Below are 243,988 nucleotides of genomic sequence, written 5' to 3' on the forward strand. Positions count from 1 at the left end.
ATTATTGATACATGAGATAAAAATGGTCTTGGTTCATTTCCTATGTACTTAGTTTTGACTTCCAAATCTTCTTCTTGGTGCCCACCAGCACTTGCAACTTCTTTGCACCTGAATGTTCATATCAAATAGGGTTTCCTTTGTCAACACCATGATTCTCGTGGCTGTCTACATTGTTGAGTAGTCAATGAGGTTAGCTATATGTATCACTAAAGTATGTTATGAAATTGAATCCTTAATCAGGAGCAAGCTTGGAATAAATTTAGCAAGAAAACCATCAGAAGCAATTCAAGTACTCGTCAAAAAACTTGGATAACTATACAAATAAGAGAAAAAATGCTTAAATAAAGAAAAGTGCATGAATATTAATGGTTTAACTTCATCTTGTCTATCATGCTCAATGATGCCTTGACTAAAGGCAAGTTGAAGATTTCTTCAAATGCATTGTTAGTGTCTGTGCATATCAGAATGAGTGTTAGAACAATTTTAAAATTGGAGGGCCCCTAGGATACATTTTTCAGTAGATGTCTAATGGGTTAAAGCACAATTATAATTCTCACTTGAATAGTGCCACCAAAAGGATCAATTATGTACCGATGTTCGTTAATAAACTCCCAAACCCAAAATAATAGAATTCTCCCTAGTCAGAATAGTTTGCAATCCATTTTAAGGGAAACTATAATTTACCAAATTCCAGTTTTAAAGGCTGGAAACATGGTTCTCAAATAGAATTTGAAAGCAAAACAAAGGGAATAGTCACACAAGGGAGCAAAATTATGGTAATCATGTTTTGACATCTCCATCATCTATAAAATAACAAAACTACGGAACAAACATCTAAGAGTTACACTCAGGGAAACCCCTGCTATCCGACCAGAGTAAAAACATGAAAAATATTACCTTATTATAATGCCAATAACCATAAACTCGAATTAGCTTTTAATAGCAAATGTCATAAACAACATTTATATAGATCTTCAATATAAGTTCCCTACAAGAAAGATGATAAAAACTAAATAATTAGAAAAGCATTAGTCTAGATAAGAAGGACGATCTTGGGCAGGCAGGGAGAGTCTCCCGCCTAAGAGTTTGATTTGTGCTTATTTAACTTCTTATATCAGGAATTGGGCCTTAGATATGTGAGGCCCAATTCCCTATGTTCGTTAGGGTTACGGATCCACCCATTATAAAAGGGGGGTTTCTAATTGTATTCAACAGCTTTTTACTCATTTATGACATAATACACATTTATTTTATGATCTTTCTTTATTTGTGCTGTGATAGGGCTTTCTAAAATATTCTCTTAAATTTGGTAGGTCTCTAATACAAAACAGAATGATTGAGAGTTAATATCACTGAATAATACAAAACATTAAAAATGTACATTTTATAATTGAATCACAAAATTGATTGTGTTAGTTAAATTATTTGAATTTAAAAAATTTGCTAATTTAAATGATTGAAGTTGAAATTCTGGTTCGTGCACAGGACAGATGTCGAACGCGATGTTGGGACAATCAGTTCGACAATTGCACAACAGTACAGAAATTAAGCCACAATGTTTAATACAGTAGAAACAGCACAGTAGCAACAATATAACAATAAAGAACACAGAGGATTGGTAACCCAGTTCGGTGCAACATCACCTACATCTGGAGGGCTTCCACCCAAGAGAAAGATAATCCACTATTATAGAGAATCAAGTACAAAAAGGTCTTAACAGTTTTGCCCCAGTTCCCAGCCTTTCTACCTATTCCTACCCGTGGTTTATTACTTAGGTCTCCCCCTAAGTATGAGAACCCCCTCTCACTTTCTCTCACAATCACTGCCACAGTGATTGGTCTCTTACACACAAGAGTATAAACGATCTCAAGATCAAACACATATTTGAAGAGATTACAACTCAACTAAACAAACCAACTCTAAGCCATATGATTATCAATGGAGGCAGTAGAGTGGTGTACAAAATAACAGAACAAGGACTCACAAAACAAAACCCTAAAAACCCAATCCTTGGGTGCCCAAGGCACACTTTGCAACTAGGGTTAAGCCTCCTTAAATAGGCTTTCTTCTGGTCTTGATCTTCAATGGGCTTGCACGAAAATAGAGTCCATAAAACAGATCTGGAACAAATCTTTTAAACCAGTAACAAATCTTATCAAATAAGATTTGAACAAAAGATAACATCTTTCACAATTTAAACCAAATCAAATCTTCTTCAACAGATTTGATTCCACTATATTATATTCCAGATAAAAATAGAAGCTTCTTCAATAACCTTAACTTGATTATCACGAAATCCATCCAAAGCTTCTAGAAAAATCAGCCAAACACACAGCAGATCCGCAGGACAAATGTCACAGCACGATGTTACAACATCTGCTTCGACATCAGGTTGTTTTTGAAAAAATGCAGACAACCAAAAGTAACAACAGAAGTATTTATGAAGTTAACTAAATATTTAAAATAAGTAATGGAGAGAATTTGAATACGGGGCATTGCCATTGACAAAGGTTGTAAAACCTTGACTTTATATAAATTTTAATAAATATAATAATTGAGAAACTACATTTTTTATAATATTTAATTTTTTATTTTTCTAAAAAATACAGAAAATACTTTTATTTTAAATTCAAAGTATTTATAAAAATATACATAAACAATTTAATCTTTGAATTTGAACTCCCTATTTATTTTTTTCGTATGAATTTAGTGCCTCATTGTCTATTTCTTATTTTGTAAGAATTTATTTAAATCACAATTAATATTTCACATTTACTCTTTAATATGAATATTCTCTTAGATCTGGTAGGCATCTAGATCAAAATGATTGAGAGTTTCTCTTTTTCTTTTTGATTGAGAGTTAATATCAATGAATAATGGAAAACATTAAAAATGTACATTTTATTATTGAATCACGAAATTGATCGTGTTAATTAAATTATTTGTATTAGTATTTATAAAAATATACATAAACAAAATTTAATCTTTGAATTTGAACTCCCTATCTATTTTTTCGTATGAATTTAGTGCTTCGTTGTCTATTTCTTATTTTTTAAGAATTTATTTTAATCATGATTAATATTTCAAATTTACTCTTTAATATGTTTCAAATTTGAATTTCATACTGTTGAAAAAGTATTGTCAGGATGATGCATGTTATTCTATTTATCTGTTAAAAAAATTGAAAAAAAAAAACATTAGTGGGATTTTAAATTATTATTTCATTTTTTCTCATTAATATATTTAAAATTTGAATTTTATTTATTTTTTGTCATTATTATTGATTAGTTATTAATTTTTTTGAAAGTAGATTAGTTATTAAAATTAAAATTAAATAAGCAATTTCTTCACCAAAATAAGCAAAATATCATCTTTGTACGATTAAGAGTCATGAATGTAGAGTTCAAAAAAAAAAAAGAGTCTAATTACTTGGTATTGATTGCTCTAAATATTCCTTAATTAACTAATTTGAATTAAATGTAGATATTTTTAACTAACTTGATTTATGTATTTACTTATTTATTGATTAATGTTGTAATTAATGTCGACTAATAAAAAATTAAGGATTTGGACCAATGAAAAATGGACATGTGGAAAATCAAGTAAAACAACCAATAAAAACATGACATGTGAAAATTATAAAGCATCATGGCCCAATTTGGTGGATGGGCTTTATATATTATTAAGATACATGAGCAAAATATACAATTAAATAATTAATAAATTTAAAATATTACATTAATTTTTTATTAATAATTAAGGTCAACCTTATTTTATTTTATATATATATATATATATATATTAACATTATGTGGATTGACTTTGACCGTCAAAAAAACATTATGTGGATTGACTCAATATGTTCAAAAACCTAAATCACTAAAATATTTGGATTTCCTGCCGTTGAATTTCGCTAAATTCAATCATGACTTCATAAATTATTTTTTTCTGGACTTCATAATTTATACACCTGAAATCAGATTTTAAATTTGAACCATTTTAATCTGAATTACATGGGCTACGAAATCGTGACAATAGTGAATTAATGAATTGAAAATCCGACTGCAATTTAGAGGGAGTGAATTGTCTGTGAAACAACCAAATGGTTAGAAAAATACCAAACATGCATACATACAAGAAAATTATTTCACCATTGATTTTCCAAACCCAAGGCACTTACATAGAAGAAAAACACACATTTCAAGCTTCATTATTGGTTTTTGTATTAGCAACCAATCAGAAACCATTTAATTATTATTTTAAAGCAAAAAGAGATAATGATATTCAAGAGATCATAACAACTTGTGAAACATGTCCCTTCTCAATTAGGATAAAATTCAATTAACAATAAAGCCCACCAATGATACCCAACAAAAACATAATGCCCAAAGAACAAATAAAAAAGATAGCACTTTTACTATAGAACCCCCAAGTTGAAGCAATTATCCTTTGGAGAGTGAAGAACATTTGGACCTGCCGGTGCTTAGGACCTGAAATTGTATCAACCCATCATTCAATAATTTTTTTTTTAATTTTTTCGCATCCATTTTAAAATAACATCAAATTAATTAACCCTATTGTTACCTTTTGATTTTCTTTGTCTCTGGTCCCTCAGTTAAGTCATGGGGATGATTTTCTAGATATTCTTTGAGTTGTTCGTCGTTCATGGTCTCTATCATATCAACCTACAAAATAACAAAATAATTGAGGGAAAAATTACTTTTCTTTGAGATTTATTAAATAGAGACAATTATTTTAAGGATTAAGAAGGCTTGACAAGTATCAATAGACTCAAAATGCCTATAAATTTAAAATTAAGAATGAAGGAAATTATATCTAGTTACCCATGCCCCAAGTTCTTGGATGTCTTTTCTTAAGCTTTCTTCTTCCCTCTTGCAAATTTCTAACTTCTCCTGCCACGACTTTGATACCACATTTGCTATTGCTTTTCCTTTTGCTGCTTCCTCCTGGGCAAGTTCTTTCTTCTCCTCCCATGACATTGGTACCACCTCAGTTTCTGCCTTTGCTTCCTTCTCTTTATTTGTTCCTCCAACCGTACTCATTATTTTTCAAGGGCAACAAAAAATAATATACCAATAATTGTTGGGAAATAAAACTGCCAAACAAAATAAAATAAGCACAATAAAATCTAAACTGACAATGAGAGAATACACACTATGTGAAAATTTTAACAACACATAAACTTCTCTCAATCTCAACCCTATATCCTAGTACACTCATACTCTCACAAAGAAAATATTTAAAACTAAGAAAGTTAGGTATAAGCATAAAGTGCTACTAACTGATGCGTTTACAAACAAAACATTTAGGTCCTATATATAGTTGTATCCTCTCTCTTGCTTCAACAGCCTAGACGATGTGGGACTTCCCCAATATAATAGCGGCCTTTTTTTTGACTCCATATTCATTCATCATAATGGTGATATAAGACTTGTTCCACCATTATAATCAACCCCAACAATCTCCACCTCGATTTTAAATGATACATCTTCTGTTTTCATTGTCTAGACCAACAATATTAATTCTTGTTGCCTTCACCATATTACACACCAAAACCTTGTAAAAAGTTTATGGTCCTACGTCCATGTTGGCTTTCTTCAGAAATTCTTCAGTCATCGACACGATCTCACCACACACCTTTGATCAATGTCAACCAATACTCGTATGCTATTATGATTCTGTTAGCAATAACTTATCATTTTTCATGGTAGCACAAAAATACTATAAGAATACACTTTCATTTTTCAGAGAAGATCATCATCTTCCATAACGAGAGAGACACATTGCTAGCACTTAGCACTTACTTTAAAGTAAATGCTTTCATGTTGTGTTAAAGTAGGTATTCATACAAGTTCCACATCAAGTGATGTGAAGAAAGCAGAGAAAAAATCCAGTAATCATCTAAGTCCCACCTCGAGTAGTGCGAAGAAGAAAGAAGTGAAAACTTATTATAAATATGGAGTTCAGTAGAGCTTCATCATCACAACAGCACAAATCTTTTGGGCATATTGAGCTTTGGTAGTTGTGTGCCTTTGTGAAGGTTTGCAACTCGAGCCTTGCAATTTATTCATGTAAAAAATTGCAGTTGAGAATAAAGTATTTTGCTGAAATCTTGAATTTGACAAGATGTGTCGAACCACGTTAAATATAGGAGACTTTTACTTATCTATTATTTTTTTAATTATTTATTTTTTGTTTATAATAAGTGTGCTTTTGTAAGCGTGGAGATTTAATATCCTCTGCCGATTCTCAACAAATGGTATCAGAGTTTTGATTGCTACCAAGAGAGGAAAAGAAGTCGAGGTTCCAATTAAGAAAAGAAGCAGTCTATATATATTGTCACACCAATCATTTGACGAGAGGTCAAAATTCATGGAGGATTCGTGAAGCCTATAGGAGAAGACACAAACATTGAAAAACATTCAATATTCTACAAACGTAGTCAGTTATCAGAATGACCTTTTACTTTGTGAGGATAATATTGATGACAAGGTGAAGCAATGTGAGGCTTTGGGTGAAGAGATAACATGTTGTGTCGAAGCAGGTATTCATCAAAGTCTTACATCAAGTTGTGTGAAGAAGAAAGAAGTATAGAAAGTTAGTACTCATCTATGCCCCACAACGAAAAGTGTGAAGAAAAAAGAAGTTGAGAGTTATTATAAATATGGAGAGTTAGGTTGTATTTGTAACACTACTCCTTCAAGTGTATTGGCTTTGAGTAATTGTGTCTATTTGTAAGAGTTCACAATTATGACCTTAAATTGCATTGAGAGGGTTTGCAATTTTATTTCTGTAAAAAATTGCAGTTAAGTAAAAACATATTTTGTTGAGATCATAAATTATACAAGGTGTGTCAATCTGCGTTAAATTTATAGTAAGATGATAATTAACCTATTGTTTATTTATTTTTCTACTTCTTATATGTGAGTTTTCTTCCTTGATTCCTAGCATGTCATTATGAAAAAACTTTGTTTTAATTTAATGCCTAATTATTGTTCTTATAACTTGTGAGAGAATAGCAGATCAATTAATTTAGGCTAAAAAGCATTTTTGGCCCCTGATGTTTCAAGTTTGTGCAAATTCTGCCCCTACTCTATTTTTGTCGATGTTTCTACCCCTCATGTTTTCAAACAGTGCATCGTCTACCCCTCATGTTTTCAAACAGTGCACCGTCTACCCCTCCGTGAGGGGTAGACGGTGCACTGTTTGAAAACATGAGGGGTGGAAACATCGACAAAAATAGATAGGGGCAGAATGTGCACAAACTTAAAACATCAGGGGCCAAAAATGCTTTTTAGCCATTAATTTAATAGTGTGACCTTTGTGAGCACAAGCTCCGATCTCGCTCACGTGATGTCACCACTCATCTTGTGTCAACGTAGACCAATGCTTGTGTGCACTTGAACTATCGATTATGATGCCTATATTGGGAAATCATAGATAAAATAAAATGAAAACACAATCATCACAGCCCAATAATATAACGTGAAAAACTTTAAAATCATATTAAAACCATGAATGTGGCCAAAATTAACAACCAGAGATTAAACACCGTGTAAAAATTATTTCAACACATGATCTTTACTCTCAACCTCCTCATAGTTTCAATATACCCACACTCTCTAAAAAATATATAAAGTACATCTCACCACACTCTAAAACAAGAGTGTAAAAGAAAAAGAAGATGCATAAATATAAGTTTATAGTGTTTCGAGCGGGTACATCTTCAAACAAAGAACTTAGGTAAAAAACATAGCCTTAATTTTCCTCTTCCTTTACCATCCTAGGAAGTGGGACTTTTCTAAGAGCTTCATTGACTTTCCTATCTTAACTCATTGTACTAGCCGATTTGGGACTTTCAAGTTGTAATTAACTCCAACAATCTCTACTTTGATTACGAGGGCCTTCAGCCGTCTACCCTAAGAATCAATGTCTTTATCAACAATCATAATTCTCATTGACTACGCCGACAAAGAAAATTATTACACCTCACCATAAAGAGTGATACTTGGAACTAAATTATTTCAAGAATTTCACTTCACTTAGAACTAAACCATCCAAAAAATTTCTACATGTCAAAGTCTTGCTGAATATTATGGTGCAATTTTCATGTTAACTTTATCTATAACGTTTTTTAGCCATCAACAAAATCTTCATCAATGCCAATAAATGCTCGTGCACTGTGTTATACTACCTCTGTTCTTTACTAATTGTTCACTTTGGAGAAAAGAAAAAAAATGTTCATATATATTTGTCCACTTAGTATTTCAAGAGACATTTAAATGGTGTTTTTCCTAATAGTGTCCTTAAAAGAGAAATAAATGAGGAAAGATAAAACATATTCTAAAGGGTAAAATACGAAAACAAATAATATTTTTATGAAAATTAACAAAATTAATTGCACTCCTTAGAGCATATCTAATGCTAGTTCTTAGATGTGAGTTCTAAAGCATTATTCATGTGTGCTCGTACTGCCACATATGCTTAAAGGGTCAAATGGCCCCTGAAATTATAAAGGAAATCAGTTCCATGACCTAAATTTTTTTTACATCAAATTGAGTCCCTAGAATTTTTTTTTAATTTAATTAAGGCCAAATGCTGCTAGCCTTCAATTTTGTCCTAGTCAGCAATTCCAGATGACTTTTTTATTTTTTTAATTAGAATAATTATAAAAAATTATTTTTTAATTCCAACTCAATTATTTAAGCAGAAAAAAACTTAATAAAATCCCTAATTTAAATAAAATCTCTAATCTAAACAAAAACCTAATCTAAACAAAAACCTAGTCTCCCAATAAAACAACTTTTTTATCCAACCTTCATGATTCTTCATTCTTAATTATTTCAAAACCAGGTTCATCATTCTTCACCAATTCATCATCTTTCTTCTTCAACAGCAAACCCACAACTGGATAAAAACCAAAGAACAGAACTAAAAACAACATATATGCTGGAATAAGAAGGAGCCAATCTGCCAACACATTGAACACCAGATGAATATCAATCTCCCAAAGCCACACCTGCCAGCTACCAAATCAAATGCCCCCAACCTGCATCAAAGCCGTAAGCTTGATATCATCCCTCTACCACACCACTTCATAAAAATAATAACACCGGCACCCACCCTTGCCCCCTGCCTACACCCAAAACCCCCCAAAAACATCTCATCCCTAGAGTCAGCACCACATGACACACAACCTCTCCACTCACAAGAGCCACACCCCCCCACCCCCACAACAACCCCCAACCCAGCCACACCCACCGCAACCCCCAACCACATCTAGATCGAGCGAACCCAACCTAGATCGAGAGAAGAGGAAGAAAGGTGTGAATCAGATGTGGATCAAGCTTCAAGCTTTGCCATAATATCCTCTTTAGTTCTACTCCGATCTGCCTCAATCTGCGGTGGTGTCGAAATTGGCGGCGGCGGAGGAGCCAGGAACCACGTAGGAGGAAGGGACGAAGGAGAAGATGGTATAAGTTAGTGTTTTGCTCTCCACAATCTGCAGTGTTTTGCTCAATTTGGGGATAGATGATTACTTAGGTTTTTTTTTATAAGCAGATGATTACTTAGAATAGATAAGATTATGGAGTATTAGTAATTAGTTTAGGTTTTGTATTAAGATTTTATTAAGTATTGTTTCGGGATGGAACATTGAGAGATGTGGTAGCCCCTAGAGTGTAGAGAGAATGCATTACTAGAGAGAGAGTTAGAAAGAGAATAACTGAATTTCATGTGTGTATTCATAAAATGAGCCAAAGTCCCTTACAAGTGATATCTGCTACCTATTTATAGTGTAACTGCCCCTAATGGGCTGGTTGGGCCTCGCTAGCTGAGGCCCAGTCCACAGGCCAGACACCCGCCACTCGGCCGGCAACCCTCTGGGCGTAGCCCCTCTAGTCCAAGTATTTAGGCTTTAATTTATGACTTGGAATTAAAAAGGCCCTTGAAAAAAAAATTAACAGATTTCATTTCAATAAAAAAAAATAGGGATTTTATTAAGTTTTTTATTTTTTTTCTGCTTAAATAAATGAGTTGGAATTAAAAAATAAAGTTTTATAATTTTTCAATTTAAAAAAATAAAAATGCCACGTGGAATTGCTGACTAGGATAAAATTGAAGTGTGACAACCTTTGTTCTTAATTGAATTAAAAAAAATTCTAGGGATCCAATTTGATAAATTTTTTTTAGGGATTGGAACTGATTCCCTATATAATTTCAAGGGCCTTTTGACCCTTTAAGCAAAAATAATATTAATAACTAACTAACTAATATTTTTATTAATGTGAAGGTCAAGTCAATTTTACTTTTACTTATTATTATCATTATTATTTTTATTTTTTTTCTCAAATTGTATTAAATAATTACAATTTAATTAATAATAAAATTTATTTTTAAATATGTGAAATTGAATATAATTTATTTAAAAAGTAAAAATTAATACAATTAGTAATTAATATAATGAATAATATTAAATATTATTAATAACTAACTAAATTTTTTACTAATGTGAAGGTCAAGTCAGTCTTTTTTTTTACGGGCAAAGGTCAAGTCAGTCTTACTTTTACTTATTATCATCATTATTATTTTTAATTTTTTTCTCAAAATGTCATTAATAATTACAATTTAATTAATAATAAAAATTATTTTTAAATATGTGAAATTGAATATAATTTCTTTAAAAATTAGAAATTAATATAATGAATAATATAAAATTTTATTAATAACTAATTAATTTTTTTCATTAATATACAGGTTAAATAAATTTCACTTATATATATATTGATAGATTTATATAATTGAAATTGATATTGATTTTTGAATTCAAAAGAAAAACGATAATGATTTGGATTTTCTCATTTCCTGCCGTTGATTTTTGCTAAATTCATTATAGTAATGATTTCATAATCAACTGATTAAAATCTAGATTGAATATGAAAAATTGAATTGATTATTCACTTGATATCATATTTTAAATTTAAACCATTTAATCTTAGTCACATGGGCTACCAAATCTGTTCTCAAATCATAGCTAAGTGGTAGTCCGGGATATGTGGATTGAGTGAAAAAGGTCCCGGGTGGCCGGGATCAATCCTTAAAGGTTTATCTTTTTGATATAAAAAAAAAACATGGGCTACCAAATCATGACTATAGTGAATTAAGGAATTCAAAATCCCACTGTAACTCTGTAAGTAAGCGAGAGAGTACTGTTGTCTATGAAACAACCAAATGGTAAGAACAACACCATATATGCATACATAGAAAAGTACTTGACTATTGATTATAGTCTAAACCACTTACATAGAAGAAAAACACATTCCAAGTTTCATTGTTAGGTTAAAAGTATGGGCAACCAAACAGAAAAGTTAAAAAAAAAATTAAAAAGGGATAATCATAGAGATCATAACAACTTGGGAAACATCCTTTCTCAAGTAGAATAAAGTTCAATTAACAATAACACCCACCAATAATACCCAACAAAAACATATCACATAAAGAACAAATAAAAGATATATAACAGGAAAATGGTCGAAATTGTGTCGCCATTGTAGGACTCCAGCACCCAGGTCTTTATGTTCTCCGGTGTCACCGCGTTCTCCACTGCCACCGAAAATAGTTGAAACTCCACCACCGTCTTCGCCTCTCGCAATCCATCCTCCAAATGGTCACACTCATGGAGGAGACAATCCAGCTTTGCTTGTAGATGCTCCTTATGGCGCTGAATATCATCAATATTGGTCATCATCCTCGCCTAGTCCTCCTGAGTCACCACCAAAGGTAGTGGTGGTGGTGGCGGAGGAGGTGGGCGAGGGGGTGAACGAGGTGGGAAAGATGGTTTATTTTAATAATATATCTATACATAAAATATTTTTTTCTCATGTTGTACTTTTTTTTTGAAATTTCAAGTTGTACTGATTAATGTTTTTGTAAATTAACTTTAATATTCATTATTGTTCATCATCCTCACCTAGTCTTCTGAGTCACCACCAAAGATAGTAGTGGTGGTGGTGGCGAAGGAGGTGGGGAGGGGGTGAACGAGGTGGCCGGGAAGATGGAAGTGGTGGTGGAGGTGGTGGAGGGGCTTGTGCTTTATGCGCCGCTAGATATGGTCTGTGATGACCCGATCTATCTGAACCGGACCTCCCTGCACCGACCAAAATTAACTTATTTTAATAATATATCTATACAAAAAAATGTTTTTCTCAAATTGTACTTACTGATTAATGTTTTTGTAAATTAACTTTAATATTCATTATTTAACTAACAATTAATATATTTCTTTCTGATGTGTAAAAAAATTAAAAACAATTGATATATTTAATTATAGAAAATATTGTTAAAGAAACTCTTAATTTTAAGATTTAACTCAATATCACTTGTTTAATTAATGATTTCTCATCATTTTATCATAAATTTTGTAGCAAAAGAAAATCACTTGTCTTAGTACTAGTTTCATACGAGAGCATCTAATTTTGATGATTATAATATTTAGCGTTTAATTTATACATGAGAAAAAAATATAAAGTTAAATAATTAATAAATTTAAAATATTTCATTAATTTTAATTAATTTTTTTATTAATAATTAAGGTCAACCTAATTTAATTTAATTTAATTATATATATATATATATATATTAACATTATGGGGATTGACTCAATATGTTCAAAACTCAAATCAGTTAGATTTTGCATTTGATTCCCACAAATACACCAAAATATTTGGATTTCCTGTCTTTGAATTTCGCTAAATTCAATCATGACTTCATAATTCATACACCTGAAATCAGATTTTAAATTGGAACCATTTAATCTTAATTACATGGGCTACGAAATCGTGACAATAGTGAATTAATAAATTGAAAATCCGACTACAGTTTAGAGGGAGTGGGTTGTCTGTGAAGCAACCAAATGGTAAGAAAAATAGTAAAATACCAAACATGCATACATACAAGAAAATTATTTCACCATTGATTTCCCAAACCCAAGGCACTTACATAGAAGAACAACATGTGCAAAAACAAACATAGAAGAAAAACACATTTCAAGCTTCATTATTGGTTAAAGTATTTGCAACCAATCAGAAACCATTTAATTATTATTTTAAAGCAAAAAGAGATAATCATATTCAAGAGATCTTAACAACTTGTGAAACATATCCCTTCTTAACAATAAAACCCACCAATGATACCCAACAAAAACATAATGCCCAAAGAACAAATAAAAAAGATAGCACTTTTACTATAGAACCCCCAAGTTGAAGCAATTATCCTTTGGAGAGTGAAGAACATTTGGACTTGCCGGTGCTTAGGACCTGAAATTGTATCAACCCATTATTCAATAAAAAAAAATTAATTTTTTCGTGTCCATTTTAAAATAACATCAAATTAAACCCTAATTTACCTTTTTATTTTCTTTGTCTCTGGTCCCTCAGTTAAGTCATGGGGATGATTTTCTAGATATTCTTTGAGTTGTTCGTCGTTCATGGTCTCTATCATATCAACCTACAAAATAACAAAATAATTGAGGGAAAAATTACTTTTCTTTGAGATTTATTAAATAGAGACAATTATTTTAAGGATTAAGAAGGCTTGACAAGTATCAACACACTCAAAATGCCAATAAATTTAAAATTAAGAATGAAGGAAATTATATAGTTACCCATGCCCCAAGTTCTTGGACGTCTTTTCTTAAGCTTTCTTGTTCCCTCTTGCAAAGTTCTAACTGCTCCTGCCATGACTGTGATGCCAAAATTGCTTTTGCTTTTGCTTTTGCTGCTTCCTCCAGGGAAAGTTCTTTCTTCTCCTCACATGACATTGGTACCACCTCAGTTTCTGCCTTTGCTTCCTTCTCTTTATTTGTTCCTCCAACCGTACTCATTATTTTTCAAGGACAACACAAAATAATTATACCAATAATTGTTGGGAAATAACACTGCCAAACAAATTAAAATAAGCACAATAAAATCTAAACCGACAATAAGAGAATAAATATATCCTAGTACACTTAGACTCTCACAAAGTAAATATTTAAAACTAAGAAAGCTAGGTATAAGCATAAAGTGCTAATAACTGATGCGTTTACAAACAAAACATTTAGGTCCTATATATAGTTGTATCATCTCTCTTACTTCAGCATCGTAGGCAATGTGGGACTTCCCCAATATAATAGCGGCCTTTTTTTTTACTCCATATTCATTCATCATAATGGTGATATAAGACTTGCTCCACCATTATAATCAACCCCAACAATCTCCACTTCGATTGTAAATGATACATCTTCTGCTTTCACTATCTAGACCAACAATATTAATTCTTGTTGCCTTCACCAACAAATAGTACACGCCAAAACCTTGTAGAAAATTTATGGTGCTACTTTCATGTTGGTTTTCTTCAGAAATTCTTCAACCATCGACAAGATCTCATCTCACCACACACCTTTGATCATTGTCAACCAATGCTCGTGTTCTATTATGATTCTGTTAGCAATAACATATTATTTTCCATGGTAGCGCAGAAATACTATAAGAATACACTTTCATTTCTTAGAGGAGATCATCAACTCCCATAACAAGAGACACATTGCTAGCACTTGGCACTTACTTTAAAGTAAGTGCTTTCATGTTGTGTTAAAGTAGGTATTCATACAAGTTCCACATCAAGTGATGTGAAGAAGAAAGCAGAGAATTTTTTTTTCCAGTAATCATCTAAGTCCCACCTCGAGTAGTGCGAAGAAGAAAGAAGTGAAAAGTTATTATAAATATGGAGTTAAGTTGAGTTTATTCATCACAACAACACTAATCTTTTGGTATATTGAGCTTTGGTAGTCGTGTGCCTTTGTGAGGGTTTGCAACTCTGGCCTTGCAATTTATTCATGTAAAAAATTGCAGTTGAGAATAAAGTATTTTGCTGAAATCTTGGGTTTGATAAGATGTGTCAAACCACGTTAAATATAGGAGATATTTATTTATCTATTATTTATTTAATTATTTATTTTCTGTTTATAATGAGTGTGCTTTTGTAAGTGTGGAGATTTAATATCTTCTGCCGATTCTCAACAAATGGTATCAGAGTTTTGATTGTTATCAAGAGAGGAAAAGAAGTCGAGGTTCCAATCAAGAAAAGAAAAGAAGTAGTCTATATTTTCACATCAATCATTTGACGAGATGTCAAAATTCATGGAGGATTCATGGAGCCCATAGGAGAAGACACAAACATTGAAAAGCACTCATTCTGCAAATGTAGTCAGTTATTAGAATGACCTTTTACTTTGTGAGGATAAAATTGATGACAAGGTGAAGCAATGTGAGATTGTGGGTGAAGAGAGAATATGTTGTTTTGAAGTAGGTATTCATCCAAGTCTTACACCAAGTTGTGTGAGAAGAAAGAAGTATAGAAAGTCAGTATTCATCTATGTCCCACATCGAAAAGTGTGAAGAAAAAAGAAGTTGAGAGTTATTATAAATATGGAGGGTTAGGTTGAATTTGTAACACTACTCCTTCAAGTGTATTGGGTTTGGGTAATTGTGTCAATTTGTAGGCGTTCACAATTATGGCCTTAAATTGCATTGAGAGGGTTTGCAATTTTATTTCTGTAAAAAATTGCAGTTAAGTAATAAAATATTTTGTTGACATCATAAATTATACAAGGTGTGTCAATCTGCGTTAAATTTATAAGATGATAATTAACCTTTTTTCTACTTCTTATATGTGAGTTTTCTTCCTTGATTCCCAGCATATCATTATGACAAAAGTTTGTTTTAGTTTAATGCCTAATTATTGTTCTTATAACTTGTGATAGAATAGCATATCAATTAATTTAATAGTGTGACCTTTGTGGACAAAAGCTTCGATCTCGCTCCCGGGATGTCATCACACATCTTGTATCAACGTAGACCAATGCTCGCGTACGTGCACTTGAACGATCTATTGGGAAATCAGATAAATTAAAATGAAAACATAATCACAACCCAATAATATAACGTGAAAAATTTTAAAATCATATTAAAACCATGGGTGTGGCCAAAATTAACAACCAGAAATTAAACACTGTGTGAAAATTGTTTCAACACATAAACTTCACTCTCAACCTCTTCATAGTCTCAATATACCCACACTCTCTAAAAAAATATTTAAAGTACATCTTACCACACTCTAAAACAAGAGTGTAAGAGAAAAAGAAGAAGCATAAATATAAGTTTATAGTGTTTCCAGCGGGTACATCTTCAAACAAAGAACTTATGTCAAAACGTAGCCTTAGTTTTCCTCTTCCTTTACCACGCTAGGAAGTGGGACTTCTCTAAGAGCTTCATTGACTTTCCTATCTTAATTTACTGTACTAGCCGATGTGGGACTTTCAAGTTGCAATTAACTCCAACAATCTCTACTTTGATTGTGAGGGCCTTCACCTGTCTACACTAAGAATCAATGTCTTCATCAACAATCATAATTTTCATTGACTACACCGACAAAGAAAAACCATAAAGAGTGATACTTGGAACTAAATTATCTCAAGAATTTCACTTCACTTAGAACTAAACCATCCCAAAAATTTCTACATGTTAAAGTCTTGCTGAAAATTATGGTGCAATTTTCATGTTGACTTTATCTATAATGTTTTTTAGCCATCAACATAATCTTCATCAATGCCAATAAATGCTCGTGCACTATGTTTTACTACCTCCGTTACTTATTAATTGTTCACTTTGGAGAAAAGAAAAAAAAAATGTTCCTATATATTTGTCAATTTAGCATTTCAAAAGACCTTTAAATGATGTTTTTCCTTATAGTGTCCTTAAAAGAGAAATAAATGAGGAAAGATAAAACATATTCTAAAGGGTAAAATACGAAAACAAATAATATTTTTATGAAAATTAACAAAATTAATTGCACTCCTTAGAGCATATCCAATGCTAGTTCTTAGATGTGAGTTCTTAAACATTATTCATGTGTGCTCGTACTGCAACATATGCTTAAGCAACTTTTGCATATTTCGCTCTAACCACAAGTTCTTAACTTTGAATTCTTAGCCCTATTCATTTGGTTCAATCACACCACATTATTTATACTTTTTATTTTCATAAAGTAATAAAGTAATTTAGATATTTGAGAGAAAAAATGTTTTTTATGCTAAGAACTCATAAGACAAAGTTGTTTATATAAGAACTAGTTCTTATTTTTAAAAATCAAGAACACCACGTCAACCGTCTCCAATGCTTAAGAACCTGATTCTTAGTTCTTTACTTAAGAACTCACCTCTAAGAATTAACATTGGAGAATAGAGATGCTCTTAATATGTGTGTTTCTTCTATTCCCAGACAATTAAATAGAAACAGAGGTAGTAGTATGATTTACATTAATTTATTGCCCTGCTTAATATGGAAGTTGGAAGAACTTTTTGTTATGGAGTAGTTTATTATTCCTTGCTTTCACAAATCACCACAATAAAGATGGAAGTTGGAAGAACTTTTTGTTATTATTGGTCTTTAAGAGTGTAGTAGTTTATTATCCCTGGCTTTCACAAATCACCCAAATAAAGTTAGCTTGTTCTTTTAACAAAATTTGCCTCAAACTAGGCTATATTTAACTCACAAATCTTGATTTTATTTCTAAATTTGATTCTATTTGCAATATTTAACATACTACAAAATTAACTCACAATGGATACTCTTGCTTTCGCACTTAATTGATGGGTGGTTATTAGCGTGTTTGGCACCTGTAGTTGGAGACTCCATATTCCCTTTTAAGGAGAAGCTATAAAGTGTAGCTTATGAACATAACAGGAGCAAATCACAAACTAATATTGCTCTTATTATTGCAAACCAGATGGAGCTGGAGGTTTCAAATTACAGCATTTATTAAATATACAAAAACATAGATAAGATGCAGATTATTTGACTACTAGTCTTGCATCTCTTTATTGGATGGTATACTGCAATAGGATGTAAAAGAAACCACAAGGTTCTATCTTTAGATAGAGATGCTGTTAGGAATTCCTCTAAAAGTTAACCCTTCTTCACTTTTGTGATGAAGCAAAGTGTATGGCAATTCAACCGGCCCGATTCGATTCCTCAGATTCGCATCACTGTTCTTCTTAGCAAGTTTTGCCTCAATTTCTGCCAGCTTACTTCCAAACTTCTCAAATTCTTGTAAAGCTCTTTCATCAGAGGTCCAATGTGGATTCTCCCTTTCTCCAAGGTAGACCTCATCAGAAGCATGCCTGGACAAGATTTCTATCACTGAAAGGTCAATGAGAGCCTGAAGCTTTGGTGTGATTGTTCTCAAATAAGCCTTTTGATGACTCTTCACCATTTCATCATATTCTGCAGTTCCTTTCTCAGGAAGCAATCTTCTACTCATAGTCGGACGGTTAAGGATAAAACCTCCATAAGGATATTGCCCAAAATTAACTGCTGCGTGGAGCGCCGATGCAGTCCATATGATGATAGAGCAAGTTTCAATGAGCTCTTCAAGTGTTTGCAACTTAGGCCACCATGGCTTGTCTTTCAAATCACCATGACCTACCTCCACAGCTTCTTTCCACCAATGTTGGAGTTCAGAGTCATTTTTGACATCATTGTCTGTTGCATAGTACAATGAGACATAATCTTTGACCCATGTTTTGATAGCAGCCCATATCTCTAGTCCATCAACAGCATACGGGTAGTCCTCTATCAGAAGTCGAAGTCCATGTGGAGCAGATGAATCTTTAACAGCAACATTTCTGAATCAAGCAAAGTAAACACATGTTAATTACTAACACCATCTAAATTTAAAGCATGATTATGCTTTGGAGTTCCATACTTGGACCAATTCCTGTTTCTGTAACCAGAAATGTTATATGTTACGAAGAAGATTTGCAAGAATTACAAGAAATGCTGATGTAGTGAAGTTAACTGTGTTATTTGACAGAAATCATGGGAGGTAGTGAATGATAGCTACCCCTTCTCCTGTTTCGTATAGTAATATTTAGTATTTTCCTTCTGTAACATAGCAAAACCCAAACAGTATATTTCAAACCTTAGTTTTTCTTTTCAAGTCTCATGTTTTAGAGGTATATGTTTATAGAAATTAACTACCTTTTGATAAGATCAGCAGGTAGTGCTTGATCAGGGAAAACCCAATTCTTATAAACTGCTGAAGACATTTCCACAGAATACTTGTTGGGCAAAAAAGTTCTCTCTATTATGCCATCAGCATTAATCAAAGCATTCCTAGCAAGTGCATTGATGTTCATGGTGTCGCGATAATGAGGAGTTAGAAGTTTATAAATCGGGTGAAGCGCGCTAAGCTGCCGGTGTGTTGCTATAACGAACGGCTCGATCACAGCATGCGTGTTTAACCTACAAACACATAGAAAAAAATTGAGACTTAACACACTTCACGCACGGATCCGGCTTTCTTGCAGTCAGATTTTCCTGAATTCATAGAAGTTAGGATTCCATAACAGTACTATCAAATTTGGACTTCTATGATTCAAAAGTCTGATCTCTAAACTTGAATTGTTTGAAATCTAAATCCTTCACGCACACACATGTAGAGAGAGATTGAGTTCATGTTAGATTGCAAGGATAAACTTTATACCAATGGCTCATGAGTTGATGATAGCAGGAATCATTCACAACCACATAAGCTTTAGCTAGTAGCCAAATAGTACTTTCAACACCTTCTTTTGCAGGTAAAATGACTTGACTAACAGCGCCTGATTTGTCTCCATCAGGATGAGGTAAACTCAATTCTATGGCCAGTGGCTTCAAAGTTCCATTTTCTTTCAAGAAAAGAATAGTTCTGGTGGCATAAGCCTTGGCATTAGTCTGGTTTATCTTTCTAAGATATGGCATGAATATGTCATGGTAATCTAGTATAAATAGCCTCCCACTAGCAAGTGCCTGTTACACAGAATTAACTTTAATCACTTTGTATCACCAGAAAAGAATATAAGTTAACTTTTACTTTACAGTGGAATTATAAGACAAACATTTTTACCTCATCCAGTGTGCACCCATCTAGCTCCAGGACTTCTGGGGTTATCTTACTGGTGTGATCACCATAGATTGTAGGATCCAGATTACTTTTCGGAGGAAATTCCTACCATTCATCAAAGAATATCATGTGGAAAAATATGATCAACCATGATATATAATATTCAGTTCATTATGGTGGTTATTATTGATAAACCAATTTAACATGGACATTGAATTCGATGTTTCAAACTGTTTAGTGAATGTCTGTATCAGCATTGTCAGAAGTGATTTTAGATAAATTTAGTTTTGGTAAAATTGATTATGGTAAAAGTGAAGTGATTTATATCTAGATATGTTTATGAGTAAAGTGATTTCTATATTATATGTTGTGAAATCCATTTATGAAATTTCACATTTGATTATGTTCACTACAGAAACTACTCTCTGCTTTCTCAGGAGTCAGGACAGTTGATTTTGGGACTAGAGTCAATTCTCTAAGTCTAATGCCATACATATATATAATCACCTAAAAGCAATTCTGATCAATAAAGATTGATCCTATAGCTCCCAACCGTGGAACCAAACTCACTTAGTAATAGAGACTTGAACTTACTTGAAGACCACGAATAACACAAGGATTTACACCAGCAAGCATCTCTCTTGCAAATTCTTCATCAGTCATCCATGCAGACTTACTCACTGCTCAAAAGATCATAAAGGAAATCATTGCTAAATGGAATTACTTCAGCAAAGCCTGAGTTTTGCATTATGCTTAATTGCATATGATATAATGCCAGTAGTCCAAATGACATTATATATGAAAAAGTGCATATTTGGAAATCATTCTAGAATTGATTCTGAAGCCAAAATCAATTCTCCAAAGAAGCTTTTCTGAGTAGCTTCTAAATATCAGAATTGATTATGAATATCACCTTGAATGATGTGAGGTGGTGGAAACTTGAGGCACTGTTCACCATCAGTACGGAAGAGTTCTTTGATAACTGGTAAGGGGCTAATTGTGCTGATTACATCTAAAGGAAGCTTAATTCCACCTTCAAAAAGGTCTCTCACATCTTGGAAGTTATCAAACTCATTTGGAGTGAAATTCATATCGAACGCAGATTCGAAAGCTGGTAACACAAATTGAGTTAAAGATTTGATTCCATATGTAAGAAAATCTGAGGACTTCAAGTGACCAAAGTTTTCATCTCTTGGAACATAAACTTCCCCTGGTTTCTCACAGTTTGGATCTGTTTAACAAAAATAGTAGGGTATATTAATTTGTAAACAATAATAAGAACTTAATAGTTGAAAAAACAAAGAATCAAAGCACATAAAAAATGTATATATTTCAGAAACTATGACATATTGTTTCATTCACTCATTTAAACAACTCTCTTTGATTTCTGCTCAATCATTGTAAGATATATTCTTGTTTGAGGTCTCAATAGACACAAACACCCAAAAGCTCAAGACAAATCATATTTATGGCTGCAACTTTCAATATCATTTTTCTCTCTATCTCTGTCACATATGATCATATATAATATCTATTGTCTCTATAGTTGCTACTCCGCTCTTCTTTAATTTGGTGTCTACCGATCATTTTCCTTCGTTTAATTGAAAAACATATTAGCTAGACTAACCTTTCCTTGATGGATATCGACCGGTTCTTCCCCTGCGAGGGTATGGATGGGTGCTAGACCCTCCAAGAATCGGTCGAGCATGATTTTCGCCGTGATCTGGATTACCCAAATCATTGTAGACATCATAATCATAGATCCTTTCATATTCCTTGCGCTCCCCTTTTCCATCTCCTCTTAAAATCTTCAACTCTTCCTCTCTGTACTTCACTAGTGGAGATGGTGTTTCACTTGGAAGATATGTCTGCATCATATTATATTATGTACAATTTTTCATTGAAAGCATAATGTTAAGGAAAAAATATTAATATTTGATTCGAAAATGTCATGTGTACATATAAGTTTTACAAACATCAATCCAGCCGCTAATGTTGGCAGAGGTTATAGACTGCCGGTAAGCGCTATGCTGATTGAATGACCGCCAAAAATCGTATGTACATACATATATAAATATAAATATATAATCACCATATTTGATTTGATAAATTTGCTTGCTGAGAAAACAATAATTTCATACCTTATTGGAAAAGAAAATGCGTGGGGATTTGTAAAGTTTTGAGTTGTAAACCCAAGAGTTGCAAACAAAACGGATGGTTCCATGGTTTGGGACATCTTCAAGAGTTAAGCTCTTGAGGAAAAACTCAACTTGCATGTAGTTCTTTATGTAAAATGCACCAGGAATTCCCATGCTATCGTCCCATTCAAAGTGAATGTTGAATGCAGACTCTCCTGCTCCCAAGGTTGGTAGCGAGGCAATGATGCCTTCCAAAAATGTGTCCTTTCCAACTTTCCCTTTTCCATTCTCTACAAAAGATTCACACAAAAATTCAGTGACTGATACAAGTAAGTTAAATTTTCAAAGAAAAATGTATCATGAGCAATTTCTATAAAAGAAGATTTAGCTCAGCGTGTTCGGTTTGCTATGGGTAGGACAAGAACCCGACTCTCGATATTCTTAACGACTCTCGATATTCTTAATTCTTGAAAAAATAGAAAAATTAGAATTAAATCAAGATGATACGGATCAACCCTCTTTTTTTCATTCTTGTGCCAAAGATACTAGTCCAAGTAGGGTAAGAATAAGGGAAATCGACTACTATCATTTCTTTGTTCTACCAATAAAATTTTATCATCTCAATTAAAAAACATTCATTAAGTTTGTAGTCACATCACTCACGTCTTTTTTAGTTGATATGATAAATTTTTATTAGTGAAACATGAAAGAAGACACATAAAAAGAGAAAGAAAATTTACATTCACAGGGATTAGCTGCAAAAGCGATTGTCATCTTCTTTCTTCATTTAGTGTTTTTCTATATTCTACAAATTAAATAATGTCATGTTATTAAATATCACTCATGTAAGTTTATAAGTGTCATAACCATCCTTTTTTAAAATTAAATGTACAATTTGATTGGTGAGACACGAAAGAAACACTAAATGATGAAGACAGAGAAGATCTCAATCCGCTAGACAATATGAAAAATAACGTAATTATATATAAGCGCCAAGTCATTTGCTAATATAAATAGCTTATGAAAATAAATTTAAAAAATTGTATATATAGACCTTAAACTATTTTCATAAGCTTACGCAAATAAACCGATAAATATTTATACTAACTTGTTAAAACTTAGTATAGCTAGACATGTTTGTTAACAATCCCAGAAGTTTATAAAGAAAAGAACAAACCATCAGCCTTGGTGGCACTGATCAGCTGGAGGGCGACGCTATGACCCAAGAAGGCAGTAAGGCCATCAACGGTTGAACCGATGACGTTGAGCCCGGTGCCAATGACTCCTCCGAGGTTTCCGGTGCCGATATCAGCAATGTTGTTGAAGTCCAACACATTTTTGCGCATCAACACCACTGTCCCTCTGAGCTTTTGGCCTCTGTTGAGGATTCCGCTCACCCCTGAAAACATTTTGAAACTTCCTCAAAGCTACACCAGCAATACTATACTACTTATATTAATTTTAGCAGAGTGAATTGCTTGCGAGAAACCAAGCAAGCTATGCTGTATTTATATTGTACAGAGTTGAGTAGAGTTTTCATATTCTTTTAGAATTACGACTACTATATTAGTATCAAAATTTAAAAACAATATTTTATGAAGAGGAATAATATGGTGGTGGTGGACTTGTTCCAAAAATCGGGCCACGCATGAAACTAGTTTTTACTTAGTTATGATTTATGAAATCCAATATTTAGTATAAGTTATTTACCATATATTTTTTATATATTAAAATATATTTACGGATTGCGAAGAAGACCTTTTTTGTCAATTTGATTTTTCTTGCTAAACGAAGACTTTTAAGAAATAAATAAAAACGATTATTTCAAAATGGAAAAAAAATATTTTATACACTCACACCTTAAAAGAGATAGATATGTCCCCAAATAATATACATCATCCGGTCACTATTATAAGTAAAAAACAAGTTTTTAAATACTAAATACATCATTTATTAAATGAATCTAAAAGTTGTTTTTTGCTTATAATAGTGACCGGATGGTGTATAGCTCAAGTGGTAAGAGCTGAGGACATATGAGTTGGAAGTGGGAGGTTCATAAATCAATTTTTGAAGTGTGTAATTTATATTTCCGATGTATAATAACAAAATAGGTATAAAAGACAAAAAAGTGATGATTTGATGGTGATTTAATAAAAAAAATGAAAATGAAATGAATGAGAATGTAAAGCATAAATAAATAACCAACTGGGTTGGTGTAGTAGTTCATTTGAAAAATAGCGAATCTGGAGATGGTTGGAGACGGTGCTGACGATGTTGTCTGCGTTTTGCTTGTTCGCTCATTTTTGGTTTTTATTTTTCTGTTTTATTTGTTTCATGTCCCTTTTTATTTAGGCTTTCGATCTAGCTCTATTGCATTTATTGCTTTATGATGTTAGGTCTTTTGGTTTATACAGTATAGGTTGAATCTTTGTTTTGCTGGTGTTGTGTGATTTGATAGGATTTCGTTCGGTTGAATTTGACGTTGCTTTTGTTTTCAAGTGAGGACCTCTCCTAGTCTTAGTGGTGTAGATGTTAGGGGTTGTTGGTGTTAGGAAATAACACAGTTGAAAAAGTAACATAAAACAGGAGCGCAATCAACAACACAAGAATATAACGTGGAAACTCAAAAACCGGAGAAAAAACCAAGGTCGTTGTCAAAACCGACAACCAGAGAATAAACACTATGTTAAAATTGTTACAACACATAGACTTCACTCTCAACCACCTCATGACCCCAGTACACCCACGCTCTCCAAAGTAAATATTTGAACTACATCTCACAATACTCTTAAGAGCATAAGAGAAAAAGAAAACACAAATATAAACTTAAAGTGTTTTCAGGTGCTACTGCTTTGGTGTTTTGGTGTGTTGAAACAAGGAGTCTGAGATCCCTATATATAGCCTTGAACTCTCCCACCTCTCACTAATCTAAGCGATGTGGGACTTCTCCAATAGCTTTTCTTGATCTTTTTCTTCCTTCATTAGCAATGTGGGACTTACATTGCAATCAACCCCAACAATCTCCACCTTGATTGTAATGGTTCAGTCTTCATTGTCTACACCGACAATCATTGTCTTCACCAACAAACATAATTCTCATTGTCTATATACCGACAAATTAAATTATCATACTCCACCATAAAGAGTACACTACACTGGGAACTAAGCCATCACAAGAATTTTCATCACTTCGAAATAAACCATTCCAAGAATTTCCACATGTCGAAACCTTGCTGAAAATTTATGGTGCAACTTTCATGTTGGCTTTCTCCGGAAGTTCATCAGTCATCGACATAACCACGTACCTTACATCAACGCCAACCAATGCCTGCACGCTATCACCACACACTTTGCATCTGTATCAACCAATGTTCGTGTGTCACCTGGACAATTTCATGCCAGAGCGCCTTGTGTAATCATGATTGCATCAATTCCTCCATCACAGCATCATCGCAGTTGTAGACCACTTCTTCAGCACCTTCGCAATACCACACAAAGTGATATCCATCGAACCGGAAGCTCTGATACCACTGTTAGGAAATAACACAGTTGAAGAAGTAACATAAAACAGGAGCGCAATCAACAACACAAGAATATAACCTGGAAACTCCAAAACCGGAGAAAAACCACGGCCGTTGTCAAAACCGACAACCAGAGAATAAACACTATGTGAAAATTGTTGCAACACATAGACTTCACTCTCAACCACCCCATGACCCCAGTACACCCACACTCTCCAAAGTAAATATTTAAACTACATCTCACAATACTCTTAAACAAGAGCATAAGAGAAAAAGAAAACACAAATATAAACTTAAAGTGTTTTCAGGTGCTAATGTTTTGGTGTTTTGGTGTGTTGAAACAAGGAGCCTGAGATCCTTATATATAGCATTGGACTCTCCCACCTCTCGCTAATCTAAGCGATGTGGGACTTCTCCAATAGCTTTTCTTGATCTTTTTCTTCCTTCATTAGCAATGTGAGACTTACATTGCAATCAACCCCAATAGTCGGTTGGGTGTAAAAGTATGTTCGTATACTTGTGGGGATTTTTAGAGGGTTTTATTTATATTTTTTGGTTTATTTACTCTATTCATGTTCAAAGTGATTATATAACTAAAAATAGGAAACACTTATGAGATATTTTAGTTTTTCAATTTAAAAAAAAAAACCACAAAATATAGGTCCCAAATTTTTAAAACTGAAAATATTTTTCAGACATACAAACATTCAACTAATTTTTTCTTGGTACATCGAAAAAATAAATTGCTCCACTAAAGATTTATCCTTGGACCTTTCACTCATATATCTCATAACTTTTACCACTTAAACTGTCATTCGAGACACATCCAACTAATTTAATTTCATTTGTTTCTTTCCTCAACTCTATGGCTAAAACTATATTATTGGTAAAAGGTATACATAATGATATCGATTCTTCAATATGGTAGGTAATCATATCTATAATTGGAATAAAAAGACAAAAACATTACTATATTATCCCATGTGTTGATGAACAAAGTGCAAGGTGTCAGAACGAATCCATGCAGAAAATGACAATAAGGCATCAATCATGTGCTAGGAGAATTAATGTGCATGTGATATTAGTTTTACAACAATGACAAGTGTCACTACAACCGCATGCAAGCGAGACACATCTCGTATATATGAAGGCAATATCGAAGCATTTATCCTTAATTTAATATATTAAAAATAATGTATAAATATGTTTATTTTTTTCATTTTTTTGAAAGATACATTCCGCAACCTAAATTTTTAGACCTTTTCAAATAGATACCCTCGAGTTTTTTTCATCCTAATTATTTTTTAAACTATTTATAGCTGTAATAGATTATTTAGCTGATTTCTTTTTGTCTTTGACTAGTATCTGCCGTTTTTAATTATGAAATTAATCTTTCGTCTTGTGGTCAGTACACTAGTATAAGAGATTTTAGCTAAGAAGTTTTTTTCATTTGCAGGAATTAATTAGTAATCAAATCGTTAACCACTTACTTAAAAATGAGTTGTTTGTTTAATCTTCCGTATGTAACCAAAAAATAGAATGAGTTGAAGTATTCAATCACTCACCAACCCACTTAGTTATTTTTGTTAAGTTCTACTAATTAAACAATGAATCTCAATAATTTGCACAAAAACTGGTTTAGATTATTTGGAATCTTTACATAGATGTACAGATCGATCTCTGCGAAATGGGTTTGAGTTAAGGTGAGTTTTGCTTAAATAGGTTTGACCTAATTGAAATTTTAAGGTATAAATTTGACCTATTACCTATTATAAGCTTTTTTTTTGGGCTTGATCTAGCCTTCGACAAAGGATGGTATGGTCTACTAGCCTATTTTTCACTTCATAATAAGACTTTAAATTATACTAAAATAACTCTTTTTATAAACAGACTAGCAAGGTTGCTACAAGGTAGTGATATAAATAAGCTAGATTGTGTTAAATATTTCAGAGTGTGAGAGCCTATTATAGTACTTCCTCTTAAAAAAAAATTATAGTACTTCCTAATTATATACGTCCTAAATCTATTTTGAAATAGACTAATATATACCTTTAAATCCATATATAATCAAGACATCATGACAAAATTACAACATAACTGTAATAAGAATCGTTAGGTTGATTACAATGCAAGTTTCACATTGTTAATGAAATATGAAAGAGGTCAAGAAAAACATCTCAGAGAAGTCTCACATTGCTTAAGAAGGTGGAGTGTGAGAGAGTCCATGGCTATATAGGTTCTAACAATTCATAAACAACTGATGGAGATTTTGCTCCAACCACGAGTTCTTAACATTATTCCTCTGGTTCCACAACACCACATTATTTGTATTTTTTATTTTCAAAAAGCAATAAAGAAAAACTCATCAAACAATAAAGCAATCTGGATGAGAGAAAAAAACAATTATGTTAAGAACTCATAAAACAAATTAAAGTTGTTTATATAAGAATTGGTTCTTATATTTAAGAACTAAGAACTCCACATGCATTAACACTCTCCAATGCTTAGGAATCTAATTCTTAGTTGTTAGCCAGAGAACTCACCTCTGAGAACCAGGGATGGAGATGCTCTAACGAAACCGGAGGAAGAATATGTGGCCGAGATGACCGTCGTGCTTCTTCTCACCCTCTCCTTCTCCCCAAATTTCTATCTTCCTTTTCCTCACTGTCGTGTCCCCCCTCACTCTAGCAGAACACCATAGCTTTCTTCACGTTGATGAATTCTTGATTGTGGAAGTGGGGAAAGTTTTATCGATCCTTACAGATGGCGCCAATTGTTCTCGAATGAACAATAGTGAGAAAACTTGATCAGGCCTTAACGGAGGTAGGAGATCCTTAATGTCTAACAGCTCTAGTATATGGATGAACATGAAGATTACAAGAGGTTCTCTCCCTTTTATAGCGGGTAGAGTGTAAACCTAGATACATGAATTTGAACTTTGATGCTAATTAAAAGGCTCATACAAACATAACTAGTGCATAGAGCGGAGTCGCATAAGTCTATAAAGCACATAGATTGCCAACATGACGGAAGAGATACAAGAATTGTCAATTAGCGCGGGAAATACATGAATCGCCAACTAGCGCGAAAAATAAAAATATAGTGTGGAACCGCCTATAAGATGAAGGAATCATGATGGCTCGTCATATGTGAGATGACTTGCTGAATAGGGACTCGCTTGCCATGTGATACTGATAAGGTCACTCACCAAGTACTGGGACCCCTCGTCTTCGCTCATCATCGCATCTTTAGGGATCAAGTTGTTTCTTGGGCGGGTCCTATTATATCAAGAGGGCTCACCCAATCCACTCGCTTTGATCAGGTTTGAAAAACCAACACAAACCCGAATAAGATGAGATGAGAATGAGTTTCCAGTGCAAATAGCTAAATTGAACGTTAAGATAATAATTGCACAATTTAAATTATGCTTATAAAAAAACACAATTTAAATTATAATAGTAGTTAGATCTACAACAAAAATTTCCATTTGTACCAAAAAAAAATACAACAAAAGAAAAGTTGCGAAGCCAAAAAATAATAGTAGTTGGATAATAATATAGAACTCATTCCTTACCAAAAAAAAATGATTTTTACATGTTATTTATTTCTTTGATATCTATAGCTTTATTATTTGGCCATTTGTATTATTTCTTTGAGAAAAGGTTTGATGCACTGACAGTGTAAAGTTTTTTTACACCGTCAATCAATCAGATTTTAAAGATGTGAGAAAATCTCTCTTTTTATTTAATTTCATTAATTGACATGACACATCCTTGAAATATGATTGGTTGACGGTGTAAAAAAACTTTACACCGTCGGTGCATCAAAATTAAACTCTATTTCTTTTGATTCTTAACAATAGATAAGCTATAAGAGAATCTTGGAGTGTGAATAAATTTACTAACATTTTGTTGAAAAGATAAACTTTTGAAAACTCATTTATTCCTCTTATTTTGTCCTAATGCTTTGAAATCAGGTTAAGTGATTAGAATTCAGTCAACAAGTCATTCTTCAATCTTCATACATATATATTGTAAAAATATCAAACTCTAAATTAAATACTTAAGAAGTTCAACTATCTATTAAACTATATTTCGTTGTCTCCTCTCCATTTTTTTATACTAATAAAACACTATATTTCAGTTGAAAGTTAAAGAAACTAAACAAGAACATGTTCATTTTGGTTGAAACATTTTTAAGTTAATCCGAATTTGAAATTCGGGGTATATACATTATTTCAGGTTTGCATTACTCACAGTGTCATAATCAGTAAACGTCCCTCTATAAAAATATACATTACAAACACTAATTTTCAGAATGTAATTTAAAAATCACATTTTTTCGTTATGTAATTTATTGGAGAGCAGGTGTCCATGAATGAATTTGAGAATTTGATCTAGAGCGATAAAAGAAAAAATGGCATTGAATGTAATTAATCCTTGAGCAGCATGCAGCCAGAGCATTTGCTCTTTGATCTTGAACAGGACTCTCTCTCTCTGCCTCGAACTGCCCCCTATGCCGCACCCAACATCCACTATACTCTCTGGCTTTTTAGCTGGATCATCTGAAAAGAGATTCAGATTCATTGGCGTATACTGCATGCATGTCAGTTTCAATTAATCCCATTAAATAATTAAAATAAACATACATCTCATGAATCAATAAATCAAATTACAAATCCTTAATTAATTAATGGCTTCACAGAAGCAAACTAACAAACAAAGTGTGATTAAATTTTCATTATTCAAACCTTCAAATGCAGTACTAGTACAAGTTCATCATATTATAATTAAATAAATATTACCAGAAAAGTGCAGCAAAACGAAGAAACTCTTCAATCATTCGGATCGGAGCAGCGCGGTGGTGGTTGAATCTTGTTTGTAAAAGCCATGGCGCATGTGGCCTCCCCAGAGATATCTTCCCATATTGCGATGGATGGATGGAATTGCAGGTGAAGAAAATTGAACGGCAAAGGATATTTCAAGTGATTGATACGTACATGCATGTATCGATTGTGTGTTAGTGACAAGTTTGGTGGGTGGGAATTTTCACATTCACATCTTACTCAACTTGGTAAAATTTTGATTTTGGGGATCAGGATACCTTTAGAACTTCTTCAAGTCTAATACGTATCTATCCCCTTCTTAAAGAAGAGTACACGCTAACTACTAAGCTTACTAGAGTTCCAGTGTGACTAATGTATTGGGTTAATACTTACTTGAATTGGTGTAAACATGGAAAAAAAATTTGGTGAAAAGGAATGACACCCTAGGAATTTAGGTATGTTTGTCCCTTTTTTTTCTTCAAAGGAGATAAATGCAAAACAAAATAAATAAATAAATCTTCTGACTAACTCTCTCCCAAAACACAGACTCAACATTGTCTATGAGTCAACTTTACCAGTTTACCTTTTTTTCCCCTAAAAGAGATAAATGCAAAACAAAATAAAAAAAAAGAGTTTTCCAAAATAGTAAACACAACAGAATGATGAGTTATAGAAGGATGAGTCTCCTTCTCTTATCATAAGTGATAATAGTAAACACATTAGAAAGATGAGTCTCCCAAAATACAAACTCAACATTTACAAACCTTAGAGCAATTACACTCGCACTAAATCTTTTTGAACCTTGATCACAACGAGTCAGGATATGGAAGATCTATGGGAGACCCACATGCACCACGGGTTTTACGAACAAGATTCCAGGAGAACATCCTCATCACATGCTGTTTTTTGACCACCATTATCTCAGGAGAACATCCTCATCACTCAACTTAGAAGCAAATCTGAAGAACCAGAAGAGCTATCAGCATCCCTCACAACACCACCCATTGAGCACACACATGGAGAAGGGAAGTTGTGGTTACTGTCATTTATATTCAATTTAACCCATGGGCCCATTTGTCTTTGCTTAATTTTATGCCCCAAAATGTTTATAAATTAATATGAAAATCATCTGTCATTTAATATAATTTTATATGAAGAAAAGTATTTTTTTTATATCCAAACAGTTTAAAATCACTTTTAAAAGTGAAAATCATTAATTAGTAATTAGATTTGTAAGCAAACATAAATAAATGTATGTTTTTAAAAAACCACTTAAAATAAAATCAATTTTTTTAGTAAAAACAAACGGGTTCTATAATTAATGGATGGAATTGTGTTCCATTTTTTTTTTCGAAACCATGAAATTGTGTTCTATGATTTGAACTAAATAAAAGAATAAAACGGAATGAAGTTCTATTTATTTTGTTGATAGATTCCGTTGTTAGTTTGTTATCCTTATTTTTCTCCTCCTCTATTTAAAGAGATTAACTGATTAAGATGGAAGTACTGGTTTATTTGTTTAGATATATAGTTATAAATTTAACTTTTTGAATAAAAAATTCAAATGTAACCATTTTTTTAAACTTATTACCCTTTTTTTAACAGAAATATAAATTGCACTTGTCAGGAATCAATACCTAGACTACCCGTTTTTTAGAATATAAATTGCACTTGTCAGGAATCTCTCCTTCTAGAAATGTTCTCCAACTATTGAAGAACGCCCCATTTTCGTTTATGTTTGTTTCTTTTACCTATTTGTTTTTTTCCATTTCAATCTTAAAAAACTAGTTACGATAATTTTTTTAACTTTTAAATATATAAATCAACTTTCAAGAACCGTTGTTTTTTTTTATACATAAAAAATATAAATTACACCCTTCAAGAATTGATCCATAGACCTTTTCATCCCCAACTCTATGTCTCTTGCTCTTACCATTTTATTCTTCACGGACAAGAATGGTAGATAAACAGGAGCCATATGTGTACTTTTCCGGTTATTTTTCTTCTCAACTTTATGATATACACAATGATATCATCTCTTCAATATAGTAAGAGTTATGTTATGTCTCTTACTTTTCCGGTTATTTTTCTTCTCAACTTTATGATATACACAATGATATCATCTCTTCAATATAGTAAGAGTTATGTCTCTGATGTAATGGCTTCGTTACCCGTTTTGGTTTAATGCATTTGTTGTTTACTTAAAAAAAAAAAAGAGTTATGGGTCGAGGTAAGTATAATTTATCTTTCCAATGTAAAAAAAAACATAATTATATCGTCTCTTCAAAAGATTTTTTCATTCACAAGAATTAATTAGTATTCGAATAGTTAACCACTTGCTTGAATACCAAATTGAAGTATTCAATCACTCACCAGCCCACTTAGTTATTTTGTTAAGTTCTAAATTAACAATGAATTAATAGTTAATGAATCTCAATAATTTGCACAAAAACTATTGAGATTCATCAGTTTATTTTCCACGAAGGTGAATACTGAATACTACAGTTGACAGAACTTACTAACAACGTGAGAGCTAAAACAGTAGGAGTATTACTTCACTTGCAGTTTGTTCCCCACAAAGGCAATCAGTGCAATAGCATATGGTATGCGCGGACTTGATTGCAATTCTTTGCCATTGAACAGATAAACGCAACTGCATTTACACAACAAAAGCTTTTCTACTTTCCTTCCAAACAAATCTAAACAAGAACAATTATCATAGATGGTGGGCAATTCATCTTAGTTCCATGGACAATGCCTATAATCTTATCAATATTACATGGATTAATTAAGTTACAGGTAAATTTCATCTTTCTCTGCATTTCATATTGGTTCCTAACAATCTTGCTTGTAATTGGGGCATCCAATTTCCAAGGATAAAGTGATACTAAAATATTTTGAATGTATCTAAGGACCATTATGAGGCATAAAAACCACATCCCCACCAAGCTTCCAGTTTACTAGCTAGTAAACAACACTCACAGGACAAGTAAGTGCTGGGTAATTGTACACAGAGAAGTTCAATGAATAGGTCTACCACTTTGCTTCGAGTAGAAAAAGTCTACAACTAACAACCACAGAAAAAGCAAATAGCAACTTGTTCATGTCTTCATTGGACCATAAGGATGATTGGAATCCATAACCGATTATCTATGAAACCTAAACCTCAAAGATGGAAAGAAAAAATCTGAAGGTGACCAAATTCTAGTAAAATATCAAATCAATTGGCTAATAAAGTCCTGCAAAACACTATTATGTGTGTGCAAACATTCTTTTGACTGTTCCTTGGAGGAAGTAGTGGTTCAGTTGATTTACACATACAAAATCTACCAGTTGATAGCTTAGCTTCAAGTAGTCAGACAAGAGTACAATATCATATGCTTTATTATAATATAAAGAGAACAACTATCTTCTTTCAACTAAAAGAGAAATGACATGAACACATGGTTTACAACACATTACCAGCTTAAAACAAAGTGCTGCATGAATTCAAGCAAATAACAATACATGTTCTCCCTTTACTATTTTCTTGAAAGTTCAAATCTTCAGGGCCATGCTAAAACTTCTACTATGTTGGAGAAGCCACATCTTATAATTTAACAAAAAGACACATAACAAAATGGGGTTGCATTTGCATATATAACCTACTCTTCAAAACTTGAGGCAGTTGGTAAGGTTGATGAAGCTTGTGAATCATGAGAGCTCGCTGGTATTACCTTTTGAGTGACTCTGGCAATTCTAGTAAACAATACCCTTGGCATTACCTTCTGAAAAGGTGAAGGTATAGGAACCATTCAAGAAAACTAAATTTCTGTATAATTCTTTCAAATTGTTTTTTAAAAAATGTCTTAGTTGATCACAATCTGAATAAGAAATTATAATATATTATTATTCTTTCCCTTGAAGCTATGTCGTATGCGTCAAAGAGCTTGTTTTTATTTTGAGTAATGATACATACACGATTAGATTATTCACTCATTTAATTAGCAGCCCTCTTATACAAGACATGGAGACCAATTGAGAACTAGGTCTAACGGTTGAGAACGTCCTCAAGCTCGGTTCACGTGAAGGTGAAGTAATTTTCAAGTCTAGTTGCCGAGTGAGAGGTTTTACTGATTCTTTTTGTTTCCTGAAGAAATCGAGGCAGTATTGAGTGAAAAATCACAATGAAGCTCAAATAACAGTGGAATGAGTGGATAAAAACAATTTTCCTTAACTTTTTTACGACTGTCCACGATGAATTTGGTCTCACCGTAGAAACTATAGTCGTGCAGTAACATACAAAGTTAAATTGAATGACAAAATTAGAATGATTGACCACTCTTGCTCGCATATTGTATATAGGTCCAATAGTTTTGACTGCGTTGTGTCTCTTGAGGCACCTAAGCCAGTTTTAGTGTTGAACGATTACTTTTGGACTGATAAGGTATCAATTTCCAAAACCCACAAAAAGCAGCGCCTGGACCACAATGTGTAGCCTATCCTCCAGAACAAGTTTGAGCTCATTCTTCACTGACAATAAATCACATAGAACCTACATCATCAATTGAAGTTTCTCCACAATCACGATGACTTTACTGGTTTGTTTGTTGTGTAGTTTCTTGTTGTTTTCTGATCAAGGTCTTGTAAAGTAGTAATTATTTTGTTAATTTCAATGTTTAGTTTGGGTCTTGTTCTCCAAAAGTTTTCACTTTGCAATCTCTTCAAGAAATGCAACTTCATGCTTATATCTTTATATATACTTAAATATTGTTGTTAGGCTTAAATATGTCGGATGCCCCTCTAAAATAAGGCTTCTTTGGTTTAAGCCCCTCTAAAATATTTTTGTGGGAATACACCCCTATTGTGAAAATAATACCCAGCTTTTGGCCCCTGCCGTTTACTTCCGTCAGTTAAGTGCTGAGTCAGTTAACGGAAGCTGACGTGGCAAACTAGTTTTGCCATAAATACATCTGACTAAGCAGCCATGATGGAATTCCAGTTTTTTTTTTTTTAAAAAAATTCCCCCAAATTAAAAACCCTAAACTGTCGATGGTTGAGAAGAAGATTGGAGAAGAAACAAGAGGATCTGGTCGAATGTGAAGAAGAAAGAAGAAGAGCAGGTCGAAAAGCATGAAGAAGGTGAACAATGGCAGCGCAGAGAAGAGGGAAACACCAATTCGTTCCTTGTCATCTTCTTCGTCCTCATCTAGCCTCTCCAATGTCTTTCTTACTTTTACTTTTCTTTTAATATTTGGAGCCTTCATATTTTTATCAAGCTTTCCCCTAAATCTGCAAGCTTTCCCACTTAATTTTCCTAAATTAGTTTAAACCCTGCTATCTGCAATTTCCCCTCTCTGCTGTAATTTGAATTGATAATTTTTGCATAATGAGCAAAAATGTTACTGCAATACTGCATCATCAGAGGAACTTTTGCAAGATGAAGGGGAGCACTGGAATGCTACAGTGAAAGAGAAGTTTGATGCTGAATTGAAGAAATACAAGGGTGAATTGAAGAAATATGAGGCTAAATTGAAGAAGGTAGAGGCTGAAAGAAACAGAGATAAGGTAGAGGCTAAATACAGAGTGGTTTCTAACGTTAATTGGGGATTGGGTTTTAATTTAGGGGTTAAGTTTTGGGGATTGGGTTTTTAATTTAGGGATTACGGCTGGGGATTTAGTTAGGGTGTTTTTTTATTTTATTTAAAAAATATGTAATTCCACCTAGGTTGCCACATCAGCTTCCGTTAACTGACTCAGCACTTAACTGACGGAAGTAAACGGCAGGGGCCAAAAGCTGGGTATTATTTTCACAATAGGGGTGTATTCCCACAAAATTATTTTAGAGGGGCTTAAACCAAAGAAGCCTTATTTTAGAGGGGCCTCCGACATATTTAAGCCTTGTTGTTATTATTATTCCAGACTTGAGGATGGTGAGAGTGTTGTTGGAGAATTGAATCGAGCTTATGTGGTAATACTAGACCTTATATCTTTCATTTATAGTTGTTTGGCATCTCACCCTGATCTTTCTATGGAAAAATTTATTATGGTCATCTAAAAACTTGTGTAAGGTTGCACCAACCACTTTTGACCCACTATAACAGGTTTTTAAAAAAAATCAAAATTCATATTTTCTTAATTAAACATTTATCTTTAATAAATATTTTCAAAATGTTTTTTTCCTTAATCTGTTACTCTTCCCTCTCCCTTCTTCACCAGATCCAAACCCCAAAACCTATCCCCACCATCTCTGCAAAACCCATCCCCTCCATCTCCAGATCTCCCGTCGTCACCGAGGTTCTGGCACGCCACCACCCAACCTAAAAATTCACGGTTAAAAGATCCAAATCTCCCCCCCCCCCCCCCCCCCAAAAAAAACAGATCCAAATCAAACCCAGAAGAACAGAGCTAGTGAACGATGCTGCACCATGAAGGTTCTTCTCATCTTTGATGTTGTGTAGCTATCTCAAAGCCAATAAATATTACCCTAGAAAATCAATCCCAACAAAATACCACCAATTTTTCCAAAGAATGGAAAAATTGATCGGTAATTGAATTGTTCTAATTGTTCATCAAGAAAATCCAAAACACAATATTTCAACTTCCAGATAGCAGCATCTCAACCCTGAAATCCAACTTCTAGAAAACAGCAAAACTTCCAGAAAACAACCAGTGAACAGTGGTGGTGTTCATCCAATTCCAGTTTGATCTATGTTTTTCGGAAAAAAAATCACAATTAGTGTGGCAAGTGTGTTTATTTGATAAATGTTTCATCTAACTCAAAAATCTATTTTCTATAATATACATTTTTGAAATCGTTTATATCTAACTTTAACTTATTTTTAAAAAAAAAAAAACTTATTTTAAAAGCTATTCTTTTTTGAAAAGTAAAAGCTATATAGATTTGCAAGTTTTTTAATCTAAAATTATGTTTGATAAATGTGTTTTTAAAAACTACATATTGATAAGTGGGCTATTTTGTTTTTTTGTCAAAAACCAGTTTGGGCTCAACTGAGAAGGAATAGGATTTCAAGAAAAAGAAGCAAGCGTGATAGTTGTTTCATTCCGTTCCATTCTTCCTCTCCTCTCCTCGATGCCTGGCGCCTCCGTTTCCAGCCCCTCCGCGTCTCTAATTCCAGACCACGATTCGAAGGATTTTGCTCCACCGGTAAAGAAATTGAAAGTTGAAGAAGACAACACTGATTCCGCAATTGATTTAACCCCTAGAGAAGCTTTCGAAATCTGGTGCGATATATATGGAAAAAAATACCCTAACAAAGACGAGAAAGATCGGAGGTTCGAGAGTTTCCAGCAATCTCTTGATAGGACCATCCCCTCAACCTCAAGTCATGCTATCAATTTTCCGCTTCTTGCTGATCGAACCGCAGACGAATTTGATGCGTTCAGAACAAAATTTCTGAAGGATTGTTATTCTTCTGTATCCCGCAAACAACTCAAGGCTCCAATTCCAATTCCAGAAGATTCCGATCCTGAACTTGTTGCAGCTGTTGCGATGGATATAACCCCAGAAGAAGCTTTCAAATCTTGGTGCGAGGTGAATCAGAAAGAATACGCTAACGAAAAGGAGGTAGAATACAGGTTCAATGTGTTCAAGCAAAATCTTGTTTTAACCCTCCCCCCAAAGGGTGTGAGTTATCCGGGTTTTGCTGATATAACTGAAGAAGAATTTAAAACATTAGTTGACCGGCCTGGTTATTATAATCGTATAACCCTCCTAGATGTCAAATTGGGTGTTGTGTTGCTGTCCAAATGGAGATGCTAAGTGTTCAGGGGGGGGGGGGGGCTTATGGAGGGTATCATGTAGATTTTTTCTGTTTGTGCTTGTTCTTAGCAGTCATGGAACATTTTATTTTACATATATGTTGTGAGACCATCATTTTATTTTACATATTTGATTTGATTCGTCTATTTCGGTGTGTGTGATTTTGTTTTATCATATATAACTAGCACACATCACATTTTGCTCTGTAAAATTGAGACCCTCATTCCAGTGTTTTGTTCTTGTTCTTATACACTCATTTAACAAATATAAAGATACAAAAGATAAAGTAATTATTTGGTCAAAACCTTCAAAGCCTACATATATTTAAATTACCTCACCACCTCTACCATGCATCACCTCAACCACAACTGTTCACCACCACTGGCACCACCGCCACCACTTCATTGCCACCACTACCGCCACCATCTCTACCATCACTTCCAGCAAAACCATCGACCACCACCATTACCACCGCCACAACTACCATCACCACCTCCTCCATTGCCACCAACGCCACCACTTTCATTGTCACCACCACCATCACCTCTATTGCTACCATCACCCTCCAACTTCCACCACCACCACCACAAATTCATTCCTTCCAGATTTTTAATTTTTTGAAAGCCATTCGAAACACAAATTTAGATCTGGAACAAAAACCCAAAACGTTTTGAAATTTGATGTTACTTTTGGAATCTACTAACTTAAAATGCAAGGTTCAATTGCACTGTTCATGCGCACAATTTTTTTTTGTCCTCACTTCTGTTGTTGTTGGGCCTATTTCATTGTTGGGCTATATTGGATACCAGCAGTCTGCTCACCTAGGGTTAGGACACTCGAAATCTATCACCTTTATCCCGCGAAATCCGACAATCGTCGCCCTCAATGCCCAGCCTCGCTGAACCCTACGAAGCTCATCCATTCACCCTTGTACATTGGCCAGCTGTTAGTGTGTTCATTCTTCGATCTTTGAACCCTACGAAGCTCATCTATTATCGATCCTCACCCAGCGTTACCCCTGAACGATGGTACTGTCGACCTACATCGTGCCTTCTAAACAGCTGTGGAGTATGCTTTACAGGTTGTTTGCCTATTACCTACCTTATCATCTAATCTAATCTAATTGATTACATCGTGCCTTCTAAACAGCTGTGAATTTTGATTTACAGCTTGTGTGATTTGTTGTTTGATTTGATTCAAAGCATTTTCAATTCTCCATTCATTTCTATAAATTTAACAATCGTGTGCTTTGATATTCATACGTTTCTGCTACAAAGTTCCATCCCGTTTGCTTCTTTTCTACAGTTTGACAAGATTCCTTTTTCTGAATCTTCACAGGTTATGGATCAAGCTATGGCGTGGACCGGACACTGCAATTTCATGGCTGATAAATGAACAGTTTTGGTTTATTGGAGAGACCAATGCCCATTTAGCTATTGTCCCCAAGTCTTGCTGAAAGTCATTGCAAGCATTCAGATCTCCTTGGGGATGATGTAAAGCTGTTAATTCAGTATCCTAAATTAGTCCCAAATTATGTCCAAATGAAATTTCACTTTATAGTTGGTTTTTATTCCCATTGTCATGTATTCTCTAAGAAAATCTTTAGGTTCATCTGAGAGCCAGCCACAAGGAATGAATTTTGATATATATGTTCCCTCGGTTTAGAGATTCAGATGCAGCCCCAGTAAATTGAAGGAAATCAATTTCTATTAATGATATGGTTCAATGTCTAACATCAAGTACAGAATCATTCCACGAGATACTTGACATATTTCTTTTCTTTCTATATAGTCCCTCAACACTACTGTCTACTGACATAGCATATCAACTTGCATTTACATATGATGTATATATAAATTGTCTTACTATTATGGTATTTTGTTGCTAGATCTTACATCACAAATTGTCTTTCTTTTTACAGTATAACTATATTTGTCTCTCAACTTTTTGAAATTGTAGGGAGTAAAACTACTTTTCAAATTGAACTTGCATAGCTCAGAGTGGAAGAGATGGATCATGGTATTGCAGATGAATCAAGTGTTGCACTCAAGGCACATATTCAGATGAAATAACTGTAGATAACTGTAGAGGATTGGAAGAATTGCTTAAGGTGATATGCTTGGCGACTGATTCAGATGTACCTATTATTAAAATGAAGAGGTTGTTGCCACATCAGAAGTATGTGGAAGATTTAACTATTGAACTAATTATGTCATGTAGAGAGTTCAAGATTCTATCAATTGGGAGAAGATTCCAAAGAGTAGACACCCTCTACTTCTCTGCTTGGTGAAAGGTAACATTAACTGGCCACCACTTTCAAGTGTAGTTGTTTGGTGTATTTCATATTGGCTTGGGATGTTCTATGATTGGCTGTCCGTTTAGATAGACTCGAACTTCCAATCAATATGCTTGGTTTGTACTTTGTTGTAGTGCACAAAACCTTACTTTTCATCAAACAGGCCATGTTATTTATCTTCCTGTAGACTTTATTAGACATTAGTATGTCATTTGGATAGACTCGAACTTTCAATCAATATGCTTCAGGTAATGTCTCTCCTCCTCAGTTAAAATTTCAGGATCAAATGTTTCTGCTGGGGATTTTGGGATATCAAATTTCCTTAGCTTTTCAATCAACTATACCTCCTTTCGCTTAGCCTATAAATTAACAAGTTTAAGAAAAGGAAATATTGAGGAAGAAAGGAAAAATGCCTCTTTCCAGCCTATTTGAGGCACTAAATTATTCCTGTAAACTGAGGTGAAGATGCCAAAGCCAAGTTGTTTAAAGTTAAAAACAGGAAAATATCTATTATGTATACTGTGATGTTATACTAATGTCTAATAAGCTAGGTAACCGAGAAATATTAATATTAATGTCTTCATGAAAAAATGATTTCACATAAGCTTCCCAAATGCAGAGTAAAACTTAACAGAGGTGTTTCAAATACAAATCCACATAAGGCAATGTTCTGTTCATTTCAATGCCAATATATGCAGGACGTATCAGAACAATACTTATACATTTAATAGAGAACTGAAACATGAAGAAAAACTAAGTGATCAAATCATGAAAGTATGAACCCCGACCAGAAGGAAGAAAAATCACAAAAGTAAATCATCAATAACAACCAAGCAGCTGAAGCAAAGTACAAATTACCATGAAATTCCAACCTTTTCAAGCTTATATCGAATTCGAACTTCTGGATTTAGAGAATTCATCTTTTTCTTTGCCTTCAAACGATTGAATCTGAGTTCATTAACTTTAGCCTTTTTAGTCTTTTTTGTCTGGCCATCCTTAGTAGAATAACACCATCAGGCTTATCCAGAGAGAATCAAACAACACCATTGCCAGTCTTCAGTTCAACTGATGCATTGATAATGTATTTGGCAGGTAGCCAGTTTCCCAGAAGACCATGTCTTCCTATGATATTTGATCTCTGTACTAATACCCTCAAAAGATGCCTCGACATCCCATAAGTTCTTGGTTGTATAGACTTATGAGGTGTAAAAGACTGAAAATATGAAGTTGCAGTTGGAGATGGTGCAATGGTTGAAACATCTTGAACTAGACAGTCTAACCAGGATAGTCTATCTCTGCATAGCAAGAACATAAGGACTTCAGGAGTAGCCTAAATATGTTGAGCATTAGAAAATTAAATTCAACCAAGCATTAAAAGCAAAAGGATTTCTCCTTTCTTCCCCTTACTTGACGCAACAATATAGACCATACTAATCACTGAACAAATGAACAGACACAAATAGATAAAAGAAATGCTTTGTCTAAGTGAGAAAAATGAACCTATTGAATTTGCAGGAGAACCCATGCCTTGCTCCTCTGAGTGAAGCTGCAGAAAACATAAAAGTCAAGAATCCAGCTGAAAAATCATAAAATGTAAACCAAACTTTTCCTTACACATTATCAAGCATATTTTCACTGTTTACACTTACAGGTTCTCTGCTTTTGACTTAATGGCCAACATGAATCAGTGGGTTGGAGGGGTAATTGGGATCCTTGGTTGTTGCTATTATTGCTAGGTAACATACAATGTATAAATTTTTATCAAGATTATGCTATCATTGCTATTCTTTCTCTTTGCTATAATATTTTGATGTCATTGCTATTGTTTACATGCTTTTGTTAAGTAAATTCTATTAGTTGTAATCTATAACAGAGTGCTTGGGTAGTAAGCTTCTGGGTTGTAGGGTATTTTCTTCTTTCAATTTTAACTACTGAGCTTTGTATTATTTTGTATTATTTGCTTTCGTAGATAGGTCACTTCTAACTTGAAATATTTTTTGCTGTGATGTCCAGTTTATGTTATATCTATTTATAACAATTTTCCTGTTTTTCCTCTAAATTCCATCACACAAAGATACGAGTCTGACCCTTCACATAACGCTTGAGGGGTTTTTGTAATCTAATTATTTGAATTGGAAAAATGAAGAGTTCTCTGTCAAAGTTTCATACATTTGGTCTATCACTTTTTCTCTTACACTTGCCATAATTTGAAGATTAGGAACTATACAAATCAGAAGCTAATTACAGTGAATATTCACAATTGGCAGAATGTGATCTATCCCGTTTAGTGACTTTCTTTCACCTTTTCTTTTTCAATAGCTACAACTAAAGCATAGTTTGAACATATAATCTCTAGCAAACTAAATAAGCTTTCACCTTTTCTATTTTTTCTTCTGCAGGAAAAGAAAGATGACATAATTGAAACTCCTCAACATACACATTATCAAATCCCTTCTTTGACCGTAGCCCGGGAAATACTGTATGTGTTAGATGGACTTTTCATGCGAAAGCTTCTCCAAGTAAACACTCCTCTTGGCAAGCATGGCTGTTAAGATGAGAGGAACCGTTGCAGCAGACAAATGCCTAAGTTGTGACCGCTGGCCATATGAAATGTGAATGTATAGATCACACTACTATCAGTAAACTCATGCAAGTGGAGAATTAATTATTTTGGATAGTTATTTACCAATTACAGAATTTCAGTTGAAGAGGTGAATTCAATACACTTCAAGCCAATTTAAGACATAATTTGAAAGATTGTTATTATGCATTTAGAACCTGCCGGATTTTTCAAAACTATCTCCCTTGGTTCTTATTATCCATTAATATGTTATAAAAAGTAAGAGCAAATGACTGCCATAGAATTTCAGAAAAACACGCAAGTGGATATTAAATTGTTTTGAATAGTTGGTTACCAGTTACACAATTTTAAATAAAGAGGTGAATTCAACACACTTTAACCTACTTTATGTCAGAATTTGAAAGATTATTTATGCATTTAGAAAACTTAGTGGTTACATATTATAATTCATATTATTTTTCACAGTTTATTTTCTTTATTTCAGAAAAATCATCAGGGCAATCATTATTCTCAATGTTCCAGATGCAAAAAAGTGTTATACTTGACATGACCATCAATCAAGCAAAAAAACTTACAAATTTTTGTTTTACTATATCTAAAATTTATTTTATTATCTTAATTCATAACTTATCTTTTAATAAACATAACAAAAATAACACAGGTTTTTAACGAATTCATGTGACAAACAAAAACGAATACAAAAGATTAAAAAAATAGCAACTCAAAAACAAAATAAACATATAGTACAAAAAAAACTTAAAAATTTATGATTTCTTATATCTAAAATAATTTTTTTTCTTTTAATCTGTAAAATATCTTTAAATTAATAACACGAATTTAAAAAAAAAACACCCAAAAAAAATTGAATAAAAATTTTTTGTGTTAAATTTCAAGTTTTTGCTGTTAAGTTTGATGTATTTGAGCTACTGGACCTCCTATGTATCGTTTAAACTATGGCGGTTGCAATGTTCTACATTTATTTCCAGAATTTCTTTAACAATTACTCCTCTTTTGCATAAATTTATCACATGAAATTTTATTTTCTAAATATATTATGTTAATGAAGATGCCACTTATGGGGGTTTTATTATGCTAAATGCTCATTTTTTTATACATCAGAGAATTGTTTTCTTAATGCTCTTGAAGAATGCACGTAAGGGAATATATTAAGTCGTCTTTGATATTTGATAATCGTTTATTGGTTGATATTCAACTAATGCTCCAATATTTTTAATGATTTATATCATAGTCAAAGATGTATTAAGAACAAACCATTTAAATAAATAAAATGAGCAGGTTCCGTGCATCGCACGGGTAAAATCCTAGTTTATATAATTGCGGATGATGACGGGTGAAGATAGATGAGTGGGTGCCTAATACTCGAATTGTTGATCCTTTTGGTAAATTGTCAATTCCATCCCTTTGGAACTCAGCATTTTAATGAGTTTAAAACGCGAAAGATGCCAAAAACAAACACGAACTCGGTGATTTCAGGGAAGGATATGCTTGAATTTACTTCGATAGTTGAGTTCCCTCTCTCTAAAGTCTAACCCCCACAGTCATAACAAGAAGCAATATTTTAGAAGTTTGCACTTAAATTTGAGAACCTTTTGCTCTTTGTCTTGAAATTTTTTGGAGCTACATGCTTTACACTTTGCTCCACCTTCCAGTGATCCAACAAATTTGATTTCACTTCAACTTTTTGTTTCTTTTCTGTTTAGATTAGAGCAACACCAATTGCCTATTGGATAATAGAATGTGGATTGGGCGGGCCTGCATCAACATAATGCCCGCCCAAGACATTCAAACAACATGATGAGATTGCCGGCAATTGGACACCTGGCAACCATCAGGGCAATACGGAGACATTTGCCTGATAAGTGGTCCCCAGGCCAGCTGTCGGACCCTATCCCTTTTTGTCTTATTTGCATAGAGATTTGGGTCTTGCATGTAAGGCCCAAAGCCAAGAATATTCTAGATAAGAATTAGACCCACTATATAAAGGGGTCCCCATTATGGGTTCCATGATTAATGGATGGAATTGTGTTCTATGGACGGAATGAAGTTCTATTTATTTTATTGATATATATACTTTGTTGTTAGTTTGTTATTCTTATTTTTTCTCCTCCTCTATTTAAGGAGATTAAGACGGAATTACTCGTTTGTTTGTTTTTTTTTTTTTTACATCGGAAAATACCCGTTTATTTGTTTAGATATATAGTTATAATTTTTTTTTAAAAAAAAGGTAATTTCTTCTGTTATTATTTCCAACAAAAAAAAAAACAGAAAACTTTTACTATTGTTTTTTTTAATAGGAAAATGTTAGTGGTTAGTTGTTAGTAAGTTAGAGAATCCCTTCAAATTTCTCTTCCAGGATTCGAACCCTGGACCTTCCCCTCCCCAACCCTTATGTCTCATAGCTCTTATCACTTGAACTAACAATCGGATACACTTTTGTTACTATTTTGGTACGCCTTTTTCTCTAGCTCGGTCCCAACCTTCCCGTGTGTGCATCTATCTTAGTTATTTAATTTGTTTGTTACTTCAATTTGCAGTATGCTTCTCTGTCATGAGTCTACTGTAAAAAAGAATTACATGCTAATAATTATTATTATAGTTTTAATTCATATTTCCACTATTTTTTCACCTTCATTTTCTATCTAACTTTTTTTTAATCAAATTACATATCACATTTTTATTTTTTCTCTATTTTTTCTTATCTCTTTTCTTCTTCCACCTCTTTCCACCTCAATAGTAAAAGTGTGTGTTTGGTTGAGAAAGAAAAGTGAGAGGAAAGAAAGGGAAAGAAAAGAAGTTGGAAGGAAAGAAAGAGAATAGTAAGTGAGATGATGGTTTAGGTTGCGGTATGGAGAATGTGTAAGGAAAGATAGGAAGAAAGAAAAGAAATATGATATATAATTACAATTTTAACCCTTTATATATATAATACACTTCTTTATAAATAATTTTAATTTCACTTAAATATAATTATTGTAATATATATGTTATATATCTTTAAATTATAAAAAAATTACTATTATAACATATGGTTTATTAAAAGCTTATTTTTGAGATTGATTGCTTGGAAGTCGTGAATGGCCTTAACTAAATAGCGGTCCTTTCAATCTCCACTCTTGCGAAATGTATCTGGCTAAAGCGAGAATCTTAGTGCAACAAGACTGAGATGTTATTTTTCAACACGTCTTCAAAGAACTTAACAGAATTAGCGATTCTCTAACTAAATTGGGGCTCAAGAAGAAGAAAGTGTTGAAGAATCACTAACTTTTGCTTATGTTTGTTTTGTTTTACTTGTTTTTTTTTTTTTTGCCATTTCAATCTTAAAAAACAATTTATGATGATTTTTTAGTTTTCAAAAACATAAATCAACTTTCAAGAACCGTAGGTTTTTTTTACATCGAAAAATGTAAATTACACCCACACCTTTAAGAATTGATCCTGGACCTTCTCATTCCCTACTCATATGTCCCCAGCTCTTACCACTTGATCCTTCGGAGACAAGAACGGTAGATAAACAGGAACTATACGTGTAATTTCCATTTATTTTTTCTTCACAACTTTATGAGTACACAATGATATCGTCTCTTCAATATAGTAAGAGTTTTGGGACAATGGGTTTGGATGAGACAGTCCAAGGATCAATCCTTAAAGGGTACAATTTATCTTCCAAAGCAAAAAAAAAAAAAATACAATAATATCGCCTCTTCAAAAGATCTTTTCATTCACAGGAATTAATTAGTATTCGATTCTTTACCACTTGCTTTGAAGTATTCAATCACTCACAACGAGAGAGATAAAAAAACAGTAAGAGTATTACTTCACTTGCAGTTTGTTTTCCACAAAGGCATTCAGTGCGACAGCATATGGTATGAGCGGACTTGATTGCAAGTCTTCGCCACGGATGGGTCATTGGCCAGCAAAGAAGAAATTACAAGCCATAGCGAATGAACAGATAAACACAACTGCATTTACACAACAAAAGCTTCTCTACTTTCCTTTCAAACAAATCTAAACAAGAACAATTATCATAGATGGTGGGACAATGCCTATAATATTATCAATATCACATGGATTGATTAAGTTACAGGTAAATTTCATCTTTCTCTGCATTTCATATTGGATCCTAACAATCCTGATTGTAATTGAGGCATCCAATTTCCAAGGATAAAGTGATACTAAAATATTTTGAATGTATCTAAGGACCATTATGAGGCACAAAAACCACATCCCAACCAAGCTTCCAGTTTACTAGCTAGTAAACAACACTCACAGGACAAGTAAGTGCCGAGTAATTGTACACAGAGAAGTTCAATGAATAGGTTTACCGCTTTGCTTTGAGTAGAAAAAGTCTACAACTAACAACAACAGAAAAAGCAAATAGCAACTTGTTCAAGTCTTCATTGGACCATAAGTATGATTGGAATCTATAACCGATTATCTATGAAACCAAAAACCCAAAGATGAAAAGAAAAAATCTGAAGGTGACCAAATTCTAGTAAAATATCAAATCAATTGGCTAATAAAGTCCTGCAAAACACAATTATGTGTGTGCAAACATTCTTTTGACTGTTCCTTGGAGCAAGTAGTGGTTCAGTTGATTCACACATGCAAAATCTACCAGTTGATAGCTTAGCTTCAAGCAGTCAGACAAGAGAACAATAACATTATTAACATATGCTTTATTATAATATATAGAGAACAACTATCTTCTTCCAACTAAAACAGAAATGACATGAACACATGATTTACAACACATTAACAGCTTAAAACAAAGTGCTGCATGAATTCAAGCAAAAAACAATACATGTTCTTCCTTTACTAATTTTTTGAAAGTTCAAATTTTCAGGGCCATGCTAAAACTTTTACTATGTTGGAGAAGCCACATCTTATAATTTAACAAAAAGGCACATAACAAAATGGGGTTGCATGTATAACATATAACAACATACATATAAGAAAAACTCCCCAAGTGCTACTCCACAATATAAGAATATAAATGTGGCTAGCTATCTAGATATAAACAACACATCACATCACATGCAAGAAGTGCTGAATAGTTGTAAATAGAGAAGCTAAACAAATAGGTTAACTTTTATGGTTTAGTAGAAAAATCTACAACTAACAACAAAGGCATCGATTATGGGTAATAGATTGAATTATAATTTAGACTGTTATAACAGTGGCAGCTTGCTCATGTATTCATTGCACCATAAAAAGTTAGTACATGATATGATTGGAAATTATATCCGATATCTATGGAAGCTAAACTACAGAGATGGGAAGGTGAAATCTGTAGGTGACCAAATTCGAGTAAAATATCATATCATCCACTGGCTACTTAAAGTCCTGCAAACCAGGTTATGTGTCCAAATATTCTTTTTATTGAAAAACTGTTCCTTGGAGGAAGTAGTGGTTGTATAGACAGACAAAAATTATTTCTTTCAGCTGAAGAGAAATGACTTGAATACATGATTTACAACACAGACAATACGCAAGTAGCTATTGCAAAATTGTTCATATAAAAATTTTAACATGACATTTTTCACTAGTCTCCCACAGTATACCAAGCTAGGTTGTCAATCCCAGCAGGATCCCGGGTTCCCATCCCAGCCCAGATAACTCTCGAGGCTGGATCGCGGCCGATATCACGGCCTATCCTGCACAATTTGGGCACAACAGTGATTCATTTGACCTATATCCCCATTTTCCTAAAATACCCTCTATTTAAATGTTGGGGGTTGTTATATTTAGGGGTATTTCCAAGTTTTCCCAACGAAAAAAAAAACCCCTAGAATATTGATTCTTCCCTCTCTGCGACCCATTCCCCTCACACTGACCCATTCCCTCTCTTCTTCCCTCTCATCACTGCTGCTCTCTGAAGCACCAGAACCAGCCGGCAACCACCGCGAGCTTCTGGTAAGGTGGGTTCTGGTGCTCTCATCTCCTCTGTTCTGTTTTCATTCTTCCTCTCCTCTCCTCTTCAATTTTTACCTTGCTTTTGATGATGTTTAGTTTAGTTGTATGACTAAAAGTCATGACCTATGAGTCTATGACTTTAGTCTTTAAGAAGTTAAGTATCCTGTATGTTTTTGTTTTTCATTGTATGACTTCTGTTCAAGACCAATGGCTTTAATTGCTACAATGAAAGTATGCATATGTTATGAATTTCAAGTAATATTTATCATTGATTTAGTATGTATACATATATGGTATAAATTATACAAAATATAGACAAAAATTCACTATCCCAGCCATCCCACTTTCCGGGACCCCGCTATCTCAGTTCGGGGCTGGCCGCGACGAGCCAGGAACTGGCACTGACAACACAGACACCAATTGGACAAAAACATGAATATATTACGCAAAACCCATGCATAACACAACATATCCAAACTTGCATGACAAAAAATCTTAATGATATTCCACCAGAAAAGATCCCATCATACAAAATTTCAGGCTGAGCCTTATCACCCAACCAGAAATACTGACTGGCGCATTTAAACTAATATCAGAAATTGAACTATAATCTACACATTCATAATGCACATAAGTTAACTAGACATTCAGCTTCTAACATATCATTTATCACAATTTCTTTGACAGAGGAATACCATTCTTTTATACTGTATCCAGCATTAATGCCGCCCCAATTATTCATTCAAGATGATTCGACGAATTACATTAGCAAGGTTAGCCATTATCAAGCTGAAAAAATATGCATTAAGCCAATTGTTCACAACGGCAGCACTGCCTGCCACAAACTGGTATAATAATTCTCAAAATTGATAGTAGTAACCGAAAAAAAATAATAAAATTACGACCTCACACAAACTGATGAAGTTCTGAATTCTGATCATATCGGCACATAACGTTTCAACGCCTGCTTCGCCGTGACCGCCACTCCAACCACAACTCCGCCAACAGCACCCGCGACAGCAGCCGATCTCACCCCTCTCGCCGCCCGATACAACGCGCCGGTACCAAGCCCCGCAGCGACACTATTCCACACATCATCGGTATCTCTCGCAGCCTCAATCCCGCTCTCAATCCCAGCATAAAGCAAACCGATCACGCCCAACCGGTTCCCCCACGACCGACCCGCATGGCCAGACGAGTTGAGAATTCTATTAACCCGGAGCTTGACGGAATCCCCAGTCTCGAACGATTTTACGCCTTCAACGAATCCGACGCCGGCGCCGCCAACAGCGCCGGCGAGGTAACCGCAGCCGGTGTAGAAGGTGAGATTCTCGCCCCATGAGCGACGCTTCCGGCGAGCTTCCTCGACGAAGAGGTACTCAGGGGAGGTTGGGAGCTGGTAGAGGTTTCGAATGGGGACCTCGAGATCCTTGTAGGGGTTGTAGAGGCGGGTTGGGGTGTTGGAATCGGAGTTTGATTCGTGATCTGGGGTCTGGTACGCCATTGGAGAGGCTTCCAGACGCTAGGGTTAGGGTTTTGGGGATTTGGGAGAGGAACTGAGATTTTGAATTGGGGAAGAACGTTCTAGGAACTTTTTGGGGAGTGGGTTTTCTCTGTGAACCGGGTTTGATGTTGAACCGGAGTTGTTGCCTTTTCTATTTCACTTTGGACTTTGGAGACTTGGGTGTTCATAACCGAATCAATCCAAACAAAACCGACAAACCGATCCAAAAAAACTGAAATCCACTCAAACCGAAAATCGAACGGATTGAAAATTGAAAAAACCGAAATTATTTATTGGATCAGATCGAATTTCAGATTTGATTTCCAAAACCGAACCAATCCAATCCAAACCGAACATTCACAATTATGTATACTTTTAGTTATACATATATCATTCCATTTACACTTTACATAGTACATATTTATTATATATATATATATTGATTATATCACACATGCTTATTCATAAAATTACGTTTTAATAAAAAAAGTTTAAGTAATTATTTGAACTATATACATGCATCAAATAAAAAAATAATAATCATAATTTAAAAATATGTTGACTATGTTATAATTTATGAATGTTATATTAATGTTATAAATTATGTATCGTTGTATTTATCATATATTATATATTTTTAAAATTTATACAACACAATTTCAAAGTATAAAAAAGTGAAACAAAAACCGAACAATTCAATCCAATCCAAACCGCTATAGATTGGATCGGATTGGTTCGGATTTGAATTTAGTAAAAATTCCATTGGATGACAAAATCATAAAACCGATGAGATCGGATCGGATGATTTTTCTCTTCAAAACCGATCCAATCCAATCCGCGAACACCCCTATTGGAAACTATTGTTTGGTTAGTGAGATAATGGCATGAGAATATGGAAGATGAGTTGAGAATTAGAGATATTGAATAGAAGATTGTTTGGCATAATAGAAATAGGAAAGAAAAAATGGCATGATTTCTCTTTCTTTTTCATTTGGTTGAATAGTGGAAAGAGAGAGATTTTAATTTGTGTAAAAAGACATTTTGACCTAGTTATGCATAAATAAGTGATACTAGCGGTTGAATCCAGTAATGATAAAACATGAAAAATCAAACATGAGCTTCTCGGAGCTTCTGCGTTGACCGAGGCAGTCAAAGGGACCAAAACCAAACATTTGTATAAAAATTGGGTATAAGTTTTCGTACTTACGCCGGTAAGAGACTAAAACCATATTTAAAGCACAATATAGAAGAAAAAAAACTTAATTAAGCCTAAATTCAACAATAAAATAGAGTATTAGTAACACTCTTCTTCACTCTAACATTAAAGGGGGAAATTTTCCATTTTGTCAAATAGTAATTTCAATGAATATCCCTCTAATACTATGTAGATGTAAGCAGGAGTGTATTGTCTATAAAGCAAAGCAGCCAAACGGATGGAAAAACAACATAAAATGCATTGATAATGATGCGATAAAAGTACTTCATTGTTGATTTTAGTCTAAACCAATCACAATAAATAAAAACAATCCAAATTTCAATGTTGTTCAAAATTAAGAGAAACCAATCCGAAGCCATTTTAGCATTATTCTTTTTTGTCGAACTTCAAAACTGAAGCCAGTATCCCATTGGAGATTGAAGATTTGGACTTGCTGGTGCTTTCTTTCCTTTGGACCTGCAATTGTATTACCAAAACATAATCAATTAATCATGCTATGAATCTCAATTGGGGATAGAAATGAATTATAAATAAATCGTACTTGAAAATCGGCTCTACTCTGAAAAAATTAATAGCAGCAATAATAAATAAATTATTTAGTGAGGTTAGCCAAGGATCTTATGGCACAATAATACTCTATCACGTATACTAGATAAGTAAACACAATTGAGGTGAAAAATGGCCTTATGATTTAAAATTAAATAGGAGGTAGAAATTAAATTTATGAATAATTTATTTAAAAACTTTGTTTTAAATTTTATTGCATATAAGTCCAATTTGTTTCGCCCCTTTTTGGCTATCTAGGGTTTTCTTCTCGCTTCTGAAACGACTACCACTCTAGCGTTTTCTTCCCACGACCGCATCCCTCCGGGTAGTCGTTGCCTACATTATGGGCATGATTTCAGGAATCCCCATAAAAGTGAGTTATGGCGGCTAATCAGGAGACAAGAGAGCATTTGGGTGTGATTAAAGCATCAATTACCGCTCGTTTGATCATTATCGCCTACTGGATCCGAAATGATACCATATCAATTTCAAAATAATATCAAATTAAACATTAATCTTACCTTAGATTTCATCTTTTGGCTCTTTGTCGTCATTGTTGAGTCACGAGGATGATTTTCTAGATATTCCTTGAGCTGTTTGTCATCCATGGTTCCTATCATATCAACCTATGAAATAACCAACTAAATGAGGGGAAAATAACTTGATTGAGACAATTATTTTGAGGATTATCAATCTTGAGAAGCATCAATAACCAAAACAACAATGAAAAAAAATTATGCTGAAAGAGATAGTCCTACTAGAATGTAAATAATCATGGATCAGGCTTTAATTATTTCCAATGGAGAATAGACCTAAAAATTAACCGGAATAACTTATAAATTTAAAATAATGATGACAAATAATAGAGTTACCCATTTATCAAGTTCTTGTATATCATTTCTTAATTTTTCTTCTTCCCTCCTGCAAACCTCTAACTTCTCCAGCCATGACTTTGATATCAGCTTTGAAGCTGCTGCTTTCTTCTCGTTATTTTTTTCTCCATCCATATTCATTGTTTTAGATGGGCACAATAAGATTATACTAGTAGTACAAAATATATATATTAAAGGAGGAAATAACATACTGTGTGCGGGTTTACTTTTCCTCTTGTAACAAAAAAATACTGTGTGCGGGTTTCGTGAGTGGTTTGTGGATTCGGAAAATCTCACCTACCGCTAGGTCCTCGTTTCAAAACTAGTTGCGCACATAAAAAAAGATTAAATATGTTTTTCGTCCCTCAGCTAAAACAAGAATTTAATTTCCATCCATATACTAAAATTTCTTAGTTTTTCCTCCCTTAGCTTGTTGACGTGTGTGATTTTCATCCTTTGATCAATTTGACCGCGCCAACATGTAGGTTTTCGCTAATGTTCAATTTCTATTTTTCAATTTGAATTATTTTTATTTCACACATATAAAATGACTTGGAAAATAATTAAAAAATAAATTAAAAAATTAAAATTCAGAATAAAAAAGTATAAAGATTTAGAATCCATCTTCATCTTCATCACACCCCAACCTCCAATTAGAAGCTCCAAGTAAACAAATTTAGAATACAAACCCAATAAACTACATAAGCAACCCAGAAAATATAAACCCCCAAACCAAGAGTAAGAACAAAAATCCGAATTCACTTCTATTGAGTACAAGAAGATGAAGATCTAGACCCAATTTTTTAGACATAATCTGATAGAAGGGAGATGAAGGAGAGAAGCAAATCTTCAGCCATAACCAGATTGAGTAGAGGAAGATGAAGATCGAGACCGAGGTCGGGGGTTGATCGGCCTTATCAACCCTTAAATATATTAAATAATAATTAAAAAAAAAAATTATTCCCTAGCTACATTCACTACAAGAAATAATGTTTTTAGTGAGGATCGTTTACATCTTAAAAACCTAAAAAATCGTCACTATGAAAAACAAGAGAAGTTTAAGTTTTAATTTACAGTTCTATAAGCCACACATGATAATGAAAAAGAATGAAAATCTTTCAAATATAGAAACTTCAATTGCTTGTACCTATACCACTATACGCATCCAAAAAACTACTTAACCAGCTGCACTAGAAATGTAAATTTGTGGAAAGAATTTGCACTGTACAATTTATTTTTGTTTTGTTTTGGGGGAAACAATTACACCAAGCCTTCCTGTTATACCATACCACATTAAAGTATTAAACTAGAGGTCTAGGTCAACACTTCCATACATTGCACACGCAGGTTTCATTAAGTGTGTGTTTGGAAATCCTTCAATGATTTATTCTGAAGCCAAAATTGATTCTGATGAGAGACTTCTGTAAGTGGTTGCTGTCAGAATTAATTCTGGGGAGGGGAAAAGAAGTTGATCCAAACATGTTATAAATTCAGTAAGTCCACTGCATGATGATGCAGTATGAATGGGTGTGAGTCTCATCCCAGTACTACATCTCGGATTCGATTCAGCTCAGGCAAAATGACAGAACCAAGGTCAGGTCTATCCCTTTTCCTCATCTCACAACACTTCAAAGCCAAGCTAGCATAAGAATAAATCTCCTCAATAGGCCAACCTGTCACATTTGGATCAAGCACTTCTTCCAAGTTACCTTTTTCAACAGCCTCCTCAACAAGGTGAGTCACACCCATTGGAGGCCTTCCCGTAATAATCTGCAGAAGCAGCACACCTAATGAATATATGTCTGACTTCACACCCAATAGTCCTGTTTGCTGATACTCAGGATCAATATAGCAAAATGTGCCAGCTGCTGTTGTCTTGTGGTATTGAGTACTTTTGTTGGCCACAGAAGGAGGAACAAGCCTGGCCAAACCCACATCAGCAATCTTGCTATCAAAGTTCCTGTCCAACAAGATGTTTGCTGGCTTGAGGTCACGGTGCACAATTGGCTCTGGCTTTAACTTGTGGAGGAAGAGAAGGCCTGTGGCAATGTCTGATGCTATTTTGAACCGAATCTTCAATGGAAGTGGTGGGCTGTTGTCCTTCAGGAAGAGGCGGTCTTCTAAGCTTCCGTTAGGCACGAGCTCGTATACAAGGCATCCGTACTCAGGGCAGGCACCAAGAAGTTGAATTATATTTGGATGTTTTATGGTTCTCAAAACTTGAACCTGCATTGAAGCCACTAGGTTAAGACTTTAATCATATGTTAGGATTCAACATTGTAAAATTAGATGTATAACCACCACACTGCTTTTTAAGTAATCTTTGGTTGTGGTTGCCTCCTTATTTGTGTGATGCTTGATTATGAAGTAAACAATCATCCTTGAAAGATAAGGAGTCAATCATTTTAGTCTCTGAAAGATGGAAATTGGTTTTTTCGTCCCAACAAGTAGATCAATCTAGACCTTTTTCAAGAACTGACTTAACTGACTTGATCACCTTTTACATCTTTCAAGGACGAAAATTATGATTTTCAAAAATGGTGATTTTCATCCTTTAGGACTAAAGTGACTGACCCCACACCTTTTAGATACTAAAATGGTGGTTTGCTCTTTGATTATGTAATTGGTGAAAAGTAGAAAGTGATCATTGCCATATGAAAATGAGGCCAATGATATAAGAAGCACAAGAATGGTAGCAAAGAGTAAAGAGATCATAATGAGATGGTTTAAACCAAAAAGCAAGAAATGTCTGAGAAGGAACTCTTTGTAATGAATAACTCCTAGATATCAGTTGTTTAAACTAAAAAAACACATTTCACTCGTTCCAATGAATAAAAATAGAATGAACTCTTTCTTTAGATTGAGAAAAAAGTGCTTTGACTTTAACTTGTATTAAAAATACATTACTTAGGTGGTTGTACTTGTAACAAATAAGTGGTGTAAAGGAATATAAATTGAGATCTGGTTAACTTGACAGCAGTTCTGACTGCTGACAATCCTTATAAAAAAAGGGATGTGGGTTTACTAAACCTGGAGCATGCATTGGCCTGTGCTGGATGATAGCCCTATGTATTCAATCTATCAAAAACTATCCTCCATTTGTAAAGGACAGGTACCAATTTGAAAAAGAGATAAATTCTAATCAATGGCTCTGGAAAAACGATAACTCATTCTCCTTGTTATGGTTACCTCTTGGTTAAATTGCCTCTCCCCTTGGGTTATGTCTGGTCTCAAGACCTTAACAGCAAAAATAGTATGATCAAGCACCCCTTTGAAGACAGGTCCATATCCACCTTCACCTAGTATGAGAGCAGTGTCAAAGAAATTGGTTGCAACTTCAATTTCTTTAATGTCGTATATTCTAAATTCAATATTGTTTTCTGCGCTTGCATTTGATGCTCTCTTTATCTCTTCTTCATCATGCGTAGCACTGATTTCAGCCTGCTTTCTCTCTGACTCCATAGCTGCATGGATTATCTGGCTCTCTACCTCTGCCAGAGCCAATGCAGCCTCTTCAACAAGTTTAGCTTTTTCCATGTTCTGTTCTTCTTGCCTATGCTTTTCAAGTTCCATTGCCTAAATAACAAATACCAGTGTTTTAAATTCTATTTCTCAATGCATTATTCTAAAATCTATCTGGTGAGATAGAAATTAAAACATGACATTACCTTCTGTTTATCTGCAATAGCTTCCCTGCTGGCCTTTATACACTCCTTTGTTGATTTCTTCGATTCCAGCTTTAATTTCTTCACAGCTACCTCCATGTTTTTCTGTAAGAGAACTCAATAAAAGGGGAAAATTTGATCATCCCTTTATGAAGGAAAAAATGTGCGGAAAGTAAGTTATCATGTCAGATATGCTTAATTTATTTTTGACTCTAGTTTGTTACTTGCTAATTGCTATTGATGAATGAAATGGGAGGGAAAAAAGTTACGGCAATCTGAACTCAAACTTTGCATCATTAAAATATCAACAACTTCAGCATTCTTAAATAACAAATATATAGAGAGAAGAAATTCCTTAGAAATGACAAATTTCATTCAAGAAACAACTATAGCTAGAAAAGAAAAAGTCAAAGATTGATCAAAGTAGATGTATAGAACTAAACTCAAGCCTCACTCTGTTTTCTATATGCAGGACAAGATAGATCAACTAGATGAAGAACACCCGACCTTTGTTTTGATTTAGGAGTGCACGTGCCAAATTATTTTTTCTAATAAGTCAAATTGTGCTGAAAGTAACTGGTCATGTAAGTTAAAATAATGCAGTACTTACCGACGACTTATTAGAAGATTGGTTGCTACAACTGCTTGACTTCTTGAGTAGACATTGGTTTTCATGTGAAGTTTCATTCAACAGAGATCCAAGCTGCCTTGAATTATCAATACTGGCTAAGGAACTATGATTTGATGAACTTGGTGAGCAGGAACTTGCACGTGATAGTCTTGGTTCAGCTTTCTCTCCATCACTGCTTGAGCCTATCCGACTACCATATTTGTATGATTTTCTATACAAATATGAGTGTCAAATTAAAATTCCAAGAATGCATGATCAGCCATCGGCATTGACAAATTTCATGTTGACATTGTCAATGTCATGTGACATCGAAATAAATTAATATCGCCATGAACTTTTAAAGTAACAAGTTAATAAGAACAGAAGTTTTCTTAAAATACTGATAGGTAAAAATAAACTGAATGAGTACTTAAATCATGAGGAAAGAATAGGTGTCAAAATTAATGAAGATACTACCATAACACCACAAGTAATAAACTGGTGCACAAACCTGCTTGATCCTTTGAAGAGATTTTTTTGAGTAGATATATCTTTGCATGATTTTGTGTGTGTAGCAACATTTTGAGGATGACCTGCTGGATGAATACTCTGCACCTTTCCTTTTGATATAATATGCACCATGCATGACTCTGGCAAAGATCTCACTAAGCTTGTTGCCACGTCTACATCTTTAAATTTCCTGTAGCCAACACAGAGCAAAGAGGCTGAAAGTTTTTCTTTGAATCTTAGAAAACTGAGAGATACAAGGAATATCCTGTGTTGGACACACTCTTTATCATTGCTTTAGTCAACACATAATTTCTTGAAAGTAATCAATTGGTAAGTTAAGTGCATTCACTTCTTAAAAAATAAATCAATAGAAAGAAGTATGTCGGAATTATGTGTGGAAAAAATAACATAGTAGAAATTTTCTATCAAAATAACTTAACTTTCATGAGGGGTAACATATGCTAAAATTTGATAGTTGCAGGTGCAAGTTCTTATTTAGCAGTGATGAAACTAAGAAGCAAAATAGAAGTTTGATCATACTTGCCATTTCCAAATGAAAAGTTAAGGATATTCATATGAGCTTACTTTCTGTTAGTTCATTGTTAAGTCTTTGTGCAATCCTGAATGATTTGTGATGAGACTTTTGTTTCTTTAGCGCTCTTTGAGGAAAACTACCATACATGTCTATCCTAGATAAAAATATATGTGTGTGTGTGTGTTTACCAAAAATTATTTGCAAGTAGGCATATGAATATGCGAGAAAGAAATAGAAATACCTTATAAGATAATTCCAGCGGGAAGCACCAACAACAATATTGCTGATAGAGTTGTCGATGACGTAATCTGTAAGCGCACTCGAAACATCAATGTCATGCAGGACCAACTCCTTTGCTGTAATCTGACATGTTCAATGTCCATAATCACAAACCGATATGATATTTCCATATATATCTCATTTCTAGTCAATCCTCAAAATTAAAATCCAAATACCTAATATGTTGATTAAAAGATTTAAACATAAGTCTTAGAACTCGGGTTATTCCTGACTCTATTCCAAAAATGTCTGTTCTACCATTTGTAATTGTAAGGACTTCTTTTGCCATATCTCTAGTCAATATGAGACTTTAACAAGTACTCACCCCTTTTCGAGCACAAAACCCTCGGAAGGGGAGAAAAAGCTGGTGCAATTCTTCTTCGGTTGGTGAACGACCTTGCTTAGGGATGTAATCAAACTCATCTGTATATATACCAAAAAAAATCAAAAAGTGAGACACCCTAATTAGAAAAGAAGCTAAATTCGTCCCTAGAAAGCAGGTATGAACAGAACATTTCTGGAACCAAATAATGCAATGCATTCCTTAACAAATTCCATGGGTACAAAGCTTCATGAGGCAAAATAATGAATCTATCCCATTTTTTGAACACCCAAATAATATGGACACCCCCATATACTTTCCTACAATCCTAAATCCTAAATTCACGCCGTTAAGGAATCTGAGCTGTTCAATCAAAATCGGACAACTCATATTTCGAGTTTATCTTAGCTGTCTTATTTTGAAGAAACATATGAGTCGTCCGATCTTGATCAAACACTCAAATTCCTCAAATGCCTAAATTTAAGATTTTTCTAATTGCATGGAATCCAAACCACAAAATCACACATAAACCCTTTTTTTTTTCCTCCACTAAATTGGGTGTAAAAAAATGAAACATTTTGCAAATATTTAATAACAAGGGCTACCAGGAGAATTAGGGTACCTACTGGAACTCAAAGCCTTGGTTCTGACGTGAATGAAGATGCAGGGGGAGTCTCCCATCAGAAGGTGCTCAACAGCCCACTTGACAGCAATTTGGCTGTTCTTGTCTTTATCAATGGCGACCACGGTGGACCCCAGTTCTTCTGCATTGCAAGCCATAGACACGGTGGCGGCGGCGGCAGTGGTGGATTTGATTGGGAAGAAGAATATGGTGGTGGTTTTGATTACAATAATCTAAAGAGAAAAAATAACCAGAAACAATATGAATGATGATGCATGTCCTATTTGAATTGATGTTATGAGGGTTATGAACCATTTCTGCTATTTTTGGCGGGAATGTGTGTAGATTACAGCATGTTCTTCCCTGTGTTGCATGTAACTGAAAAACCAACTCCATGATTAACAGAGTTAGTTAACACGGAGCAGTCAGCAGAGGAGTTCGAAGCTGAGACAGAGAACTTTTAGAATCTACCTACATTCGTGATTCATGAGTTGTAAATTTGGCTATAGTTTATTTAAGGTTTCACTTAATTTTTCCTTTCAAAAAAAAAAGTTTCACTTAATTTTCACTTTCTATTTATCTATTTTTTCTTTTAATCATATTATTTGTTAAATCTTTTATTTTCTATCTTTATCTTCTCTTCACTTTATTTTCACTTTGAATAGAATTTTATGTTTGAGCCAAAATATATATTGCATTTTAAATCAAACATTTGAGTTGGAATCGAATCAAATTTACTAGAAGAGGGATTCGTATATTGCATTTACTTTTTGATGGTGTTATTTTATTTTGCAAGGCCGTCACTCCAACGAGTTTGTCTTTTAAGAGTAAAGTATATGGTGATGCGTGTTAAATTTTTCACCAACCAACATAAATTCACACTCCCTACTTTTACCTATAGAGATTTAAATTCTCGAAATTTTGGTTTCTAAGATTTCAAAACTCAAAAAAATTTGCTTCCAAGATAAATCTTAGAATATTAGTCTATTAGAGTATCTCCAATGCAAGGTTCTTAGTTCTTATTTTTGAGTTAAGAACTAATAACTAAGTTCTAAACCATTGGAGGTGCTGACATGGAGTTCTTAGTTCTTAAAAATAAGAACTCAGTTCTTATATAAGGAGTTTTACTTTTTGAATTATTAGCATAAAAAAATTATTTTTTCTCTCTCATTCAAATTACTTTATTACTTTATGAGTTTTGTTTAATTACTTTATGAAAATAAAAAGTATAAATAATGTGGTTGGTGGGACCAAATGAATAATGATAAGAACTAATAACTCATGGTTGGAGCAAAATTGCTTGAGAGTTGCTTAAGCTCATGTGGCAATACGGACCCACATAAATAGTGTTAAGAACTAAGAATTAAGAACTAGCATTGGAGATGCTCTTAGGGTGCCGAAATTTGTTGGTGATTGAGAAATTGAACACGTTCTGGTAATATGGAAAAGTCAACAGTTTTTTTTTTTTGGTCAAATGTATGGAATTAAAACTCAGAGGTTTGTCAAACGACACTTACAACATGCGAGAAAACTCTCTAAGAGCGCTATTCACAATGCACAAATACATAAGAAAATTAAGCGCAAGCATGCACACTCAACTGAAATAATCAGCTAAAACATGATGTAAAAACCCTAGAGCCCAACAAAAGCCCCTAAAATCCAAATGAACAGAGAGCCAATTAACTTCTGAGCAGATAAAAACCAACATTTTTAACCAGTGCTCCCTCTTTACAACAAAACGGCTTTGCCGAAGTTGTACTGCGGCGGCGAAAAGCGAAGCCAGTATGCTTCAACGGCACCAAATAGGGGTCAACTCTGCACCTCTGAGAATAAGGAAAAGAGGAGAACTTTTGAAGATTCCATACAAGCAGCAGTAGGAGCTGCAGAACTGGGAAAGGGAAGCCAAGAACACCAAAGCATCTGGAACGGGCTTGTAGATCACTGAAGCATTATCAGAGAACCTGGATCTGAGAAGAACAGTGCCAGATCTGGAGCTTTGACACCCCGGTGGTAGATGGCGGCGGAAAAGACTAGAGGAGGCAAGGGTGGCAGCGGCGGCGACAGGTATGGCCGTGGAGGAGAGGGTGGCGGCGGTTAGAGGAAGATGGTGATGGCCAAGGAGAAAAACCAAAACAAACCCACTTATTTGGGTAAAGGATCCACCTAATGTGGAAGAAAACCCACCTGATGTGGGAAGAAACCTACCTAAAGCAGGAAAATAACTCCCTAGAGGAGAAGAAGAAGTCCCCCAAAGGGGGAGGAACCCCCCAAGGGGGAGAAGCAGCACTCAGTAGACAAACCCTAGCAGACGTTCAAAACTAACAGTTCAAAAGTCGTCCAAGATATGGGCCTCTGTCTTGGCTTTCCTAAGCAACATACAAGAGCCTTTAATGGACCTAATTTTTAGAGCCCAATTTCCACATGGTGTTGTTTTTTACTAAAACACATGACCAAGCTAGATGCTACAATTTGCACCAGCTAGTACCATCAACTATCCAGCTCTATCAGAAAGCAGAAAATTAGAAACATATGAGGGAGGAGAAACATAGATGAACTCCAAGAGTGACATGATGACCATAATGTGCCAGACGACCATCAACAACTTTGTTGGTTTTTAGTCATGAGTCACACAACAGTAGTTCAATTAAGACATGTAAATCTTGCATTTAGAGATTAGATGGTGATGAGGATGGAATGGCAAGTCACGACCATTCAGCAATTCAACAACAACCTCCGCATCACATGAGAGAATGACTCTTCTTAAACCTCTATGGATGACTGTTTGAAGATCATAAAAAGCACCCCAAAGCTCCGCAATGCTACAACCAAGAATTTTGGATCATTACAATGGTTAAAGATAAACAGTTTAAAGTCTAAACGCAGTGTAGTACTCTTTCTACCACTATGTTAATACAAAAAAGGTTTTAAAAAAAATGAATTGTTGGCAGGGTTGTTAAATACACCCTCATCACCCCAAAAGATATATCACGAATTTCCTAAGATACTTTTGGTTATTTTCCGAAAATTAAATGTTTAAACGCATTTTTCGTTTTTTACAAACTAGAAATAAGAATCTGATTTTGCAAATCCCAAAAATTGCTTTTGGACACTATATTTTTGGTACACTTTTTTGCGTCCTATATTCCATATATTGAAGTCTCTGAATTCGTAAACAAATACTAGTAGATATTGGAAATTCTAAAATACGGTATTCAAATTTAAGCTACCAAATTTTAGAATTTGACAGAATATTCGGACTAAGTTTCTGAAATTGGAAAGTAAACATTATAGGAGATTTTAAAATTTGGTATTCAAAAAGTACATTCTAGATTTTCAACTCTGATAGTTGTTTTAAAAGTAATACTACCACATTCTAAAATCCGATATTTAAAAAAAAAATTAGGATTTTAAAAATCTGGTAGTGTAATTAAACAACTTTACCCAAGTATGTTTTTTAATACATTATAACATTAACAACACTACCGATTTTGAATATGGTAATGTTGTTTTGTTAAGAGGGCGGCGGTGTTTGAAAGTTACAAATTTGTACGTGTATTTTTTTAGAGGGAAGTGCATTTTAGGGTGATGAGGGTGTATCTAAAATTATATGTTAACCACTAAACAGTACTGACCACTATTTATATACCTATTTTATTTTTGTGATTTTTTTTATCTCCAAGTGTTTTGGCATTCAAAAGCCGCCATAAATATGAATGTCGTTGTTCAATAGTCATTTGCATTGTGTTGTGATCTCATATACTCGTTTGTAAAACACCAAGTGGAAGCAAAAGATTTTAGTCATCCGATCCAGAGATATTTCATATTTGTGACCTGAGTACTCCACTCGCTCTTGACAAAGCAAGTGGCTCTTGAACGACTTGCATGAACATGCATGTGTGTAGTGGGTGTGAGGAAAGTTCCAAAGAGTGTTTCTTCTTGTATACAAGATTACAGGTTAAACTAGAAGAAAGACAAAGTCAAATATGTTGTCTAAAAACATAAAAAAACTGAAGGCTTGCGGCTAAAGAAACGGACAGGTTAAGACACAGGTTTTCTTCTATTTTATCATAAGAAAAACAAACAAACCTAACACAAGCTGTCGATGATGACATAATTTCACAACACGCTTCCCTTCATATAATCAAAACAACCAAGTTCAACCCTATATTTCTTGATACACTGTATATTTTTAGTAAAATGATTCATTCTATACTCAATAAAACTCACATAAATTCTGGTTTTATTAACCTGTTTCATTGTCATTTTGTTCCCAAGTTATGCAATTACGTCACTCCAAAATTTGATATAGATCTTGCAATTTGAGTAATATTGGATTATCTCATGCGAAAAGCATGGACATGACCAAGTCATTCTAATGTCTGCTACAACCATATGTGTATAATTTTTCTTTGTAAGCTACTTATTTTAATAATGTGTTTATGTAAGCCACGTTCACAAGTAAGAGCAATTAGGAATACAATATAAAAAATTTCAAAAACAGAAAAATATTTTTTTCCTTATAAAGAAAAGAGCATTATTTGCAACAAATTCTCTATGCAGATATTATATGACGCGGTTGATGGATATATAAGTAACGTGATGACATGGCATGAATTGAGTTAGGACAATGATTAATGGACCCTTGACATGGTTTGCAAGTATGAAATATTATTGGGGGTAAAGTCAAGCTTATGTTAGAAGCCTCACATGCCTATGGTTTACCTCCATTTTCTATTTGGCTGTCATTCCCACAATACAGCCAACAACACTGAGTTTCCAACAGTTTTCTGGTTATGCATATTTTTCTCATATAACCAAATTCTATTTCCATTCCCACCGATCTAAACAATTTTTTTTTGTCTATCACCCATTATTCTACACATAAGACAATTTTATTTGAACACACATGTTAAGAATAATAATATAAAGACATTTAAATGGGTCTTATTCAAAGTTTTTGGAATAATTAGTTATTTAATATGGTATTAAAGTCTCTATCAACAAACGGTTTAGAGTTTGATATTTGCCGCTCTCAAACCTTCAAATAAAAACTAAATTCAAGCACACGGTAAGTGGATCTATGCATTATCCGCACGTCAAACCCAAATCGGTTCTTACATGAGAGAGTACGTGTTAAAAATAATAATATAAAATTATTCATATTAATTATATCCAGCTACTTAAACTTTTGGAATAATTTGACATCACAGTTTGGTGGGTAACTTTTCCAGCACAAAGGTTTTTTTAATACACAAGGCTCAGACCCTATATATTGATTAAAGAAAAGTAAGCACGTACCACTTAAATAAATCACTCATATTGATCACTATCAAACACGTAGATTAACGGTTACGAAAAATGTTATAGTTTAAGCATAAGTCTAAAGTTATTGTTTCTATGAATGCAGTTGAATCAAATGTTTATTAGAGAACGTCTTATTACTCATAGAAATTTTACTTGAGTCGAATCAGATTGTCTAATGGAGAAGTTTGTGGTTTAAAAAAAAATAACTCATATTGATCTCATTAATTAATTTGCAGGAAAAAAACTTGTCTATAAGTTTATACTAAGTGAAAGCCAATTACAAATGCAATTTTACTTCACGTTAAATAATCATGTGGTCCATACTATCTATATATATAAAGCAATCAAGAACCAAAAAGCAAGATCAAATCCAAGCAACCACTCCCAATCTCCCAAAGGCACATACATACAAGAAACAACCAAAACCCAAACCAACTCAACTTGAGAAAAACATCACATCTCAAAAGCTCAATCACTCTCAAGTTTCATCTTTTGTTTCCATCCCAAAATGGAAGAAGAGGAGCAAGCTACATCCTCACCCTTCTGGCTCCAAAACTCCAGCTCCGGCCGCCGCCGCCTCCGCCGCTCATACTCCCTATTTGCCACCTCCGGCACCCTTCTCATATGCCTTGTGGTGATTGCACTCGCCTTCATCCTCGTCCTCATTCCCACACTGCAGTCCTTCACCTCCCACATTTTCAAACCTCAATCAGTGAAGAAGAGCTGGGATTCCCTCAACCTCATCCTTGTTCTCTTTGCAATCCTCTGTGGTTTTCTTAGCAGAAACAACACCGCCACAAACAACAATGAAACCCCACGTTCCTATGAAGATAATCAAAGCTTCTCTGACACAAAACCATGGTTTGAGGAGAACCCTGATCCAACCCCTTATTACAGGTTGAAAAGTTTCAATTCCTACCCTGATCTCCGGCAAGAATCTTCGTGGGGGAATGAACGGTGGCGATTTTCTGATGATACCCGTGTTAATGGCTACCGTGGATTGGACATGGACACTGCAAATAAGGAAGAAGAAGAAGAAAAAGAACAGAGCATAGAGAAACAGAGCACTGAAAAACAGAGCATTGAGAAACAGAGCATCATGAAACAAAGCATCAAGAACATTGAAGTGGACACTTTTGAAGCTATTAGCAATGTTGGAAGAAACAAGGAGAAAGCGATTGAGAAACCAAAACTGAAAGGATCTGAATCTGATACTGAAAAGTTGTTACAAGCTAGGGAGAAGAAGAAGAATAACAAAGCAAGTGCAACCAAAGAGTTGTTGGCATCTTTGAAGGGAAAGAAGAAGAAACAGAGAAGCAGAAGCGTTGAGAATTTTCAGAGCATGCTGAATTCTGATCAACCACCTTTTCCTCTGCCGTCACACCCTCCAACACCTCCGCCACTGCCATCTCCATCTTCAGATTTTCATAACCTGTTCTATTCAAAGAAGAGAAAGCATAAGAAGCTGATCTCTGCATCGCCGCCGCCACAGCCACCGCCACTACCACCGTCACGTCATTTATCTTCCAAGCTTGTATCCAAAACCAAACCTCTTCATCAGGGTGTGGTAAACAAGGAAGAGAGTTTCTTTGCCTTGGAGGAAAAAGTACTACTTACTGGAAATGAGTCACCTCTGAACTCAATACCTCCGCCGCCACCACCGCCTCCACCATTCAAAATGCCGGTGTGGAAGTTCAGGGTGCAGGGTGATTTTGTAAGGATAGATAGCATTAAGAGTAGTTTTCCAGATTCAGATGAAGGTGTGGACTCAGCAACCGGTGAAGATGGTGAAATTCAATTGTTCTATGCAAGTCCTGATGTTGATAGCAAAGCTGATAATTTCATTGAAAGGTTCAGAGCTGGTTTGAGGATAGAGAAGATGAATTCCACCAAGGAGAAGCAGGGGTTAGGGAAGTCCAATCTATGGCCCGGACTAAGTTGAATTGGAAATCCTTATACAATTGATTCTGATGCCAAAATCAATTTCAGAGAGAAGCTGAGAATGAGCATAGCTTCTCAGTGCCGGAATTGATTTTAAAGAATGAGAAATAGATACAATCATACAAAAATACTATTAGTTCTTTAATTGATTTTTTTTTTTGTATTATTTTGAGATTTTTTTTCTGAAGTATGCATTGAGTTTAAATTCATACAGACTATAGTGGAATATAAGTATTAGTTTTTTTCTATGAGAATTCTAGCATACATGCATGATACAGCTCTTGTTTTTCTTCTTATTAAATTGTATTGAACAAACGTTTGAAATGTTCAGTTTTGGTGGTTGTGACTATGATTTTCTTATTTCAAAAAAAAAAGACTATGATTTTCTGATTTTGCATATTATATGGTTGTCACTTCCCTTGAAACATAAAGGAACAGCTAGAACAGGTTGCTCTGGCTACCATTGTTACAGTCAACGCATCTCCCTTTTCTGTTTGGTTTGCTTAACACAAGCGGATGAAAACAAATATAAAAATATAGCTCATCATCATAAAGTTATCCCAAAGAATTTGGGAAATGCAGTGTAATGAATTATAAAGAAAAATGATGTATAGGGCATGTCACATGTGGGATGTCCCAACAATAAACAACGCTTTGTTGTGTTGCAATACTCCTATTCTGGCCTGAGATTAGACCAATTGGCTTAAAGCCATTGGGTTGGCCCAAAACGATCAAAGCCATTGGGTTTACAAATCTGTTTGACAATCAGTATGAATTCTGAACAATAACTTTTGAACAATAATGGATTCCAATGTCAATGTCACATTGACATGTGACTAAAATTTACTTTAGACTATTTTGTATGTGCTATGAAGCAATAGATGAACGTGGTAGACCACTTATATATTACACCCAAAACCTACACATGAAAAGTGAATTTTGAATTACATCAAAGGAAAAAAAAGATAATGCAAGTATTGTACTAGGATAGGGGGACCGGGAGGTGGAAGAAGAAAAAATGAAGAATGCGAGGAAAGAACGAGGGAGGTAGAAAGCAGGAGAATAAGAAATGTGGTGTTTGGTTACAACTCTGCAAACCACATCTATAGGCATAAAATCAAGTTATATCAGAAGCTACCATGTATAGCTTTAGAAATATCGAGCTTTCGCCAGATGCATTAACAAAAGTGCTTGTTCACACTCCTTACACACTTCCACTAGTCTAACAAAACAAGTTTCAATGGTGTATTTTCTAATCAATGACTATAACTCTTCATTTTGCCTTTTAAAATTGAACCCTTGATTTTGAGAGAAGAGCTAAATCCTAGAGTAAGGGTTTTATAACCTATACAAGCTGTTGAGCTAAGCCATGGAACTCCAATTTGTTATTACCTTACCTTGAATACTCTCTACACAAAAATATCTTCACCTTTCCCTCACTTTCAAACACTTATTCAACTCAGCTACTCAGCACTCATGGGGCCCCAGGCCTTCATTGTGATAACAATTGCAAGGATGACTCCTTTATTGCAAACAGCTGCTTGATACTAATACAGTAAGAAATTTTTCATTTTTGGGGGAGGAGGATGATCAGGAATCCAGTAACAAGCCAATGAGGAGCATTCCTCATCTTATCAAATTCAATTCTAGGGGAGCTATTGCATGCTCAACAAAGATAATCTACAACAAAATCCAGTTAGCATGCTCCAATGTGGAGCAGCATACAGAATGCCAGTAAATCATCCCAAAAAGACTTAAAGCTAATACAAAAGACAACACTACAGTGCCTAAAAACAGCAAACAAGCAGAGCAAATAGCAAAGCTTGGAACTCTTGCTAACCTAATGATTCTTTGGAGCCTTGCTCTTCAAATACTTCTTCAAAACATCCATAACAGACCCAAAGTCAGCCTTCACTTGCAGCGGCGGATTCGCAAACTGGCAAGCCATGTCCTTAATATGCCCAGAATGGTAATCAATCTTAGACTGAGTGAACTTCAACCCATGAGCAGTGCTCACCACAACAGTCCTATCAGTAGGCTTGATAACCCCAGAGTTCCTCAGCTTAAACAATGCAGCCAAAGCAACCCCAGTATGAGGACAAGCAAACATGCCAGTGGAATCAGCTTGAGCCATAGCATCCATCAACTCCTCCTCAGTAGCTTCCTCAACAATCCCATTAGAATTCTTCAATGCAAGCACAGCCCTGTCAATTGAAACAGGGTCACCAATCTGAATAGCAGAAGCAAAAGTAGTCTTCGCCGTCATCGGCTGAAACTCCTTCCACCCTGACTTAAAGTAGGTATACAAAGGGTTTGCATTTGCAGCCTGAGCACAAACAAGCCTTGGAATTTTATCCACAAGCCCAAGCTCTTTACACATTTGAAACCCTTTGTAAAAAGCATAGATATTCCCAAGGTTCCCACCAGGGATAATCACCCAATCAGGAACCTGCCAATCAAACTGCTGCAAAATCTCAATTGCAGCAGTTTTCTGCCCTTCAAGCCTCAAACTATTCAGCGAATTCGCGAGGTAAATCGGAAGCTCTGCCGTCACCTCGCGAATCAGATGCATACAGCCGTCGAAATCGGTGTCGATGCTGAGAACAAATGCCCCATTGGCAATTGGCTGAACCAGCTGAGCAATGGAGATTCTGTTCGCCGGGAGAAACACAATGGAGGGGATCCCAGCGGAGGCGCAGTAGGCTGAGAGGGCAGCCGAGGTGTCGCCGGTGGAGGCGCATCCAACGCCGATTACAGGGCGGTTCATTTTTCTCAGGCGGTTAACCTGGCTGACGAGAACCGTCATGCCCAGATCCTTGAAGCTTCCGGTGTGGCTGATTCCGCAGTGCTTGACCCAGAGATCGTTCATGTCGACGAAGCGTTTGCCGAATCGTTCAGCCCAGAAGAGGTTGGAGTTACCTTCGAAGGCGGAGACGATGTCGTCGTCGTCGATCTCAGGGAGGACCCACTCCTTCTTGCTCCAGACGCCGGAGCCGTAGGGCCAGGTGGTTTTACCGACGCGGGAGTCGAAGAGGTTGCGCCAGTGTTCGCCGTCGAAGGCTTTGAGGGCGGCGATGTCGTGCTGGACGTCGAGGAGGCCGCCGGATTGGGAGCGGTAGACGACCTCGTCGAGGGAGTAGGATTCGGTGGAGGATGGGTCGGCGTTGAAGGGGACGTATTTGGCGGAGAAGAGGTGGCGGTCGCCGGTGGAGATTTTCTTGCGGCGAGCTTCGTCGCGGATGTTGGAGGAGGAAGGTGGTGGTGGTTGTGGCGGTGAGTTGTTGTTGGTGGCGGTGTTTTGTTGTTGAGATTGGGCTTTGATTGGGTGGAAATGGGTTTTACGTTTGCGTTGGGGAGGTGGCAGTGGAAAACCGCCGGAAAAAAACGAGGAGGATTGAAAGAGGGTTGAGGAAGAAGAAGCCATTGAGAGAGATTGGTAAAGTGAAGATGAATGGATGAATCAGCTTTTTATTTAGTTGCAGTGCGAGCCGCCGCAACTCCCACACTCTCTCTCTCCCTCTCCAATAGTCCAATTATTATAGATCTATGTCATGTCTTACTCATAAATAAATGGTCATGCACTCATGCTTTAGTTGTGTTATATTTTAGTTGTTTTTATTGTTTTTTTGTTAGATAGTTTGAGTTAGATTTTATTTACTTAAGAAATAATTAGGTGAGAATGTGTGAGTTTGTTTTTATTTACTCTTGGACTCACATCTAGAGTGAGAATAGACTGGTCCAGGTAGGTTTTGCGTAAATAGGTCTAGCCTGTTTAAATTTTTTTAAGATTTGTGGCCTGTTAAAGGCTTTTCTTCAAGCCTGACCTGACCTTCCAAGAAGGCTGGCTTGACCTGATAGCCTATTTAAAGGCCAGTTTCACAACAAGAGTTTTACGTTTGACAAACTTATACGTAAAGAAGTTATTAAACTTATAAGCTAAGAGGCTAAATTACACTTCATATTAAGGTATTTAAATACGTCATATGTCTTTTTTTCTAAATAGACTTATAACTTTGAATCATTATATAAGTCAATTTGCTTAAATATATAAAAATGTCAATAAGTATATAATATCAAGATATTATATTATGATAAATTTCTAATATATAGACATCATCACTGGTAAAATATATTTATACTAATCATATTTACAATGTACCATAAAAAAACTAATCATATTTACTTAAATAGATTAGCCTATAAGGCTTACAAGACTTGTTGAATGGTCTGAGCCTATTTAACTAAATAGGTTTTTCAAAAAGCTTAAGTCTTACCTATTTATCAATTTGGTTTGGCCTAACCTGGGTCTGTAGTAGGCTAGGTCATAGGCCCTACGAACGGTCTGACATATACTCACCCGTACTCATCTCCCCCTTCTCCCCATCTGCCTCCACGCTAGTGCTTCACCTCCATCCCACCCATTAGACATGAACATAAACCACCATGTGAACCAACCAGTACCATTTTTGAACTCCATCATCACAACCCACATGAGTTCCAGAATGAGATGGATCATACCAGAGGCGACCCTACCTAAAGACAAAGCCAAGTAGATTGATCATTAACTGTACAAATTGTATTATAAATAAAGACTCCACGGTCCATGCTGCTTCTTGTACAAAGAGAACCAGTAACTTGTGGCTGGACCCACAAGGCCAATGACCAATTCTATCAGTTTGTTACCTTCACCACTTCATGGGTCATTTTGTCTAAATTATTGGCATTGGGTCCACAAGAAATCACAAGATCAGTGAAGGACCAAAGGTAGCACTCTCGGACTTTCATCACCCATTGCTCTCCACTGAGCTTCACATCGTAGCACCCATGTACCTCCATCAAGGAGGACCACCGAAACCAATAACTACCACTCCCTCCGTCATAGGATACTGCCTTCCTTCGCGATTCAACCTCCCACCATTGGAGTGATGTCATAGGATACTGCCTTCCTTCGCGATTCAACCTCCCACCATTCCATTGGAGTGAACATCACGACAGCATGTCGTTACTGCACAACATCAGAGCAAGGAGGTTTGGGTTGATGGTATTCAAGTTGTGGTTGTAGACTTGTAGGCTAGGGAGGTTTCAGATTTCATGGTGGTAGGTTCAAAGGTAGCTGAGTCAGCGATCAATGAGGCTTACAGTGGTGGGTTTCTGGGCGTGCTCTTGGTGATGACAAGGGTTGAAGATTGAAGAGAATGAAGGATAGGGCTTGGGTGACAGGAAGATTGATGTTTTATTTATTTATTTTGGTTTCTCTATAATCCATGTTACTTAGAATATATTTGTTTTCACATTTGCAATGTTTGCTGCAGATAGCTGTAATGCTGTATACAGCATTCCAAAGCATCGGACAGAAATGGAAATATGGCCTTAACTTCTGCTCAAACGTGCATCAAGTCCTTCATCTATAGCCAGCCACCAAAGCAGAGACCTAAATTTTTAGCATGAGCCTCAGCCTCTACTGATTTGTGTCTCATTTAGACATGCATATAGTATCTAGGCTCCTATTTATATGCATTAACACTCAAGAAAGGACTAAAAAATTAAGATGGAAAACTTTCATTTCCATAAGATTACGGTTTCAATCCTACACTGGTATGAAGCCTTTCATTCCATAGCTAAGCGAGACTAAGGAAAAGACTTTACACTTTTCCAAGTCAACAGTGCTTCAACTACCGTTAAATCAAAGGCATCACATAACTTGAAGGTGAGAACAGAACCAACACAGCATAAATCCTAAATACAAGAAAATAAATCTACATGTCTCAATCAGTCAATCTTATAAACTAATCCATCAATTGTATCTAGAAAGAGAAGCATTAATTACTAGATCAGCAAAGACTCCAAATAAAGTTTATCCATGATGGAAACTTGCTTAGCGAGGTCTCTTGTTACTGCATGATGGGCACTTGTATTGCTTGATGTGCTCTGCCCTAGCAGGGGTGATCTTCACACACTTGCCATGGAACCACTTCTCACAGATGTCACAGCAAATCCAGAACTCATCAGTGCCGTAATTGTCACCGCATGCTCCACACAAGGCGTCTCCATGTTCATCGTCATCTTGCTCTTCTATCCCCTCATCCTCGTCTTTTGATAGTGATACTTTTGACTGTCTACCCTGAGTTTCAGCAGCCCGCTGCTCCATCAGTAAACAATTAGATTAGAGCACAAAATATACCAAACAAACACCATGAAGATAACACACCTATACAAGTCAGATAATCTTAACCTCACTCATAACATTTTATGTAAATCAACAGAACCCAGTATACATTCTATGAACAGAATGACTTCAATCATATACTTTAAAAACAGTAATGAGATACCACTAACAGTATATATCCTCATTCTACATGCTGAATTCAAAAAACAATAAAAAAATTGATATCACGTCTTAGGATCCTCTACTACTCTTTTAATTATCCACCCCTTATAGTACAAGGGGAAGCAGTTGCAAGTCCAAACAAAAAGAGTTCGCCAACAGTTCAGTAATATTCATCTGAATGCCACAATACTTCAGAGTTCAGACCAATTAAATCTTACAAGCACAACGTTTGCAACAATTTACCAGTCAATCAATTTATTCATCTTCATTTTTCATTTGAATATCTAAGGTTATAACAATACACAATAAATAAGGGTAAAGTGAAATTTCTTTCTTTATCCCCATTCCCAAAAATATAAGGCATCAGTCTTTTATAAGAGGGGTTAATGAAGGGGAGAAGTTGTAACAAGTTTCTACAAAATTAACACATAACTTTTTTTGGAGCAAATGACAAGGTCTTGAATGAGGAAGAACTCATTAGTTCTTGATCTCAAGAATTGTTTCATTAAGGTCTTGCTCAAAGCAATGAATTGAACTTTTCAATTTAGTGTCAACTAATTCAGATCATTACAGTTAATACTGAACTTTTGCACCTTGTCATGGGTAAGGCGGTCAACAGAAACTTAAGAAGGCCAGTAGTTTTCTCTAGGTTTTAAAGTTTATCTCAATGATTCTATTTCTAAATCATAAGTCTTCATATCAACTTCAATATCAGTACATGCACCATGTTAACCCATTTCTCTTTTTAACTTTTATCTAGTGCAAAGAAAGCATACATGATTTTAAAACTGCAAAAGAAAACCCACTAAGAAACCAGAGCTTCATATATTTTAGGATATTTAACCTTTGAGATACCAGGTAATAAACTCCCAGGGTATATATCAGCAATTATTTAAAAACTTCACTTCTGATAATATAATACCTTCCAATATTTTCTGAATTTACCTCATGGAGATGTGGGTATATAGATTAAATGCATATCAGCATATACGTTCTTTATTTCTTTACCTCAAATTAATTTTAATGAGTCTCAACCTATAAACAGTCTACACCTGAGAAACATCCTTAGTTTTTTATTAAAGAAACAAAAAACTGAAATTCAAAGAGAGAAGTATTTGTGAGCAAATGTGTTTACTAGTTATGAGTGTGAGTGAAGAGAACAGTATTATTTACCGCTTTAGAGCTGGACTTAGATTTGCTGCCACTGTTGTTTGAAACTGAAGACTTTTCTTTAACTGGTTTCTTTGTTGGATTAGTAACAACTTCAAATATAGTTGGCAGATCATTAATCATGTTGAATAGTCGTTTCCTGCATAACAAATGCCAAATTGTGAGCAGATAGATGCATGAAAAAACATATACAATACTATCAAGTATCCAGAGCAAATATGCAGATGACTAAATGATGAATAAAAGAGCAGTGATTGAGGCTGCTAAAGAAAAATACCACAAGATAATCAATATACAAGTCTAAGGGCCTGTTTGATTTTTGTTTCACATAACATTTTTTAGTTTTTAAAAATAAGAAAAGGAGAAAACTTGTTTGATAGAAATTGTTCTGAAAAATTAATCATAAAAACAGTTCTGTTTTAGTTTTTAAGGAAGTACTCAGTAGATATAAAACTGCTACGCATGTTCTCTCTCTCGTCTTTTTCTTTTTCTGAGGAAATGCTGAACATTTTTTTTCTATGCTTCAACATACTTGCCTCCCTCTATGGTGGGAAACTGCTTCAGCAATGATTCATAAATCATAACCAAAGAAAATTACAAAAATCAACTGAGATAAAACACAGATGCTGGAAGACAGTTATTAAGTGAAGACAACCAGTCATACTAAGCATGAACAAAACTCCTACTCGACAAGAGGGTGGAGATGAAAGAAAAAGGAAAACAAAAAAAAAAAAAATCCTACACAACCGTGACTTAACATTTGTGATCAATCAGACAAGTATGACCCAAACTTCTGCCTTAGTTTCAACCTCGTCCTGAACCAACTTCTTAATAAATTGGCTTCGTAAAAAAAGAGTTATGCTCAGAGCAAGACATACCTGTCACCTTTGTCAAACCCAAATCTGGTTCCAAAATAGAATGCAAGGGATAGTAACCATGTATCACTATGAACAGCAACTAAGGATAGCCAGTCTTTTGTTTCCATGCCATCCCTAGCAAAATTAATGCCCAGCACAGGCTCAGGAAGCTCCGGAGGAACCTCTTCAACAGGCAAATTCACTTCCCACTGCTCACTAGGTAATCCATATAAGCACAAATTTTCCTTCTCTGATAGAATAAAAAAACGGGTGAATAAAACCCATACAAGGATTAAAGTAGCTACAAAGGAAAGCAATTAAATATGGCTACAAGCCTACACTACAACCACAGTGCCCTTACGGGAAAAACTCGCAACATACCATCACTAGTGTCCCACTCCCAGTGCCTATTGAATGTTAAAAGTTAAACAACATGCTTGTATACCATATCCAACTCTATTTAATCATAAAAAGCAACAAGCTTTGCATTGAATTAATTAACCTAATAGCACTACATGAACTAGAAAAGGAAAGTGAAAGCACCCCAAATTCCCAATACCACTAACCATCAAAAGCATAAATTAGTGCAAAACAAGAGACTTAAATGCCATGAATCATGATAAACCAACATAACAACAACAATCACCAAAATTTGCACGAAAAGTAATGGAATTTCACTAACCAGGATCACATTGGTTGTAGAAATCTTTAACATCTGCAACAGAATAACCAAACCAAACAAGTTAAACTTCAAAGTTCAAACCTTTTATACACAGAAATTAACAAACAAACAAAAAAAAACACCCCACGAAAAATCAGTGACGGTTAAAGTAGATCCAGAAAACACGAAATAGAGGGTTCATATAACTAAACCTAAACATGCCCAATTGAGTGCAGTGCATGAATTGAATTGAATTCAACACCTAACGTAGATTGAATTGCAAATTTTTTGAATTTGATTTATGGGTTTCTTAATTTGTTAACTGAATCAGAAAAAAACCCCACTGAAATTGAACAAAAAAACAAATGGGTAATTGAATTGAGTGCGGTGGATGAAGAATGGCGGCGTTACCGGTGGTGAGGGCTTTGATGATGGCGGCTCTGCGGCCCTTGAAATCCTCGTAAATCTCTTCAACGGTGCGACCTCGCGCTTCCATTCCCTTCTCCTCCATCACAGAAAGCAGCGAAAACGGTGTCGTTTAATGGAACTTCTGGGGTTCTCTCACACTCGCTCTTGCATGCGATTGATTCACTCCACGAATTTCAGAACTGAGAGAAAGAGAGAGAGAGAGAGCACTGAGAGAGAGTAGAACAAAACCTTGTATCTCTGTCTTGACCCTATATATAAAAAAAAAGTGAATCACAATATTAATATTCATAGGATAAAGCATATCTAACTTTTTTTTATCAATATTTGAAATTAATTAACAAGATTTTTCTTTTGAAAAGAAATTAGTTAACAACATTAAGAATAATGTAAATTAGTTAATATTATTTATATGATAGAAAATCTTTATTCATTAGTTAATGCTTAAATTTTTCGATTACTATGTGGGGCAGAGCCGCAGAGGCACCCGAGTGATCATCTGGGGTAGAAAACAACTTAACGATAAGGAATGACGTGGAGTCTACTTTGTAAACATGTAAAAAGTTAATAAGATATGTATGATAATGATGATAATAAAAGAAACCGTAATCAAATTGAACGGAAAAGTTAACGTTTATATATAGTGGTAACTTACTGATGATCGTATTTGTAACTTATAAATAGTTTAATGTGTAATACATTTTTTCCACGGCTTAAATTTTTTTTTATCTTCTTGCCCTAATTTATTCAAGGTTTATGGTTTTATTTCATATTATACAATGTTTAGTTGCTTAGAAAAATAACTCAACGTAACAAATGATGTGTAGTCCATTTCATAAAGTGGTTTTTTTTTTTTAAATCGGAAAGATAAATTGCACTCTTCAGGAATTGATCTTTGGATCTCTCTCACCAACTCACACATCCCCTAACTTTTGCAACTTGAGCTATCATTCGGAGATTTTCATTAAGTGGTTTAAGAAAATTAATAATAATAATAATAATAATAATAATAAATTGTAATCAATAAGTCTAATCATATCTAATAGTAATATTTTTATTTTGATACATCGGAAAGATAAATTGCATCCGCCCGGAATCAATCCCTGAACCTTCCCTACCCAACTCATATATATGTCCTCCAACTCCTACCACTTAGGTAGCGTTTGGTAGACAAGTGGGAAGGGAACAAAACATGACACATGGGTTTCGTTCTGTGTTTGTCATGTTTTTAAGATGGAACGGAACGGGACAAAAGGCTCCAGGAACGGGACACTTTGGTTCCCTAGAAAATGGTGGAACGGAAGGGAACAGAACGGAACACTCTCTTAAAACTTTTGCAAGTTCAAAAATACCCCTAATTTATATTTGAAATTTTATGTATCTAAACAGTTTAAAATCACTTCTAAAATTGAAAACACTTATTATATTTATAGACAAAGTTAAATAAAAATCTACTTTTTCAAAAAAATCACTTAAAATAAAATCAATTATTTCTTCAAAAGTAAAATCATTTTTTGTAAACAATGATAAACGAGTCCATTAGAGTGCGTTTGATTCAACTTATGTTGGAAAAATCACTTTTAAAATAAAAAATCACTTTTAAAATCAAAAGCACTTTTTTAATCAAAATATCACTTTTTGTGTTTGTTTCAGCTGAAGCTGAAAACAGATTATTTGAAACAGTTACTTTAGCTTATAATTAAAATCTATGGTGATAGATGAGAGGAGATAAAAAAAGTGATTTTAATAAGAGTAGTCAAACACGAATCAACTTATGCTTTTCTGAAAATCTCTTAAAATAAAATAAAAAATTATAGTTAAAAACCAATATTTTTCAATCTAAACAAACACACTTAAAATAGCTTAAATAAATAATTAGGTTTCTGCTTTTTTCAATAGCATACTGAAACAACTTAAACAATATATAAGTGATTATTTTAAAGAAATAAGTTATTATTTCATGAAGTAAACAATAACAAACGGTTTCAATGCAAAATGTTCGATTGAGTTCAATTTGTTTTCCTCAATCAAATATTAAACGTGCAGGGTTATATATGTAATTAAAATCAAGGTTCTGTTCTATTGACTTGGAGTTACCAAACACAATACACAGAACATTATTGTCCTGTTTCATCCTGTTCTGTCCCGTTCCGTTCTGTCATGTTCCGTTCCGTCACCAAACGCTACCTTAAGCTATCTTGCGGGACAATAATAATCTATTAATCTCTCTAAGTACTAAAAGGATATCTAACAGTAATAACATTAAGGTTCATAAGCTCATCAAAAAAAAAATTAAGGTTCAAAAATGGGATACGAATGCTTACTAATGCTAACTTTTTCATTAGTTTTTTTTTCTATTTATAAACTTCTTTCCTATTTATAAAACTCAAATCCATCATTTCAAAAAATAAAAATAAAACTCAAATCCATGGTACGCAGTTGTTCTAGCTTAAACTAGAGGTTTCGGTTTCGAACCCCTCTTAATACAGTTGTGTTAACTATTTGGTATGGAGAGTTTTACCGCTAATGGTGGTCCTACCCGACTCAAAATTACTGACAGCAATTCAAAAAACTCAAATCCAAAACTAAATTTCAAGGAAGAACATGTACCAACTAAACCAAGATTGGAGAGTGACATATAATCAAATATTATGTTGGATGGTGGGGCAAAAATATTTTATGTTGGTGGTGCAAGTAAGGTAGAATGGTGGCTTCGAAGAAATATGGTAGCCGCCCAATTAGAAAAGCATCATAAGGTCACACATTAGAGAATAGAGACCAACAATTTAAACCATTCCCAATTCAACAAGACATGTTACAAACATGACATCAACATAGAAAATCATTGTTTTTGACAACTCAGTTTAATAACTACTTGTACTTGTTTCTTTACCCAAACAATTCTAGGATACACAACAACTAGCAAAACATGATGTCCACATCAATGTCCTGTAAAATCAAAACAAACAAATACCAACATATAATAAATATGAGCCAAGGATGACTTCCCAATGGAACACATGCAGTTATCTCCAACTGAATGAAGAAGAACCACAGCCACCATGATATGAAGTGTTCCACATTCAAGTCTGTCACATCACATGAGGACAGATAGTCGGCGTTGATTCGCACCACCACCGCCCTTATCGACGGTATAATCCTGCATGTTCCTTCCAGTGTGAGAAGGGTAACTGCATAACCTGAAATCTGAGTCCTGTTGATGGAAAATTGCATTCTTATTAGATGCATATGTGACATCAAAATAGTTGGAGGTGGAAACGCCAACTCTGTTATTTTTTACCTGATGATGGGTTTCATTAGATTCTGGCACATTTCCACTCAAATTCAAACGAGTAGAGCCGGAAAATTTAAGGCCGTGGTTTGGTGAAGTAAGCTTTGATTCTTCGAGTTGTTTAGTGTTGAGGAAGCGGCCGCCAACACCTCTAGCTCTCTTCAATGCATGTAGATGGCGGGACTCATGAAGATAAGGCTGCAGAACAATATTTTTAGTGTGGTTTTAAGAGATATAGATCTTCCAGAAATGAAAAAACAGAAAAATACTACTCTAGGCTTGAACAAGTTGAAAGACCTGTGACATGGAAACTAAAACCAGAAACATGAAATAAGTCTGAAATGTTTTGAGATTTTAATTCTGAAAAGCTGAAATAAGAGCAGGTTTTAAGAGTGGTTTTTTAAAATAGGTCATATCAAACAAGTTTTTCTCATGTTTAAAAACTATAAACTTGTTTCACAAAGAAGCAATCAAACAAGTCCTTACTTTCCGATCCTTGATGAGTTTGTTGTGCGCTTCAAGTTTAGCTCGATACTGTCTTCGCCTCAGAATAGCATGGTATTGCTTTGAATTCACGTATATGGGTTCTTCTGTATAATCAGATGGCAGAGGGACTCGAACACCAGTTCCCATAAGCTGGGCATGATGAATCTGGTCAGATTTTGATGGCATATATTTCAGAATTCATCTTGATGCTTTAATAAGCCTGTAACTAGCTAGCAGTGTCATGGCTTTATGCAATATCAGAGAACTAACATGTCATATATGATATCAGAAATCCAAGGAATTGCAGCTTGACCAGTACAGTACAACTCTATAATAGATAGTGAGCTCATTCACTTTTATAAATCAACAAAGGAAAAGGTCAAAAAGAATAAATCAGGTTTTCTAGAAAGGATTGCACCTCCAACTAATGTTAATCAAGAAAATCTTGTGTCAAAAATAAGAAGTAGCTTTCGCACCATAAATAATTATTTGAATAAATACGAAATGCTATGAAAAAACACCCAGAGGAGATTCAAAGGAAAACTAACAAATGTTTTCAAATGGAAAGATAGAGAGAAGTTTTAAATGGAAATATGATTCACAGAACAACTTTAAAACAAACAGCATCTGCTACACAGGTAAATTAGCCCTACTTTCTCTTCCATCCTATTTCCACCCACTTTTCCTTCCTATCTCTATCTACTTTTCCTATCACATCACCTATCATATCTCAATTTTCTCCCACTTCAGTTCCTATCTCTCTCTTGGGGTGTGGGTGGAATGGGTAAGGATTATTATTGGGTAAATTTTCAGCAGCACCATAAATCTTAAAAATTAATTGAAGATGGATTATTGGCTGAGAAGACTCTGCAAGCTGTAAAAAATTAAACTGCAAAGAGCATGAATTCTTGAATGATCCATTTGAAGGAGCATATAAAGGTATAGACAGGATTAACCAGCTGCAACATTTAATCCTAAGATATATTTGAAAGTTCTTGAAGAATTTGGTCAGAATCAAATGCTTTCGCAAAAAGTCCTTTACCCAATTTCTAAGTCGACACAATAACAATGAAGTGGTTCTCATTTCTCAACACAAAAGAAGATGGCATCCTACCAAATGCAGTAAGAATTGAAAAGGTGGAGCAATATTTATGAAGATGGTATCAGAAGTCAGAACTATTAAATAAAATACTTTCTAATCCACAATGTGATTTCATGAAATGTCAGTTAACAGTAATCGTCGTAACTCATAAGATCATGTTTTACTTCTATTTTAAGGTGAATATCAATATACATGAGTGGAGACGAAGTGACATAAATAACAAGTAATTAAAAGATATCAATCATCTCTACTGAAGTACTGGTTACCTTAGACTGCGGGGCATATGCTGCCCCAGTATAGCATGGATCAGCATAGTAGAATGCAGCATGAGCCTGAAACCCAAATTTTGAGAAACTGTCTGCATACATCTTCTATCCACAGGATCAAAAAGATATATCTACTTACAAGTGCTTGGCTGTGATCCAGTACTGGAGGGTAGGTGAAATCCCGACTCGCCATAGATGACCTGACGAGGTATCCCATACTCTTCCCCTCAGCGTTGCTAAATGCGGAACCAGTAGAAGAACTATGCTGGAAAGAAATTTGACCTAGTATCCAATATATCCAATATGGGTTAGAAAGTAACATATCAGGTTATTTTATATGAATTTTCAGAATATGATCAAATTATCTAAGAGAAATTCCAACTTTTGGAAGAAAAATGGAGGGGTATAATATCCCATAGCCAACACCAATATTGCCCTACAGTGTGCTTCTGCAGCTTCCCAGTAGAAAATACATACACCAATAGCCGAAAGAAATGACAAAACACCCGTTGATAAGCACAGAAATTCAGAACCATACAAATAGACAGGGTTTTAATCCAAAATACCTGATTGTGCAGATCCATCTTCGGGATAAGATTGACCAGATGATTGAGATGAAGATGAATCCTGTTCTTGGAATTGAAAACTCAGTGCCTTGCTCTTGTGGCATTGCTGTGGCAGAACATCCACTTTCAAGCTCAAACTGTTGGAGATAGAGGAATGTGGGACTTCAGATTCAGAAGAAGTTGCCCATGATGGGCCTCCAAGAACATGGGTGGATGATGGATGAGCAGAACATAGACCAGGGTCCTTCTCACATAAACACTTCATTCTTTTCCTTACACTATGGCTAAAGGCTTATCACTAAGAATAATAATCCACTTACCTTCAAAATAGAAAAATAGATTTCAGAAACCTGAATTTGGTTACAGCTTTCTCACATACTCCTACCAGATTGTCGTGGTAGCTTTCAGGAGTTTCAATCAAATTATGAACTTTTTGAGAGTTTGGAATGATGTAAGCATACCAATCTATAAAGGAACATGTCAATTTCTACAAACCTTTGTAAAAAGGACAAAACAAGTCCAGGGAGAAACTGATTTATATGCATGTATATGTATGCTTTAGAAGATAAGCCTATGCTTGAAATTTAGAAATGGAGATTTATGGGATAAAAAACTATTTCACCATATAACTGACTGAACAAATAAAGAAATCAATGGGGATGAAGAAGTGGTTACAAAAGCTCCCATTTGGTGCTTGTCAGCATAGTTTTAAAACAATTACATTATTTACAAAAGCTCCCATAAGTGGAAACACACATAAGGTACTTACTTAAATTCTTAAAAAATTATATTTTTTAGTGTGTTTCCCTTCTCCTTGGACTTCCCTTATAGGTACATTGAATGTGGACTTCATTTGTACAAAAGGAAGTTCAATGGTGGGGTAACTACTAAATTTCTTTAAGAAATCAATTAAAAGCATTTTTTTTCGATGGACAAAAGTTTGGGTGGGTTCAGCTCCGGTCACCACTGTGGGTCAAAGCATGCCTCTGGGACCATAGGTCGCTTACAGAGGTACTTACATATCATCCATCAACACAACCCTCACATTGGTAGCGGGAATCAAACACACAACTTTCTGAGGGGAAATGGTCTGTCATCCTTATTCCTTGCCAACTGTGTTGGCTCATTAATTACAAGCTTATGACCCTAAAGAAAAAACCCTCAAACAAAAGACAATTTTTTGAACATATCGACACTCTGAATCAACACAGTAGAATGCATGCGAGTTGTTCATTGAAAAAAAATCCTATTTGGGCATTAAAAGGTATGAAAAACAAAACAAAAGAATACACCCAAAATGAAGTTATGAAAAACAAACAAAAACATGTTTGGATCAATCAATTCCTAATTGAAGTTTCAGGGTTTTCACGCCTAAATTGGAAAGGTTTCTAAAACTGCTTAATTCCCAGATTATACACAGGTTAGGGGAAAAACAACAACAACAAATGTCAACCATCAGCAGGTAGAAGAAGTCCAGTGCAGAATAAGAAAACCCACTATCTATCTTAGAACATGTTTGGATCAAACAATTCTAAAATCCATAAACTTCACTGAATCTTCTCCTAAGAATTGATTCTGAATCAATTGTAAAAGGTGTTTCAAACATGCACTTAATCTTAGATCAGTTCCCTAATCTGAAAATCTAAATGCTACTACTACTACCCTTTTATAGATTCACAGGTGACAGACAGGCATGCCATGAAATGGAATTCCAAGGGAAGAAAAAACAAATCTTCTATTCCAGAAAATAAAATAAAAAGTACAGAAAAATGGGAAGAAAAAAAAAACAAAGCAGGTGGACCAAAACAAAGAAAAAGAGAGACCTTGAAAATTGGGTAAATTGAAAAGGAATCAGAAAATTGTGTATTATTGGTAGAATATGAAAAGGGAGCAGAATAGAACCTGTGCATGTCCTCTGCCAGGAAACTTGTAACTAGCTTAGAAGAAGAAGAAACTAGTACAAACTCTCTTTCTCTCTCTCTCTTAGTCACACATGAGAATGGTAGTACCCCACTACACAACTTAAACACAAACACTAGTACTACAACAATCCAAAGACTCCATCATTGTTTCAGTGCTTCTTGGTCTTTCACTTTGTATTTGGTCTCTCTCTTTCTCTCTTGGCTTTAGTGCTAAGTCTAGTATTGACCCCTTTTGTTTGAAACTGAAAGGACATTTATTACTTCTTCTACTTAATTCCCCTAAAAACAACACACATCACTGTTCTCTTTCTCTCTCTCTCTCTGCTGCATCAGCATTAACGCACCAACTACACTCAACCTCCACCTTCCTAACTTTCTCAATTATCCATTATTATATTTCAAATCAAATGATTTAAGATTCCTGCTAATCACTGTTTTAAAAATTATTAGAATTAAGAGGTGTAGCTCAACTCGAAAACTGGTTTAAGAGTTGAGGATTGTTCTATTCTTATAAAGGCTATATATATATCATATCTCTAGCTAATGTAGGATTTCTAAAACACCTTATAACGCTCAGGACTGGACATCTAGAGCGTGAAATGAACAACAATGGGTGACACAAATATGTAAGGTCTCAACAACAAACAAATTGATCTAATATGGACTTTAATATCATATTGTGATTAAGAAGATATAACTCAACCCAAAAGTTAGTTTAAGATTTGAGGGCTGCTCTACCCAAAAGACTATCTATATCATATCTCTAGTCAATGTGGATATCGATTACTAGATTAAAAATGTATGCTTAAATATCTTTTCTCTATAAAATTAACATGTTTTTGTTTTAGTCTATTTATTATTAAAAAAAAAATTGATGCACGGTGTAATATTTTTTACACTTTTAACCAATCAAATTTTAAAGATGTACAACATGAATAATTAACTTAAATAATTTTTTTCCATATTCTAAGAATCTGATTGGTTGATACCTTTTGTATCATTAGCATAGTTCAAGTGATAAGAGTTGAATGATATATAAATTAGAAATGGAAAAGTGCAAGAATCAATCTCTAAATGGCATAATTTGTCTTTCTAATATAACAAAAAAATTAACATGTGTTTTTACAAGTGGAAAACATTTTTAGAAAGTGCATATTTGCATTTACCAATTTACTTATCAATCCTAGTCAAATATAAGTTGTCAACGTGGACTTTATGCACTAGTCTTTTTTTTATATCGGAAAGATAAATTATACCTTACAGGGATTAATCCTTGGACCTCCCCCACCTCAACTCATATGTCTCATAACTCTTATCACTTGAACTATCATTCGGGGACACACTTTATACATTAGTCTATTTATTCAAATTCTTTAAAATCATTTTTGTTCTCTTCATCTCCTTCTAATTTTCACCACCACTCGAACTCTGTAATCATCACCGATCCTCTCACCGTCTCCCCCCACCTCACCAAAAGCCCCCCTTCTTCTCAATTGCACCTTCTATTTCCCTCCCCTATCCCTTACCCCACTACAAGAAATTTGTTAAGCCATTGGTAAAGAAAGAAAATTGTTAGTACAATTTTGTTACACTCCACATCAGTAGGTATAGAGCTCCTCGATAATTTTTAACCACATTTTTTAGAAAGTCTTCGATAACTTAGACTATCCACAATGGTTTCAACATTCAACACCCTCAACACTCCACTTTTTCTCTTCCCAACACTCCACATCACCTTCTCTCTCCAGTTCAACACTTCATTCAACTTTTACCCACTCCAATGGTTTTTCATTCAACACCCTATCCTACCACTTTTATTTCATATTTTGATTTAATTTTATATTTTTCTTTTTATGATTTCATAAAATTAAAATTTTCGATAAAAATTAAATTAAATAAACTATTATCGATTTAATTTAATTTAATGTTTTTTTTGTTTATTTAAATTAAATTAAATTAAATTAACGTAATATTTTTTTAACGTAAATTAAATTAAAACACTTAACAATTTAATAGAAAGAGGATAGTAGAAAGATAATAAGATGATGAAAAACTTAGTTTTTTTTTTTTGTGTCCAAATCAAACGAACCAAGTCTCTATTTATAGAGAAAAAAAAAATCATGAATTTTGGTAAAAAAATTATATTTTTAAAATTTTTTTTGAATGAAATAATTGAGTTGGAAAGATTAGGATAAACGAAAATCGCCCGGACCAATCAAACGGAGCCACGTGTTGATCTGCAACCCCTCTCTCTCCACTGGGTCCCACACGCAGGTTTCAACTATGTTGAAAGTTTTCAACACCTCTCTCCTCCTTCCAACTTTCAACACCCACCTTCAACACCATTAAACTACCATTTTAACATTAAACTACCCACTTTCAACACCATTGTGGGTAGTCTTACCTACAACTTAAGCTGTCAGAAGCTTGTTAATGATAGTATCCGTCAAAACACTTTGTATGACCAAAATTATCAGTCATGTATCGATGATTTATATCGTCATTAATATTTTTCTTAACACTAATGATATTATGTTTGTTCTTCATTAACTATCCAGAAAGAGAAGAAAATACAATTTAAAAAGTGCAATTAATTTTGTTAACTTTCAAAAAATATTATTTATTTTTTTATTTTACCTTTTAAAATGTATACTAATTAGAATTATTACGTAGGCTAATAATTAAATAAAATATGTCCATAAGTGTTATAGCATCATAATTTTTTATTTCAAATAATTTCAAATAAAAATGGTGTGGAACCAAAAACTACAAAATAATTTTCATGGACCAATTTGAATTCACTTCTACAAGTTAGCTACCAAAAAAAAATTTATCCCTAATATTTTCATAATTTAAAATTGCAAGTGGGAATCTAATCTTTAAAATATTACTATTTTTGTGTTAAAAAATCAATTTTTCGATCATGCATCACAATTTTGGTGGTTTGTAATGTTGTACACGTTGGTGTTCTTTTCTGTTTTTGTTTGCTTTTATAAAAGTGATTGAACATGGACGGCTCCAATATTCTACTCTGAGTCGCTTGCCGGCGATAATGAAAAATATATGATGTTAAATTAAAAAAAATTAATTTCTATTCGACTTGATCTAAATTGATGTAATCCAATCTCCATCGAAGTTTTCTTTTCTAAACCAAGGTATTCCTAGTAATTGTGAGATTAATTCATCAATCAGCATATTAAACAGTAGATAGATAATTAATTAATTAATTTTTTCTATTAATAAAAATTGAAATTCAAATCGTCAACCAATTATTTAAGAGTCAAGTGTTGAATGACTACACAAACACTATTTAAAAACCTTCAAAGCTCTTTTAATTATAAGCTTTCTCTTTATTAAAATAATAACACATGTATCTATGTTTTGTTTCTATGAATTTAAATAAATAAAATAAAAAAAACCATCAAGATGTACTTGTTTTCTTTCCTAATCACCAAATTTGTTTCATGTTTCGTTAAATGAAAATAGATACATGAAAAGTCAAATTGGCTTTTCAAGATACATAAATGGCGATTTAACGAATTATCTTAAAAAATGCTTGGATATTTATATGGGTTCATCTAATGTGGTCTCTTTTTTTAAAAGATCATTTCTGAACCTCTCTTTTTTACTATGCAGTATCATCTTGCAGTTAAAAACACAATAATTGTGTGTCTGTTTGGTTTTCAGTTAAGAAGTCTGTTTGAAGTATTGAAATTTAAGATCACGATTTCCAATGCACATTCACCCAACAGAATGCACTTATTGGGTTGAGTGAATGTGGTTTCACATTCACCCAACTGAAAACCAAACAGGCTCTACTGCAACCCTACCCTCTGATTATCTCTCTTATCCCTACTCATCATCTCATATTACCATTACTTATTTTACTTTTTCTATATCACCTTCCCTTCAAGATCGCTAGCTTATCGAACTTAATTTGTTTACCTATATTTATCCTCATAAGAAAGGATAGGAGTTTGGCAAAGGGAAAAAAATAAAATAAGAGTTGGCAGCTAATTATAATGTCCTATTTTATTATATTGTAAAGTTTTGGATAGTCATGAAGATGAAGTGTGATAATTCTAGGATATCATCTACATAAGAAACTACTTTTGAAATCGTTTTTTGGCACAATGTTTAATTTATTTTCTAGGTGGTTGTTAACTTGTGCATGACATCATACTACTTTGGTTTTCTTTACCTCGTACACATCATATTATTACAAATGTCAATGGCGGCTGCGAACCACATAATTTTTTAAGAAGATTGTTATTTAGAATTCTAACACATAAATTAAAATGACAATTATTAATATTATTTATTCTTTTTTAGTAATAAAAAACAAAAAATACTCCCATAAGTTGAGAATAATGTAGTGGATAGAGAAGAATTGTGGTTAGTTAATAAAGAATGTGATAAGTGAGATAAAATTTAATTAATGCGTGCACTGATGGAAAACAGTGGAAAAATGCATTGATTTTTTAAAATAACTACCATTTTGGAAAAATTGGTTAGATACTAAAACAACAAGATATTAGAAAATCTCTCTTTTTATTTAATTTCATTAATTGTCGTGACACATCCTTAAAATCTAATTGGCTGACGATGTAAAAAAACTTTACACCGTCGGTACGTTATCTTTTTTCTCAAACAACAATCTCTATGGAATGGAGAGAGTACCAAAATATTCAATGTCGTTAGTAATGACTAATTCTCAATGCTAATGTACGCATTAAGCGATAAACTAATCACGGAATGCATGTATTTCATTCTCGTAAGTGAGTATTAAACTCCAACTTTATAGTTGATGAACAACCATCATATTACATGATTCAAACCAATTAGTATTAAGAAAATGAAACATTCACCATACTACATTTTGTGATTTAAAAAGTGAGCATCTTCTACAGATTAGTGTGAATGCTAACTCATCTATTTGAAGTCGAAGTCGATCAAGCTTAACTTTTTTATTATGTTAGTATAACGTGGAGTTTCAAGCATGACAGACGTGATTAGCTCAACAGAGAAAACAATAATTTTATCTTTAGTAAAGAGTTTCTATCTTTTAACTAAGTAGCATTGTATGATTTTTGGAGTATAAAAAGTTTACATCATCCAAATTAAATATAAAAAGTTATAAAAAGTGTAACATACTAAAATAATCATACTCCTGGGGAAAAAGGAGGTGCTATTTGACTAATGATACCAATTTCTTATGTTCTTTTCAGATCTGCGACATGACCTAGACATAATTCGTTTTATTATCTAGGACAGTAGGCTTGATTTACCACTACGAAAAACTACATTTTCTATTATTTCATATTTGACATGGTCTACTTCACTTTCTAACTTTTCTTGTTCTCATTCACATCGATGAAAAATATCCTATTAGTTGTGTTTGAATTATTCTAAATCCTCCTACTTAATAGTCCTATAAACCCTCTTCCTAACTAAAAGGATTGATTCAGAATATCAAATGTATTTATTTATTTATTTATTTAATTTAATATATCTTTATATAGTAGTAGATAATTTATAAGGATATTCATAGAAGGACATTTCTATCTATGTATTTTCATATGTATTAAATAGGCATAGATCTTAGCATCATGGAGAGGACATAAAGGTCTCTCCACACACCATATTGAGCTAACAAAGATGAATATCAAGAGCAGTTTTAAGGTTTGTGGTCTTAATTTTTTATATACCATTCAACATTTTCACTTTTATCCAAAGTGAGTCTTCAAACTCACTTGATTTTCTCAAAATCCTCCCCCTCAATTGTGAGTTCCCACATTCAGAGGAAGCTACCGATCACCAAGGATGTCAAGTCACAAGGTCATACACTCGAATCTGATACCACTGTTTCATCATGAGGGGGGCATGATGGTCTCCACACATAATCAGGAATTCACACATTCCAAAGTATAAAAGGAGAATCAAGAATTGGTAGCAACCCAAGGACTGCAGACATGCTTAAGTTTCAGATGAATGCCTAAGGAGCAGTAATAAAAAAGTAAATGTTGCACTGTATTAAAAAGGAATAAAGGAAAGGGTGGGGGTGAATCTGAGTTCAGCTATTTATACAACCAAAACCTGAGAAACCCCAAAACATGTATATAGATTAACACAAGGTCATTAAATTATATTCCAATTTGAGCCAACTTGCTTGGAATCTATAAACCTTTAGAAATCTTCACATAAGCTTGCAGATATCATAATTTAAAACTTTTCAGGACATCCACTTGGTTTATTCTTTTCAAGCAAGGTCACTTGCTAATAATACAGTCAGTGAGGTAGGTCGTCAATAATCCCGTCCTTTGTACGGCATTTCCTGTAAAATACCGATTTTAGAAGATCCAGTTGAACATTGAGTAGAGAAAACCTCTCAAAAGCAATATAATGAATTACAGACAGAGATGATTGTTTAAATTCAACTGAGATGCCTTAGTGAAGAAAAGTCTTGGTACCAGCACTGTGACAAGGAAAAATGTCCAACATGCATGATATATCAAGGTGGAGCGATCAAGTGATGAACAAGTTCTTGAGAAACATTCTATTTGGATACGGACTAAAAATCACTTATTGGAGCTTATCTACAATGATAAGTACAGAATAAACTGCAATAAAATCTCTTTGACCCGCATCCAAACAGACTCATAGTTGATTTTATCATTTATCTTCTCTCAATGAGACAAATGAAAATGCAGAGCACATGATGTTTTCTAACTAGAGTAAGTAAACTAAAAACAGATAAAGAATAAAGATAAATAAATGGTAAATTAAATATAAGAAGCAAATTTCAATTCTCTATCATTCTTTGTTTTGAAGAAGAAAATGAAGAAAACATGGAAGTTCTTACAGGTAGGTAACTCGGCATGTACAAAGCTTGCCTAGGATGACCAAGAAGCTGTCCATACTGCAATTACATATTAGACAATTACAACAAAGCAGCAGTATTCACGTAAGTCACCAGTGAGATACTACAAATGATATGTACCTGTGGTCCATTTGGTTGAAAATATGGTTGAGAAGATGGCATTTGGCCTAATGGTTGATTATATATGATAGGCTGTGGCCCAGAAAAAGTAGCTCCAACCTGCACGCCATATGCAAAATCATCAAGTTTGTAGAAAGAACCAAGGCACAGAAGAGATTATCAAGTCAAGTGCAACCCGAAAAATTCTGCAAAGCCTCCTTTGTGAACTATTAAACCAGATCTATGAAGCACGTTTCCGGAATATCAAAATTGAAGCCCCTATTCCTCAAAATGGGGGCATTTATCTTTATATTAATTAATGGCTACAAGAACAAACTTTACCCACAATAAGATTGGACAACCGCACTAGAAGTTGCCATAACCTGCCCAACACATAACATGGACATGTTGTGACAGTGCTGACTGTGATATCAATTGGTTACTCAATAATGATCCTAGGGTCTGATAAAACTCAAATTTTGCAGTAAGCTTAGGGAAGTAACTTCACCCCACAACTATGAACTCTATTCGTTATATGTTCAGTAATTGCTCTGAATGACTTACTCCGATACTCATAGGCATGCCTTGCATGTTTGTTACATTAGTTGGAAAATAGAAGGAAGCATCGGACACCGGAGTGGGAGGTCGAGTAGGTGATGGAATAAAACTCTTGGCATTAGGGTTGAGCTTGAATTCCTTGTAACACCAAAAGGAAACAACAAACGGGAAACTCAGGCATATATCAGTTATATCAAAAAACTAGAACCAACTCTGAACTTTTTAAAAAGATCAATCTATCACTTCCTCACCTTTGCATTGGGATTCAGAGTTGACTTTTCAGACGACAATGAACCAACTGATGAACTTGGAGATAAACGAGGACCAGAAGATGCCGCCACACCTCCCATAGAATCTGACCCACGGGATGTCCCACGTAAATTTACAAACTTTGTTTCCACATTACCTTTGCCATATGCTGAACCCTCAATCAATTCCCCAGGTGATCCCGTCTTCTGATGAGATTTTGATATAATATGAGATGAAGAAGGGGCATAGGAGCTGGCATTCGCAGATAATAATGCTCCTTTATCAGATCCATCTTTCTTCAAGTAGAGTGATGCCTGTGAATCTGTGCATTACATATTCTAAGATCAGAGGAATATGATGAAACAATCAGCCACAAAACTTAAATTTCAAATGTAGGTGAGAGCTGCCATTCAGATTCTCAGAAGTCAGAAGTACTATTGAGTACTAATATAAAGCTTTTGCACCCCGTTTATAATAAAACCGAATTATCATTTTATATGAGAATGGTTTAGTTTTATCCGCATGATTTTAGGTATAACACTTCAGATCTGTTCGAACAGAGGAAGCTAAGAAAAAAGTTCACAAACCTTCAGATTTTGACAGTTGAACATCCTCAGCAAACTGAACCAATTAAAGAAGAAAATAAAAATAAGATTTGGTAGTGTTAGAACCACTAGCAATCACAGGTGAGATATATATGTTGACAAAAGTTTGAGTAATAATGCTGAAACTTCAACTCACTATATAATTTTCTTCTTTAGTATTACTCTTGGCTCCATGTAAATTACTAACCGAGATCTCCTGAATCCTGTAAAGTTGTTAAATATGAAAACTCACATCAAATCTGATGTTTATGCTTTTAAATTCTGAAATAAAACCTTTGGATAAACAATACAAATCAATACAGTATATACAAGTAATTATATACAGAAGAGAAAAAGGCAACAAACACCTGCTTTCCCCATCTGAAGAAGAATAGATTTTAGCAGGGAGTTCAGATGCTAACTGCTTAGCATGATCATAAGAACCAGAGTGGATTAAATTGACACCAATACTTGATTGAGATGGCTGCGGTGGGTAATCCTGAACATACAGTTAACATGAAATAATACTGTAAATAGAAGTAAAGTATGAGACATCAGAGCATTATCTTTGCATAACAAAAGATTATCCAAATAGAAGCAAAATCTAAAAGAAAGTATTTAATAAAATAGGAATGCACAAACACAATGTAGCAGTATTCAACAACAACAAAAAACAAGCCAGTACCCTCTAATGTGACAAATGATTGGGTATTACTAAATGCCACACTTTTAATAGTTAAATAATGGATTGAGAAGGTACCAAGGAGAAGGAATTTGCCAATGCATGAGCTCCACCATTGCCTTTCCAACTATTTATTTCCCCAGGCCTCTTAATGACCGAACCAAATGTACCACCGAAAGTTTCAGAATTGTGTGAATCCAACAGTATGTTCTCATTTTCCTCATATTCACTATCATCAACATGTTTACCCCTATAGACTGAAGAAAACCTAGTTTCTTCATCAATATCAAAGTCTTCATGAATGGGAAGGCCCCTTTCCTGATGTTAAAAAGTATATAGTTTGAGGAATTCAAATAGGCAATCAAATATAAAATTACACAAATTCTTAAGAAGCAAAGAAAAAGAAGAACGAGAAGATTATTGAAGTAACACTAACCTCTGCAAGATGGAGGTCATGGGTTTCCTCGCCCTCAATTTCTCTTGCTAGTCTTAAAGCTTGCTTTTCCAATTCTCTTGTTTGAGGCCCTTTTTCAAGCTTTGTTGTATAGAGTTCCTCATTGAATGTGCTTTTTACACCAAACAATGTCGCATTCGTTTCGAACTGATCCCAACCCCTTAAAAAATGCAAAAAATGGGGGGAAATCACCAACATAAATTAAAATAGAGAGATTAGGAAGATATTGAAAGAAAGAAAAAACAGAGAGGAGAACCTGCATATAAAATAATGGTAGTATTGCCGTAACAATCCTATATGCTCAGTCAAACCTCTTAATAATTAATTAATTATGCATATGCCACAAAAACCCTGTTATTTTTTGAAATATCAAGAACATACTCACAACCAAATTGTATGCCAATGGCCTTTGATAATTTCTTAGGCAATATCTTAGGCCGTATACCTTATTATTGTCCTGTTCTTATTGTTCTTAGTCAATCATAACATTAACGAGAAACGTCTTCAATAAACAAGAAAAAGAAAAGTAGAAAAGAAACATTCTGAAATCTACCGCTTCAGCTGGGCTTTATTTTAAAGTAAAATCCTATTGTAGACTCTAAAAGCTATGTACTATATAGTTCCTCAATCATCTAAGCTCAATGGAATGAAGACAACTGACGAGCATGCTGTTTTCAAAGTTTCAAGAAAAGATATAATTCTACTGCTCATAAAAATTTGTTTAGGACAACAACCTATTCCACTGGCCATCGAAGATATTGTCCAGTTCAGGGCACTGTGGATCATCTTCATCAGGTACCCAGGGTTTTAATTCTCTCCCTGATTCAACATGACGAGATTGAGATATTAATGAATCAACCATGATTTCCTGATGCATGTCATGATAAGATTCACTCAGTAGGTCATCTCTGGTAACAGAAACATCCTGCCATGATTGACACACCAAAAATATCATCAGCAAACAAGTTAGCAATGGGCTGAAGCAACCTCACCTAATCCAGATCAAATGTTCCAACACTATTGCTAAAAGTACAGCAACTTGATAAAATAATGCTGCATATATTTTTAGCTGGAGTAACAACCACAATTTCCGATGTATGTTGAAGACACTTGAAAAGTATCAAACCTGTGCTATAACTTGTACAAGTTCTTTGGCAGGTATAATTAAAATCTTTGACGTCTTGCTGAAAAATTCTTCACCAGACTTCTGCCCTCGTAAAGAACCATCCATTATCAAGCGAGCCATTTTCAAAATGATTCCTATAATAATATAATGACATAAGAAGCAAAGTCAAATTCTCTATGACGTACAGAAGTAATAATGAAAATAGATATCAGAATTCTAATTGGATAGTGATATAGAACAATCCTAGTCAAAACCCAATTAAACAACAACCCTAGTCAAAATTCAAAAATTGCCACATATTGGAAATAACAAAATATACCTAAAATAAAATAATTATCTTAATTTCAAAATAAGCATTATTCCATCCTACATCAGATAGTTGTGCAATCATACAATCAATAGTTTTCAATATCGCAAAAACCAATAACAAGAATATAACAGGACATACCAAAATCTTTGTCTGTATTTGTTGCATGAAATATTCCTGAGTATATAGACCCATTGTTCACCTGGACTTCCACCTGGTGCCCAATTAGACATGTGGTTATATACACGAGTCGATCATGTGAGGGACTCTCATAACTACTACCTTCACTGCCAGTCACTGCACCTGCTGCAACTAAAAAGATATATCAAAATAGTGAATATTGAGACAGATCAGATATTAAACTATTCAGCTAAAAGAATCACCTGTACTTGTCAATCTGCTGGCATTTAAATTTCCAGATGGGATCTTATTCTCTGACTTATTTGCCCCTTCTCTTTCAGATTTTCGACGGCCATATCCATTAGAGGACTTAGGTTGCCCAGGTTGTTGCAAATTCATCCTCACTTACAGACACTGCCCCTGTAATCTAGAAGATTTAGAAATTCAACACAAAGGGCACACTTATAAAAAATGGCAAAAGAAAGAATGAACATATATTCATTAGACAATTATCCCCAAAGACCTTAAGATTTCAAGACAGAAATTTTATGAAATCAAGCTGAATTTTTAAAAGTAAATAACAGAAGAGGCACTGCCATTGTTAATAGTCTTAAACACAGTAATCAATAAGATTTGGCAGCCAATGGCTGCAAGCAAAAAAAAAATCCGTATACTATGGAAGATTACGACATTGAAGTAAGGTGCATCGCTAACATGCTGTAAAATTATAAAAGAAAGCAACAGAAGAGCAACTGTCATTGTTAATAGCCTTAAGCATAGTTGTTACTTGTCAATGCAATTTGGCAGCCAATGACTGCAAGCCAAAAATACGTAATAGTTCAGGTATCTGGTTTTCAGTCTTTTGAATGACAAACCCAAAGCCTGAACCAATAAAACTCACCTTACATTAGTTTGGTTTAGGTTGGACCCGAACATGTAGGAAAAAAATCATAATGAGCTTGATTTGTCGAGTTTGGATTCTTGGGTTGATCACCAAAATCAATGAACACCCCTGACAACGACAGCCTTGGGCAAGATAACACTCTTTAAAGAGAAATAAATAGCAACTAGGTTTCAACACCTCAAAACGGGCATCATCCAATAAGGAAATTAGTTTCTAGAAGGAACTGCCGAATGTAGGGATTCCATTACATAGTCTGGGTCCCTAATTCATACTAGGTATCCTCTCAAAATTGACATCTTATTTGTAGCAATCATTGTGTGTAATATTGTGAAGTTTCATTTAGCTGAAACCCTTTATGTTGGAAATTTAACACAGAAGTGAGAAGTCCCTCACTTGTGTGATTGAATTCTAACATAAATAAATAACTAAACAGAGTATTCGATACTAGGGAGCAGACCCACATGATGAGCAAGAGCAACACAAAGCAACGAGATACAAATTAAAATATCACTTGCCTACCCCTATGAGTTTGATGACAATCTAACCGCCTAGTTCCAGAACAGCTTGAGCATATGAAGCAATCTCTTTCAGCTGGGGATTGAAATGATCAAGAGTATGCTTGAATTGAGGATCAAGTGGACAGAGAAGACAAATGTTGAAGCAATCACAGAAAAAGGAGAGAGAAGCGGAGGTGAGACACAGACACACAGAAAAAGGGTGGGGGGCTGGGGGGGCTTTCTTTATCTGAGCTACCGAAATAGAATGACATTTGAGACTCTTTTTTCTGAATAACTAAAAATGTTCATAGGATTGCATATTAGTAAATATTTATACTACCAAGTACAAACACTAAATTAAGCTATGAGCATAAAAGCGCAATAATTAACTTTAAAAAATACTAAATACTTTGAGTCAAAGCAACAGGATTAGCATTCATTTTGTTGCTATCATCACTACTACATTGTTTAATATCTTATTGTACGGTATTCCACTTAACATTCAATTGGAGTAAACCATAAATTTGGATAAATAAGTTCCTTCCAAACTAAGTTTAATGCAATTAGTGCAAAAAATAAATGAATGGGAAGTTTGTGAGGCGAAAAAGGAAAAACCATTGAATAAGATACAAATCTATCAAACTTTACAAGTTAAAAAATAGCTTGTAATTGTAACTATCATATCTGTTTGATAATTAGGAAGCTTATGTTAACACATTAAATAAATGCTTCAAATGCCTCAACATATTATATTAAAAAATAAACGAAACAAAACCAGACTCAATGGAAAACTTGAGGTTGGGACGGGGGGTGGGAATACACCCTCCCATAGGCATGACTGTAACTGCCAGAACTGAATGGCTCTCAGTGAGGCTTATGTTACACATTAAAATAAACAAAAAATTACTTGGACTAAATTTTTTAGGTGTTACCCCTCCTCCCAATTCCAAATGCAGCCTAAAAGTCAAAACACTGGCTACCCTCACTCCCTTCTTCCCATGACCCTTCCTAAACTGAGTAGTGAGTACTATATCACCTCCAAGCAGAATCCTATATCTCTAAGCAAGAGCACTCTACAAGTAAAGTTATAGAATTTTCAATAGACAGTATAAGGCTTCTTGAGAACAAAATAAGGAAATCTGGAGACGAATTATACAAATGAAAGGCGCATAACATTAGCTATGTTGCAAAAATTATAACACAGCAGCAAGCTTCTTTCCTTCTTCCTAAAGTATTAGACTTTGGGAATTGGGAACAACTAAAGTATTAGACTTTAGGAGAGCTTGCCAATTTGGGACATTCCCTCATCCGTTCCGGGTCCCCAATCTATATATATTATCAGGCATAAACACCCGACAGTGCCAGCCTGCTCGAAACTCTTATCAAACGCGTTGTAGGAAGGACTATAGAGAATTATTAATAGGAATTATCATTATTTCAATTCCCAAAATATAGAGAAAATTCAGAAACTGATGTCCCTTATTCATGTAAATGCTATTGTATGTTTGGTCATTTTGAAGCCTCTCTATGTAGGATTATGACTTAGAATTTGATATTCCTATCTTGCAGAAGTTATTTTACGCCCTAATGGGAATCTATAACACCTTCTAAGGCGAAAACCCTAAGTTGCAGAGCAGTAACAATAGGATCAAAGCATATATATATATATATATATATATATATATAAAATGAATAGCCAACACAGAGGACCAATCAACGAGGATGAATGGAGAATAGTGAGTGAGAGATGAATTGAAACAACGAATTGCGTACCTGTAAGAGCTCGATCACGACCTAATTGGTTGATTGCAGTAGAGGTTGAAAGGATGAGCTGAAGATTGAAGCCTTGAGAAGGTTGATTGAGGAGCGCGGTGGCCGGAGAAGGAGGCGGAGGAGGAGTTTGGTGATCGGTGGTGTGATCGAGAGAGAGTGTGTTAAGGTGCAAAAATAAAACAAAAACAAAAACAATGAGCGCGAGCGACGAAGCAGAAAGAAAGAAAGAAACACCCGAAAAATAAAACCAAACAGAAACAAACTGATAGTAACATAGGAGCCGAGGAACCGAGTTTATCATCGATTTGGATTTGTTTGATTTTTTCTTTTATTTTCATTTACACTAAACTCAAATCAATCTTAATCGGATTTAACTCGATTTGTTATTTTCTTATTTATCTTTTCATACGTATACCTTTTAAAAATGATTAAATATATCCGGATCAAATTTTATATTCTAATTTGATGATCCGAATGAAACTAACCTGATTTGAATCAATTGATCCGATTTTATATTCTAATTTAAATTTACTGATTTTTTTACCAAATCAAACCAATTGAATTAAATTCAGGGGCGTTCCTGGCCGAGCTCCTGGCAGTGGAACTAGGCATTACGCATGCTATCGAGCTAGGGTACAAGGATATAAGGTGTTTTACAGATTGTCTCCAGGTATCAAATGTGTTGCATACTAATATGGATTTTGGGCACTTATGGGACAGAGATATCATCAACCGGGTGCACTTGGCAATGGGGGACGGTGCAGAGTTGGCAATTACAACTTATAGAAAGAAAAAAAAAACAACACAACACATCAGCTAGCCAAGGAAGCTGCTAGAGAGGGAGCCAATAAGCGAATTTGGAGGAATCCTCCTTCATTTGTTTATGCATCGCTGTATTTGGATGCGATTAGTTAGTTTTTCTTTTATGTTAATTTTCCTCTTGTAACAAAAAAAAATGGTTCCAATTCTATTTTGCCTCAAACTTCAATCAACTCAACTCGTGAACACCCTAGGAGTCTCTCTTGTGAGCTTTATTCTTTTAGTCATTTTTGTATTTATTTTCTCGAGTTATATTCATTCACACTTATTATCCACCTTCACATTTTATATATCTCTCTCTTCTCTTTTAATCATATAATTTATCATATCTCTTAATTTTTATCTTTTTTCTTCCTCATTTTCCACTTAATTGGAAGTGTGAATGAAACTTTTTATAGTTTCCTTTTGTTTTAAAATTTCGCCACCGTTGTAAGTTTAGATACATGGTGGACTGGTCGGGAGTGATCTGACCACTTGTAGACAACTTTGGGTCACTAATGTATATTAGAAACACTTTCTTCGTTTGATGGGTGACCACTTCGTGCATGGGCAGTCCGACGTCACTCATGTATATTAGCTACCCCCTTTGGCAAGCTGTATGTTTGTTACGCTATGTTGGTGATTTATGTGCTTTATAGTCTTAGGCGACCTTGGCTCCTTTTGGGTAGATTATGTTTACATGGACTATTTTGTACCTAGACCCAAACTCATGTATGCACCTTTAGGCTCCTTTATATAAAGAGGAAAGACCACTTGTAACAGAGGTTCATCTTCATAATGGAATAGGTAGATTTGTAACCCTTCAATTGAGAGCTCTAGATATAGACTTGATTCATCATACATAAACACATGGACACAACAAATTAATAAGCATTACCGGTATAGTGAAATCATAAAATATAAAAATTAAAAGGCGTAATTGCAACTTTAGTCCCTAACGTTTATCAAAACCACAATTTTAGTCCCTCACCTAATTTAATTACAAGAATAGTCCCTCACGTTCCCTCCTCTTTGCAACGTTAGTCCTTCCGTCTAATTGTTAACGGAGAAGGCTTATGTGGCAACGCACATGCCTCTCATGTGTCCAAGAAAAATGATTTAATTGCAATTTTGGTCCCTGACTTATACACATTATGTAGTTTTGGTCCTTAAAGTTGAAAAATTGCATTCAAATTTATATAAAAACAAAAAAAAAACAAGAAAATGATAAGTATTCATATTCTTCAAATTTAATTACATATTTAGTAAATCATAATCAGACATCATTTATAAATTTTAATTTTAAATAATTAAAAACATATGTATTGATTTGTTTATACTTTATAGAATAATAAAAATATATTTAATCAATACATTTAACTTAATATAAAAGATATCGGAAAAAAATATGGAGGATTATATATAAATACTTTCAATTTTAATTAAATTGGATAGAAAGAGAAAAAATTATGATTGTTATCAAAACATTACTTAATAAGAATTTAAATAAGTATTTTATAAAATCATAATCAGGCATAGTAAAATAAATTTTAATTTGAGTAGAATTTTTGAAGAAGATGAATAGTTATCATTTTCTATTTCTTTATTGTTTTTTTATTAATTTATATGCAATTTTTGAACTTTAAGGACCAAAACTACACAATGTGTATAAGTAGGGGACTAAAAGTGCAGTTAAATCATTTTTCTTGGTCACATGAGAGGCATGTGCGTTGCCACATAAGCCTTCTCTGTTAAAAATTGGACGGAAGGACTAACGTTGCAAACAAGAGGGAACGTGAGGGACTATTCTTGTAATTAAATTAGGTGAGGGACTAAAATCGTGGTTTTAGTAAACGTCAGGGACTAAAGTTGCAATTAAGCCAAATTAAAATAAACTAAATTTATTGAAACAAGCATACCAAAATATGAGAAAGAGAAGTAGTTAAATAGATAAACAAACATGACCAGAACCCTAATAAAAGCCTTAGAAGAATGACCTTTTGAGATATGACTGGTACCCTAGTAGGAGGCTTAGAAGAATGGCCATTGTTGGAGCAACAAAGTCATAAGGGACCACCGCATCCTCATGTGAAACTTCTTCATAGCCAACATGCTTACTAAAATGAGCGCGCAAAAGATGAGTAATAGCAGTACTTAGAGGAAAACTAAAGATGATGAATCTCCAACCCTCACCATGAAGATCCTCTCAGCTTACGAGAGGAGACTTTATAAGGGCTCAACATCTAAAAGGCTTGCTTCGTTCAACTACAAGCCTAGTCAAAGCTTCATACGACTACACATATGTTAAGGACAATTGATCTTGAATAAAACCAGATAACTCTTGGTAGGGAAATCACAATGCGTCCTCAACCAATAAAGGGCCGACAAAAAATGTTCATTAGCTGACTCACGGTGAAAATGCGCGTCCTCAACAACCCCAAGTATCCCGAATAAAGTTTTATTATAAATAATCCATGTGCGTTGATATGTGCAAAACATTTATCATTTACATTGTTCAAACTCAATACTCTCAGCTTTCTATAAAATATTAAAAGAAGATCTAAATTCAATCCAAGATTGCTAGTGGATTTATTAGCAATTACCTATACTATAAGATTAACTCAAATAATCTCTTCGAAAGCTCTTCCATATGGGCACAAGACAAGACTTATGAAGTCAAGTCAAGATAAGAAAATACCAATTTAGCCACACAATGAGCTACCAAGTTGCAAATTCTCTTAACTTAAACCAGTTGGCTGTTTGCAATCACTAACAATGGTATCCAGATAAGAGAATCTGTGTTCCAACTTCCAAGCATGTTCCAACTCCCAAGCATTCTGTTTCAAAAATGCCTTGCTGAAAACATAAATCTCCAGCTACATACATGGATTAAGAAAATTGCTTCTGCAAACTGCAATTGCCACAAAATAAAGGAAAAATATACACTATGCACATTAATTTATTTAAGTTAATATTCACAATATACAACAAATAAAAAGGGAAAATTTCATCAAAGACACAAAATAAATAAATAAAAAAGGAAAAAAGAAATAAATTTTAAGCGGATAAACCAAGAAAAATAGAAATTCCAACGCCGAGAGAGTAAGCTCCGACGAAGCTTCCGATCACCACCGGAGCAGGGCGAGCGAGTGCGCCGATTCCAACAATCCCGGCGACACCGACCGGAACTCGCAGCATAAGCGCTTTGCCAGCACCGGCCACCACGGCATCAGTGTAGAGCTCGTGAGCCCAATCCTTGAAGGGGGCGGATCCGAGGGTTTCGCCGCGGTGGTTCACGCGGCGGAGGGCGGAGTCAACTTGGGAGCGGTCAGGGGGAGTTGCGACCCACTTGTGGATGAGTGGGTGGGGGTTGGTGTCGGAGAGGAGGAGGGTGTGGATGTGATCGGAAGCGGTTTTGAGTTGGTAAGGGAGGACGCCGTCGTAGGCGTGCTGGGTTAGGGAGAGGCAGTGGGTGAACGCTGAGTCGCATGCTGAGTTGAATTGGGACGAGTTGCGTAGACTGTTGTTCACTCGCTTTGATGCCCCTAACCCCATTTTTCTTTCTTTCTCAATTTCAGGCTTGCCTTTGTTATTATTCAAGGCTTGAACCAATGACTAAACACCCAAGATTCTTAGAATATTCTTTAAATTTAGGGTATAATTGTGAAATTGACATTTGAACAGTAATCTTCTGGTGTCCCCAGAGGCGACTATGACTAATCCCTTGAGGCTCGGAGATCATGTTAAATGTATAGATCTCTCTCATAACAAATGTTCTTTATACGTGAAATGTAGACTAGATACTTAAGGAGTTCAATTGTTTATCGGTTGTGCTATGCTTAAATGTCATAATTTCAAATATGAGACGAAGTCTTTTCTTATGAAATGAGAAGTTTTAATAATTGTTTGAAGGTTGCTTTATCTATATCTATTACTCCTTCAAACAAATTTCACATGTTATGTCATACTTCAGGAAAGTTAATTAATTAGTTGTTTTGAATTATAATTTCAATGTTTATTCTAAGCTACCTTGTTATACTGTGTAAACTAGCTTCCAATGTTTACTTTTTCATGCGGAATTCTCCAATGTTAAAACCAGGGCATTGAGGTTATGTGGTGCACTGGCTGTTATTCTTTCTATGGCAATGCAAGGAGTTTTTCGGGGAGTTGAAGATACGAGAACTCCTTTGTATGCTACAAGTACGCCACTCCTCTCTTTACCTCAAATCTGCATCTCTATTCAGATCATGATGATGATGATGATGATACTAAATCAGAGTTAGAGGATACTTTATTGTGTATTTCCCATTTGAAAATAATACATCATTAGAAGTTGCCATGTCTAGAATTTAGTATGTTATAATATTAGGACTGCGAGAATTTACTGGAGAACTTAAGATTCTTGTCAAATTATCAGCTGTTAAGTTTATGTTAATGTTTATGATCAAGTAATAAATTTATTGTCCGTTACCCCGATTAACTACAATGATGATATGGAAGGGAGTAAACAAAGTTCTAACTTGGCAAGTTGCTTTCATATCCTTTAAGCTAAAAATGAAAGAGGCAAGCTGTTCAAAGGGGTGTTTCACTGGGAATTGGTTTTGGCTTCACTCAGGTATATATATATATCTCTTATTCTCTTTAACTGATTTTGTTCTGAAATTTGAAGTTAAGAACTTCATAACTGTAAAATTTTGATGTGAATATCTTAGTACGCAGCCTGCTACTGGCATTTTTCAATTTAGGCTCTCTCTCTCTCTCTCTTTGTTTATCACACATTTTGCAAACAAGGCATCGAAGCAATTGGGAGACATAGTGATATTGTTGTCAATACCCTTATGCTCTACTTACTCCAATACCCTATTTCTTCTTCTCTTTTTCTTTCTTTTCATGTATGTTTGAGACACATACCTCATTTAAACTTTTAACACTCTAGAGAGAGACATTTTCACTTCCTTTTTCTCTTACTTGCTCTATGCTACTTTTTATGGATCACTCAACAGAAATTCCAAAATAATAATCCAATATGAGAAAATCCCTAAGATTAAGGCAGTGGAGTGGCAGAAAAAGAAGGTAGGTTGAATGGAAAAATTGGAACAGAGGAAAGGTAACATTTTTAGGGATTGAGATAGCAGAGGAATGTTGAGAGCAGATTCAGGGGTTTAAGAAAACTAGAAGATAAAACAGTAAAAAACATTAAAATGACTGAGGGAAGAAGGTACAACATAATGCGATGATTAGAGTTGACAAAATTATTCAGAAGGTTGAGGATAGAGTGCATACACTTTACGTTTAAAGCTTAGAGAGAATGAAAATTGAAAAAAGAAAAATGATGTGAATAAATGTGAGGAAGAGAGTGGATTTTGAGGTGAAGAGTGTGAATGGGGTGAAGAGAAGAGAGATAAGGAAAAAAAAGAGCAAGTTAGAGGCCACCCTTAAATATTATGCAGAGTAGATTCAAATTATATTTAGTTGTGGGTGGGTGTTTACTTACTTGATATATTAGTGCTAAATAAACATGAGCGTGTTACAAGTTTACAATATAATAACCATTGTTGCAGCTGGTCTTATGGTCGTTGTTTTCCGCCACACTCACACACGAAACTACATGGAATCAAGTCCATAGCTGGACGTTACAACATACTAATGACATACATAAATTATCCCTGAACTGCTAAATAGTGTGTGACACCAACTTTTGAGGTTGTGGCTGTCTAAAACCGCAACAAAAGTGAGTGTGGCAACAATTCTCGCTAATATAATAACCATTTTTGCAGGTCTTATTTGTTGTTTTCCGTCACACCCACACCCACACACCTAATAATATTTTGGAAACTACATGGAATCAAGTCCATGGTTGTTCTTAAAAGCACCTGCAGCTTGGGGGCCACCTGCTTTCAAATCCGATTCAAAAGACCATGAAAGAACATCATTTGTTTCAACGTGGTCTGGATTGAGTCCAGTGGTAGCTGAGAAACCAACTCTTACATACTCTGGAAGAACATTCTTCAAGTCTACAACGGAAGAGACGGTGTAAGTGTCCTTACTCGAAGGGTGGTCCAATGAGACGGTTAACTCTTTGGTGGAAGCTTGGTAGTGTATGAAAACATTGGCTACTTCGCCATAGGCAGCACCCCACGATGTAGCGTTTGATGATTGGATGGAGCCGACATCGATTCCAATGTGTGGACTTTTCGGATCCCAGTTCGAGTTGAAGTGAGTATCGAACTCAACCGCAACAACTTGGTTTGATTGACTGGGATCGTCGTTGTCGAAAATCCCGAGTAATCCTCCAGGTTTTTGGGGCTGGGTATCCACGGGTGCGAGAAAGAAGGCAAGGCCATCTGCTATTTTGTTCACGTTGGGTGAATCGATGATGAAGGAGAATGAAGTAATGAAGCTGGCCACATTGCCCGTTTTGCTGTCCCAGATGTGAACTGGGGCAACATACAGGGCTCGGCCAGTGGACTTGTAGACTGGGAGATCATTTTCTACTTTAGTAAGTTGTAACTTCCCTGTTGGGGCAACGAGTGCGTCACCTTGGAAGAGCAAATCAGGCTGTTGTGGTGTGAACTGGTTGAAGGTGAAAGAGAGATAGTCTGTTGAGTTCACCTTGTTCACAAGCAAGAGGAAGAACAAGGTTAAGAGAGAAGTGAGTGACTTTTGGCTTTGGAAACTAGCCATGATAGCCTTCAGTTGATCAAGTAGTACTTGAATGTGATTAATTGTGATGTAGGGATGGAGCCCAACGTTATCTATTTATACTAGAAAATGTTGGGTAGACGTGCATACGCGAGAAGAGATTATGTACCAATATCTGAATAAATAATGTGATATATATGACACGAAAGATAGAGATATGGAGAAAATTATTATTATGGTATTTGTGGGGTGTTGGCACCAATGAATCCAGACTGTTTATACTACTACCGAGGTGATGAGGTATCACTGGTACAGTGGTACTGCAGATTTTCATTAATGTTTCACGACCTAAGTATTGTAGCGTCGGGTTCTCTTGATAGTTTTCGGTGTTGGGCCATGAGCTTCCCTATCTCCCCAACATATATGTTGACATTTAATTTCGAGCCTCACTTACGAGAGAAATTAGATATATGATAGATGATGAGATATAGAAAATAGATGAGTGAAAATAATATTGAGGAGAATGAAACGGTATGGACACTTGGTTTGCATATAAAAGCTGAGTTTTAAATTAAGGAGCAGTACTGTTTGGACTTCCTTATGACACATAAAATATATATACATGTGTAAATTTAAAATGTCCTTGTGAAGCACGAGAAATAATAATGTATTGTTTTTTGGATCCAAAATTGTAAACAAATATTTTAGCTTCTATAATTGTAACGAGCACATGCTAGCTTTGGCGTACAATATTTTCTCCCATATATATAGTTTAATCCAACCAGCAAGTAACAATAGAATAAGGGTCTTGATTCATTTTCTCCCTAGTTGTGGGTGGAATTGGGGTAAGTATGAAGTATTATTAAGGTGTTCATATGTTTGAATTGAGGTAGACAAGGTAATTGATCTAGTCCAACTTAGAAGCTGGAATTGAATATCAGCAAAGTTCAAGCATTTTAGATTCTCCATGTATGAGTGGATCACACATCCTGTCTTTTATTTGAATTGTGTGTAATGGAGTAAATCTCATGATAATCAATATAGAGGGACAGCCCAGGATTAATTAATGTATGCAGGTTATGCTCAAGTGCTGACTCATGGTTTACCTCTGCTGATTATTGACAGATTCGAAGCAGCTATATTGATGGTTGTGAAGGCTTATAAATGCTTGCTCCTCTTGGTGTTGTTGGATATACTCAAGTGCTCCTTCTTATCAATCCTTATTGATTGCTGCGTGCAGGGACCGATTCATATGTGTAAGTATGGGGGCAATTGCTTGCTTCCCCCCCCCCTCCCAAGTAATTCATTTTCATTTCATATGTATATGAAGATGAATCTCCATGCTATTCTAAATACTATTTCTTAATATATACAAACTGTGTTTAGCCAAGTATAAAGAGAAAAGTGGCTATTTTTCTGACTTATCTTCTATACACAAACGGCTATCTATTCAAGAAGTCTCTATGTGGTTTTCTTGATATAACTTCTAATGTGGATTTTTTGCATGCGTGATGATGGTGTAGCTTAACTTTCACAAATATTTACTAAAGTAGTGTCATTTATTTTTTTAATTCCAAGTTAGTATCGCCACATGGAGTGGCGATAGCTATATTTTTTTTGAAATCGCCATCCAGTGGTGACATCTTTTTCTTTTTTGACTTTCACTGATAGTGACGGAAAATTTTCCGTTTTCCATCACAAAGTTCTAGCATATGATAATGGACATAGTGACGGAATGGGGGGAGAAAGAATCTTCCGTCGCTAAAAAATTTGTGGCGAATATTTTCCCTCTCAAACTTCCGTCGCTAGTTCATTTTCAAATTTCTATCATTCACTAAAATTTTGTGACCCTTTTTAATGGCAACAATATTTCATCGCTAGATACTTTGCGACGTATGCCAGGATGTTGTGATGGACTATTTTCCGTCACTAAAAGAGAAAGTAGAAAAAATTAAGATATTGCCATTTGTAGTGGTGATTTCAGAAAACTCTCCCTCGGACTTAGAAGGTTATCTTCACTAATGATTATTTAGTTATAACTCAAAAAATTATTTTAATCAAGAAATTTATGACTCATGACTTATAAATACTTTTATATTTTTTATGATTATCTATGAATTGATTACGTAAGCATGATGTAGAGTAATCATTTTTTAAAAAGAAAGAAAAAATATCTCAATTTTTATCTTGAAAAAGAATATGCATATTTTATTTTCTCTCTAAGGTCACTATTATAACCCTAAAAATCGAAGCGTTGCACTTTGTCAAAAGCCGATGAAAATCGAAAATGTCTGTGTAAGTCCTTAGAGCATCTCCAATTGTAGTATCTAATGTTAAATACATACTTATATGAGTATCTATTACCATTGAAGTACATATTCAATTCCAACATGACACCCCATCAATTAATCCCCCACCCTCCTTTATGAACCAAAATGTCTCATATACCCTTTAAAATTTAATTTCATTCCAAACATATCTCTTTGCCTACCTTATCACTATCATCATTTTTGTTTGTCACACCACCCTTCCCTTTTAATCTCATCTCATAGTTTTCTTCATTGCCACTTTTCACACTTAATACATGTGAAAACATTTCATACTTTGTAAGTGTGAACTGAGGTATGTTCATTCTCTCTTCACCTTCTTCCTTTCGTTTTAAGTGTTCACACTCAGTGAGTGTGAAACATTTTCACACTCACTGAGTGTAAAAATGTTTCATAGTTAGTAAGTGTGAAAATTTTATTTTATCACTGTTGTTCGTATTTCACACTTTAGAGTGTGAATTTGGTTTGCAGTTCACACTTTGGAGTGGGAAGTAGTTGTTCCGTTCTCACTCAAAAGTGTGAAATTTACTTGTTTGTGAATTTTTCATTTTGATTTTTACCCTTTTCCATTTCAGGATAGCTAATCATGTCTCATGTGCTCATTGAGAAAGTCGATAATGTGGCTGAAGGGGATCATATCAAGGTGGATCGTGTGAAAGAAGTAGATAATGAAGTGGATGATATGAAAGAATGGGGTCACATATTGAAGGAGGATGAAGATTTAATGAATGCAATAGATGACATGAATGCATTATCTCATGTTGTTATGGTAGATTGTACAGAAACCTTCACCACTGATAAAATATCACATATCTCATGTGCTTAATATGATATATACAATTTATTGACTTTATTAAATAATAAGCTAACCGTGTTTGTTGTTTGTAGAAATTCCAAAATCGGCAAGTCTTTGATTGGGCTCAGTTGGTGGGGAAGAACAATGACTTTGTTGTTATTATGATAAGGTCTGACTATGGAACCTTGAATGGGAAGGAAAGTTTGACATTAGGGTGTGAGCATGGTGGTAAATTCAAACCATACAAGGGAAAGTTTGACATTAGGGTGTGAGCTTGCATTTTTCGCACTCTTGAATGTGAAATTTAACTATAAAAAATGAAATATTTAAAATTAAAAATAAAATTCTTAACAGTTGGTTCCTTCACACTCTTGAGGGTGAAATTTGAAAATATTTCACACTCTTGAGTGTGAAATGAAAATATAAAAAAATTATTTTTAAAAATAAAATTATTAACAATTCAATAACTCACACTCTTGAGTGTGAAATTTGAAAATGTTTCACACACTTGAGTGTGAAATTTAATTATAAAAAACGAAATATTTAAAATTAAAAATAAAATTCTTAACGGTTGGTTCCTTCACACTCTTGAGTGTGAAATTTGAAAAGATTTCACACTCTTGAGTGTGAAATGAAAATATAAAAAGACAAAAAAAAATTAAAAAAATTATTAACAGTTCAATAACTCACACTCTTGAGTGTGAAATTTGAAAATGTTTCACACACTTGAGTGTGAAATCTAATTCTAAAGAAACGAAAAATTTAAAATTGAAAATAAAATCCTCAACAGTTAGTCCATTCACACTCCGATCCTGATCTTGAGTGCGAAACTGAATTGTGTTTCACACCCTTGAGTGTGAAACACAATTGTATGAATCGAGTATATTCATTCTCTCTTCACATTCTTCCTTTCGTTTTAAGCGTTTCACACTTAGTGGGTGTGAAATATTTTCACACTCATTGAGTGTGAAAAAAATGTTTCACAGTTAGTAGGTGTGAAAATACTATCACCCTTTGATTATCTCTTTATAAGAGAGGGTATTAAGGGAATTTAGAAAATAAAAAAGGGTGTGAGATTAATAAGGGGGTGTTAAAACTAATGTCCAAAATGAGTATGTGGGAATAGATACTCCTCACTAGACTTGTAAGGTGAGCTTGTATTTATTACAAGCACTTACAATTAATTAAAATAGAGATAAAATAATAAAATATACAAATGTGATGATGTGAAATGGGGTAGATGATGTGATATTATGAAAAAATGAAAAAATGATGTGTGGATATTTTAGTGAGTATGATGGATGTAGATGCTCTTATGCCAAATTGTATTTATTCTCAAAATCAGCAGATGGTAAATAATTTTTTTAATACATTTTTACCTCTTATATAAATATAAATATAATACATGAAACATTTACTACAATATGCATATATGTATTGGAAAATAGTAAAATACAGCATTTCCTCTATCTAAGAACCCTAATTGCAGAGAACATGATACTCAGATTGAGTGATTGGACCAGTGTACAGAGCTTCCAATTGCAGCAGTGTATCCCCATCAATGAAGAACCACGTTCTGCAACCTCAATTTCAAAGAGGAGCATCAATTTTGGTAACCAGAGAAGAGGAAAATCAGTGATAGTTTGCGGGCTCCGTGCAAGCTTCAGAAAGCGACAACCTTCAAGAGTGATATCAAAAGAGGGGATTCAAGTAATCCACGCTCTCAAATTGGCAAAATCCTCAGAGCAGAAGCTCTATCAAGTTCTCAATGAAAAACTCACCAGGCTCTTGAATGCTGATGCTTTAGACCTCTTGGGTGAATTGCAGAGACAAAATGAACTCCATTTATCACTCAAGGTACTACCCATTTTCAATTTTGTGTAAAAGATTTTAACTTTATTTTTTTTATGTAAGATTGCATAACATGTAGATGTATCTTCAGTACTAATCATAAACATGTTAGTTAAGTGTTATAAGAGTTTATGCATAAGATAATTTGAGAAGTTTATTAAATAAACTCAAAATGGCTTATAGGATGATATAAGAACTTAGAGTCTTAGCTTAGGCCATGTCTGGAAGAGTTTATTTGAGCTTATTTTATCGCATAAGAACTTATGAAAGTGTTTGAGAGAGTTTATGTAAATATCTTATGACTACAAGCTGTTTAGAGCTTATTTTTGTAAGCTGGTCAGATTAGCTTAAGAGTGTGTTTGGGTAAACAACTTAATTAAGCGATTATCAGAGTAAGTGCTTATTCATAAGCTAATTTGACAAGCTTGTTGAAATAAGCTTAAAATAGGTTATTCATAATTATGTATGAGCGCTTATTTATAAGCTAGTCTTGGGCAGCTTATAAAAAATAAGCTCAAAATAGCTTATTGGTTGGTCATAAGCTATTTAGATAAACTCTCCCAAATACTTGTATAAAAGCTTATGTTATAAGTTAAACTCCAATAAGCTCTTGTGAGTAATTTCTTATAACTTCTCAAATTAGCTAATGAATAAGTGCTTATTGCCATAAACTCTTAATTGAACTGTAAACCCAAACAAACCATTGTGCATAAGTTAATCTGAGTAGCATATGGGCTTATGCTGTAAGATAAAGATCAAATAAGTTTTACCAAACGCTGTCTACTTCTTCTATAGTCTATACTATTGTATAAGATATTGATGTATTCTTAATTTTTATTTACTTGCAATTCAATTTCGTAATTGAAGCACAGGTTTTTAATTTTCTTCGTGAAGAACCAGGGTTTGACGCACTGCTGCCGTTGTATTCTGACATGATATTATTGCTGGGAAGAAACAAGATGGTTGGTGAGGCTGAAGAGTTGTTTTCTCAGGTGGTGGAAAAGGGGTTAAAACCAGATACGAGGATGTTTACTGAGATGATTGGGGTGTATTTGCAAGGTGGTAACACAGAGAAGGCTATGGAGTTGTACAGGTCCATGAAGGCTTCTGGGTGTTCACCGGATAAGTTGACGTTTACCATATTGATCAGGAGCCTTGAAAAGAGTGGAGAACAGGAGTTGGTGGAGACCTTGAAACAAGAGTGTGTTGACTATATTGACTTGCCTGATAAATTCATTCAACAAATCGAGCAAAAACAGGTGAGTGAGATTTCTTTCAATCAACATTAACAATTGGCCTCTCTGTGAGCAGTGAGCACTATTAGTTTCAATTTGTTAGTTAGAATATTATTCCGTCAGTTAGCATACTGTTAGCTTACTTATAATTTGGTTATGTTAGTTTGAGTTGGTTATGATGGTACTAGTGGTGTGTGTGTTTGGAGTATAAATAGGTGTTTGTATCTCATCATAGTGTATCTTTTAAATAATAGACTGATTAATCCCATGTTAATAACACACATTGTCTATTATTAAATGCCAGTTAGTAATTACACATTCTGTTCTCCCGTCCCTACCACTTGTAATCTTACATATTAGTTAACTGTGTTTTCAAGTTTCTGGGTCAATTGACTTGCACTTTTCCATGCAAAACTGTTCTACCATTTGATGATTGATTTGAACTAGTGAGGGGAACTGTGCTTCCCCTGAAAGAAAAAATGAGTTTAAAGTAACATGGAATGAGCTTTCAGCCTCGTTAATGACTGCACTGTTTATTGAAGATTTTCATACATAGCGTGCTACCTTGTCCATTCTCCCATCTTGCATGAATATATATGTAAATTTGTGCTTTACAAATTTCCCTTTTTTGTCTTCAGGTAAAAGAGGGACATGTCAATCTTGTATGAAAATTTTCAGCAGCAGATGGTGGCTCTACTGGTTTTGTTGGAGTGATGAATAATAGATCATCCAACTTCATTGTTGTATTTTGTATCATTTTGTTGGAGGTTCACCAGGAGCCTTCCTTCACACATATCTCTGTCTATTCTTAGCGGCAGTCAAATCCTGTGGTAATGATGTGTGATTGGCAACAATGGTTATGACTTAGTTGGTGGGTAGCCATGTCCCGGTGTTGCTGTAATGCTGATAGTGTCATTTGTACCTTTGATCTTAACAATAATAAAAATGATGCAAGGTTGTTGCAGCAAAGCTGACTAGCTTTTAGCTTGGAAATCAAATCATAATGTTCATTATCTGCTTTGCTCTTGGTTTGTTAAAAGAAATGGTAGATTTTCATCTGATACAAGTGCATTCAGAAGAGTTGATATGCATTCAGAAGCTCGATTTGTTTGCTCTGGAAGTTTTGCAAAAGTTAAATTGTAATGCTTCTGCTTGTGCCAGGATTTCTGATAATAATTTGAAGGAAATGTTGTTATCGCTCCATTTACACTTACACTTAGACATAAACAGTAACAGAAGAAAGAGAAATAAAATATATGATGAGTATTGTGATATGAAAAGAATAGATAAGAAGAGAAAGTGAGTGAAAATGAGATGGAAGAGAAAATGGACTATGAATAAATCAAAACCCTAATCTGACTATGGTTGATAAGTTTAGTTATGTATTACTTTATTGTGGCTTGTTGTCATGTTACTCATTTTGACACAGCCACTCATAAAATAAGGTAAAAAGTAATGGCAATGCTATTTAGAATCACCCCGTTTGATTATCAAACATTCGAACATGTCAAACGCCACACGACTGCATGCAGCTTTAAGTTAACTGCGAAAAGGCATCATTTGATATAAAATCAAACAAAATGTTCCAAGAACATGTTTGTAAAGAAGTTTCACTCAATGTGAAATGCCAAAGAAAGATAGATGTTAATTCTTCATACTTTGGTCTTGGAACACGTTCAGTTTAAGTTCATATGCGTTTCCATACACACAACACAACACATTATTCTTCATACAGTCGAGTTTGAAACCCAAAAATTCAACTTTCTACTAAAAAATGGAAGTAACTACCATTGGTTGTAACACATTAATATAATCTATGAAAAAGTAATACAACAAAAATAGCCTCTCTATTTCCTGATTATTTTTACCTCTCCTTTACAAGATATTACAAGGGAAAATACATGTAAAAATGATTAAAAAAATCGTCCATAAAAAGCACCACACACTAAAGGGGAAGCAAGTCTGATGAAAGGGGAACACCAGAAAACAGAATAACAAAATACATAAATCAGAATTGCAGCTCAGGTAGCTAAATGGTTTGGAGAGTTGTTGAACATGCTGTGCCACATAAATGCACGCGAAAGTACCATCTCGAGCTCCTGGTGAGTCCAGTCCTGAGTTGGAAGGTGTTGAAGGAACATCACCAAATCTTGGAAATCAAGCTTCTGTAATTTGTCTGACCACTGAAAAAATACAATTATAAACATTTACTTTCTATCATATATTGCTAAAAAAGTGATATGCAAATAGTCAAAAGCAACTATACTAAAAATATAAAAGAGAAACTTCACTCCCAAAACCAAAAGTAAAAAATAAATAATTTAAAATGAACAAGAAAAAAAAAGGTAAGGTGCTGCACAGCAATATACTGGATATTATCTAACTTAACATCATTCAAACTCACACAAAATCACAAGTTTAGCTGCGGCCTGCAAGTGAATGAGTCTGAAAGGGCATGTAATATCTCCTAAAATTGCCCAAATTGATGGGGCACAAACAACTATGTTGCCAACAAACAGTAAAACACAGTTGAGCGTGTGGAGTGCTCTGCGATTACAGTGTCAAAGAAAATTATGGGACAGAACACAAATCCTGTAGTGAACCCAGTTTCAACTCAGTGTCCAATCATTGTGAACCCAGCATCTAGCCATCATGAGCATTTCAACCGAGCATGAATTCCAGGTCGATTTTGGACTGAGAATTATGATCATGTTTTGCTTCAACTCAACATTCAGCTTGTGTTTTGTTTCATATTTTTTAAATTCCATACCTAGTTGTTTCTATTGTAACCAACCTGTTGTGATTCTAGTTACCAAATCTGAAACAACAGATTTTGCTCTGTTTTTTCAATTTCAAACCCATTATTCTGTTATGTTCAGTTTGTGATTTGGGAAATGTGAATTGTTTGTCTTGCCTTGGTTTCACGGGTTACCTTTACCTTATTTTAACTTGTCTCTATTACAGAATGTATAAAGCTGCTGAGTTTAGGATTTCCAGCAATAACGTTGCTACTTCTGAAATCAGTAAAAATACTTCTGATATGGTACTAAATAATATAGGTCATCTAAGCATTATTTTTTAGTGTGAGGTAAACTCTTCTTGTAAGAGTTTCCTTACAAACAGTCTGCGAGTTTACATACTCTCAAGTTTGACAAGCTTGCTGTTATCTACTCATATGTACTGCAGGGGGGCATTAACATTTTGACCAACAAAAAACCGTTCTTCATCATCTTAGCAACAGCATGAAATTTTATTCAAAGAAATTTTATCAGTAAAAAGGCCAAAGAAGCTGGCTCACCGTTAGAAGAAAACTGGCAAATATATACACAAGGAAGTCTGGTAAGGCATCTCCTTCTGCTAGATATGTGTCCCAAAGGCGTGTAACCATATTGAAGGGTATCTAATTACACAAATCAGACATCAGACTTAACAAAAGCATAAAATAATGTAAAATTTGCTGTAATCCATTAGTCCCACCCTTCAAATTTAAAACCCCTCGAAACTTGATATGGAGTCACTTCATCAATTATATATGACATTCTTGAGAAAACAATTGCACTCACCTCACGGATCAGAAGACAGTTGAACCAGCGGAAAGCAAATTGAAGAAATTCCAGTCCCTGGTTCTCCATATGAGTTGAAACAGGATCTGATGCACCTCAAAAAATTCAATATCAGATTGTACTTGGAGATTTACAAATAATAATATACTCCCTACATTTCAAGATAATAGTTGTTACTTGTTTTAAAAAATAATTTTTGCGTCATTTTATCTGTCAGTACAGAAAACCAAAAAGGCATAAAATTGATTTTTTTTTTTTCTTTTCGGTTTTATCCTTCTGTCTTAGTATATCCAGAGTGAGAGGAAACCATTTAATGAACAGTGAGAAGATAATTTAGTCCAATGTAGTTTTAATTTCCTAAAAGTGAAGATTTTAAAGGCTTTCTTATCGTACAAAAACCCTAAACAACTAATATATTGAAATAGAGGTAGTAAGTAACAGCAAAAAAGGCTGGCTTGGTGAAATTAATACAGACCGAAACCCATATGCAAAAGCAGGGTGTTAAAGAAATCATAGAGATACTTGAGAAAGAAAAACATCAGGCCTGGGAAAAAAGTTACCATCAATCCTCCTGACCAATTCCTTCAACTTAAAAACAAGCCTTTGAATTCCTGGTTGAGCAAATGTGTAATGATCTTGCATACCATCAAGCAACTTTGACAAGCACCAATAACAGTCAGCCTCTACGTTAGAGATTTCATCTGAAGATAAATCAGACATTGACCAATTATCTATGCTCCCTTCTAAGTATTCTGACAGGAAAACAACAAAAAATGGCGTAACAAGATCATTTATCCCCTGAACATATCCACTTGCAGGATGCCGGATGGCCCTGGCAGAAAGATCAGGAAATCACGTAAGTTTAAAAACTATGAGAATAAAAACACACATTTATAAGGGGAAAAAAAAGAAGGATGATCCAGATTAAAAGATCTCCGGAATATTCATCCCAGGCAAAGGCTACAGCTACTACAGTTGTTTACTGCATAATACTCTTAAAATAGGAAAGTTGGAACATAAAGACCATTGTGGTTCTATACTTTTAGCATTTTTTTCTTATTTTCTTTCCCTAAGTTACTGCTTTAAACTGCTGCTAAGAAAAAACAAAAGAGAGAAGATAATATATTCTCAGCATCTTCTGAAAGAGCAATGAATGTGCATCATATGGTAATTTATGCCATCTTGCTGGCTTCTAAATCTAATACCATTTCTAGAAGGGAACATCCTTACAGTGTCCATCAAGGTTATCATTGAGCAAGATAAATGGAACAAAATCTAAGAGCAGTCTAAAAGTGGACAAGCTATCCACAATATGCGGACCAAAGTCACACAATCACTAAACTAGGTGGGCCGAAATTGAGAAAATTAAGTAGGGCGACCAAAATCAATTACTAAACTACGGGGACCCAAATTGCAAAAATAAAGTATGGGACCAAAAGAGCAGAAACTAAACTAGGAGACTGAGTGAAATTAAGTCAAAATAATATCAGGCCTAAAATAACATGGTATCAGTAATATCTAACCATGCGTAAAGAATACGCTCCAGTGATTTCTGAACTTGCTGCTGCTGGAAGAATGAAACATCAGGGACAGTTCTTGGACAATCAACAGCAATCTAACAAACAAAAAATGCAAACAGTAAAAAAGAAGAACCTCATTTAAACTAATTATCAAAGTAGGCATATGTTATATTTGAGAATACCTGGCGAAGCATGTTGATCTCATCTTCTGAGCGTTCCGTATCAGGAATATCATAATACTGAGAAACGCAATCAAGATACTCAAGGCGCTTTCTTCTCAAAACTCCCTCCCTTCTATCTGAATTAGGTGGTGCATATCCCTGTTGTCAGTTCATATTTAAATTTCAAAAAGAAAAGAAACTGTCCATAGAAACATGTAGTACATGTGGAAGACCTACTTAGATAAAAGTGATAATTATGTTCCTCATTTTTTTCTTTTCTGAAATCTTATTTTTGGCATTGTTTCGAAACGACATTCATATAAGCAGGCACAGATCTCCGTGAAAGAATATTGATGCAACCATCTCTTAATTACTTTTTAGAAAATTTTGATTAATTATATTGCCCCCCTCAATTGGGACTATGTGAGATTTTAGTCCTCCAAGTTTTTTTCCAGCTAATCAAATTTTTTATTTTTAAAATTAAGCAACTTTGATACTTATGCCAATTTTTCGTACTCCTAAAATCTTCAACTTTCTATCCAAATAGTATGTTTATGATGGGTTGGGGGCGTGAAATATTTTTAAAAGTCAGAAATTTAGTGAAAGTTTGATAAAATTTGAAGGATTTTGTAGGATGTGAGATTAAGGTTTATCGAGGGGAAGTTAAGCGAATTTTTTGGGGATGAAATTTAATATTTTAGCTTGTGAGTTTTGAGCGGGAGAAATTTTGAAATAATTAAATATATTTGTTATGAGAAGATTTTGCTTAGAATAAGAGATTGTGAGAGTTTTAAGTAGAAAGAAAGCAGTGGAGAAGGGACTAAATTCACTCAAAAAGTAAATGGGGATCAAAATCATACATATGTAAATATGTAGTGGAGGGACCGAAATTGCAACTAAACCATTTCAGAATTGCTAAAATGAAATACGAATGCATATATCCTAATAATTTCTGATGTGAAATCCAAATTTTTAGAGTAATCATACTTCTTGAAGATCATAGAGCTTACCAAGAGAAGTCTCCAAACTGTAGGACGCATATAATCTGGAACACCACTCCAAGCTAATTCACGCAATTTATCTATAGGACAGATAAGGAAGAGATATAAGGTGTGCATCATCAGTTCACCACTGAAAAGTAGAAAACTAAACAGATATCATTGGCACACAAGTGCTTTACAGCATAAGCAAACATGAAATTAGATGCTTGACCATGAATAACATTTTGGGCTGAGACTCATGGGCATGAAAGACACTCTTAAGTATTTAACTTTTTATTCGCGGATTAAGGTTGGATGTGATAGGAGTATATATTTACCATTACTTTTTTATGTCTATAACCAACAATCATGAAAATAGAAAAAGCATATGCACATTATTTATGTGTAATTATACTAAAATTAGTAAGTCCCCTCATAATCTGGTTTATGATCGAGCTCAATGGTGTAGTGTGATCCATATAGCCGACTTCACTTAGTTGGATAAGGCTTTTGCTGTTGATGTTATACTAAAATAAGTAAATGGCGAGACAAGTATACATACAGATAAAAGCCAACTATGTTATGAGCAAGTTTATCTCAGCACACAACTAAGAAATGCATATGATGATTTCATAATTGGAAGTGGCCATCTGGGAGCAATGAGGAAGAAGGTGATACGTGATACAAAAGAAAATAGAGATACAGAAGGTAAACTACCTAATATGACCACCGTCCCAGAAAGCACCTTAGTGAACTTCATAACTCTAGCAGAATCTGTAGCTCTAGCACCCATGGAAGATTTCCGGACGTCTTCAGACGGGTTCTCCACATGGGACGTTGATATTTTTAACTTATTCTCACCAGGAATACCACTTGAACTGTGAACCTCTACCTGTGGTAAGAGCAGAAAGCCTCACTTAATGAAGTGCTACCCACATCAATCTTATAGACATATATAAGATCATAATATGATCTATAACTACATAATATGATACTAAAATCACCTCTACTGTCTCAGATGCGTGATCACTTGTGCCAGCATCATTGTATGAGTTGCTCCTTGTATAAGTTGGTGAAGACAAGTTCGAATTATCAATCGGATCTACCCTCTGGCTCAATAATATTTTACCGGGCATGCTACGGCCCTTGAGTAATCTTCACAAAGGAAAAAAAAAATTATAAATTCCAATCAGCTGTGCAAGGTATATCACATATGCTTCTCTTTGTAGGCGAAACCAAATGCATAAATCTATATAAAGAACAAAAAATTACTGTACAACTAATCATTAAAAATAAAGCATGAATAGAAATTGGGAAATTGTTTCCCAGCTTCAATTATCCTTGCATTTCACAACAATAAGACAAAAACACTATCAAAAGAAGCCAACCAATTCAATAAAAACAGATCACATCAACAACAGGTTCTACAATCAAACACACGCAAATCATTCTAACCACCTCTTACAATTTCATTCATCAGTAATCATGATCTTAATGTCAAAAAAACACTTCAAATTCCTTAAAGGGTTTTCCAAATCCCTCATTTCACAATTGCAAAATCATTCACAGGTGAAGATCAGCGAATCGGAGAGCGAAATTCTCGGGGATCGCGAGTGTTCCTGAAATACCCTTTTGGCTAAAACACTCAGGGAAAATGAAAAGCAAGTAACTTGATAGAAAAAATGAGGAATTGAAAGTGGTGTTACCCTTGAACGCTTCTGAGGGTCTGGCTGAATCGGGAATCGAAGATTCCTATGTTGGGATTGTTGTTGTTGTCTTCATCGTTGTTCTTCATGGTTGATTGATTGATCTGTTGGAATTGCAGACTCTTGTTGTTGGTCTCAGAGACTCAGAGGCAGAGAGAGCTAGTGACTAGTGAAGAAGCAACACCATAATACCATTGTCTACTCAACAGAATTAACATCCTAAGCACCAATAATAACCCAATAAATCTCTCATTTTTTCATTTTATTTTCTGTAATAAATACTAATAAATAATCATGTTTTTTTATTATTACTATTATTTTTGGGCAAGATCATGCTTTTATAATGAAGGCTAAAAAGCATTTTTGGCCCCAGATGTTTCAAGTTTGTGCAAATTCTGCCCCTGCTATATTTTTGTCGACGTTTCTACCCCTCATGTTTTCAAACAGTGCATCGTCTACCCCTCCGTCAGTCAGGATTTCTCAAGAGAGGTTTCTGAGTGGATTGGAGAGATGAAGAGGAGTATAAGAAGTTGATGATGATAAGGAAATGATATAAATTAAATTTGCTTGATGTATATATCAATTATGTATGTAACTGAACTGGTTAAACGCATGTTTTGCTACTTACAGGTCTTGAGTTTGAATCTCTCATGCCATTTTTTTCCAATTTCACTTGTAATTTCCACGTGGTAGGTCCAAAAAATATTTAAAAGAAAGCCAAATCAGCTCTTTCCGTTAGTTTTTTAACGTCTGACTAACGGAGGGGTAGACGGTGCACTGTTTGAAAACATGAGGGGTAGAAACATCGACAAAAATAGAGTAGGGGCAGAATTTGCACAAACTTGAAACATCAGGGGCCAAAAGTGCTTTTTAGCCTATAATGAACAAAAAGGTTATTATATGTTGGTAATAGCAAGAGGTGTGTCGTGATGGTTGTTTTCCTCATCCTGAAAATGAAGCACATTTTGTGGTTAGTTGTTTACCGGTTAATGCGAGTATCACGATTTGGTAATTAGTCCCTGATGTGAGCGGTGAAAACCTGGGTCTACAAAAAATTATCTAAATGCAGACACAAAATATATATATATATATATATATATATATTATTTACACGCCTTCAAAATTTTGTTTTAAAAATATCCTTAAATTATAATTTAAATTTGTGAATTTCCTTTTATTGTAAAATAATGGCATCATATAGTGAATATTTTTTTGAATGTGCAAAATTTTATAAATCAAGAGGTAGAAAGTAGAAGTCCCATTGCTAGTACAAAATATAGCATCATATTGGATCAGCCGAGCTGCACCAAGAGGATCAGATTCTACCGAAACATGATCTTGGTAGTCAAAAGTCATGCAGGCAGTAAAATCAACAAAATCATTTACTGTTATTGGTTAAGTTACATTTCCCAAAATAAGAAGAAAAAAGTTTGTAGTCTTGCACAAGTGTAGCAAGGTAGTTGTTAAAGGGAACTCGTCTGGTCCAGGCTTGATATAGCTGCAGGCACTCTGTTTCGACTATAAGGTCCTAGAAGCCAAGGTCCCTGACTATAAGGAGGCACCAGCGCAGGCCTAGTGCCTCAGCAATTGCATTCGTGAACAGGGGTAGAAGTTTGGAGTCGGCAGCCAGATAATACCCTTTGTGGTCCGTGAAGATGGCACCCAAACCTGTTCCCCGTGATTCTCTAATGGAGGCATCAATGTTAGCCTTGATAATGTCTCTCTTTGGGGCGTTCTAGTGGGAGGATGGAGGGTCTAAGCTCGGGTCGTCGAGGGCTCTGGACTTGGGCTTGGAAGTTGCATAAGCGAGGCTTGGAGAACCACTTGATCAGGGGGTGTTCTCTTGGTATCAAACAACCACAAATTCCTACTCTTCCAAATTGCCCATGTGAGGGAGAAAAGCCAAGGTAGGCCTACTTCAAGTAGATTCTTCAACATAAAATCCAGCGACTCCTTAAAGGTTGGGACGTCTTCCTCATTAATGTGGAGGCCTAAGGGTGAAAGGAACCATATTCTTCTTACCTCGGAGCAGGTGAGTAACGCATGGCTGACAGTTTATGGGGCTTCCCCACACATCGGGCAAGTCTGATCCACCTATATTCTCCGACGTTGTAGGTTATGCTTCACTTGTAAGGAATTTTGTGCATCTCTCTAAAGGAACTCCTTGCATCGAGGTTGGATCCCAACAGTCCAAAGTTTTGTCCATAACAAGTTGGGACTGATTTCAGACGAGCATTTTGGAGGAGGTGGTGTCCCGATTTCACGGAATAGTTCCCATGCTTTGAGAAGGCCAACATCAACTTGTCTTGCTTTGCATGAATGGGGAGAGGTATTTTCAGGATTTGTTCCGCTTCATATCATGAGAAAGTTGCTGAGACTAGATGAGTCTTCCATGAATTTATTTTCTTATCAGCAAGATCCGCGATCATTCACTATTATTAAAAAAAAAACAATTCTATGTTTTCCTAAGACGTGGGGAGATTCTTCGTATATTTTATGGCATTTGGGAAACTTGAAAATCCAAATTTGTAGTAACATGGATTATGTGTGCAAAGTATTTTTAATAACTTTTCATGAAAAGAAAAATATTTAAAAATGTAATTATTTCTTTAAAATAAACTAATTCGAAAGCACTGACGTCATTTTCGTTTCATTTTCTTTAAACAAACTTATTGAATTATAAAAAAATTAAGATGATTTTCAATAAATAAATAAAACCTCTTCACTGAAAAACACAACTCTTTTTTTGCTGCATATACATTTTTCCACACTGTTTTTTACTAGCCAATTGTCAGTAAGATGTGTATCAGAAAGAAACCCGCAGAATTAAGGACTCAATTTTCCTAGCACCAAAGATGGAAATAAAATATAGCTCATACTTAATAAATAAATAATATAATCATAACGATATGTTTGGCAAATCCACATGTAAAGGCAATTTTGATGAATGTTAAACGCCTAAAGAGTACATGAAAAGAAACGAAATTCATGGTCCTGAAAATTTTCAGCAGGTATGCAAGATTACATTCACTCTCGAGATACAAAATAATACATGTACTTAGCACATAGCAGCATCCTCCGGATCCAAAGCAAACGCTTGCAAGGTATATTTTCGGGACGGTGGCAGAAGATCCCGCTTCCAGTAGAACCAAGAACTAATCCAAGTAAAGAAAAACAGCACACTGAACTTAGAATCCATGAATATACAATTGGAATGCTGCTATTTCTTTTTCTGAATGTATATGGACGATCTCTTTAATCAAACTAAGTTTACCACTATCACTGATTGGCATCATTTCCCCAGACGTTGTCCCAACCACCAGAAGCAGGCTTGGCTCCCTCAATAGCGTTTACATTTGCAGAAGAGTTGTGTGGTCCAGGTAGTGGATGTCCATTTGGACCTAGCATATGTCCATTTGGACCTTGTGGGTTAACTTTATTCGGCTTGGTTTTAATCCCAAGCAGCCGCAACACAAATCTAGCAAGCTCTCCATACAATAAACCGGATCGATCAAAAAGCTGTACAGAGACCAAGTAATAATTTAAAGTTAAGCTATATTCACAACACATGATATAATGCAAGTAGTTACAGAGTGGGTTCCCAGATTTGACAACATGCACTGTGCTTCTGGTATATTAAAATAAATATCAGTCAAGATAGACTGAAAGCACTCATATGAAATAACAGATCCATGAATAAGTGTGTGCTTAAATTAGATTGTTTGGCTACTTCCATTTGGTTTACTATCATTCATCACACATGACCCAACTAACCCTAAGATGTTGTACTATCATTAAAATAAATATCAGTCAAGATAGACTGAAAGCACTCATATGAAATAACAGATCCATGAATAAGTGTGTGCTTAAATTAGATTGTTTGGCTACTTCCATTTGGTTTACTATCATTCATCACACATGACCCAACTAACCCTAAGATGTTGTACTCAAAGACAGTACATCACTTCAAAACCCTTATCCATAATTTGACACCAAAAAAATTATATTTCCTGATGATATCCTGAGGAGAACAATTTCACATAACATATTTGAGATAACTTCCCAACACAAGACTGATTTGTTAAATATATCCTTCCAAAACCAATATTTGTATAAGAAATCCTCCCCAACGCAAAAACTTCATAGCAACTCAGAACGTATGAACAAAGCAAATGTGATTTTATTTTCTACTTCACTTTGAATCTCAAAACAGCCCTAAGTAGGAGCAGGGTGGGTATAAAATTAGCAAATAAAAAATTTCATAAAATGGATTGAGAACGACGAACACAAACCTGGAGAAGAGCAGACATGAACATATGGAAAGCCTGTGTGTTCTGGTCAATGAGTATTGATATCCGACCAAAAAAGTTAACCACGCCTTGCATCTGGACAATTAGAGGGAAACAAGTTAAACATATGTAAAGCAATGTTTTGAGCAACAAAATCAGAAACTAAGTGAAAAGAATCTAAAAGGAAGAAAAATGAGAGAAGCAATGGCGGAAATCGACAGGACTGGTGTAAACACTAAACAGAGTACACAAAAATGTACCTAAATAAGATCCATTTTCACCATGATTGAAACATGAGATTCAGATTCTTTTAGCTCAATCACATGAAAAGACAAAATACAGTCTAATAAAAAAAAGGATAATTTGACCTAGAACTAACAAACCATCAAACATAATATAAGTTATCAGTGGTAGAGAATTACAAGTAACTTAACAATCTAGAAAACCAAAATGCAAGAAAACAACGTCCATTGTACATGCTGATCAATCATCCCTATGGAAGAAAAGCTAAATTCATAAAGATGTCATATAGCTCACCACACGCATGACAGAAATCCAGAATCCTGGCGGGGACGGAGGACCACCGTACGGATTATTGGGATCTTGATCACCTCCATAAGGACCAACACCCATGCCACCGCCATAACCACCCATCGGACCGCCTAAGCCACCTCCATACATTCCACCTCCATACATCCCACCAGATGACCCGTAAAGTCCCCCACCATATCCTCCCCTGTTGTACATACTGCTACCATACATTCCCCCACCATACATCCCTCCTCCTAGCCCCCCACCTAGTCCCCCACCTAACCCTCCACCGTAAGAAGATCCATACAATCCAGACCCATATCCAGAATTATAATTCATCGTAGAACCGTACCCTGCAGATTACAACAAAAATTAAAAAAGATTCATCGAAACAGGTAAACTAGTACTATACCACATGACACAAACTTTCAAGTTTCAACTATATATGTATATATAATCACCTCCGGCTCCACCGTAGGTGGTGTTCTGCTCCCACGGCCTCGTCGGAACCGGCCTCGCAAGAGTATTCCTGTTAACAGCTGCACTCCTATCAGAACTTGAAACAATTTCACCGGGTCTCGCAGTCCCAGAAGCCTCAACTACATCACTTGTGCTACCAGCTGAGGGCGGTTTAAAAGGCGCGGTCGGCCCAGATGATGAACCTCCTTGCTGCCAAGGTTTCGGTGGCGGATTACTCGCTGCAACAAGAAAAATCCCTTCATAACCAACAAGCACATGAAAAATTGAAAACCAATCAAATTACAATTCCACAGAAACTAAACTCGATTGTTCAGACTATACCCATTTCGAATTGTCTATACAAACAAGCAAAAAATTGAAAATTTAAGATTCAGGAATGATTTTGAAGACGATCGGAGACGGATGATGAAAACCCTAACGGAGAAATTGGGGGTGAAAATTGTGAAATCAAAGCATACGATGGTGAAATTGATTGATTGATTGATTGAGGGGAAGAGAGAACGAACCTGATTGTTGAGAATTTGATGCCATGGATTGGAATTGTGATGGGATTTTATCTCTCTGCGCTCTTTGTGAGCGAGCGAGAACAAAGAATGAAGGAAAGTGAGGAAGATGAAATATTTATTTCACTCTCGAAAAGTGGACCCAATAAGACAACCAAGACACCTTCTTCTCTATCTTCTCTTCTCTTTCTCACAACAACTAAATGAAATATTTTTATTTAAGAATTAAAAATAAACTAGACTAATGTTGACCTCTGATATGTCTGTTTATGGGAATTGAAGGTTGATATTTTACTACATGATTTCCTCATGTTTAATTTTGGGATTTAATTAATGTATAGACTGTAATCTAAACAACTTTATGGAGGTCAGTCAATGCTCTTCAAGTCATGAAGGTTGAAGTCTTGGTCAGACTAGGAAATATGCTAAGATTAGCTTAGTTTTGCATAAATAAACATCACATAAGTAGCAAAAAAAATAAAAATAAACATCACATATTTAAAATCAAGCCTACTGTGTTATTCGTTATAGTTCAGGAGGTCTGGAGTCAATGATCTTCCAGTCATGAAGGTTGAAGTCTTGGTGAGACTAACTTAAGTTTTTTTTTTAAAGAAATTTGTATGGGTTTGATCATTATTACGGATCCAAAATCATATATTGCTTTCAAAAGTACTTACAGATTCTACACAATTCTCACATTTGCAGTGAGAATTAAACACCCAAGAAAAGTATTTCGTATTTACCTTGAGCCAACACGTGTTGGCGACTAAGTTGGGGATGGTAATATGTTAAGATTGACTGAGTTTTGCATAAATAGATCACATATTTAAAAATTAAGATCTAAGTCTACTTTGTTATTTGCTATAGTTCTATATTTTTTTTTGAAAGTTATAGTTCTATATTTTTGAAGTTATACTTATTTAAAGACAAATAATAAGACATTTCAGTAAACCAACAAAATTTATGTGTAAATGGACTAACATTTTTATACTAGTTATTAGTACTTGATTATTCGGTCAATATAACTTCATACTACTTCCTTAGGATTAAAATAAATAAATAAATATCTCAAGGGAAATCTGTACAACAAAGTGAGGTTCTATTCACCTCAGTCCTCACTACTACTATAAATTACTATGCCGCTGCTGTGTTTAACATTTACAGAAACATAACTATATATTTAACTTGCAAGTGCTGCCATATGACCCGTGTCTTCTCTTCTAAAAAGCCACTCAGAAACAACATTGGAAGCTGAAAATATTTAGGTAAGCTTTGCAACTAGCAATAGTGGCCTAGGCTAAAACTCAAACTCCTCCAGATGCAGAATACTCATAAGATTGTGAAAAACTAACATAATCTTGTCAAAGCAGCAATACTTGAATTGTTGCACTGAAGCCATCCATCATATCATATCATATAAGAATCCTCTCATGTGGATACTTCACACGACAAACATGATGAAATTGTGTCTATCTCTCCTCGTACCTATTAAATAGGTGAAACCTTCTGAATATTTCTAAAAAGATAGATAGACACACATTTCACATGGCACTGTCATGTGACATGAGAGGATCACAATTCGCTATGAGCTGCCTCTGTAGAAACTGCTTCAGAAACACAAGGCAAATCACGAACAAGAAACCTCACACTGCGAGTTCCAATGTCATCCAATATGTCTACACACTCTTGCAGATCAGAGTCACTCACCAACATCACCCATTCCTCTTCATCATCTAGATATTTGAGCTGGAAGGTCCCATTTTGTAATTTGAATCTCGCTGCAACTTCTTCATATAGCTTGAAACAACCTGCGGATGGATCAAACTTGAACCGAATGATGTCTTTTCTATAGGTAGCTTTGACAATAATTTTTGACCCCCTATCAACAGTTGTTGATTTTCCTTTGGACTGGTTTTCAAAGCTCTGAGAACTTGATGAACTACCATGGATCATTGGACTAGAGCCATTAGATGAGCCTGTCAAGCTTGAACAAGTAGGGTGGTTAAGTTCAACAACCTCATCATTATCCACATCAATGCCCATCTCATCATCAGTAAAGGAGCCTGAACTCTGGCCAACAGTATTACATTTCAAATTTTCTACTCTCAAACCATCATTGTTCAGAACCCATTTATCTCTTTTTGCAAGATCAGAACCCAAAGAAGCTTGTTCAGAACTACCCTGTGCCTTGGTCCACAGGCTGGAGCTGTGGCTCGACCGATCATCCATTGCCATTGATTTTGAATCTTCACAACAATCAACCAAAGAAGCATTGGTTTTCTTTAATTTTCCCTCCAACTTAATCGCCGATTTCTCACTTTCACCACATGGTACAGCTGGTACTGAGACTGCATCTTGTGTGATAGGCCTGGGGTCTCTTATAGTACTTTTCTCAGGGAACAAAAGGCTTTTATGTGTATCAATTCCTTGGATGGTTGACCCTCCTGCCACGAATGCCCCTACGGAGGGATCAAACTTCAAGCTACCTTCCACTCCCTGGACAGAGTCAAGCACAGTTTGTATTTTCTTCAATGAACTATTAACTTTATTAATCTTGCGGGATGGCCATCTTGAAATTCCATGATGTCTGCATATCCTCTTCAGAGTTGTTGGGCAAACTGCTCAAAGAAGAAACATCTGTTAAGAACAAACTTGTTTCAATTAACAAGGATTAACATTTGAGAAATATTGAACATCTTCTTTGGACAATGAAAGGGCATTCTTTGTTTAAGATAGAACTGTTGTAGAAGATGTTATCAAATATAAATTGTTACTAACAAGGATGTTATGACTCTACACTTAGCTTTGAAGCTGCTAGCATACTGCAAATCTTACTTTGTAAACATCTATTGTATCTTTCAATATAAATTTGACAATTAAGTGCTGTTTAAACAATTCCATATAAAATACTTACTTTGTGTCCATTGTTCCATACTTTTTTTTTGGTACATCGGAAAGATAAATTGCACCCTCCAGGGTTTGATCCTTGGACCTCCCCCACCCCAACCTATATGCCCCTAGCTCTTACCACTTGAGCTAAGTACTAACTATAGAAGAAAAAATAAATCCATAACTGCTTTCAGAACAAATGTGTGTGCTTGGATAAGTGTTTTTAAGGAGGAATGTAATCTTTGCAAGAGCTTAATAACCTGTTTGAATGATAGAAACAGGAATTTTGAAAATTCACAAGCAACTTTTTTATTCAAAAGGGGGAATTTGGAATTCTATCACTTTAGGTGAAATTTTCAAAATCTTCTGAATACAATAGATCTCACTACCAATGGTTGTGGCTTCACTTTCAAGTTTCCTAAATAAGAGCACTATTTGGTCTAATTCTTGCAGATCATGTGAAAAACAATGTTTGTCCAAAGTGCCAATGCTGTCCAGGGAAGGGTTAAGTGCACCTAATAGTTAGCGAGCTAGCGAGGTGATGGTGATTGTGCTGGTTGCCTACTAGCAACAGCATTCAGATGATGCTGCAGAGAAGGTTGTGCTGGTTTAGGGTAGCCATAATGAAGGTAGAGATAGTGAGGTTGGTCACACACACAAAAACACAGAGAGTGACTTTGATTTTAAGTTGTGGCTGGTAGTAGCAAGAAACGAGAACGAATTTTGCAAATACTTATCCAAACAAAGAAGAAAAATTATAATATATAAGGGTTTTAAATTTCTACTTTTATAATTTCAGAGTATTTTAAATTACTTCATACATAGACAACATAAAGGTATACATCTGAAATGATGGTTAAAATCCATCATTATAACTCAAACAAGTGCAGATCAGATAAAAACTAACATCGTTCATCATAATCCAAAATAAATAAGCCAGGTAATATATATACAGGAATTAGCACATATAATGTTGGAGTCTAACCACCAATGCTCTTTGCAGCATCCTTCAGACTCCCAGAAAAGTGTTGTTGGAGAACACTCAAGCTAACATTCTTCTCTGCTGTACCTCGATTTTTCTCAACCTGCCTTCTTGATCCATTACTTACCTGCAGGACGAAAATCTTAATCTCAGTTAACCCTAAAAACTGTTACATCACCGGTAACTTGCAAATTAGATGCGTAAATTATATCAGGTTTTTCCCCTTTTAGTTCCCCTGTTCTACTCCATATTCTCCATGACTTGTAACAAAGGCTTCCTCAGATAGAGCACCAATTTCACACTAAATTCCACTATCATGATTGTAATAATGAATTTTTAACAGCCAATTATTGAAGTGTAGACATACGAGGTAATCATCCATTTCAGCAGAAAAATTATATTGGCACATCCATAGCGCATTTTCTTTTGAACAGAAAAGAAATGACTGTCACAGCATTACACTCATAGGTCATGACAAAAATAGAAGAGAAGGAATTACAAGAGGAGTCAGGATTATGCAGTTTAGAGTGCAGAAATATCAACTATTATTGTGAAATTAGCAAAATCTTATTGGTTAAGTAAAAAATTACCATAAATATATTGATAATGAATTTTGTAAATGATTATCAGGCACACTTGTCATTCATTTCAACAGGAAAGTTATTGTACTAACTCAAACATTATAAAAATGCTATCACAATTTCTGTGAGGTAATAAATTCATTCATCAGGGTTAAAGGATAGCAGATGCATACCTGGTTATATGGAGGCTTACTTCCCTTGTTTCTCAGTCTAGATGCCTTCAATGACTTCTGAACAGAATCCTGGTTAGCATTTATTAATGGTATCTGAGAATTTTCCCTAGACAAAGGGGAAAAACTGGGGAGATTTTTATTTTCAAACCCCATGTGTGTGCTTTCAATTCTTGATGATTCAACATCTGAAACTGTCCTCAAACTCCTACAAATTCTCTGCATAGTACCTGAGAGGTTGTCTAATAAAAGTTGCTGTTCTGAACTCCCTCTCATATTGACAGGCAGAAAGAATTCCAATATGTAATCATCATCATTAGTATGAGTACTCCTTAGCCTAATTGCAACTGCAGCACTCAAATTACACTTGCGTGCATGATGGACAAGTGGATATTCACTAATATCATATTCCTTCACATCAGGATAGAAGAAAGGGTGGTTTGATTGAAGAGCTTTCCCAGCTATGCCTTTCCCTTCCTCAAGAGGATGTTCAATGCATGCTCTAACAAATCCTTCCATCAATCTATCAGTTACATAGCAAGCTGATTCTTCAATGCATAGTAGGACTTTTTCACCAGAACTTGAATGACCCTCTTTAATTTGTATCCTCATAGCTTCACCTTTTGGGCCCTCAGTGTAACAACAGGGGATCCAAGTCAATGCCAGTGGCAATCTATGTGCATGACACACAGATTTTAACACATCAACTATCTCTGCTAAAGCAGCTCTTTTATTGTTTGAATAACACTGCAGAAGCAGAAATAATATTGTAAGATAGTTTAGATTTGTTTTTATTCCTTTGCCTTTTGTTATAGTGGGAGAAAACCAATAGAAAAAATAAAAATCAGGTTTAAGCAAATACCTCGGGAAAAATTCGAAGAGGCATAGTAGTCCTTAAATTTACAAGCTGCAGAAAGTCATGAAAAGTACAATATTATCATTACAGCCTTCATTTGTAATATAATGTAAAAATAATAAAACATGAAAAAAAGGATTGCTTTATCTAAGAAATTGAAGAGTGCATCCATAAATCAGCTGACCAAGATGCATGATCTTTGAAAGATCTTCGCAAAAGTTAAAGAGCAACTCAGTGAAATAAACTCAAGATGCACTTTGAAAAAACTCAACTTCTCAAGTATGTCCCCTCATCAATATAGGATGCATTAAGCATATAATAGATTTGAAAACACAATATCAATTATTTTTGTTTTCCAATTTTGCAAAGAATCCCTAATGGGACCCAAGAAACATGATTGCATATACACTTCCATAGAAATTCCTCTGCCTGTGTTCCTCAGCCATGGTGTGTGAACAACATAACAAATATTGACTAATTACTAATGACCATATAAGATACTTTGTCAACCAAACTAAAAAAATCTCCATGAAAGCTATATATTGCGGTATCCAAGTCCCGAATATGAGAATAATAAAATGACTCAAATGGTGCAAAATATATCTGCCAAACAAATTTCTAAAAATATTTGGACTAGGTTGTCGGAAAATCTGCCAATTCCTTCAGTTTTTCCCAAACCAAGTCAACATGCTTCCACATACATTTGTAATAGAAGAACACCAAATTGAGGGTAAGGAAAATTCCAAACTGTATGGAGAAGGGCACTCAATGTGAGAAGCAGCAAGACATGCAAAAGTGCAGAAAGGAAGATATGATGGGAACAGCAAAAGAGAAACCTACCTGAAGTGCATGACAAACAACTTCCAATTCTCTGTCAAAATCAGACATTTCCTTTGTAGTGACAAGTTCCAGTACAGCACAGCATGGCAGTTCAGAGTGCGTGTCAAATATAGGGAAAGCGATTGTTCCACGAACCTTGTAATTCCTTGCATGTTCAACCCTCAAGTACTCATTCTTACTATAATAACCAACATTGGAAGTCCACTCAGGAACTTTGGAGACAAATACACGACCAGGAAGTCCTGAGAAACCACCTGGTTTTCCTTCTGCAGGAAATTTAAATGTCCTTGACACTTCACGATAACCTGCGAGCATTTGATCTAGTAAATAAGGTTGCTCACTCGTGCTTAAGATGACCTGACCACCATGCTCTAAGGGTACCCAGACTTGAGCCAATATGCCCCCACCAGCGGATTCCTTAAAGAATGACAAAGCCCTTAGCATTCTCTCATCGAGTGAAGGACCAGGTGGCCTGGAGATTGTGTAATTTCCCTCCTCAAACGTACTAAATTGTTGCAAAGTGTCATTTATTTTTTGCTTAGAATTTAAGGTATTTGCATCATTTGTCTCATCTAAGAAACCAAGTAGGGTATCCATTTGCTGACACACAACCCTCTCCCCATGAGTGGAGGAGCTCTCAAGATTGCTACTATTTCCACAAACTCCTGTTGTAAAGAATTGCCCACTGTTCTGTTCAGCTAAATTGAATCCATCGGACAATGGATATGATACTGAGGCAAATGATGGAAGCTCATTAGCGAAAATCTGATCAGTCACGGATGGACCAGTGAACCAACCAGCATAAGAATCAAAGTTCAAAAGCTCAGAGAAGCTGTTAGGCATATCATCTGATATTGAATTGCTGATTCCATTGTCTGATGATATTGATCCCCCGAACTGTGCGCTAGGAGACTGCCAATACCCAAGTTCTCCTCCCTTAGGAGAAAATGGGTATTCCATTCTTAGGTTGGAGATTAGAAGTGATCAAGATTTAACTAATGTTAGAGTCCCTCTGTAAAACTCTGCACAAGACATTGCTTCCCTCTTTATCTTGAAGCCTGTAAGTTTGCATACTCAAATCAGCTACCTTCATTATGAAGCAAATTAACATGAGCATAACCACAAAAATTAAATTTCCAAATTCAAGAATTATCAAACCTATATAGTCACAAAAAACAAAATTCTTGAAAGTTTCTGTTGATCTTGTAAGGTTAGCACTGTGCAAGCACATGCTCAAAAGCTCAAGGCAGGATATTGAATAAAAATCACTAAAAGAAAAATTCCTCAACTCCTCAAGCAAAAACACATGCTGCAAAGGTGCTGCTCTAGTTAATCAGGGGAAGATTTCCAGGAAAACCAAGATTGAATTCTGACACTAATATTTAGAATTTGGTAATTACACCAAGCACTTCCTTTTAGCTGATTTCAAGTCCTCTACATGTTAAATATTAATCTGACATCCATATTTCTAAATTCTAACCCCTTTACAAAGCTACCTTCTCCACTGAAAAAACCACCACCACACTTCAAGTCCTGACTTTGAAACTAGTGAGCATCAGAATCCACTAAAAATAACATAAAAACCATGCAGTTCCCCCCACCTCCCCCAAATCTATGCATCAAATCCCCAAGGATAATCCCAATCTTCAAAAGGGTACAATTGAACAAGTTAAAGAGTAAAGAAGACATTTCAAACAAGAATTTTGAGATAAAAAGTCAACAAATTTAGCTCCCAAACCTGAATGTTGGGGACCAGAGTTTCAAAGCAAGTGCAGAGAGAAATTGAGATGGTGCACTGCAAAGAGTGAAGAGGGTGCAATTGCTGTAAATAATTGTGACAAATTGAAATTGTACAATGAAAATTGGGATTGTCAGCATATATGTATGAACCCTAGAAATGTCTACATAGGTACAAGGAATCCATGACCGACCTTAAAATCCTCGAATGTGACGACACTGGGTCCACAAACAGGAGCAGCTGAACTCAATGAGTATCTAAAAAGAAAGAACAAAGTGCAAATGGAACTGTTGGAGATTGCTATAAAAGGAAATAAAGTCAGAAGTTAAAGTTTGAACTTTGAAGTTTCAGTTGCTATAAATGGAACGACGGTGTTTCCAAATAACCACTCTTTGTCCTTTCCACCCTCAAAAGTTGTACACTTTCTATGTTTTTTTTCTTACCGATGTCTAGAGCTGTCAATATGGGTTCCAACCCGCGGGTCAGCTCGACGGGTTGGCTAAATGAGTCGGGTTGGGTTGGTTAAATTTCAGCTCGAAAAGAACTTGGGTTAGTGCAACCCGGCTCGTTTAACCCGTGGGTTAAACGGGCCAACCCGCGGGTCAAGCGAGCCAACTCGTCGGGTTAGAGTTATTTTTTATTAAAAAAATTATTTTATTTGTCTTTAATTCTAGGTTAGTTTTATGAATTATTTTTAGATAGAAAAATAGAAATTTTCATTTCTTTAAATTTGAGTCGAATTTTTGTGTTTTATTTATTATTATTATATTAGTTATCTCATTTTAAATGTGACAGTAAAATAGTTGTGTTCTTAAATCCGGTAAACTAAATTGTTTTTCTATATTTCAAATGTGAGATAAAAATAATTGCGTTGATAAACCTCTTTCTTATGTGTTCATACCAATTTCCGTAAGTATTTTTTTGAAATTATTTTTTTTATAACATTTTAAACAATTTCTAATCCAATTTCTCTATTTTTATATTTATTTCACTCAACCCGCGAGCCAGCCCGCCAACCCGCAAGTTCGTAGCGAGCCGGGTTGGATTCATATTTTCCTGGCTCGTTAAGATCCCGGGTTGACACAACCCAACCCGTTTTCAACCCAACCCATACGGGCTGACCCATATGGGCCGGGCTGGCCCATATTGACAGCTCTACCGGTGTCATTACATTATAGATAATTATGTTCGAGTCGAAAATATTCATTAGTTAACTTTTTAAGTAGTGTTTTTTTTTCTATTTACAATATTCGAATTCAAAAATTTATATATGGAGAATCAAGCAAGTATCACTAGAATCAATTATATGTTGTTGGTACTAACATTCTATGCTTTGATCTCATCATAAATTTATTTTTTATTACTATAAAACAAAAATAAAAGTATCTTTAAACCATGGGCATGGAAAGGTTCAAGAATTGGTGAATTGTATATGTACAAGATTTTGGAAACTACCAAAGTGCCCATACTGCTCTCACAGAATCTCATGTTCTCAGATTGAAAATGGAATCTGAAGGGGGTAAACTGTGTGTGTTGTGGGATGGATGACCTATGGAATCCTATGAAAAGTCAGCGGATCTTAATCAAAAAAAAATAGGATTAGTGGTTGTAACTTGTAAACAAATAAACAAATCACTTTCAAAAAAAACACTTGTAAACAAATCATTGGGATACTGTAGTTGAATTAAGTTTTGTTGACAATTCCACCTCTACATTTTTATTATTAGAAGTGGTTTTGTAAACAGAGTCGCATGGAGTTCGGATAGAGATTATTAAATTGTAATGATATTTTTCGACACTTTTTTTATCTCTTTATCTATTTTTTACTGTCACATCACATAATATATTACATTTATCATTTATTTTTCTTGTCTTCATATCTCTCTCAAGTGCTCTGCCCCTTTGGATGTTCACCAATATATTTTTTTGCCCTATTTATGGTGGTCCTAAAGGGGTGGCAAAATGGGTTTGGCACGCTGGGTCAGCCCGTTTTACCCACCTTTTTTGGCGGATTGGGTTGGAATTTTGAACCCAAATTTAAAAGTGGGTCAGCCCAACCCAATCCGTATTTTGGCGGGTTAATGACGGGTTGGGTTGGGTCAGCCCGTCAACCCATTTTGCATTTTTTTTATTTAAAAAAAATTCAAAATTTATTTTTTATTTTATTTTTATTCTTTAAGTAGATTATTTTAAGGCGCATATATTACTTCATACTTAAACTAAAAAAAAAACTATTTTGAAATCTAGTTAATGATGACTTTTCATGGATTCACCTATATAAACAGTGACTCTTGTTTGTAGGCTATGTTTTATCTAAAACTTTCATGACTGCTCAACATTATCGTTTATAATTGTTGGTTGACTATTATTGCCTGAAGTAAACTCTTGTTGATGATTGTAAAACACATCTTGTGATGTTAAGTAATATTAAGTGAGTGTGTGGCAAAGAAAAATAACATTTACCAATGATTTGGTGAAGGTTATTGACACTTAGACTTGATAGTTGCTACTAAGGTTACAGTTACAACTTCTAATAATAACGCATGATAATTTTTTTTTTGTATTGCTATTAGTGAGACTTTCTAGTTGAACTCATAACTTTTAAATATAAAGAACAAGTATAATTTTAATTTTTTCATGTATATGAAAAGTGAAAGATTTCTCAAAATTCTTCATTGCACATCTTTTTTTTTATTTCACTACTTTTTTAAGTGGGCCGCCAACCCGTCGTTCCGCCAAAATATGGGTTGGGTTGAGACTTTGAACCAAAATGCCAAAAGTGGGTGAGCCCAACCCAACCCGTATTTTGGTGGGTTAGTGACGGGTTGGCCCAAGCCCGGCCCGTCAACCCATATTGCCACCCCTACTCCTAAACACCTAGAAATTGTGTTTGACTGCCATTATTAGTTTTTTTTAATAAAAAGTTGAAAAAAATATTTTTAATGAAAATAGTAACTTTTTCTCTCAATCTTTATAAATACTAAACAACCTCAAATACTATTTTGTTTCTCACATATTCCTCTCTCTTCATTTTCTCTCCTATTTGTTTCTCTCTTCTCTATCTCTAGTATTTTTCGGTTTTCCGAGGTATCCCCACAGCCGACATCCATGAGATTAATCAGTCGAGGCTTTGAGATTACATTAAGAGGTAGACCTCTCCCAACAAATGTTTTTTCATATGCACTGTCGTGGAATCAAACTTTGGACTAGATGCTTAAGAAACTCAACTATCTACCGGTTGTGATATGTATTCTCTATCTCTATTCTAAATCAAACATATGCTTCTAATTTTTTACTGTGTAAGTATGTATGATATATTTGGAGGATACTAGTTATGTCAAAAAAAATAGGACCAGAAACCTTAATTTTTACAACCCATTTTTTACACAATCAATTCACACTAATATATAACATCAATATAGGTCCAGAAACCTTAATTTTTACAAAACGCCGCAACACCAATACTACACCGAAACCTTAATTCTGGTAAGGTTTGCAATCAGAGACAGAGTCGTGATTTTTCTCAATTCAGTTCTACCATGTCAGTCTCAAGGTTAAGGATGTTTCTTCCTAATCCCACTTTTCATCTTTCCTTTTCATCCCTTCACTCTCACTCTGATGATGTTGTGTCTTCATTCAACCGCTTGTTAGAAATGTATCCTACCCCATGCATCTCCAAATTCAACAAAAATTTAACTACCCTTGTGAAGATGAAGCATTACTCCACAGCTATATCCCTTTATCGTCAAATGGAATTCAGCAGAATCATGCCAGACATCTTCACTTTCAACATCTTGATCAACTGTTACTGCCATATAAGGCAAATGAATTTTGCATTCTCTGTCTTTGGAAAGATTCTCAAGATGGGTTATCACCCTGATACCATCACCTTCACTACACTTATTAAAGGTCTTTGTATTAACAATGAGGTTCAGAAAGCACTGCATTTGCATGATCAGCTGGTAGCACAGGGAGTTCAGTTGAACAATGTTAGTTATGGAACATTGGTCAATGGGTTGTGTAAAATGGGTGAAACAAGAGCTGCCCTGAAGATGCTGAGACAGATTGAAGGGAGATTGGTTCAGTCTGCTGATGTGGTCATGTACAACGCCGTCATCGATGGCCTCTGCAAAGGTAAACTTGTAAGTGATGCCTGCGATTTATATTCTGAAATGGTGCTCAGGAGAATTTCTCCTGATGTTTACACTTACAATGCTCTAATGTATGGCTTTAGCACTGTGGGTCAATTGAAAGAAGCGGTTGGTTTGTTAAATGATATGGGATTGAATAACGTCGACCCGAATGTTTATACCTTTAACATACTGGTTGACGCCTTCTGTAAGGAAGGGAAGGTGAAAGAAGCTAAAAGTATATTTGCTGTTATGATGAAAGAAGGTGTAGAGCCTGATGTTTTCACTTATGATTCTTTAATTGAAGGGTATTTCCTAGTTAAAAAAGTGAACAAGGCTAAAGATGTATTCAACTCCATGACCCGAATGGGAGTCGCTCCTGATGTTTGGAGCTACAATATCATGATTAACGGATACTGTAAGCGTAGAATGGTGCATGGAGCTCTAAATCTCTTTGAAGAAATGCATTCCAAAAATCTGATTCCTGATACAGTAACTTACAGTTCCCTTATTGATGGTCTGTGCAAAATAGGGAGAATATCTTGTGCTTGGGAGCTTGTTGGTAAAATGCATCGTACAGGTCAGCAAGCTGATATAATCACTTACAATTCTTTATTACATGCCCTATGCAAGAGTCATCATGTGGACGAGGCCATTGCATTGTTTGAGAAAGTTAAAGACAAGGGCATTCAACCAGATATGTACATATACAATGTACTTATTGATGGACTATGCAAAAGTGGAAGACTAAAGGATGCACAAGAGGTTTTTCAGAACCTTTTGACTAAAGGCTATCCACTAGATGTTGTAACATATAATATAATGATCAATGGGCTTTGTATAGAGGGTTTGTCTGATGAAGCATTGGCCTTGCAATCAAAAATGGAAGACAATGGCTGTGTTTCTGATGTTGTAACTTATGATACAATTATGCGGGCTCTCTATAGAAAAAACGACAATGATAAGGCACAAAATCTTCTTCGTGAAATGAATGCTAGAGGTCTGCTGAAGAGTGAAGCCAAGTGAGGTGCTTTCCAGCTACACTTTGTTATTTTGAATTTTCATGATGAAATCCAGTCTTTTTCAATTATATTTTGAATTTAAATTTTATTTTTTATATATTGTTAGATGTCTAATTAGTTGATTAGTTGTTGCTTTTATTTGTGTTTAGTCTTCATTTATATTTTCTGTTATGCTCAATTGGCATATGCTGTTAAGAGAGTAGGCTTTTAGCTTTCTGTTATAATGAGCTAGCACATGCTATTCAGTTATGCTGAGCTCAATAGTAAGTTATTCTAGTCTCTAGTAGCCTCCAGCTGAAGGTAATCATTCATAAATGTAACCTCTTTTTGTATTTTCCAATCAAGAAATGAATGATACATTTCAGTTTTAGTTTTCTCTACTTTTCTATCTACATTATTTTTCTATCATGGTATCAAGAGCTTCTTGATGCATATCCACAGCTTCCAATCCAACACAATCAGTGACTTCTCTGCCACTGTTCGGCAGTGTACCTCCTCTGGTGACTACTCCGCCATTGTGTGACAGTCCTTATTCGTCATTTGTAGGTCGTCCTCCAATTTTGGCCATAGGACCACCGGTTCATGCTACTCCATTGCATTCATGATCACTGCCTACAGTCGAAATTCAATTCTCGGTGCTTCCACAGTCTTCTCCGGCGCCAGCGACTCCTTTATATTATTCTGCTGCTTCAGTTACCTTTTCTCCTCCGACAATTTCTGGAAAACTTAATGATAAGAACATTTTGTTATGGAAGAAACCGATCAAAGCGATTATCAAAGGACATCGCCTCCATACTTTCCTTCTGAATTCTCAGATTCCTCCACGAGTCCACGTTTTTCTAATTGCCTCTGATCGTGATTCTGGTCATGTCAATCCACTCTGCTTAGTCTGGGAGTTGCAGGATCTTCTCTGGCTTTCCTAGTTACAATCTTTGTCTTCCTTTGTTTTGACTAAGGACATTAGTCGCATTCACTCATGGCAGCTTTTGGACAAATTACACAATTATTCTCATGCTCAGAATATCGTCGAACTATCTCAGAATATCGTCTTTGTATTCAAGTGAATGTTGATTTGACGGCAAGCATCGGATTTTTTTCCTTTCAAGAACATCTTAAAGTTATGCTTTGTAGCTTACCAAGGGAGTATGAATCTCTAGTCAACTTAATCTGTTAAAAGAATTTGAAGGTTTAATGTTGGCACATGAAACTTGCATTGAACGTAATAGGCAAGCTAATGGATCTTGGTGATAATGTCACTGCCAATCTTGTTCAGCAATTTGTTTCATCGGTCATCGCAGAATGCACCTCCCCAGGAAAATCTATTACAGAATAATGTCTCAATCCGGACCGTCATCTTCTCAATATCAACACCAGTATCTTGATTTTTCTGGTTTTTTGGTGGTAATTCCTCTTGTGGTCGTGGTGGACGTTTTGGCCGAGAATCTCAAGTGTGCTATAAGATTGGACATGCTTTTCGCTGTTATAATAGGTTCAATCATAATTTTATTTCACAGCAGTCATCTTCCGATCAGTCTACTCAACAATTTGTTGATCAGAGTAATTATGGTATGCCTTCTTAGACCTTAGTCTCTGACACCTCACTATGTCATAGTACCTTCACAACAGCAACAACAACTTGTCCAACATCAGTGCTTTTATGAGTGTATGGCAGAAACCTTCTAGATTTATTTTTATGTCAGCAAGTCCTCAGAAATTGTCACAACAGCATCTTCAGCTTCCACAGTCTTCTCCTGCTCCTATGGCCTTTGTTTCCAATACAGTTGCTGCTCCCTAAACTACACACAGCTGGTAAGCTGACTCAGGGGCTAGTCATCATGTTACCAATGATCCTCAGCACCTCATGGAGTCTATTACTATGCCTGGTCAGGAGCAAGTTTATGTGTGCAGTGGACAAGGTCTGCCAATTCTTTCTATAGGCTTTACTTCATTTTCTTCTCCTCTTATTTCTAATACTAAATTTTCCCTCAAGGATTTTTTTCATCTACCTACTATTACTAAAAATATTGTAGTGTTAGTAGGTCTGCTAGAGATAATTTTATCTATATTGGGTTTCATCCAACTAAATTTAATGTGAAATCTCGGGTCATCAACCAAATTTTGTTTGAAGGAGCAGCCAAATAAGTGGGGCTTTATGAGTTTCCTAGTTTACTTTGTAACTTCGTCCTCATACCAAATTATATTGTTTCTAATTCATCAAACTTGCATTTCCTTTGGGGAAGAACTGTGACTTGTTCAGAAATATTTTGACTTTATCTTTGCTGGGGAAGCACGTTGTGTGTAACCTCTTGTTCTCATTTTCTTAAAAACTTCCATTCAGAATCACATTGACTAATATTTTCTAGTTAGGTGTGCTCTTGTGTTTGTTTTCATTTTCATTGGACTTTTGTTCTGAAGCACATTGTCTCTATCTTTACTAGTAAAGAACATTTCATGTTTGTAACCTCTTTCTGATTTTCATTAGACTTGTGCTACCTTTGGGTAAGAACTCTCCACTTGTTCAGAAGCATTACTAGTAAGGCATGTCTTCGTTATCCCATTGCTCATGTTTTCATTAGACTTCTGTTTCCATATAGAGCATATCTCTTGCTTGTTCACACTATAGATACTTACATTTAGGACTAGCACCCCAACTCTTGCTTGAGCATTTCATTTTCCTCACAGGATACTGAGTGCTCATGTTCCATTTCCTATAGAATGGTCTAAAGTCCTGTACTAAAACAGCTCTTGTTTTCATGTTTCATAACTTGAGAATAACATGCTTTAAGTCATCCAATCTTAGTCTATTTTATTGTAAATTTGCCAACATTTGGGTTTTCAAATATGAAAGTTTAAATATTTGTGGTCTGATTTTATTTTAAGAATTTCTATTTGAAATTATTTGAGCTGCAATTGTGCACTTTGATCCTAAATCAGCAAGCTGAAGCTCTTAAGCAACTGGGTCAGAACTTCAATGGTAGTTCTATCAGTTCTTTCCACAGTCCTGGTAATGATTCATTCAAGAACATATATTTCGTTTTTGTTTTTGTTTTTCACTTTGTTATGGCTTTGGCTTTGTTAGTTGTTGGGAAGCTTTGAGTTTTAGCATGTCATAGTAAATTTTGCATTTATTTATAATGTGTTTCTTTTGCCTATTCGGATGAAGGAAGTTCCAAAATGGAGAAAGGCAAGGGACAGATGAAAGTCATGAAACAGACATAACACAGAATGTTGTCTCTTACAGGGGACAGAGATTGTTAAAAAGTGTGGTTGCTGTTGCAGGGTTCTAATTTGGATTCTGCAATGATGTAAAAGATGATATAATGGTAAACTTCTACACCAAGGTGATCATATTCATATTACATCTCAAAAAGTGTTCAAAATTGAAGTACTTAAAATGATTATCACGTTCAGTTAGATCTAAGCAGGGAACATTCACATCCTAGTAGAGCTAGCGCTCTAGAGTTTTACTTTTATTTATACACAGGACTCAAACATAAGACATTAAGAAGATGGAACAGAAACTGCCTGAAAAAAAACTATGAAGGTGGGTAAGAAAAGGTCTATGGGGATGGCTATGAGCCTATGATAGTGGCTATGCTCATGGGTTTGACCATGGTGTTGGCTACGGCAGCAGGAAGGATGTATATAGGAACTATGATGACAACAACATCAGTAAATACTCTTAAGCATGGCCATGGCTCTGAGCTTGGTCATGACTGCATTGACAGTGGATATGGCTACTATGAAAATTATGGCAGTGAATATGCTTTCCGAGGTTATCATGGTGGCTTGGAGTGTGTTAGAGGACGTAATATAGTTAGTCTTCACAGTTACGTAATTGGTTAGGAAAGCTATTACATGTTAGTCTGCTAGTTGATCACACTACTACAAAAAGTACTTTTCACATCGGGCGAAAAGTACTTTTCACATCGGTTATCAACCGATTTAAGCAAAGGTGATGTGGTATGTCCCCACCTTTTCACATCGGGTATACAACCGATGTCGGGCGCGTCATATAACCGATGTAAAAAGTTATTTTCACAACGGTTGGTAGAAAATAACCAATGTATGGGTTATTTTCGAAACCGATGTAAATTCTCTTTTTTTTTGGTTTTGTTATTATGCTCCAACTAATTCTGTTTGAGAGATTAACTTGTACAAGGTTTATAATATACCCTTCATTGCTCTTTATTTCTACGTCATGTGCCACCATAACACCCGCAATTTGGAACAAAGAAGGTGCAATCTTTCATATTCAACCTTGTGCTAATGATCACAGATCCATATTCTTCCAAACACTAGAACATTTAAATCAATTTAGATCAATAGTGACAAAAACCACAAAATAAAATCAAATACATTCATCACGAAAAAAACTTACAAGTTTTTGTTTTCTTATATCTAATGTATTAATTTTTTTTCTTTTAATCCATAAAATATCTTTTGATAAACATAATAAAAAAACACAAATTTAAAAAAATATCCGCAATAAACAAAAATGAAGATTCCCCGTGCGTGCATCACACGAGTCACAACCATTCGGGGATTCGGTTTCTTTCCTTAAATATTAATCACTTCGCATATTGAAAAAATTCTTCACATTTTCTTTTTTGAAATTCTTCACATTTTCCAACGTTAAGGGAATTAATTAATAAATTGAAGACATAAAAAACATGAAAAATAAGATCGTTTTATGATGTAAATCACCTAAATTTAATTATTGTGATCAAAACATTATCATGATTATGAAGTCATAAATATCTAATAAAAGAGTTATCTTTGTAACTTATATCCTACTTTATTTGCCTATCATCAGTTAAGGTTTGTAACTGATATCCTACTCTAACCTCATGGTTTATAACTGACCCAATTTCTTCTTGTTTTAAAAAAATCAATTTCTTCTTCAAATTTTGACAATAAAATTCATTCAAAAATTCAGACCGCAAGGGAAACATTACTCTACTTAATATTCATATGTTTTTTTTTTTTGTTGATTTCAAATATCCTTTTTGGGACACAATACTGTTTGAGCTAGGAACATTAATATCATGATGGTGTTTAGGCAAAAAAATATGTTTAAAACTATGAGTGAGGGATCATCACATCATTACATTGAGGTAAAGAGCAAACACAAGTGTGTTGAACACCACATCTTTCACCCAAAACCTTAAAACATTAGGTGTATGAATCATGTTACTTATAAACAGCTCAAAATTGTCATTTTCTTTCTAAGTGAGACTCACATTTGATAGTACCTTTTATAATTATTTGAATAAACATAATAAAATTAACACAATTTTTTTAAAAAAAAAAACGACACATGAAAAACAAAAATGAATATCCCCGTGCGATGTTAGATTTTTTAAAAAAAAAATACTAGTATTTATATATATATATATATATAAATTAAAATAAAAAATAAAATGAAGGCAAATATTTTGTTTAGGAATTAGAGAAATGAAAAAGAAATTGGTACTATAGCATTATGGACTTGGGCCATGTAAGGCACTAAGGCTGTTTGAAGTTTAGTTGCTTTTTTATTAATAGAGCCAAGCCAACAGCCGCTTTTTAGCCTCTTCAACTCTCTCATCTGCGCGCAGCCACAGCACAGGTAATCCGAGTTCATCATGTGTAACCCTTTCTCTGTTAGATTTGACGTGCATGCATATCGGCATGTGACAATATTCGTAGATTTCATCATATTCTGTTCCTTTCGTTGATGGTTAATTAATTTCCAATGAAGTTTTCCTTGTAGTATATATTCTCATTTTTCTGTTTTGGAACAGGGAAATACGTACGTACTGTCTTCTTTTTCAATCACCATGTTAGGTTCATCAGGCATATGCATGGAGATTGAAGCTGGTATGTTCTCAGTTCCCCAAACAATCTGCAGTGTTTTGTGTTGCATGTGTGGAATTCCCATGCAACCGAACGCTGCCAACATGTGTGTCAAGTGTTTAAGCTCCCAAGAGGACATCACGGAGGGGCTCCAAAAGCATATCAATATCTTTCACTGCCCTCAGTGCGAGAGTTACTTTCAGCATCCGAAAACTTGGATCAAACATCTTAAACCGGAATCCGATGAGCTACTCAAATTCTGCTTGAAGATGATGAAGAAGACCAACAAAGTGAGGATGGTGGATGCTCGTTTCATCTGGACTGAGCCTCACTCCAAGAGGATTAAGATCAATGTCAAGGTTCAGAAGGAGGTTCTGAATGGGGTGATTCTTGAACAGTCTTACCTCGTCGAGTATGTTCAGCTGGAACACTTGTGTGACTCTTGCACCAGGGTGGCGGCTAACCCTGATCAGTGGGTTGCTGTTGTGCAACTCAGGCAACATGTTTCGCATAGGCGAACCTTCTTTTATTTGGAGCAGCTGATTCTCAAGCACGGTGCTGCGGCCAGAGCTATAAGAATCAAACAGATGCATGAGGGCATTGACTTCTATTTCTCCAACGAAGACCATGGTGAGAAGTTTGTGCAATTTATAGGGAAAGTAGCTCCTATAAGGAGCAAGGGTTATAATAAGCAACTTGTTTCTCATGATACAAAGAGTAACAACTACAACTACAGATATACTTTTTCTGTTGAAATTAGCCCCATTTGCCGTGAGGATTTAATATGTCTGCCTCATCATGTTGCTCTAAGTTTGGGAAATCTTGGCCCATTGGTGATTTGCACTAAGGTTACCAATAGCATTGTTCTGCTTGATCCATTTACCTTGAGGCACTGTTTCTTAGATGCAAGTCAGTATTGGAGGGCATCCTTCAAGTCTTTACTTACTAGTAGACAGCTAGTGGAGTATGTGGTCCTGGATGTGGAGGAGGTTGTGCCATCTGAGGTGGTTACTGTTGGTGGCACGAAATATGTTTTAGCTGTTGCCCAAGTGGCTCGTGTGTCAGATTTTGGAAAGAATGACACAATATTTTCCATCAAGACTCATCTTGGCCATCTTTTAAATCCTGGTGATTATGCTCTTGGTTATGATCTATATGGGGCTAATTGTAACGACATTGAATTGGACAAATACAAAGGTGGTGACCTTCCTCATGCAATTTTAGTTAAGAAGAGTTATGTAGAGAAGCGCCTGAAGAAACGTGGGAAGCCTCGTTCATGGAAGCTTAAATCACTCAACATGGAGATTGATGATAAGGGTAGAACTGACCCAGACAAGATGAGCTCAGAATATGAACTGTTAGGTACCAGAAAACAGAGTAGGAAAATAGAGACTGAGTATACTAGATTAGCACTGAATCCTCTGGTATGAACCCAGAAGCAGTGTTTGCAGTAATACAAAGGAAAGCAAATGAAGAAGAAAATGAACAAGAGCAAATTCGAGAGTGCTCTATCTCTCCCAAGTCCTAGCCAATTTCTGCCTACCTCTCTCTCTCTCTATACTAACATATATATCCTTAGCTAATAGTACTGGTCCCCTCCTTATCATTGAGAATCTGCCACCTCACCAGGTGGTGGTTATTTTGGGATCCTAAGCTTCTAGAATGTTGGCCTCCAGCTGTGGCTTGGGCCTCCTAGCATAGACGTTGCCAAACCTGGGCCTGGAGCTTGGGTTTGCAACATCTCTCCCCCCTTGAAGACTCAGCTTGTCCTCAAGCTGATGATTAGGGAACTGGTCCAGCAACTTACTGAAATCCTCCCATGAGTCTTCAAATGTTGGTAGGTCCTTCCACCTGATTAGCACTTCTAAGTCCCCATCCCTGTTTTCCCTGGTGTCCATAATAGCTTCTGGTTCGACCTTGAGTTCCCATTCTTCAGTAAGAGCTGCTGGTAATGGTTGGCTTTGAACTCCTGCATTCACAGCCTTCTTGAGCAGGGAAATATGGAAGACAGGATGCATTTGGCTTCCTTCTGGCAACTGCAGTTTATAGGCAGCTGGGTTGATCTTTGCTATAATTGGATAAGGTCCATAATACCTAGGACTCAACTTCTGATTGCTTCTCTTAGCCAAACTCTTGAGCTTATAGGGTTGAATCTTCAGATAAACCAGATCCCCCACTTCATATTGAACATCCCTTCTATGCTTGTTGGCCTGCTGCCTCATTCTATTTTGTGCCTTCTCTAGATTACTCTTGAGCTCCTCAAGAATTAGATTCCTCTCAGCAGTCCATTTCTCCACTTCATCTACTGATGTTAAAGAATCATTTCCCTTAAAAATCACAGGTGATTCTCTCCCATAAAGAGCCTTGAAAGGAGTGGTTTTGATGGCTGAATGGTAATTTGTATTGTACCAGAATTCTGCCCAACTCAGCCATTTGGGCCATTGCTTTGGTTTGGACCCTGTTACACACCTTAGATATGTCTCAACACATCTATTAACCACCTCAGTTTGTCCATCTGTCTGAGGGTGGTATGCAGAGCTGAATTTCAATTTTGTGCCAGCTAGTTTGAACATCTCTGACCAGAATGTGCTGAGAAATACTCTGTCTCTATCAGACACAATGGAGGTGGGAAAACCATGTAGTTTTACCACTTCTTTGATGAATACTTCAGCAATCTCCTTGGCATTGTAGGGGTGAGATAAAGCAATGAAGTGTGCATACTTAGTAAACCTGTCTACTACCACTAGTATGGTATCTTTTCCCATGGCTTTAGGGAGGCCTCCAATGAAATCCATGGATATATCAGTCCAACCTTGAGAGGGTATAGGGAGTGGTTGAAGAAATCCTGCTGGATTTAGTGCCTCATATTTGTTCCTCTGACACACCTCACACTTTTGTACATAATTTTGAATGTCTAGCTTCATGCCTTCCCAGTAGAATAAAGCTGATATTCTCTTGTAGGTTCTGAAAATTCCAGCATGGCCTCCTAAGGCTGTATCATGAAATTCCTTCAGAACAGTGAGAATTTTGGTAGAGCCCTTAGGGAGAACTATTCTGTCTTTGTATAGCAATCTTCCCCTCTTCAGTTGATAACCAATAGCAGAATTCCCTTGAGTGGCTAACTCCTGCAGAACCTTTCTATATCTTTCATCCCCTAATATCTCAGCTTCCAAATCTGCCCATTCAGCACACTGGACTGAGGATATGGCAGAGAATTGCAACTTCCTGGATAAAGCATCAGCTGCTTTGTTTTCAATCCCAGGCTTGTACTTAATTTCAAAATCATAGCCCATCAACTTGCTCATCCACTTTTGTTGTTCTTCCCCCATTATTCTCTGATCTGCTAGAAATCTCAAGCTTCTCTGATCAGTGTGTATGACAAACTGGCTCCCTAGGAGATAATGTCTCCATTTTTGCACAGCAAGAACCACTGCCATCAATTCTCTTTCATAAACAGATTTGGCTTGAGCCCTATCAGATAAAGTTTTGCTCATATAGGCAACTGGTCTTCCTTCCTGCATAAGGACAGCTCCAAGTCCCTTCCCAGAAGCATCTGTTTCCAGAATGAAAGGTTTGTCAAAATTGGGTGGAACAAGAACTGGAACAGTAGTCATCACTTCCTTCAACTTCACAAAAGCTTGGGTGGCTTCTTCAGTCCACTGGAAGCTATTCTTCTTGAGCAATTGATTTAGAGGTTGTGCTAGTTTGCTGTAATTTTTCACAAATCTTCTGTAGTACCCTGTGAGTCCTAAGAACCCTCTTAATCCTTTCACCTCCTTAGGAATAGGCCAATCTAGCATATCTTTAATCTTGCTAGGATCAGCCGCAACTCCTGCTTGTGATATGACATGTCCTAAATAAATTATCTCAGGTTGACCAAAAGAACATTTCTTCTGGTTTGCAACCAGATTGTTTTCCTTCAACACTTGTAAGACAATCCTTAAGTGGTCCTTGTGCAGCTCTTCATTCTTACTATAAATGAGGATATCATAAAAAAAAACAAGTACAAACTTCCTCAAGTAAGGTCTCAACACTTGGTTCATGAGTGCTTGAAATGTAGATGGTGCATTTGTCAATCCAAAAGGGAGGACCAAGTATTCATAATGCCCTTCATGGGTTCTAAAAGCTGTCTTAGGGATGTCTTCTTCTTTCATCCTAATCTGGTGGTACCCTGATTTTAAATCCAGCTTTGAGAAAACCACAGCAGCCCCAATTTCATCCAAGAGTTCATCAATAATTGGTATAGGGAATTTGTCAGGAATAGTGGCCTTGTTAATGGCTCTATAATCTACACAAAATCTCCATCCCCCATCTTTCTTTTTTACAAGAATAGCTGGGCTGCTGAAAGGACTAGTACTATGCCTAATTATTCCAGAATTCAACATTTCTTTCACCAACTTCTCAATTTCATTCTTTTGATAGAAAGGGTACCTGTAAGGTCTGATGTTGGGAATGGAAGCTCCCTCTTGTAATTGAATAGCATGGTCAGTGGTCCTTCTTGGTGGTAGTCCCTTAGGCTCTTGGAACACTTCTGGATATTCTTCCAGAATTTTCCTCATTCCTTCTGGCACTTCAGCTTCTGTCTTTTCTTCTTCCTTCTGATACTCATAAGATAAGTAGTACCCCTCTGCTTCCTGCTGTTCAGTGATCTTAATTGATTTCCAATTAGCAGCCACCTTGCACACTGAGGGCTCCCCTTGCAGAACCATCTTCTGCCCTTGAGAAACCCATTGTATGATGAGTTCTTGGAAATTTGCTTCAATATTTCCCAGACTAGCAAGCCAGTCCATTCCCAGAACCACTTCTGTACCTCCCAATCCTAGTATAAAGAAGTGCTGCATAATGGGAATTCCCTGGACTTCTAGTTTCAAGTTCTTGCATACCCCAGAGTTCCTCTCCTTTGCCCCATTCCCCACTTCTACAACGTATTCAGAGGTTGCAATGACTGGAATTTCTAGTTCAACTACAAGGTCTTGGGAGATGAAATTGATGGTTGCTCCACAATCTATTAAAATCAGAACTTCCCTATTTCCTATCTTCCCTTTCACTTTGAAGGATCGGTTGGAAGTTAACCCTTCCTTGCTGTTCAATGACAACTGGAGAACCTTCCCTTCCAGCACAAATTCCCAATCCTCAGCTTCCTCAAAAATCTCCTCTTCCTCCTCATCCTCCTCTACTTCCATCAGAATGAGTTGGTAGTTTTTCATGGAGCAAATGTGTTCTTTCCCCCATTTGTCTCCACACTTAAAGCATAATCCCTTCCTGCTTCTCTCTTGGAGTTCAGTTTGGGTCAACCTCTGCCCTCCATTCCACTTCTTTTCTGGTTGTTTTCCTTCTGTGTCCTGATTACCAGTGCCTCCTTTGTTCTGGAGACTTTTCCCTTCATTGTCTTGATTTCCTGTACCCCCTTTGCTCTGGAAATTCACATAAGAGTTTGCAATTCTTCCCATGCTGTCCCCTGTACTGGAATAATACCTTCCCCCATGGGCAGGGTACAGCTTCATTTCAGCTTTGATTTCTTCTTGCAACCCGTTTAAGAATACTCCTTTCAGCACCTCTCTGTCAGCGTTCCTCATGGGCGCTGCTAGTAACTCAAAATTCTCCTTGTACTCCATAACGCTTCCTTTCTGTTTCACACTCAACAGAGGACCAAACGGGTTCTGGAGAAGTGCGGGTTGGAAACGGCGAAACAGAGCTTGTTTGAAAGGTTCCCAAGCTCGCTCTAATGTCTGCTCTTCCCACCACTGAAACCACCCAAGAGCACGATCCTCCATGGCGATCATCACCATCTCGATCTTCTCCGCTTCCTCGACCCGGCTGAGTCGGAAAAACCGCTCAACCTTGGTGACCCACCCGTAAGCGTCGTTTCCATTGAACATCGGGATGTCCACTCGTCTTCCTGTGACGGCGCGCAAATGGCTCCGGTGGTGATAGTGCTCGTGGTGTTCTCTGCTGCGCGACGCTGTTCGCGACCCGGTACGCGACCCGGTTCGTGACCCGTCATAAGTTCTCGCTGTTGAGACTGAGTTGTGCTCGCGTGAGCTCCTCCGATGCCGCGGGGTATTAGAACGCCCCCTGGTTCGCCGTCGGTCGCGACTCAGGAAGAGTCGCCGGAGTTCTTCAAACTGTTCGTGAGCCACCTCTTTCATCTCAGTAAGGGAACGCTCCAGATCATCCACTCTTGATTCCATCGCACCGCGGGTCAGCACCATACAGCTCCCTTTTTGGATCGGGAGCTCTGATACCAATGTTAGGTACCAGAAAACAGAGTAGGAAAATAGAGACTGAGTATACTAGATTAGCACTGAATCCTCTGGTATGAACCCAGAAGCAGTGTTTGCAGTAATACAAAGGAAAGCAAATGAAGAAGAAAATGAACAAGAGCAAATTCGAGAGTGCTCTATCTCTCCCAAGTCCTAGCCAATTTCTGCCTACCTCTCTCTCTCTCTATACTAACATATATATCCTTAGCTAATAGTACTGGTCCCCTCCTTATCATTGAGAATCTGCCACCTCACCAGGTGGTGGTTATTTTGGGATCCTAAGCTTCTAGAATGTTGGCCTCCAGCTGTGGCATGAGCCTCCTAGCATAGACGTTGCCAAACCTGGGCCTGGAGCTTGGGTTTGCAACATGAACAATTCTTAAATGATCTGGAAGAAAACCCTGACCTGAGGTTCAACCTATCACTGTACCAAAATATAGAGTTCCAGCCATCAGAGATGGCATCTGTGACTGATGGGGAAGAGCTACCTTCTGTTCCACTGGAGGAGTTACTGGCTGATCTTGAGCTGGGTGAGGATGAAGATGAGGAGGACTTCATGATGGAATAAACAATAGCAGCTCTATCATAACAGAGAATTTTATGAATCTTGGTATTGTTTACTTTAATGGTGTTTTGTAATGTTTGTTTTAATTTGTGATGATGGGGTGAAAGTTGCGTTGGGAAACTTTGTGACTATTTTAGTCAAGTTCTGGATGGGTCTATAATGCCCTCTTTATTTTATTTTTATTTATCTTGCTCTTGGACATGTTTTATTATGGCATGTTGATCCCTTATTTTGATCATAGATAAGTATTATTATGGGAATCAAATGTGGAGGCTGATAAACTTGCTAAGGAAGGCTGCAACAGGGTAGAAGAGCTGTGGTTTTGCTTAGACAATTTGGTTTAATTGTGCAGCTGTTCTGATTCTGTTTTTGAAGTTGCTACTGTACCTTGCTTCTGCCATATTGTTGCTGCTGTTTTTCTGGTTCTCCCCTTTGTTGCTGCTGGTTTCCGTGTTGTTTTTGCGGGTTGCAGCATCTCCAGTTCTGCCCCTAGCTAGTCTTGCTGCATTTTCGGTGCTGGTTGAAGTAGAGCTACGCTTTTCTTGGTCTCCTTGGCTGTCTATTGTGTGCTGCTGCTGCTGTAGCTGTCCCAAGTCTGCATTGCTTCCTTGGCGTGTTTTTTTTCTTTCTGATCCAGGCTGTTTCAGTATAGTTTTTATTGTTGCTGTTTTATGCTTACTGGAGTTTGTTTTGTTCTCCTTTGGTGGTTTTATCTTGTTCTTTGTTCTCCTTTCTATCTATGTTTTGTACTGTACCAGTAAGTTGGGGTTTTCCTAATCTTACTCCTTATTTATAATATTCCTTTTGGTGCCTGATGTGTTTTTCTTGATTATGGACAAGTATTATTATTGCCCCATGTGGGTAAGTTTTTGTTATTGATCATCATTTTATTATTTGTTTAAGATTAGCTTCTATCACTTCTGACAGCCATTCTTTTGCTCATTATAAAAGAGATTGCTCTAAAGTATGTTTTAGAACATTCCTCTATAAGAGTGCATTATATCTAGATAGGGTCTGAAAAGGAGAAGAGTTATTATTTAGCTTCTGATTAATTCTATGTTATGGAAATGAGGTGGGTAGCTTAAGATTATAACTTAGAGGCCTTATTTTTGTCTGTTTTCATTTTTTAACTCAATTTGCAATGTTACAACAGGTTATCAACGAGTGGGAAGGTTTGAATCAACTAGATTAGAGGGCTGTCCATTTTATCATTGTTAAGGTCCAAAAAGAGGGTGAGGGAAGGCAAGTGACAACAACTAATGGACTGAAACTTCAAAGTGGAATCGACATATATAACTAGCGTCAGAAATAGAAAGCAAGAAATTATCAACTATGAAAGAAACTAGCAAATTAATTTTATCTAGCAACTATTGAAACCTATTAATTTGGTGGTGAATCTTATTCTTTGAAGTCATCGTGTTCCCATGGAAGTTTGCTGCTATTTGTTGCTCACTGTTAGGTCAGGCAGGTTTATCCAGATGAAATTCTTTTAATTAGACTTCGAGCTGGCTAATAGCACCTATATCACATACATGTACTGCAAGTGCAAAGTACAAATTGTTCACCCTTATGCGATTACTTATAGAACAGGACTGAATCATTCATGCATTCAATAATGAAGTTTGTGCATAGTAAAAAAAGTCCAGGTTTTGATTGAGAAGAGTAAAGGAAATCTTATTGGATGGGAGATTTTTACAGATAATTATTTTATGCAATTTAGTAGCTGCTTAATGTTATTTCACTGATGTTGAGAGGGATGAGTTAAGATACTCTAGATTTTGTGTTTTGTAGCTATGAGATGATATGGATAGTTCCCAAGGAGTGAAAATGGGAGGTGAGATTTTCTTCCCTTCACAAATTTCTTGAGGAAATTGATTGTTTTTCTTAGACTGAGTTTGGAATTTATAATGATTTATAATTTGGTTAGGTGATGTGTTTAAGTAGTGCATGATGTAACTTTCTTCATGTGTTGTGAAATAGAATTTAAATTTTATGGTGCCTTATTTGCTTATGCTCTATCATGGATATGGTTTCCACAAATGAGGTGCTGGAAGAACAGCTTTTTAGTGACTTGCTTTTTTGTTTTCCCCAATTTAAGTCCTTTTATGCTGTGTTTAGGATTCAGCTGCTCTGTGTATGAGTGGATGGTGCAACCTGTACTGTGCATCGAAAGTGTTTAATAGATGATATTGATTTCCAGCAGAATCAGATTGGGGCTCTTGATCTCCTCATATTCTAGCTTTTTTCTCTGTTTCTCTTCACTTTTCTGGTTTCTTGTGTTTGTTACCTGTACAATTTTAGCACCTCTGGTGCTCATATTTATTTAATTAATTGGCTTATTAAAAAAAATGTGGTCATTGATTGATAGAAGCAAGTTATGGCCAAGTTAGCACTTTGCTGTAGTTTTTGTCTGACAATGAATATAATCAGAATTCTGCTTATCAAGGCTATTTAGAACTTTTGGGTTTTTTTTCATATATCAAGATACTTATTTGTATGAGAAAGGAAGGGTGTTTTGTTAAATAAATTTCTTCACTAATAGAGTATCGATTTTCATCTTCAAACTCAATAGACACTTATTTTCCTTTTATGAGGCCTTTGCCACCGATTTTGAATATGTCATATTCCACAGCAAATTTTCCTTGAAAGTTGCCCTTGTTGGTTGTTCTTGTTGGCTCTAAAAGTCGCACAACCCGAAAACGTTGTACCCGGATCCATAGGTCATATTTTTAAGCAGACAACGTGCAATCAGCCAGAATGACCGGTCTAGGAACAAACCGCTCCGACATGACTGGCAAAGTGTCTGACCAGCCCGACAAAGGGTCGAGACATATACTTAAGCATGACGACATCAAAGCCAATTGTGCGCTCATAAGCCCGACTTTCCACATACTTGTAGAGTCCAAAACATACACGTCAAGCGACAACTGAGCATTGCCACCAAGCATGGTAAGAGAGGCATTCCAGATTCTTGGAAGAACATTGGTGAACCCCCCTCCACTACCCTCTAAAACACGAGCGAAGACGCACAAAAACCCTCCATAAACCCTTAAAAATGTGTCATTAAACATCCGTGCTAGTTAATTTGATAATTTTCCTTTTTTTTCACAAACTGATAATTTTTCTTTTACATTCTCATGAATAAAAAATGTTCTTATGTTATTTTCATTAATATCTTAATTAGTTCAATGTCTATACAAAAATAGTATAAAAAATAAAAAATACACACATATTCCATTAAAATTCATTATTTTATCGTATTATAATAAAATTAAAATAAAACTAGGACAAGATGTAATTGAATATCCACAATTTATACGATAAGTGCATATAAATTAAATCATATCCTAATTACTTGATAAACCCTATAGTAGGAACAAGTAACAAGAATCTTCCAATTTATTTTCACCCCACATTGCACCTTCAATCCAATTTAATATTCCTAAGATGTGACTTATAAGTTCATTAATGTAATTAAAAAAACCGTTAAAATGTGTTTAAGACATCATAATTATCCTAATAGCCTTTGGTAAGAGTCATAAGCCCTCATCAAAACCACCATTAAATACCACAAAGAAACGGTATTCCCCCTTTCAGACTCACCAAATGGCCACCATGCCACGACGGAGCTCCTCCTCCTCCTCCTCCTCCGCCACCAAAACCTGAAACTCCTCTCACAGATCCTCTCTCTCTCGCTACCTAACCCTAACCCTAACCCTTGCTTCATTCTTCTTACCCTTTCGATTCTCTCAAATCCTCTTCTTCTATTCGCATTGCATTGCATTTTTTGCATTGCGTTTTTGGTTTGATTCCCTTTTCTTTACCCTAATTACCTTCCATTTCAGAACCTTCCTTCATTTTTCCATTTCTCGAATAGTTTGCATTTTTTCTGCGATCGAAGCAGAGATGATCTGTTTTCGGTTGAGTTTTGGAATTAGAAATGGAATGGAATGGGATGAAGCAAGCATCATGAAATTTTAGGGTTTTTGAACTGTGTTTGTGTGTGTTTGGTTGTTGACATTGGTGGTGGTGTTTTGGAGAGCTTGGTGTTTGTGTGTGTGTGTGAGAGTCTGATGAATTGTGGTGGCGAGGAAGAGAAGCAATGGAGTTGTGGAAAAGCTGGGAGTGTGAATTTCCGAAAAGTGAGTTCGATTGTTCGCGACATTGGGGATCCTTGCCTCTCTCAGTCTCCTGTAAAGGTTGTTGTAACTGTAAGATAGACTACAAACTCTTCTGGGTTTTATTGAATTCATTTGCTTTGCTTTGCTGTGCTGTGCTTGGATTCACTTCTATGAACTGAGGAGGTGATGTTGCTTAACAAGGAAAAACAAAGTATTGTTTATGAATTGACTTGTTGAATGATCTTTCATTGTTTATTTTTTATGGAGCAGGTGAACAGAATGCTTAAGCCAGACAAGTGGCAAGCCTTGTCTGATAGTGAAGGAAAGGTGCTTGGTTTCCGGAAGGCGCTGAAATTGATTGTGTTAGGGGTATGCTGTCATTTCTGCTCTGCTCTGTTGTGTTTTTTTTTTTTTTTACTTTTATTTGTCTATAGCATAGCATCATCTTCATCATTCTCACTCGCTGTAATCATCTTCAAATTTTGGATGCTGGGTGCTCATGAATTTAGTGCACATTGTCTTGTTTAATTGGACAGAGATGGGTGTGTATAGTAGTAATGGTTTAAGGGGCAATGGGCTCAATTCACTTAAAGCAAAATCTTGGGTTCCAGTTGTGTAAATGGAAGAAATAGGACTTGAGAGAGTTTTCTCACCTCAAATAGGTCCTCTAGGCTCAACTTGGAGTAGTGTGGGCACAAAGTGGCTTCTGGGTACTGCTGGGGAACTCAAAAAAAAGAAAAAAAGAAGAAGAAAGCAAAGAAACTTGCCTAACTTTGTTTAATATCAACTTAGTTTAAACTTTGTAAGGTCGGCAGTGCTTCCTATTTAGGTGTCATTAATTGGTTGCGGTGGTTGCCATTGGCTTGTTGTTCTTGACTTTTTAATTTCAGATGTACAAAGTGAATCTTATATGACTTAGCCTTAGTGAATCTTTTAATATTATTATTTTGTAACTTTTATCCTACGGCTTGCTTAGGGTAGGTATTTTATAAATAGTAAGTATGATAAATAAAAGGCATTATATCAGGCCTTAACTTCAGTTTGTGGGTGAGTGGGATGTGCCGAACCTATTGTATATTCAGTATGCTGCCTGCACTCTTCCTATTGTCAAGTTTCAACAAATAATTAGCTCAATCAATAAAATGTTGTTTCCAAGAGAGCATTTATAGGCTAGGCCAATCCACCCTCTAATACTGAATTTATCCACTTAGAAAATCTGGTCTTCTTACTTCCGTAACACATTTTTCATCATAAGCTTGAGTCCATTTCACCTTTGGTATCTTGTTAAGCCGTTCTACAGCTTTTTGGATTCTCTGTTCACAATGTCAGAATAATGGCTTAAGTTTAGTCGTCTTTTTCATCAATGTAAAACGCATACATCTTTCCTTGGGAGATATCAAACATATGAATTCAAAATTGCTTTCTAAAATTGAAGCTGATATAGACATTGTTGTTCTTTTCTAATTCGTTTCACCTTTCACCCCCCCCCTCTGCCTGTTAGGGTGTAGATCCTTCAATAAGACCTGAAGTTTGGGAGTTTTTACTAGGTTGCTACGCACTGAGCAGCACTGCTGAGTATCGAAGAAGGTTGAGAGCAGCTAGGAGGTACGGGTCCATCAACTTTCTTTGATTTATTTCTCTCTAGTAGTTTTTTTTTATCTCTAGTATTTGCTGGATAAACATGCCTATTTTACATATAATGAATGTTAAAGCTATTGTTGTAGCCACGAAAGTCACAGTTTAGAACTTTCTAATTTCAATATTTTTGTTATGGATGAATTTAGCCGTATGTCAATGCTTGCATGAATCCATTCCTTTGGCATCTGGCAACTACTGTGTGTCAATAATTGCAAGTGTGAATGTAAAATGAATTTGGCATTCAATGGCGATATTATGTTTCAGCTAGTTTATTGAATAAATTATTACTACCTCCATTACTTTTTATCTTTCATTTTCAGGTTTTGACACTATATAAATATAATTGCTGTTCTCATTTTTATTGGAACTGTTGTTTAATTTCCTATTGCACCCTCTATCTTCTTTATTAATTCATTATATAGTAAGTGTGTAAAATAATTTAGAATCAGGTGAAGGTAAGGGTATATAAGTGGTATAGTATTAGTAACAATTGATTTTGTCTTGAACTTTTGAAGTGAAAAAAAAATAGGAGTAAAAGTCCTCTAAAAATGTGATAAATAATTGACATCCATGATGAACTGACCTTGCAGGGAGCATTATAGTGACCTGGTTAAGCAATGTCAAACAATGCATTCAAGTGTAGGAACTGGTTCGTTGGCATATGTTGTTGGATCCAAAGTTATGGATATGAGAACTTCATCTAAACTTGAACGGGAAATGAAAGGTAAAACATCAACTTCTAATGATAATAATATTGAAGTAGGAAAATATAATGAAAGGAGCATTATTTGTACAGAGGCAGCAAAAGAAGGCCATCATGAAAGCTCCAATGGTTCGGTTGACCTAGCCAGTTTGAGAGCAAGCACAGATGGTGCAACTTATGATTCTTATGGTCAACAAAACTGCAGTTCCCCAAATTTAGGGAGAGAAACAGATGGATCACATTGTGTGATTGATAGTCCTTTTGATTTTCCTGCTTTACCTGTGACCAATCTGTTTGAAAAGAGTGGTAAAGATAACAACTCAAGCACAGAGCATGGCAGTAAACTGTCTGCACGACATAGATTAAGATTTGATGATGAAATGCATACCTTTCAAATCAATGACAATGTAGACTTAATTGGTGAATCAAATGGCCAACAACCACGGGGTATCTTGCATTCCACGAACTCTGAAATTGAAGTTGCTTCACCTGATGAGGATGAACCAGAATTCCCATCGGACAATGCTGTTTATGAAGCTCAGATGGTAAATCAACTAAAAATATCAGATGTACCCCAGCCAGCAAGGATAAGTGCCGCAATGTCTCAAGAATGGCCTGTCGGTGAAGATAGAGTATCAGAATGGCTTTGGACCTTGCACAGGATAGGTATCTAAGTTGTTTAATCTATCTCCCTCTTACCATGTATTTTGATGGAGGAAGTTCATCTTTTTCTTCTTGAGGACCGCATATGTTTTATTTTGTTGTTCTTTTTTGTTAACGAGATTATTCCTTTCCAGTCGTTGATGTTGTGAGGACGGATAGTCATCTTGACTTCTATGAGGATACCAGAAATTTAGCTAGAATGTCGGATATTCTTGCTGTCTATGCATGGGTTGATCCTGCAACGGGGTATTGTCAAGGTTATGTTTTTTCCTGGGAATTTCTTGACTTCTTGCCAATGATTGTGTTCTTTTTAGGAGTCTTGTTATAGTGACTTTGGACACCGAAACTTACATTCTTTTCACTGAATATTGGATTTTAGGTATGAGCGATTTGCTGTCTCCCTTTGTTGTAATCTTTGAGGATAATGCAGATGCTTTTTGGTGTTTTGAGATGCTTTTAAGGAGAATGGTATTTTCAAATTTGGCTTAGAGTCAACAATGTTATTTTTTTTTGCCGTGACTGACTTGTTTTGTTTCACATGTGCAGAGAGAAAATTTTCAAATGGAAGGCCCAACTAGGGTGATGAAACAGTTGCGAGAATTATGGCATATTCTTGAACTGGCAGACAAAGAAATGTTCGCACACCTGTCAAAAATTGGTGCCGAGAGCCTTCATTTTGCATTTCGCATGTTGCTTGTTCTGTTCCGGAGAGAGTTATCTTTTAACGAGGCTCTTTCAATGTGGGAGGTTTGTGCACCATGCTTCCAAATCCATCCCACTGATTTTTTTCATGTTTTTAAAATTCAATTAAAATGTAAACCTTTACCTCAATCTTAGAGGAACAACTCTCTTGTCCACTCCTACTTAGGGAGATATGGTTGCTGGTATTACATAGAAGTGAAATATGATATTAGTTCTAAGATGAGTTGCTAGTTGCTACTGGTTCAAAAGCATGCATATCTAATTTTTCTGTTTATTTTTTAGAGTATTTATTTGCTTTATTGTATTAAGTGAATTGAGATATGGAGACTGGCCTTTCATACCTTCATGTAATTATTGATCGTGTCTTTGGGAACATTTGTGTGATTTTTTATAAGTAAATAACAAGTTAGGGGGTTATATATATATATATATATATATATATATATATATATATATATGACAAAGCATTGGGCTTATGAATATGCAATAGAAGTAGACCACCTATTGATAAGGTGTATCATAGACTATATAAGAAAGTGAATGATATTGAGCCAGTGCCTTTGTAATAGGAAATCAAGTATTAGTTGACAGCGAGCCTGAATTAATGTCCCAAGGTAACAGCCAGTTAGATAGGCTGTTATATCAGTTAGTTGGTTACACTCCTATAGGAGGAATGTGAGGTTAGTTAGGGAGGTGATTCTGAAGTTGTTCTTTCAGTTGTAGGCAGATTTTCTGACCTCTCGAAAGTCAGAATTGTATACTCAATTTCCATTATTTTCAATAAGAGAATTTCTCTCTTTTCTTATCTGCTTTCTAGTCCAGTTTTATCAGTATGAAAGTAATATTCTAAAGAAAATTTCAAGAATGTTGCCTGTAATTTAGAGCGGACAGTGTTTTGTGCTATTTATTAATCAACCCTTTTGATAAATCATTTGCTTAGTTTATCAACACATGAACGTTGTATTCCTGTGTAATGCAGATGATGTGGGCAGCTGACTTTGATGAATCCTTGGCATATGATTTAGAAGTAAATTGTCTGGAAGCGTTGGACATACATCTTCCTAGAGACTCAAGCAATGATTTAAGAGAAGAAGTTGCAGATTCTGATGATGGTAGTGTGAAGAGTGGTTCACAATCAAATCATAATGAAAATGACAATGACAATACAAAAGCCAGCCAACAGTCAAATCATGAGAACACTGATGTCTCTGTATGGGATGCCAAATTGAAGTCGCTATCATCTTATCCCTTTTGTGGCTTGGCAAGGAATATGTGGCCAAGAAATGGTAGAGTTCAAATGAGCACTATGTCCTCGTTAACAAGGAAAGAAAAGGATGAGCTAGCCATATTCTGTGTCGCAGCAATTCTTGTTTTAAACCGTCAGAAAGTCATTCGAGAAACCCACTCCTTTGATGATATGATAAAGGCAAGTGCATTGATCTTTTGTTTTTATCGAGTAATTAATTACTATTATGAAAGTCACAATTGTTATACTCCTATTACATTGTTTTTGCTTTTTATGTTTATATTGTCTGGTGTTGAGTACCTCCTTGGTCTGGATTATGTTTTGATCTGGAAATCTGAAGTTGGTACTTGGTAGTGTATAAGCCTTTTTTTCAGAAGTTGTATTCTGCCAAGCACTTTTTATCTTCCTGATGTTTTCCCACAATCACCCCTGTAATAACTGCATATCTTGGTGTTATTGTTTAATGAGGTTTGATGTACTCTTCGTCATAGTAGTCAATAGCGGGAAATAGCGGCGCTATAGCGGCGTAGCGGAGCGGAGCGGCTCCCTGCCGCTATTGAGATGAAATAGCGGCCAACTTCACAATAGCGGTCGTAGCGGCGCGAATAGCGACCAAAATAGCGGCAGATCGCGGCCAATAGCGGGAAATAGCGACGCTATATGAACGAAGGAGAAAATGACTCACGCCCCTTGGTTTTAAATCGTTACGAAACCTTTTTATGGGCATGTTAGGACTTCTCAGGGCCATTATAGGTCAAAATTGAAAGAATTAAGCTTCATTCTTCATTCAGATTTGCAAATTCGACTTCTTTACCTTGCTTTTGAGAAGTTATTAGTTGTGTGTTATTGTTCAAGACTTATGATTTTTATTTCTATTATGAATGTTATGAATTTTAGGCAATATTTGACATTGTTTGCTATTTATATGTATATAGTATTAAACTATTAATGATATAAAATTACATAAAAAAATTCAGAATAGCGGCCACCCCGCTATGCGCTATCACGCGCCGCTATCCGGGATTGACTACTATGCTCTTCGTAGGAAGGTGTAGAAATTTATGCATATTAGAGTTTATAACTTTCTTTTAATAATAACATTAATCCTTTTGTCTCAAGTAGGTTCTTACATTTACCATAATGCTGATGCATGAGCATTGCATTAACTTAAACCTGGGTGTAGTTTTACTATTTGTCTGACTAAAACCCTATTGTTCATTTTTTTTTCTCTTTGCATGTTCTTTGCTTTTGGTAACATTTAATTTATCTTCTTTTGCCTTCCAGAATTGTAAGTCCTTCTTTAGTGGTTTTCCTGAATCATTGCTTGAAACCAATTTCAGCATATGCTTAATTTGATCTGTTTTCACCTTTGTTTTTCCAAATTTAACTTCACTAAGGAGTTCTTTCAATTCTTAATCCAGAAAAGAGAGAAAAGAAATCAACTGATAGATTATTGTGCGTCTTCTTCTGACTTTAGATTCCAAATTTACATCTTGCAGATGTTCAATGACAAGATGTTGAAGATCAATGTAAAAAGGTGCATAAGAACTGCAATCAAACTACGAAAGAAATATTTAAACAAGGTAGGTCCTAAATTAGTTATTTTCCTCCAGTTGTCTCTTCCAAAAGAGGGCACTTTGCAAGCTTTTTGCCTATTTTCTTGGTGAATGTTCAATATCCTTGTTTTAGTGTTGGAATGATCAAAGAAGTTGTGTTGGATTACTTCATCTCATTCTGATGAACTACGATACTTGTTTTATTTAACTTTTGATGTTTCAACATTCATGCAAGAGAAGATTTAGATTTGAATCAGTTGCTTTCTAGTGTTTTCTATACTTATGTCAATGCATTTTGAATGATCATTTCTCTAAATACATGACTTGCTTTTATTTATATTTCTATGATTTTGGTGGTGAAATTAAAGTCTCATATCTTGACAGGTAATAAAGAAAAAGAACCGGGTTTCAGAGAAAGAAGACTAGTGTAATATCTTTGCCAATTACTCTCGAGGCAGAAGCACCAAATGGCATTGAGTATCACGTATGGCTCTGCTTTTCCAAATCGGACTATGGTGTTAGATTTTTTTTAATTACTTTTCCACTTTGGATGGGAGACTTTCTAAAGTGTTTTTGCTTTTGGAGATTCATCCAGCTGTTGTACCTCCATAGCCTTCATTTCTCTTTTTTTATGAGGTAAAACTCACTTTGTTCTGCCTTACGGCCTTACCTTGTTTGGTTCCTTAAGTTTTGATGCTTTCACATAGATTCCTAGATGGTCTTTCCCAAAGACATTTTTTGTAGTTTGTTGGTCTCAAAACTCAGTTCCGGTTCTTGGAATTTTGATGCTAGAATTATTCATGGAATAAACTGTGCTGTACAAGCCTACAAGGCTCTAGCACTAAAAGTAATGTGAATAACTATAAGGAGTAAATGAAGAAGCTCATAGGCACATATGTGATTGAAGGCAACATATACGTAATTGAAATATGTAATTGATCAGCACCACACAATATCAGTTTAACAATTCACTAGCTTCAGCAGCAGTGCTGTTGGTATTTCAGAAATAATATCAATTGATTGAAAATAGGAATCTTCTTTAGAAATTTGATTATACTATTTTAGATTATTTTTTTGATGGCTAAAGTGTTGAAATCAACTGACTTGGGATTTAATACTGCATGTCTTATTATTTTTAATTTTCATGCTTAGCTTTTTGTTGTGTAATCCAGGAGTTTACCCTTTGAGGAATGTGTTTGTTTTCCTGAATATCATGTTAAAATATTTACTTCCCTTTTGAGTATTTATTTTTTCCCATTGCTTATGCTGTATTCTCTCTTTTCCTCCTCTTGATGCCAGTGAAAAGATTCACACGGGAACTTTTCATCACTCTGGTTGCTCCGAGGTCAAATCAATCTGCAGTCTTGGACACTTGGCACAGGTTATGTAAACGTATTTTCTTTCTTTGTACTTGTGTTTGAGCTTATATTGCTGGAGAAAATTGTACGCTAATCTCTTACTGCTTAGAGGAACTGGAGTTTGGAAAAAGTACACGCACTAGAAGAAAATCAGAAATAGGTGGTGGGTATGGGGGAGGGGAATATTGTAGCATATGGAAACGTATAGACTAAACTAAAGTTAATTTTTGTTGTGATATTAGTTAGCAAAAGAAATGATATATTATGGTTCATACATGCTACAACATTTTTTACTTGAATTGCTGAAACTCTTTTTTGAGGTCGAATTGCTTAAACTTACAACCGACAAAGTAGGGACTGTTCACGTCCTTATTCATGTATTATTTTTCACCTTCAGAATGCAAACGATTCTGTTTAAACTTGGCATATCTGAAACCACACTAAACATTTAACATCTCCCACTACTAATGTGGGTTGCCTTTATTTATTTATAAATCGACAATTCTGGCGTATCTGTCCTTGGTTTCCTGTTAAAACTTTGATATTCCCCATGTTGTACATTGAGACAGCAAAAGATTTCTTAAAATCTTGAAGCCCAGCAGCAAATTCCTCGGTGATCTCCTTAGTATCATCACCATTCAGTAATTGTTGATCAATTCCCAGAACAGCTTCATGGTTTAGGATCCTTTTGTAGTATGATTCTGTGAACTTGTAACTTGATCCAGAATCTGGGTTCAGATATACCAGTGGGTCACTTTGCCCCTTCTTTCTTGGCGGACAAAGCTTTCTCATCGTGTCTAGAAAAGCAGCATTCATGCTAGGGTCTGAGCTTCCAGTACCATTGTAATTATACAGCCTATCAGTAATGTAGCTACAATGTGTTCTTCCAATTGTGTGTGCTCCTGTTTTGATATGAAACAAACACATTCATTTAGAAAAAAATAGTAAGTAATAATTTGTACTGCTGGATTTTAGGCCTGTCTTACCCAAGAGTGTTCCCATATCTAGGACATTCAAGCCCCTCGATTTGAAGTATGCTAGAGCTTCCTGCCATGAGACGGATGGTGATGGAATGTCTACTGATGCAGCATCTGATCGCATTCCATCTTTTCTTCCGGTGAAAACTGGATAACCTGGTCCACCTGCCTGTTGACACAAATCCTCAAATTGGTTACAAGATCATATAGAGTTATAGACATACTAGTTTGGTGTGGAAGGAGTTGAAAGTAGGACTAGTTTGTTTCAAGATATAAGGGTGTGCTGAAAAGTGTACCAGTTGAACAGCATCTCTGGTAGCCAGTTGGAGTATATCAGCACAGGAGACAACGCCAGGGCACTGTCTTTCCACGAAAGTTTTTATATTGTCAATCAGTACAAATGCTCCAAGCCCCCGGTTTTGCGGTGCTTTTTTCTCTGTATTTGGTCCTTCGTCCAGCAGAATTGATGCGTCACAGCCCTAGCCACAGAATATTGGTGATTTAGGTTTTGAAGTGGAAAAAAGAACTTGAGCATTTGCAACATGCTGAAAGCTAAGTGCATATGGAAAACCCTTCTATAGTTGATTATGATGTTAGAATAAATTCTGGGGAGAAACTTAGATGAGTAGTTTATGGATTTTAAAATTGATTCTGATAAAAGAGAAGCTAATTCAAATATACTGTAAGTAAATTAGATTGAACAGCAATAGTTGGTTTTTGGCTGCATGTTTCTGGGTGCAACATGGATATATTTCAAGGGTGTTGTCAAGGGTGTGGGCTACTTTATGCAATCTCTTATTTATAACCTACCTTCTGTCTCAATTGTTAATTTCCTTTTGTTTGCTGAAAAAGTTGAAAAGAGGGGAGAGATGAAAAATAAGAGTAAAGGGTAAGACAAATAAGGTACTTACTGTGATGAAACAATCTGAATATACCAAGCGGAGGAGCTTTGCTGTGATGCTTTTGTCAAATTTCCAAAACAGCTTTACTTGGTTCCTCACATACAACTCAGCATCGCGGCATATGTTGTGGGTCTTATAGTAATGCCACTCCAACTTTGGCCGTGGAGGTGTAGCCGCCGCCACAGGACTCGAGCTCAGCGCTGCAAAAGCAACAACTAGTAGGAAAGCCACACACATACTTGACCTCATTTTGGGTCACTACTCACTACCAAGTCTCTCTTGCTATTTTGTATAACACTAAGCTCGATTCTTAGATGTAGCCACTGCCTTGCTGCTTATATAGCGTACACTGTCCTAGTGGCATAACCGACCAAGTCATATAGAATAGAAAAATAGAGAAATATAACTCATAGAATAATGGGTTGTGTGCTCTAATTTTCCATCTACCTAGTCCAAGCATCACGGCACCGTGTGATGAAATATTAAGGCATGTAGCTGTTCACATGCACCAAGGAGTTCTGAGCATACTTCTGAAGCCATATTGATGCTACGACGTGGGTAGCAAGCAATGTGCATTCCATGTGACTTCAACTTGGATTTGGGGCCTCATTCTCTAATCACGAGATTTATTCTTTTTATGTTGCAGTGTTTCCTATAAATCGAGGAAATTATGGCTTTTAAACCATATGTGATTAACTTATTATTGATTAATTTATGGTATGGCATGTGCCATCTGGGTCTCACTTGATGGCTGGCCTGGATGGATACTGTTCAATTCTTTCCTTTTTGTTTGAGTCTGCCCAAACGGCCACTCAGTCCATCATCATTCTGGTTGGCCTAAAAAACTCCCAACGAAGGGAACGTCAAACTGGTTAACTAGTACCACCAAAGCAAAACCTTCACTTCTCAAGCCAACTAGCTGAACAAAGACTAAGTAGTTAAAGTTAATCATTCAATATATAAAGCTAACAGCTTGGAAGCGGCTACACAATAACCTGACAGAAGTTAAACATTCTTACTACTGCTCAATTTAATCTCTATAAATTTAAGTTTGGCCAACACTGTAAGTAAAACATTGATATAACTGCTTTCACTTTGCTCTTCTAGACTTGGAGAATCTTTTTGATCCTTTGTTGACTCGAGCGTTAGAGTGTCTTGTGTAGGGATTTGAATTTGCTGCAGTTGACTGCACTATAGTCACAAATGCAGTCCGCTTGATTAAGATAAGATGGATCAAGTTTTTAACATGTATTTAAATCCTATTCACTGAGATTAAATGTTAATCGAACCGATCGGAATCCAAGGACTCATATTGAGTGGTTGTATGATTGTGTCAAAAGCTGACTGCAGTGAATTCAAATCCCTTTAACGGGTATTTCCCAATCATGGTCTCTTTCTGCACTACAGTGCCCTCAACCGCACTCACTATCATGCACCACCACACAGGGAGAATCTTTCTAAAAGAACACTTTTATTTTCTAGGCTTAATACATTAGAAGACCCCTGTAATTGTAAAGGGAATCAAATCCAGAGCCTAGAAAATTTTTGCATCAAATTGGGTCCCTAAATTTTTTTTTAATTCAATTAAGGACAAAGTGTGTTAAACGCTGACGTGTCTTGATTTTTTCCCTATCACCTTATCCACGTGGATTTTAATTTTTTTTAAATACAAAATAATGCCACATGTTATGATTAGAAGGAAATCAATATTAATCCCTAATTAACTAATTTCAGCTCTAATTAACCAATCTCATCAATTAAGCCTCAAATACCCAATTTGAACCCTAATTTTGCTGCAACTTCTGTTCTGAATCTCCTCCCTCCTCAACAGAAGCAACTCCTCACTGAACTCGTCATCCTCCAAATCCCATTCAACACATCTCTTCACCCTTCCCACAAACTCCATTTCTTCAACTGGTGTCGCCCCCCTCCCCTCTTTCCCACAACCTAAACATCACCCTTTTTCTTCTAAAAAAATCCACACAGCAGCATAAGATGGGAAAGAAACAGAGCAAGGAAAACCCATATCGGGAGGGAATGTGCGAGAAAGAGAGGGATAGAGAACGACGCTCGCGTGGCAGAGCTCTGGTGGCGTGTGGTGGCTAGAGGTTGAACAACGTTCGCTGCGGAGGTGACAAACCTAGATCGAGGATGTGAAATTGAGGAAACTAACATCGGTTGGAGGTTGAGGGGTTTGCAAGGCTCGGTGGGGGTGGGTTTCTGGGTGGTGGTGGCTCGGTGGCTGGGTTTCTGAATGGTGGCGGCCGAGTTTCTCGATTGATGTTGTAGAAGAAGTGAAATCAGTCTCGGTGACTTGTTGGAATTGAGATTCAGATCTGGATATGGTTTGAAGTGGGTGTTGGGTATTTTTTTTTCTTGATAAAGGCTGTGTTTTTTCTGGGTATTGTTGGGTTCCTAGGTTGTTTGATTTTTTAGTGTTTTTTTCCTGGGTTGTTAGTTTCATCTTGGTTTGATTTTTTAAGTTTGATTTTCTTGGTTGTTGAAGCATGATATAAGAAGGGGAAAAAGGACGCAGTAGATCAAACTTTGTTTTTTCTGTTGAGAAGAGTAGGGGTGGTGGGTCACAGTTTTTTCGCCTTGTTCCCCCCCCCCCCCCCACCCCCCTTGGTTCTGCAAATTCATGTTTAGTTTCTGCATAATTTTTTCTGGTTTGTAACACTGGGCAGTAGGGATTGTTTTGAGGTTGGGTAGTCTAGGTGGCCTTTTCTTCTGTCTTTTGAGTTTTGTTTTTTTTTCCCTTTTCTCTTGTATCATTTAGGTTGAAAAAGGAGAATAGTTTATAAGTTTCAGTTGTTCATTCACGGAGATAAAAGAGAAATGTGGTGTGAGGGTGAAGAACATTGAACAATTGAAGAACATTCAAGAAATAATTTTTTTTCTGATTATTTAATTGAGTTGGAATTAAAAATAATTTTTTATTATTTTTGTAATTAAAAAATAATAATAAAAGTCACGTGGAATTGATGACTGGGATAAAATTGTCTGCTGGTACACTTTGGCCTTAATTGAATTAAAAAAAAAATTTATAGGGACCCAATTTGATGCAAAAAATTTCTAGGCCCTGGATTTAATTCCCTTTACAATTACAGGGGCATTCTGATGTATTAAACCTATTTTCTAATCCTGAAAGGCTGAAACCACGAGTTCATGCAACCGAATAATGTACCAATGATCACGGAATTACAAATCGACAGGTAATTTTGGTATTACCTGCAAAGAGTAATATAAGACTTTCATGAATAAATTCAAAGAAAGATGAGGAGGCAAATGTTGCTTAATATTTTGTCAAGGATAATATATTTTATAACTTCTTTAAACATACTTTACGATGTTTGATCCGAGGCAACGTAATTTTAAAGGTTTTGACTGCTGAATATGGAAACCTATGCTAGTTGGATCACAGGTGGTTTCTCTCTTAAATTGGCTTGCAGATTGTGTAATTGGTATGTAAACAGTAAGCACGGTGGCCAGAATAAAATATATAAGGAAACGTAACCTAAAATATATAATTCATTTCCTTATTGATGTGGAATTTCATTGAAGTTGTTTCACTCTTATGCAATACTCTACTTAACCTGTGACTTAACATTCGTACTAAATCTTTAGTTTTAATTAACTTCACCTTCACTTATAGACTTTTCAATTCAACGCAAGCCAACATGTTTTACAGTCGACTCTTAGAATTACCAATTGCAAGTTGTTAACACGTTTTGTCACTACTACTCATCATCGACATGATGTTTAGAGCACACTCATAAGAAAAACAACTATGATACATTCACACCTCAAATTTTTTTCATTCCATTTCTACTTAATTTTATTTCTATCTCTCTTTTCTTTTTTTATCACATCACATATCAAATCTCATATTTTATCTTTCTATTATTTCTATCTCTCTCTCCCTTCACATCTTTCCACCTCATTTTGAGGTGTGAAGAAAACATTTTTGATAAGCAAGAAAAATATATATAATTTCATGCTCTACTTTCTCGTTTTGGTTTTTTATTTTTTTGAGACGGGAATGTCACAATTACTCTTTGTATACAAATAATTATTGAAGGTTGGTGTTCATTACTTAGTAAAAAGTTAAAAAAATATTAATGTGGTATCATTATCTTTCGGTATTTTGGTAGAGAGAAATTTTAACAAGCAAAACACTGAGAGAGCACAATAAAGAAAAATAAGAAAATACCGAAAAATGGTGTTTTCGTTAATTTTCAAAAGTAAAGACTAATTACAATTTATTCAATCAGAATAATTCTCATATTATTTAATAATATGAAAAAAAATTGGTAAAAAAAATTATATGTAATTATTTACCACAATAGGTGTATTGGTACAGTTAGTGCTGACGTGGTTGATGTTGGTGGATTCGTAAGCGAATTTCTTTTTGAATTTGTTTCGGGTGATGCGAGTTCATAAAAGAATTCGTGTGGGGTGATAGGAATCCACCCCACCAACCTAGTGTCAAGCTGTCTAAAAACACATAATTGTGTAAATATGATTTTCCCCCTTTTTGGTAATTTTTTTCTGCATTATTAAAAAAAACCCCACAATATATGGCCAATTATCATAACTATCTGAAACACTTAAGGGAAATAACATAAAAATTACTTGGGCTGGCTCCATTAAACATAGAGACTCTCAAACAAAATCTTTCAACCACAGGCCTTTCGTAATTTGGGCTTAACGTGACCAGCGGCCCAATGTTATCATATTTCCAATAAGTAAATATCATTAATTTCGAAAGAAAAAAAGAGATCATTAATTAATCAAGTTATTTTTACGGAATTAATTAATCAAGTTAATATAAGTAAATGAAATCATTTTTATACTTTCTTAATATCTGCATAAAAGTTACATACATGATTCAATCAAAATTTGCGTTTTTGCGTGTACCTACATATGATATTTAACTACATCTTTCGGTTGCCTTTATAGGGTCATAGAAGGTGGATGATCCATCAAGATATTTGGGGCCGCATAGGATTCACAACTTGGCAAGTGACTCTTTGTCTGGCGAGCGGTCTCACATATTCGGTTATCCATCGGTCGCAACCTTGTCATCCTGTGGGCGATCTCTTCCGAATTTGGGAGACCCACACTTTTATGTACATTAATTAAGTCGTCCCTTCAGCAATATTTTAGAATCTTAGGCTCATCCCCCAATTTATATATTTAAGGTTATTCTTAGTAAAATGAGGGGAGAGCTAATTGTAACACTTATCTTCATCAATACAATGAAATAGCTAGGTTTATGACTCCTTTAAGGGAAGCTCTAAATCTGATGTAGGTTCACAACGTGAACAAATTTAATAGTTGAATTTGCTAAATTAATATCCTATAAAAGTCATTAAACGATGTAATTATATATGTCGTCAAATGATAGTTTAAGTGATAACAGCTAAGAGATATATGAGTTGGGGTAGTGGAGATCAGGAATTAAGAATGATGCAATTTATCTTTTCAATTTAAAAAGAAAAAACGATGTAATTATGTGGATTTGCTTGAAGCTACTACATGACTACACATCTACATGCATTAGATTAGATTTGTTCTTTTTTTTGAAACAACATGCATTAGATTTGTTGAAAGAGTCACATCAATATTTAATGGAAGTTTGTCAACGATCGGACAGGATCCGAATCCGATACTATGTTTTTTTCACAAACATGTTTAATGCTGTTGAGTTTTTATATTTAATTATTTTCATTTATGCAATCTTATCCGTTTCTTATAGAAATTATTTTCCAAAAAACCACGAACAAATGAATTAATAACCTTATTTTTATATTTTCCTCTTGTAAAAAAAACCTTATTTTTATATTTTTTCTAGAAACATTGAATCAGAGATATATAGGAAGCTCGCTTGCATTAAAAAGAAGAGATATATAGGAAGCTCAATATTTTCCGATGTATGTATAAAAAAAAGATATGAAGCACAAACAAAAAGTAGCTACAATAAAGCATTTTTATTTTAATTTCAAAGAAATTCGACCTTAAAAAATACTCACCAAAAGCTCCTGAATTATAAACAATTTAATAAGTAATTCGGTATGAACTAGTGTCCAGAACATTTTCATTTGCCACTATTACACCGCTACAAATTAATCTTGAACTAAGGAGTAAAATGTAAAGGCTAGTTTAGTAAGTGGGGGAACAGTTATATGCCACTTAATTAAAGTGATTCTGTTCAAATAATCTAGAATCTTAAAGAGTCAAGATAATACGATAAAGCAAATAAATGAGAAAATATATGATAAAGAAAACCGGACGAGAAAAGAAGAAAGTAATGCAAAATTCACCGAAGCGGTAGCTTAGTTGCTCGTCTTCTCCTTTAATTATGAGGTTGAAGTTTGATCCATACCTATAAAATGAACATTTCAATGAATGATTAGATCATGACTAACTAACATGGTAAACACCCTTATCTAGAAATATAAAGGAGAAAGTAATGAAAACATAATTATTTTTAGGCTAAAAAGCATTTTTGACCCCTGATGTTTTAAGTTTGTGCAAATTCTGCCCCTACTCTATTTTTGTCGATGGTTCTACTCCTCATGTTTTCAAACAGTGCACCGTCTACCCCTCCGTGTCAGTCTAGACGTTAAAAAACTAACGGAATGAGCTGATTTGACTTTTTTTTAATATTTTTTGGACCTGCAACGTGGAAATTACAAATGAAATTGGAAAAAGGGGCATGAGAGATTCAAACTCAAGACCTGTAAGTAGCAAAACATGCATTTAACCAGTTCAGTTACATACATAATTGATATATACATCAAACAAATTTAATTTATATCATTTCCTTGATCATCACCAACTTCATATACTCCTCTTCATCTCTCTAATTCACTCAGGAACATCTCTTGAGAAAGCCTGACTGACGGAGGGGTAGACGGTGCACTGTTTGAAAACATGAGGGGTAGAAACGTCGACAAAAATATATTAGGGGCAGAATTTGCACAAACTTGAAACATCAGGGGCAAAAAATGCTTTTTAGCCTTATTTTTAATACATGTACTACACGATTAGATGTGTAAAATTTAAAACAAACAGTTTTAATTTCAGAATTTTTAATTTGTGGGAAAAAAGGTGAAGAAACCCAACAAAAAAGGGGGCCAAAATCTTCACTAAGCAAAAATGTAAAAGCTCACCAAAATCACACCCACAACACAAGCCCCAAACTAAAAAAACCTCAAAAACCTAAAAAAAAAACTAAACAAAAAGAAGGATTCATATAGTCTGGAAAAGAGCACCTAAACCAAAACCACTAGGACGCTAAGAAGAGAATTTCGACATAAATTATTCTTCCAACCCGCAAATAGCTTGAAGATCACTATTGGAGCATTCAAGACTTTCTCAAGCAACCACGTCTTTTTCGCTCTAGTAAAATACCTGTCAGCTGAACTCGCATCCAATATGAAGGCTCTGACACCTCTACAAAAATAGGAACGTCATACAAACCATGACCCCTCCGACAAAGGCAAGGACTCAATGCCATCAGAGGAAATCACCAAATACCGGGAGGATCGTCATATCTGTTGCTTCATAGAGCGTCAACAATACCTCAAAGTACTCTCTTTTAAACTTTGAACTACATGACCTTTATACTCGCGAATAGCCTTATTGGGAGAGTGTGCGATAACCAATTTTGCCCAACTTATTTTTCTTTTAACTTTAATTTTATTCAATCAATCAATTAATAAAAAAATGTAAATTTAAATTTTTTAAAGCTTTCAAAGAAATAAATGGAAGGATTAAGTCCCCGAATGATAGCTTAAGTGATAAGAGTTACAAAACATTTGAGTTTGGTGTGGGAGGTCCAAGATTCAATCCTTAAAAAGCGTAATTAATCTTTCCGATGAAAAAAATTTGGAAGGATTCACTTAAGTTGATTGATTTGAGAAATAAATACAAATCTCACAAAATAAAAATTGAAGAAAAGATCCCACAATCAAGCAAATGCATTCAAGTTGCCATCAAATCATAATTATATAACTGTAAAACTTTTTACCGTCGACATACATAAATTAAATCCCAAATGTTTTTTTAGCCATAAATCCCAAAATTATTGCAATTAGGCGTTTATTTTTGGTCAATTGTAATTATTAGGAGTTGGTCCGTACAAAATTATATGTATAATAAGCGTGTGGCCCATCTGCACAAAATCTCATATCATTATTCCACCAAAAAAAAATCTCATTTCCTCAAAAGGCAACTTTTTTCTTTCTCTTTTCTTTTTTGACTTTTTTCATAGAGATTAATTTACACGCACTAACACACAGTCTAAATAAGTTTTACACAATCATTCAATCGTAACCTTCCATTTCGTTACCTCATAATTAATTTCAAATTTAGTAATTCTTACAATAGAATATTAAATATTGTAATTGAATGACTGTGTAAAACTTTTCACACCGAAAATGTATAGAAATAGAAATTAGTCTCTACTTCTTATTTCAAAACACCCTGCAATTCATTTCTATTACTCAATTAAATCAAAAGCTTATTTTATGATTTGGTAACCCATCATTGGATGTTCGAGTAAAAAATATTTACACCAGGAGTGCATTACTATTGATTTTTTTATTTTATATGCACAGAGCCACAGACACAACACATTATAAATAAGTTTTACACAATTATTCAATTGGAACCTTCCATTTTGTTATCTCATGATTAATTTTATATTTAGTAATTCTTGCAATAGAATATAAAATATTGTAATTGAATGACCGTGTAAATTTTTTTACACGCGTAGAAATAGAAATTAGTCTTTAATCCTTATTTCAATACACCCTGCAATTCATTCCAATTTCACCTTCATTCCCAAAACCCTCTCTCTCTCCTCTCTCTCTCTCTCTCTCTCTCTCTCTCTTATCGTTCTCTCCATTCTCTACCTTCACTCTCACGTCTATCGCTTTCAACCCCTCACTGTGTTCGATTGCGATTTCTTGATTTTCTTCTCGTCGGTGCTTCGCGGGTCACCACAATTGGCGGGAACCGAACCGTCAAGGTTTGTTCATCGATCGATGATGGCGAACCCATCTGGGAACCATCAAGAACAACACGTTCATGCTCATGCTTCGTCTGCCTTAACCGGCAATTCCGTTCCTGAAGCTTCTGCCGTCGCTGTTAACATCCCCAACATGAAGCACAACCCTGGCATCTCGCTCGATTGGAGCCCTGAAGAGCAAGCAATTCTTGAAGATGGACTCTCCAAGTCAGTTTCTTCTTTATTTTTTCTTGGAATTTTTCTTGGGTTTTTGTTTTCTTCTCTATATGTCAATTCAAAATCTTGTCTTTGATGTGATATATTGATTTTGGAAGTGGGTTTTGAATTTTATCTCATTCTTGCTTAACCATGTTGTTGAATGATTAATTGAGTATTTTTTTTAGTCTCAATTTTGTTTGCCCTAATTTTCAAATTCAATCTAATATTGAATTTGAAATCTAATCCATATTGTTTATTGATACGAATTTAATGATTATATAAGTATGTTAGTCTCAATTTTGTTTGCCCCAATTTTTGAATTCAGAAAAGTTAACAAATGATTTTGGTCTTTGGCAAGGTGTCCTCCCTATAGGCATAGCTGTGGGATTAATCCTCGGGCTGGGGTGGTGGTTAGGCATAGAGTTCACTTGCACTATGACCAACTACTGTGTGGTAGTTAACAAACAATTTAGTCAAACTAAAAAAGATGAACACTGAATTAAAGTATTATTATTGTTGTAATTAATAAATCGATATAAGTTATATACGGGGCCAGCTAGCTAAGTGTGTGTAACGTATACACGTGGGCAGGCTTTTTGATTCTGTTTGATGCTTATCCATGTGTTTGTTTCTTAATTTTGAACGGACGTTTTCCCTGAATAAACGCGTACTAAAACGCTCTCTTAACAAGTTGAATGTGGAATCTTAAGCTTGGATATAATGAGCCAAATGCAAGCGGGCTGGTGAGTTTTCTTTACTCACTCCTGTAGATGTTACCAATTGGACACAGGGATAACATTTTTGATCCACGCTAAGCTTGCAGGCAGTGAATCCAAAATTCCCAAATCAGTTTGGAATTAGGGTGTTCAGAGCTTTATGCAGAATGTGTTCCCATTGCCTTGTTTTGTTTCATCATCTTTTAAATGTCTGCATACTTATGTTTACCCCATAGTAGTCAGTCGCGGATCACGGCCTGTCGCGGATGACCCCCAAAAATGAAATCCCATACAAGGGAAGGCCGCTATTGGCCGCTATTGACCGCGAATAGCGGGATTTCACGGCTGCGATCCCGTCGCGGCAGGGGTCCACTACGCTATGCGACGGCACTATAGCGCCGCTATTGCGCGCTATTGAAAACTATGGTTTACCCTAAGATTTATGAGAAATTAGGGCATTCCATTACTGGTTGTGTGCATGAGGGAAGATATCTTCTTGCGTCTATCCTTTTCTTACACTGGTTGCAATGGAAGCTTGAAATCAAGATCAATATTTTTGCTAGTGGTGATATTTTGTTAATTGTTTAGGTACCATGCTTGATTTGCGTTCTGTACTTAGATTCACATTGAATTTTTTACTGTTCAACACATGCCTTTTTGATTTATTAGTAATATGTATATGTCAAGTCCTATGGGTGTGGTCATCATTATATTAATGAAAATTATGAAATTTCCCTTGCAGGCATGTCACAGAATCTAACATAGTGCGCTATGCAAAGATAGCCCAACTGTTACAGAATAAGACAGTCCGAGATGTAGCACTGCGAGTTAGGTGGATGAACGTGAGTTACATATTTGTTTGTTGCAGCCTTAAGTAATTTATATCAATGTGAATGCTAGAAAAATCCATCTCCCCTTTGGTATGTGTCATTGCTGCATTTGTCATTGCATGGTATATATCTAGCAAATATTGGAATAGGTTCCCATCTCTTGTAACCCTCTTTCATGTGCATATTTTACAAACTGTTCTTCGGCTTTGATAAGATTCTCAATAAGATTTAATAGATTACTTAAGATAGTTTATTATTCTCTTGATACTTAATAATTGTGTGCCTTCCTGGGAGAAAAAAAATGGCAGTGATGAATGGTTTCTCCATGCAAGACACCTTGATTCCTTCCATACCCTTAATAATAAAGGAAATGAAGAAACTTTATGTCATCCAATTATGAGATTACTTTAAACTCAATTTCTGTGTGCTCTTGATTTAACGACATATTTGTATGCATTTTCTTACAGAAGAAAGAAAATAGCAAGAGAAGGAAGGATGATCATAATTTATCCCGGAAAAGTAAAGATAAAAAGGTACAAATTTCATTTATTGGATATCATAAACTGTGTTTTGTGTTTCGCTTTTATGCATGATGAGATGCTTTTGAATGTGTTTCTCTAATCTATGGATGTTGGTTGTGCCTAGACCTTTTAATGTGAATGTCATGTTTTGAACACTGTTTCCCTTGCTTGCTCATCTTGCCACCCGCCACCCCTACTTTGAATACACATATTTAACTGAAGGGAATTTGTCTTGAATTCTTTACTGATAGATCTAGAATAAAGCCCATTTGATCATCTTCAGATTGGTATATATCAGGGTGTTGTGTAGATTGAGGGCTGTCCTCCGGTTCTGTCCTTCTGTAGATTGCTTTATGAATTCCTCATCCTAATTTGCATATAATGCATCAAACAAATCATCCCCCGCCCAATTTTCATCTTTGTACTAATTATTTTTCCAAAACCAGTTGGTCACATCTGCTTCCATAATTCATATGCAAACACACAGACATAATTATATAATATAATTTGATCATCTTCAGATTGGTATATATCAGGGTGTTGTGTAGATTGAGGCCTGTCCTCTGGATCTGTCCTTCTGTAGATTGCTTTTATGAGTTCCTCATCCTTAGTGCATATAATGCTTCAAACAAATCGTCCCCCCCCCCCCCTCTTCATCTTTGTGCTTACTATCTTTGTGCTTACTAATTTGCATATAATGCATCAAACAAATCATCCCCCGCCCAATTTTCATCTTTGCACTAATTATTTTTCCAAAACCAGTTGGTTACATCTGCTTCCATAATTCATATGCAAACACATAGACATAATTATATAATATAATTTGATCATCTTCAGATTGGTATATATCAGGGTGTTGTGTAGATTGAGGCCTGTCCTCTGGATCTGTCCTTCTGTAGATTGCTTTTATGAGTTCCTCATCCTTAGTGCATATAATGCTTCAAACAAATCGTCCCCCCCCCCCCCTCATCTTTGTGCTTACTATCTTTCCATGAACAGTTGGTGACATCTGCTTTCATAACTCATGCAAACACATAGATGTCATTATATACATTAGTGGGTTAGGTCCTAGATGTATTGTTTTTCCACCATAGCTTGCACAATATGCTGTCAGATGATATCATATCCTTATTATCAGGCTTCTGGAATTTGTAATTTGTAAGCTCATAAACTTGTGAGAACAAAAATAACCTTTACTTCATGTCATATGTTCCACTGTAAATTTTGACATCTTTTTACAAATCATTCTCTGATAATTTATCAGCTCCGACAAAATTAATTCTGAATTTTAACTAAGCTTTCCTTGGACATGAAAATATTATCTCCTATTTGTAACTCTCAACTATAGTATTTGAAAATTAGGTTATTTTGGCACCTTATGTTGCTGTACTTCTTCAGATTTCATTTTCAAGGGATAAATGTTGCCTGAACTTTTCATATGCTGCCTTTGTCTTTTGCTTTTGACACTTCCCTTTATACACACCATTATGTCCCAGAATTGCACTGTGATGTCTAATATTATTAGTTTTTTTATTTGAAACAGACCGAGCTTTGTTGTTAATGTTTTTAACTACGAAGAAACTATCTTCACATTTTGGTTTTATTTCTTGTCTTGTTACATAATGAATAGTTTAGCATAATTGCTTAAAGAAATACTAGGAAACAAAGGATAAGTAACTGAAAGGAACAAAGCTAATGAAAAGTTGGTGCATTTATGGAATACTGGAAACCCTAGGTTCTATCTTTGTGTTATATTCATACTCAATGGGGCTTTGGATGGTTAGTAAAAGTCTATTACTGTTTCCAGGAAAGGGTTTCTGATTCTGCAGCAAAGCCATCTCACTTTCCTGCTCGGTCCAATGTCCCCCCATATGCTCCTCCAATGATTACAATGGACAATGATGATGGCATCTCATATACAGGTTGGGAACAAAACTTGAGAACTTCTTCATAGCATTGGATTCTGTTGGTTTGGAAATATGCCTCTATCTCTCACAGGCTCTTCTGTCAGCCTTGAAACATCTTATGTACTTGAACTCCTTTTTTTAAATTTTCAAGCTTCTCTTTTCAAATGTGATTTTTTTTTTGGCAGCAATTGGAGGTCCGACTAGTGAGCTATTAGAGCAAAATGCACAGGCCTTGAACCAAATCTCGGCAAATCTTTCTGCTTTCCAGGTGAGTTGACAACATTTCTCACTGATTTTATCTGTTGAAAGACCGCTTGACCAAGAATTGGGATTCTGAATCAGACTTGTTATGAGTTTATATTAACTGCGTGGATCTTGGTATTAGGCAATCCTTTTCTCAGTTCTCGTTTCCTATTTTCTCTCTATGTCCTTGGCTTGTATTCATTTCGTTTGTTAGATTTATGCATCTTAAATGATCTGACTAAATTAGGTTAACTTTGAGTTGGGAAATTGTCTCATTTGCTTTTCTCTATCTTTCAATTCAGTTTTTTATGTCTTCCTGTCTTAGTAGAGAATTTTCAGATGTAGGATGTTGTAGAGCTTTGGAAGTGCTTGAGGTTTTGGTTTGGCTGGTGATAGATGAAACCAGTGTTCAGTTCAGCTTAGTACTGTCTATAATGGGGTTATTCAATTATAACATTTAAAAGCAACAAAGAAAAATAAATATGTGAAGAAGTGTATTGTATAATTATTTTTCAAATTGATTATAATCAATTTTTATTTTTCTAGAAGTGTTTATGTAGACAAAACAATAGCTGAAACAGTATTTATAGACCTGCCTTGATTCTGAAGCCAAGAACATGGATTTATTTTTTCAGTGCTAGAGCACCAGTATGTACTACACCACTTATAGGTCAACACTGACACATGTTCTTATCTGGTTATTTATTCCTTTTTTAATTTCTTTTTTCAAATGAAAATTGAAGATAACTGTCAGTGCGGAAAAGAGTCCTCAGTTGTGTAATAGTAGTACTAAATATTTGCTCCAAGAACATAGGTTTAACATAAAATACCAGAGCAGATAGTGAAGTGTCATCAACTGATGTTGTCAGAATGAGAGTTACATTCCTAAACTCATATTAGGGGACTTAACCAAAATACAGAGAATCATACCTTGGATGTGTATATTTTAATATATTATCTCAAACTTTCCCTGCATGCATTTGTTGTTTCATATCTTATACTAATTTGGTCATCAACTTGGCATTGGGTATCTTAGGATGTAGGGGAACTGCAGAATTGTTTGAAACTGGGATAATTCATAATATCTCTGCTTGGTGTTTTAAAAGTGGTGCTCTAGTTTATCAGTATGGTTTCCATTATCATGCCATTCTTTATAGCTGTAAGCTAACAATTTTTTTGTTCTCTCTATTTTGTTTGCAGATACAGGAGAACATCAATCTTTTCTGCCAAACTAGAGATAACATCTTTAAAATCATGAATGAGTGAGTTACACTGTTTTTTTGTTCCTTTCTATATTTACTCTATTTATAATGACGTATGTTAGTGCAAGTGATTTATTTGTTTCTCTTTTTACATTGCTGTTAGAAATGTATGATGTTGGCGTTTTAATTTAAGGAGATAAGTATTTGTTTATATATCTGAATGCTATTGTTGATGCAATCAATCCCAAGTCGACTTGATGTTTATGGCACCTAAGCTTGTCCTCTAAGTTGATTTTGGCTTCATAATCAAGTGTAGAAAGATTTCAAACATGCACTTACATGCTTTTTCTCTTTATTTTCTTGGCAGTTTGTGTGATACACCAGAGGTGATGAAGCAAATGCCACCTCTTCCAGTGAAGGTCAATGACGAGCTAGCCAATTCAATACTTCCAAGAACCCACCACCATCATGATGCTGCTTAGTCACTGCCAATCAAGTTACCCCAGGATTTACTTTTGAAAAAAATAATGAATAATTGTTGATAACCTTCAAGTTTGAATTAGTCTTCATAGTATTTTTTTTGTTCAAATGTTGGTTTTGTAACTTTTGTTCAATTGTGGGCTCTAACATAGTTGTACTATAGGAATTATTTGGTATTCTTGGTATTAATTGAGTTCAATTTAGGCAATCAGAGCAATAAGTTGTATAATTCTAATTTTCGTTTCTGTTGATTTTGTTAGTACAAATTGTTATCCTGAGGGCTCGTTTGGTGCGACGTATAGTATAAGGCCTGATAGTATAAGACCTGATAGTATTAGGCCTGATAGTATAAGCCCTGATAACTTTCTTATACTATCCAGCGTTTGGACATACTCGGTATAATTTACCATATCGTTTAAATTAATGCAATTTTATGTTTAATGAAGTATTGAATAATGGTATATAATAAAAATCAAATATGGAGGTGATTATAACGGTGGTGGCGGTGGTGATGGAAGTAGTGGTAGGTTGGTGGTGGTGGTGGCAATGGTGGTAGGTTGGTGTGGCGGTGGTGGTGGCAGCGATGGTGGTTGTGGTGGTGGCGATGATAGGGTGGTGGTGGTGGTGGTAAGGCGGTGGTGGAGGCAATGGTGGTGGTGGTGGCGATAGGGTGGTGGTTGTGGTGTCGGTAGTGGCGGTGGTGGCAATAGAGTGGTGACGACGATTATGGTGGTGGTGGCGATAGGGTGGTGGTTGTGGTGTCGGTGGTGGCGGTAGGGCGGCGGCGGCGGCGGTGGTGGCAGTGGTGGTGATCGGGTGGTGGCAGCAATGGTGGTTGTGGTGTTGGCGACGATAGAGTGTGGTGGTGGTGGTAAGGCGGTGGCGGCTTAGTAAGGTGGCGGCGACGGTGGAGGGTGGAGGCAATGGTGGTGGTGGTGGCGATAGGGTGGTGGTTGTGGTGTCGGTAGTGGCAATAAAGTGGTGGCGGCGATTATGGTGGTGGTGGCGATAGGGTTGTGGTGGCGGTGATTATGGTGGTGGTGGCGGTAGGGCGGCGGCGGTGGTGGTGGCGGCGGCGACGGTGATCGGGTGGTGGCGGTGGTGGTGCCAATGATGGTGTAAGTTGGCAGCAATAGAGGGTGGTGGTGATGGTGACTTATACATCACAACCTTATCATGCCTTATCCATCACTCACATGATGGATTAAATAATACGTCATTTTAATGTATAAGGGGACTTTAATGGATAAGCTTATACAATACAATGTCATCACCAAACAATGGATAAACTCATAATGTATTGTATAAGCTTATACTATCATGCCTAATACGGCGTGCCAAACGAGCCCTGATTGTATTTTTTTGGGTTGAAATGCATATAGTATTAAATGATGGATTGCTTGGGGTGCTTCAATGCACTCTCGGGACGCGGTGTTAACGTCACAAACTAACAGCATCTTTGGATGTGTATCGACTAGAACACACTTGAAAGCACTTTGTTTTTATATTTCAAAAGGTACAAGTTGTAGCTTTTGATTTAATTTGATTTTCTCAATGGATTGAAGTGTGAACCATGCGTAGGGAGTTCAAGACATTGTGAGGTCCTTTTGGATACTAGTTACTACTCTTTGACATGGACTAGTAACAAGTCAAAAACAAGGTGCAAGTTTGACACTGTGCTACTAAAGTTATTCTACAGCTACTTGTAGGTTTCTTAGTGTTTAAGAATATATTTGAAATACATGGAAATGAAATGTTCAAAAAGACATAAAGCATAGGCGGCTGGAAATATCTTTGATGTAATTCTTTGTTAAAATATTGCCTTTAGAGTTTAATTTGTTTTTATTTTTATTTTTGGAGCTCCGATATAAAACGAAGACAAAGAAGAACAAAGGCCCAATGCTAACACAGCAGCCTGCTTAACCAAAAATGTGATAATAACATTACATTCATTGACCCAAAATAATAATACAAAAAAATAACGATTTTATTATTATTATTTACTATTATTATTATTATATTTTTACTATTATAATTATGAGGTAAGGATGTGATTTTATAGGGAAAAATTTGTAATGGACTATAATTTTATGAAATTCAAGGATGGTAAATTTGGTGTGAAGGCCAGAAATCAGTTCCTGATGGGCAAACCTTAGAAGCAGGTTAGTTGTTGCCTTTTTTGACCTCAAAACTCTGTCCATCCTTTCCTTTAGGGGGCAACCAGGAACTCCCTCCTCCCTTTCCAATTTCTTCAATAAATATTAAATGAATTAAAAAACATTTTCTTTGTTTGTCTTTTCTCCACATCACCGATAATTATGATTATATAAAGTTTGAAAGGGAACCACATGTGTGACATGATTTTTGCTCACCTTGTCTTTAAGTCATGAGGTTGGGAGTTCGATCATTGCCCATAAAAATGAAGCACATTTTGCAGTTCGTCGTTTACCATTTAGTGCAATCAAGCTTCTGCAGTGAAGAGAATAGTCATGACAACACGTTACAACTTTTTAATTATACTAAAATTAGTCATTCTACTCTTAATTAAATTGAAAGCTTTTATAAAGTAAATCAAAACTAGAAGAATGTATTTAATAGTTATTGATATTAGTATATGTAAAGGAATGTTTAATTGCATTCCTACTACAATATAATTAGTTTCAAAGAAATACTACAATATAATTGCCTCATGTTAAAAGTTGACCAGAAAGTCGTGCCTCTGTCATCTTTTTTGACTTCAAGGAATAAAATTGAGAGAAAAGTATGAAGTTTCATTCATATACATTGAAAGTTAAAATGAAGCTGAAAGAAAAAGAAAAAAATAAAGAAGAAATAAATGTAATCGATAATAATAATATGATTGAATGAAAAAAAAGATAGATAAAAAATAAAAATAGAAATGAAGTAAAGAAAAAAATAGAAACCATGGATCTGTGGCCGGCGAGGGGCAAACCTCGCCGGAGGAGCGGGATATCATACGACGTAGCACGTTCAAGGCCAAACGGCAACCCTCTGTGCAAGGGGGACCTCAGGCCGGAAGCATGGCTCGACAACCTCTGTCGTATAAGGACATATGCTCGGGGATCAATGGGAGAGACAATGAGCCCCCCGAACTGGAGGATGAGGTCAACGAGATGGCGACAGATGATGTGGAAAGCGACCCTTTGTGCCCCAAGATTAGGGTCACTCTCACTCGCAGGGAGTTATGGGAAGCCCGCAGACCCTGGAGAAATGCCATCATTATCAAGCTGCTTGGCAAAAGGCTGAACTTGAGATTTTTGAAACCGAAGCTCGAGCGTTTGTGGCAGCCGAAAGGGGACATGGGGAGGATGCTGAAGATAGACGAGCGTAATAGCAGGATTCAACAAGCTGAGGAGATGGCGGAACAGGCAGCGCTCAAGCGAGGACTTATTCCGTCTGGGACCGAACGTGCGAAATTCGCCAGAATATGCATTGAGATTGATTTGAGTAAGTCCCTGGTGGCCAAATATGATTTTAATGATCGGGTCTATGCTGTAGAGTATGAAGGGCTGAGTCAGGTGTGCTTTCATTGTGGCCGCTTTGGCCATAAGGTTGAAACTTGCCCCCTCCTTATCCAACCCAAAATCCCAAAGCCATCGCCGACGGGAGGTCCGGCGACGATACCAGCGACGGCGGTGGCCCAGCCCTTCGGGGAGTGGATGCTTGTCAAGCGCAATCAAAGGAAAACGAAGGAATATGCCAACCCGAAATTCCAGGGAGCCATTAAAGGGAAGAAAATTGATTCTAATTCGTATTCAAATTGGAAGGCGAATCAGGGATCGCGGTATCATGCCTTGAGTCATGCGAACCAGGATTTTGGTGAGTCGAGTAAGGCAGGTGCGAATGGTGGTGCGGGAAATACGGTTGATGACATGGAATTAATTTGTATTAATGACACTCCCATAATCCAGGAAGAACAGAATCGTAGCAATGATTTGGTGCAAAAGGATGGGTTTGTCACGGCACAGGGGGGCCCACTTGCACAAAAAGTCATATCTGACGAGGATGTTACCTTTGAGAAAGGAGAGGCTATTATTTTGGAGTCATATAATAACTTGATTGGGGCGCAGTCTGGGGCCCACCAACAAACAACATTTAATCATGATGCTAGGGCACAGGATCAGGTAAATTTGCAAAAGTCTCTCAAAATTGCTAAAAAGCAAGCACGAGAGAAGGAGCATCATCAAGTGAAGTGCCATTCCAAGAGTGCAGGAACTGCGAGTGTGAGGTCACCAGTGGCGCGTAGTGTAGCGCAAACAGGGAAGGACAAACCCCTGCCCCAGGGGAGAGGCACCCCACCTCGGGGTTTGAATCAGCACCAAGATACCATGGGCCTTGCAGTAGAAGAGGAAGTTACACGACAGAGAGACAGAAGCTTGTCTCCAAGCGCCACCAAAAGAGCCTCCTAGGGTTTTGTTTGTTCCGCTAATACACTTGTTTGTTATGATGTTTAACACCCTCACTTGGAATATTAGAGGTGCTGCCGCGAAGGGAGTTCCTCTACTAATTAAGGATTTGGTTGCAAGACATAAAATAAGCTGTATGGCGTTGTTTGAGACCCGAGTCAGTGGTCCAAAAGCATTGAAAATAATCTCTAAGTTAGGTTTTGATAAGTCCTTTGTGGTAGATGCTGAAGGCTTTGCGGGTGGCATATGGATCCTATGGAAGAGCTTCGAAGTCCAGTTGGAGGTTCTCCATTCTCACCGCCAGTTTGTCCACACACGTGTGCTATCGGGAAGCTCCCAGGCTGCGTTTCTGACCTTTGTGTATGGGAGCCCACAAGGAGTGACGCGGAATGCTCTTTGGGAATCCTTGGAAAATTTTAGCCAACATATAAGGTCCCCTTGGCTTGTGATGGGGGATTTTAATGCTTACCTTGGAGCTGATGAGAAATTTGGTGGTGCAGCTGCCAATGTTAGTTCTATGAGACGGTTCCGTTCTTGTTTATCTAGCAGCAACCTCTCTGATATGGGGTTCAAAGGTCCCCCCTATACGTGGGAATGACGAGGGGTGAAAGAAAGATTAGATAGAGGTATTTGCAACTTCGATTGGATGGAGTCCTTTCCTGAATCGTCTATCTTGCATCTTCCCCAGCTGAAATCAGACCATAGCCCTCTCTTGTTGAAGCTAACTAACCATGACCACCATTCTCCTACTGATCGTCCCTTCCGCTTCATGTCATGTTGGCTTACTGATAACCGCTTCCCTCACGTGGTTCATAATGCTTGGAAGAAACACACCGACTGGCTCGCTGCCTCTGAGTGCTTCAGGACCGATGCAACTGACTGGAATAGAAAGGTCTTTGGGGATGTGTTCCGCAGGAAAAGCAGATTAATGAGACGTCTAGAAGGCATCAATGCTAAATTACAAATGAGACATAATCCGTTCCTGCATAACCTTCAGCGCAAGCTATGGAAATCTTATAACAAGGTGCTGATTCAGGAGGAGATGATCTGGGCCCAGAAGTCTCGATGCATGTGGGTAAAACATGGGGACAGAAACACTCGTTTCTTCCATGCGTCTACCAAGTCTAGACGTAAACGAAATAGAATTGAGGCCCTGACGTCTATTGATGGGGTTCTCGTTACAGATGAAGAAGTTCTAAAAGATATGACAGTTGAGTACTTTCGATCGTTATATGACACCTCCGGTGGTGGAACTCCTCTTTCATGCACGCATGTGTATCCCACCCTTGATGCTCTTATCCTGGATGAGATCCAGGCACCCCTGACCGCGGAAGAGATCAAACAAGCAGTGTTTAGTATGGGGCCCCTCAAGGCCCCTGGTCCGGACGGTCTTCAGCCTATATTCTTCCAGAAGCACTGGGATATAGTAGGTGATTCTGTGGTGCAGCTTCTTCAGGATTGCTATCTAAATCATGAGAGAGTACAGGAGATTAATGAAACCTTGTTGGTCCTAATCCCAAAAGTTGACAGACCTGATAGCCTGAGACAGTATAGGCCAATCAGTTTATGTAACGTTGTGTACAAAATTTTAACAAAGGTCGTAGCAAATAGATTGAAGCCAAGTTTGGACTCCTTGATATCCCCAAATCAGTGTAGCTTTGTCCCTGGTCGCCATAGCTCTGATAATATTGTTATTGCTCAGGAGGTGTTTCATTCGATGCGCAACCTAAGAAAGAAGCAAGGTTGGGTAGCTATTAAAGTGGATCTTGAGAAAGCTTATGATCGCATAAGCTGGGACTTCTTGCGTGAAACTCTGGCAGCGGTGGGTTTCAATGATAATTTTTGTAATCTAATTCTAAGCTGTGTGAGTTTGTGCTCCTTTCAGGTCCTCTTTAATGGTTCCAAGACCACGCCCTTTTGTCCGTCTCGGGGTATCCGACAAGGGGATCCTATCTCTCCATATTTGTTCGTGTTGTGTATGGAGCGGTTAGCACACTTGATTCAAAGCGAAGTTTCAGGAGGAGGCTGGAAACCCATTTCTTTGTCTCGGGGGGGCCCTAAGATATCGCATTTGTTCTTCGCTGACGACTTGCTTCTTTTTGGGGAAGCATCTCTGGAGCAGATTGAGGTGATGAGGTCTTGTTTGGAGCGGTTTTGCCTGGCTTCTGGGCAGAAGGTTAGTCTTGAAAAGTCCAAGTTGTTGGTATCTAGGAATGTCAATCACTCCAGGGCTTCTCAGTTGAGCGCTGCAGCACAAATCTCTCTCACGTCCGACTTAGGGAAGTATCTTGGGGTGCCTCTCCTTCATCGGAGAAGAAATAAAGATACTTATGATTTTCTTCTCCGCCACTCTCAACAGCGCTTGGCCTCTTGGAAAGCTACGTCGTTAAGCCTGGCAGGACGTGTTACATTGACACAATCAGTAGTAGCCTCACTCCCTACATACTGTATGCAGACAATGGTCCTCCCTCGATATGTTTGTGATCGTTTAGAGCAGGACCAGCGACGTTTCGTGTGGGGTGCAAATGAGGGTGAACGGAGCTATAGCCATGTCCCTTGGAACCGTGTGTGTTCTCCAAAGTCCCAAGGGGGCCTGGGATTGAAACGATTACAGGAGTATAATCAGGCAATATTTATGAAGATAAATTGGGGTCTGATACATAATACTGATGCTCTATGGGTTCGTGTTTTACGACATAAATACGGGTGTGGAGGGAACCGCTTGCCGGTAGTCAGTCACAAAGCTTCTGAATCCTCAATTTGGAATGGCATCAGAAACACTTGGGAGGCCTTTTCCCGCGGTATTCGTTGGCAAATAGGGAATGGTAGGTCTGTGCGGTTTTGGCAGGACCGGTGGCTTCCTTCTGGGATAATTTTGTTGGAAGTTACTGTGCAAAATATACCAGATAATCTCTTAAGCATCCGAGTAGCTGATCTGAGACTTAGCAGTGGGGCTTGGCATATTCAGAGCTTTATTAATTTTATACCTAATGTGGTCTTTCAAGAGGTTCTGGCTTCTCTTCCTAGCTCTCTCTCTGCGGTTGATGATACTCCAGTTTGGGCTTGCACAGCTTCTGGTACCTACACAACGAAGTCTGCATATGAGATGCTAACTGCGAACTCCTCTCCTGTTGACCCCGATCCATCTTGGAGGCTGCTGTGGCGGTGGAAGGGGGCTCCTCGGGTCAAGTTGTTCCTCTGGAAGGTGGTTAATGGGGGATTAATGGTGAACGAGAAACGGGTCCATAATCACCTGTCAGCGGATGATGTGTGCCCTATATGTGGTGTGATGCGGGAATCAGTTCTCCATGCCTTACGGGATTGTTCTTTTGTCAGAACAGTTTGGGATGGTCTCGACCCGTCCCTGGTTACCTCTCCTTTCTTCAGCTTGACGGTTTCTGAGTGGATTGCGTGGAACCTCCGAGGGGGGCGCTCGACGAGCAACAAGGATGATTGGGTCCAACGCTTTGCGGTCCACGCGTGGTGCATATGGAGGATGCGAAACGAAGTTGTGTTTAACCAGACACCATGGGAGTTGAATACCATTCGCTGGTGGGTGAACTCCAGTATTCATGATGTTGAGGCTGCTGCAATGGATAAGGAGACAGGACCACAGAGCACCACATCTCCCTGTTGGTTGTTCCCGCGAGTGGGATGGGTCAAGTTTAATGTTGACGGGTCGGTTTGGGCATCAGGCGAGGCGGCTTGTGGTGGTGTGCTTCGCGATAGCTCCGGCAAGTGGGTACAGGGCTTTTGTCGTCGCCTGGGCACGTCAAATCCTTTGCTAGCTGAACTGTGGGCCATTCGGGTTGCTGTGGATGTGTTGAGCGATCTAAATTTCTCCAAAGTTATGGTAGAGAGTGATTCTATGGAAGCCATTGCAGCGGTCAAGGATCCAGGAGGCCTCGTTAGGCCTTACTTGGAGATGATTGAAGCTATTAAGAGAGGTATACCAACGCATATGGAGGTTCAGTTCAACCACGTGTTAAGGGAAGCCAATTCCGTAGCAGACTGCCTGGCCACCACAGCGCATGTCTTTGGCTTTGGGACACGGGTTCTTCATTTTCCGACAGCGGAATGTCGTAGTCTTATTAGTCAGGATTTGGAGGGGGCTCTAGCCTCTCTTCGAGCTCCTGTTTGTTAGCGTTTTTTCGCTCTTCGGGGCCCTGCCCCTCCATGTTATCAAAAAAAAATAAAATAGATGTAAATAAATCATAACTCAAGACAGAAAAGAAGGTTTAATTTGGGTGGAATGTTAGCAGACGCATATCAGGTAAACATAACAGAGTCACATACTTTGAATGGTTTGGAGTTGGACTTTGGAGTAGTTGTCTATCACTACGTGGATTTGGTTGAAATTTGGACATTCTTGCAAAGTGTTTGACACGGCTGTATTGTTGGTAGGGGTGGGAATAGGCCAGGCCGTTCGTAGGGGCCTATGGCCTAGCCTACCACAGGTCCAGGCCAGGTCAAACCAAATTGGTAAATAGGCAAGGCTTAGGCTTTTTGAAAAGCCTATTTAGTTAAAAAGGCTAGGCTCAGACCATTTAAAAAGTCTTTTAAGCCTTATAGGCTAGCCTATTTAAGTAAAAATAATTAGTATTTTTCTGGTACATTGTAAATATGATTAGTATAAATATATTTTACTATTGATGATGTCTATATATTAGAAAATTATCATAATATCTTAATATTATATACTTATTGACATCTTTATATATTTAAGCAAATTGACTTATATAATGACTCAAAGTTATAAGTCTATTTAGAAATAGATATATAACGTATTTAAATACCTTAATATAAAGTTTGATTTTATACTGGCTCTCTGACTCTAAGAAACCAACATAATCTCTCGTTTAGTTTCATTTCTACCTAATAGCTTATAATATTGAGTCTGATTGTTGAAAAAATTATTCTAGTATAATTTAACCTGTTAGTTTATAAGTTTGATAGCTTCTTTACAAATAATTTTGTTAGCAAACGTAAAACTCTTGTTGTGAAATAAACATTTAAATAGGCTACCAGGCTAGACCAAGCTTTCGAGAAGGTCAGGCTAGGCTCGAAAAAAAGCCATTGACAGGCCACAGGTCAGGCTCAGGCCTTAAGATTTTTAAACAGGCTAGGCCTATTTACGCAAAGTCTACCTAGGCCCAGCCTATTCTCACCCCTAATTGTTGGCCTCTTAAATTCACTAGTGTTATTTAGTTTTAATTTATTACCTTTCCATTTTTTAAAGCATTTCCATGGCCGCTAACTATGAAATTGTTTCCTTAAAGACTTAGAAATCACATTAAGTTGATAGGTTTCTTCCAATAAATTTTTCTTTATACATACAGCTCATAAATCCAATTCAAAATTAAATGCTTAAGGAGCTCAGTTATGTACAAATGTATCGTATTTCACACTTTATTACATATTTATTTATTTTTAATCACCAAAGAGCACGCTGGTTCTTTCAATACTCACAATTGATGGCTACTTACGTGTGAATATAGATATTTAAGGTTAGGTTTGGCATGCGAAAAAGTGATGGGATGAACTCAAACTTTAATATTATAAAATCCAACAAACCCATCAATCCATGACCTCTTAATTATCCAAGAATTAGTTATACATATTCAGAGTGTTTCAGTTGAGGTTGGTTTTGGTTTCTTCCTCTCTCTGTACCCATTTGACTAGTCAGTCTGAAAACAATTCTAATAAGTGTTTTGCTTTTGATTTTGAATGTGTATTTTATATATAAAGCACTTTTTGGCACCATTACAAGAGTTGATGGTTCAGATATAGTAGATGTTATGCAAAAGATTTTGAGTATCCTCTGCTTCATTGAAGCCTTGAAAGAGCCACTGAAACTTCTTGGGAAGAATTTCCAGCACCTTTCTTGTTATACCAGTTTGTCGTGTAAGTTACTTTGAAAAAAATTAAAATTTTCCACCGTCATAAATGTTCTTTCCTTGTGACCAACTCATTCTTCTATGTCAATAAACTTTTCATTGTTCTCAACCGTGTATTTTCTCTTCTATATAGATATGCAAAATGCATGTTTGGTAAACAAGAATATGTGAAGATATAGTGGTTGTTTTGCAGGTTCAAGATGGTCATAGCCAAGGGACTAGTCTCTAGTTTAGTGATTATAGTGTTGATCATTTTCCCAGAAATTGCTGCACAAGCTGTCTCACCTGCTGAATCTGGACCAGGTAATTAAAATTTCACAACCGATTATGTCTCATAAGCTAGAATATGTAGGTTCATGCCAAAATAGATTTAGAGCTACTGAGCTAGAGTCAAGTGTGAAATACTGAAACATAAATCTAATAGCATGTTTGGTTCAACGGTAGATCGCTATAGAATCTCTTCAGATCAAACGCTACAAGTCTTAGCTTCTGAGTTAACTTATCTTGAATTATGTGAAAACCATGAAACAAAACATCCACTATCACACGTGCTCTAAGTAATATGTGGAAAGATTACATAATTAGCGTGAGATATATGAATTTGTCAGGTTCATTGATTCATTTGATTGAAATAGCAATTTCATGCGTGTTGTGTCATGAAAATTGAAATGGACAAATGGGTAAGCCTTAAATAACGTACACGTCTAACACTCGACGACCATCATATATGGAGGATACACATTTTAAGGAAAAAAAATCAAAGGGAATGTGTGTGTGATTTGATATTCTAACATTTGTACCAATGTTCATTTTCTTGCCCTTGAAGCTTTAAAAAGCAAGGTTTAATAGTTTTATATAATCTATTAAAATATAAAAGTAAAGTATACGCATTGGAGATTTGGAGTATGATTTCGGATTTCCTAGTCAAAGAGTAAAAAATTGAAAGAGTTCAATATTGTATTTAATGGTTGAAAGTGAACATGTCCAAATTGTATTAAATAGGTAGAACTAGAACCTTATCAAAATTCATCAATATTTGTGTAAATTTAATGTGAGAAATTCAATTTCCCCTTATTTTATTTCTTGTGATTGGTTGTGACACTGACAGTGAGGTGTATTATGCCTATGCTTGATGCAGATAATGTGCCAGAACCAATGACACAATCAGATAATACTATTAGAGTAGATCCTTTAGATAATTTCAGAAAATACAGAGGAGGATTTAACATCACCAACAAGCATTATTGGAGTGTAAATCTCTCTTCCTCTGTTTCTCAATCTGAAAGAGCTCGTTTGGATACTTGTTAGAAAGTATGAAAACGAGAAAATAATATATTTTGATGCACAACAAAACGTGTCCCGACATCTTTTATTTTATCGTTTTCATATTTTCTAACGAGTATCCAAACAAGCTCTAACTTCCTAACATCAATAATGTTAACATGTCTTAAATGTTTTGCAGTCCTTGATCTTCACTGGAGTATATGGATATGCAATTGGGGTGCTCTTCATTTTGTGTGGAATAACATATGCAAGTTTTTTGGTAATAACCAAATTTTATCACAAAGATGATGGAGGAAGAAGGATGAAGAAGGTCTTTCCTTGTAATTACAAGAGTTGTGATCTTTCACTAATTCTTTTGGCTATATTGCTCATGATATTAGCTATGTAAGTTACTCATCCTTCCCTATAGCCTAAGCAACAATGAGATCATGGATAGAAGCAATGTTTTGTTTTTGTTGAAGTGGTTTCTCAGGATTTTTTGACAACTCTATTCGAGCCGAAAATATCCATAGTCTGGCACCGCTAACTCTCTCGAAGGGAGGTTTTCATATACAATAATTGAATGGGCAATTTGCTTAAAAGGATTTGAGCACATACCATTTGAACCAACTACCTGTTATTCATGCAACTTTAGTTTTGAAAGTAAAAAATTATAACAAGATATGCATTTTCTTGGTTATTCACTGGAGATTATTTAAAAATTTGCACATACAAGCTCCATAGCTTTCCACAAGTGACACATGCATGGCTTTTGTTTTTATAGAGTTGCAACTGGGCTAGTTCTTGCAGGGAGTGCAAGGTTTCATTCTGAAGCCAGAACTTCAGTTAATATTATAATCAAGACAGCAAATGTTGCATCAGAAACAATACACAACACAGCAGGAGCATTAAAAGACATGGAAATTAACTTGATGGGAGCCAATGACAATGCTGAAGCTTCTGTGAATCTTGACTCTACAACTAAAAGACTTGATGATGCATCAGCAAATATTGAAAAGCAAGCTAAGAAGAATAGGCGCCTCATTAACAAGGGCTTGAAAATAGTGTAAGACTCTTCAGTCTCTATCACAAACCAATTATTCGAAAAGTTTAAGCTATTCGGTATGGACAAATGAATGGTTTTGTGTTATACTTCTGACACGGCTCCTCGCGCAAGAGCCCATTTGGCTTCAAGCTTGGTCAACATACAGGCACAATGCATTGTGCTGAAATTAAACTTCTTATATTTTAATAATTGAGAGACAAGAGTCGAGCTCTAGATGCCATGTCATGAAAGATGAAATAATTGTCCTAAAATTTTAAGCTATTGGATGATGACACATGAATGATTTTTATTTCAGGTTTGCAGCCACCACCTTGATTATAAGCTTGAACTTGATTGCTGTAACAGCTTTATCAGGTAATTTCAATTAGCCTATTATGTATGCACAGCATCAATGACTATATCACTAGACTAGTGATATTTTCATACATGTTTAATTCCATCCTATTTCAGTTTTACTCCTCATTGAAGGAATTGTTTTACACATGATTCATAACATGTTTGGAATTTTCTGTGAGCAGTTTCTGGAGTTCTGAGATTACAACGAGCATTGTACATGTAAGCAAGCTAAAATTTATGTTTATATGTATCATGTGTGTCACAAATCTTAAAATTTGTGTAATTATTTTGGCTCTTCTTTTTCACAGGCTTGTTGTACTTTGCTGGTTGACAACTGTGATATGCTGGCTATTTTTTGGAGTCTATTTCTTCTTAGAAAAGTAAATAAAAAGTCCTTTCTGATTTACATAACTACAGATTCTCAAGAGTTTGCAACTTTCTCCTCAAATATGCTTTATGATTTCAGCTTCATAATTGAAGTGTCCTTCTATATTGTAGATTTTCTAATGATGCATGCACAGCTCTTGACAACTTTCAAGAAAATCCCTATAACAACAGCCTAAGCTCCATCCTCCCTTGCGATGAATTGCTCTCTGCAAAACCAGTTCTATCTGATGTTAGTGCTGGGATCTATGACCTTGTTAATAAGGTAATAAAACCAGTTTCACTAAAAGGGGGATAACCCCTAAAAGCGTGTTTGGATCAGCTTGTATTTCTTTAAATTCAATTGATATTGACTTTAGAATCAATTCCAGAAGAATTTGAACTAAAAGAGTTACTCCCAGCAATAGCTATTTAATTAAGTATCTATTTATTCTTTAATAATAAGTCTCAAATGAAACTATTAAATCTTACAAATATGTGATGTAGGATTCATATTTTAGTTTTGGGCTTTGTTCAGGTGAATGCAAACATATCAGCCCTGCAGGCAACATCATATCCAGATCTTGTTCAAGTTTGCAATCCTTTCTCCGAGCCACCAAATTATTTTTACCAGCCAGAGAACTGCCCAGCTAATACTATAAGAATAGGAGATATTCCAAAGGTATGTCAGAGTCAGGAAATTATGTGTTGATGAATAGCGTGTTTGGATAAGTGTTGTCACAACTGCTTTGGGTAAAAGTGAGTTCAAAGCGAAGTGATTTATGTTTGGATATATTTATGAAAAAATATGGGTTTTTAAGATAATGTTGTGAAATCCAGTTGTAAAATCTCACAATTGGTTACGTTCAACAGCTCAACGCAGAAACTAGTATCTCTAGCTTCTAGCTTTAGGACTGAACTCAATTCCCTAAAACCACTTCCAAATATTATTATCGAAAATTGACTTTACTCTATCATAATTGGAACCAAACATGCACGAATTCTATGTCTGCACTGAATTATAAGACCAAGATATACTAACATTGTATTTTTTATGATCGTGTCCTCTCAAGGTATTGAAGGCTTTTACTTGTTTGGATGCCAATGATGGGACCTGTGACAATGGAAATTTGATAAGCAGCAGTGAATATGTGAGAGTTGAGGCTTACACAACTTCAATTCAGGACCTGCTGAATGTGTATCCGAGCATGGAACACTTGTTAGAATGTCAGATAGTAAAAGATGCATTCTCTCAAGTCCTTTCCAAACACTGCAAGCCTATGAAGAAATATGCCAGGATGGTGTGGGTAGGAATGGTGTTCCTTGCAGTGATCATGGTAGTGTTGGTTGTGTTGTGGACTATAAAGGCTCGCCGCGAGCACCGTTATCATATTTCAGATAGTTCTGTGGAACCCTTGGAATCCAGACCATCTAAAGAGATTGAAATCAGTTGAGTGCTACGTGAAAAGACTTTAATTTCAAATTACAAGAAGTGTTTCGTTCACTTTTTGTTTTGAAATGCAAGCTAATGTTCGTCTGCACTGATGACAAACGAATAACCAAACATACCGTAAACTAATCCTTAGTTAGTCAATCATATTCTTTTTAGTCCTCAAGATCTTAGGAAGCAGGTATTGGAAGGCAAATGCGCAAGCAGCCTCTCAAATTCCAGTTATGCAGTATAGGATACAATTGTACACATATATATATACATACACTGATACACAGGTCAAAGAATAGACCAAGGGTGTCAAGAATTTTCCTTTGATAGTATACTTTTCAGTTTTTACACAATTTTATTTAAAGTTTTCACGTTTAAGTATTGAGTTAGAAGAAGGGGACCAACCCCAAAATGACCATACAGATGTACCAAAATCATCAAAGAATATGAATACTTCTTATCATATTTTTTTAGAGAACAAAAAGATTTGATTGATAAACAAAAGATGAGTACAGACCCCTCAGGGAGGAAAAGAGATAAAAAACTCCAAGAACACAACATAAAACAAAAAAAAAACAACCCTCCAACAGAAAACAAGCAAAAAGAAAAAAAGCCAAAATGAACTTTGAAAGACACCCTAACAACAAAAGAAATCCCGAAAGTAGGGTCTTGTAAGCTTAGCAGCAGTAGATGGATATTCCTTAGACCTTAAGTGTCTCAGTAATACATAGCCTATAATGGTCTTTAAAATTCCAATCATTATAAATTAAGTTGCAATCCAACCATCAAGGAGTGCCTCACCAAAAGCCATGGAAGCAGCTGCTGCTCCCTCCTCGGTCCACTGGCTTCGTCAGGGCCGCACTCTGTCTTGTACAGCAGCACATGACCAGGAGAGGAAATTGTGAAGCCCTCTCAGGTACACGAATGAACTCATGAAGCATGTATAATGCACAACTCACTGAAATTAAGGAATCAGCAGCAGAGGAAATTATGTGGATGGCATGTACCATTGCTACCTAGAGACAACTAATTGGTAAAACATCAACCTATAAGAATATTAGTCTGTGTAGCTTGTCTGTTTTACCTGTGTATCCTTCACATAGTATCCAAGCAAAATAATCAGCTATTGAGAATGTCTCATGTCAATTGTCAAGTAAATCAAAATTTCTCTTCAGCTCTTGTCCAAAGTTGATTTCAGATACCTCAGCAGAGGGGCAGCTTCTCCCGGCCAATTAACCATGTAAACCCAATTACACTTTCTGAATTGACTAACCATCTACGATGAAGAAACAGCCACATGTGATTGCAGATATCCTAAGAAAGGTTAAAATAAAATGCCACAGATGACTACTGCTCATTTTCTAGAAAAGTAGCTTTATATTGAACTATTTCTAATGATATTGCATACCAGATACCTGTACTTTCATTTATTCTTCTGAGCTTAAGGATGAAAGACAACATTCTTAGCTTAATTTGATCAGGATTGCCTCCCATATGTGTTTGTGTATTGCCTTTGAAAATTTGCGCACTTGCTGCAGGTCCAGTAACATATATTTTATATCGCATCAGTTTCTATTGAAATTTGATTTAATAAACCATATTCACAGTAAATATTAGAAAAAAATGCGAGCATGAAGCTTCATATCTCAGCTGCCTACATAATCCACCTTTAACTAATTTATTTTTTTCTTTCTTACATCAGCAATCGGGTAATGAAGAAACTCATGCTTTGAAAATAGGGTAAATGAACTCACGCTAGAAAAGTAGAGCAGAACAATTTACCTGTTGATAATCCTGGATTATGAAATTTCTTCGCCATCAACCTGAATGTGGCAGATGTGGGATATTTTCGGCCAAATTTGAGGGTGCTTCATGCCATGGAGCACTGTTTGCTCAATAAAGGACATCTAATGATGCCAAATTCAGTTAGAGAGGTTGGCAACCTTTCTCCCGCCAAGTTCTCCAGCTTTGGACAATTCTCAATTCTTAATTCTTGGAGGGAGGTGAGGTGGAGAAGTCCCTTGCTATCCAACGTCTCCAGACTTGAGAAATGATATAGTAGTAGTGACTTCAGGGAGGAAGGCAGCAAACCCTCTTTCGGGATGGACTTTATCCCATCACATGGACCGTATATCTGAAGAGGATTCAACTTTGGGAGAAGAGTATTCATCCAACGAGGTAATGACTCTAACTTCCCGCAATCGGAAATGGAAAACTTAGTCAGGCTCGGCGCAGCCAATCCTTCTCTTGCCAATGATACTAAATTGGGGCAACTTTTTACCACAAGATCAGTCAGGAAAAGCACCTGGCTGCTCAGAACAACTCCACACCTCCCAAAAAGGCATACTTCCAAATTCAAGTGACGGAAAGGGTACTACTGTTAACAAAGAGCCACCTTCATTATTAGTATTATTGTTGAAAAAACTATCATCAATAGTGATCTGGGAGAGACCAAGCTACCCGTTGACAAGGGGTAGGAGAGGAGGGATCTGGACGTGTTGAAGGGGCTCCAAGTAGGCAAGGTCCCGGGAGGGGCTTCTGCAAGACACTCCGATGCTAAAGTCAGTGAGGGAAGTTGTAAGAATGGAGAAATGGGAGAGAATACGTTACCTTTGGATAGAAGAAGTGTTCCCTTTATATAGGAGAGGCAGGATTAGGGTTGGAGCCATGCAACGTCATGCATGGCTCGTACCTGGGGGCACGGATCACCGTTGGATCCCCTGCAGAGGAACAGTGATCCAACGGTTTGGGGGCCCCTACAGATCTGCACCAGCCAACCTACCCCTAGGGTAGTTGGCCTAGGTCAACCCCTATGTAGTGGGCCCTAGGTTCCTTGTCCTCACCCTTGGTGGTGGGGCTCAGGAGTAGGGGGCTCTTGGCTTCCCCCAAACTGCCCCTTGTTCGGGACTTTCCGTGGGGCCAACCCTGTCCTAGGTCTCCTGTCCGTCCTCGGTCAGGGTTCCCGGAACAGTAGCCCCCTAGCCCTGGTCGGCTGTTCCAGCGGAGCAAGGGCTATTCATGCCCTGTGTTTGTGGTGTTATAGGCGTTTTCGTGGTCGTTACAAAAGGGGTCAGAAATTTAAAACTTTATTCATTAATGGTAGGGGCCGTTTGGCCGTTACATTCAGTACCCCTAGAAAGGGGGTGTTACTCGCATGGCATTGTATCGGAGGCGAACGGCTCGTAGGTCTCTGTCGAGACTCTCCCTCACGGTCAGGAGGGGGGTCAACTCGGCTTTGATTTCGTCCATTGCTCCCTTCCCTTCGCCCTGGTGTTCCGTGGCACAGACCTCAAGGCCCCAAATCAGCATGTTAACCTCCGAGCGGCGTCGGTGTAATTCCCACATCTCCTCCGTCAGCTCCAAGAAGGCTAGCAGCCCCGCCTTCAGTTGGGGGTCAGGATCCTCTGCCAGAATTCTGCCGACTAGGGATCTGATCCTACAGGGGGTGGAGGCTGGTGTTTGGTAGAAGTAGTATAGGTTGCCGTCTAGAGCCTCGGTCCTGAGTGCCTTCAGGTAAGCCTCCATGGAGGTCATTCTGGTCTGAGGAAAATGTGGATCCTGCAAGGGGGGTGGTTACCATTTATAATCGAAACGTTCTTGGGTGGTAACGCCCATTAGCCTTTTCCTAGGAGTTTCTCTTGGGAAATAAAACGGGGCATTAAATGTAGAGGTCGGTGGTCAACGCGCGCCCTCCCGAGGCTGTGTATACGGAGTCGACCGACCGGAGCCGAGTGGTTTAGGACGCTCGGGTCTCATACCGAGTGGGTTATCGCGGGGTTTGAATTTGAGAAGTCAAAAAGACGCGGGAGAAGGAAACGGTGTGAGGCTTTGGGCCCACTGCATTTAATGTACCTGACTCTTGAGGTGGCACGTGTCGTTTCCGGGTGGGTCGCGTCGCTTCGCGACTCCTCTCCCACGTGCCTCTGGAGGCGTGTGTCGCTTCGCCGTCACTGCCTTTTTTCTGACGTGGCAGGGCCTGATTGGACGAAGCCCTTTGGTTTCCCCAAACGTCATGATTAGGGAAACTAGGGCTGTCGAAACGTCACGTCTCCCTCCTCATTTTCTATAAAAGAGGGAGGAGGGGATTCATTTGCACTTTCGCATTTCTGAATTTCCTCCAAGCTTTTCTGTCAGGTACCGGTGTTTCACGGTGGTGTCTTCTTTCGCACGGTGGTCGTTTGGAAGCTTTTCCAGTTTCTTCTTGTAAGTCCTCGCTTCACTTGACTTTCCTTCTTAAGGTTTTAATTTTTTCTTTCTTCTAGCAGAAAGGGTGGCTTGCTCTTGGGGGAGTTGAGAGTTTCCCCTCCCCTGGCGGCCCCCTCTTGCGGCGGTGGAGATTCTCTCTGAGAGTCTGCGCCGCCGCACGGTCGCGTTTTCCTGCCTAGGGCAAAGATGGACTCCGGGTGGGTCCTTCTTTGAGCCGATTCCAACGACCTAGGTGTTGATACGGCGTTTTCCCTTGTGCAGGTGTCATTATGGGGAAGCCTACTCAGAAGAAGAAAGGCAAGACCGTAGACGAGGCTTCGGGCGGGGCCTTAACTTCTAGGCCCCGGTCAGGGGCCCCCAAGAATAAGAAGATCGATCGGGAGAAGTACCAGCATCTGAAGGGGGACGAGGCCGTGTATGACAAGTGGTGCCGCACCATTCTCGATCTCCCGTCGGAGTACGCAAACGAGAAGGAAGATTATTTCTGGAGTCAGCGTTTTACGTCTGTGACCAGGACCCCGGGGACTCCGAACCTACTGATGACGTTCTTGTAGAAGAAGCGTTGCACTCGAGCTGTGGTGATCGTTGCTAGCGGCTCGGCCTCTATCCACTTGGTGTAGTAATCCACTGCCACCACCAAGTACTTGAGTTGGCCGAGTGCAGTGTCGAACGGGCTCAATAAATCCATGCCCCACTGGTGGAAAGGCCAAGGACTGACTAGAGAGGAAAGATAGGCAGGGGGAGCGCTGTGCAGGTCGGCGTGCCTCTGGCAGGGGTCACACTGCTTAACATGCTCCACGGCGTCTTTCTCTAGGGTTGGCCAGTAATAGCCGGCTCGGAGTACCTTTCGGGCAAGGGAACGCCCACCCGGATGGTGGACGCAGCTGCCTTCATGGATTTCCGCTAAGACATAGGCTGCTCTGTCCTTAGTCAAGCACTTCAGAAGGGGGGTGGAGAATCCCCGCTTGAAGAGATCATCATTAACGATAGTGTACCAGGAGGCGCACCTCACCAACTTTTTGGCTTCAGCCTTCTCGTCGGGCAGCCATCCTGATTTGAGATACTTGATGATCGGGGTCCTCCAGTCTTCTTCGGTACCGATCGGCATCATAGCTTGTCCTGCTGGACGATCGGGGTCAGCTACATAGGGGAGGGCTAAGGTCCCTTAAATGACCGTTCCATTCAGGCCAGGCTTTCCAGTGCTGGCCAGTTTGGCCAGGGTATCCGCGCGATCATTCTGGGCTCTGGGGACGTGGCGAAACTCCACTTTGGTGAAGGTCGAAGCCAGTCGTTTCAAATGGGCCAAGTACTGCTCCAGGATGGGATCTTTTGCTTGAGCTTCCCCGTTTGCCTGAGAGACGATCAGAAGTGAATCGCAGCAGACAAGTATCTCCTTAGCCCCCAGGTCTCGGGCTGTGACCAGCCCTGCAATGCAGGCTTCATACTCGGCCTGGTTGTTTGTAGTTGGGAAGTTAAAGCGGAGGGATTGTTCGACCACCATCCCGGTACTACTTTGCAATACGATCCCAGCCCCGCCACCTTCCTTGTTGCTCGAGCCATCTACGTTGACGACCCAGGTGGTCTCGGCAGGAGGCTCTTCCTCATATGTGAGTTCGACCAAGAAGTCCGCTAGGACTTGTGCTTTAATGGCTCTCCTGGGCTCGTAGCGGATGTCATGCTCGGAGAGCTCGAAGGACCAGCTTACCATCCGACCGGCTAGATCAGGCTTATGAAGGACCTGTCGGACCGGCTGATCGGTTCGCACCACAATGCGATGAGCTTGAAAGTACCTCCTTAGTCGTCGCGCCGTGGTCAGTAGGGTCAGCGCCACCTTTGCCAGCATCTTATACCTGAGCTCCGCACCCTTCAATGAACGGCTGACAAAATAGACTGGTAGCTGCCTTCCTTCCTCTTCTCTAATTAGGACAGAGCTAACTGATTTCTCCCGCACGGCCAGGTATAGGTATAGTGTCTCCCCTGGTTTTGGGCTAGTCAGAATAGGGGGAGGAGAGGGTCTCTTTCAGCTGAGTGAAAGCAGCGTCGGCCTCCGCCGACCACTCAAAAGTTGCTCCCTTCTTCAGGAGGGTGTAAAGAGGCAGGGCCCGGAGAGCAGCCTTTGGCAAAAAGCGGCCGATCGCGGCCATGCGCCCAGCCAGCTGTTGGACTTCCTTGACTGTGTGCGGGCTCTTCATATTCATGATCGCCTGACATTTGTCAGGGTTCAACTCAATGCCGCGGTTGGTGAGCATGTACCCCAGAAACTTCCCGCTTCGAACGCCAAAAGTACACTTGTCAGGGTTGAGGCGCATGTTGTGCTTCTTTAACTGCTCGAAAACGACTGCGAGGTCTGCTGCGTGGTCTCCTCCCTTTGGGGTTTTGACTATAATATCATCAATGTAGACTTCGACCGATTTCCCCATTAGGTCCCCGAAGATTCGGGTCATCATCCGTTGGTAGGTCACCACTGCGTTCTTGAGGCCGAAGGGCAGCATAGTGTAACAGTAGGTGCCCCGGTCGGTGATGAAGGCAGTTTTCTCTTCATCGTCCCTATGCATGGGAATCTGGTTGTAGCCTGAATAGGCATCCATAAGAGAGAGGTATTCGTATCCCGAGGAGTTGTCGACCAGCGCATCAATGCTCGGTAGGGGAAACGGGTCCTTGGGGCAAGCCTTGTTGAGGTCAGTGTAGTCGACGCACATGCGCCACTTCCCATTTGCCTTCTTGACTAAGACCACATTGGAGAGCCAGGTCGTGTACTTGACCTCCCGAATGATCCCGGCCTGAAGCAACTCTGTGGTCTGTTGCTGGATAACCTGTTGCTTCTCAGCGCTCATCTGCCTCTTCTTCTGAGCGACTGGTTTGAACTTCCGGTCGACGGAAAGTCTGTGGCTACAGAATGCGGGGTCAATGCCGGGCATGTCTGCTGACGACCAGGCAAACAGCTTCCCATTGGAAAGTAGAAATTTCTCCATTCGTTTGGAGAGGTCTCGGGGAAGGCCCCGAGCTATGTTGGTAGTGTTCTCTGGAAGGGGACCGACCTGGATGGGGTGGGACTCCCCGTCGGGTTTGAGGCGTTGGTCGTCTCTAGACTGGTCCACGCGGGGGTCGAGGTCGGTCATGAAACTGGTGTGTTGAACGTGAAAGGTGTTCTGCTGGTCGTGCACTTTGGACTTCTTCTTCTTCCTTTCCTCCCTGGCCAGTCTGCAGCTGGAGTTGTAGCAGCTCCTCGCCATTTCTAGATTGCCGCGTACTGGTACCGCCCTTCCTGCCCAGGGGTACTTCAGCATTAGGTGGTGGGTGGATATGATCGCCCTGAAAGTGTTGAGGCTTGGCCTGCCAAGAATGGCGTTGTACGCCGTCGGACATTCCACCACCAGAAAGCGAGCTTTTATAGTCCTGCAAATTGTGTGATCTCCCAAGGAAAGGCAAGTATCAAAATATCCTAAGGGTAGGACTCTGTCCCCTGTGAACCCAACCAAATCATGGTCGTAGGGGAGCAGGTCTTTCACCGATAGCCCTAAGCTCTTATAAGCATCATAAAACATAATGTCCGCGGAACTACCTGTATCGATGAGTGTCCTTCGGATCTTACCGTTGCCGATCAGGGCTTCAATGACAATGGGGTCATCTTCTTCGCCGGTGTCCTCGCCGTAATCGTCCTCCGTGAAGGTTATGGCCACCTTCTGCCTTGGGGGGTGGAGGGACCCTGGTCGGGGCCGTCCAGCCGCTGACATGATGACGCGGGTACTCCTTTTCCGGCTGTTGTTGGTGGGACCGCCTGCGGCCCATCCTCCTGCTATTGAGCCGACGCTGACTAGATTATTCCCATGTTGTCTTTTGACTTCATCCCGGTCGTGGCGGTCGGGGCTTCTTCGCCGTTCCCGGCTGCGTCCGCGACGCTCGGGGCTCCGGCGACGCTCGGGGCTTTGGCGACGCGGAGGAGACCTGTCTCGACGTTCCGCCGATCGGCGTTTGGGAGGAGACCGGTCTCGGTGTCTTGGAGGGGTCGGTGACCGTCTTGGAGGTGGCGAGCGCGGGCGCTGGAGGGCCCCCGTCGACACAGCTACATACCTGGACAGTCTTCCTGCTCTGATTAGTTCTTCCACCTTGTCCTTGAGGTTCAGGCACTCGTCAGTGTTGTGACCCGGGCTGTCGTGGAACTCACAGAATCTCTTGGAATCCAGCTTGTCCCCTCTCGTCAGGAGTGGGGGGGGGACGGTCTCTGAGGTCGGTGGAGGCTTTCTCCCTCAGGATGCGTGAAAGGGAGGAGTTCAGTGGGGTATAACTATCATACTTCTTCCGCTTCGACTTCCGTTCGTCCTGACCCTTCCGTCGGGACTCTCGGGTCGAAGGTTGGTCCTTATTTTCCTTCATCTTCTGCGGTCCTTTGATCGCGAGCGTCTGACTCGCGGCTCTTAGGGTCGCGGCATCCTCCATGTTTATGAATTTTTCTGCTCGAGCTAGAAATTCCTCTAGAGTGTTGGCGGGCTTGCCGTCTAGAGAGGTCAGGAACGGTCCTGGCGCAAGGGCTGCGGTAGCCAGGACCAACCTTGTGTCGGGGAGGAGTCCGGTGATATCACCGGCCTCCTTGTTGAACCGATTGAGAAAAGCCTTCAGAGACTCCTTCTCCTTCTGCTTAACCAAGGCCAAAGTCTGCGCGGTCTTCGGTATGCTGCGTACCGAGGAATACTGGGCTAAAAAGCATGACACAACCCCGTTCCAGTCGTGCAGTGAGTTGCTCGGTAAATTCTGGAACCAGTTCATGGGTCCTTTTCCGAGGCTCATGGGGAAGCAACGGCAGTATAAAGGGTCGCTGGCCCCAGCATACTGCATCGCGCCCACGAAGAAGTTCACGTGTTCCTGCGAGTCGGTGTCTCCCTTGTAGAGCTTCACTTTGGGCCGTGCCCACCCCTGAGGGAAAGGAAACGCCATAATCTCAGGGGATAGGGGGCCTCCGATCGGCGCTGGATAGGTGACAAGTGCGTTGCTGGACCTGGGGCGGTTGTGCGTCCTGTCCCGGGTCGGGGTGGGGCTCCTGCGCCTAGAGGGGCTCCGGCGGGGAGAGTAGCGTCTCCGTGGTGTATGGCTAGCCACCCGTTCGGCCGCGGGCGCCCTGCGACGTGCTTCCTGGTAGTAGGGGGTTGGATCGGGCCCCCGGTCGTCTCCTCTTCCTGGGAAAACGCTGGCGGGGGGCGCGATTGAGTTTCCTGCTCCTCCAGCTGTCGCAGGCATGCGTGGAGCATGTGAATCTCTTCTTGAGCGTCTCGGATTCTCATACTAAGGGCCTGCTCTCGCCCAGCCCCGTTGTCCTCTTCCATTGCCCGGATGCGAGCCTCCAAGCGGCAGAGTGCCTCGTGGACCGCATGCGGGGTAATGGCCGCGGGTTCCGGTGAGCGGGGTGGCTGTGGTTGAGGAGTCGGGGGGGGGGGGGGGGAAGGGTGTTGGGGAGGAGGGGGGGTTCTGCGATCCGTAGTTTCGTTGATGGTCTCCACATGGCCCTCAGGAGTTGGTGCAAGACGGCGTGATGTCTGACGTGTCTCTACCATAGCTTGCTGGTTGATGACTTGAGGCGAAGGCACGCGGTGCTGGGAAGAGTTTTACCAGATCCCCACAGACGGCGCCAATTGATCTGGGAGAGACCAAGCTACCCGTTGACAAGGGGTAGGAGAGGAGGGATCTGGACGTGTTGAAGGGGCTCCAAGTAGGCAAGGTCCCGGGAGGGGCTCCTACAAGACACTCCGATGCTAAAGTCAGTGAGGGAAGTTGTAAGAATGGAGAAATGGGAGAGAATACGTTACCTTTGGATAGAAGAAGTGTTCCCTTTATATAGGAGAGGCAGGATTAGGGTTGGAGCCATGCAACGTCATGCATGGCTCGTACCTGGGGGCACGGATCACCGTTGGATCCCCTGCAGAGGAACAGTGATCCAACGGTTTGGGGGCCCCTACGGATCTGCACCAGCCAACCTACCCCTAGGGTAGTTGGCCTAGGTCAACCCCTATGTAGTGGGCCCCAGGTTCCTTGTCCTCACCCTTGGTGGTGGGGCTCAGGAGTAGGGGGCTCTTGGCTTCCCCCAAACTGCCCCTTGTTCGGGACTTTCCGTGGGGCCAACCCTGTCCTAGGTCTCCTGTCCGTCCTCGGTCAGGGTTCCCGGAACAAATAGTCTCCAACGTCTTCATATCAGAAATACTCAGTTCCCTAAGAGATGGGAGATTTCCAAGTGAAGGGAGCGTAAAACAATTATTGCAATCAGACAGTGTTATGCTAGTCATATTGTGGTAGCAAGGCTTTCCAACCCAATCCGGATATCTGGTACCCCTGTATCTTTCTATCTCTAGGGACTGAAGGTCTTGGTGAGGCTCTAACTTGCAAAGTATATCCATTTCTGTTTGGGAATCCATACAGCCCTCATCGGAATACAAAGACCAATGCAATCCTAAATGTTGAATGTGCTTCTTATCCATCAGTCTTGCCTCCAACGCTTCACTACCATTCTCAACATTCTCCAGTTTCTTAATTGTAAACGATCCACCAAGATTTGAAAGCCCTCCTAGTTCCTTAATCTTGATCTCTCCATGCTTGCCCACAGAGAAGTAAGTTAAATGCTGCAACTGCTTTAATTTGCTCATTCCTCTTGGCATCTCCTTTATGGCAGTATGAAAAAAATCAAGATAGTGCAAGTTTACAAGATTTTTCATGCCACTAGGTAGCATAGTCAGCTTCTCACAATATTCCAGCTTCAATGTTTGCAGATTATACAAACTACACAGTGACTCCGGCAATGACTCTATTCCTGTCCCGGAGAGATCCAAATAACGCAAGTGGATCGGTCCACCTATAGAATCAGGCAATGCACTGAGCTTCGTGAAAGAACGAAATGATAAAACTCTCAAGTACTCCAGACCCAACACCTCAGTACATGGTACCTGTACCTCATTCCCGAATGAAGGATTTCCATTAATTCCCAAAACCAAAAATGATCTTAGGAATTGAGCACTACCCAAGACACAAAAAAATTCCGAGTTGGGACTGCTGCTATTGATGAATGACAAATGCCGAGTTCTGCTACCAATCGTAGTTTCTTCCCCAAGATCATCTGATTTGAAGTAGAATTCCCCACCAAGAAATGTTGCCAAATCATGCATGAGATCATGCATCCCAAAAGACTCCTCATTCCATCGAGTACGTGAGCGTTGAAGAAATGATCTCGAAACTAAGCAGTCAAAATAAATACTCATCACCAACTTCTTTCAAAGTTTTTCCTTTTTTTGGTGGTGGTAAAAGATCTTCGGCCATCCACAACAGGATTACATCATTTTTCACTAATTCATAATCTTTTGGATATAACGAACAATAAACAAAGCAAGGTTTCAAATGAGGAGGGAGGTAATGATAACTAATTCTCAACGATGGAATAATCATACTTTCACTCTCAGGTAATTCCCAAATATCACAATTCAGGACATTATTCCAATCCTTAATATCATGCTTCCTTCGCAATAAACCTCCAAGTGATTGTGCAGCTAAAGGAAGTCCATTACACTTCTTAACAATCTCCAAGCCAACTTTCTCTAGAGCTGTTGTGTTCTTGCCGGATCCTGAGGAAAAACATGCATGGTTTGCAAAGACTGACCAACAATCTTCATTTGACAGTTGACTTAAAGGGTAAGTTTGAACAGTTTGGACTAGAGAAGCAACTTTTTCACTACGGGTTGTTACAAGAATTACACTTCCCCTCATCCCGTATTGGAAAGGTTTTCTAAGAAGATTCCAACTATCATAATCTTCAATCCAAACATCATCCAAAATAAATAAGAATTTTTTCCCCTTCAGCTTTTCCACCAATTTCTCTTGAAGTGAATTTAGATTAGTGAGTTTAGAAGCTTCTTCTGGAATCAGAGCCTCTATTAAAGTTTTCGTAACCATCACGATATCAAATGCTTCAGAAACACAAACCCATGCTTTGAAATCAAAATTAAAATTTTGCTTCAAAGTGTCATCATTGTAGACCATTTGGGCTAGAGTGGTCTTTCCCACTCCACCCATGCCCACAATAGGGATCACAGATACTTGTTCACATTCATTATTATCATCTAACAATAACTTGATTATAGCCTCCTTGTCTTCATCCCTTCCATATATATATCCATCGGGCACAGATGTTGATGGAATTCTAGATGATGAATTATCATCAGCAATCTCTTTGAGATCAAGACTCTCTTTGAGTTTTAAGATATGCTCTAGCTTGTCAACTATTTCTGTCAACCTAGTAGCGATCTCCCTATCTTGTGCATTGAAAAAGCGAGAGAACAAGTTAGAAGTAGTTACCAGCTCCTTTTGAGTTGCAGTAGCAGCTTTGGTAGAAACTTCATCCAACAAGTCATCAGCTATGTAAACAACATCTTTGAGTTCATTGAGCCAGTCTTTAACATCAGAGTCTTTGATCTGTCTCTTCTCAGCATCATTAAGCACAGCTCTAACCACTGTGAGAGTTGTCTTCAACCTTTCAAGTAAGGGGTAAAGCTTCTTCCCTCGGATAAAGTTGACAACCTCAGCTGAAGCAAGCTTGTCGAAAACAACATCAAGGAAAGCACCGAGGAAGGCTTCACCTATCAATGCTGCTGCCATGATCACAAGAACAAGTAACCAATTGACTACAAGTCCACGCATAATTTACGAGACAAATTATGGAGACATGTCATATCAGATTGGACCACTGAGTTTGAGTGCATGTGAAATATGCTAAAGTTAAAGTAGAGATAAGATTTTTGAAACTCTTGAATAGCATGTGTCCAACCAGCAAAAATACACTTTACACATAGTTAGATGAAGAAAGAAAAATAATTGGATTTACATATGTTTAAGTACCTGACTTACTCGCTCGAATAAAAAATGATCACTGAAAATAAATATTCATGTTTTTTACTCTCTTACTTGATTTAAAATAGTCCTTTTGACGTCATAAAACTTATATGGCAGAATTTTTACTGAATCATCAAATTATGTAGGTTTTCACAAGAAATTTTCACATCAATTTTAGTCCCTAAAAAATTTCTTACATCATAACATATTCATAAAAACCAAGGGAACTGGTGCAAGTGAACTAGCTTTCGTACTTCAATCGGTTTTCAGTGGTGCAAGTGAACGGGTATTCACCTTGATCTTCAGACAAAAAAGTTCTAAATGCCACAAGTCCAAATAGTTTTGATAAGCAATTCACTCCGATTATTTGAGCTGGAACGTTTTTTCAAGAAAAGGAGGGCGGAACTTCCGAGCTTTATTAAGAGACCTCACTTATGGCGGAGAAAAACCGTGATAACAACTAGCTAGACAATAGGGATTTACACAAAGAAAAACTAAACAATATCCCAAGTATCAAAACAAACAAAATACAAAAAGCAAAGTCAAAAGAACAAACTAAACAAGTCTTAACATAAACAATACCCATTTTATCTAACCTAATCAAACTTTTTATAAGCCTAGGGAGATGTTCCGCATTGGTAAAGAAGAAGCTGGTTCCACTAGCACCACTACGAGCCAAAACAATCCAGCTGATAACAATATTAGAATCACATTCAATGCCAATACCAGCATAACACAAGTAAGCCTTCAAGAATAGCGCGTAACTCAGCTTCATTATTCGAGCAACTGCCAAAAAATTTGAAAAGCCAAAAATGAAGTTGCTTGAACCATGACGAAGTAAACCACCTCCACCAGCATTTCCACGATTGCCAAGACTACTCCCATCAAAATTAAGCTTAAATCTTCCATGCCCCGGTTTAAGCCATCTTGCCTGACGTTGCCCTTGCTGCATCAGACAACAATAAGATAAGCTGATAAGTAGTAGTAGAAAGAAGACAGTGAAGTAATGGGAATTACTTTTCCCCAGACTTGTGTAGTTTCTGTTTGTTGGGCTGATGCCCCCAATACTATAAAAAAAAAAGACACTGAAGTGTAAAAACTTCCCTTATTTTCCCCCAATTTCTGGGTCGCTACACTAAATGGTACGTAAAAGATATCAAATAGAGGCAGACATTCAATAAACCTTGTTTGAAATACCTGTATCATACTCCTAAGTCCGCATTGCCTTTTGCTGTGACATGGGCCCTAGTTCCTTTTTCTTATCTTACCCCCAGCCAACTTCTTGCTCCCTTTCTCCAACAGCTCCTTGTCTGATACGGTCAAAAAAATTGAATACATATTACTTATCTAACAAGGCACCCTTTTGCCACAGATGGATGATTAAAGTGGCACAGACAACATAGCCAACTGTACTGATGAAACAAATAATATCACAAAGCTGTATTTGTTTTAGAAGGCTCAGATGTAACTGTCTTTGAGGATGCAAACCTTCAACCACCAATGATATACATATTTCTCATACTATTATAAGATAGGAGATTCAATGAATGGTGCTTCCTTCATGGCAGAGATGTCAACATGCGAAATTCAAATTTATAATCAACATAGAATCAATTTGGTTACACAAATTGTAATTGAAGCCATTATCATAAAATTAATTACTAATATAATTATTTTTTCCATAACTTAAAAAGAATCAACCTATACGAGGTACCTTTTGGTTGCTTCATCCCCGCAATTCAAGCGCCAATCTCCTTGCTGGGAGGATATTTTGATAAGCTTGATGTATTGCAGAGTCTCTGATGTAAAGAACAGTCAATAAATGGGGAGCATTTCAAAATGGAGAATCCCATGCCTCTAAGGAGTCTAGGAAGGGAAAAAGTTCCTAAAATATCATGCATGGTAGATTTTGTGAGAAATAAAATTATTATTTCATACTTCATAATATAGCAATACCGTGAAAAATATATCTCTCTTTTTTCTTTTCTTTTTTTGCAAGTTAGAAATAAAGCTCTGGCAACTTCTGACTTCATTATTTCATAATGCATAACCTTCCTTGTATTGAAAGGAAAGAAGGTACTTTTAAGCATGGAAGGAAAAAGAAAAAGAACAATATGGCTTTTAAAGAGCACAAAAACATATATTTGCAGTTACACGTAAATAAATAAAAGCTACCATTTTCCCAAAAACTGTAGTAGGATAAAATACATGCATCAAACAATATGGAGAGTTTCATTGCACAGGAATACACAACTAAGAGATGAGAAAACAATCCTTCTAATACCACTAGATTACTTCACAGAAGGATGTAGCTCAATCTCAATCAGATTATATAATTACTTGCTGGAGACATAAACGTTGTAACCTCACTTTTTAGAGCAGCAGTTGTTGTACCTCGGTGTGCTGGATCTACAGAATGTAGGGTCTCCGTAATCTTTAAAGCATCAGAAACACATCACATATAGTGGTCTTCAAAATTCTAATGTGTAAATTGACAAAATTGGTAAAACATTGTATCCACTGAATGGCCTCCCAAGTAAATAATCAGCTATTGACAATATTTCATGTCAACTAAATCAAAATTTCAAATCAGCTCCTGTTCAAAGTTGATCTCAGATCCCTCGGCAGGACCAGCTAGCTTCACCAAGCCAATTAACCTTAACATAGCTGAAAATAGAAAACCAGATACCAAGAATCACAAATTCCATTCTGCGCTCAATGAGTCCAACAATATTATATTGAACTAATAGCACCCAATTACACTTTCGGAATGAACAAACTACCTATGATGAAGAAACAACCACAGGTTGTTGCTGATATACTGAGATATTAAAAATAAAATTCCACATATGACTATGCTCATTTTCCAGAGACGTAGCTTTATATTGAACTATTTATAATGATGTTGCATACCGGATACATGTATTTCATTTCTTCTTCTGATCTTAAGGATGAAAAACAACACTCTTAGCTTAAATTTGATCAAAGATTGTTTCCCACACGTGTGTGTATTGCTTTTGAAAATTGCTCACTTTTTGCAGATTTGGTAACATAAATATTGCATCAATTTCCGTTGAGAAGCCTCTCGAGTAAATAATCAGTTACTGAGAATGTTTCATGTCATGTAAACCAAAATTTCCCTTCAGATCTTGTTCAAAGTTGATTGCAAATTCATGGGTACATGTATCTTCTCCAGGCAATATAACCATAACAGGTCTGAAAAATAGAAACCAGATATCAAGAATCATAAATTCCATTATGACCTCAATAAGCTGAACATTAGTACATTGAACTAACTACAGCCAATTGCAATTTCTGAATTTATGTAATATGAAGAAACAAGCACCTGGTATACTGAGAAATTTCAAAATAAAAATGCCACAAATTAATAATGCTTGTGTTTCACACAGTTTGCTTTATATAGAAATATTTAATTATGACACATAAGGAATACCTGTGTTTTATATTTCTTCTTCCAATCTTGAGAATAGTAAGCATTAAGCAACCTTTTGCCCTGTATTTCCTTTGAAAATCTGCTCATTTCCTTGAGATTCAGTAACATATATACTAAATCAGTTTCCATAAAATATATAATTTTATTCAGAAGGTCATCATATACACAAGAAGTATAATAAAAATTCAAGCAAGAAGTTTCAGTGCCAATTGCCTAAATATTTGGCATAATGTGATCCATATAGCCAACCTCACTTAGTGGGGTAAGGCTTTTATAATCACCAATCAAGCTACAAATCATGGAATCATTGAGTGCAATGACAAAGTTAAACTGTAGAAAGAAAAAAAATGTGAAATGAAACATGTGGTTGACTAAACTTTATGAATAATTTTTCTTTTAACATGGTAAAGAAAAGTGTGCGCGAAAATAGCTTTCGTTGTAGAGGAGATAATGAAGAAAAGTGGGTTAGTGCAGAACAAATTACCTGTTGATAATCAGGGCTCATGAAATTACTTTGGAATCAACCTGAATGCGGTGGATGTGGGAAATTTTGGGCCAAATTTGAGGGTGCTTCACGCGGCACTGTTCTCCCAGCAAAGGGCATTCAGAGATGTCAAGTTCAGTTAGAGATGTAGGAAGCTTTGCTTCCGCCATGTTCTCCAGCTTTGGACATTTCTCAATTGTTAACTGTTTGAGGGAGGTGAGGTGGAGAAGCCCTTTGCAATCCAACGTCTCCAGACTTGAGAAATCATATAGTAATAGTGACTTCAGGGAGGAAGGCAGCAACCCCTCTTTTGGGATGGACTTTATCCCATCACATGGACCGTATATCTGGAGGTAGGTAAGCTTGTCCATGGATGGCCATGCTAGGCAGCTCAGCAGTTTCGTGCTATTCCTGATCACAATTGTTGTCAAGCTAGGCGGCAAACCTTCTTCAGGAAACGACTTAATTCTTGGACAGTAAGCTATCGAAAGAAGTACCAAGTTTGGGAGAAGAGTATTCATCCGAGGAGGCAATGACTCTACCTTGTCGCACCCGGAAACCCTGAAGCCAGTCATTCTGGGCGCAGCCAATCCTTCTCTTGCCAATGATACTAAATTGGGGCATTTGGAGATATGAAGATCTCTCAGATTTTGAAGAGTAAAATCCCGTGAGTGTGACACTGAAATAGATTCCAGATTTACACAGTCTGAGATGTATAGTTTTTTGAGATTTGGAAAAGCCTCCAGTGGGAGAGACATGAGCGAATCACAGCTGCTCTGTATTTGCAGTATCTCTAGTAACTCGAGTGTCTGTTGCTGCTGCTGAGGGAATTCTAGTTCTCTACATCTCTCAATTTCCAGAGTCATCAGTGATGCAGGTAAGCAATCCCCCAGAAATGACATCATAGACGAGCAATCTTTCAATGTCAAATGTTTTAGGAGAGGAAAATCTTGCAATACTACTTTATTGACATCATTTATAACTAGTAGGCGCATGGAGGGAGCCATTGGGAGAGAACAAGTAAGTTGCTCGCACTTTTGAATATCAAGTTCTTCTAGAGCAGGGAGGTGACTCGGCAAATCTCCCCTCAATTTTGGACAATGTTGTACTCTTAGACGCTTAAGCTGAGGAAAAGCATGTGGCTCAAAACAACTCCACACCTCCCAACAAGGCATCCTTATAAATTCAAGAGATTCAAGTGAGGGAAAAGGTGTCAACAAAGAGTCATCATTATTCTTGTTGAAAAAACTGGCATCAATAGTCTCCAACGTATTAAAATCTGAAATTGCCAGGTCCTTGAGAGATGGGAGGTGTCCAAGTGAAGGGAGAGTAATACAATTATTGCAACCAGACAACCTTATCCTAGTCATATTGTGGTAGCAAGACATTCCAATCCAATCAGGGTATCTGGTACCTCCGTAGCCTTTTACCTCCAGGGACTCAAGGTCTTGGTGAGGCTCTAACTTGCAAAGTATATCAACTTCGGTTTGGGAATCGATACAACCCTTATCGGAAGGCCAGTCCAGTACTAAATGCTGAATGTGCTTCTTATCCATCATCCTTGCCTCCAACGCTTCACTACCATTCTCAACATTCTCCAATTGGTAAATTGTAAACTGCCCACCAAGATTTGAAAGCCCTCCCAGCTCATTGATCTTGATCTTTTCATGCTTGCCCACAATGAAGTAAGGCAAATGTCGCAACTGCTTTAATTTGCTCATTTCTTTGGGCATCTCCTTTATACATGTTCTAGAAATACCAAGATAGTGCAAGTTTACAAGTTTTTGCATGCCACAAGGTAGCATAGTAAGCGCACCACAATCCTCTAGCTTCAACGTTTGCAGATTATACAAATTACACAATGACTCTGGTAATGACTCTATTTCTGCCCCGGAGAGATCCAAATAACGCAAATGGATCATTCCACCTATAGAATCAGGCAATGCAAAGAGATTTCCAAAGGAACGAAATGATAAAACTCTCAAGTACTCAAAACTCAACACCTCAGTACATAGTACCTCGTCATTCTCGGATACAGATTTTTTATCGTTAATCCTAAAAAATGTTCTTAGGAATTTAGCATTACCTAAGACCCCAAAGTTTTCTGAGTTGGGACTACTGAAATTGTCGAATGACAAATGACGAGTTTTGCTACCAATAGTATTTTCATCCCCAAGATCATCTGATCTAAAGTAGAATTCCCCGCCAAGAAATGTTGCCAAATCATGCATGAGATCATGCATCCCAAAATACTCCTCCTTCCCCTTCCCCGGAGTACTTGAGCGTTGAAAAAATGAGCTTGAAACTAAATAATCAAAAAAAACATCACCAACTTCTTCTAGAGTCTTGCCCTTTTTCGGTGGTGGTAAAAGATCTTCAGCCATCCACAACTGGATCACATCACTTTTCATAAATTCATAATCTTTTGGGTATAATGAACAGTAAACAAAGCAGCGTTTCAAGTAAGGAGGGAGATAATGATAGCTAATTCTCAATGATGGAATAATCTTACTTTCAGATAATTCCCAAATGTCACAATTCAGCACATTATTCCAATCCTTAATATCACGCTTTCTTCCCAATAAACCTCCAAGTGATTGTGCAGCTAAAGGCAATCCCTTACACTTCTTAACAATCTCCAAGCCAATTTTCTCTAGATCTGTTGTATTCTCACCTGATCCTGGGGAAAGACAAGCATGGTTTGCAAATACTAACCAACAACATTCATTTGATAGTTGGCTTAAATTGTAAGTTTGAACAGTTTGGACTACAGATGCAACCTTTTCACTACGGGTTGTTACAAGAATTTTACTTCCCCTCATCCCATATCGCAAAGGTTTTCTAAGAAGATTCCAACTATCATAATCTTCGATCCAAACATCATCCAAAATAATTAAGAATTTTTTTTCCTTCAGCTTTTCAACCAATTTTTCTTGAAGTGAGTTTAGATCATTGATTTGACAAGCTTGTTGAGTAAGTGCCTCTGTTAAAGTTTTTGTAACTCCCATGATATCAAATGCTTCAGAAACACAAACCCATCCTTTTAAATCAAAATTTTGCTTCAAACTGTCATCACTGTATATCATTTGGGCTAGAGTGGTCTTTCCGACACCACCCATGCCCACAATAGAGATCACAGATACATCTTCACCTTCATTATTATCATCTAACAATAACTTGATTATAGCCTCCTTGTCTTCATCCCTCCCATATATATTTCTATCTGGCACAGATGTTGAGGGAACTCTGGATGAGGAATTATCCATTGCAATCTCTTTGAGATCAAGACTCTCTTTTAGTTTTAAGATATGCTCTAGCTTGTCAACTATTTCTTCCAACCTAGTAGCTATCTTCCTCCGATCTTGTGTATTGAAAGGGCGATATCTTGAAGCCATCTTCTGATGTTGTGAATTGAAAAGGCGAGAGAACAAGTTAGGAGTTACCTTTTTTAGAGTTGCAGCTGCAGCAGCAGCAGCAGCTTTGGTACAAACATGATCCATCAAGTCATCAGCCATGTAGACAACATGTTTGAGTTCATCGAGCCAGTCTTTGACATCAGAGTCACTGATCTGTTTCTTCTCAGCATCATTGAGCACAGCTTTGACCACTGTGAGAGTTGTCTTCATCCTGTCAAGTAAAGGGCCAAGCTTCTTGCCTCGGATGAAGTTGACAACCTCAGGTGAAGCAAGCTTGTCGAAAACAACATTAAGGAATGCACCGAGGAAAGCTCCTCCCACCAATATTGCTGCCATGATCACAAGAACAAGTGACTAGATTACAATTCAGACAAGAGTCAACAAAAGGAACAGAGTTGCTTGCACCTTGCAGTATGTACTCTGAACTCACAAGTCATGTGTTTAATATGTGCTCTATTTTTATTATACTAGTGTTTTTTACTCGCGCGTTGCACGGGAAATTTGTCTACACATAGTTTGCGAGACAAGTTGGGTGGTTACAGTTCTCTTTTTCCCCAGAAGATGATGCTTCCTTCCCATTTCTTCATTTTCATTTTCATAATTGAATGCTTCTTGGTCCCACATGGCACTATGAGGCATTATTTAGACTACTTTATATCTACATATTTTGATTTTGACTTTTGCAGTTCTCAAAGTAAATTGAAACATATGCAACTTTGATCTATTAAATTTAAGGTTAAATTAATTTATGGATCCCTATGCTTTCATGTACTTTTAAATTAGATCCCTATATTCTATAACTTTCTAAAATGAGTGTTTAAAACAGTTTTATAGAAACAATTTTTAAAATATATTTTTCAAAGGAAAGTTGAGGAAGCTCATGAGTCATGAACTGAAGGGAGAAAAGAAACTGACCAGTGGAGACGATCTTGCACTGTGAAATCGTCGAGGAAGAGAAGCACCAAACCAACAAAAACGACGCCGTGCAAGATCGGAGGAAGGGGTTTGGTTCGGAATGCAGAAACAAGACTTGCCTGGTCATAGAAAACAGGGTTTGGTTTGCCATATGGTCATATGGTCAAACAAACCCAAATTCCTTTGATAATTAAAAAATGTAACTAATTAACAACTTAAAAAATATGATAAAATATTATAAATATTTTTTATATTTTTTTGTGAGCACGAGGTATCCACTATCTCGATAGCAATAATTAATCATTTCGTCCCAGTGAGAAACAACTGGCTACAATATGCGATGCGCTGTATTCTAAAGTGGAAGAGACATTCACTTAAGATTTTTTTCCTCACTATATCTCAATCTCTTACAAATGGACATGAGCCTCCAAATTCGATCATCATCATATGTATGATCAATCTGAAATGGATATCATGTGTACTTTCAGGCAGCAGGAGAATTGAAGTCATAAAGAAATTTCACTAAAGAGCTGACTTTGTTGTTGGCAATATGGTATGCTTGTCAACTAGTAATATTTATCTTCTTTCTTTAGCTAGGCAAGGATTTGAGATCTTTTCCATTTTATTTATCCCTTTTCAGGCTCAGGGTTCAAAAGGTTATTACTAATTAGGATTAAAATAACTCTGTTTGCTGCATGGACATTTGTGATAGTGCTGGAAATGATGCTCTGCTGAACTTAATCATAGTATGTTTCCTACTCCCACTGTTTCTCTAAAACCACCTTTCGCTGTTAGCGCTTGACCTATTGCTGAACTCTTCTAGTGCCGTCCTGAAAATGCCTTTCAGGTTCACACACTCTTGAGCCATCTGCATTTCTTTTTAATTATTTTTTATTGTCAGTTCTAATAACTATAAGAGCTTTTATTGTAATATTAATGTGATCAGATATTGATCAATTTCATCTCTCAATAGGTGGCTTTGGCTGGACCATCATTTACACTATTCATTGCAAGTTGGATCAATTTCATCTTCAAAATATCTAAGAAAAAAGGTTAAATGTAAGTTGTATTTATTGCACCATTATCATTGCTATGAATATGTATTGGAAATGTACTGTAAATGTATTTATCAGAATTTAATTACTGAATAACCCCTACTAATTTAGTTAATAGCTTAGTACTCCTTTTAAAAATATATATATACCCAATCCCCTTTCACGTTCATCCATCGCTGGCAGCAACAGGAATGCAAATCGACGTGGTGCGGTGGTGGATCTCGGCAAGCCGCTTCTCCAACCAGTATGCCAAAGCTGATTGTGCCTTTGTTGAGTGTTGTAGTGCATAATTTCATTTCGTATACTCTATGTTTATGTGGAAATTTCTCTTGCAACCATTTAAAAGTGGGAGGTTTCATACGTTTTAGGCTTAATTTGCCATAATTTAGTCCTTAGAATTCTAAATAATGAGCTGAAGGGTTCAAACCAAACCCTTCCATTTTGAATGAGTACCGGAACAAGACCCTATTTATTTTATAAAATTTTCAAAAAGAAATTACTTTTGATTTATTTTTGGACGTCTAATATTGTTCGACGAGGGTCCATAATATGCTCATTTATATGATTTGGGTCATTGATATTCTAAATGAGTGAATTTGGTTACGTAAGTAAATTGAGTCCTTCCGTCTGAGTTTCGTCCAATTATTTATTATGTCCCTCTAAGATAGCTCAAGTGGTAGGAGTCGTAGGACATATGAGTTGGGTAGGGGGAGGTCAAGGGATCGATTTCTAACCGTTGTAATTTATCTTTCCGATATACCTAGGGGGAAGATAATTTACCGCTTAATTAATACAGATTTAGCTACTATTAGGCGTGTTAGCCGCGAAGATCTCATTATGTAAATTTGTGTCGGACTTCACAACGAAAGCATTCCCTCTCTAACCTCCATCACTAACCCCATCTCTTAGTCAAAGGTTTTGTGACAGATTGATTCTCCGTCGCAAAAAACCAGTTTCACCTCCAAAACGAAAAGCTCACACCCTTATAGGCAAATAGGTTTCGTTTGTACCAATTGAATGGACAATGGAAACCAGAAGCAACGATTGTGAGAATGGCAATGCGTGTTCTTCTTCTGCAGTGAAACTCAGTGATTGTATTGAAGAGCTTGTCAAGTTCACTCTCTTCTCTCGCTCTCACCTCAACCTTCTCAATCTCTCAACTCAATTTTGTTCTACCCTTCTCAAAGATGACCCTGAACCCTCACCCTCTTCACATTCACACCCTCAAGGTACTTAATCCTATTTCTGCTATTTTTATCCTTGTGTGTGTTGTTTTGAGTTGAAAAAATGTTTTTTTTTTTACTTGGGTGTGTTCAAATAAGCCAATGTGCTCACTGCTCAGCTCAAAACAAGTGAAACAATCAATTTTCATTATAAAGTTTGAATTTTTCTATCTGGGGTTGGTTTAGAATTTAGATCCTATGGCAATACAATGTAGAAGCATAGTTTGACTGATTTGCAGATGGTTTGCAAGGAGTGCCGTCGTATCCGTTGTACAAGCGTCTTGCTTTAGCTTTGTTGAGGTGTATTGATACTGGAACATTTTGGAGTCCAGGCTATAATGTAGCCATGGCTCATGAATTGGAGAGTTGTTCTCTGCAGCAGAAGTATAATGAGTGGCACAAATTGATTGTAGAGAAGGGGTCTGAAATAGTTAATGTAAAGTGTTATGTTGACTGATTCAATTGTTTGCTTCTCTTTATCTATGATTAATCTGGTTTCAATATAAATGATATATTTTTTGTTTCGACAGATTTTGAAGAGTGTTCGGTTGGAACTCCATGTTCAAGAGCCTTTTCTTACACATTTGAAAGGTATTAATCACTCTGTTGTGCATCCGAATATGATGAAGTTCGATGTAGTGAGTCAAGCTATAAAATATGCATATTTGAATAAGCAGTGATGCTGGGTTGAAAAGTTATCTACTGACTCTAAGCAGTGTTTAATTCAAAAGAGGGGAAGGGGAGGAGGATTTAATTATATATTTTGTTTGACTACTGATTATTCAATAGTTAATCAAATCATATGTATGGATCATTGGCATTTTGAGATACTAACTATTTTCCACGATACTTCGAATATATTGGCAAAAAACTGAAAAAGTGAAGAAATAGATTCATTATTCCATTTCTATTCCGACCAATTCAAGACAGATTGCAGTAGCATTCAAGGGATTTATGTAAATACTCAGAATAGAATGATGTGATATTTAGGTTCCTTCAATTCCCCTCCAATCAAACACTATATAAAAGAGAGAAAAAAACTGCATGCAAGTACCATTGTTGTTGTCTTTGTACTGGGCATTCTCATTCCTAGTCAAATTCAATTCTACTATGCTATGTCTTATGAAGTTATTGCCTGCAGATGGCCTGAAAACAATTGAAGGGAGGTGTGCCCGTGGTAAACACAACAGGTTTCAATATAATTTTAGTTATTGTTTCAAATACATGGCTAGATATAAATACCTGTTATTTTATCTTAATTTTCTTGATCATTATAATAGGGTACCATACTTATTTTAGTTTTAAGATAACCCTTTCAACATTTGTTTTTTTTTTATTGATAAGCATTTTCATATGTAGTTAATGGTAGACCACCAAATTCAGTGTTGTTTGTGATATGCATATTTCCAATTCTGAGTCCTCTTCAATTAAAGGAAATATAAAAGTAACTTCAGTAATCGATTGGAGGAAAACTCAACCAACTGAACAAACAATTGCCTTATTTGTTAAAAGTTTGAGACCTTCCATGTCAAGAACAAAATTCCAATGGGCTTGTAGCTCAATGGGCATGAGCTGAAGTCTCATGTTCTAGGTTCTGATGATGCGAGAGGTTTGATGCTTGCCCTTCCATTATAACCCAAAAATAAAATGCCTTTGTCCCTTATCTAAGGAGCCAAATTATGTGATATGAAGAATTTCATCAAAATAAGCTGTATAACAGAAGCCATCAATGCATAGTTGCATCCTACAAACTATTTTGTCGGTCACCTGATCCATCTTACCAGCTCTATATGGACGTTAGTTGGCTATTGATTTACTATGGGCTATATTAGAATTCGAGTTAGGTCTAACTTTACCCGAAAAGCTAGCTTAGAGGTGAGGGGTGTTGTGCCTCTACCCTTTATAAGGACTTATTTATCTTAAGTCAATGTTAACCTTAACACACCCTCACGCACAGAGCTGGAGATCTAGAGCGTAGAATTTGCAGGAATGAACATTTGCGGGTGGCCCATATATAAGTGGTCTACAATAAGCGGATCTAGGATAGATTTTGATACCATATCAAAATTCAGTTAGGACTTAGGCCTAACTCCACCCCAAAAGCTAGCTTAGTGGTTAGGGTTGCTCTACCCTTTATAAGGACTTATTTGAATAAGTTTCTAGTCAATGTGGGACCTTAACCGGACACATTTTGGTCATTTACTTCTCTCATTCATTTATCTTGTCTTGCTCTTTTTGTTTTCACTCTAATTTGCTTTCCAGGATTGAAGTAGGAAATCTGATTCTCTTCAATGAGTCTCTGGTGTTTGAAGTTCAGGTAATGCTTTATTTCATTAATAATTGGTGATTCTGGCTATTATGGCTTTGCTACACTCTCTAAAGTAACTATATCATTTTGTAGGGAGTAAGGAGGTATGCTTCATTCTTTGACATGTTGGAGGCAGAAAGCCTTGAAAAAGTTCTTCCAGGAGTTGAAAGTGTTGAAGAAGGTAATAAATATAGAGTAAGACATAGATTCAGCATGTATAACTAGACAAACAACCAGTTTGAGAGTTTATCTATTCAAAATGAAGAATCAAAATGATCACATCTGGTTTACTTCAACTATTTATACTGAATCTAAGCTCTGTTAGTAGCCATACTCCTCTCGTATGCAGGTTGTTGTGAGCCAAATTGAAGTTGACAAACGAAACCACTATGGTTGAGAGAAAATGAGTGTTTAATCCTCATCTTAAAAAAAATATCATCACAAACTATCACAAAGCATTCCGCAACAACAGCTAACACAAATTACCAAACTTCTAGCTAATTCCCATAGAATTATGTTCCTATAACTCTTCTTTCTACACAAATTAGTAAATTACTCTCTAATTCACAACAATTTTAGCTAAATATGACATTTATCAATTACAGGTGTAAAGGTCTATCGGAGGTTTTTTACAGAAGAGAAGGAACGTGAAAATGGTGTTCTTGCAATCATTTTTTCAAAACCTGCCCTTCAACCTTACATATCTCTGGCTAGCTTATTTTCTGTGGGTTCACTTTCCTGTAAAACACTGAAACCATAGTAACTGTTTTCTTGTTGGATTTAAAAATCACCGACAAACGATCTAAAAGGATCTGATCTAAATGATTGGTTATTTGTGTGATTTTGCCTTTGATTTGGTAATTTTTGTTACTTCCCATTCCCAATGATCATAATTTGTATTTCATATTCAGAAAAGACAATGGTTAGCTTAGTAATTATGGATTAATGTTTTGCAAAAGAGGAATAATCATTACTATTGATTCTTTACTCTCACATGTCAGGTTTCATCTGACTGCATCTGAACTAATGCACAAATTGTTCTAGAAATTCAGATAGTTCTTGACTAATGTGTTGTTCTGCTTTTATCCAGGGACTAAAGTATGAGGGTGTTCAAGGCCTTCTAGGTATAATTCATACTAGGGGGACAGTTCCTAATGCACTTCCACCACCAAGATCATCTCTATTAGCATCGTTTAATTTGCCATGCAATCCAAATGTAAGAAAATGACTTTGTTACATTTTTTAGGGTTAAGCTTGCAGTGATTTAGTAATTTTCACCTCTTCAAGGAGATTATTTTTTAGCTGCTTCTGTCCATATATTTATGAAGAACCTTATGAGAAATTATTCTCCACATTAAGACTTTGAAAGAATTTTCCTTGTTTTTACATAATAAATTCAGATCCAAATTGAACAAACAACTTCATTGATTCTTCATGGAAAATTATATATGCACACTTTGTGATCGTGAATCAGGAAATTTCCTTGAGTACTGGAGCTCGTGCGTTAGCCAAACATGCTTTTAGGAGTAGCAGTGGTTATTGGGGTTCTCTGGATGGGAATGGTAAGATTTCTTTTACTGGAATCTGTTTTTCAAATTCCATTCTTCCTTGGTTTCTAGGTTTTTCTTCAAGTAGAATCTATTTCTTATAGAAGATGTTGTCTAAAGAAGTTTTCTATGTTAAGTCCAATTTGTTTTCTGAAATGTTTAGTTTAGTCATTAGTGAGTATATTAATAGTGTATCTCACATTCTTGCTCTAAGTTAAGTCACATGGTTTTTACTTATCCTGTCATCTTCTTTGTTCTTTCCAGATTCTAATAAAAATAGGCTTGCAATGAATGTCATTAACCACTTAATAACACATTGTTGCTGGCTGAATATACATATTGTCCCACCACATGGAGGTGTCTTTGAAATAAGGGTAGCGGAAGGATATGGTGCACGTTGGACAGAAGACGGAAGTAAGGTGTGTGGATATCCCACTAAATTCTGGTATTTATGTTTCTTCATGATGTTTTGCTAAAAAAAAGCTTTACACATGATACGCTGTCCTTATCTCTCATGACTTAAATTATGTTTACAACAGACTTGTCTATCAAAATAAAATTTCAACCTACTTCATTTCAGTGTAATTGTTTTTTTCAGTTTATTGGATTTTTAGAGCCCTACATGCAAGATGGTCACTCAAAGGGATGGAAGCACTAGTTTTTCTAGCCAGATTGGCAGTGCCAGACCACACCAAGTACACCTTGTGACAGAATTCCAGCATTTCCTGTTAGCTTGTGTGGTAGTATTTGTTTTCTATCTCTACTTTCATGCATGGTAACAAGTAACCATAGATGATGGAGTTAGTATGAATGTTATGTTTGGATAGTTGTTGGCACCAGTGCAATTGGACGTTAGCACTCACTTCGAGACAAAAGTTAATGAAACTCTTCTTATAGATTGGGATGAAGTTTAGCACAAGTAGTTGTACTTTTAAGAAATTTCCATTAGTGCATGTAGTTTCTTTTTCTTTTTTTTCTTAGGGGGGGGGGGGGGAGGGTGGGGTGCAAGTTTAGCACAAGTATTGAGTCATTAAATGTTACTGGTAAGTTCCATTTTGGCTTCTTCCTATCCTATTGATATGATATTTATTATGGTTTTGGCCCCTTCAGATTGCCATATTGTGTGGGCCTTATGTTCAGTTTTTGTGACTTTTTCTTTCCTTTTATCACCTCTTCATATTTTTCCCCTCTCACTTGCCATTGATCATTTTATCTCCTGTCAATATAGTTTTCTATGTAATTCATATGTACACCAGCACCTCTTGTAATACATTTGTATACAACAAAAGCAACCAATCCCCATTTCATTGATAGAAATCTCTAACTAGACTAAGGGTATGTCTGGATATTCGTTTTCATGAGTACAAATGGACATTAGCACACACAGTTGAACTTTTTTTTATAGATTGGGATGAAAGTTCGTTCAGGTTACTTCCGTTAATACTCTAACACTAATTTCCATATCTGTATTACAGTCATGCAGAAAAATTCGTTGAAGCATTTATTTCTGAAATGAATTTTGAACACCTAAGATTTTTTTAAACTGGTAAGATTACAAAGTAGTAAACTAGGAAGTGCAAACTCTTCTGATAATATCTAATTAAACTCATTTCATTAGTATATCATTTTCCCCCCTCAGTTGATGAAGGTTGTGGCCATTTTTTATTAAGTTGTCTCTAAAGAGACGGTAGTCTCAATGTAGTGAAAGGTGGGTGATTCACAACTGGTGGTGATTCACAAATTCTTTATTTAAATCACATATGAGATTAGTGTACTTTGAAAGGATTATTACTAGCTGTCATAGCTATCATTAATGGATTGAAATCCTCAGTCCCCAATTATATTTTGTTCTCTCTTCCCATCAATTAAATATTCAGGTCAATTAAAAAAACACATCATTTATGTAAGTTTGTAATTGTCTGACGCATGCAACAACAGTTTTTTTGAAAAAAAAAATTGACATAGAAATTTTTGATTGGTTGAACAAGAAATGTGGCACAAATTGAAGACAGAGAATCCTCATTCTGATCATACTACAGTCTGTGTTTGAGCACAACCATTTTTATCCAACACCTTCTCTTGCCACTCCAGTAAATTACAGATATACAGAAGAAGCTTCTGTTTCCTTTTCATGCTTGCAATCTGCATTGGGTTGAACGGTTGTGGTAACACAAATTGTGAGGTAACAAAGTTGTAACGGTCCATCTTTGTTTGCATGCATTCTAATCTATGTATATTTGCATGGATAACAAGCAGACTTGTGTGAATGTTACAGTTTTGTGTCCTTTTTTATCATGTTGAAATGAAAATTGAAGAATCCATTGGGAAATTAGATTTCGATGCCTATCTATTCTTGGTCATATCAAAATCTTTTGGGGAAGTTAGTGGAGGCATGTAATGTCAGCCTCGTCATTCCTCATTGTGCTACTCCAAGTTTCCACCCTCTTCTGTGATCATTGCTTGCATCTCAAGTGAGCACACTTTGATTAGACTAATCGCCACAAAATTTTGCGAAGGAAAAACCGCGCTAAAGCATATATTTGAGTGTGTCTAGAAATTGTGTATGTTTATGTATAATCACTCGGTAAAGGATATAAAATGAAAGAAAAAAGGTTTAAAAAACGATATGTAGAGTATTAGAGGTGTATGAGACATATCACTAGCATTGGTCTAAAAGTGCATTTGTTGGAAGAATTGAGTTTGAAAAATAGGAATGAAAACAACACATCAATAATTTATATTGAAAGATTTATCAAAAAAAAATTTATATTGAAAGAATTTGTAGTTAACGGTAGTTGGGTAGATATAATTTATTTTTTAAAAAGTTTTCAAGCAGATGGCAATAATTTTAATTTTAAAGCTTTTCTGCTGACGCACCCAACTTGTTTGTTTTGCCCCCTTAAAACTAAAGAAAACACAATTATGGATAACTATTAACAAGCTTAACTCTGCTTAAAAAAAACCAAGCTTAACTAATTGCTTTTCTGTATTATTGAGTGAGAAAAAGAATAAAGGGGCTTAAATACTCTTGAGGTCCCTGAAATTGTCCGCCGTACGAAAATAAGTCCCTGAATTTTTTTTTTCCGATTCCGAATCCCTGGAAAAAAAATTTAATCAGAATAAGTCTCTACTCGTGTTTCCAGCCTATGTGGCACAATTTTTGCTGAGTCATTTATTCCACGTGGCTTTTCTATTTTTTTTAAATACACATGGATTAAAAAAATAAAATTAAACATGTAAATTTAAAATTAAAATCTTTTTAGGGATTTAGGGTTAATTAGATTTAGGGATTTATGGTTAATTAGATTTAGGGTTAATTAGGTTAATAAGATTTTAATTTTAAATTTAAATATTTAAATTTAAAATTAAAATCTTTTTATGGATTTAGGGTTAATTAGATTTAGGGTTAGTAAGATGTTAATTTTAAATTTAAATGTTTAATTTTATTTTTTTAATTCATGTGTATTTAAAAAAATAGAAAAGTCACGTGGAATAAATGACTCAGCAAAAATTGAGCTACATAGGCTGAAAACACGAGTAGGAACTTATTCTGATTAAAAAAAAATTCAAGGATTCGGAATCGGAAAAAAAAAATCCAGGGACTTATTTTTGTACGACAAACAATTTCAAGGACCTCTAGAGTATTTAAACCAAAATAAATTATGTGACCCTTTCTTGAATCAGCCAATGACTTTGTTAGATAAGTACCGGCCAACAGGTTTAATTTAAAAATCTCATTTAAAAGTGAGTGACGAAATTGTATCATCAATATTACGTACGCATCGTGAAATTTTAAAAAGTTTTGTTGAAAATTCATGTCATGAAATATAGTGCTTAATTTAAACTTTTAAACCTAACTTATTATAAGCGACAATATTATAGTGGACAAGAAAAGTTGCAAAATGATGGACCACCATCAATAGGATCGCCCATAAACCTTTTTTAACAAAGTAAAATAATTAAGAAACGGATGAGGCTATGGCAAAGACATTTCTCCAATGATTAGATGGTATGTTGGTAGAAAGAGCTTTTCTCTATCTTGTCTTCTTGTCTAGACCTTAGGGGAATAAGTTCCCATTTGATACCATATAATTTTGAGCTATTACATTGTTATATTCTTCTCCGTTTGATACCATCTAATTTTGAGCTATTACATTAATTCACGCATGGATGCCAAAGTGCAAATCTTCAACATTGTTCACACAATATTCCAAAGGTACAAGTTAGGTAAAAAATTCTAACTCAGTGTTAACTCGGATTTTTAGAAAATAAATAGGAACCCACGAGTAATGTGGGGACCAAAGTCAAGTTATCTTATATTTTTTAAATTCCTTCAACTACTCAATTGTAAGTCAGGATTCAATTCTTCGAGTAAAATAAAATGGTTCTCAGTTATCCAATTTTCAACTACACTACAAAACATAATTCGCCCGTACCATCCGTCATAACTTAGCCAATTTGTAGCTATTTGCAAACTGCTTTGATCGAAAAACCACTCTTTCTCTTATAGGCCTAAAACTTAACTATAATTTACACCTCGTTAAATTTCAGGCGTTAACTCAACCCTAAAGAAAAAAAGAATGAGCATACATTTGTTGAGGCTGGGGAACTCATTATATAATCATCCCGACCTAATTACATATAACCTCAGGCATGTAATTTCTCCTTGCTTAAATCCATCATAATGGCATTCATGGCTCGACCCCCATTGGGGAGTAATTGTTCCCTACGAATCACTTCCTTTCTGGCTTTTTAACAATTGGCGGAGCCACAATTGGCCTTACATTCAATTTTGAAAGATTCATTCGCTATGTTGGGCCTTCATGGACCCTGATCTGCCAGACCCAATATGCCTTAAGAAGATTAGATCATCAAACTCGGTCGACCCGATACCAGAACAAACATGATGAACTGTTACATTGTTGCATGTCAACTTAATATAGCATCTAGTTAGAAAAAAAAAGTCATGTGGTTCGCAAGCTCCTTTCTCAATCTTGTGTGTTGTTAGTCGCCACCATATACAATATTTTCCGTGAAACCTAAATCCTTTCCGGTACAAACAGATAACGAAATTATCACTAAGAGTCAAAATTTTGTGAAAAATTCACAAGCTAACCACCGTTTTTAAAGTAATACTTGAGAGTTGAACCATCAACTTTAATATCACTTATAGAGTATGAGGCAGGGTCCAAAGTAAGAGGAAAACTCTATTAATGGGCTAAAAGGTAAAATATCAACACTGATCTAACACAACATCTTGACCAAATTTATGAAAATCCTTGTGAGTGAATCACATTTTTTTGTATTATCTTTATCTCTCTCACTCTAAAGTCTAAACAATGTGAAAATCCTTAGTAAAAGTTAAAACATAAAAAGCCAACAAATACAAAACGGTTGTTTCCTTCCGTTTTGTCCTTGTATCAAATGCAACTTTCTTAATAGACACTAATTTAAGTGTGTTATTGTTTTGTTCTAACTTGTCAATCAAAAGCTATTATAATATCATAATTTTGTAGATTAGGCACTAACTTATTTGTTGTTTTAGAGTAGAATATGATCAAAATGATGACAAAATATACCTGAAGTTGCTTTCGGATGCATGAAATCAATATTTTTTTTTATATTGAACTTTCCAATAAGTAAGGCATCGTCAGGAGGGTGGTCATCCTCAGGCATCTCCATTATTAACATCATAAATTTAGCATCATATTTTTGTCTAATATTTTTATTTTCAAGAGACAATTTTATTCGAATAAAGAACATTTAAGATATTGCTTAAGAGAAATTAAGCATGTGTTATTTGACTCAACCACATATTGTAGTGTAAATTTAGTAGTACCATTTAAACATGTAGGTCGCATTTTATGAGGCTGAAGTCATAGCCACTCTTAAATGCTCTTCTCTTCTAGCAACACGTTAACATTTCAAGGGTAATCATCGAGAGTGACTCTTCACTGAAGATAGATTGGGTTGACAACAAAGCCCACAAACCATGAAAATTACTAGTAATTCCTTAAACATAATTGATTAACTGATTTTTTTTTTTTGATATATTGATCAACTGCTATTGAAAGTTATGTGTTTGGGTGTATTTCATGGATTTAGGGAGGTAGACGGTTTTGCTGATTCTCTAGTAAAACAAAATTGTTATAGGCATTCTTTGAAAATGTATAATATGTCCTGTGTCACCTCCTCTGTTTTGCATCTGCTGTTAAGTGATTAATAAAATCAGTTTTGTTCATAAAAAAATACAATTAAGACATTTATTGATGCTAAGGCCTAAGGGGGAACATTATTTGTGATTTTAAAAATGTGAGACCATGACAAGAGATCAATGTAATGAATTGGCACCTAGGGGTGGATTATTTATGTGTGTGTAAAATTTAAGATTAATAGCGAAGTCAACAAGGTTTTAATGAGTTATATGACAACATCAAGTCCTTTTAATAATATTATAGTTATTTCTATTGTCTTAATTTTATCTTCATCTCTTTGTTTGCATTCCATAAAGAAATATTTTGTTTGTTATTTTCCGTTTAGAATTATATGATTGCCATGCAGTGATTGAGGATTCCTCGCCCACATATTTTATATTTGGGAATTTATGTTTCATCCCTTCCAAAGCAATTTGCTTGATTAAGTGGATATTCTAGTGGGAATAGTTGTGTAGATTAGAATTAAAGATGGAAGCAATAGTTCATGACAAACCCTGATTAATCTTAAAACTATCATCACCTTTAAATTAGCTTTTTAGCCTCAACCTCTCCCTCCTCAAACCTTCATTCTTGAAAAGATAGAAAAAGAAGAGAGATAAAAAAAAAAAAAAGAAATAAATAATGAATGTGATACGTGATTTAATGAAAGAGAGATATAATAAAATATGGTGTATATAGGTGTTGTTGTAAAAAAATAGGAAATCATAAAATCTCCAACAACCATCTCTTTACCAAGGTAGTCAAATCGAGATACGTATCGTGTATCGCTAGACCCTAATTCCGTGTCGCGTATCGTATCGTAACGTGTATCGTAAGATACGGACACAAAAAAAATTAAGTCATAAATTAAATAATATACTAATATATCATCTAAATATAGTTCAAAATAATCAAAGATCCAAGTCATAAGTAGAAAAATAGTCTCACAAAGTTCAAGTTCAACCTAATTCCAGCCAAACTAAAGTACTAAACATCAAAGAGATGAAATTAAATGCCCACTCCCTAATTCCAAGCCATTAAAGGGCTGCTGAAGTTGAACGTGAAACATGAAAGGGCTGCTGAAGTGAAGTTGAACGTGAAAAGGTGAAAGAATCGAAGAAAACATCACTTTTTAGAGCAATTTACTAATTTTTAATGAAATTAAATGCCCACTCCCTAATTTTTCTAGGGGAGTAAGATGAAACGACATTTGAAAAACTGTTTTTGTATCGTATCGGGATACGTATCGTGCGATACTCATGCGATATGTGCGATACAGGTCACGATACGAACACAAAAAGATACATACATGGGATACGTATCGTTTGGTTGATTTTCGTATCGTATCGGGATACGTATCGCACGATACTGACACCATGCTCTTTACTTCTATTTATTTATTTATTTATTTATTTATTTATTTATTTATTATCAGCACATATATAATATCTGTCGTACTACAGAAGCAATTATTCATCAAACTATATTAGCCATGATCACAAGTTGTGAGTGTGACAATGACCCTGTATAAAAGATTTAGAACTCAAAACATATTGCAATTCCTCTGAGCACAGGTGCCTTAATTACTTCCTTGGAATTCAAACAGTGCCACATGGTCAAAGGAAACCATAATCCACACACCAAAGAAAATATGGACATTACTCCTTATACTTCAAAGAAAACACACTTCAACCACCACCATCATGAAGCACCCATAGACTTGCACAGGATCAACCACCCCCAACACAGTAATCCGACATCAACAAGCCGTTCTTCAGAGTCTAGTGAAACCTGTGATGATGGAAAATGGGCCTCCAAGCTTCTGAGAGAGTGTGCCACAGCAATATCAGAGAGAAACTCAACAAAAACTCACCATCTTCTATGGATGCTAAACGAACTTTCTTCCCCTTATGGAGATCCTGATCAGAAACTAGCTTCTTACTTCTTGCAAGCTCTGTTTTGCAAGGCCACAGACTCTGGCTTCAAGTGCTACAAGACCCTCTCCTCAGTTGCTGAGAAAAACCACTCCTTTGATTCAGCCAGAAAATTGATCCTCAAGTTTCAAGAGGTGAGTCCTTGGACAACCTTTGGACATGTGGCTTCAAATGGTGCCCTTTTGGAAGCCTTAGAAGGAGAGACCAAAATTCACATAGTTGATATCAGCAACACCCTTTGCACTCAGTGGCCTACTCTGTTGGAAGCTCTGGCTACAAGAAATGATGAAACTCCTCACTTGAAACTCACTGTTGTTTTGTTGAGTAATAAGATTGTAGGGTCTGTGATGAAGGAGGTTGGTCAACGAATGGAGAAGTTTGCAAGGCTAATGGGTGTTCCCTTTGAGTTTAATGTGGTTAGTGGGTTGAGGAGCCTCACAAAAGAAGGGTTAGGAGTTCAAGAGAATGAGGCAATTGCTGTGAATTGTGTTGGTGCATTGAGGAGAGTGGAGGTGAAAGAAAGGGAAAGTGTGATTGGCATGTTTAAATCACTTAGTCCTAAAGTGGTGACTTTTGTTGAGGAAGAAGGTGATTTTGTTACCTCAAGAGATGACTTTGTGAAGAATTTTGAAGAGTGCCTTAAGTTCTATAGCCTCTACTTTGAGATGTTGGAGGAGAGTTTTCCTCCAACAAGCAATGAGAGGTTGATGTTGGAGAGGGAGTGTTCAAGAAGCATAGTTAGGGTTTTGGCTTGCAATGATGGTGATGAAGATGGTGGTGGTGGTGGTGATCAAGGTGGTGATTGTTGTTGTGAGACAAGGGAGAGAGGGACACAATGGTCTGAAAGACTTGGGAGTGCGTTTTCCCCTGTTGGATTCAGTGATGATGTAGTGGATGATGTCAAAGCATTGCTCAAGAGGTACCAAGCTGGGTGGTCACTTGTGGTGCCTCAAGGAAATGATCATAATCTCTCAGGAATATATCTCACATGGAAGGAGGAACCAGTAGTTTGGGCATCAGCATGGAAGCCCCAGCTAGCTACTTGAATATGTGTCTAGCCAGTATCATTATGTTTATTATGTTTAGTGTAACTCGTTCAAAAACTACAGTTAAGACAAAATAATGATGGACAGAAGGAACTTCTCTTGTACTTCTGTCCATCATGATTTTACCTTTACTGCGATGTTTAAACGAGTTTTCAAACATGCATTTAGTCTTGTTTGGAAATTTTTCTACAATTGATTTCTAAAATCTGAATCAATTCTGGAAAGAAGCTTCTATGATTAGCTTCAAGTTTCAGAATTCATTTTGATAAAAGAAAAATTGATGCAAACATATACTATCAGTGCCATGCCATATAAATCATATGGTATCTGGATAGGCTAATACTCAAGGGACAGAAATTTCTCACTGGAAAATAAGGTTTGGCTTGCCCTATGGATATAGCAATTAGCAATGGCTATATATTGAAACTGATCTGGATTTTTCTTTTGACTTTCTCTCCTGATTCTTGCATAGTACTTTGTAATCTTTCTCCTGTCCAACTCCTCTAGAGAGGTAGCATTTTGCTTGGGAGTTTGTGTTGTTAACTATATGGCTTTTTACACTTTTATATATTATAATGATTTAAGTTCATTGCTATTGTTTGAAGGTGTTTGCACCTGTGCTCTTTTTATGAATTCCATGGCTTTCCTGCTTCCTGTACATGGGGAAGGGGAATTGAGTTTGGTGCCCCACCCCTTAGGCTTTGCACCCCACTTTATTAAATACGGAATTTAAAGTTCCGTATCAATACGGAAAATAAAATTCCGTATCTGTTTTAGTATATAATGAGTGGTTGAAAATGTGACACGCATGCTTAAATACAGTACGGAATTTTAAGTTCCGTATTCAATAGGGAGAATACGGAATTTTAAATTCCGTATTTGATAAAGTGGGGTGCCAAGCCCCATAGGTGGGGTGCCAAACCCAACTCCCCTGTACATGCATGTATTATTTCCTTAACTTTATTTTTCTTTCAGGGCATTGTACCTTGTTAAGATGATGATATCTCAATAATTTACCTGCATACATAAAGTCCTTTATGCTTAAACTTTTCAGAATTCAGGATATGTTTTGGTACTTTCTTACCTGAAAATTACATTGTCTTATAATTAATTTTTTTTAGGTAGTCTTATAATTAATATTAATTATTACTCCTTTTCTATATGTTTTATTTGAAAAATTGTACATGACTTCTTTTAACTATTAAGAAGATTATCGTTAAATACTAACCTTTTTTTAAGAAAATACTAACGTTAATATCAAGAAAACTTAGTGTAAAGCAATCCCTAAGTTTTTATATTTTTTTAGATGTCTCTTTCCCCCTAGCTTAGCTTCCTTATTTCAACATGTTAAACTCCGTTCCGGACGGTTCTGTTTTAAAATTTTAAAAAACAAATATTAATTTTCAGCTGTATAAATTCAATTGTAATTCAAGGGTTGTTGTTGGGCTTACATTTTCTCTGGCTTAAAAATTGGAAGAAGGTCATGTGTGGTGTGGATTGTCTGGAGTTGGTGAATGTGCTTGGTAAGAATAAACTTGATTTTCATCATTATGGCAGTGCTTTGATGGATATTCAGCTTCTTCTCTCGCGCAATTGAGAGATTTCTATCTGTCATGTTTGTTGAGAAGGCAATGCTCCATTGGATTGACTAGCCGGTCTTGGAGCTAGATTACAGTGTCCTATAACTGAATTGGAGTCCCCTCCTTAGGCGGTCCTGCCCCTCTTGTCGGCGGGCCGAGTCGCGGTGTAGTTTTGTCGTTTATTTTTCCTATTTACCAAAAAAAAAATCAATTGTAATTTCCTGAGGTTTTCAATTTTAAAAATTGTTGTCAAGTTTATAAATTTATGATAGTCATAACGGTTTTTAAGATGGTAGAGGCGATAGTGGTGGTGGTGGTGACGGAGATGGGTGTAATCTGGTGGCGACGGCGGTAGAAGTGACAATGGTGGTTGAGGCGATGGCAGTGGTGGAGGTTGATAGTGACACTGTGACAGTAATGACAGTGGCGCCGGTAACAATGACAATGATCGAGAGGTGGTGGTGGAGATGGTGGCAGTAGTAATTGTAGTGGCAGTGATGATGATGGTGGAGGCAGTAGTGGAGGGTGGTTTTAATGGTGATGGTAGGGGTAGTGAACAATGGTGGTGTTGATGGCGACTTTGGTGACGGTGGATGTGGCGGTGATTGTGGTGGTGGTGGAGGAGAAGAGTGGTGGTGGTGGTGGTGGCGGGTTACATGGTTTTGATAATAAGAGTAAACTGTTTTGAATTTAAGTAAAACACAATTACAGCTCCATATTTTCCGAACTAGTTTTGTTTTAAAATTTATATTTGAAAACTAAAAAGTAAAAAACCAAAAACTCGCAACCACCTTTAACGGTTCACCGAGTGGAACATGACAAAGTCGTATCTTACAGATTAATGGTTCGAGCCCCTTAGGAGTTTCCTTTACCATTGACCGATGCACACTATATCCTCACTTTAAATTTGTCTTCACAAGAGAAAAGAAAAAATTGCTACCACAAGTTGGAATTTGTGAATCCATCACTAGGAGCAAATAGACTCAAATTTCTAGAACATATCAAATACGAGACGATATCATACTTCACTCAACTAACAGTTAAATTATTACAACTACTAAAAACTCTTCATCTCCTAATAGTGATGAACTAACTCTTGCAAGTAAAATGTACTTGAATAATTTTATACGGATACATGTTGAACCCTCCAAATTATAAAAAAGAAAGGATACATATTGTTAACTACAAGTTTCACATAATTTCGACTTATATTGTGTAATTCGACTGTTTAATGAAAGTCGAAAGTTTGAAGATCCAGGCAAGAAATTTGTTAAGTGTCAGATAATGTTGACACTTATAGTTTCGACCTAAAGAATAAATTTCGAGACATAAGGAATTTGATGTTGAAAGCCGGTTGTTTTTTGAACATGACTCAAGGAGGACACGTGCAAGGCAAGAAGACACGTGTAAGACGAAAGGGACTTCAGAAGACACTTGTAATCGCTTTGTTAAATGACTGTTAGGAGTCAGTTATATTTTAGGTCTATAAATAGCATATTATTACATAGAATCAGGGTTCACGAATACTTACTCGAATGTACTCAAAACGCTTACAGTCGAACGCAATGACTACAAGCAAACTTAGAGGAAAAAAGTAGGAATTTTGTGAAACTATTTTATTTTAAGATTCAAGTATCATATTGAAAGTTTCAGTACTTGTTTATTTACTTTAGTCGAATTTTACTTGTTTCATTCATATTTCTTATTAAGTTTTCTCATTTTTTATCAATTAATATTTAAGATATTTTCGCCAAAGAACCTAAGGACTCGAATCCAGTATCCAGATTGATCTTTGGATTCTTTATTTGTTTTATTAAAATTTGGTGTAAACACATATTAAAGTTGAAGTGATGGCCATGAATATGGTGTACAAATTTAGCAGAAGGAGTAGGGGAATTAAAGACACTGAGGGAGACCATGCAGAAAGTGACTCTATATTTCCTTCCACAGGCTTTCGCTTTAGAAATGCAACAACTTGGTGGAAAGAAAGAACTCAGTGGGAAACATGGAAACCGTACGAATCATAAATTTCAAAAGTAATCACAGTCTAGAATATTTTCCACAGGGGCCACTTGGTTCTTGGAGCCACAGTTTCGGTTGTCGATTAAGATTCTATGCCCCAATAAGACATCTATGTTTGAATGTGTCATATTAATTGGGGTTAAATGTTTTTTTCATGACTTATGCACCATAATTTAAAATGATCTTGAAAACTTTCATAGTTTTAATCATTGAAAAAATTTGTTTGATATAAACCTAGTTCGGTCGATTGACAGCCCAAACTGAAGCCGACTGAAATTAACCACCATGAATCAATTAAAAATCTCAACCATTCAACCGACCTGAATCGACCCGATGGACCAAAAAGGCCCTCGGTTTGGGTCGGGCCTGTTTTGTCTGGACAACCCTAGTGAGTAATCGATTACACATCGAATGTAATCTGTTCCACATTAAGTGTAATCAATTTAAACCAGAGAATATATAATAGTATAAAATTGAACGGTGTAGATTAATTATGACCTAAGCAGGTGCTAGCGTCCATTTGCACTAATGTCAACAAATATTCAAAGATAGTCTTAAGGTGTATTTGATGAAATAACTTAATTAAGCAATTATAATAATAAGCCTTTGTCACATAAACACTTATCCATGACTAATTTGATAAGCTGAATACATTGAAAATATTTTATATATATATAAGTATAAGCTCATATTCATAAGTTTATTTGACCAGCTTATGAAAATAAACTTAACAATCACAACTTACTTGAAAAACTTGCATAAAATTTATGCAATGAGCTTAAATAATATTTTTCAAATAGAAGTGTTTAGAATTGGGAGTTTGAAGGTAAAATGAAGAAGAGGGGGCCATATATAATAGACCCTGGCTAGCACAAAGGCTACCGACTGAATTGTGTGTGCCTTTTTGGTGTAGCAGTGATTTGAATAGCATATTTGCCTTTAGTGAGTGAGCTATTCCCTTCCATTGCTCTTTAGTTTTATAGGCCAACATTACATAGTGGCAAGCAACTTTTTGGATTCAGATTGGACTTGTTGGTACCATCATGGGTACTATTTTCTTTGTTACTTGCTCGTCACACGTAACGGTGCCATAACTTATATTCTTGGTTGCTTTCTTTCGTTCACATAGATATATACAAACACAAGAATGCAAACACATAATACATGCTTCACAACATTAAAGTGCATGGCCACTAGCTACTATATATGTTCATGACCACGTCCTGTTAAATGACATTTTGATCGCGTATGAGCCCATGCATTTTTCTTTTTGGAAGATTCCATGCTCTTTCACTCTTTTGAGTTCTTTGTCTAATTCAAGTTTGAAATTTAAAAGAAAATGAATTTACACATTGATAGGATAAGTTTGTCTTCACATTTACTTTTAACTGAATGGAGACCAAACAAGAAAACTCCTTTTCACGTGGATTATTTGCTTTGAAAATGATCATTTTACTTTCAACACCGGGCTAAACGCTCAAACTAAGGATTGTCACTCCTTACATAAAGGGAATTATACTAGAATCAAACATAAGAGGAACAAAACAGAAAGAAAGAGCAAAGTCATAAATCATAAAAGGCACCAAAAGGCTCATTTCATTCTTAACAAAGGAATTTGCAACTGAATTCACCTCTCTGGACACTGAACACACGTATTACAAATGAACTTGCTCAAAACTACCAATTAAATAGCCTTTAATATCTCTAACCAAAGGAGAAAAAAGTTTAGAACCAGGGCAGTCTTTATCAATAGTTCTCACTACAAAATTAGAATCTATTTCAACTATGACTTTAGTGAAGCCTCTTGCAAGTGCTAAATTCGGCCCATGATAAATGCCACATAATTCTGCCTGGTTAATGGAGCAACAGTTCATCAGGGAAGAGAAGCCAAACATAAAATTACCTTCATGATCTCGTATAACACCGCCGCAAGCCGCCCTCTTCGTGAGAGAGGAGAAAGATCTGTCAGTATTAATCTTGATCTTATCATGTCAATACTTCTTGTATGCACTGCATATATAATAGAATCATAGCTTGAACATCCATAATCGTTTTGTGAATCCTACTACAAATGAAGGGTGGAGAGGATCCACGCCAATGTTGTTGATTAATCTATACACATAGTTAGTAAAAAAAAGTGCAAACATAGTAGTTAGCTCAACTCATATTGCATCATATTCTTAAAAAATCATATTCTATTATCTCTACCATTTTTCCATAGTTATACATAATTACCAAGGACTAGTTTATTCAAGTGATAGATACTTAATTCTCCTTAAGTAAGATTTTTTTTCCATGTTTTGTATAAAAATTCCTCGCCGGGAAAACTAACTTCACAAGAATTATCTCCCATAAAAGATACCAAAATAATAGTTATAAATAATCACTCGTATGATAGTTTTTTTTTCTTTTTCAATTGTTTGGTTGGATAAACATTTTTTTTTTTTAGAAAAAGATAAACACTCTTAGCCCAAATGATCTGAGCCCAATCCATATTCTCAAATGGCCCTTATAACAAAGGATATAATCGTCATTTAGACTAGGGTCAAAATCGGTATTTCAAATGTAGGCTAGGGTTTCGTTTATGAACCCTGAACCGTATAAGGCGCAGAGTGAAGTGTGCAGAGGCGGAGATCGAGAGCGAATCGCAGCGAAGTCGACTCCACCATGGTAATTCTTCCGATTCCGATTACCTTCTTCAATTGTTCTCGCATTTTACAGTTTCCCTCTCTAGTCGATTCCCATTTTGCTGTATCTCTCTGTATTCGATTCGCAATTTGCAGTATTTCTATGGTTTTTTGTCTGAAATCGAAACCCTTTGTATAATTTCAACTCTGATTACGAAGCCCAAACGAAAGTTTGTAAATTTAGTTGCTAGCGGTTTAGTTGAATCATTTTTGCTTGTGTAGTTATTTTTTTTGTTTTCAGCAGTGAAGATTGGAACTTTTTTTTTTGTAGAATGTTTGATTTGATTTAGGTTTATGCTTTGGTTTAGGTTTCTGAAATTTTAAATCAATGTTTCTGCAATGTTTGTGTGATAGAGAGCAATGGTTTTTTGTGATTCATATTGTTGACCCCACTTAGATGACCTCACTTAGTTGATTAATGTTGTTGTTGTTGTTGTTGGTGGTGGTGGTGGGTGGTGGTGGTGGTGTTGCCGCTACCGTCTATGTTGTTGTTTGTGTAGAGTGTGCCTTTTGTTTTCAATGGTTTCTTGTGATTCATATTGTTGACCCCACTTAGTTGAATAATGTTGTTGATGATGGTGGTGGTGACTGGTGGTGTTGTTGCCACCGTCGTCTCTGTTGTTGTATATGCATGTATGTGTAGAGTGTGCCTTTTGTTTTCAATTCGTAAGTGTGCTGGTAGCGATTGCTGAACTGTGTGGTGTCTGGTATTTTGTTTTGTGCAGCCGAAGCAAATTCATGAGATCAAGGACTTCCTTCTCACTGCTAGGAGGAAGGATGCACGCTCCGTGAAGATCAAGAGGAGCAAAGATGTGGTCAAGTTCAAGGTCCGTTGCTCCAAGTATCTGTACACCCTGTGTGTGTTTGACACTGAGAAGGCTGATAAGTTGAAGCAATCACTTCCTCCTGGTTAGTTTTTCAGAACGGTTTTTGTTGATATGTTTTGGCTTCTTTTGTTTGTTATGCTCCTATTGTATGTTGTATGATAATATATCAATATGAAAACTTTAGGTAGGTGAATTGCATTGCATCAGTGATATGAGGGTTTTATGCTTTTGGCCATCAATTGGAAATTGTTAAGAATAAGATTGTATGTTGGTCATGAGATATTGTTTTTTTCTTTCTTAAGCTTTGATTTGGATGATGTACTGTGATGATTAAGAGTTTTTGGTGGTTTTCATCATGTTTGGAAACTCTACAAGCTTCCACATTCAGTCAGAATTGGTTTTGAAATATAATGGTGAATGACAAGCTACTCTGTGTTGCTTATAAGCTGAGGAATTGATCTTGGATTGATTAAAGCATATCCAAACATGCTCATCATGTCTTGTCTTCTTACATATATGTAATTCAACCTTTGCAGGTCTAACTGTGCAGGACCTGTGATTCTGGACTTGTAGTGGATGATGATCATGTTTTGTTTGGACGTTTGAGATGGGATTTTGTGTTTAGTAAAATGGCTTAGAGATTGTTGTTCTTCTGGTTGCTTATGACTAGTTTTATGTTTTGTGAGGGGTCCAATTTGCATCTGGATAATGCCTGCTAGTTTATTGAACTCCATGAATTTTACAGTAGAACATTTTCAGCTGTTTCTTCATTCTGGTTTTGAGATGAACAGAACCATTTTTATATCTTGAGCACTTATCACGAAGAGAATCACAAATTTAACTACGAAACTTTGAAGCTTTTAACTCTAAAGCTAATTTTTCCAATAATGTTTTGATCTTTTAGTTTTATATAAAAAAAAATTCTTCATATTTGAATATCATTTTCATATTGATTAAGAACAATTGATTTGAGATTAATGATACATCATGACATACATTAAATCTAAAAAATTAACAAATTTACTAGACTTGATACTTCATGCATCCTTTTTCATGATTGATTGTCTTCATCAAAATGCATCTTTCGTGGACCAGAAATACTTCTTTCACCTCCTATGAAATTTCTACTACATGTCATATTCAAGGGAATGGGTGGATCTGAGAAAGCCCCAGAAGATATTAGACCAAAGACAACTTTGTTAGCTGCCTAGGTGTAGTGGTACCCATCCCATATCACTCTAGTTGATGGTTTTTCAAAAGAGCCCACAAAAATTTTATCACCATCTACGGTTACGGTTCCCCCGCATGTAATTCCATCTCTAAAATTGTATTTTCCTCCATAGCCACAAGTAACTAGTGGGTGCTCAAATCCTGCATATAAGATTGAAACTAGTAACATTCCATTTAGGTAAACTTGATAATATGAACGTGAGAGTTGAGGTCATTTTTCTTTGACTTACCGTATTTCTTTGGGTTGCAAAAAAGAGAGTACTTAGGTGTGTAGACATAGACATATACAATTGTAGCTAGAGGAAGCTCCTCACGAAGTTTTGTTAAGGCTTCTTTCAAATTCTTATTGAAATATTGTGCTATTTCATTATGTTGCTTTGCACAACCATAACTATCTCTTTCAGCAGATGAAAATTGAGTCAATATGCCAGAGAGACATCCAGTTCGTCCTGTGTTGTGTATCCAAAACGATCTAGCCCCCAAATTATATATGCTCTTGATCACCAAATTTCATTAATTTAAAATACGAAATTAAGAAATCAGCTAGTGAGAATATTTTTACTAAAAATTAAAATAGATTTGAGAAAGAATGGCATCAATTGTATTAGTCCTTAAATATTAAAAGTTATTTTGGAAATTTATGAATATTTTTTTTTTTGTAACTGGATAATATATTGAAATCAAAGCGCCATAGAGGCTAAAACATCCGAAGTCACCAAAAGGTCCAATTCCTGGGGAACCTCCTCAATCCAAACAACGTTGGAAAATTTTGAGGAGTTCTTAGCCAAAAAATCAGCCACACTGTTACCGGAACGACGAACAAAAGAAAGCTCAAAACTAGTAAATAAAGAGACCATGTCTCGACAATCATTCAAGAGAGAAAATAAATAAGAATCCCCCGGCCTATTCTTCTTCCAAGCCTCAAAAAGTTGAAGACAATCCGTCTCTAAAACCACCCGGAAGAAACCAAGGTCCTTAGCCAAAGATACGCACCAACGGAATGCTAATGCTTCAGCCATAAGAGCAGAAGGTGCACTCATAAAACCAAGAGCAGCTGCCGCCATCACCTCACCATTGTGGTTCCTAGCTATCATACCAAACCCAGCTTCACTAGCTGCTGTCCACGAGGCATCAAAGTTGAGCTTGATGGTGTTTCCAACCGGTCTGCGCCAAGTTATCCTGAGCTCCTCTACACGAGTTGGACTGGACTCTGCATGATCGCTGCTGCCCGCACACTCCAGCGCTGGAACACGATGCAGCAAAGCCTCAAAGCTTGCTTGGACCCCATGATGCACAAGATTATTCCTCTGCTCCCAGATTGCATATATCAAAGTCAGGCCATAGTTAATTACCTCTGGGTCATCGGTCTCAAATAACTGTTGAAAATAACTTGCGGGCTCATCTCCTTCCCGGAATCTCAGGCTCAAAGGCGAAGCAAACCACCACCGAGGCACCACGGGACATTGGAACAGCACATGAACTGTTGTCTCCTCTGACCCCAAGCAAAAAGGACAGCCCTCGTCAAGCTCCAATCCTCGCTTTCTCAAGGCTTGACGCACGGGTAAGATATCAAGCGTTGTCCGCCAAGCCACCTCCTTCACGCGTGGTAGAACCTGAGCCTTCCACAGAGATCGCCAGAAGCGTTTGTGTTGGTCACGTCCTCTTGCATCAGAATGTGAGGAAGGGGATGCCGCATTCTGGGATCGATGCTGCCGCACAAAATCATAACCCGTTTTGGTGGTGTAGGTCCCATCGGTTGTCAAGGGCCAAAAAAGGACATCCGGTAATGGACGCAATGGTAGAGGGATTGACATGATCTCCTTGGCTGTGGGGGGCCAGAAAACCAACTCAATGAGATCTCTATTCCATACCTGCACATTATCAACAAATAAGTTTGACACAAAATTTAAGTTAGCAAGTTGTGCCATGTCTTCCCGATATATCAAAGGATATCCCCTTGGAAGCCAACTATCCTTCCAAATATCAATCTTTTTTCCATCACCAACTCTCCACCGAGCACCTACCTCAAACACCCAAGATGTGCGAAAAATGCTCGTCCAGGCATAACTAGGACGGGCATGCTTCTTTGCTTCTCTTAGAGGGACATGAGGGTAATACACAGCCTTAAACACGCGCCCCAATAGGGACTCAGGTTGCTTCTGAATGCGCCACCAAGTTTTTGCAACTAGAGCTATGTTAAAAGCTTTGAAATCTCGAAAGCCAATGCCACCAGCAAACTTAGATCGACACAACGAGTCCCAGTTGAGCCAATGAATACCCCGCCTGGAGGCATCACCACTCCAATAGAACTTGCTGATCATGCGTTCAATATCTGCACATAAGCCATCAGGTAAGAGAAAACATGACATTATATAAGCAGGAATTGCTTGAGCAACCGCTTTAATAAGGACCTCTCGACCCGCCTGGGAGAGAGATTTTTCCTTCCAACCTTTGAGTTTCTTCCAAACTCTTTCTTTGACAAATTGGAATATTTGGGTTTTGGACTTACCAATAATGGTAGGAATTCCCAAGTATTTGTCATAGCTATCCACTGCCTTCACACCCAAAAGCATTTTAAGCTCATTGAAACGGGAACTAGGCACATTGCGGCTACATGATAGCATTGATTTGTCAAAATTTATGACCTGTCCAGAAACTCTCGCATAGGTAGCAAGGACCCTTAGGACCGCTTGAGCTTCATCCATAGTGGCTTTAGCAAAGACCACACTATCATCTGCAAAAAGAAGATGTGAGATAACAGGTGCAGATGGGGACCGAGAAATTTTAATGCCATGAAGAGTTGAGGCTTCAATCTCTTTTTGAATCAACGCAGAGAAGACCTCCCCACAAAGAATAAATAAGTACGGAGACAAAGGATCTCCTTGTCTTAAACCTCTCCCCGGATCAAAAGGAACCTGGGGATTGCCATTCAGCATGACCTGAAATTGGACCGAGGTTACACAACCCATAATGAGAGATATCCAGGTAGTGGGGAACCCCATCTGCACAAGGACACTCTGTAGAAACGGCCATTCGACCCTATCGTATGCCTTGGACATATCAAGCTTTAAAGCCATCATACCATTACGGCCCGACATCTTTTTCTTCATCAGATGGAAACATTCATATGCCACAAGTGCATTGTCAGTGATCAAACGACCCGGAACAAAAGCACTTTGGGGGCCAGTAACGATATCAGATAAGACAAGTTTAAGTCTATTAGCAATCGTTTTTGTAATAATTTTAAAAAGAACATTGCACAAGCTAATAGGTCTAAAATGGGTTGCATGAATCGATTTCTTTATCTTTGGAATTAAGACAATGAGAGTACTATTAATCATACCTGGAGAAATACTGTCATTCAACACCTGAAGGCAAAAATTAGAGACTTCCTCTCCAACTATATGCCAGAATTTTTGGAAAAAAAGCGCCGGAAGGCCGTCAAGACCTGGGGCTTTTGTCGGGTGCATATTAAATATTGCATCCTCGACCTCCTCCCTCCCAAAGGGGGTATTCAAAATGGCCAAGTGGCCCTCAGAGAGACGGTTAGCCACCAAACTCGTGGCTGCCTCTATATCGGAAGGGTTCGACGTGCTGAAAAGCTGAGTGAAGTAGCCTGTCAACACCCTACCAATATTAATTCTATCAGTCCA

General features: G+C 36.5%; 27 protein-coding genes and 1 pseudogene across 56 annotated transcripts; 12 read left to right on the top strand and 16 right to left on the bottom strand.

Annotated features, from left to right (window-relative positions):
• Positions 1 to 17,830: 17,830 nt before the first annotated feature.
• LOC130749849 (seed linoleate 9S-lipoxygenase-2) lies at positions 17,831 to 23,601 on the bottom strand. Its single transcript, XM_057603211.1, has 9 exons — positions 23,317 to 23,601; positions 22,143 to 22,429; positions 21,629 to 21,869; positions 20,915 to 21,232; positions 20,596 to 20,681; positions 20,005 to 20,106; positions 19,603 to 19,907; positions 19,098 to 19,361; positions 17,831 to 18,742 (listed from the first exon to the last, which is right to left on the bottom strand). Exons 1-9 carry the CDS (start codon positions 23,546 to 23,548, stop codon positions 17,989 to 17,991), a joined length of 2,589 nt encoding a protein of 862 aa, XP_057459194.1. The 5' UTR covers positions 23,549 to 23,601; the 3' UTR covers positions 17,831 to 17,988.
• Positions 23,602 to 49,693: 26,092 nt separating this feature from the next.
• Positions 49,694 to 50,641, bottom strand: LOC130748998 (mitochondrial import inner membrane translocase subunit TIM23-2-like). The gene has a single exon (XM_057602249.1). The coding sequence runs from the start codon at positions 50,560 to 50,562 to the stop codon at positions 49,996 to 49,998; it is 567 nt and encodes a 188-aa protein (XP_057458232.1). The 5' UTR covers positions 50,563 to 50,641; the 3' UTR covers positions 49,694 to 49,995.
• Positions 50,642 to 52,025: 1,384 nt separating this feature from the next.
• Positions 52,026 to 53,347, bottom strand: LOC130749572 (uncharacterized). Its single transcript, XM_057602950.1, has 3 exons — positions 53,197 to 53,347; positions 52,846 to 52,950; positions 52,026 to 52,234 (listed from the first exon to the last, which is right to left on the bottom strand). The coding sequence occupies exons 1-3, from the start codon at positions 53,335 to 53,337 to the stop codon at positions 52,145 to 52,147; spliced, it is 336 nt and encodes a 111-aa protein (XP_057458933.1). The 5' UTR covers positions 53,338 to 53,347; the 3' UTR covers positions 52,026 to 52,144.
• Positions 53,348 to 54,363: 1,016 nt separating this feature from the next.
• LOC130742590 (U-box domain-containing protein 35-like) lies at positions 54,364 to 59,906 on the bottom strand. The gene is made up of 8 exons (XM_057594687.1): positions 59,744 to 59,906; positions 59,121 to 59,218; positions 58,758 to 58,879; positions 57,983 to 58,171; positions 57,472 to 57,703; positions 56,865 to 56,966; positions 56,386 to 56,772; positions 54,364 to 55,422 (listed from the first exon to the last, which is right to left on the bottom strand). Exons 1-8 carry the CDS (start codon positions 59,895 to 59,897, stop codon positions 54,733 to 54,735), a joined length of 1,974 nt encoding a protein of 657 aa, XP_057450670.1. The 5' UTR covers positions 59,898 to 59,906; the 3' UTR covers positions 54,364 to 54,732.
• Positions 59,907 to 65,388: 5,482 nt separating this feature from the next.
• On the top strand, positions 65,389 to 67,299 carry LOC130742889 (uncharacterized). Its single transcript, XM_057594988.1, has one exon. The coding sequence runs from the start codon at positions 65,552 to 65,554 to the stop codon at positions 66,983 to 66,985; it is 1,434 nt and encodes a 477-aa protein (XP_057450971.1). The 5' UTR covers positions 65,389 to 65,551; the 3' UTR covers positions 66,986 to 67,299.
• A 1,287-nt stretch (positions 67,300 to 68,586) lies between these two features.
• Positions 68,587 to 70,532, bottom strand: LOC130742888 (threonine synthase, chloroplastic-like). Its single transcript, XM_057594987.1, has one exon. It carries the CDS (start codon positions 70,406 to 70,408, stop codon positions 68,825 to 68,827), a length of 1,584 nt encoding a protein of 527 aa, XP_057450970.1. The 5' UTR covers positions 70,409 to 70,532; the 3' UTR covers positions 68,587 to 68,824.
• A 1,988-nt stretch (positions 70,533 to 72,520) lies between these two features.
• On the bottom strand, positions 72,521 to 76,674 carry LOC130748042 (PHD finger protein ALFIN-LIKE 3-like). Its single transcript, XM_057601128.1, has 5 exons — positions 76,412 to 76,674; positions 76,022 to 76,054; positions 75,361 to 75,589; positions 74,486 to 74,621; positions 72,521 to 73,123 (listed from the first exon to the last, which is right to left on the bottom strand). The coding sequence occupies exons 1-5, from the start codon at positions 76,509 to 76,511 to the stop codon at positions 72,860 to 72,862; spliced, it is 762 nt and encodes a 253-aa protein (XP_057457111.1). The 5' UTR covers positions 76,512 to 76,674; the 3' UTR covers positions 72,521 to 72,859.
• A 2,524-nt stretch (positions 76,675 to 79,198) lies between these two features.
• On the bottom strand, positions 79,199 to 84,309 carry LOC130748487 (nuclear transcription factor Y subunit A-3-like). 3 transcript variants are annotated; one of them, XM_057601715.1, is made up of 7 exons: positions 84,041 to 84,306; positions 82,139 to 82,458; positions 81,712 to 81,854; positions 81,573 to 81,638; positions 80,205 to 80,369; positions 79,728 to 79,916; positions 79,199 to 79,640 (listed from the first exon to the last, which is right to left on the bottom strand). In XM_057601715.1, the coding sequence occupies exons 2-7, from the start codon at positions 82,401 to 82,403 to the stop codon at positions 79,524 to 79,526; spliced, it is 945 nt and encodes a 314-aa protein (XP_057457698.1). In that variant the 5' UTR covers positions 82,404 to 82,458; positions 84,041 to 84,306; the 3' UTR covers positions 79,199 to 79,523. The 3 variants fall into 3 exon arrangements, with proteins under 3 accessions (XP_057457698.1, XP_057457697.1, XP_057457696.1); XM_057601714.1 differs by having other exon boundaries at positions 79,199 to 79,916; positions 80,205 to 80,354; positions 84,041 to 84,309; XM_057601713.1 differs by having other exon boundaries at positions 79,199 to 79,916; positions 84,041 to 84,309.
• A 5,760-nt stretch (positions 84,310 to 90,069) lies between these two features.
• Positions 90,070 to 98,591, bottom strand: LOC130746716 (polyadenylate-binding protein-interacting protein 3-like). Of its 4 annotated transcripts, none has more exons than XM_057599428.1 (15): positions 98,294 to 98,591; positions 95,383 to 95,539; positions 95,141 to 95,311; positions 94,693 to 94,826; positions 94,301 to 94,491; positions 93,549 to 93,726; positions 93,191 to 93,430; positions 92,799 to 92,929; positions 92,588 to 92,654; positions 92,434 to 92,467; positions 91,849 to 92,168; positions 91,604 to 91,735; positions 91,061 to 91,159; positions 90,923 to 90,979; positions 90,070 to 90,394 (listed from the first exon to the last, which is right to left on the bottom strand). In XM_057599428.1, exons 2-15 carry the CDS (start codon positions 95,516 to 95,518, stop codon positions 90,365 to 90,367), a joined length of 1,920 nt encoding a protein of 639 aa, XP_057455411.1. In that variant the 5' UTR covers positions 95,519 to 95,539; positions 98,294 to 98,591; the 3' UTR covers positions 90,070 to 90,364. The 4 variants fall into 4 exon arrangements, with proteins under 4 accessions (XP_057455411.1, XP_057455413.1, XP_057455412.1 ...); XM_057599430.1 differs by having other exon boundaries at positions 95,141 to 95,302; positions 95,383 to 95,546; XM_057599429.1 differs by having other exon boundaries at positions 95,141 to 95,305; positions 95,383 to 95,546.
• A 3,428-nt stretch (positions 98,592 to 102,019) lies between these two features.
• On the bottom strand, positions 102,020 to 102,690 carry LOC130747681 (uncharacterized). The gene has a single exon (XM_057600688.1). The coding sequence runs from the start codon at positions 102,644 to 102,646 to the stop codon at positions 102,149 to 102,151; it is 498 nt and encodes a 165-aa protein (XP_057456671.1). The 5' UTR covers positions 102,647 to 102,690; the 3' UTR covers positions 102,020 to 102,148.
• Positions 102,691 to 104,497: 1,807 nt separating this feature from the next.
• LOC130749755 (seed lectin-like) lies at positions 104,498 to 105,830 on the bottom strand. The gene has a single exon (XM_057603129.1). It carries the CDS (start codon positions 105,773 to 105,775, stop codon positions 104,927 to 104,929), a length of 849 nt encoding a protein of 282 aa, XP_057459112.1. The 5' UTR covers positions 105,776 to 105,830; the 3' UTR covers positions 104,498 to 104,926.
• A 673-nt stretch (positions 105,831 to 106,503) lies between these two features.
• On the top strand, positions 106,504 to 109,134 carry LOC130748639 (uncharacterized). 3 transcript variants are annotated; one of them, XM_057601871.1, is made up of 4 exons: positions 106,504 to 106,578; positions 106,859 to 106,989; positions 108,636 to 108,829; positions 108,949 to 109,134. In XM_057601871.1, exons 3-4 carry the CDS (start codon positions 108,647 to 108,649, stop codon positions 109,126 to 109,128), a joined length of 363 nt encoding a protein of 120 aa, XP_057457854.1. In that variant the 5' UTR covers positions 106,504 to 106,578; positions 106,859 to 106,989; positions 108,636 to 108,646; the 3' UTR covers positions 109,129 to 109,134. The 3 variants fall into 3 exon arrangements, with proteins under 3 accessions (XP_057457854.1, XP_057457856.1, XP_057457855.1); XM_057601873.1 differs by having other exon boundaries at positions 108,641 to 108,829; XM_057601872.1 differs by having other exon boundaries at positions 106,540 to 106,631.
• A 1,143-nt stretch (positions 109,135 to 110,277) lies between these two features.
• LOC130749227 (protein THYLAKOID ASSEMBLY 8-like, chloroplastic) lies at positions 110,278 to 112,955 on the top strand. The gene is made up of 3 exons (XM_057602549.1): positions 110,278 to 110,713; positions 111,580 to 111,966; positions 112,581 to 112,955. Exons 1-3 carry the CDS (start codon positions 110,351 to 110,353, stop codon positions 112,608 to 112,610), a joined length of 780 nt encoding a protein of 259 aa, XP_057458532.1. The 5' UTR covers positions 110,278 to 110,350; the 3' UTR covers positions 112,611 to 112,955.
• Positions 112,956 to 113,732: 777 nt separating this feature from the next.
• Positions 113,733 to 120,089, bottom strand: LOC130748646 (GTPase-activating protein GYP1). Its single transcript, XM_057601880.1, has 10 exons — positions 119,873 to 120,089; positions 119,171 to 119,321; positions 118,884 to 119,058; positions 118,197 to 118,267; positions 117,208 to 117,345; positions 117,029 to 117,120; positions 116,066 to 116,337; positions 115,506 to 115,591; positions 115,241 to 115,342; positions 113,733 to 114,125 (listed from the first exon to the last, which is right to left on the bottom strand). Exons 1-10 carry the CDS (start codon positions 119,959 to 119,961, stop codon positions 113,964 to 113,966), a joined length of 1,338 nt encoding a protein of 445 aa, XP_057457863.1. The 5' UTR covers positions 119,962 to 120,089; the 3' UTR covers positions 113,733 to 113,963.
• A 2,639-nt stretch (positions 120,090 to 122,728) lies between these two features.
• LOC130748021 (peroxisomal membrane protein 13-like) lies at positions 122,729 to 125,879 on the bottom strand. Of its 4 annotated transcripts, none has more exons than XM_057601107.1 (6): positions 125,679 to 125,879; positions 125,154 to 125,390; positions 124,699 to 125,045; positions 124,165 to 124,257; positions 123,147 to 123,391; positions 122,729 to 123,027 (listed from the first exon to the last, which is right to left on the bottom strand). In XM_057601107.1, exons 1-5 carry the CDS (start codon positions 125,701 to 125,703, stop codon positions 123,152 to 123,154), a joined length of 942 nt encoding a protein of 313 aa, XP_057457090.1. In that variant the 5' UTR covers positions 125,704 to 125,879; the 3' UTR covers positions 122,729 to 123,027; positions 123,147 to 123,151. The 4 variants fall into 4 exon arrangements, with proteins under 4 accessions (XP_057457090.1, XP_057457087.1, XP_057457088.1 ...); XM_057601104.1 differs by having other exon boundaries at positions 125,154 to 125,408; positions 125,679 to 125,812; XM_057601105.1 differs by having other exon boundaries at positions 122,729 to 123,391.
• An 818-nt stretch (positions 125,880 to 126,697) lies between these two features.
• Positions 126,698 to 134,106, bottom strand: LOC130747360 (protein NLP8-like). Of its 5 annotated transcripts, none has more exons than XM_057600270.1 (7): positions 133,925 to 134,106; positions 133,732 to 133,788; positions 131,994 to 133,051; positions 131,160 to 131,204; positions 130,301 to 131,044; positions 129,550 to 129,673; positions 126,698 to 128,293 (listed from the first exon to the last, which is right to left on the bottom strand). In XM_057600270.1, exons 3-7 carry the CDS (start codon positions 132,951 to 132,953, stop codon positions 127,248 to 127,250), a joined length of 2,919 nt encoding a protein of 972 aa, XP_057456253.1. In that variant the 5' UTR covers positions 132,954 to 133,051; positions 133,732 to 133,788; positions 133,925 to 134,106; the 3' UTR covers positions 126,698 to 127,247. The 5 variants fall into 5 exon arrangements, with proteins under 5 accessions (XP_057456253.1, XP_057456255.1, XP_057456256.1 ...); XM_057600272.1 differs by having other exon boundaries at positions 131,994 to 133,080; positions 133,925 to 134,090; XM_057600273.1 differs by having other exon boundaries at positions 133,732 to 133,815; positions 133,925 to 134,090.
• Positions 134,107 to 137,270: 3,164 nt separating this feature from the next.
• On the top strand, positions 137,271 to 138,887 carry LOC130742594 (pentatricopeptide repeat-containing protein At1g62590-like). Its single transcript, XM_057594691.1, has one exon. It carries the CDS (start codon positions 137,271 to 137,273, stop codon positions 138,885 to 138,887), a length of 1,617 nt encoding a protein of 538 aa, XP_057450674.1.
• Positions 138,888 to 144,729: 5,842 nt separating this feature from the next.
• On the top strand, positions 144,730 to 152,364 carry LOC130742985 (uncharacterized). Its single transcript, XM_057595096.1, has 3 exons — positions 144,730 to 146,071; positions 151,353 to 151,594; positions 151,791 to 152,364. The coding sequence occupies exons 1-2, from the start codon at positions 144,730 to 144,732 to the stop codon at positions 151,550 to 151,552; spliced, it is 1,542 nt and encodes a 513-aa protein (XP_057451079.1). The 3' UTR covers positions 151,553 to 151,594; positions 151,791 to 152,364.
• Positions 152,365 to 155,077: 2,713 nt separating this feature from the next.
• On the top strand, positions 155,078 to 163,812 carry LOC130742862 (GTPase-activating protein GYP7). Of its 5 annotated transcripts, XM_057594957.1 has the most exons (13): positions 155,078 to 155,760; positions 155,941 to 156,039; positions 157,172 to 157,275; positions 157,899 to 158,032; positions 158,105 to 158,677; positions 158,809 to 158,931; positions 159,054 to 159,142; positions 159,221 to 159,421; positions 160,356 to 160,802; positions 162,122 to 162,205; positions 162,563 to 162,662; positions 162,774 to 162,814; positions 163,478 to 163,812. In XM_057594957.1, the coding sequence occupies exons 1-11, from the start codon at positions 155,623 to 155,625 to the stop codon at positions 162,602 to 162,604; spliced, it is 2,034 nt and encodes a 677-aa protein (XP_057450940.1). In that variant the 5' UTR covers positions 155,078 to 155,622; the 3' UTR covers positions 162,605 to 162,662; positions 162,774 to 162,814; positions 163,478 to 163,812. The 5 variants fall into 5 exon arrangements, with proteins under 5 accessions (XP_057450940.1, XP_057450939.1, XP_057450941.1 ...); XM_057594956.1 differs by having other exon boundaries at positions 162,563 to 162,814; XM_057594958.1 differs by having other exon boundaries at positions 155,078 to 155,748; positions 162,563 to 162,814.
• On the bottom strand, positions 163,775 to 165,731 carry LOC130742863 (probable peroxidase 26). The gene is made up of 4 exons (XM_057594961.1): positions 165,425 to 165,731; positions 164,810 to 164,992; positions 164,523 to 164,682; positions 163,775 to 164,438 (listed from the first exon to the last, which is right to left on the bottom strand). Exons 1-4 carry the CDS (start codon positions 165,662 to 165,664, stop codon positions 164,017 to 164,019), a joined length of 1,005 nt encoding a protein of 334 aa, XP_057450944.1. The 5' UTR covers positions 165,665 to 165,731; the 3' UTR covers positions 163,775 to 164,016.
• An 8,518-nt stretch (positions 165,732 to 174,249) lies between these two features.
• Positions 174,250 to 180,781, top strand: LOC130748883 (uncharacterized). Its single transcript, XM_057602127.1, has 7 exons — positions 174,250 to 174,662; positions 176,112 to 176,211; positions 176,667 to 176,732; positions 178,528 to 178,642; positions 178,813 to 178,895; positions 180,071 to 180,132; positions 180,440 to 180,781. The coding sequence occupies exons 1-7, from the start codon at positions 174,472 to 174,474 to the stop codon at positions 180,552 to 180,554; spliced, it is 732 nt and encodes a 243-aa protein (XP_057458110.1). The 5' UTR covers positions 174,250 to 174,471; the 3' UTR covers positions 180,555 to 180,781.
• Positions 180,782 to 185,019: 4,238 nt separating this feature from the next.
• Positions 185,020 to 185,577, top strand: LOC130742607 (uncharacterized). Its single transcript, XM_057594706.1, has one exon. The coding sequence runs from the start codon at positions 185,020 to 185,022 to the stop codon at positions 185,575 to 185,577; it is 558 nt and encodes a 185-aa protein (XP_057450689.1).
• A 5,031-nt stretch (positions 185,578 to 190,608) lies between these two features.
• On the top strand, positions 190,609 to 195,694 carry LOC130743023 (uncharacterized). Its single transcript, XM_057595132.1, has 11 exons — positions 190,609 to 190,883; positions 191,070 to 191,179; positions 192,015 to 192,127; positions 192,339 to 192,544; positions 192,924 to 193,205; positions 193,501 to 193,559; positions 193,724 to 193,760; positions 193,850 to 193,921; positions 194,040 to 194,190; positions 194,443 to 194,586; positions 194,978 to 195,694. Exons 2-11 carry the CDS (start codon positions 191,077 to 191,079, stop codon positions 195,356 to 195,358), a joined length of 1,548 nt encoding a protein of 515 aa, XP_057451115.1. The 5' UTR covers positions 190,609 to 190,883; positions 191,070 to 191,076; the 3' UTR covers positions 195,359 to 195,694.
• A 9,293-nt stretch (positions 195,695 to 204,987) lies between these two features.
• LOC130743024 (putative disease resistance RPP13-like protein 1) lies at positions 204,988 to 208,427 on the bottom strand (annotated as a pseudogene).
• A 451-nt stretch (positions 208,428 to 208,878) lies between these two features.
• LOC130743244 (putative disease resistance protein At3g14460) lies at positions 208,879 to 216,325 on the bottom strand. Of its 11 annotated transcripts, none has more exons than XM_057595403.1 (7): positions 212,352 to 216,325; positions 211,868 to 211,946; positions 211,446 to 211,629; positions 210,808 to 211,080; positions 210,128 to 210,298; positions 209,611 to 209,723; positions 208,879 to 209,359 (listed from the first exon to the last, which is right to left on the bottom strand). In XM_057595403.1, the coding sequence occupies exon 1, from the start codon at positions 216,101 to 216,103 to the stop codon at positions 212,369 to 212,371; it is 3,735 nt and encodes a 1,244-aa protein (XP_057451386.1). In that variant the 5' UTR covers positions 216,104 to 216,325; the 3' UTR covers positions 208,879 to 209,359; positions 209,611 to 209,723; positions 210,128 to 210,298; positions 210,808 to 211,080; positions 211,446 to 211,629; positions 211,868 to 211,946; positions 212,352 to 212,368. The 11 variants fall into 11 exon arrangements, with proteins under 11 accessions (XP_057451386.1, XP_057451381.1, XP_057451378.1 ...); XM_057595398.1 differs by having other exon boundaries at positions 210,128 to 210,212; positions 211,868 to 211,957; positions 212,352 to 216,324; XM_057595395.1 differs by having other exon boundaries at positions 211,868 to 211,957; positions 212,352 to 216,324.
• Positions 216,326 to 218,291: 1,966 nt separating this feature from the next.
• On the top strand, positions 218,292 to 223,948 carry LOC130749436 (uncharacterized). Of its 2 annotated transcripts, none has more exons than XM_057602790.1 (11): positions 218,292 to 218,966; positions 219,212 to 219,396; positions 219,491 to 219,551; positions 220,102 to 220,150; positions 221,223 to 221,277; positions 221,362 to 221,449; positions 221,874 to 221,992; positions 222,359 to 222,484; positions 222,743 to 222,830; positions 223,080 to 223,234; positions 223,414 to 223,948. In XM_057602790.1, the coding sequence occupies exons 1-11, from the start codon at positions 218,762 to 218,764 to the stop codon at positions 223,471 to 223,473; spliced, it is 1,191 nt and encodes a 396-aa protein (XP_057458773.1). In that variant the 5' UTR covers positions 218,292 to 218,761; the 3' UTR covers positions 223,474 to 223,948. The 2 variants fall into 2 exon arrangements, with proteins under 2 accessions (XP_057458773.1, XP_057458772.1); XM_057602789.1 differs by having other exon boundaries at positions 218,295 to 218,966; positions 219,200 to 219,396.
• Positions 223,949 to 230,481: 6,533 nt separating this feature from the next.
• Positions 230,482 to 232,578, top strand: LOC130749243 (protein SHORT-ROOT-like). Its single transcript, XM_057602566.1, has one exon. It carries the CDS (start codon positions 230,622 to 230,624, stop codon positions 231,987 to 231,989), a length of 1,368 nt encoding a protein of 455 aa, XP_057458549.1. The 5' UTR covers positions 230,482 to 230,621; the 3' UTR covers positions 231,990 to 232,578.
• Positions 232,579 to 238,125: 5,547 nt separating this feature from the next.
• Positions 238,126 to 239,875, top strand: LOC130748033 (60S ribosomal protein L38-like). Its single transcript, XM_057601120.1, has 3 exons — positions 238,126 to 238,261; positions 239,004 to 239,187; positions 239,642 to 239,875. Exons 1-3 carry the CDS (start codon positions 238,259 to 238,261, stop codon positions 239,662 to 239,664), a joined length of 210 nt encoding a protein of 69 aa, XP_057457103.1. The 5' UTR covers positions 238,126 to 238,258; the 3' UTR covers positions 239,665 to 239,875.
• Positions 239,876 to 243,988: the final 4,113 nt, after the last annotated feature.

This window comes from Lotus japonicus, chromosome 3 (assembly GCF_012489685.1).
Source record: "Lotus japonicus ecotype B-129 chromosome 3, LjGifu_v1.2".
Lineage (NCBI taxonomy): Eukaryota > Viridiplantae > Streptophyta > Magnoliopsida > Fabales > Fabaceae > Lotus > Lotus japonicus.

Excerpts from the sequence above, each read along its gene's own strand:
- LOC130749849 (XM_057603211.1), bottom strand. The coding sequence starts at position 23,548 with ATGTTTTCAGGGGTGAGCGGAATCCTCAACAGAGGCCAAAAGCTCAGA. Across the intron at positions 20,682-20,914 it reads ACCACCTCACATCATTCAAG|TGAGTAAGTCTGCATGGATG; the intron begins GTGATATTCATA and ends TCTTTTGAGCAG. Across the intron at positions 19,362-19,602 it reads CATCAACTCATGAGCCATTG|GTTAAACACGCATGCTGTGA; the intron begins GTATAAAGTTTA and ends ATGTGTTTGTAG.
- LOC130748998 (XM_057602249.1), bottom strand. The coding sequence starts at position 50,562 with ATGGCGTACCAGACCCCAGATCACGAATCAAACTCCGATTCCAACACC.
- LOC130749572 (XM_057602950.1), bottom strand. The coding sequence starts at position 53,337 with ATGAATATGGATGGAGAAAAAAATAACGAGAAGAAAGCAGCAGCTTCA. Across the intron at positions 52,951-53,196 it reads TACAAGAACTTGATAAATGG|GTTGATATGATAGGAACCAT; the intron begins GTAACTCTATTA and ends GTTATTTCATAG. Across the intron at positions 52,235-52,845 it reads GCCAAAAGATGAAATCTAAG|GTCCAAAGGAAAGAAAGCAC; the intron begins GTAAGATTAATG and ends ATACAATTGCAG.
- LOC130742590 (XM_057594687.1), bottom strand. The coding sequence starts at position 59,897 with ATGGCTTGCAATGCAGAAGAACTGGGGTCCACCGTGGTCGCCATTGAT. Across the intron at positions 58,880-59,120 it reads GGTTTTGTGCTCGAAAAGGG|ATTACAGCAAAGGAGTTGGT; the intron begins GTGAGTACTTGT and ends TGAACATGTCAG. Across the intron at positions 55,423-56,385 it reads AGAGGCAATTTAACCAAGAG|GTTCAAGTTTTGAGAACCAT; the intron begins GTAACCATAACA and ends GCTTCAATGCAG.
- LOC130742889 (XM_057594988.1), top strand. The coding sequence starts at position 65,552 with ATGGAAGAAGAGGAGCAAGCTACATCCTCACCCTTCTGGCTCCAAAAC.
- LOC130742888 (XM_057594987.1), bottom strand. The coding sequence starts at position 70,408 with ATGGCTTCTTCTTCCTCAACCCTCTTTCAATCCTCCTCGTTTTTTTCC.
- LOC130748042 (XM_057601128.1), bottom strand. The coding sequence starts at position 76,511 with ATGGAGGAGAAGGGAATGGAAGCGCGAGGTCGCACCGTTGAAGAGATT. Across the intron at positions 76,055-76,411 it reads CATCAAAGCCCTCACCACCG|ATGTTAAAGATTTCTACAAC; the intron begins GTAACGCCGCCA and ends ATTCTGTTGCAG. Across the intron at positions 74,622-75,360 it reads GGGTTTGACAAAGGTGACAG|GAAACGACTATTCAACATGA; the intron begins GTATGTCTTGCT and ends TTTGTTATGCAG.
- LOC130748487 (XM_057601713.1), bottom strand. The coding sequence starts at position 82,403 with ATGAAGTGTTTATGTGAGAAGGACCCTGGTCTATGTTCTGCTCATCCA. Across the intron at positions 81,855-82,138 it reads AGATGGATCTGCACAATCAG|GTCAAATTTCTTTCCAGCAT; the intron begins GTATTTTGGATT and ends ATTGGATACTAG. Across the intron at positions 79,917-80,204 it reads AACTCATCAAGGATCGGAAA|CCTTATCTTCATGAGTCCCG; the intron begins GTAAGGACTTGT and ends ATTGTTCTGCAG.
- LOC130746716 (XM_057599428.1), bottom strand. The coding sequence starts at position 95,518 with ATGAATTTGCAACAACCTGGGCAACCTAAGTCCTCTAATGGATATGGC. Across the intron at positions 92,655-92,798 it reads TCTTCAGATGGGGAAAGCAG|GATTCAGGAGATCTCGGTTA; the intron begins GTGTTTGTTGCC and ends ACAACTTTACAG. Across the intron at positions 90,980-91,060 it reads TTCAACCAAATGGACCACAG|TATGGACAGCTTCTTGGTCA; the intron begins GTACATATCATT and ends ATGTAATTGCAG.
- LOC130747681 (XM_057600688.1), bottom strand. The coding sequence starts at position 102,646 with ATGGGGTTAGGGGCATCAAAGCGAGTGAACAACAGTCTACGCAACTCG.
- LOC130749755 (XM_057603129.1), bottom strand. The coding sequence starts at position 105,775 with ATGGCTAGTTTCCAAAGCCAAAAGTCACTCACTTCTCTCTTAACCTTG.
- LOC130748639 (XM_057601871.1), top strand. The coding sequence starts at position 108,647 with ATGTCTCATGTGCTCATTGAGAAAGTCGATAATGTGGCTGAAGGGGAT. Across the intron at positions 108,830-108,948 it reads CATTATCTCATGTTGTTATG|AAATTCCAAAATCGGCAAGT; the intron begins GTAGATTGTACA and ends TGTTGTTTGTAG.
- LOC130749227 (XM_057602549.1), top strand. The coding sequence starts at position 110,351 with ATGATACTCAGATTGAGTGATTGGACCAGTGTACAGAGCTTCCAATTG. Across the intron at positions 110,714-111,579 it reads AACTCCATTTATCACTCAAG|GTTTTTAATTTTCTTCGTGA; the intron begins GTACTACCCATT and ends ATTGAAGCACAG. Across the intron at positions 111,967-112,580 it reads AACAAATCGAGCAAAAACAG|GTAAAAGAGGGACATGTCAA; the intron begins GTGAGTGAGATT and ends TTTTGTCTTCAG.
- LOC130748646 (XM_057601880.1), bottom strand. The coding sequence starts at position 119,961 with ATGAAGAACAACGATGAAGACAACAACAACAATCCCAACATAGGAATC. Across the intron at positions 118,268-118,883 it reads TGGGACGGTGGTCATATTAG|ATAAATTGCGTGAATTAGCT; the intron begins GTAGTTTACCTT and ends TCTGTCCTATAG. Across the intron at positions 115,343-115,505 it reads ACTGTCTTCTGATCCGTGAG|ATACCCTTCAATATGGTTAC; the intron begins GTGAGTGCAATT and ends TTGTGTAATTAG.
- LOC130748021 (XM_057601104.1), bottom strand. The coding sequence starts at position 125,703 with ATGGCATCAAATTCTCAACAATCAG. Across the intron at positions 125,409-125,678 it reads ATCAAATTCTCAACAATCAG|GGATTTTTCTTGTTGCAGCG; the intron begins GTTCGTTCTCTC and ends TTGGTTATGAAG. Across the intron at positions 125,046-125,153 it reads CACCTACGGTGGAGCCGGAG|GGTACGGTTCTACGATGAAT; the intron begins GTGATTATATAT and ends TGTAATCTGCAG.
- LOC130747360 (XM_057600270.1), bottom strand. The coding sequence starts at position 132,953 with ATGGAATACCCATTTTCTCCTAAGGGAGGAGAACTTGGGTATTGGCAG. Across the intron at positions 131,205-131,993 it reads TTGTTTGTCATGCACTTCAG|CTTGTAAATTTAAGGACTAC; the intron begins GTAGGTTTCTCT and ends GACTTTCTGCAG. Across the intron at positions 129,674-130,300 it reads GTAAGCCTCCATATAACCAG|GTAAGTAATGGATCAAGAAG; the intron begins GTATGCATCTGC and ends TTCGTCCTGCAG.
- LOC130742594 (XM_057594691.1), top strand. The coding sequence starts at position 137,271 with ATGTCAGTCTCAAGGTTAAGGATGTTTCTTCCTAATCCCACTTTTCAT.
- LOC130742985 (XM_057595096.1), top strand. The coding sequence starts at position 144,730 with ATGGAGATTGAAGCTGGTATGTTCTCAGTTCCCCAAACAATCTGCAGT. Across the intron at positions 146,072-151,352 it reads AGACAAGATGAGCTCAGAAT|ATGAACAATTCTTAAATGAT; the intron begins ATGAACTGTTAG and ends TGGGTTTGCAAC.
- LOC130742862 (XM_057594956.1), top strand. The coding sequence starts at position 155,623 with ATGAATTGTGGTGGCGAGGAAGAGAAGCAATGGAGTTGTGGAAAAGCT. Across the intron at positions 158,678-158,808 it reads TTGGACCTTGCACAGGATAG|TCGTTGATGTTGTGAGGACG; the intron begins GTATCTAAGTTG and ends ATTCCTTTCCAG. Across the intron at positions 159,422-160,355 it reads AGGCTCTTTCAATGTGGGAG|ATGATGTGGGCAGCTGACTT; the intron begins GTTTGTGCACCA and ends TGTGTAATGCAG.
- LOC130742863 (XM_057594961.1), bottom strand. The coding sequence starts at position 165,664 with ATGAGGTCAAGTATGTGTGTGGCTTTCCTACTAGTTGTTGCTTTTGCA. Across the intron at positions 164,993-165,424 it reads ATTCAGATTGTTTCATCACA|GGCTGTGACGCATCAATTCT; the intron begins GTAAGTACCTTA and ends TTCTGTGGCTAG. Across the intron at positions 164,439-164,522 it reads AGATATGGGAACACTCTTGG|GAGCACACACAATTGGAAGA; the intron begins GTAAGACAGGCC and ends ATATCAAAACAG.
- LOC130748883 (XM_057602127.1), top strand. The coding sequence starts at position 174,472 with ATGATGGCGAACCCATCTGGGAACCATCAAGAACAACACGTTCATGCT. Across the intron at positions 178,643-178,812 it reads TGATGGCATCTCATATACAG|CAATTGGAGGTCCGACTAGT; the intron begins GTTGGGAACAAA and ends TTTTTTTGGCAG. Across the intron at positions 178,896-180,070 it reads CAAATCTTTCTGCTTTCCAG|ATACAGGAGAACATCAATCT; the intron begins GTGAGTTGACAA and ends TTTTGTTTGCAG.
- LOC130742607 (XM_057594706.1), top strand. The coding sequence starts at position 185,020 with ATGTTTAACACCCTCACTTGGAATATTAGAGGTGCTGCCGCGAAGGGA.
- LOC130743023 (XM_057595132.1), top strand. The coding sequence starts at position 191,077 with ATGGTCATAGCCAAGGGACTAGTCTCTAGTTTAGTGATTATAGTGTTG. Across the intron at positions 193,761-193,849 it reads TTACAACGAGCATTGTACAT|GCTTGTTGTACTTTGCTGGT; the intron begins GTAAGCAAGCTA and ends TCTTTTTCACAG. Across the intron at positions 194,587-194,977 it reads GAATAGGAGATATTCCAAAG|GTATTGAAGGCTTTTACTTG; the intron begins GTATGTCAGAGT and ends TGTCCTCTCAAG.
- LOC130743244 (XM_057595404.1), bottom strand. The coding sequence starts at position 216,103 with ATGGCAGCAATATTGGTGGGAGGAGCTTTCCTCGGTGCATTCCTTAAT.
- LOC130749436 (XM_057602789.1), top strand. The coding sequence starts at position 218,762 with ATGGAAACCAGAAGCAACGATTGTGAGAATGGCAATGCGTGTTCTTCT. Across the intron at positions 219,397-219,490 it reads AGGGGTCTGAAATAGTTAAT|ATTTTGAAGAGTGTTCGGTT; the intron begins GTAAAGTGTTAT and ends TTGTTTCGACAG. Across the intron at positions 223,235-223,413 it reads GGACAGAAGACGGAAGTAAG|TTTATTGGATTTTTAGAGCC; the intron begins GTGTGTGGATAT and ends TGTTTTTTTCAG.
- LOC130749243 (XM_057602566.1), top strand. The coding sequence starts at position 230,622 with ATGGTCAAAGGAAACCATAATCCACACACCAAAGAAAATATGGACATT.
- LOC130748033 (XM_057601120.1), top strand. Across the intron at positions 239,188-239,641 it reads GAAGCAATCACTTCCTCCTG|GTCTAACTGTGCAGGACCTG; the intron begins GTTAGTTTTTCA and ends CAACCTTTGCAG.